The 288358-nt window shown below is 36.7% G+C and overlaps 2 protein-coding genes and 1 long non-coding RNA gene across 7 annotated transcripts in view; 2 read left to right on the forward strand and 1 right to left on the reverse strand.

The window, feature by feature from the left end:
* Positions 1 to 19306: 19306 nt before the first annotated feature.
* Positions 19307 to 155686, reverse strand: Nox4 (NADPH oxidase 4). 4 transcript variants are annotated; one of them, XM_028856724.2, is made up of 18 exons: positions 155445 to 155680; positions 154857 to 154952; positions 124698 to 124808; positions 123554 to 123638; positions 118669 to 118766; positions 116750 to 116777; positions 110375 to 110447; positions 106167 to 106247; positions 102003 to 102219; positions 100114 to 100278; positions 99916 to 99978; positions 80225 to 80285; positions 49573 to 49654; positions 39952 to 40071; positions 37186 to 37294; positions 34382 to 34450; positions 33098 to 33198; positions 19307 to 19830 (listed from the first exon to the last, which is right to left on the reverse strand). In XM_028856724.2, exons 1-18 carry the CDS (start codon positions 155499 to 155501, stop codon positions 19710 to 19712), a joined length of 1737 nt encoding a protein of 578 aa, XP_028712557.1. In that variant the 5' UTR covers positions 155502 to 155680; the 3' UTR covers positions 19307 to 19709. The 4 variants fall into 4 exon arrangements, with proteins under 4 accessions (XP_028712557.1, XP_037053554.1, XP_028712558.1 ...); XM_037197659.1 differs by lacking the exon at positions 33098 to 33198 and having other exon boundaries at positions 155445 to 155686; XM_028856725.2 differs by lacking the exon at positions 99916 to 99978 and having other exon boundaries at positions 155445 to 155682.
* Positions 100994 to 118768, forward strand: LOC119086376. Its single transcript, XR_005089647.1, has 2 exons — positions 100994 to 101595; positions 117861 to 118768. It is a non-coding gene; the product is annotated as an uncharacterized LOC119086376 (long non-coding RNA).
* Positions 155687 to 288126: 132440 nt separating the features above from the next.
* Folh1b (folate hydrolase 1B) overlaps positions 288127 to 288358 on the forward strand; it is a 65587-nt gene continuing 65355 nt past the window's right edge. Inside the window, exon 1 of one of the 2 annotated variants that reach the window (XM_028856721.2) lies at positions 288127 to 288358. This exon is cut by the window's right edge and continues 35 nt beyond it. In XM_028856721.2, the coding sequence (XP_028712554.1) occupies positions 288273 to 288358 (86 nt within the window). In that variant the 5' untranslated portion in view covers positions 288127 to 288272. The other variant, XM_028856720.2, reaches the window with a different exon arrangement.

Consider the following 288358-nt stretch of genomic DNA (forward strand, 5'->3'; position numbering starts at 1 on the left):
CTATAATATTTCCTTGATGATGGGTAAAGACGATACTTATCTATGGGTATAAGGACAAAATTTTAGACTGTAGTTAGGGTTTATGCTGGTAGAGTAAAGTGGCAGTTGGAAGTTCTCCAAAATCTGAGGCTTTACAAGTCCCAGGTAGTTTGCTGGGTTTTCGGGACCAGGAATGACTTCCCTGTTGTTGAGCAGCAAGTCTAGCTAAGGAGAAAATGTCAGTTTGATCTTTGCCAAATTGGTAGTTATAGTTTGCTTTCTTACTGTTAGATTTCAAGCATTATTTATACATTTTGGAATCAAATACTTTGTTGGACTCCAAATTGGAAAATGTTTTTCTCTATACTATGCATAGATTTCATTCTGAAAAGAGTATTTTTATGTAAAAGATGTTTTTATTTTTGGTAAAGCCCAACTAAAAAAACTTCTTTTAATTGTTTATGGTTCTAGAGTTCCATCCAAGAATTATTTGTTTAAATCTAGATTATACAGATTTTTTTAAATGAATAATTTTGTAATCTGTGATTAACTTTTGAGTTTTTATATCAGATATAAGAATAAGAGTGAGGTTCATGTTTGAAAATAGGCATAGAATGGTTTCAATATTGTTAACTAAATTTTCTCTATAGAATTGCTTGTGAATATTTGTAATATTCAAAGGCAGATAAACAAGGAAATCAGCAATAAGAATAAATAAGCTATCAAGCAATTAAAAACATGGGTGGATCTTAAATGAGTATTGCTAATTGAAAGAAACCATTCTGAAATGGCTAATGTTATCTGATCCCAATTCTCAATGTGAAATGGCTACATGTTATCTGATCCCAGTCATGCAACATTCTGGAAAAGGCCAAATGACAAAATGAGCAAAACTTACCATTGGTTACCAAGCATTCTTCAGGAACTGAGTGACCAAAGAACAGAGTACTGTTTTAGGTTGGTGAAACTACCCTGTGTGATTCAAGGTTGTTGCTGTACACACTGTGCATCTAACAAAACCCACTGACCTTTGCCACATCAGGCAGTAGAGATAATATATTCATATTCTTAAAAATAGGAATATAGAAAATTACAAAGCCACCAAACTGTCTTATCAATATATGAAACAGCCTGGCTGAAAGGCAGAGGGACTCATGCAGACTTAGGCAATCTGGAAATAAGTGGCATCTGTAAAATTAAGGAAGAAATAAAGTTCATTTCAGCACTGTTCTGGAGCCAATAAAGTTGTTTTATTAATATGAAAAAAATATAAAATATGATTGAATGATAGCATATGGGTTAAAATGAAAGCTCATGAAGAACGACCCTCAGCCATTAGATCTGAATGTGATTTTATTTTTAGCCATTTATACTGGTAGATTCAAGCCTTACCTTAGTTATTTAATTGCCAACTTTGGGTTCACCCTTTAATATGCCTCCTAAAAAAGTACCTTCAAAATCCATAGCAATTACTTTCATTTTCTTTTTGCCTTGCTTAAAATACATGAATTCTCTTTCTTTAAATAAATATCTCTGAATCCTGTTTGTCACAAAGATAAATAAAATTAAATGAGATAATATTATGTTGAGAAAATGAGAATATTTGGTGAAATATAGTTTTTAATAAATTTGTACCACTAAAATTACATTTTTACTATCTTAATCTTTTTTTACAAAAATTAAAAATAAATATTCAGAAACACAAAATATGTTTTCTAATTGATTATCAGTGTGTTGCAGAAGCTTACTTCCCACTCTAGGATTCTGTTGGTCCTCCAGTTTCAGAAAGGAGTCTGGATTATAGTAATATGCTGTTGCATTAGGTTGATAACATTTTATTAATTTTTTTTATGTGTTTCACATCATGTATCGAGATCCCAATCATCTCCTTGTTCTTTGGAATCTGACCTTACAACATAACAAGATAAAACAAAATAAAATTGAAAAGAAAAGGTTTTTTTTTTTTTTTTTTTTTTTTTTTTTTTTTTTTTTTTTTTTTTTTTTGTGGAAGCTGCAGTGTGGCATCTTACTTGTGTTCATTGCAAGGAGTCATTGATAAGGTTCGAGGCCTCTGGTTTCTGCTACACAATTGCTGATGGGTCCTTACTGGTGCTCCCTTTGGACATCTAGTTGTTGTCCTGTATCATGCAGATCCTATGGCTTTGGGTTTTCAGGACCAGCCCTCTCACTTGCTCTAGAAGATCATAGATGTGGTGGATGCTGGAATGGGACAACTCACAGCTTTGGTTCTGGGCTTAAGTGGTTGCTTGGTTGGTCAACTCACCAGCTTTCTTTCTTCTACAAAATCAGGGCAAGTTCTCCAGGACCACCCTAGCTAGCTCATTGCAGTATGCAGCAAGGGGAGGCTTCAGTTCTATGCTCTCATGCCCTTGGGAGCCAGCTTACCCAGCTCACCTCCACCTCCACCACCAGGGCCAGCCATCTCTACTGTGTTGCCCAGGCTGTTTTAATGAGAGATACTTTCAAGTTCACATGGAAATTCTATTTCTATTATGTTAGACCAATAATCTTGACTTTAACGACATTTCGTAGCCGGTGTTTAATTAACTAACTGATGCTGAAGTTATCTGTAAAAATAACATGGTGGTCATGCAACATCAAAACAGAAAAAAGTAAAAATCACAATGTCTTTTAAAATATAGTATTTTTTTTCTCCAAGTAGACAGCTAATGTTGAAGTGTTTAAAAAGAAATATTTGGCCATCCGATCACCAGAGCAGGTCAGCTCAGGAACTCTCTCAACCACTGCCAGTAGTCTATAGTGAAGGTATCTTTGTGGATTTCTGGGGACCTCTCTAGCACCCTGCTTCTTCCTATTCCCCTGGGATTTTCATTCATCATGGTATCTACCTCTCCATTCTCACACACTGCTCCTGATCCAGCTGGGACCTCCCTCTCCCCTAAGCTCTCTTTCTCCCACCCTTGCCCTCCATTACCCCCCCCCCCCCCAGTTTGCTCATGTAGATCTCATCATCTATTTCTCTGTTGTTGGGCAATCCTTGTGTCTTTCTTAGGGTCCTCTTTACTAGGTAGCCTCCCTGGAGTTGTGAGTTGCAGTCTGGTTATCCTTTGCTTTATATCTAGCATCCATTTATGCGTGAGTACATACCATGGTTGTGTTTCTGAGTCTGGGTTACCTCACTCAGGATGATTTTTTTCTAGTTCCATCCATTTGCCTGCAAACCTCATGATGTCATTGTTTTTCTCTGCTGAGTAGTGCTCCATTGCGTATATGTACCACATTTTGTTTATCCATTCTTCTGTTGAAGGGCATCTAGATTGTTTACAGGTTCTGGCTATTACAAATAATGATACTATGAACATAGTTGAGCATGTGTCCTTGTAGTATAATTGAGCATTCCTTGGGTATATGCCCAAGAGTGGTATAGCTGGGTCTTGAGGGAGATTGGTTCCCAATTGTCTAAGAAAGCACCATATTGATTTCCAAAGTGGCTGTACAAGCTTGCATTCCCAACAGTGGAGGAGAATTCCCCTTGCTCCACATTCTCTCCAACATAAGCTGTCTTTGGTGTTTTTGATCTTAGCCATTCTGACTGGTGTAAGATTGTATCCAAGAGTCATTTTTATTTGGATTTCCCTGATGATTAAGGATGTTGAGCAATTCCTTAAATGTCTTTCAACCATTTGAGCTTCTGTTGAAAATTCTCTGTTTAGATCTGTAGCCCATTTTTTAATTGGACTGTTGGGTATTTTGATGTCTAATTTCTTGAGTTCTTTATATATTCTGTGTCATGATAGAACTCTCATCCAGTGTCTGATGGAAGAGGATGCAGAGATCCATAGCCAAGCCCCAGGTGGAGCTCTGGGAGTCCAATCAGCAAATGAGAGAAGGGATTGTATGAGCGAGAGATGTTGAGACCATGGTTGGATGAAGCACAGGGACAAATAGACAAACTAATGGAAGCACATGAACTGTGAACCAATGGTGGAGGAACCCTTATGAAATAAGTTGGACCAGGCCCTCTGGATAAGTGAGACAGTTGATTAGCTTGAACTGTTTGAGAGGCACCCAGGCAGTTGAGCCAGGACTTGTCCTTGATGCATGGGCTGACTTTTTGGAGCCTGGGGCCTATGCTGAGACACTTTGCTCAGCCTTGGTATAGGGAGGAGGGGACTGGACCTGCCTTGGCTGAGTCTGCTGGACTGGGCTGACTCCCCAGGGGAGACCTTGCCTTGGAGGAGGTGAGAGTGGGGGATGGGTTGGGGGGGAGAGCTAGCAGGGGTGGGAGGAGGGAGGACAGGGGAATCCGTGGCTGATATGTGAAATTAAATTGATTATAAAATAAAAAATACTATAAAAAAGAAAAATATCTGGCAACATACATAATAATTTATTATTTTTAGTTTAATTTTTTAATAATAATTTATTCTTTCTGAATGACAACTATTTTATGATCTTTTTTATAAGTAATACTAGTAGTATCACTTGCAGAGTATATACCAAAAGCAATATAAGTATACTATTAAAGTTACCTGAACATCTGTTCATGATAATAAGGTTGTGGAGACAGCACAGATATCCTCTAACAAATGAATGGATAAAGGAACCATGGCATTTGTACATGATAGAGATTTGTCCAGCTAGAAAGAAGAACTAAATTATGTCATTTGCAAGAAAATGGATGGATTTATAGTTTATGGTACTGAATGTAATAGCTTACAATCAAAAGGAAAAAGATCATATCTTCTTACATACATGTAATCTAGATTATATATACATATATGAGTATACATTTATATTTTCATGAGGAACTATTTGGAAAAAGAAAGGGGTCCCAGTGTGAAGGGAAAAGGAAGAAATAGAGGGTGGTTTGGGATGGGGTCAGTATGAGCAAAGTACGTTACACAAGTATGAAGATGCCACAATGTACTCGTTCCTTTGTATAATAAATATATGCCAGTGATAAAAGAAAAAAATTATCTCCAAGTAATTATGCTTTACTTATAAAGACAAAATGAAATCAGAGTTAACTTAACAAGCAGATATTTTGCTAGGGTTTGGGGCTATAAAGATGATTAAAACCCAAAAGTCATATGCTATATTGAAAAATGTAAACTGGTGGAGGTCATAGGCAAGTAGACAATTACTTATGAAATTATGATGGAAATATAATCACTCTAGAGCAGTATTTCAAAACATAATTTAACAAATAAGGTCATGAAATAAAAAATATATATTATATATATATATATATATATATATATATATCAATTATATATCCCTAATCTAAGACATAATTTTTTAGATTGGATTAATTTCTTCTAAAACAACTTATAATAAAATTCTTTTAATCATTTATATATTGTACACATTTCTAAGTACTACACTTTTTAATTGCTCCTTGTCATATGAACACTGTGCATGGGTATATTATTTTATTTTAATGAATAAGATGATGCTTGAATAACAAAGACATTCTAAAAAGTCAAACAACTATTAAACTTAGACTAGTGATTAGTCTAAGTGATTAGACTATATCACTACTTTTAATCCATGCCCTCCTTGTCCCTTCTGCTAAACCACATTGCTGCCCTGACTTTCACACCCAGCTTTGATTACTTTAATATAATTATCATCATTAGTAATAACTCTGGCAATTTATTTAGCATGCCAGAAAATGTCACATATACCTTTATTCCAGGGGCAGTGAAAGGTATTGATAGGGAGAGACAGTTCAGTGAATAAGAACACTCCTTATGCAAGCATAAGAGCCTAAATTCAGATTCTAGCATCTATGTACAAATCTAGGCATGGTCACATGCTCCCCTGTAAACCCAGGGCTATGCAGCGAGTGTGCTAGAGACCAAAATCACTGGAGTTTCTGTCTCTCTGCCTAGCTCCAGGTTCAGTGAGAGGCTCTGTCTCCAGTGAATAAGGACATTGGAAGGACACTGGAAGTACTCTTTTTACATGTACACACATACATACATACACATACACAGAGGGAGAGAGAGACAGAGACAGAGACAGAGAGAGACAGATAGACACAGAGAGAGACAGAGACAGAAACAGAGAGAGACAGACAGACAGACAGATGGAAAGACAGAGAGACAGAAACAGAGTGAATGAGACAGACAGAAAGAGACTGGCAGACAGACAGACAAAGAAACAGAGTCAGAGAGACAGAGATAGCTAGAGATGGAGAAAATGAAACAGTTTACTTGTACAAGCTTTCATAATTCAAATTGGTGGAAACAGATTTTTATATTAGCTAGTATGATTTTAAATTCAGTTTGTCTCAACATGTAAAAATAACTACATCATTATACAGTAAGTCATGGAAATCTATAGCTCCAGAAAGATACTAATTCAAGAAAGAAATAATTATGGATAGAAAGAAATCATCCTGCTTCATGTTGACAGGAATCTGAAAGTTCCTGGATAAACAGCTACATCAGAGCTATCACACAGATGTTGTTCTAAAATTCTTCTTGGTGAAGTGATTCTTCTGCACTGGTCACTAAGTGTGACTACAAATGTAATTTAAAAGAGCATACAGAGTACATTTTGTTTTCCCTGAGTATAGTCTGTCCTCTGAGGTAAAGTAAGTACTAGGAGATAGAATAAGATGGGCTGGAGGGCATGGTAAGACAACTAAAGGAAGGAATAATTTTTTGGAACAGTTAACCTTGTCACCATAGACTACACTTATCACGACCCATGCCCCTCTAAACACTCCAGTTTATACATCAGGCACCATTTGTATCACCATTGGTGGTTAATGAAGACACTCATAACTGGTAAAAGTGCCAAGAATATGTGACAGGGAAATGCTCAGTCTTAAATGGGATATATATTTGTGGTGATATTTTATTTGTATGTTAATAAATAAAGTTTGCCTGGAGATCAGAGGTAATAGCAAGTCATGAACACAAAAGTGAGGCAGTGGTAGCACATACCCTTAATCTGATCACTTGGCAGGCAGGGTCTCTGTGTGTTCAAGGACACACTAGGAAACAGTCAAGTGTGGTGACACATGCCTTTAATCCCAGTACCAACTATAGAGACCTGGAGGTCTGTACAGACAGGCAGTGACAAGGAAGTGAGGTAGCTGGGCTAAGAGCCAATGGGAGGGCAGAACAGCAAGGCAATAAAAGCCTGGGTAGACAGGAAGTAGCTCTCTGGGGAAGCTATGGCAGCGTGGTGATTTAAGGTTAGCTGGTGACACTCATTATTTCCCTGATCTCTAAGGCTTTCTCCCCTATATTTGGCTCTGTGTTTCTTATTTAATAAGATCATTTAGAAATCTCTCTACATATATCACTTCCTCTGATGTTTAATCAAAATTGGTGGAAGAGTGACTAGAAAGAATGTAAGAACCAGAGAACAGAGAGATGTACAGGGGGAAAAAGAATTCTTCTAGAAATGATATAACTATAATATACATCAAATCACTGGAGCTATGGTTACCCATATAAGATATGCACAAACTTGGGGGTGTAGACATTTTATCATGGATAGGAATGGCCTGTGAGACTCTCTTCCTTCTCTGGAGAACTAGTTAATGGCTGTTGTGGAAAGGAGTATCATTTTCTTCAGTGGTATATATAGCCAATGATAAGCTGCCCAAGTTCAAGCTCCCACCCATACTTGTCTAAGCAACTAATTATACTCATTGGATCTCCTACTAAAGGAAGGCAGGAAAGCAGGAGGGGTACTTGTTGGGAAGAGAACAGCTTTAGCAGGAGGGAAAGAGGAATGAGGGAGGGATATGAGGGGTGAAATGATAAAAATTCATTGCCTTTATACATGAAACTGTCAAATAGTAAAAAAGGAAACAGACAAACAAAAAATCCAAAACCCAAAACAAAGTCTGTCTTCTTGCTTTTGGGGAAAAATAATAGCTAATTTTGTTCAACTGAAACTTATAGTGCTGTTGGCCATTAGTTGGATGTTCATCAAATTAAATGATATAATTTAAATTGTATCATATTCACGTATGTATATTAAATGTGTGTATGTGGCAGCATTCATTGACATGATTTGTATGCGGCAGTCAGAGGACTTCCTTCAGGAGTTGTTTCTCTCCTTTCATCATACTGGGCCTGGGGATCTAATTTAGGTTTGCAGGTTTAACCACAAGAGCTCTTAGTCACTGACCTGCTTTTCCAATCTTTAGTGTTCTAATTAATAGATAAATGCATGTCTTTATCTAGATACAAAAATATCAAAGGTTATGTATTCATCAGTTGAGGAAAATGCCGTCAGAGGCTTAGGAGAACCTAACTGGGAGCAATGGCTTAGGTTTCACTAGTTCAGGCTGTGTGAAGCAACTTCATATGATGAAACTGTCAAGAGTGAGAGTTGACTATCTGCACCATTTCTCCTTCCTTCCTTCCTTCCTTCCTTCCTTCCTTCCTTCCTTCCTTCCTTCCTTCCTTCCTTTCTTCCTTCCTTCCTCCTTCCTTCCTTCCTTCTTCCTTCCCTCCTCTCCTTACTCCTTCATTCCTGCCTGCCTTCCTTCCTCCCCCTTCTTTCTTCCTTCCTTCTTCTTTCCCTCCTCTTCTTCCTTCTCTTTTTCCTCCCTTCCTTTCTCCTTCCTTCTCCCTTCCTTCCTTCCCTCCTTCCCTCCTTCTTTCCTTCTTTTCTCCCTCCCTCCTTTCCTCTTTCTCTCCTTCCTTCCTTCCTTCCTTCCTTCCTTCCTTCCTTCCTTCCTCCCTCCCTCCCTCCCTCCCTCCCTCCCTCCCTCCTTCCCTTCCTTTCTTTCTTTCATTCTTTCTTCCTTTATATCAGTTTCTTTCCTTTTTGTCTGTATCAAGTTCTAACTCAGTAGTCTAGGTTGACCTTGATTTCACAGTAAATCTCCTGCCTCAGGTTCACAAATGCTAGGATTACAAAGCTATCATGCCTGTCCCTGCAGCTTTGCTTATGTGATAGTATCCCATCATAGACCATTGATTCTGTGTCACACTTTGTTCCTTCTGGGAGATGGAGGAGCCACAAGCACAAAGGAACCTTGCCTAGGAAGATAATTGGTGCTGAATGGATAATAGGTAATGCCTACTGGCAGGTTACTACTCAAACCAATAACAGACCAACACAGAGCCTAGATAATCGAAGGATACAAGCAAGTATATATCAAGTGTGGCATATGCCCTAGAATCCTAGAAAATACACCTTACAGGTATGACAAAGCTACAGCCAAAGCTGGGCTTGAGGACCTATGTAAAGTAGAAAGTTGACATTAACTGAAAAGAGAAGATGTCACAGTACAGTTTCCATAGCTACTTTAACCTTCAGGATATAGCTGTGGCTCACAAAGATTCATTTGCTCTCATTCTCTTTTGAGTTATTTTTCTTGATGAAGTTTTCAGGGTGGAGTTATTTGACTTAAAATAGTGATGCATTACTAGACACTTTATTTCAATCTGTTTTAGATTACCAAAACTAGAAAGTGCCCCACATTCCATCCTCACCCCCCCAAAATCCCATTAAGAGATTTGGAAAGAACTTTTTAATATCATAAAAAAAACCCAAGGTGCACAGGGAGTCAAGCATCTTGAAATCTGAATTTGTTTGTAAATGTCTCACTAAACTTTGTCAGAATAAACAGAATTTTTAATATCGGAAATTGCTTTGCCAAGATGAATGTAAGTAACTTTGAAATCTGTCATAATTAGACATTCCTCTAAGTAGAATACACCTTTCATACACCACTTGTTATGTATTCCACTTCCACAGTGCCCATTCTCACCTCCCCGATGATCACAAACTCACCAGAAAGCTGTAAACATGATACCTGCCAGATAGAAACACACAGGCAACTTAAGAAATTCTTACTAGTTTTATTGTACTAAAGAAAGCCTGATGAAACTAACATTCTCACATTTTTATATTTTGTGGCTTTAGTAAATATATTACTGTCAACAGAGTAATCAATACAAATAGAAAAAAGCATTTTGAGAAACCTTTAATCTTCAGTATTTAGATTTGCACCAAAAGCTCCTTGATTTGTATACACACACACCCCAAAGCCATTTTGTTTCCCAATTATCTTTTGTGCTCTTCTTACTGGGCAATTTTACAACATTAATGCTGTTAATGTATGTACTTCTGACCCCTTTGTGACACAAAGCAGATAATGTGGATGAAGAATGTATGCACATAACTGATGATCTCGTCTTCTAAATGCATTTGAACTCGACCTACTGAAATGCTCATTACAGATTGTATGACAGCCTTGTGAAAAGAAAGAGCAAGGCATCATTTCAGGGAAGCAGGTTCTTTGAAATTAAATGACTTGAAAGATTGCCACATGGTAAGAATTGGTTTGAAAAAATAATTCAGTGCCACATAATGAAATAACCTGCTTAAACCCTACAACCCTGTCATCACTATTAAAATGTTCTGCAAATTGGAACACAGCAGATTCTGATTTGACTAAGGAGTAGCTTTTAAACTAGAAAATAAAGAGTAATCCTGTAATGTAAAGGACTTTTATTTAGGAACATGAATAATGTAAAATCCCTTATTCTAAAGCAAAACTCTCTTCATTCTTCCTAAACAAAAGAATCATCCCATTCCAACTTTGTGTACAATATGAGGTATTTTTTAAAACCTAATGGTCACCACATTCATGAACACTAAAGTATGTTTACTCATTTTGCTAACCGTAAATTACAGATTATTTTGAAATTCACAATAAACATAGAAAAACAAAATAGAATGATTCATAGAGAAAATTCTGGTCTTCAGCTTACTGATGTGTTAAATCAATTTTCAGATGATATCAGGCCAACTGGTACAAATGTCTCATTTCCGACCTATCTAAATGTCAGACAAACCTTGGAGTTAGTTACTCTATTGTTCTTCATTTTGCATAACACTAAAATGGTGGTGAGCTGGAGTCAGGAGTGATTACAAGAGTGTGAAGTTGGACAATATGCCAACGTTTAGGTAAGCTGAAACTTAAATAGGTCAAATGTAAATTTGTATCTGGACTTCAAAATGAGCACATTACAAACTATTGTTTTTTTCTTGGCAGAAAATATACTTAGGTTTGATTTTTCTAAAATTTAATTAGTATTTAATGTTAAACTTTTAATGAAACAAATATGAGAATTGACCAAAATAAAATAAACTCACCTCAAAATAAATAGAATTAAATCTTAGACTCAGCATATAAAGGTTTCAAGATCAAAAGACAACCAAAACAACAAACTATCCTCCACTAGACATTCCATTTGACTTTCCACCCAGAATACAAAATTAGTTTACAATAGAGAGTGATCAAATCTTTTTACCAACCTTCATTTGCTTTCTAGAGTTGTTGTAGAATTAAATAACACAGTACACATCTGAAGCTTTGATTACAGAATTATGCTTTCTTCAACTGGGAGCTAACCACTATGGAACTACAAAGTTTGGAAATTGTCATTACATAAGCTTGCAGCATTTTATGTTCATCCAAACATGCTTTTCTTACTATCACCTATAAAGATGCATATACACTGTTAACCATGGCCAAGGTATTGTGCAATGCTCCTTCATTGTGGTTAAACAATGACAATACTAGAACTGAAGTTTTTCTAAATTCTTACCTTACTTTCCTTATAGATCCCCTAGTAATACATGACCACGAAAGGCTTTTATCAGTCCCATGACATTTTTTTTATTATACCACTCACCCTGTTTCTCTAGTGATGCTCACCACCTTATTTTCTCTTTTTCTCTTCTGTGACAGAGTGGTCGTTCTTTTGTCTGTAGGTCATCCTCTGGGCCCTCACGGACATAATTCAAATATTAAAGTCTAAAATGCACTATGGCTTCTGAAATACATAATGCAAAGTATCTTTGGTGGAAGTAAATGATTTGTAAATTTTCTTTAGTTCTTACTAAAGAGAAAGAGAAGTCACATTGTATCACCCATTCCTTGCTGAGAAGTCACAATGTATCACCCATTCCTTGCTGTAGACTTATTTTAGTTATATGCTACAGGCAGTTTGATATAACATCTTATAGACAGCCACTTTAATCACATTTCATGCTCTGTATGCTCAGAAGAGAAGATGGTAATTTTTTAAGAGTCAGAGGTGGAGGGAGAATAAACAGAAATAGTGTTTTCTAGGCACAGCAAGGCAGTTGCTCTATGGACTCTCAGCAGTTGTTGGTAGCATGCGCACAATTTACACAAGCTCAAGCTTGACAAAACTCCCAGCATGGTGAGGGCTTGTGGGCAGTAAGTCCCAGCACAGCTGGTGAGCTACCTGGAAAAGGAAAGTCAGTTTTCTTTATTGGTGTAGCCACTGCTGGGTGGAATACACTGCAGTAGAAAGCTATACACCTAAGAGAATATGAGCAGCAAAAATAATTTTAGTTCTTAAATAAATCACAACTGATTTAAAAATAAATCATAACTAAAAGCAAGTAAAGTTTCTTGTTATAGCAATTGCAGAGAAGATAACCATAAGTGTTAAATAAAGTTATAATGGCATCCGGGAAAGCAACAGATATAACTTTATAGATGTCATTGTAGACAAATTTCTAAACAGTCTTATTAAATAAGAAACACAGAGCCAAATACAGGGGTGAAAGCCATAGAGATCAGAGAAATAGTGAGAGCCACCAGCTAACCTTAGCTCACCACGCTGCCATAGCCTCCCCTAGAGAACCTGGTACTTCCTGTCTAATCTGTGCCTTTATTTCTTTGCTGTTCTGCCTTCTCATTGGCTCTTAGCCCAGCTACCTCACTTCCTTGTCACTGCCTCTCTGTACAGATGTGAAGGTCTCTATAGTTGGTACTGGGATTAAAGGCGTGTGTCACCACACTTGACTGTTCTCTAGTGTGTCCTTGAACACACAGAGACTCTGCTTGCCATGTGATTGGATTAAGGGCGTGTGCTACCACTGCCTGAAGTTTGTTTATGGCTGGCTATGTCCTCTGATCTCCAGGCAAACTTTATTTATTAACATACAAATAAAATACCACCACATTTCAGCACAAATAAAATATCACCACTTCACAAAGTGGACTCAAGAGCAAGGACCTTATTGAACCAGATAGTTCATAATACTTCTATCACACATTACAGAAAACAGCACAGGCTATGTTCCAAGTTAGGTACAGCAAGATTCTTTACATTTAAGAAGCAGTTGAAGATTAAAGAAAAGAATTAACTGTTTTCCCTTTAGTTAATATGTTGGTCAAGCCATATTCTTAAGCCTATGAACCAAGTCCTCATGTCATGCCCTATGCAAATTTCTCATCACTGAAGTAAATTTCTTAGTTATATTTACTAAATGACAGGGTTCAAATGAGTGTGTCAGTACAGGTGGACAGATCTATAGTTATAATACAATAGAGTGGGTTTATTAATGTCTCCATTTGTTGAGCTTTGTAACCCTAAGAGTGTTGAGATAGGACATTGCAATGGCAATTTTAGTGCATAAGCAATGGATGGCATTCATCCCTTCTTTATCACTACTATATCAGAAAATGCATGGAGTTGGTGCTTTTTAGAGACGCCAGGTGCTATTACATTAAAAGGCACCAGTTCTGTTAAATACTAATGTCAGTGAGAACTTCCTGGTAAACAAACCAAGTTAAAATGATGTTCAGTTTTACTGCACATTTGTGCATGTTTTGTGATACAAACAAAATTGTTTCAATGTTTTACATATTTTTTCTAATTCTTCCATCATTTCTAACATTGTTCTTATAAGAATGTTTCTGAGCTGACCAATTCCTTAGTATATGAATTAGCAGTCTACATTTAAACAACAGTATCTATTCCAACATTTAATTTATGCTAAATTTAAATAGATGCATCACATTTTCCCCTCTTCTCCTTTAATTGACTCTTCTTTGCAATTTCTTAGAACTCTTGTCCTTTCCTTTAGGAAACCCACTTTCACAGCTTTTTCAGCTTTTGACCATTGAAAATAACACACAATTAAAATTGGGGGCAATGGAAATAAAATTTAGATCTAGTGAAACAATGATTCTCATTGTCCTGTGATGGTCGAAGCACATTGTTTTATTTCATTTATTTCTTTTCTCACTAGTTTACAAAGGCTGTCTCAGCTGGACAAGTAGCAAGTTATGGTCACACAGAGATAGGATAATCGTGTGTTTTCATATCACATTGTCTCTTGGAGACCAGAAAGTCGGTGAAGTTATGACTTGCAACTATGAGCCTGCATTTAAAAATAAAGTATGAAACATTATGAGTTCCTAGAAAATTTACTTTGCATTTTCCAACATCAAGCTCTAGAGAACCTTACCATTTAGAATAGTTGCCAATCACAGAAAATGTGATTTTCCTGGTGTCATCTTCCACCCCAAATGAAATAGGGTATTTATGGACAGATTCAAGATAACAGGCCTAGTTATTCAACTGGATGCATATTTCATAGCAAAGTGGAAAGAGCCTGTCAGTAGATTTCTAAAAACTGAATTCTTCTATAAATGGATATCTTAAAATATGTCACAATTTCTCTTTGGGCATCAGTTTCTTTAAGTACAAAAGAAGAGTTCTAACTTCAGCATTTTATATTACTGTATCATAACTGAATGTAGAAATGTCATAGCTACTACAAGAAAATGAAAGCTTATAATAAATAGCAATAGTTAAATTTATTAGTTGAGAGGGGGGGATGAGAGAGATTGGCACATGAATGCTGTGTTGTACTTGCGGAGGTCAAAGAAACATTTTGGGAACCAGTTCTTTCTTCCTACCCCGATGAGGCAATATTTCTTCTTATTATTTCTTTTGAGCTACATACTTCAGGTTAGCTGTCCTATAAGCTTCTGGCAATATTCCTGTATGCAGCTGCCTTCCTGATGTAGGAGTTCTGGGATGTATGTCTATATAGGTTCTGCATACAGAGCTCATGTCATCAGGCTTCTGGGGCAAATAGTTTTACCTGCTGGTCAAAGTGCCAAAAATAATTGTCTGTTGGGTGCTCAGCTATAAATGGGCCATCATCTATCTCACAACTCTTTCTCCAAAGGTGAAGGAAACATTGTGGAGGAGGGAATGGAAAGACTTAAGAGGCAGAGGTTTGGGGAAGAAGGTGTCAAAACCCTGTCTTCTGGACATGACAGGAGTGATGCACTCATGAACTCACAGCAGGTATAGTTGCTTATACAAAATCTGCACAAGATCAGGCCGGTCAACATTCTATGATGGAGGCAGGAGGGACTTGTGAGCTCTCACTCCTAGATGATTAAGTATCAGCAGTTAATGCCTTCTAGAGGAGATTGAGTCAGTTCTCTTTAGAAGTGTGGTCCCTAACAGATGAGGCATTCTCCAGTGGGTGGCTCCACACTCATGCCCATAAGGGTGGCTGTTGTGTAGCAATTTCCTCTGAGATAAAGCATTTCTTCCTGGAGGAAAGATGTTCAAAACTCAGAATAGTATAAAGGGAGTTAAAGATTCCATTGCCCTCTAAATCTCATTAGGTCCAGGAAGCAAACAATATAAAGGCTTCAGGAAGTCATTAAAAAGGACAAGATATACTAAGTCTCTCTATCCCCAAGCATATATAAAACATAAAATACTGCTGTGGGATGAAACTCTCAGACCCAAACCAACTGACTGGAAGATGCTCATAGATGCCAAGCCATCTGGAAGATGCAGAGATTCCTAGAAGATGCTCAGACCAACTGAGATGCCTACACAAGATACTCTTCATTCCTTCAAAGTACCTACAAGTTTTGCAGTGAGATCCAGGCCTCCAGGTTTACAGGTGTGAGGAGCTGTCATATATGCTAGGTGAGCATGGTTTATGTTCCTGTAAGTAACCTCTTACTCATATTCATGTGGGAAACCCCAATAAAACTCATTGGTTCAACAAGTTAGACTTTGAAGGTAACTTTCCTTTGGTCTGTATCAGTTCCAAATCTGGAGTGAGCAGAAATTATGTTAACGTCTCTCCAGTAACAGTGTCATACAATAGTAGCACAAGTTGGATTCAGTGGGTTAGAAAAAAAAAGACAGAGAATATGAAGTTGGGAATAGGGTATAGAAGGTAGGAGGTACATCTAGGATTTAGGAGAAGTAAAAGAGGATAAATGTGGTAAAAATATATTGTATTGTATGCATGAATGACATTCTCTAAGAATAAAATCTCATGTTAAAAATAAAAAAATCATTTAAATACAATGAACAGTATTTAGCGTCTGTGTAATTGTACTCTATCTACTGATAGAAAATGTTACCTTTTGTCTCTAGTAAGCCTCTGACAATGTCATGCTAATTGAAATCCATTAGTTATTTTTGGTAAGTGCTCCAAGAAATCACTGATTGGGTAAGTCATAATCACATAGCTATGGAGAAAACATTTTAGCATATGGTTTGTCCACCATGCCTTTTAAGAGTGTCTATATTTTTACAATCGTTCAACTGACATTTTCGATTCAGCAAATGAAGAATTAAGCAATGTCTATTTCTTACCAGAAATTAACCTTGAAAAGAGAATTAAGTCTCAAACACGTGTATGGATACAGTCTCCCCTCTCTTTATGTGTGTGTGTCACGTGCTTACACAAATGCACATATACATGCACATATACACATATACACACATGCCTACATATGTGGAATCTGATGTCTTCTGGTTCCACAATCAAAAGGCACATATGTGGTACATGTAAGCCCCTCAAGCCACTGGAGTGGCCAGGGCCCTCCACCTAAGACCTCTAACTTGCAGGTTTAACCCATAGAATATTCTAGCTGGGCCCAGCCCCAACCCTGCAGAGCAAAAAGCCCAATCTCTGGACATGAAATCCCACCAATCCCCCCTGAAGGCTCCACCCTGAAAAGTTCCACCCCCTTGCCAATAAGCTGCATATAAGCCTTCTATTCTGTTCAGTTTGCTGCTGCTTCTTGCTGGAGCAGAGGCTGCCACCCTCCTGGTTTTTTACTCTCCCAATAAATCTCTTGTGTGAGGTTTGCTGTATGGTGTGACTTTGTGGCATTCCTTGGTTTCCAGCTGCCAGGATAACTTTTCATCCGAGTTGCAAGGCTTAGAGTACACATTCATGTATATATATGTATATGAATCTGAGCTTTTTGTTCTTAGTTATATGTAAAACCATAGCCTTTTCCTTTTACCTAAATGCGATACAAAAGTAAAAACTGGTGGAAAGTGCCACTGAAATCTTTGCTTAATAATCTATTAAGAGAATTCTCTCTATCCATAAAGATTTGTTAGTATAAGCCTATAAATTATTGAAAGTTTCTTGAAAAATAAATAAAGAGAATGTTCAAGGAGAAAGACCACAGTAGAAATCATGTTCTAGAGAGATTCTTTAATACATGATCTTATTTGAGAATGTTTGTGCCTCCAAACTATATCCAGTATGTTATATATCATATCAGAGCATTATGTTCTCAAAAAGATATGTTACCTAAAGTAATTAGTATTTTTGTATGGCAATGCAAGCTTGAAATTCTAACATTTGGGAAGTAGAGACAGGAGGAAAGGAAGTTCAAGGCTGTCTTTGGCTACACAGCAAGGTTGAGGACAATTTGTTCCACACAACACAATGTTTTAAAGCAAATTAAAAAATAGTACTACAAATGTTATTAACTGAGCCCAAATGAAAAATCTTAACCCACAGTCACATTACCAGACTATGCCATTAATAGCTGCAGAATCCAAATTCTTAAGGTTATTGCACTAGCATGTACTTGTATTGTACTTCTTCAATTATTCTTATCTTTTAACAAATCAGGGAACATGTATCTCCCCCAAATTGCTGATTGATCTGTTATAAAGTTAAACTTATAGAGATTTCAGGGACACAATTTCAAATTTAATATTTATTGCCATCAAAATTAGTGATTTAAGGTATACATAACAATAACCGCCACCACAGAAAGAATCTGACAAAGCAAACAAAGCTGTCTTCTACATGTGTGATAACGCTTTAATTTTATTCCTGTTCAAAAATAAACTATGTTTAACATATAGATGCTTGAACATGCTCTGGAATTTAGATTAGGCAAGGTTTATCTAACATTGCAGACAAGCTCTGAAATATCATCTTTTCAAAAATTTTTGATCTGAATTATTGAAATCTGATGAATCCACATAATCACATGAATGTTATGATCAACAAGGATTCAGTATTGCACATCAAACTTGGATAAAATCAAGTTTCTTTTTATGAGTTCGTTCTGATCTGTGTTTGGAAATCTTTCCTAATCTATCTGGACAGCATTGCCAAAATGTAATGTTTTATATATATATATATATATATATATATATATATATATATATGTATGTATGTATGTATATGTGTGTGTGTGTGTGTGTGTGTGTGTGTGTGTCTTCAGAGCTCTTTATATGAGCATTGCACATTGCCCATAGAAGGGATAAAAAAATGTTTCAAGGAAAGAAAAAAATGTGTAAATAAATAAACATGTGGTCATTTGGTGCTAGATATTTTAGTATGCTTGTTTGTTAGTGGTGAATCACGCCAAAACCAAATAACATCACTTACCATTGTTATGTGACATGCAAAAGACTATCAAAAATAAGGCAAGAATCTGATTTCAGGAATGTGCTAAACTTGATAGCATGACTAGCTCTCTGCCAAATTAAATTGTCAACCTGTATGAATACCTTAATTATTAAGGTAGTAAAGTAGACTTCCTTCTGATTCAAGAGTATTAAATAACGAGAGGTCATAAACTGATTGGATCACATGAATAGGAAATTTAAATCTAATAATTCACCATGATACCAAACCGTGCAAAAGATAATATTAGTGACTCTTAACTTAAATTTGAATAAATAGTGAAGCAGTTCCACTTTTCTAGATAGCAAAGTGAGGGTCCCACTTCAGGAACGTGACTTCAACATCTCTAGCTGAAAGCAAAGAAAGACGAAGGAGATTGGGCTTGTGCTTCAGTGTTTGCTGCAAGATACAAGGCTCTTTGGGGCCCAAGCATAAACTAAACAAAGCACTTTCGGAGGCTGCCTTCTACAGTTTTCACTACTCTGCAACAGTATTCAGTTGAGCAAATTAGTGATAAAATAGTTCTATTAAATCACTGTGTCGAAGGTTGGCTGATGGAGTGCAGATTTGCCTGGTAGAGAATAAGGTGCAAAAAATGAGAAAGTAGATACTGAGTCAACATGGGGAGAAGGCTCAGGAGCGTGTAGAGCACAAACAATACAGGGAGACGACAGAGTTAGTAAAGGAGATTAGCAGTGGACATGGGGTACCCGTATCAATAGAAAGTTTGGTGCTGCAGTTTCAAACTCCAAGTGTTTGCCTGGATCCTTTCCAAATTAAAGCTACTCCACTTAGGTACAACGTAGAAAATGGAGTCTGAGTTTCAATGAATTTTTAATTTTGTTCAAAGTTGAATCTGTTCAACCAAAAACAATTTAGAGAGGACTGCAGCTATCAGATTCCAAGTAAGCAAGTTCAGCTCCTTGCAAGAGAGTTCTTGAATTTCCCATAAAAATCAACAGTGTGCATCTAACAGCATTCTTTTAATTTTGCCATCAAAATGTGAATCACCACACCAAATATTCTTCAGGGCCTCTTTGGCTTCTAGATGAAACATGTCATTTTGCCACATTCTTTGCATTCTCATTTTAAATAATCATAAATAATGAAATCTTGATATTCTTTGGCATAGCAGAATTGTTTGATTCAGCTTAGTTTCCAAGTCTTAGAAATTGCACTGTTCCTTCTTTAGCGTCCTCAAAAGATTAGTCTCCAAGGCTTCAACTGAAGGATTCTTTATTGTATTCAAATTTTGTCCCATATAAGTTGCTCTGGTTACTCAAATTATGAAGAGTCTTGGAAATCGAACTTGGTCCACAGCAGAAAACTCCAACTGTTTTCCTAGAAAGAGAAGAGAAGAAATGGGAAATCAGGTACAAAACTTGGCAGAACATGACGAGCACTGAGGTGTACCAACATAGGTTTAGGTATTGGAAAAGTTAATTTCTTGCTGCTTTACATTTTAGAACAACTTTCAAATTAGCTATTCATAGTTAAATTTAGAAAAATTTAACTATGAGCATAAATTGGCTGATGGAAATTTTTCAGTGTGTCTTGTATTTTCACTACATGCCACTGGTAACCACCATACAAAGACAAAGAGTGAACAGATGACAATTCTTTAATTGGCATTTTATAAATACTGTTCTAGACTTTTTACATGGAGTTGCATGAGATGTAGTTTTAAAAATAAAGAGACTGAAAAGCCATTACCAATTGGAAAGCAACATTTTTATGCACCTGGAAAAAATATATATTCACTGCAGTATCCATGAGAAATGACAAATGGGTTTTAATTATTCTCCAACATAAAACATCCTTCAGTAATTAAAGCCATGCATCTTTAACAAATAGAAGAAATAAATTCCAAGAATGAAATATTTCAGTTTGCTCTTCCTCCAAGGTTTACTGATATGCACTAGCTTCCTTCTAGGATATCAAATGTTTAACATTACCTACCCCAATGAAGACAAATGCAGGGAGCCCTCATTACCCCAGCATAATGTGGGGCAGAAGACAGAGACCAGAATTTATGGAAAGATACAAATACAGAAAACATTTTTATTAAGACTTTCACTTTGAAAATTAAACTAAGAAGTATGAAACAGAATAATTATTTGCATTCATGATGGTAAAATGGAAACATCCTCTTCCATTAAGAACCAGAAAAAGGACTTTGGGTGCAACTCAGTGTTAGTGCTGTTACCTAGCATGTGTGAAACCCTGATTTTGATCTCCAACCCTGCAATTATGACAAACCTAATATTGTATAAACTTCATATATATATGATATATATTATATAGTTTATATAATAATATGAAAAGCTTAATTGTTACTGTACACAAGGAATCACGCTACTCCAAGAAGAGACAGGTTGACAAATAAAAATCTTAATGCCAGGTCTGAGAAGCCTTTCCTGAGATGTTGGACAGGGGAGTCCTGAGACCCCCAAAACAATGAAGGCTATTGTCACTGCTCTTGGCTTTTCACCAGATCTTAATGGTAAGCTGATATTGCTGAAGAAACTATATACTTTGGTCACAGGAAATAGAGAAATCAAGTTGCTACTAATTAGGAAGCTTTCACCTTGACAGATAGTTTTCATAGTCCAAAAAGATTCTGATTCTATGTAGGTTGCTGGAGATAAATGTTATCCACACTCTTACCCAACTGTAAACATTGAGAGCTACAATAAGGACCAGTGAGGCAAGATATGACCATGCTTGCAATAATGGCAAAAAAAAAAAAAAAAAAAAAAAAAAGTGTGAACAATTGCTTTCAGATTAGGTTTAAGGCCCAGTTCACAGAAAAAAAATGCATATCTAGTATTGTAAATCTGGTGATGATACCATGGCAGGGAAGCTCATAGGCTCTAGGGATGAATTCACTACTATTATCTGCTAAATGGACATAGCACTAATCTGCCCACTCAATTAATATCTTTATACCTGTAAATTAGTTCAGATCTCAGAACTCAGCAGGAAATGCTAACAAGTGCAATGCTTGTTAGTTAATGTAGAAACTTACAACAGGTTAGAATGCAGAAAATTAGTGCCTGTGGAGTTCTCTCTCACAAATGGGACATCTGTATCACACACCCTCTCCTTAAGGCTTAGGGGCCAGGATGGAAGAACGGGCGATTTTAAGAGCCAGAGTATAGGGAGAACTGGGGGTAAAACTCTTCTGAACAAGACAGGACGGCTACACTTAGGAGTTCATGGCAGCTGTGTCTGTCCGCACAAGACCTACACGAGAACAGACAAGTCAACACTGTAGCATGGAGATGGGCTTCAAGAACCACTACCTTGAGCTGAGGAGTTACGGACAATTGATGGATGGAGGAGAGGGAGAGACAGTTTTCATTAAAGGTCTGGTCCCTGTTAGGTCAACTGGGCTCCACTGGAGGTCCACACAAATGTGGAAGGGGAAGGTGAGTGTGAGAAGACATGGGAGGAGTGGGAGGGGAATGTGATCAAAATACACCTTATACATGCATAAGATTTTCAAATACTTCATTTCATCAAATATCCCCAAATGTGTGAAGCAAGTGTTTCAGAAACTAAACACATAAATATGCTCTCTTGGGGAAAAATAAAGAAAACATATTAACCCTAGATTTATTATTGCTTATTGCCCAGCAACAATCTGTATGCCAAAGAACAGTGTGCAAAACCTCAAAAGTCTCACGGGGATAAAAAGACAAAAAAAAAAAATGAAGTTTGTAGAGGCCAAAGAAGTTATAATCCACATGACAGAATAAAGAAGAGATAGGGAGATAGATAAATAAAGGAAGGAAGGGAGGAAGGAAGGGAGGGAGGGAGGAAGGAAGGAAGGAAGGAAGGAAGGAAGGAAGGAAGGAAGGAAGGAAGGAAGGAAGAAGAAGTCTACAGCAAGAAGCTCCAAAGTTCTGGAAAGTAGAAACTTCAAATCCTTGGCTGAAAAATCATCCGGTCATTTTCCACCACATAAATTCGGTCAAAGGACTACAAGAGATAGCAGGTTAAGCACTTCTCAAAGTTTGTAGAGGACTGTGAAGAATTCATAAAACCACAAACCAGAATGGAAAAACCTGTGCTCCATTGTCCCTAAGTGTCCCCTTAATTGCAAAGGGTAGTTAGTGGAGATGTTGATAAAATTAACCTTAAACTTCAGATTGACATACCTCTGTACTAAGAAATCACACAGCAAGCTTCAAAGAGCAAAGTGAAACAAAGTAGTGGAGATGCATGGTGAAACAAATCTAATATAGTATGGAAGAAAAAAGTTAAAATTCAAATCTTAAAATGGGCAGAACTTAAATGTTGTCAGAAGGGCCTGGCTATGTAGGTGAATGTTATACCGTGTGCTCAGCATGCACCACCCCTCCCCATTTCTCTCTCTCATACACACACACACACACACACACACACACACACACACACACACACACACACACACAAACTCAGGAATCTAAAAGCAAGGCAATATCTACTTGGGAGTATTATAGACTGATTTGTTTTCCTCCATTCTTATGCTGAAATCCTAACTTCAGTGCCTCAGATTGTTACTATTATTGGACATAGGACTCTTAAGAAGATGATTAAGTTAAAATTTAACATGAAGCATGGGCCTGAATAGAATGCAAGTATTATAACTAGATGGAATTTGGACACTAGTATTGTGTGCAAACAGAAAAAAAAAATGGTTGTGTGAAGGGGGTAGAAAGAGAACAGCCATATGCAAAACAGGGGTACAGTCATTTTTCTCAAAGGAAATGGAAGGTTTTTTTTTTTAAGTAGGCATAAGTACATTTCCTAGGATTGAATACATGTTTTAAAGTGGAGAGTACACTAGATAGGTTAACAATACAGTAATAGACCTTCAATGTTGTTTGAATCTAGATGGTCTTTTAATAAAAAACCCAGAGCCAGATATCAGGGTGAAAGCTGAAAGATCTGAGAAGCAGAAGAGCCAGCCACTATTTCTTACCTCTAAGAAATGTTCAGCTTAAAGAAAATGAATTCCAAAAAAAAAAAAAAAAGCCGGGCGGTGGTGGCGCACGCCTTTAATCTCAGCACTTGGGAGGCAGAGGCAGGCGGAACTTTGTGAGTTCGAGGCCAGCCTGGGCTACCAAGTGAGCTCCAGGAAAGGCGCAAAGCTACACAGAGAAACCCGATCTCGAAAAAAACCAAAAAAAAAAAAAAAAAAAAAAAGAGAATGAGTTCCTGTTTCCTCATGCCTTATATACCTTTGTCTGCCCAGACATCACTTCCTGGGATTAAAGGCATATGTGTTTACCAGTACTGGGATTAAAGGTGTGTGCCACCACTGCCTGCTTCTGTTTCCAGTGTGGCCTTGAATTCACAGAGATCCAGATGAATTTCTGCTTCCTGAGTCCAGATAGGATTAAGGGTGTGTGCCACCACAGCCTGATTTCTATGTCTAATCTAGTGGCTGGCTCTCTCCTCTGATCCTCAGGCAAGTTTATTAGGGTACACAATATATCACCATACTTCAAAAACAAAAGAGAAATAAAATTGAAATCATAACATTATAATCTATCCAAATCAAATTCTACAAAGAACAAAGGCTGAGAAAAATATTGCCAGTGGCCTTGGGAATAACAACAAATATTTTAACATATATGTAACTGGTACTCTGGTGGGAGAGAAGACAGACTAGGATAAAGCTGAGGAATTAGCTACCAAACATCTCTCAAATTTGACATAAAAAAACCCTTACAACCATTAAATCCAAGAATCACATGAACTTCAAGAAAATGCTGTACCTAGAAGGGGATAAAAACCCACATATTGCACATCAAAAAGAGAAGATGATGGGCAAAGTTGTCAGTTAGTATTTGTCTCAGAATATGCATGTAAGAATGCAGTGGAGTGACATCTTAAAATGCCAACAAGGCAAAATGTCAACTATTGTACGACAAACCATCCATACACTTTAGAGAATCATCTTTGAAAATGAGAACAGAATAAAAAAAATTCTAGCAAAACTTGAATTTACTGGGGGAAAAAAGCCATCACTGCAAGGAAGGTTAAAGGAAATTCCTCAGGAAGAAGCAAAATGTTACCAGATGCTGTCCTGCTTAGTCTTAGTTGTCAACTTGTCACAGCAGAGAGTCATCTGAGAGGAAAGCCATGGTACAGGAATTGTCACAATCAGACTGACTAGCAGACATGTCTTTGGGGATTATCTTCATTATTTGATTCAGGATGTCTCAGGCTATGCAAATCTATGGGTACATATAAAGCATGGTTTTGTATAATTTCTAATTTCTTGATCACTTCCTTGACTTTTGCAACAAACCAAAAACAAAAGAAAAACTAGGAAGTAGGTGTACAGCCAGGCGAATGAGGGCCAGCAGCAGAACCATGGATGAAGAGGGGATGGAGGCACATAAAGGGATACAAGAGGCTTAAAGGAGAGTATAAAAAACAGTGAGGTGCAGTGCATAGCTTGAATACAATTCCTCCACTTTAGGCTCTGTAACAATCACTACAAGACCTTCACAGAACTCAGACAGCTCTACAGACCCAAGAGTTTCAAAACTGAGGACTTGGGAATGGGCTCAGGACCTTGCTTTTCTATAGTTACCCAGCGATGCTCAGCAAAAAAGTTTGGGAAGCAACTGTCTAAAGAAGTTATTTCTGAAAGAAATAAAGACACAGGCATGATGAATATGCCAATACTGGAGAAAATGCTCTCTTAAAAATACCCATTCAATCCGAAGAAATGTAGATGACAAAATGATAAATAAGTGAAATTAGTAGGATTAAACTGATATATTTAGACCCAACCATATCTCTATTAAATTCAAAGTAAACACAGTTAAAGGTTTAATGCATAGGAAATAAAAAATGTATAACATTTCAAAGACAGATAGACCTAGAACTATAGTTGATTTCAACAAATTAAGTAGACAGAAAGGCCATAAATGTACTAAAATCTTAAACATTACCATTAACCAATCAAAACTATTGCATTTGTTATTTATTTTTCAACTAGTTAGTAATGGTGAAATAAAAATCTTTTCAAATGTGTATATCACACCAGGTAGACCATATCCTAGGCAAAAAAAAAATTGTCTCAGTAAATTTTAAGGTGGTAGTGAATACATACTTTTCAACCAAATCTTTTTTTTTTTTTTTTATTCTTATACTTTGTGGGCATAGTGCATTATGGTAAGAAAGGCATGACTGTAGGAGCTTGAGGGAGTAGATGTCATCACATCCACAGTCAAGGATCAGGGAGCAACAAGTGTGGCTGCTCACCTCCTTTTCCCTTTTCATTCATTCTGAGACAACAGCAATGGAATGGTGATACTTTCAGAGTGGCTTTTTCACCTTAGCTCAACTTCTTTATAAAATCCTTCACACAAATATCCAGAGATTACCATGATTGTTCTAATCCTGCCAACTTGACACTCCAGGTGGATGGACATTCACAGTGGAAAGTGAAGTTTTCGCACTCGAGGATCAAGTGAATACAGAGACAGGATCTGTCATCTCAACTTGCCTTGCCCATCTCGAACGTTCTCCTAAATGACCTGACTTCCTCATACTTGCCCATAAAGGTTCCAAACTTTCCAGCTGTGGAGTGGGATGGAAGAAGGGGATGAGGAAGCCAGACACAACCCCTTTATCTACAAAGTTATCCTGCCTACAAGACAGATTAGGGCAATGGTGGAGCAAGGCTTGTGGGAGTTAACCCACCGATATCTGATCTGACTTCAGGCCCATCCAATGAGATGGATCTCATAGATGAGGCTTCCTGGGTGACTAGAAACTTGAGACTAGATAGTCCAGGGACATTGAGTAAAACCAAACACTGCTGTTTTGCTAAAGTAACACAGCAATAAAATGACTCCCAGTGACAGTCTGCTAAATTGAGACATCAGTTCCTTTCTCAGCCATAATCAGAGAAGTTTTCTCCTGCAACAGGTGGGAAGAAATACAGAGACCAAAGTCAGATAATATTCAGAGAGTGAGAGACCTGGAAATACTCAGCCCTAAATGGGACGTCTCCATCAAATTCCTCCCCTTAGGGCTCAGGAACCCTGAGGAAGAGGAGTCAAAAAGAATGTAAAAGCCAATGGGGATGAAGGACACCAAGAAAATAAGGCCCTCTAAAGCCAACAGGACTGATGCACATACGCACTCCTAGAGACTATGGCAGCATGCACAGGGTTTGCAGGATGGGTTCCTGGAGTGAAAGGAGAAGTGAACACCAGCAAGCCTCCAACCTTAACCCAGAAGTTATCTCCAGTTGATAACCATTTGCACATGAAAATTTAATTTCTCCAAGTGTATCTCACTGGGGAAACAAATGAATCTTAAGGTAGGCTGCATGCCCAGCAATAGATGGCCAATGGAAAATAAACTCAGTGGCGTCTTTGGAAGTTCCTTCTCTCATAATGTCATATCAGGCTTCTTTTTTAACTTTATCTTTTTTTTATTTTATTACTATTTTTTGCTATTTTTCTTAAGCTTTTAAGTCCTTTGCATATATGTTATGGCTGCCAGTCAAGTGTTTTTTATGGGATCCTGAGCATATAGTCTGCTCATCTATACCTGTTTCTTGTACCTTTTCTTGAGCTCCTTTCTTTTTGCTTGTTTTGTCCTATTCTGATCTGTTTGTCTTTGTTTATCATATTAACTATATATTATATTAATTATATTATATTGTTATATTAATTGTATTGTATATATTATATTATATTATATTATATTATATTATATTATATTATATTATATTATATTATATTATATTATTATCCCTTAGAAGCCTATTTGTTTTCTTATATTTTTGGTTGTGAGCCTAGCCTTTAATGGCTGAGCCATCTCTCCAGCCCCCTGTTTGTTTTCTAATGAGAGACAGAAAGGGTGGTTGATCTAGATGGGAGGAGTTGTGTGGAGGGGCTGGGAATAGTAGAGGGACAATAAACCATAATCCGTATATATTATAATGAAAAAATATATTTTTGGTAAAAAAAAAATGTAGTTGTAAATTTTTATATTTAAAAATTTGACAGAGTGTGCTTTCCTTCAGCCCACATGTTTAAAGCTTGATCAGAAGATTTTCAAACAAACAAATTTTGGTTCTATATAAATAACCAAAATAAATTTGAAAGTATTTGCATATTCAGAAGCCGATCAGAATAATTCCAAATATTGCAAGGACAAAACAATAAAACATGACAATTAAAAGTATTTATATCTGTATAACAATGAAAAAAATGAAACAAAAGTTGTGAGATATAAACAAAATGGTGTCAGAGAGAAATTTAAAGTGTTAAATCTTATTACAAAAGAATCCAAAGATAACACTATGTGTATCCACAAACATTTTAGTCAATTACATGGTAATTAAACTACAAACAAGAAAAAGGAAAAGAAGTATGAAAATACATACTGCCATGCTTAATAAACCCTGGATTACTATTAAAACCATGGTCACTTTTGTTACAATGAAGTAAGAGTGAATGGATGGCTATAACCATTTGCACTTAGACTGCATAATGATGAGATAATATCATTATCTCTTTGACAGAAAAATTTACCAAGTTTGTTTTGCAAGTTTGATTTCCCGAGGCCTCCTTTTGATAATTAATCCATTATTTTTAAAACACTCCCATACCATGGACATTTTGTTTGCTTTCACATTTTCAACTGCATATGGTGTCTTTATTCCTATAATTTGGGGTCTCTTTCTCTTCACTGTCATTTTCTCTAACTTAGTAAAATCCTATAACATTTTAAATATCTGCAATTAATCTAATTAATCTTTACAATCTATATGTACTAAAATTTCAATAGATCCCTCTAGCCTGACAGATATTTGCAGATACAATTACAAATACTGATGAGATGGATGAAGTCAACTGTTAAGCAGAGACTAACACTGTCTGAAAGAAGACATTGAGATTAATTTCAAATGCTTAATATGCCAGTGCATAATTTCTTAATATGAAACACCTGCTTTTGTATGTAGAGTAAGGGTGTGGGCGTTAAATGATGAGAACTTGTTTCATTCTATGTAGTATCTGCAGCTCAGGACTGGTAGGTTTTGGTGACTTGATTCAAGGAGGTGGCAGGAAATGTGAGTGCCAAAACTAGTGATGGCTTAGTCTGTATTGCTTTGGAAATTCTATGAAGCAATAAAATAAAAACATGGCCTGAAACATCTAATACTATCTTATTTCCCTTTGTAAAATAAATACATACCATAGCTTAAAATACCACATTTATTTTTATGATAAACAATAGGAAACTGAATTTGAGCTATTATAATTAGTTCTGACATTGTGAGACTCTCCCTTTATGCTTTTGAAAAATGATTATTAACAGAATGATTGTTTAGCATCTGTGTAGAAAGCGTGGTTTCCATCTCTAGCATGCAGAGAAACACAAATAAACAAATCAAGAAAGAAAGAAATGGCAAGTGAGTTATGGATGCCTTCATGATGTTATATGACTTGAAATACTGGATCTGGGAGTTTCTATCATCACTGTCAAGTCCCACCCTTTAAGAGACAGATTCCAAAGTTAGGCAGTTAATCTTTCAATCTGAGGAAAGCTATATGCTATAAAACGCACACTGAACCCATAGCCAGGAGAGAGCAATTAATTTTTGAAATCGATTATCAGTTATAGCATTCAATTCTCCATTGTATTTGGGGGTTGCAGTTCATTATAAAATAATAATGAAGACAGGGTAACTTCAAAATATCCTCTTTTTTAATGGGCATATGTTTTGATTAAAATGTTTTCATTTTATGAATTTAAAGAAGCCACAGTGATGCAGGATATACAGGTGAGTTTTTTTTTAACTAGGATATTTGTCCTAAAATACTGTATTACTCCCACATGAGAAAGAAATTTCCTTACTATTTTAAACAGTAGAGCTCTAGAGAGACCTAAATGTTCATAATTAATGTAGTTGTGGTCACATTATCTATATTTTATAATAGTGTAAAGTAGAATATCACAAAAATTGTCCATTATCAAAATGTGAGAGTATCATTAAAAGTAAATTGAAGACAAATCTGCAAACATTTTTAAAAAGGGAAAAATAATTATCTACTATAGCGTCACTATATTTTTGTTTTAAAAATTAAAGCTGATGTTTCATATGTGTAAACCTATCAATTACACACTGTCCTATTTTATTTTCCATTGCTATGAGAAACACAGTGAGCAAAAACAACTTAGGGAGGAAATGATTCCTTAGAGTTTGTAGACTCATGAAGGGTTGTTGGGGCAGGAACTCAGGGCCACAACTGGATGCAGAAACTGAAGCCAAAACTATGGAAGAACACTGCTTGCTCACCAGGGCTTCCTTAATTTGTCCTTTTATACACCCAGCAACATCTGCCTAGGGGTGACACCTCCCACAGAGACTGGGCCCTTTCCCATCAATCATTAGTCAAGAAAATGCTCCCATACACCTGTGGGCCAATATTATGAAGGCATTTACTCAACTGTGGTTCCCTCTTCCCAAATGACCCGAGCTGGTGTCAAGATGACCAAAACCTAATCACCACTAAGACATGCACACTGGTACTTAAGAGCTTCTGTAATAATTCCTAACATGAATTAACAGTTGCCATCTCTTGGACATAGATAGTTTCACCTCAATTTTCAATCTATATCATATACTAAATAAAGGGATGCCACTGGTTTAATAAAAAAAATGAAAAAAAAATTGTCCATCACAGAGTGTTAAAAAGCTGGATGTATGCATTAGTCATTTCTATTTTTATTTTGTTGTTTCAGTGACTTTTAAGTTTGAATTTAACCAAAGGTTTTAAGTGAAACTTTCTATTTATGTAGTATTCATCCCCTATTATTTCCAAGTGTGCTATATAAAACGCATTAAAATAATTAATTTCACATGCATGTCTTAATACACACAGCAAAGAGCAATTTATAGTGTGAACAGTAGCTGGTGCAATTCATTCTTCTTATGCCAGTTTCACTGTTTCATAAGAAAGGAACTAATAAACATACAGAATAATTTTAAAATATAAATTTAATGACAAATAATAAGAACCACAAACTAATGGAAGGAGCTGATAATCTCGACCTGATTCATTGTGAGAGAGCCAACGCATTGGGGTATGGATTCAGAGTTGAGCTAAGGAAACTGATAAAGTTTTTAGCAATGTGGAATGGAAAAATATAAAAGAATGTTCTCCAGAATTCAGTAAATAATAATGTAGTGTCTATACCAAGGGCCAGATAAGTCAGACAAAATTATCACACCTAAGTGCAGCTGACACTGGAGAATGATGGGAAAAGAATGTGTTCAAAACTAGGCTGACATTTCTTTACATTGTTCACCTTTACTAGAAACATGAATATTACAAAGTATCTCTGCTTTGATATAATAAATAACCACTCTCTCTTGACTTGAAAAGTAGTTTATCAAAGGAAAGAGAAAGCAACTGAAGGAATTTCAAACATGCCTCAACTTGAACCACATGGGTAGCTTTAATTCTTTATATGTTTGGTTCCTTTGACTTCCAGTTATAACTTCTGAAACAAAATCTCTGAGGGTGCAGAGGCCACACTGAGTTAGTGATCTTTTCAGTACATCTTATCAACCATGCATTCATGGCTTGGAGGTCCTCTTTAAAGCTTTTGGTCTTTCAAGATGGCCTATGCACTTAGAATCAATAACCTCTGTATACGTCAAAATGCATTTTTAAAATTATAAAATTTTCATCTACATTCATATACCATATAATGGAATTTCAAAAAAAATCATGCATATGACTGTGGTCCCATAACATGGAGACAAACTAAAAAATTCTTGATGATGAAAATTATTGTGTATGATATATAATACTTGATGATAAATGACCATGTTTGTATATATTTTTTATACTACACATTTTGTTATTGTAGAGTGTACTCCTTTTACTTTCTTTAAAAAGAGAGTTACTGTAAAACTGCAGTAGCCTCAGAAATGTCTGGTTTACTAAGACTTTTAGCTAAATTATTTTCTCTTGTGCTTCCTTTAAACTTATATCGCTTTATTGATAATAGCACTGGGAACACTGGACTCTATTCTATGTCTATCTAAATAAACACATGTATAGATAAACTCATATAGAGATCTGGAGATATGTCACATATTATAAGCATGTTCATTTGCTTAAATACCCTTTCTATATAAAAATGTATTATTAAAATTATAAAATATTCAACTACATTCTTTAACCACATAGTGACATTTCAATCAAAGATTAATCAAACACATGATTGTGGTCACATGACATGAAAACAGAATTAAATTTCCCCTCACCTAATGATACTATAGCTGTCATTAATATATAAGTACAGCACATTGTTCATGAGTTTGTGCTCAATTTGATACAGTTTGACTGTTCTGTGAACCATATAATAATACTAATAATTAATAATAATTAATAATAATGTATAGTAATATATAAGTATGCATTACAGGATGCTTTCACAAGGATGAACATCCCCAGTGATACACATCTCCAAAAATGTCTATATCACTAATTGAATGTACATATTAGTTATCACAAGGAAAAATATTAGCCAATGAACAAGCTGTTCCTAAGGTACTTTAAAAACAAAATTATAATTTTTATGCCTACTTGATACAGAAGTGATATCAATTTAGCAATGAAGGTATAACTTTTTCAATTATAAAAATAAATCAGATTCTGAGAGAATTCAATGGGTTAATGAATTAAACAGCAATTCAAATTTAAGAGGAAATGTTGTACAATGTCCAAATGCTAGTTAAGAGTTTATGCAAGCACCATTTTTTTAACCAAGGAGTTAATATATTTCTATACCAGCATATATGTTTAAAGTAATTAATAATGAAATGTTCACATCTGCAAAATGTTTAGTACAACTTATGAAAGATCAAAAAACTAAACTCATGTTATAAACTTAGATGTTTATGGGCAAAGTTTTCAAAAGTATTTTCCATAGTTTATGGTTACTGCACTTCACTATGGTAAATTCAGTAATGACCCATGGACTGGTTTGTCTGCTCCAACGTAAATACCTTTCCTTTCACAGTTAGTTCTTCAGATCACAGACACATCTATAACATTATGATTCTTGATAAAACTACAGCTTGTAAGAGGGAAAAATGCATTTGGAAATAATTCTTGTTTGAAGAGTTAACCTTAAAATAAAATCTTTGAAAAAAACTTCAGTCTGATATTAAAGTACAAAAATGCAATTTCTGAATGTAGCTATTGTTAGGTGTATTGATGATGTTCCCTTGTTCACCAAAATGATATTGAAAATCTTTTACCCTGATTGTTTGAAATACACCCTGAAAATAAATATTCAAGTTAAAGTGAGCACACAGATCTAGAAGTAGGTAGGTGAATCTAATTCACCAAGTATTTCTAAATTAATTTTTAATTATTCAGTATTCCCAGCTTTTAGGGTGGTAACTAACTTACGCCATCTTTTGATTGAAACTGAATGTTCAAATGACTTTGTAATTTGTAAACAAAGTGGCAATTCATCTTTAAACATTTCATGGGATGGGCCAGGAATATTTTAATTTGATCTTCAGTCACATGTCAATTTTATGAGGTACATTACTTACCCTCTATTACATTTTGCTATTTCTTCAAATAAAAGTTTCCACCGAGGGCGACCAATAAAAAGCCTAGAATTCAGTGTGTGATATTTTTCTCCAATTATCTTCTGTCAAAAAAGAAGCACATGTTTTATATGACATAACTTTGGATAAATAGTGCATTTCTCTTATATGAATTCACCTAGCCTATATCTGCCTTCCAAATTCCCATGACAAAAGGTAAGAAATGGAAATCTGTGAAGTATAATTATTTCAAAAGTCACTTTCATTTTCTTCTCCTTTAAAATTCAGTATCCTTTTGAATGTCATTTTTACAAATTGCTGACATACCTAGATCTTAGTTATTTGCATCATTTTTAATAAATTTAAAGTAAGATAAAGAACAAATTTCAATTCATCACATTCCTATTAAATAGGTTCAAAATTAAATGTCCTGCCATATGTTTGTACCTAAGTACAGTTATCATATTCTACTCATTACATGAGTAAATTAACACAAATTGTTATCACAAATTTAGGGAAATAACTCTAGACAAGACATCCCAAGACAGCAGAGTTCTAAATCTCCACCCTATCAACCAATGATGGTTAATGGGATCACTCTTGCAAAGAATAAACACTGCTTCTTAATTGACAGTGAACAATCAGAGGGAAATCACAAACACACACACACACACACACACACACACACACACAGTTGTTGTTTTTTTGTTTTTTTATTCTGGAAATACAAGATTTACACCATTATACACCAAGATTCCCCACATTATACAGCTACCTGATATTTTCAAACATTAGTTTGTTTCACATCAAAATATAGACACTAATAGCAGACATTGTACCAATTAGTTGAGATGACACAAAATGATGTAAGGAAAATCCTCAGAATAGTCCCTCTTATAGTAAACAATGCATGGTGGCTCTGTTTCTATGTCAGATTCCTCTGGGATGGACTAAGTTTAATTGGGTATGACTTAATCTTTTCTCACCATAGCAAACCTTCCCTCTATGGAAAAGGATGTCTCCCTAGAAACACAGAACTTGAAATAACCCCAAAGAGGAAAGATAGAATCAAAAGATTTGCTTCAGTGTGCTGTGTGGAGAACTGAAAGGCACAACAGGCTTGACTTCAAGGACAAGTTATGAGTTTCCTGGACAGATTCCAAAGGCTTTCCTCTAGGAAACCTCTGCTCAGACCTTCTGCAGAAACTGTCTTCCAGCACAGCTCTTCTAGTAAATCTTCTGTTATCAAGGGGTCCATTTAATTAACAAGCACATCCAGCCACATACCTGTATTCCATCTGTTTGACTGAGGTACAGCTGGATGTTCACATAGTCAGGTCTGTTTTCTTGCCAAAGCTGATAAAACATAAAATTGAAAAGACTCATTTAAGTTCTTTCCAGGTACTCAGTTTCTACCTAGCATATGTGACTCTATAACACAAGAGATAATTTGGCTTATCATAGTAAATATAATAAAACACAAGTAGGCATGGAGTTGATAGGTGATTAAAAAATACACAGACACACAGATGACAGGTGACAGGTTCTTACATTCCTAACTTGCTCTGATCTACTGCTGATATTTAGGGGTAGTGGTGGTGGTTGTGGTGGTGGAACAAAACAATCATCTACACTTAAAGACACATAATAAACCATGCTAAGCACTATCTTATACCTATAAGTCCTTTATTTTATTTTCTACAAGGCCCTACATTTTAATCCATGCCTTCACCCAGCAAAACAAGGAATTTTCATTAAAAAAAGACAATAGGGATACAGAATTTTCATGATATGAAAATAAACCTGAAGAAGAAAAAGTAAACCTGTACCCATTACATTCATCTACTGCTGACTTTCCACAAGGAAAACTGAATGAGGCAAGAGATACACTGGCAAAGCAGTCATCTAGAAAATGTGAAACACCGGCTTTTCCTTTTCCTCTCTCACCTGGAAACGATTATTCCACATTAACTAACTACAAAGTGAACTATTCCAAGTACCTCATGTAAATGGTGCCATAACGTATTTGTCCCTTCACATGTGGCTTCCATTACTTCAATTATCAGAGTATTTCCAGGTCCACCCAAGTTTTAGCATGTGTGGGAATCCTCTAGTTTTTCAGGTTAAATAATTTTAATGTATAAATACACTGCATTTTGTTTTTCCATTAGGCATATATGAGATGTTTGCATATTTGGAATATTGTGAATAATACTTCTAAGACCACTTTGTAAGAGTCTACATCTCCAATAATACTAGATTTGTATTTAAAACTCTTTTTTTCAAACAAAAAGTCTGCTTTGATAGAGTACTACAGGCACCCACACATACATGAATACAGATGCATGTATACAACACGTGCACAAACACCCCTACATAGGCACACATGCACACAACTCTCCTGTTGCATCTCTTGCCTTTTCTTGTTAAAGACCTCCCCTCTCTTCTTCTATTGCATTAAGCATATGACTGAATGACAGCACTTCCTGGAATGTTGGGTCCCCTGTCTTGACTTTGTTACCAAGATTTTTGACTAGTCTGTATCATAAGAGCACTTGGTTTGGTGGACACACTTAAACACACTCATTAAATAAACAGACTCTCTGTCAACAACATTGATATGCTTCTAATTTCCTTTTCTTTTTGGCCCAAATTGGAATCACAGAATTAGAGAATCCTGCACATTACTGGTTTAGTTGTCTATCGTACTACTAATATAATAAAGATAAATGCTTGGCTTTATTTTGTTACCTGATAGATCTTTAGCTCCTAAGACAGATCCTATTCACAGTTGATAGTTAATGATATTTGCTGGATGATATCAAGACTGACTCCATGAAGAAAAACATATTGCAATGAAGCATGTGAATGATAATCAATGAAGAACTTTTTAAAGTTACAAAGAGGCCATAAGTAAGGAATTGATAAGTAAGTCAGTAACAGGGAGCCATGAAATTCTCCACATCAGTAAAGACAATAAATGGATTCTATGCTCACTCATAGAAAAACAACATTTAAGATGTAGCAATAAGCCAGGCAGTGATGGTACATGCCTTTAATCCCAGTACTCGGGAGGCAGAGCCAGGCAGATCTCTGTGAGTTCGAGGCTAGCCTGGTCTACAAAGCAAGATCCAGGAAAGGCACAAAGCTACACAGAGAAACCCTGTCTCAAAAAAAAAAAACAAAAAACAAAAAAAAAAAACCAACAACAAAAAAAAAAAACAACAAAAAAGATGTAGCAGTAAGTTTTACAATAATTTGAAGAAAAATATAAATAATATGCTAGAACTTTCATAATTATAGTGACATAGACTTGGTAGGTAAATTAGCAAGAGAGATTTAACTTTATTCAATAGATTTGATGTATTTGTAGCAAGTACTTCACATGTGTAATACTGATAGTGGCTTTACATATACAATTTGAATAAATATAGGTATAAAGGAATGCAAATGCTATTGGTAGGACAGGTGAAGAATGCATATCATTTCTGAGTAAGAAATGAAAAAAAAGACTTTTAATAGTGTATAGTGGATCAAGAAACATGCTGACTATAATATTAAAACAAGAATATGGGACAAATTTATTGTAACTGAGCTCAGAAGATCCTGTAGTGTCTCTGATGGTTCTTTCATCTCTCTTCTCTCATCCCTTCTAGCTATGTGCATGTACAACTATGTTGAGTGTTTTATGTTAAAATGCAGAAATTCATGTTCAGGTATGTCATAGAAAGACATATATTAATAAACATCCACATTTCAGAAGAAGTAAGTCTGCTTTTATTAGATGTTATCTCTGGTTTTAGATTTAAGAGATCTTTTTATTCTACAGCAAGCATTTCTTGCTTTTTTTTTTTTTTTTTTTTTTTTTTCGAGACAGGGTTTCTCTGTGTAGCTTTGCGCCTTTCCTGGAACTCACTCTGTAGTCCAGGCTGGCCTCGAACTCACAGAGATCCGCCTGGCTCTGCCTCCCGAGTGCTGGGATTAAAGGCATGCGCCACCACCGCCCGGCCATTTCTTGCTTTTAAAATATAAAAATAAATACTGTTTAGAAAATGACATAAGTAAAAAAACAAAAACCATCCTGATGTTACCTTGTTATGCAACATACAGAGTAAGTCTGCAAACCACTGGAATGATTGGATGTCTCTGCACACCCAGATAAAGTACAGTCTTCTTAGCTTGTACGGCTTCCAGTCATCCCTTTAAAATCAATAGAGTGAAGCTGTGACTGGTACTGCATAAACAGTACAAAATTCACATATTCTTGAAGAGTTTCATTCATAAGGAACCAACAGGGAGCAAACAAACACACCCAAAACCCAGCTACTTCCAAGTCAGTATGTTACACAATATTTACTGTTACTGTCAGTTATGGTAACAATACATTGACTTACGATGTCACCAACTGCTAAATTTGTCAACATTATATACCCATCACCTGTGTCCACTTCAAGACCAGAAATTGAACTCTTGGATCAGAAGAACACTGGCTCATGAGTCCCAGAAAAACAAGTTCTCTATTCTAGTAAACTGTATTATTGTGCAGGGATCAAAAGGTCATTTCATTCGGACTTGCCCTCACTTTTAGGCAAAACCATTCCAAAAACTTGGTTGTTTATCCATTTCATAATAATCATTTAATAAAGATTTCACAACCACACACTATGTAATACATTCCAGTCACTTTCAATTCCAAGTCTGGATGCCTACTTATGACTATGAAGCAGACTTGAGGTTAAGAAAATGTTCCATTTTTCATAATACTAAGTATCAAAATAACTTGTAATGTGTTGTCAGAAACAAATGATTTCTGGATTGGAACATGCTTAATTTTGTAAGAGTCTCCAACATGTCCCCAAATCACATCCTGTATAATATTTGAAAGTGAAATAAAATATTATTCAAAAATAGCTTTCATTTATGAGTTTTGGTCTAGATGTGTAGCCCAAGCTTATCTATTTGAATTCTTGACCCTCCTAACTAAGCCAAAGGAATATTGCTGCTGCAGCTGCTGCTGATGTTGCTACTGCTGTAGCTGCTGCTTCTCCTCCTTCTCCTCCTCTTCCTCTTCCACTTCTCTGGAAAGAAGAAGGCTGAGTCAGGAGACATCAGCCAGATACCCAAGGAGCAACATGTAATGGGACACAGGTAAAGCCAGGAAACATGTGTCTGTACATAGATTAATAGTTAAGGGGTAATTTGAGATACAAGAGCTAGCTAGCAAAAGGCTTGAGTCATGGCCATGCAGTTATAATTAATATAAGCCTCTGTGTGTTTACTTGGGGAACTCGAGTAGAGGAGATTTGTCCAGACAGCCAGCAGGCCAGGACACAGGAAATCTTCCAACTACAGGATTAGAACATGCTTATTTTTGTAAGAGTCTCCAAGATGTCCCCAAATCACATCTTGTATAATATTTGAAAATAAAATAAAATATTATTCAAAAATAATTTTCATTTATATTATGTGTTTTAGTCTAGCTATGTAGCCCAAGTTTATCTATCTTGAATTCTTGACCCTCCTAACTAAGCCAAAGGAATATTGCTGCTGCAGCTGCTGCTGCTGTTGCTGCTTCTTCTTCTCCTTTTCCTTCTCCTCCTCCTCTTCTTTTTAAAACATTCCCTCACACATTTTAATGTGAATTTTGTCTACTTGAGACGTTAATGGAAGCGATCTGGAAGCACCTTTTTGCTGTCACTTTCTGTTTTTATAGTGATGAATTAACCTTTGTTTATAATTCTGGAACTAAAATACTAAGAATATTTCCCAGTTGGGCAATCTCAACTTTGACATTTCTTTTCTTCAGTCTGTTCCAAATTTGCTAATAAATGAAGGGATGAGGTGATGATATGTTCATCATCTTCTCATAAAAGTTTTTCCTGATCATACTCTTATATTACCCCAGACATTTGTTTTTATACTCTATTCAACTTTTTTTGGCTTATAAGTTTTCTTTTATTAATTTCTTTCAAACATGTATATTTAATGCATTTTGGTCACTCTCCCCCCAATCCTATCCTCTCTCCCTCCATCACTATCAGCTCTCCTTACTTTCCTGTCAGTCCTTTACCTAGATTCATGACTTTTGGTTTTGATCTGTGATCCATTTAATTTAACCAAAGCCATTTGTGTGACCACAGGATTAAACTGTCCATTGGAGCCTGACAATGATTCTCTCTCTCCCTGAGTCTATCAGTAGCATGTAGTTTGGCAATGAAGGGTAAGACCACCAGAGCCCCTCCTTCATCCACAACTTACTATTGATATACTCATTCTTCTGCAGTCTCAGAGAGGCATAATTGCAATTTTGTATTATCCAAAAGAGGACATTTCAATCATTGACTCTATAATCTGTTTTCTTTCTGCCTCCCTCTTCTAAAATACTGATTCTTAGTTTTTCTTTGTGTTTGATATTTTCAGAAATAATCCACTGTATCAATTTGTTACTTTATTTTAAGTTGCCCTGATTGAATGTGAACTTTCTAACAGCAGAGTCTACATTTTCATTCATTGTTTTATCCCCAGCAACTCTAAGATTAATTGGCATAAGGGCACCCCAAAATAATTGTTGACCAAATGAATGAACAATGGTACCACCCTGAGGTCAAGAAAGAGGTCTGGAGGTGAGTAACTCTTCACAGGAAAAGAAGATGGATTTCTTTTTACAGGGAGCATGTTGGGAGCTACAGACCATGTACTGAGAGTTAATGAATTTTTCCCTTCACTAATTAGGAAATGGAATTTCTTGGATAGTGAGAGGGAAAACTCTCTAAAAAACAACTTTCTATGTAAAGTAGAACTGTTAGAATATTGGTATTTCTCCATTTATAGTAATAAAATAAATCAAAGTCACATACAGCAGAGTGTTTAGTATCGATGCGAATGGAGTGACCCCAATGCCCCCAGCCACACAGAGGCTAACTTCATAGTTCAGCGACTCTTCAAATGGACTTCCAAAAGGACCATCAACGTACAACCTAGGGAAAAGGCAGACAAAGGTTGGAAAAAAGAAAATAAATTAATTTTCTATAACATTTGCCATTCATGCTGAATCCAAATTCTATATATTATAATGGCTCGGGCCTTATTTCATTGTTTTTTTATAGTGACAAGTCCAAAAGAATAAGCAATCTGTTTAGAACTACTGGTAGTAAAACAAGAACTTCCTTCCACTTCTAAACTAAATAAAAGTTTAGGAAAGTGTAGGAAAATCTATTCTGCAAAAGTAATGATCAGTTAAAGCTCTGGTCAAATTTCATTGTAATAATTGACAAAATGAAAATACTAGTCTATTCACTATGTTGAAACTGAATAGTGTATCTTTCAGTAGCAAATACTCCACCAGACATGTTAACTCACATATACACTATGGGGACAGAAAATCACAGGAGGAGATTCTAACATTGTTCCTTTTCTTGCTCTAGTTAAATTAATAAATATAGGAAATAATGAAGAAATCACAATAGAAATTGTTGTTACTTGGTGAGTGCTTATATAAGTGTGTGTGTGTGTGTGTGTGTGTGTGTGTGTGTGTGTGTGTGTGTAAAACTATCCTTAACTTCAAACAGGAATCATGAATTGTCTACTTAGTATCCATCCTTCTTTTCTTAATAACAGAACATTAATTTTATTCAGGGAAGCAAATGTCCAGTCAAAACACTGCATTTCTCAAATTCCATTCATCTGTTTTGACTGTGTGGTTATTTTGGCAGATGTTGTACAAGTGAATTTGAAACTGGAAAGGCTCCTTATGAGAAGCTGTCTCACTTGGGTGCTGTGATTCGTCCATTTCACCTTGCCTTCTGCATCCTCCATGTCTGAAAGGTTCACTTTTATGGTCAAAAGTGTTATCTGTGATGATTTTAAAATGACTGTACTTTTTTGGTTTGTATCATTTCAGATATCTTGATAAGAAAAAAAGATAGACCCTATGTATATAAGACACTGCCATTTTATAACTTTTCTCCATTATTTATCTTTTCAAGTAGTATACCTGTATAGAAAGTTGTCTACATATCATTTATATTTGGGGGGCACTTAAATAAACAGCCACCTAAGACTATCACATGTGGAGTAAATGGTTAGGTGTCTGTCAAATTATGTAAAAATCAATTCATTAATAAACATTTCTTAGAATTCTGGGCTTCACAGTACTTACTCATTACTTATATGTGATGTTGCTTTTAACTTTTACACAAATGACTTTATTTTCCAGGTATCTGTGAGTGTTTTGGGTCATATGGATAGTTCTAGATACAAGCAATTTGTTATTTCTGTGACAAGCATATGTTGTTTCCCATCTTTGGTAACTAAAAACCATGTGTTGGCCCAGGAATGAGAAACAGACTGAATCTCTGCATCATTGCTTGAAGGATGCCATCTTAGAGATTCACTGCATCCACAGAGGATGCTGCATCACACTGCACCACATTGCTGTGCTATTCTAAGGTTAACTGTTCACACTGACAGAACTTAGGCCACCCTAGGAAATACAGGTATGTTATCCTGAGAAAAAACTTGCTAATGTTGCTTTTGAAAAATAATGTATCTAATGAAGGAAGAAATGAAAACCCCTTTTTACCTAAAGAAACAATCACCAAAGTTGATATGTGTAATATAGGAAGACACTCTACTACTAAATACCTTACCTAATTATATATGTACAATTCTTATTCTATTTAACTTACACCTTACATTTACTCAACAAACATGAACTCTGTGTGAATTATGTGTATGATGATGATGTTTTTGATTTAAGACCAACAATTACTTGAGACTCACCCTATAAATTTTTACATCTCAATCTGAATGCCGCATCAAATGAGTGAGATAACAAATAAATTAATTGAATGCATTGATATTTTAAATGAGGAGATCTTCTTGACAAACTTCAGCAATAATATTTATACTTTATTTCATCAACAAATAAGTGAGAAGAAACATGAAAAAGACTTTTGCTAATTGTCTGCTTCCCAAACAACACATCCTCCTCCCTTGCCACACAGCTCTTCTCTGGTGTTTTGTAATAGATTTGAACATGATCACTAGAACTTGAAGTTCCAGTCATTTACTAGGAATGAGATCACAGATGAGAGCTACTTGACCTCACTCAAATTCATTTCCTTCATCTATAAAAGAGACAAGATGTGATGACACAGAGAAAACCTGTTAGGAATTATAGAATGCAACACAAACACCAGTGACAGTTTCTACTTATGGTATCAGTGTATAGTATGCTACTGGGATGAGGCACAGCATAAACAGAAGAAATGGACTAAGCTCAAAACAAGACGGGGATGGTAGGAACTTGCTACGATGGATCTGAGAATCAGTAGCTTCTCATTCGAAACACTTTTAACAATTTGTTATAAATTGATATATTGAATCATAAGTCATATATATAAATGAGGTCCCACGTAATATTTTGAAACCTGAATTTACTATGAAATATTTTAATCAGCTTAGTCATATATAATTCAAATGTTTATTGCTTCACTACTGTGAATATATTCAGAATCCTTTATATTATCTTTAAAAGTATACAGCACCCATTACCTTCTGTTACCTGACTGCCCAGCAGCACAAAAGAACCTTTGATTCTGAACTGTAAGTTAGTATCCAATGCTAAGTCTCCCACCATTATACACACTACACACATACACACACACACACACACACACACACACACACACACACACACAGTGCTCAACCAATGGTCAAGGGAAAGGATGATTACACAATCACTAGTCACCTAATGAGACCTAGTATACCTTGGCTTTCATTTATGAATTGTAGTGGCCTTTAGTACCTAGATTTTACCACTGTCATATATGTGACAAGATTATAGAGATTAAATGCAAGTGTTCACTTCTACAAAACTGCAATTGAGATATGGACTTATTTTTAAAATTCAGTTGATGAATGATGAAACATTCTATTATGAAGGACAGCATATCTGAGAGAAGGAGCCATATATTTCCATGGCTCACCCCAAACTACATCTGCATACTCTACATTTCACCAAATGTTTTCCCTTAAATAATTCCCACTCATATTTTCTAAATTGTTTTGGTTGTTTGTTAAGATGGAGCTGATTAAATAGTTATTTGAAGTAGTTCTCAAAAGTCTTCTCTCCAGGCATTTGCTGCTGCCTCTCTAGATCAGACCTATATTACAGCAAATTAACGATGAATTGCCTTTGACAATCTGAGGAGAAAGATAGGTGTGTAATTAGGAAATGTCCTTATTTACTTTTTAAAGCAGGGAATAATCATAACAGTTCTGATTCCTCAGACCCTTCCAAGCACCAGGCCACTTGCTTCTAACACTTTACCATTTTAAATGCCACGTCCAAGTTCATCTTTTCACATGTTCTATGACTTAATGCTTCATTTAAGTAATGTGATATGCCTTGGGCTGTTTTGTACCACTGTAATAAAATTCCTGGTATTGAGTAATATATACAGAAAAGAAGAAAAAAAGCTCCACATTCAATTTATATTTCTACTTTATTATATTCAATATACATTTCTACTTTAAGTACCGAATAAGCCTTTTAACATGGAACTTTGATACATACCATACTTTAAAAAATCATATTATTATTACTAGTAGGATATTATTACTAATGACAAATATTTATAATCTGTATGCAACCATTTTATGCTATTATAAAGCATACTTTTAAAAATTATTTGCATTTCTTTTTTTTAAGATTTGATATTTTGATTCTAGTGTGTGTGTGTGTGTATGTGTGTGTGTGTGTGTGCGCCTGTGTGCATGTATACATGTCAATATATGCCACGTGTATGCGGCTGTCCTTGAGTGTAGAAGAGGCAGCAGAGTCCTTGGCACTGGAGTTATAGGTGATTGGTTTTGTTTTTGTTTGTTTGTTTGTTTGTTTGTTTTTTGAGGCTTCTCTTCTAAAGTGTTTTGAATTAAAAAAATCAAAAAATATTTGAGTTTTACCTCAGAGCCTAAAACAAGATATCATCAAAATAAAAACTGTTTATTTAAAAATTTAATCTGTCCCAGAAGCTGTACTGATTATTCTATACATATCTTCACTCCAGTATCACAAAATAAGTTATAGCAGGCAAAATAAATTTCCATTTTATTGTAATGGGAATTTAGACTCCAAGACATCAAGAGATTTTTCCTAGACCACAATTTCTATTTAAAGAAAAGATCATTCCTAAATTCCTTTTGAATGTATCTCCAGTAGTCCTTTCCTTAATGACTAGACATTAATCATGTCAGTCAATCACCACTTATTTTGGTTAGGGAAATAAAGGGCACACAGTCCTAGACCATCCATCAGGTAACAATTTCTTCTTCATCTGGGAGAAAAATGATTATGATTAACTACTCCCCAGGAGAAGATGGATTTGCAGTTTAGATCACTCAGGAGATAATTACATCAGTAAAAGCCGTGAAAAGTGGCCAGGGAGCATTAAAAGCCTGAGATGGTCTTCAAAATCTGTCTTGCTTTAATGGATTGCAAACTAACATGGGCATCAGAATTTTTTGGAGGTCTTATTAAAATACACAGATCTGGGCCCTACCCCTAGATTCTCTATTCAAAGTTAGTATCCCGGATAAAAGATAAGACACGAAGCTCTAACAGCATCCCTGACACCCCCAGCAGAGCTGAACTGCTGCAGGTGATTATTTTACATACAGTGATCAGAGGAGGTCCCCGAAGCCCGTAACATTTGGATTAAAACTTTGTAGAGGACCGAGACTCAACTCAGTGGTAAACTTCAGTAAAACACTTGCCTACCTAGGAAGCGCTGAGCCTGGAAACACACAGGTACAAAAGAAAAAAAGCACAGACCTTGTTAGGAGATTTGGATAGCAATATACACTTAAGGAAAGAAGCACTACTAGTAAATTGTTGAGAAATCCTTCACAAAAACATTTCATCACTCAAGAGTCTGTAAGGATAAACTTTTTCTGGGAAGGAGCTGCCCTAAAACAAGCATATTCTTGAAATTATATTCTTATATCCATTATGAATTGACACATTTAATTTAAGAATGGCTTTGAACTTACATTTTGGTATTCATTTATAGAATATACTTCATCAACTGTTTCTGAGGACATAGATTAACTCTTATAACTTTCTGTTTGTCTAGTCTGAGAATATTTTTAAAGAGTGATAAATAAACAATGTTATGTTAAAATGGAGTCGTTTCTACCCAAGGATATCAATGTGGGATATTTAAGATATTTTTTCTTCTTTCCATGTTGGGAATCAAAGCCAAGGCTTCACACATGCCATGTAGCACTTTATCACTGAAACATATTTAAGATCTTTTCATAAAGGAAGAGTTTCAGGACAATCTACTAGTCAGAAACAAAACCAAAGACCCCAACAAACAAAAACTTCATAAGGCTAAAGTCCACTCACACTTCAAGGTGTCTGGCAGGTAATAATAAGAGAGGAGGGACAACCTAGCAAAGCCAATGTCTCTCAAGGATGCAGATGCCAAATCACATATGTGCATCTCTTTAGACACACCTGCATCCTCAGACATCAGGCTAACCCTCCAGCCACCTGGCTCACATGGCTTCTCTGGAACCAGTTCTTATGAGTAAGTCTGAGTTACTCTGTCAGTCACTAAGGTGCCCTCTTGTTTGCTTATTGACTTTGAACTACTAGCTCCTTGACTTATTGTATCTCTTAAACAGAACCTTAAAATGTTACCAGTTTTTTTTTTTTTCAAAATCTGCTTCAGCTTTTGTAAAATCATTTGATTTTAGTGGTCTTCCAGGTTTCTAAAGTTCCAAAGACTGGAGAATTTAATTGTGACTTGAATCTCAAGGGCTGTGGAACTTACTACCTGCTAATATTATAGAGTAACTCCCTATTGACATATTGCTTCTCTAGGCTACAGAATACCAATAGCACCAGGAATACTCATGATTGGATTCTACAAACAAGTCAAAAATTTACTATTTTCCGTTCTCTTGCCAACTAGGTATTAGAATCCCACCAGTACAAATGTCCACAATGTAGGGATGAGAAGACAAGAGATAATAATTCTTGTTTTGTTTATTCATTTTAAAAAGATTTATTTTATTTTTGATTTTGTGTGTTTGCATGTTGGTGTAGATATGTGCATGTTGCGAGTGCAGAAGTTTGTGGAAAGTCTGAGGTACTAGAATCCTTACAGACTGTTGTGAGCCACATAACGTGAATACTGGGAACCAAACTCAGATCATCAGCAAGAGCATGAAGTTTCTTTCTTAACCACCGAGTCATTTCTATAGTCCCAACAATGAAAGGTAATACTAAAAGAGTTTATGTATTGTAAAGAACATCATGAATAGTTGTGGCTGTGGAAATTTCTAGAATAACACCAATATCACATAGACAGGAACACAATAGAAAGGATTCATCCTGACTAATCATCCTGCAAAGAGATCCTATAAACAGGTCTTCTTTCTTGGGAAGAAGAGTACTCCCTGTGACAGTGTCAAGACTGAATACAGTAAGTCGACCTCACACAGAGATTTCATGCTGCTCTGAGGCAAGGCTTAGGGTTGAGAAAGTGCAGAACAGAGACAGGAATAAGGATAGGATGAGCATTCTTTATAAAGGCCAGGGATTTTACACCATTTTTTTAATATCATAAAGTTGTGCAAAATACAATTAGAATAAGCACTGTGCCATCCTCAAATTAGTGTAAAGAGGAAGCATCTCTGTTATTTCCAATCAAAATATAGGAGAAAAGAAAGTTACTCATAGAAACTGTCACTCATTTCCCATCATAAAGACAGTAAAAAAAGCTTGCAGTCACCCCAAATTCAGATTGCTCCATTTCTTTCCTCTTCACCCATCTAGTCAGTAACCTCTACATTTTGTTAATTATGCCTCCAGACAGCTTAAGATGGCAACTGAATATTTCATATCACCAGCACGTCATGGACCTTTTATGGCTTGCTACCTGAATGTGAAGTTTTTAAATGGAGATTATGCTGCCTTTGGGCAATGTTTCATGTCTTACTTTTGATCCATGGTAAGTATATGAAAATATAAATAAGTTTTTATTCTCATTGCCTAAAGCCTCCTCATGATTATCTACTGCCATCGTAACATAGCCCAAATTCCTTTAAATGGCAGACCAGATTGAACCATTTTCATTTCTCTATATATTCTCCACTCTAGAGTGTGCCTATAGATGTGTGTACCACACAGTTATCAAACAGATGGTGGTGTTCCTCAAGCATTCCAATGACTTCATATGCTGTATACTCCTGGTTTTCACTAAATAACCTCGAATCTGGACAATTTTACTCAAGGACAAATTTAAACTTTATATAGTTAGATGAGCACTTCTTTTTTCTTCTTCAATATAATTCAATATTCTACATATTGAATAACACATTGGTATGATCTATACATTAAGCTGACTCTGCTTTTCCCTCTGGGGATTCTAGGTCCCTCAAATACATAAACTGTACCCTAGTCATTTTTATATTATTGGTAGTGTTATGTTGTATGTATTCAATACATGTTTGATGAATGGTTGGATAAAAAGATGGATGGATGAATGAATGGGAGTCAGTATAACATAATTAACTATAAGTTGGGATTACAGAGAACCAAGGACACCACATGACTTAGTCATGACACTTACTTGTTTTCTTATCAATCCTTTGACATAAAATATTGGAAACTAACAATACTAGGGAAATGAGAAATATTTTATGGAATTATTCACTTAAAATGCATAGTATAATTCCTACATAAATATGTTCTATATGTTAATAATATTTCATTATTATCAATGATAATAAAATTTTGGTAAAATTATATTACTCATAAGTGAACAAAAACTATTGGAGAGGGAGAATTTTCAGAAATAGAACACTAAATACAGAGAAGAGAAAGGAAGATTATCTGGTGAAGAGATGAAACCTGATAAGGTCATCTGAGGACTAATGCTTTAGAGATATTACCCAATATTATCATTTGAAGATGTTTTTAAGCAGTCAGTTGGGAAATGAGACTGGGTTAAGACACAGATTTTACTGTCCAAACAATTAAGGTTGTTCTTTGGCAGTGGAGCCAAAGAACAATTCTGACTTCTATCATAAATAACATTCCTCTTTATAAGCAGTGGATGCTTAGGTAGTGCTTAGCTGCTGATAGGGCTCAATCCTTGGGAAAGCAAGTGGAAGTAATTTTTTCCTGTGTTTTCACAATACCTTGTATATATCTGCAGTAAACCTTCCAGAGCTTCTGGGTCACATTTTGTTGACTTATTTATCCAATTTAATGTCCACTCTAAATTATGTCAAATCTCCTCAAACATTTTGCACATACAAGCTTTTTTTTTAAAATAAGGACAAGAATATAAATCTAAAAACCCTTCAAATATATATCATAAGCCAACATCTTTTCAGATCTAATGATGGTGACCCGAGCAGAGACTGAGCAATCCACGTTGTTACTCCTGCTTCTTTCCTCTAGCCTACACATCCAAATGTACTTTGCAGTAAGTGTTCTTTTTCTAAAGTCATCTGTTTTGTTCTCATAACCGTCACATCTATTCAGGCTCTGAGAACTTTTACAGAGCAATGTCTGTGCTTGAGTTCTGGAGAGCAGATATACCCCTGGTTTTGGGTAATTGGTTAAATGAGAGTTCACGAATTTAAGAATGTGATTAAGAAACTTTGTTAAATTTTAGAACAGTGTTCCCCAGAATCATTAGGAAATGCTTTTCAAATGGCTTTCCCTTAGTATTCCTTTCTCTATGTTGTCTTTCCTTCATATACACAAACAGACATTTCATTAATAAGTCACCTTTTCTACTTCATGGGTATTTTTCTCCCTAAGAATGCATTTTTATATTCTCTGTTTGTTAGATTTTTCATGTTCAAAGAATGCTAAAGATTACAGGAAGCCATGCAACCTAATTGGAGTCCACCCCAATTCCCAAATCTCACAACATACATTAGCTAGAGAATTATGTGTATATGTTGGGAATGGTTTGCTCCATAGATATTACCCTTTGTATGTAAAATATGGTAGACAATATATTTTAGGTCATACGACATATTTCTGACCAAAAAAGTTCATTACAATGAATCAACAAAAGAATTTAAAAAATCAAGAGGACAATCTCTATGTAAATACTCCTCCTTTAATTTAAAGAATAGAAAATAGAGAATAAGATGAGGAGCTACCACTGATGATACAGCATCACTATACAGGAGGCTCATTGCTTGCACAGAGAAGCAACTCCCCAGTCACAGCTCAGTGTACTTAGAAGCAGAGCTTGGTCTTCTGCATCATGTGTGAAGAGCCAAAGATCATACATTACAAGTGAAATCCTAATTGGTTAGGCTAGGTCACTCAGGAATTTTACAAATCTCACAGAGCAATTGTATTGCACCTTCCTTGCATCAGTTTCTGCCAGCATTTGACCCTTCCCTTCTCAACACCCAGGGGAACTTCCATTACTTACTTGGGGTAATTTCTAGATTGAATGAAGGGCAGAATCTCAGAGTCTTGGCTAGATGGAGGCAGTAGTAAATCTCGGAATCGTTCTGTCAAATGAAAAAAAAATAATAATATCAACTGTGAAAAAGAGAATTGGTTCTTTCTACTCTCTGCATTTATTTTTATGAATAAAATAATATAGTAACTGAAAATATTTTAAAAAGTATATTCTTTGGTATGGACTTGTAAAATCTTGTCACTGAAAGGTCAGAAAACAGACATATAACATTATGACATATGACATTAAATATAAGAGTTGTACACTGTTACTAATTTGGGTAATATGAATTAAAAAACACTAATCATAGCTCTCACATTACGTGGCAGGCATTTGGTAGAAATTAGTGTCATAAGATCAATGTTAGGACCAAACATGTCATCATACACTGCTGATAATAAAGCAGTTACAATAGCATGGGAGAGTGATTTAGGACTGTCCTGGGAAAGTGAACTTTACATTGACTATTGCCAAGTATTTCCTTTCCATACCCTGCAGCAACTTCCACATGTGACTTGGTAGCAAATATGAGGGTATTCACAGCAACATTTTTGTAACAACCATAAACAGAAATATCTAAATTTCTCATAAACATGAGAATGAGCAACCTGTGCTTTATCCATATAATAGAATATTTACTAATTGAAGTGAAGCTGAATGCTTTCACTTGTAAATAAAAACTGAATCACGTTAATAAACTCTTGAGGGGGAAATACACTCAATATCATTTTATCAAGACAGAAAGCAATGAAATAATGCACTTTTTCACACATTATATATAAACCCAAAGAAACCAATGAAAACAGGAACAATGTAGTCAATTACATTTCATGTTAACTTTTAAGAAGAGGTAGAAGTATTCAGTAACAGAGAAGCAAAAAAGTCACTGTAATTGTTAATACTTCATATGCACCAATTATGTTATAATGAATGTTTCAAATGTACTAATTACTATCAAATGTACTAATTACACTATCATGATAACTAAATGAATGAATTTAGAGTAATCAAATGAAGAGAGCAGGCCATAAACCAAGATTTAGATTAATGGACTTCGGGGCATTTAACGTTCAAAATGAAGGCAAAGAGGAAGTATGACAGAAGAGAGGGATGAATCCTGTCTAATGCTACCTTAGCAATACTAACACTGTCTAGCTGCATGCTGTAACAAAAACTGGGTAAGGTAAGCCATCATGATTCATTAGAGAATAGTTGGTCACTATCAACCAGGAAATCCAGAGACTGAGTACTCTGACCACTTACACAATCAAGCTGCAGTAGTGTGCTAAACTAAAATGCTATGCTGCTGCCCATCCATTACAGTGAAGGTGTTGAGCTCTCTCCCTGAAACAGTAAAAATCTACGCTTGGTCACTGTGCTCCTTCCCAGTGACGGAACGTTATATGTAAAGTCACTGTAAGCATAAGCAGAAGGCCACAAAGTATTGCTAAGAAAAGGGGCATACAACTTATTTTCACATTGCTCAACCAGAATCATTTCACAGGTTTCCATTTTGTTTTTGTCTTGTCACTCGGTCTACACAACACACTTGGAGGGGAAGTAGTAGGATTCAAGAACGGCATTAGGTTTCTGATTCTATGCGGAAGTGTAGAGTTCCAAAGCTACAGTACCCATTTTTTTTTCTTTTGTATTTACTCTTTAATTCGAATCCACATTTTTGTAAAATAAACTAATATTAACTACTGTTATATTGTTAGTTTTTTATTTATGAAGTTAATACTTTTTCCAATGAAATGATAATAGCTATTTTTTGAAATTTGTATGTTTTCTTCTTTTAACATTATTTCTTTTATTATTTAGGATTAAAATTAAACCATTTCCCCTTCCCTTTCTTCCCTCCAAACACATCTATTTACACCCTGTGGTAGATAGCTGTTCTGTCTATGACCTTGAAGCACCACCCCTAGAGATGCAACAGGTAACTGCTCCACCTGTCTATGATTTTGAGGTACATGCCCCTGGGGCATGGTCTCTCATTGGACCCCTAAGACCTGAGATGCACTTAGACGTCTCCCCCACCCCCACTCCATCACAGGACTTGGATGCAGAATTGATTCAGGAAGCCAGAACAGCATTCCAGAACCTGTGTCAATTCTGTTCTGTACACTGAGATTTTCCCCTTAATAATTTTTTTGTCTTTTAACCAGACACTGTGGATTTCTCGCTATAATACCCCTTGCTCTCTTTCAAATTCATGGCTTCTATTTTTTGATGATGCATGACCTTGACTTTTATTTTAAATTAATACTTGGCAGTTTATCAGGTTCCAAGTATTTTAGCCATTCAATTCTTTTCTAAAATAGATCCTAAAAATAAAACTTAAGACCAAAAGAACTCAAGAATTTTATTTATTATGCAAAAGAATGTTTTGCCTAAAGGTATAGCAGATTCATTGGGAGCTAAAAGTATGAACTGAAATTTGGAGAATGATTTCCAAGCTACCTTAAAACCCAAAAACCAAAAAAGTGAATTCTTAATGCATTTTATTCTGCTCTAAGACATCATTTTCCCAGTCTCTTTTTATATATGTCTCCCAAACCATCCGATTATAAGCCCAGTGTTAAAAGTTCCTGGTTATGCTGAGCGGTGGTGGCGCATGCCTTTAATCCCAGCACTTGGGAGGCAGAGGCAGGCAGATCTCTGTGAGTTAGAGGCCAGCCTGGTCTCCAAAGCGAGTTCCAGGAAAGGCGCAAAGCTACACAGAGAAACCCTGTCTCGAAAAAACCAAAAGAAAAAAAAAATTTCTGATTATAATACTGTAGAAATAAATAACAATGTACAAACATATGCATAATAAATTCAAGGATTCCTAAGTGAACATTATTAAAAATCTTTCAGCTGTCATGCATGACTGTTAAGAAAAGTTCACAGATGCAAAATACATATGCATTACCTTGATATTTTGTCTTTTTAAAATTTTTATTATTATATGAATAGATTCCTAAATGTGATCAGCTAGGATTTCCCCCCCTCTATTCCAGTATATTCACTGCTTATGTTTGTTCTTTATAAAAATAAAGATAAATTATGTGTGATGCTTTAGCCTCTCAGATTCCTGTCATCAAATTATCAGCTGCCATCTCATTCTTCATCTGATTCCCCAGAAGACATAATTTTAGTTTTCATTTGCTGAGAAAGAAAAGTAAAACACTACTTCTCATGCAGCAAAATGCCAACTCAATGTGCTTTCTCAGCTGACACATGCTTTCCTTAGAAAACAGCAGTTTTCCAACATTACTGCTCAGGCCTTTCACAGGGCATCTTAGAGGAAGTTGTTAAAGCCACTGACAAGAACCAAGGGACTTGCTGCCAAGCCACTGCAATGAGCTGACTAATGAGGTAGAGATGTCTGGAGGTGATTTTCCACCAGTTGAGATTCCTTAATTGACACAAACGTCTACAGACTTTCAACTTCTTTTTTCTCTCTAGCTCAATCAACAAAAAAGGCCTGGAGGGCATCCTATACATAATTATATTAATGTTCGCAGTATAGATAATCATTTATGACACAATATAGCTAATTATTCAAGAAAAAATATTTTCCAATTTAGAAATTTTGTTTTGATACTTTTACTATGTCCCAGTTTCATGTCACCTTTCAGAGAAAATGATCAATCTTCCAAGTATTGGCAATGTGTAGTATATTAACTACAATAGGGATTTGTGTAATAACAATAAAAACTGGAAATCTATTCCTGTTATTAGAATGAAAGATTCCTATCACCTCAAAGAAGAGGAAGATGAAATGATTTAAGAGAAAAAACATGACACTGATGAATGCTATTCCTTTAGAACCTAAGAAGAGTCTTTTGATTACAGAACTTAATTAGTCTCCACAGTAACATCCTGGAAAGGAACTTATTTGCTGGAGAGACCCTGTCAGGTAGATTTTAGCAACTTCAAATCATTGTGCTTCTGTAGGTGGTCTTTTTTTTTTTTAATTTATTTATTTATTATGTGCCAGATCTCATTACAGATGGTTGTGAGCCATCATGTGGTTGCTGGGAACTGAACTCAGGACCTCTGGAAAGCAGCCAGTGCTCTTAACCGCTGAGCCATCTCTCCAGCCCCTGTAGGTGGTCTTTTTTCCTGTCAGCCTCACCATTATCTCCAATATAAAAATGAATGCTTCACTTACTTTGAATACTCAACCATCACAGGCAAGGAAGAAAAGCTATGTAAAGCATCTCTCAAAGGTAAGAATATTACCACAAAAAATGAGACACTTCTTATTTTTTTATTAATACAATTTTATTATTTTTCATTTAATCTTTATAGTACGTCTAATTTGCCAGTTTTAGTTGTCCCTTTCAAAAAGCACCCAAAGCAAATCCTGAAAGGACATTGAAGTTCCCCATGGCACATTTGATCTTAGTTATAAAGTTAAGTGGAATAAGTCAGGCATACAAGAAAATTGCAAGTAAAAGCCAGCCGTGGCTACACAGTGAGATTCCATTTTGAAAATGCATTTTAAAAAATTTAAAAAGAGAAAAATAAATGGAGGAATATAACAGTATTAGAAGTCATGTTGTCAAGGAAACAGACACTAGCCCCAGACATTATGAAATGAAATTGTAAAAGTGATTCTATTATGATACTTATGAGATCTTACATTTATTTTTTAATATAGAAAGTATTTATGTCAGTATAGATATGTGAACTTTGAGCTTTATAGCCAACTACAATGCAATGAGAAATATCTAGGATTGCTAAAATATTGCTGTGTACCTCAGGAAGCATTTCCAGATAGGATCCACATGTGAGAAAACCAGAGGGTTTGGGGGAAATGCATGGCTGGGAGAGTGAAATGTTAGTGACACTTTCCAAGGAGCTGGCACCCTGGCTGAAAAAAGAAGTCTGAGGAAAACAGTGTTTGCAGCCTGTGCACTGTTTTTTTCTGAGTCAGCTCTCACACTGTGCTGCCACTAACACTCCAGCGGCTTCACCCCTTTGGTGAACCATCAACACCAGCATCTTCCCAGGGAGCTTCAGGCCTGGATTGAGACAGCTGAACTTCCTGAACTGGGGAGCTACTTGGTTCTCTGCTACAGTGTTCAGACAGCACTTGTTGGATCACCTAGGACATGAGGAATAAGCCTGATCTCTCAATCAATCTATGTATCAATATATATATATATATATATATATATATATATATATATATATATATATATATATAATGTATCTTTATCTATCTATCTATATTCTATTAATCATTTATCACCTATTATCTATCATCTGCCTATTAATGTATATACATAGATACAAATTCTTTTGTTACTTTTTTTATACTGTGGTATTTTTTACAGTGATTTTATAATGAATGATTAAATTATTTCATAACACTAACAAATCTTTCTTTGTGTATACTTTGCAGTACTCAGAAGCAAGAGATTATAATAGAAATGATATCTAACAAGAAGATCTTTGATATTCTCATCAATTCAAAGACACAGGAATGAATCATTGCAATATGGAAATATATGCATTTGATTGTTTGTAGTGGTCATTTCATAGGATATACCAAATGTTATATTGTATACATTGGCTATACACAATTGTAGCTAGAGTTTTCCTGCCTTGCCCACAGTCAGGACAAATCTTTGTCACCTGCCAGTCCCACGGCCGTTCAGACCCAACCAAATAAACACAGAGACTTATATTGCTTACAAACTGTATGGCCGTGGCAGGCTTCTTGCTAACAGTTCTTATAGCTTAAATTAATCCATTTCTATAAATCTATACCTTGCCACATGGCTGGTGGCTTATCGGTGTCTTCACATGCTGCTGGTCACAGCAGCAGCTGGCAGTGTCTTTCTGCCTTAGCCTTCTGCTTCCCAGAATTCTCCTCTCTCCTTGTCCCACCTACTTCCTGCCTGGCCACTGGCCAATCAGTGTTTTATTTATTGACCAATCAGATCAATTTGACATACAGACCACCCCACAGCACACAATGAATTTATTAAATAAAGAAAAAAAAACTTCCTTGTGAAAAAAATAAGTAAAACACCCTAACCTCATCAGAAAGCATGAATTCTCAACCTACGTCTTTAGTCTTTCGTCTTGATTTTCAAAGTCAGTAGAAGAGCATACGTCTACCTGTCTCTGCTTGCCTTGGATGGCTTGATTTATGCCTGCCTCCTGACACACTGATCCATGCAGTAGTTGTGTCATGTTTCTATCTTTTCATTATATGAGAAGAAAATGGCTAGTTGTGATGTGGTTGGTAAGGACAGTTTCCTCTTCAAAAGGCTTGTTGCACAGCTCTAGAGTAGTCGGACAAATATAATGAGCCTTAAGCTCCTTCTGAGTCAGCCTTATGTGCAAAGGTTATGATTTCCCCAGAACAGCTCACAACTAGAAATGCACAAGGCAGGGATCTTTCAGTCCTATCCAAGCAGTTCTTATTATCAATATTTACTCTAAAGCTTATTATACATGTATCTGCAATGGACTGACCTTGTATGGCAGCTATCTCCCTCTATCCAATAACTCTCTGTTCTTCTTGTCAAGGTACTGATTTCTAATAAGCATGTTATATTAAACAAACAAACAAACAAACAAACAAACAAACAAAAAACAGTGCCACCTTCTTTGGAACATAACCTGCAAAGGATGAGACTGTCAGGCCTCCATTTTTGTACTGAGATATTCTCTTCGAAATTTGCCAATACACATGTGCATGCCACTAAGAAGGACCAAGGTCAAGAATAAACCATTTCCCATGTTCTAGATGTTTCAGAAGCATCTAGATTGCACATTCTGAGGCTCAATGTTAAAATAAAGTCTTCCCAGACACAGATTTCTTGGAACAGGTTCCACTATCTGAGATGGCCTAAAGGTTGGCACAATGCAGTTTTGTGCACTTTCATAGCATGATCCAAACCATTCTTTATACTAGAGTCCCTGAGCTTCCCTTTGAGTCCATTCTTACACATTAAACTAAGAATCCCAAGGGGAGAGCTGGATTTCCCTGCTCTATCATGTCTGGTATTCAGTGAGTTAAAAGTAAAATATAAAAGACAAATATTATAGAAAGACATTTAGATTATTAGTAAATGCTAAGTCCACCAGTTTGTAAGCTCGTAATTGCACACTTTGCTGAACATGTAGGTAATTTAAAAATAAAAAAAGAAAAGAAGATCAGGAAGGTTTTATAATACCCATAGAGGAAATCCTTCTAACCCATGGTACTACAAGACAAACTAAATACATTTGATAAAAATTTCCCTTTTCTCCCACATGAATAAAGGCCAAGAAAAACTCTAGTGGAAGACAATTTAGAATTGGGAGTAAGAGCAATGTTTAGGGAAGCTGAAGTTTTACTTCATTTTCTACACTTCTTCCCTCATTCAACAAAACATTTTTTGAGTGGTTATTATTTGCCACATGCTATGAATAAAACAAATTCTCATCAAGGAAACTTTGATTATTAAAAAAACAAGTGCTCAAAACAAAAACAATTGCAAAGTCGTTATAGATGATTGTTAGAGAGGTTTTAAATGAAATTACAAAATTACCTAAAGAGGGAGAGAGGAGCATTACTCCTAGTGACTCAAAAATTAATGGTCTTCAAGTTTTGATGTTTGTTTTCTTAGGAAAAAATATTCACATTAATCTTAGCAAAACAAATTACTTCTAACAATGGAAATTAAATAGCAGACTTAGAGACAGCCATATAAACTAAAAAGAGATAGAGGATAAATTCGCTCTTCTGAAAAGTTGGTCTAAATCAAATAACTTCATTCATTACCATAGTAACTAGTGCTGAGTAACAATAGCTTCTATTTAAAGTATTGCTTTCAAAACAACATTAAAGGCATCCAAAGTAGAGTACTTTGGATAGATCAAGAAATCTAGGTCTAGAGCAAGATGATTTTCTTTTAAAATAGCCAAACCTTTTCTAACAGAACTCAAAAGGAAATAGACAACAATTTTAGAAGAAAAATGCCAGCTGCCTGTTTGGGTTTTTATAAAACATCCTTTCCACAAATATTAAAACAATTATGATATCAATATTAAAAAAACCTTATTCTGTCTTATATACAGGTACACAAATCAACCTCATATACATATTTTTAGAAGACAACATAAACACATAATAATTGAGTTACACCAGCTGGACCTGGGAAGAGGTGTAACACTCACCATGTCCTGGCTATTTACCTCCTGTACTATAGTCCTTTTAGATTCTCTCCACTATATGAAAATGTATCTACCTTTATTGCTACTTCACAGAGAATTAAGATACTTATTCTAGACTTTACATCTCTGAAAAGGTTTAAAGTTTGCCATCAATAATGAGTGGAGACATGATTAGAAACAATGTCTTCAGGTTTGTGTGTTGTAGGGAAGGAAACTAAACATCAGACAGGACCTGACAACCCACAGGTCAGCGGGCCAACAAGAGGTAGAGACAAAAACCAAACAGAAGCAAAGCAAACAAATCTCCCATCCTGTATTTTTTTGGTTTGCTGGTTTCCACAGTGTTCTTTCGAGACAAAACACTCTGCTCTCTTGTTCTCCCTCCCTCCCTCCCAGTTCCTTCTTCTCTACGGATTACACAGTGAGAGTAAACCACACACACACCATCCGCATGGCTCGACACCTGCTACATTTAAGCACTCCATGTCTGAATAGAGACAATGCAGTATTAGAAGAAGGAAAACTACTTCCAATGGGTCCTTTTGCTTTTAATGGAAGCAGTGATAAAATTCTATTCCCCTGAGACACCTTATTCTGCTTCCTATTTGTTAAACATACAATTTTAAAAAGTGAAGTAAGCTTTTGGAAATACAAACAGACTGTTTGGCCTCTAAGCACATCAATGATTCACTGTCTATAACTGAATTTCTCCTAAAATATAAATTTTCTTTTATTGCTGTGGAGGCTATGCTATAACAACAAAAACATTGACAAGGGAAAGAAAGAAACCACGGGTTCAAGAAAAGTGAAAGCAAGTATGAGAGGCACTCTTGGATAAACACATTATTGTTGCTAAGTTTTCTTCAACACAATCCGCCTTTTATGGAAAATGCTATACTTAACAATTGTCACAGCAAATGCATTTTTAAACAGTGTTTGCACTGAACAAAAGAAACACCTCAAAGTGATCAAGGCTCAGCTTGATACTAATTCAGTTTTTGCTTTCAGCACAAACTCTAATACCACCTACGCTCATATTCAAAAAGGAATAGGCAATTTTGTTCAGGACTCAAAGAAAATGCAAGGGTTTTTTTTTGTATGTGTGTTTTTAAAGTGTGCTCACCTAAAACCTGGGCTATGAAAATTAATACCGTGAAGCACATGGTCTTTTGCATTCTATCAAAAACCAACCCAGCAGTGAGTCTTCTGTGTTCTTAAACAGAGGACATACTAGCCAAAGACGAGGCCTATGGAACACGTGCGCCAGGGAAGAACAGTAAGTAAATAATGCTGTTTCAACAGACTACACAGTTTTCCTTAAACCCCTGATGTCCTCCATCATCTGCTTTCCTCCTGCCAGGACCTCTTTTCTTCTTTCACCACTGGTCTTTAATCAAATTCTGCCCAAGATTGAAGAGCCAACTCAGAGGCTCACTCTTTGAAAAGGCCTTGACTGATCATGCAGAACAGTAAAAATATTTTCACTGACATTGTGGAGCCCACAGTTGATGGTGAGAGATTATATACAATGAGCATAGGCAGTCTGGTAGAGATTCCTAGGACAGAAAATGAAGTCCAGTTTCTTTGGTTTAGCTTTAAAACGTTTTGCAAAAAGCCAAAAAATCTCTTGCATGTATCTGCAGCTCCCCTCTCCAAAGACCTCTGAATATGAACCAACTACCCAGCCCCATTAACACAAGATCATTGTCTAACAAACGTGCATTTGTTATTTCCCCTTGCTTCTTTTTTAAGTTTCACTCTGGCCATAGAAATTATGTATCTGCTTTGGCAAGGGGTCTATACTTTCTGTTAAAGAACTTAGCATATTATTCTGTTTTTAGCAATTCCTAATCAGGTAATTCAAACATTACTGCTGATAGGAATCTAGTTTGGAAATCAGCTTTGTCTTTTATGTATGTATGTATGCATTTATTCATTCATTTATTTATTTATTGGTTTTTTGAGACAGGGTTTCTCTGCATAATTCTGGTGCCTGTCCTGGATCTTGTTCTGTAGACCAGGCTGGCCTCAAACTCACAGTGATCTGCCTGGCTCTGCCTCCCGAGTGCTGGGATTAAAGGTGTGTGCCACCACTGCCCGGGTGTCTATTCTATAATTCTCTGTTGTTTGCTTTCAATAAAGTCTGTGTAAAATCAGACTTTTATGCACTAGGTGGAATCAGCTGCAGTCCATAGCTCTTTAGTAAGACAGGTGTAAGAACGGGATAAGAAAGGATAGCTATAGGCCTTGGTTCAGTTTTGGAGGTCCAGTGAGTTTGTGCCTGGACATTGTGAAGTTAAGCAGTGTTTCTTTTCTGTCCTCTTAGCTTGAGAAGGATGGACAGCCGGAAGAGGCTGGAGTGCTGAATTTCCTGTTTCTCCAGGAAGTCATGTTCAGTAGGTTCCCATCAGGCTAGTCACTGGTAAATAGTTTCTCCTGAAGGCAGGTTACTGAGGAGAACAATGCTCAGTCCCTTTTAAAGTAATTTTTTTTTTGTTTTGAAGACCGTATAAGTCTCACAGACAATAAATTCACAAAAGCATGGGCCCATGGGAGAGTGGTTGTGGCTCAGCTTTGTCCACACGGAGTCTCTAGCTGTTTGCCAATAACAGTCCATATTTTTCTACACAGACACTGGGACCATGAAGTTTGATGATGAGTACCTGTGTCAGATATTCCTTGTATCCTATTATCCAGATCTACATGAGAGAGAAGACCCGGACTAGTACATATGTCTTTTAAACTAGTAGAGAAGAATTGCTGGTTTTTAGTTTTTTTTAGTTTGTTCAGCCTTTTATATGCTGGTGATATACAGCGAAGGTTTGTATGTTTATCCAAAGGCCTATGAAGACCAAACATATTATGTTTTAAATCCACAGAAGATTGTTCTTGTCCTTTAATTTTTTTATTATTATTTTTTTAAGTGTATGTGTGCTTTGCCTGCATGTACATCTGTACACTACCTGAGTGCCTGTTGCCTGTGCAAGTCTGGAAAGGGTGTTTGATCTATTAGAACAGGAGTTACAGATGGTTGTGAGCTGCCATGTGGGTGCTGGGACTCAAACCAAGACCCTCTGAAAAACACAAGTTTTCTTAACTGCTGAGCCATCTTGCCCAGCCCTCCTTAAGTTTAAATGAAATCAAGAGCATGACTGTTTATATTTGCAACCTTAAGTCTCTTACCTGCTTTACTACAGTCAATCTTGTTTTCATTTTTTTAAAAATATTTTAAATTTCTGTATGGTTTTTTTTTTGTTTTTTTTTTTTTTTGTTTGTTTTTGGTTTTTTGAGACAGGGTTTCTCTGTGTAGCTTTGTGCCTTTCTTGGGACTCACTTGGTAGCCCAAGCTGGCCTCGAACTCACAGAGATCCACCTGGCTCTGCCTTCCGAGTGCTGGGATTAAAGGCATGAGTCACCATATGTTATTTTTGAGATCATAATCACGTAATTTTCTGCTTCCTTTTCCTCCCTTCAAACCTTACCAATGCCCCTCTTTGCTCTTTTTCAATTCAAGGCCTCTTTTCCATTAATTGTTGGTCCATATGTATATATGTATATCTTACATATTAAATATATTACATACGAATATATTTATAGCTAAATAACTTTGATCTAAAAATTGCAACTTCTTTAGAGAATGAGAGTTCTATTATTATGCTTTCATTATAAGAAAATGAGTACTAAAAATGCATACCATGATTTTAGTAAGAGTATAGATCATTTGCCTTTTTTCCTCTTTAAGTTGTTTTGAACACTAACTCTAGAATGACTTGGTAAAGCAATATGCACCTCATTAGACATTCAGTATTTATGGACACAGTTTTGACACTGATTAAGAAATGCTGTTATTAAGATAAGTCTTAATTATTCTTCCTTTCATTCCTTTATATTATATAAAATCAAGTAGAAAATACTAAAAGATACAATATATAAACTTCTCTTGAAAATAAAATAAATGAAAAACTGCAATAATCTATACAAACTGCTTTAGTATAATAGTACTGCCTCTAGTCCAGAAATTGTTTATTTTCAGGAATAAAAATAACATTCATTCAGTAAAAATACAAAAGAAAAATTGTTTTCACTTTTGAAAAATGAATGTGTTAGAATAAACTTTGTGAGCATTAACTTCCTTCCATCTCCAGGGCTGTCTTTACACTTTATGCTGTTATAAATTAGGTGTTCTGTATATAAAAAGAGAAAAGACAGCACAATTTCACATTCATAAACTGAGAAAACAAGAGGAAAGTAATTTATCCTCCTTCCTGGAAAGAGGCATTAGAGTGTGTGTGTGTGTGTGTGTGTGTGTGTGCGCGCGCGCGCGCGCGCACTCGTACGTGTAGCATCCTTCTCATTTTCCTGACACAAAAAACATTGTGGTTTCTGAGAGTAGAAAATATGAAGTTTAGGCCCATCTCCTATTTACTGAATGGTTTATCATATTATATTAATAGATAAGATGTCTGATGTTTCATTAAATGTACTAATCATTCGTCTCGGTAATTTTCCTGAGACTGGAAACAGTGTTTCACAATACAAATCATACAATTCTTATTGCATCTCTTCCTGACTTAGATAGCATCCCTTAACACACACATGTAATTGCACTGTATTCCCTTCTCATCTTCCATTGCTAATCATAGGCCAGACTAATACACATTCAAACACTTGCAGGATTTGAGGGAAATTTGGAAACAGGAAGAATTCTGAAATAGGGCCCATTAATACAAGCTTCTTTTCATGCACTGGTTCTCTTAGTTTATTCCTTTCTTAAGTTACATAGTAGTTTGCAGCAATCTCGACCACCTCATCTAACGTCCCTTCCAAAAATGTAATTTTTATAAAGCTAGCCAGCAATTTAGTCTCACTGTTTTAGATCACTTCTTTCTTAGAACACGAGATTAAATTCTTTACTTCCTTGATATTAGTAAAATATTTAATTTGTTGTTTTCATCTCTAACCTGGCCTACCCTGTTTCCATCTTGCAGAAAAATGACAGGATGGTTCATATAAAGTACACGTTTGTTTTCATTTCCAACCTGAATCTGCACTATTTCACCAGCATCTCTATGACAGGTCTAGGCCACAGCAGCCCCCACGATCTCCTCTGGTCCTTGCCCCTGGAAAGCAATCTCTCTTGACCTCCCAGCAACAGGGCGTTTGTCTGGTATTCTAAGAGCTATTCAAGCTATCTCTCCCTGGAACTCAATACTACTGTAAGAGAGCTGTGCTTATATCTAACACCAAGTTTGGCCCAGAAAACCTCCAAAATCTGTTGCAAAGCTTCCTCATCATCTGTTACAGAGGGCACACATTACCTTTGTTTTTGTACTTGACCCCGTGTCTGCTTGCTTGAGGTTTCCATGTGCTTTTTATTCTGTTCCTTTCTTAGTTCCCTTAAGAAATATTTATATTTATTGGGGGCAGGTGACTTAGCAGACCCCTAAGTACAGTGACAGTTAAAGAGTGAATAAAGAAATCCCGAATGGGATACTACAGAGTCTGTATTAGTAGGCTAACTCACCCACTAGGACTCCACCTGAGTTCTGCAGGTGCCAATGAAAACAAGTGCTCAGAGTGTATGGTGTTCATCTACATAAAAACATGACCGATACTAAGGTGTCTAGAGATTTTAAAGAGGATTTGAGTCATGAGCTGTGATCCGAAGACACTAAAGGCATGTTTGTTTGGGTAGAGAGAGACTGGATGGTGGTGAGTTCTCTCTCTCTCTCTCTCTCTCTCTCTCTCTCTCTCTCTCTCTCCCTCTCTCTCTCTACACACACACACACAAACACACATATATGTCACTTTGGACGCACTTGTGGACTTTGATTAGATAACTGTAAATTTCTGTCTCTATAGCAGTATAAATCTTGCCCTCTCTACTTCATTCTGGTTGTGTGTGTGTGTGTGTGTGTGTGTGTGTGTGTGTGTGTGTGTGTATCACAAGAAGGAATAAGAGAAATGAAAGGAAGAAAAGCAATCTTGTTAGTGGGCATAAAAGTTAATCAGACTGAAAAGAGGGTGAAGAGGCCAGAACTTGAAGGTCTGTAGTGGTTTGAATGAAAATGATTCTCAGGCTCATATTTGCATGCTTAGTCCCCACTTAATGAATTATTTAGAAAATTAGGAGGAACAGCCTTGTCAGAGGAGTTGTGTTCTTGTTGCAGGAGGTGTCAGTGGGAGTGGCCCTTGCCAGGCCCAGTCTGTGTTACTCTCTGGCTGATGCCTACCAATCAGAATGTAAAGCTCTCAGCTACTGCTCCAATGTCATGCCTGTCTGCCTCTCACCATGATGGTCATGACTAACCCTCTGAAACTATAAAGCAAGCCCCAAGTTAAATGCTTTCTTTTATAGGTTGCCTTGATCATGGTGTCCTCTCATAGCAATTGAACACCAAGATAAAAAGTCAGACATGGTAGCGATAATCTCACCCTCACCCTAGAAGCAACAAGAAGTTACTGCAGAGTTTAAAATATAAAAAGTCTTAACTTGATTGATGTTTTGTGGTTTCCAGACTATAAATAAAGAATGAATTCATAGTGGCAGATATAATACATTTTTTCAGAAGTGGATTGATGTCAATTAAAATCAAATTTACCACCTGCTCAACTTCTAATTTGCAACAATGTACTATAACTGAAAAAGAAATAACAATTATTCTGAATTACCCTATTTCAGTTTAGCAACACACATCTCAGAAGACTACTTGGCACAATTCAGAAGAGCCACCAGGATACACTTATCAATTTCATATTCCAAATGATCCACTGTATCTTCCTTCTCCTCCACATTATTGCATACCTTCCCTATCCTCATTCTCAGTGCTAAGCCTACAATTGATTTCCATTAGAAGCAGAAAGAACCAAAACAAAAATTCTCTTTATTTTATCCATATCTACTAACTGACTTCTAGTCGTACTCTCTAACCATCTTCTCTGCCTTCCTCCTTTTATAAAGAGAGAAGTATTCATGTTGCTTTAATGAAGTTCAAGTCTGCCATGAACGCATTGGATCAAGTCTCTTGGGAAGCACTTGTGGACTTTGATTGTATAACTAACTGTACATTTCTTTCTCTTTAGCAGTATAAATCTTGTCCTCTATACTTCGTTCTGGTTATCCACATCACACCCAGAAATATATAAATATGTAACAATTATTTCAGCAGCTATACAACATATTAATTCGTCTCTAGATTCCTTATCTTTATAGCATCCCATCAGCTGCTAATACTTCTTAACTTCACTTAAAATAAAAATTCTTAACATGCACTGTAATGTTCTGACAAATATTCAAGATATATGCCTAAAAATAAGCAATGTATATACTCTTAGACATGTATACAATATATCTCATATTGATTAATTCATTAACAAAATAAACTTATATCTCACAAGAATTTGAACATCAAGGTGCCAGGTTTGGTGCTTGGTCCGTTCCATGCTATTGTGGCATGACATGAATCAAGATCAAAAAGGGGTAAACTTTAACTCCCCCCAGCCCTCACAACAAGAGTACCTCTTTTAAAGGCCCACCAATGATCACACTGGCAATTAAGTTTCAGCATGTGAATTCTGGGGAAAGCTTCATCTCACTGTGATGGCACTTGTTCATTTCTGTGGAATAAACACCCCACTGTGAATGAGGGGAAGCTACACTGCTTGATTTCATTGACTACACAATTGAGAAGAGGGGTCCCACAGCTTCAGCTGATCTGAGGTAACGACAGCATACCACAGAATGCCCGCTTGCTTTTGAAATTATGGCCTCATGAAGCTACTTCAACGGGGTTTTTATTCCAAGCACTCTGTCAACCATGCCTTCTAAAGTTACTAGTTCAATCTTCATTTTACCTGATTTTTTAGAAGCATTTGTTACAACTTATCAACTCTGTTTTGAAGCATGCAGCTATGGTCTGCAAATGAAATGCTCTTTAGTCTTCTCTAATCTACTGGCTAGTCACCACTGATGAACATACCATGTTGGAATGTCTCAGAGTTTAGTTCTCCAGCACAGTTCTTCTTGAACTATAGAAACTCTTTAAGACGTAAAACAGTGCCAATTCTTAGGAGAAGTTATGAGTAATTATTAAAACAATCTTTTTTTTTTCAAAAAATGGTTATCAGAATTTACTAAAATTGAAAGGAAGGGATCAGGAACACTGGTTATTCAGCAATGCTGTGGAAAATATTATGCCAAGCAATAACTGATTACCTTACAGAATACTTAGAATTTGCTGAACATCATAAGTAGAAAATTCATTTATAATTATAAAAACTGCAAAGTTTTGAAATACTTTAATTTGCAAATTAAATTTCTAGGATTATAGCTACTCTGTAAACTGAAGGTATACAGTCCTGTCATATCCAGAACTAACTCAAAAGATGTGCCTGATTATGAATAAAACACATCATAAGTCCCTTGAATTGCATTTGTTCCCCTTAACCTCAAAACTTGAATGTTTATGCTCAGTCTTCTCCAAAGACAAGCTCCTGATAGGTTATCCAATCTCAAGGGGCCCACCCTAAATGTATATACATTACCAATACTGTGGTGGTAATCTAATTGTACTGAAATGTGATTTTGAATGTATGTTAATAAATAAAGTTGCCCGGGGGTCAGAGCTATTAGAGCCATAGCAAGAGTGTGGCGGTGGTGGCACACGCCTTTAATCCCATAGATCTCTGTGTGTTCAGGGATACAGCCAGCATTGGAGACATATGCCTTTAAGATCTAGGGGGCTGTACATTCAGACAGTGACGAGGCAGTCATGTGTTTGGGTTTACAACCAATGAGAAGGCAGAACAAAATACTATAAATAGACGAACAGACAGGAAATATGTCTCTTTCGGGAAGCTGGGACACCACAGGCGGAAGGGTGAGATTTTAGCTCTGAGCTCTGACCTCTCAGCTTTCTCTTTTACATTGTTTCTGTATTCTTATTTAATAAGACGGTTGGTTACATCAACATCTGGCGCCCAACGTGACAAAAATCCATTAAAAACTGCTTGGCTTGGCGGCAGGTTCGCTTTCCCACAAGGGCGGCAGACCAGGCGGCCGGCGTCCTAGTCCAAGCGCCAGCTTCCTAGTCTGAGCGGCGGCCCCCTAGTCCTTGGCCTCAGGCCGGACTAACTGAGCTGCTTGCTTAAAGCCTGCTTGCTTAAAGCCGGTGCTACAAACAACTCAGACCTGCCCTGCTGAACAGGGCCCTGCCTGTAAAGCCAATGCACATGGTCAGAGCTTAAGGAAGCCAGACCCAAGCCTTGACTCGGCACAAGAGGGAACACGTGGCTGGATTTCAGCTTTAGCCGGCTACGCTTTCTTGTGCATTCTCTCTCTCTCTCTCTCTCTCTCTCTCTCTCTCTCTCTCTCTCTCTCTCTCTCTCTCTCTCTCCTCTCTCTCTCTCTCTGGATTTACACCTGGGACACTAGGTGGCTGCTTTGAAAATCCCCTCAGATTTCTACTGTTCTACGCAGATTTGGTAAGTCATAACATATCAGATATTTTAAAGGAAACTATCTAAAAGAGAATTTTTTCCACATTAAAAAACAAATGGGTTTTATGTGTACATTGGAAGAAAATTGGTTTTTGTTCGAAATTTTAGGCAGTCTGATAATGGAACAACTATATAATATTAGTATTGGTGGAATTATGCAGCTTATAACTCTACTGATCCACATTTTAATATTTAAAAAGATAGTCAATTTAAGTGCCAGGATAACAGCTTTAGAAGAACTTGTTAAACCTGTAAAAATTCAGACAGAAGAAATTAACAGTGAAGTTGTTTCAAGTCGGGATCATAAGGTTGCAGAAAGAAAGCCTGTTTTCATACAGTCACCCTTAATTTATCCTGTAACCGTACAGCAGATGCCTGATCAAATGGCTACACAAAATATTTGGGCTCCAATTGAAATGTTGGATTTAAAAAGGTTTAAGGAGGCAATAGTATCTTATGGCATGCATTCCCCATAAGTAAAGCAAATGTTAAACTCTTGGTCAACATATAATAGGATAGTACCACAGGACTGGCGGGACCTTGCACAAGGTGTTCTGGAACCCAGCCAGAGACTTCAATTTCTGACTTGGTTTAAGGAGGAGGCTAAAAACATAGAAAAACAATGGAGGGATAAAGGAATACAAGTTTGCCAGGATCAGCTTATTGGAGAAGGCCAATATGCTTCAGTACAAACACAATGTTTATATGATGTCCAAACCCTAATTTTATGTCGAACGGCAGCCTTGAATGCATGGGACAGAGTTGAGGAACCAGGAGAAAAATCTGAGTCATTTACAAATGTGATGCAAGGCCCAAAAGAGGCTTTTACAGATTTTTTACAAAGACTGGCTTCAGCAGTAAAGAGAATGGTCTCGGATTCAGAAGCTGGTAAGGCAATAATTGAATCTTTGGCCTTTGAGAATGCGAATGCAGCATGCAAAAGAATAATCAGGCCATTAAGGGCAAGATCTGCACCTATGGAAGATTGGATTGGAGAAACAATTAATGTTGAAGCTGATGAGCATGATGATACGTGGGTAGGAGAAGTAATTTCAAAAGGTTGAGGAGTGTTAGATGTTTTGGATGTGGAAAGCAAGGACATTTGAAAAGGGACTGTAGACAGGTCATTCCCAGAAACAATGTTTCTTCAAGGAACAATGGCAACAGAATGCCCCTTCCTTCTGGAGTATGCAGAAGGTGTGGTAAGGGAAAACACTGGACCAACGAATGTAGATCAACAAAGGACAGACAGGGTAATCCTTTGCCTCAGTCTTCGGGAAACTCCCAGAGGGGCCTTTCGCAGCCCCCAGTGCAAATCCATTTCAAACCTTTCCTGCAGTCATAGAGGAAATCCCTGCACTGGAGAGCAATTAAATAACCAAATGCCTATTGGAATAAGTCATGCTGGTCAGGTTGATGAAACAGAGAGAACAGAAAATTCAGGAGAAAACATAAAGAAAATTTTTTGGCAAACTTCTATTAATGAATAAAGACCAAAATTAACGATAAAAATAAATGGTGTTTTGTTGTCTGGTCTGGTAGACACAGGTGCGGACGTTACCATAATTGCACCAGAATTTTGGCATCCAACTTGGCCTCTTCAGGAGGTAAACATTCAACTGTTAGGAATTGGGACATTATCTCAGGTGAAACAGAGTGCAAGATGGCTCAAATGTATAGGTCCAGAAGGACAGAGAGGAAAATTAAAACCATATGTGGCTAACATAACTATGAACCTGTGGGGTCGAGACTTGTTGCAACAATGGAATACTCAGATTAACATCCCTCCAATCTCAGAAACAAATCATAAACTAACACATGTTACTGAGAGAAATATTAGAAGATATTATTCTAATGAGTGGTCACCAGCCATCCATATTATACAAGAACAGGGCACAATAACTGATGATCTTCCAAAGACACCTACAGCTCTACCTTTAAAATGGTTAACAGACAAGCCTGTATGGGTCCAACAATGGCCTTTAACAATAGAGAAACTCCAGGCTTTAGAAGAGCTGGTAGAAGAACAGTTAAATGCTCAGCATATTGAAGAATCAACCAGCCCTTGGAATTCTCCTGTATTTGTTATTAAAAAGAAATCTGGTAAATGGAGAATGGTAACAGACTGTGGTCTTTGGCGCGAGACAGATTTCACAAAATTCTGAGATCATGCCCTTAAGCAACAACCACAATGAACTCCAAGCTGCGGAAGTGATACACAGAAATAGATACTGATGTACTATGTTATTGTCTACACAGAAATAGATACTGATATACTTTGCTTTTGTTTTTTACTGATTCTATGTAATTGTAAAAGTTTGCTGATTCTGTGTAATTGTAAAAGTTAACAGTCTGATGTAATCCCCTGCCAAGTTCCTTGATTGTAAAAGAATATAAGCACTGATTTTGCAGAAGTAAATCTGCAGCAGCACAACAATCCATTGTGTGTCTGTCTGTCATTTCCTCGCCGATTCCTGACTTCTCCTCGAGCCTTCTCCCTGGTTCTCCCGCAGTTGTGGTCTCCCTCTGGTTGGTCTGCGGCAACAGACCTTAGAGCAATTAACAAAGTAATTCAGCCAATGGGCTCTCTACAATCTGGGAAGCCTTTGCCTACTCTGTTACCAAAAGGATGGCCTCTCATAGTTATTGATTTAAAAGACTGTTTCTTTTCAATACCCTTACAAGAAAAAGACAAAGAAAGATTTGCTTTTACAGTGCCTACTTATAATAATTCTCAACTGGTTAAAAGATTTCAATGGAGGGTACTCCCTCAGGGAATGTTGAATAGCCCAACTCTGTGCCAATATTTTGTACAACAGCCATTGGAAGTGATACATAAAAAATTTCCTAAATCTATAATTTATCATTATATGGACGATATTTTACTAGCTGACTCAAATGCAGATACTTTAAAAATAATATTTGAAGAAGTAAGGAAAATTTTGCCTTGCTGGGGATTACAAATTGCTCCTGAAAAGATACAAAGAGGAGATTCTATTAATTATTTAGGATATAAAATAGAGCTACAAAAAATTAGACCCCAAAAGGTGCAAATTCGGAGAGATAGACTACAGACTCTTAATGACTTTCAAAGATTATTAGGAGATATTTCTCATCTACGAACTATTGTTGGGGTAAAAAATGATGAACTGACTAATTTGTTCAAAACCTTAGAAGGTGACAAGGACTTAAATAGTCCAAGAGAATTATCACCTAAAGCTGAGAAAGAATTGGCCTTGGTAGAAAAGAAAGTGCATGAAGGACACGTGGATCGTATTGATCCAAAGCTGGATTGCATTTTGGTTATTTTACCTTCTAGGCATTCTCCTACTGGAATATTAATGCAGAGGGAAGATATTATATTGGAATGGATATTTTTACCAAATAAACCAAATAAAAAATTAAAAACTTATGTGGAAAAAATCTCTGACTTGATTTACAAAGGAAAATTGAGACTTCGTCAATTAGCAGGCATAGACCCAGCAGAAATTGTCGTACCATTAACTAAGGAGGACATTGAAAAATTATGGACAGAAAGTGAACCTTGGCAAAGAGCTTGCAGTAATTTTTTGGGAGAAATTAACAGCAAATATCCAACAGCAATAGAATTGACCTTATAAAGAGAGCTGATTGGATCTTGCCTCGAACTGTACGGCAAAAACCCATATCTGGAGTTCGTACATTTTATACAGATGCCAACAAAGAAGGAAAGGCAGGTTACAAATCAGAAAATTTAAGTAAAGTGGTTCAAAGTCCGTATAATTCAGTTCAAAAATCAGAATTGTATGCTATTCTGTTGGTATTAATGGATTTTTCCGAACCTCTCAACATAGTAACTGACTCTCAGTATGCTGAAAGAGTGGTGTTACATATTGAGACTGCAGAATTTATCCCTGATGCTTCAGAATTAACTTCACTATTTATTCAATTACAAGATACAATCAGGAAAAGGAATCATCCTTTATATATAACTCACATTCGATCCCATACTAGTCTGCCAGGCCCTCTAGCACAAGGCAATGATGAGATTGATAAATTATTAATAGGAAATGTGCTGGAGGCCTCAAAATTTCATAAAAAACATCATGTCAATAGTAAAGGTTTAAAAAAGGATTTTTCCATAACCTGGCAATAAGCCAAAGAAATAGTAAAAAAAAAATGTCCTACTTGTTCCTTCTACAATCAAACGCCATTACCAGCAAGATGTAACCCAAAGGGTACTCAGAGAAATGAAATCTGGCAGATGGACGTGTTTCACTTTACAGAATTTGGAAAATTAAAATATGTACACCACACCATCCATACTTATTCACGATTTCAATGGGCAACTGCTTTGAGTTCTGAAAAAGCTGATTCTGTAATCACTCATTTGCTAGAAATTATGGCCATCATGGGTATTCCTGCACAAATCAAAACTGACAATGCTCCATCATATGTCTCTGTTAAAATAAAACAGTTTTTTGTTTATTACAATATAAAGCATATTACAGGCATACCACATAATCCTACAGGTCAAGCAGTTATAGAAAGATCAAACAGAACTCTAAAGGATATGCTAAATAAACAGAAATGGGTAACAAAAACCCCCCAAAATAGACTACATAATGTTCTTCTAAATTTGAATTTTCTGAATGCCAATGAGAAAGGAACAACAGCTGCAGAGAGACATTGGATAATAGAAAAAAACTACAGAATTAAATCAGCCTATATACTTTAGGGATGTGCTGACCTCAGAATGGAAACCAGGGTATGTATTACATTGGGGACGAGGTTTTGCTTTTGTTTCTACAGGAGAAGATAAGCTGTGGGTACCATCAAAACTGATAAAGGTTCGATTTGAACAAGAGAGACCTCTTAATTAGAGGAGGTGATAGTTCATCAACCAGTATGAACATCCAATTTAAACTAACTTGTATCAATAACACATGCCTTTTCATTTAATCAGATAATAACTTGCCAAAAAGGAACATCCCCAAAATTAGTCTTGGGGAAAGGTTTTTGTTTTTGTCTTTTAGGAGAATGAAGGTTAAGGAATCTGAAGAACACTGGACAAATGAGACAACTGAAGAAAAGGGACAAATCATCTATCCCAAGAAACAGAGTGAAACGGTGTATGGGTATATATTATCTAAAAAATTTTTATGTCTTCCTAAATGTTTGTTTCTGCTTTTCTCTAAAGATTTAACACTATTGGTTTTCTAATAGTCCCAGTTCAATTAAAATTTAAAGCTGACTTTGGAGTTGGAGAATGGCTCTCTCCTTCTTTAAAATCAAGCATGTTGTTAAAAGGAAAATGCAAACTCCCTGTATCATGCCAGAATAAAAGAGCCATCTTCTGCTATGGTACAGGACAAAAGCAAAATTAATTAAGGGACTATTCTATTACTAATCTCAACTCTTTGATTCTATTCTGATTCTTTAAACTTTTCTCAAAGTATAAATTTTATATCAAAATTTACAAGATTAATATATATATATATATATATATATATATATATATATACATTTTAAACTTTGTTAAGATATGAATGGTCATATAGAGTACTAACTAATTCTAGAAAAAAGGCTAGCTGCATATATATGTTTTTGTGTTCGAGTCTCTTATCAGTTTTCTGCAGGAAATCACGGCCAGGCCTAACATCAACTGATGTCTCCAAAAGAAGATGGGGCCCCACAACAACAACAATTCCACGTGGACAATAATAATATCATTAAGCTGACAAACATCATCCATAGATCAGCTTTGAACTACAAGGTGCTCAGAGCAATTTTGAGATGACTAGCTGAGATGATCCAGTCTCAAAGACTACTTGAATAAGGACTTGAGATAAACCCTGAACTTTGGCATTATACACAGACTGGATAATGAAGGATATAGTTACCTCTCCTAGAATTTGGCAATTAACCTAAAATTTTTCTTTCAGGATAAAGAAAACTTCGCCCATACCCAGCAGGAAGCAATTTTAAGAATACGACGCCCACATTCCCAAAGAGGTGGTGTGGGGCGGGTGGTTTTTTGGTCCTTTTAATGGGTTTTGGGTCTGGGATAATTTTCAGTATTTAGGGGGTTGGTTACAAGTTATTGTTAAGGGTTAAGAAAAAGACTAAGCAAAGGAGATTAGATTTAAGGTTCTTGTTTAAAAAAAAGAAAAAAAGAAAGAAAGAAAAGAAAAAGACAATTACTAATACTTTACATTGGATTGAATTGTTTTATATTGTATACAAATTTGAAACTGATATTGTTAGAAAATGCTATATGTATATTTCTAATTGTATTTATACCATTCATTTAACAATGTAATACAAATTTCTGATCCTTGAATGTTATTATTACCAACTACTAGGATATAAAGAAATGAAAGTTAGTAGTTAGACATTACAATAGAACTTGTAGTCATATTAGATATGTTTTAAAAATTGAGCAGAGATGTTTTAGACAGGTCATCTTCAAACCCTTCAGAGATCTACAGAATATGGCATTTAAAATGTTTTAATAACTTAGAAAATTTTTCTTTTTTGAGACATGTCGGCTCCTGGCAGTACCAATCTACTTCAGAGAAAATATGGGCATTGAAGAAACTGCATAGGGAGTCAACTTTCATTGTGGCAAAAGTTAGCCACTGGACAACAAAGTATCCTCGAATCAATAGGACAAAATGGACAGACAGAACACGAAACAAGGGACTACTGATTCTTGCCAAAACAAGTGTGGTTATGGCTTTATCAAAAGGCATCTTCTGAGGCCAGGGCAATATGGCCCCATCCCTGAAGTGGCCTTCACATCCAGAAAAGGTACGGTGCCCTTTTCTTCAAAGGCAGCTTAACAGGCAGAGGGCCGATGGCTTCTGTTGCACAATGGAACAGCAGCTGAAAGCTCATGCCTCTCAAAAGTAGACTGGCATTTAATAGAGGGATGTGGAGAAGAAGGGGATGCTGAGATGAAGCCATATATACACAGCCAAGAAGAATGGACAGCTGAATTTAAAAACTGTCAACAATTTCCAGAATTTAAAATCCTGAATCATGACAGGACACTAGTGGAATTCAGGTGTTTCTGGTACGTGGACTGCTCTCACCCAATGTGAGGTTGAACTGTTGACCTTGTGTACATCCTACATCACAAATGAGTCTGTCAGATACACTAAGCCTATAGGCTGAAGATGATGCCCCAACACTGCGGAGAAACCTCAGGTGACTGCCCAGGCAGCTGGCTGTTTCTGTCAACTCACAATTTTTTTGGAAGTTGCTTGTATGCACTTCCTGTTTTTATTTTTGTTAGCTAATATTATTCCCTTCTTGGGTCTCTGAGGGAGTTGAAGATTAGTTAGTTATGGTTGAAGATTAGTTAGTTATAGTTGAAAATTAATTAGGATAGAAAGTGCATTAGATACATCTTAGATTTACCAAAATAGGATAAATAATGGAATTATTTCTCTGATTTGTCAAATACCTGGTTAGGTATTTATTACTTGTATATATTGTATATAGTTATTATACTTTTGTATATAATTTTTCTTTTGTCATAACCTTTTGCTTTTTTTCTTTTTATTAAAATAGAAAAGGGGAAATGTGGTGGTAATCTAATTGTACTGAAATGTGATTTTGAATGTTTGTTAATAAATAAAGTTGTCCGGGGGTCAGAGCTATTAGAGCCATAGCAAGAGTGTGGCGGTGGTGGCACACGCCTTTAATCCCATAGATCTCTTTGTGTTCAGGGATACAGCCAGCATTGGAGACATATGCCTTTAAGACCTAGGGGGCTGTACATTCAGACAGTGACGAGGCAGTCACGTGTTTGGGTTTACAACCAATGAGAAGGCAGAACAAAATACTATAAATAGACGAACAGACAGGAAATAGGTCTCTTTCAGGAAGCTGGGACACCACAGGCGGAAGAGTGAGATTTTAGCTCTGAGCTCTGACCTCTCCGCTTTCTCTTTTACATTTTTCTGTGTTTCTAGTATATATGTATATACATGAATGTGTAGACATACACATAGATACATATGTGCATATATGCACATACCTCTATACATGAAAATACACACACGTACACACACACACACGCACACACACACGTACACACACACACACACACGTGTGTGTGTGTGTGTACGTGTGTGTGTATGTAATCATAATACTTAAAGAAGAAATGGTCATATATGTGATCATCAGGAAAGATCAAGGAGGAGTTGGAGGGAGAGATTGTGGGGGTAGAAATGATGTAAATACAGTATTCATGCATGAAATTCTAAAGAAAATTAAAAAATAAACAAAGTAAGTATTACAAAAGATAGAAAGAAAATTAAAGTATGGGGGCAAGATGGCTCAATGTACACAGTAGCTTGTCCTCAAGTCTGGTGACCTGAGCAACCTGCATGGTAGGAGGGAAGAAATGACACTTATAAGTTGGCCTCTGACCTTCACACATACTCCATGGCACATGGACCAACATACATAGACATATGAAATAAATCATAAAATAAATTATAGATAAATGTAAAATTAAAACAACGGAGTTACACTAAATCACTTCACCTATATTAAGGAAATGGAGCAAGACAGATGGTGCCACATGTGACTACAACATGCCTAAGTGAATAATTAAAGCATACTGTTAAATGCTCCTGCTCAGAAAGCAAGATTCCTACCAAGATATCCCTATTCACTGGCAATGTTCCTAATAAACCAAGAACTCTGTCAGAGATGTACATCTACCACAACTTCAATTCTGTATCAAGAGCTGTTGTTTAACATACACATTTTGTAAGGCTACAGATGCCATACTCAGTGATTTTTTTTTTTTTTTTCTGATGCATCCTAGCAAGTTCAATTGGCAACCACTGCAGTGGCTGATGGGCAAAAGATGTAACTGAGGTTAACAGAATTCATCAACCATATGGCAGGAGAACCCTAATAAGGAACCATCAAAGAACCACAGACATTATGTTATAGGTCTATTCTACAAAGATTTTGATCATTTTCCTTTAAAGCTCGGGATTCTCAGCCATTTTTTTTTCCTCCTAACCTCAGGCCTTTTAAAAAAAAAGTACCTCCTGATAACCTCTAGGTAGAACCTATTAGGACCATGTGAATAATCATTCAGACAGACTTGAAAACTGTATCTTTGACCTGGCTGTGAGACTCAAAGCTCATCCCCCCATGTCCTAGAGCAGATGTTTGATACATATTTGATTATTAGTCACAATAACCAACTCTTTAATCTTTTATCTTCTATTGATGACTAATCACTGGAATTCAATGGTCATAGCAACACCAATCATAGAAAAATATTCTCCCAGTGTAGCTAGGATTTTCCTGCCTTGCCCACAGTCAGGACAAATCTCTGTCACCCGCCAGTCCCACAGCCGCTCAGACCCAACCAAGTAAACACAGAGACTTATATTGCTTACAAACTGTATGGCTGTGGCAAGCTTCTTGCTAACTGTTCTTACAGCTTAAATTAATCCATTTCCATAAATCTATACCTTGCCACGTGGCTGGTGGCTTACCGGCATCTTCATATGCTGCTGCTGGTCATGGCGGCTGGCAGTGTCTCTCTGCCTCAGCCTTCCACTTTCCAGAATTCTCCTCTCTCCTTGTCCCACCTACTTCCTGCCTGGCCACTAGCCAACCAGTGTTTTATTTATTGACCAATCAGAGCAATTTGACATACAGACCGTCCCACAGCATCCCAGTCATTCCTTTCTAGATGTAGGAGATAATTTTTATTGTAAACTTAGATTCATGTTTACATTGTATGCACATAAATTAAATAAACACCTGATACTTCATATACAGAGATATGATACAAATGATTCAGTCTGCAATTTATTTTACCTCTCTCCTTCGCATAACCTTTACATTGGGGATTTAATGATAGTACTCAGGTTTATTTGTAATTTTGCAGTAACTAAAAAGCCCTAACTTTCCCTGAGGATCTATTAGCAGTTAATGAGTGCGGGGAAAGGTAAAATAATTTTCTTCAGTGGTGAGCCCACTGATGACTTGCTCATGCTCTAATAAGCCCCCCATCATGCTCCTACAAACAACTGGAATTAGATTCACTGAGTCACACACAAAAAGATTTTAATGTAGGAAGATGGGTTGTCAGAAAGAAATGTTTCAGTGGGAGAGATGAGGATGAAAGGGCAACAAGGAAGAAGACAACCACAATTCATTGTATACAATGTATGAAACGTAAAAGGAAATACAAGCAAATAAAAAGCTGTTTATGATACCATAATTCTGTAAATTTATTAAAACTACTTGAATCAAAAGCAAACTGGGCATTCAAAATCATTTCTACTATGTGGTGAATTATATATTTTTCCTCAATATGTTGTCATCATAGATTAATACAATTTAGTGTGCTTATATCTAACTTATGAGGTAAACTACAAATTTAAGAAAGTACTTAACACACCCAGCACATGTCCTATCTTGGACTTTTCATGGAAAATCAGCAGGATGGAACCTGAAGCATACCTGCTTTATAGTGACATAGACACAAAGAGGTACAACATCAACTCTTTCGTGGATGTTTGTAATTAAAACTGCATTTAACAGTTCTCATAATGTGGTTATATGTTATCAAAGGAAATCCACAATGTTTCATTGTCCTTAATTCTCATTTTAGACTCTAGAAGTTAACCAAACCATATCTAATGATTACTGCAAACTATAATTGACAATATGAAAATTTTGTAATCAAGAATCAATAAAATGTTATTATGTGAATCATATAACAGGCACTCTATTTAAGGTCTATCTATGACTACCTACCCATTGGTTATTGAATTTGTTCATAGCAAAAATTTAGACTTGTGTGTGAAGTTACTCAGTAATCTCACTGTCTCTTTTAATTTAATGTGTGGACACTGTGTATACAACACTTATGTTGTGGGAACTCAATTTTTTTAAAAAAAAAATCTACTATTTAAACCACTAAAACAAAAGAGTAAAATGCTGATACTGTAATTATTCTACAATATTTATGATATGGTAATTTTAGTTAGACTTATAATCAAGATAGTAGTCTAGGATCATACATTTGAAACAGAAATACGATAAATTATAGAAGAGAAACAAAAATACTAATTCAATTCCTTTGACTATCTTTAACATCGTCATTGCAAGGGGAAAAATATCTTGCACACTCGAGGTTTTATGACTCCTCTAAATTTAATGCGTGATTCATGCAACCAGGAGATGCAATTCCTAATGAAAATGCAGACAAGTATGAAAATGGTGTCTCTTCCTCTCCTGCTATGTAGCTGTTTCACTTCCATCTTATACATTGTATATAGTAGGTTTCTCTTGGAAAGATCAGTATGAAACAGACCTAAATCTTTTCTTCATTTCCTGCTTACTGCCCATGGTAGAGCATATTTCATCAAAGCAAAATCATTGCTAGAAATCCACAACAGGGAGCTGGAGAGATGGCTCGGCAGGTAAAAGTGATTGCAGCTCAAACCTAGTGACTCCAATCCTAACCTATTTTGGAAGGAAAGAACCTTCTCCCACTAGTTACCCTCTGACTTCCACATGCACACTATGGCTTATACACAGCTACAACACACCCGCACACATGAGCGTGCGCGCGCACACACACGCGCACACACACACACAATACATATACACACTAATAAGTAAGCCATATCACTTCCGATGTTCAAATTCTTATCTTACACTTTGTCACTTCTATACATAGTGCTCTGTTCATAATTTTAATTTGTCAGACAACTCTGGGATTTCTGATTTCAAGACAATGTTCTCATTTTTCCTTCAATAATTGTAACTCTGTTGTTTCCTGGCAGCTAAATCTCCTTTTGAAATATTGTTTCAATGAGTGACAGAATTATTTAGGGCTTCTCTACATGCATGCTTCACTCCATTATGTGAGAAATGTCTTACTTTAGGCTGAACTTAACTCTCTGAATAGAATGATCTTGCATCTCTCTCAATGTTATAGGTCATTTTAAAAAGGAAGGCAAAATTGCCAATATTGTATGCTCCCAATGGAGGTAATTAAAATAAATATTGAAGCAATTATTTATTTTAATGAGCTACCAGTGATCAAAAATAACTGAGAAAAAACTCAGACACAATAGCTAGCAACAAACTGTTATGAAGCTTTTCCTTACCCTATGAATTAAATTATATTTTTGATCTTTTCCTTTTTTTTTTTTTTTTTACAGTACTTTAAACAAACAAAAGCCACTATTTCCTAAGCAGGCATTTGTCAGCCACTGAGTTGGATCAATATAATATAATACCAAATAACACTGCATTTATCTGTTTTGAACTCAATATAATGCATCTCTCAAGTAATAAATGTACTTATTAAATAGATGTCTAAATTATAACGAAAAGACCTGATACTAAAAGTAACTTCTTTTCTAAAAATGTTATGGAGTTAGAGATATTCAGAATGGTTATTCAAAATTGAGAGTTGTTTGTTCTCAACCCAAAGTGTTTATTTAAAATTTTACATTTCTGTTGTGTGTGTACATGAGTTATGACATGTAGGTAAAGTTCAGAGGGCAACTCGAGGAAGCAGATTCTTTCCTTCTACCAAGTGATTTCTGAGTCTCAAACTTGGGTCCTCAAACTTGACACCAAGCACCTATCAAATGTTGATTATTTTGAGGGTCAAACCCACCATGAATTTTTAAAGTCATAATTTGAAGAAATATATTTTAGCATTTCTACTATGGCCAGTAGGAAACCCCATAAATAATGTATTATTTATAATTACTGATATTCATATTTTTCTGATTCCAGAAATAAATCTTATAAGAAAATAATATAGGTATTAAAACTACATAAGCAAAGAAAGACATACTGCTCAATATATATACAACTTTCCATACATTCATGTATTTATTTTGTTGATACATTTTGCTATGCTCCATTCTTTTCAAGGCATTTAAAGCTTTTAAGTGGTACATACCTGTCCAGTCTCCTACTACTTTAAAGTGGACACCAAATGTTGCTTTGGTTTCAGTAGGACACTGGAAAAAAAAAACACTGGAATCAATTCAGATTAAATTTTTTATTTTAGATCCAAACTTTTATTGTGATAACAAGCCCTCAGATCAACAGATAATGGAAAGAAACAGGATAAAATTTATGACAGAAAAAGCAACACTATCTGATCATTAGGACATCTGAATTTCTCTGAAGACCCATAAATAACATACAAAAAAGAAAATACACAAAAATTAATAGTATATGACATATAAATATTAATTGTGTTAAAATATCTTTTGAGATAAAATGTAGAAGTCACAGGGAAGAATTAAGAACTGAAGAATAATGACCTTTGTGTGTCTTGTTCATAGACATTATATATTTTGCATTGGGACAAATCAAAGAGTGAAAAATTCTAAATAAGGTGTGAATTGTCTATGTCCAATATGATACTGGTCAAAATACATCTAATACATTTCATCTTTTAATTCTTAGGAAAAATTTCTGTATGGCAACTATAGAGCCAACTGAGTTTCAAAATGGAAGTAAAAAGATTACTCTGTGGACTCCTATGAAGATAACCTAAAAATCACCGAGGCAGTCAAAGAGAGAATCCATTTCAGCTGGTGATGAGAAATATTTCCCCAATTTTCCAGATCGTTAATTGCTTATTAAACAATCTCCAAACTTAACATTTGTCAATATTGGATTTTTTTTCCAATCCATTTGGTAGTGTTAAGCAGCCTGAAGTTATCACAAGATGTGGGCTTCAAACTTGGTGAAACTCAGAAAGAAGTATTATCCTAATGACTCTCCAATTGTTTTAGGACTGTTGACTAATGTCCTGTTGCAGAGACTCACATATGAAGGACACATACCTGTTAAATCCCATGAAACTGAAATATAACCTAATGATTACAGATGAAGGTTATCTGCTAGTGACCGCTCAGCTTAAATCAAGTACTGTGCTAACAATTGTATCTATTTACTCTCATAATAACTTTGAAGAGTGTCTCTCATAAATACAGAAACAAAGCAACTAAACTATAAAAGGAGTAGATCTGGGGAGAGGGGAGTTAGGGAGGGAGGAATGGAAGGATGGAAAAAACTGTGGTACAGATGTTATGTTTGAGAGAAGAATAAAAACGCAAAACACAAAAATACAAGACAAAATTGAGACTGGACCCTTAGACTTAGGTTTTAAACATGCCAAAGCAGTATCTTCATTAAAGCAAAGATATGGAAAAGAGGAGATCACATAAAAATCAAAAGAGTGGGTAGTTAAAAGACACACTCTAAAGATTGTGAGAATCTGGGTACAATATGAAGCAAGGGAAAAATAGCAATAGCTGTAAAAAGCACAAGACTGGAGACTGGGTTACTCAACACAACTTCAGGACCTCGGAGCTCACTGTGTCAACGAATCCATGCTGGTCATTTGAGAATCTCTAGGTGTCCCTCTTCCGTGTTAACATATCTACTGGCATCATCCTTGTTTAGTCATGTTTAAGCAGGCATGTTGGTAAGAGTTCATGGTGTAGCTTCTCTGACATTTTTAAGTGACACAATCTTACACCAGTTCCCTGCTTCTCTGGCTCTTACAATTTTCCTACCCCCTCTTCAGCAATGATATCTGATCCTTAGACGCAGAAGCTGTGTTGTAGACAAAGAACTATAGGCAACTAAGGAAGGAATTTTGAGAATGCGAGAAACCCCAGGGAAGAGCATATAATACCAAATAGTCATCCCTGGAAACATACACACAAGTCACATTATATGGACTGAGAAGGTTATCACATTGTAAGGACTGAGCAGATTATATTGATATACTTAGGAAACACATACATGACATGTAGCAACAATTAAAGAAAATGAGACCATGAATTTGAAGAGAACAAGGTTGGAGGTATGTGGAAAGAATTGATGGGTGAAAGGAAAGGGAAGTAAAAATTGATGTAACTATATTATAAAGTTAGACAATTCATTCCCAGTGCCTCCTCAAAAAAAAAGGGGGGGGGAGAAAGAATATTCTGTGGAGGAGTGCAATAAGGGAGATAAGGATATGACACGGAATTTCCAAACTGATACTTTAAAACTGATTTTTCTGGCAGCATCAGTGTTGCTACCAAGAACATGCGATTTCAAATGATTTTAAACACTGAAAATACTATTTAGCCATTATCATACTAAAACGTGCATTTATGAATTTATGCATTTATAACATTTATAACTGTGATTCTGAATTTACTCTATATACATTCTAGTTATGAACAACTCTGATAGAAATCTAGTTTTCATTAGTAAATTTAAAAATAAGATACTGTCCTTATAAATAACTCACCACTTTAACATCATAACACAGAAGACTGCATAATAAAAGATGGAGCTTACATAGAACAAGAGTCGCAATAATGTTACAAGGTACCAGTGTGAGTGTGTGTGTTTGTATGTGTGTGTGACTCTGTGTGTGTGTGTGTGTGTGTGTGTGTGTGACTGTGTGTGTGACTGTGTGTATGCATGTGTGTGAAGTAAGAGAGCAATTGCCCACATGTAGCCTAGATGAGGGTATCTGGTCTGTTTTCTGTCATTTCTCCACTTTATTTTTCTTAGAAAGTGTATTGCCACTGAACTGCAGGTCATCAATTGTCTAGGCCAAGGAAGCACGCAGGGTCTTCCTGTCTCTATTTCCTCCCCATGGCTAGGGCAACAGAATGTCATGCCTTTTACCTCTTGCAAGTGCTAAGGATGAAACTTGCATCTCTACATGTTTGTGCTGCAAGCACTTTACTCACTAAGCCTATTTTCCCAACACCCGAAGCTGGTATTCTGATCATAAGCACACTTGCTATTTCCTCCATTGTAAATTGTGGGGGAACCTACCCCTACATTTTCCCCAGGGTACTCTTGAGGAGAGAGGGATAAGAGATATTAGGTAGAAAGATAGAGGGGAGAGAAACAGAAACAGAAACAGAGAATAGCCTCAGGAGGGCATGGATCAATATCCACCAGCCCGTATATTTTCTTCTAATGGGTATTTTATAGGAATGTCAAGGGGTGGAGCAAGAGACCTCCCCATAGCACAGCCAAGTACAGATCCTTCCAATTACCTGGTAACCACACACATGGTCAAGCAATCCTCTAATGCAGCCCGTTGAGTAAAGAAAGCTCATATCTCACTAGGAAACCTTTATGGGCCTCCACAGTAAATGAGCTCAGGTAATGAAAAGATAATGCAAGCCAAGGAGAGAGTACAGTGAGAGGCAAAAAAATAGTTTGCTCCTGGATCCCGTTTACATCCATATTGCAATAATCTCACAATGAATTATTGCTGTGGATATCAATCTGTTTGCTGTGAATGTGTTGCTCTGATTGGTTAATAAATAAAATGCTGATTGGCCAGTAGCTAGGCAGGAAGTATAGGCAGGACAAGCAGAGAAGAGAATTCTGGGAACAGGAAGGTTGAGTCAGGAGTCGTCAGCCAAACACAGAGGAAGAGAGATGTAAAAGTACTGGTAAGCCATTAGCCACGTGGCAACTTATAGATTAATAGAAATGGATTAATTTAAGATATAAGAACTAGATAGCAAGAAGCCTGCCACAGCCATACAGTTTACAAGTAATATAAGTCTCTGTGTGTTTATTTGGGTCTGAGCAGCTGCAGGCCCAGGCAGGACTGGAGAAAACTCCAGCTTCAAATTATAAACGAATATACATATCATCCAAATATTCATATTTGTCTTCTCTTCTTTCATTGAAGACACTATAGAAGGTATTTACATATGATGCTTAATATTAGGGTTCAGAGGACACTATAAACCTATTTCTCTCAGATGCTGGCACTTTCAGATATAGATTTGGTCTTGAACTGATAAAATGTGGTAGAAGTTCTATCAAATTTTTATGAATAATGTCTTACAGGTCACTCAAATCCCTTCAAGTTCAAATAAAAAAAAACAGAGGTCAACCCAACTTACACCTGAGCATATTGTCCATATTTGAAAGAATAATGTATAGAACAGCTACATGTATAGTATGACAAAATTAATGAAGATCATTTAGTTATATTCCACTATCTTTTCATAAATAACATGCAGAGTCATTAATATTGCCTGAAGAGGTATGCTCATTTTTAAATGACTTCTCATGGATTTATAAAATCATTTTTTTTAAGTCTCAAGGGGAAGAAATAATGAAGAACTGACAAGGATACTTTTCCTAGAAAACTAATAAAGCAATATGCATAATAAAATTTCCATTACAATGTTTCAGAAAATTATTTGCAGTGAGATTCATAATAAAATAAAATGCTCACATTAATTATTGACATATATAAAATGTTCAGGAAGATTATATATACCAAGTGATTAATAATATAAAATCTTTGGTAGTAAAATTTAAAAGAGACAGTGAGATTACTGAGTAACTTCACAAACATCTTTAAAAAATGTATTAAATACTTCTACTATAATGAAAATTTCAAAATAATTCAAGAGTTTAAGTAAAAGTTTAAGTGTAAGGATTGCATCACAAAGTCCTCCTAGATACAAAGATGGAAGCTTGGCTCATGTTGATCTTAACATAAATAGCAAATATGTATCACCTAAGATTAATAATAAGAGAAGAAAAAAGTGCTAGAATTGTCAATTTGGGCTTCAGTAACAGGTCTGCACCCTTACTTCTATAAACTGGAGGCAACAGATCTTTTCTTTCTATTTGTTTGATAAGGCATTAGACTTTTAACATGAACAATTTGCAGTGGCTCAAAAATATATCTATTTTAGAAACATAATATAAAATAATGTCTCTATGCATGTATTTATTAAACATAAAAAGTTTAAGAGATAATACTTTTGTTTTTAAATAAAAAAATCTTGAAATAAAAAAATGATTAAAATTTATATCTCAATTTTATATGTAAAGTTTTGGTGTAACCAAATCTGGTAAATCAGACAAAATGATCACAAATCACAAATGATCACAAAGATGTTCTTTAATCATTTTTGTAATCTGTTTCTGTGACTAATTTTGATTGTCTAGCTCTATTCTCCCATTTTGTTTACTCTCTGCTAGATATTTCATTCTAAATTGAATTTAGCTGAAATTGCTATTACCTTACTTTGTAAATGATATTTTTTCAATTCTCATATATCTGGACATGGAACCAAATTATTTACAGAGTAAGGCCCTAACATCATAGCAATATCACATATTTGTCCTGGTTGCCAGATTCAATCAGTTTTAAGTCCTCTGAAATATGTTTCCAAAAGAAAATATCTGATCACAGCAATCTCATATTGATCTTTTTTTTTTTTTTTTTGCTATATGGAAAAGCACTAGTATTGATCAAAGTCTTGATTCCCATCTGGTGATTCTACTGGGATAATTGGATAAAGAAGGCAGTAACTTTATCAACTGCTTAGTCCACTGATGAGTCCATGGCTGGATAAGTTATGATTAGACAGGACAAGTTAGAGAAATTAGAGAACTCGAGACCTAATGCTGAAGGGTATGCTCTGTCCTGTCCCCAGAGGTTCCTCTCAGACTTTCTCGGCTTACTGTCCACTGGAAAGTGAATATTCTGCACTTCCATGTCATATTATACAATGTTGCCCCACCACAAACAAGTTGACTAACCATAGGCTGAAAGCTCTGTATTGGCAAGCCCCAATAATCCTTTCCCTTAAGTTGTGTTCTTTGCTATTCTGTGATGAAAAGCTGACTAAATACTATCCAAATTCTATCTTACCGTTAAGGCAAAAAAAAAAAAAAAACCAGTTGTTCCCTCTATTTCCATATCTATATTGTGTGATTCAGTTTCACCCATTTTCATTCAACAAAACCAACTGTGAACATCTAAAGCATTTTCTTGCCCCCCCATCTACTCACAGTCTGCTCATTTATAATAACTTATTTTCCATTGTGCTGCTGACTCCTGGAAACTCTTTGAGACTTATCTAAACACTATCAATTCATTAGAACAGCCTGAATTTCTTTATCAATAATATTCTTCACTTCTCTGAACCTAAAAGTACTTGAACAGTTTTTGTGTTCTCTTGTGACAGTGTGGGTTATTTTGTATACCATGTCCACGTGAATAAGTTGAAAAAATGTCTAGAAATCAAAAACCAGTTCAAAATCATTGTTCTATGTTCTAAAATCTATAGCATAGTATACATACAAGATGTAAGGTGGAAATGAACATTAGTTGAATATAGTTGAATATTACTTGAATAAAATATTAGAGAATGAACCTGAGAGAAAGTATAGATTTCAAAATCATGTCATTCTTCCATGATTTACTCATATTATAAGCACAAACTGATTGGTGTTCCAACATATTTAAGATACTGTGATAGGAGCTCACATAATTTCACATGAGAGGAGACAATGAGTCAAGAGCACAGGGCCTCTCACATTAATGCAGCATGATGATGCTAAACATTTTCATAAATATAAAATGTTACTGTTTACTTGAAAAAAAACAGAATAAAATTAAGTGTGTTTTTTATTTGGAAAAGTTATAGTTACTATTAAATATAAAATTCCAAGAAAAATATGTAAGTAGAATTTTTGTTTACATAGGATGAAAGTATAGTATTACTTATGTTATGTTACTTACAGTAGAAAACGGAGGCTGGAGAGATGGCCCAGTGGTTAAATATCCTTGCTGCTCATTCATAGGACCTAGGTTCAGTTCCTAGCACCTACATGATGGCTCACAGCCATCCATAACTGTAGATTCAGGGGATCTAATGCCTCCTTGTGATCTTCAAGGGCACCAGGCACTCAAGTAGTGCACAAACATACATGGAGGCACAGCATTCATACACATAAAATAAAATAAAAATCTTAACAAGTGAAAAAGGAAAACAGTATTAAAATGACCAGCTTAAGGTTGCAAACATACAAACTATAATTCTGAAAATAAAACAAGGGATATACACAACTGGAATGTATCTGACACATTTTTGAAAGGCAGAATGTGGTGAGATGGTAGTTTGGGAAATGAGTGAGAACATATATGAAACTAAAATTTCCCTGTATAGAAAACAGCAGCACCATGAGAATCAAGTCCATCTTTCATCAAAACACTGGTGATTCTGGCCCACAACTTCTGCAGCTTTACCAGAAGTCAGGCTGATCCTGGGGACTCCAGGTAAGACACCCTATACAGTCCACTAACAAGCTAACATTCCCTAAAGCTTGCCCAACAACCCCAGACTACACCCGTTCCCCTGAGCTCCATATTCTAGTCCACAACTTCAGGCAGAACACTTCTGTATTAATGGAGGCCATGCCTGATCCAGGGACTCAAGTTAAGACACAGCCCATTGCCCACTAACACTCCTTAAAGCCTACCCAACATCCCCCAACAGCACCAGCTCCCCTGGATTCCAAATCCCAGCCCACAACTTCGGCAGAAAACTTCTGCTATACTGGAGGCCACGCCATTCTAGGAATTCCAGAGATCAAGCAGGTACCTGGAACCCTAGAGACCACACAGGTACTTGGAAACACAAAGGCAACTTTAGCATCCAAAACCCCAGAAGTCATGTATGGGGGAACACTGAGGGTGGGGAGGAACAGCAGAGAGAAATCCTACTGGAACTGAAGACTCCCTAGTAAACACAACCGCTAGCCACTTTGGCCAGAAGACAGGAAAAGAAACAAAAACCAAGGAACAAAACACCCAACCAGCAAAGACAAACCAAGGAATGCATAGACCTACATTCATCCCAAACCAAAATGCCTAAATGCCAACATAAGAAGACAATTAACAACATAACAACAGTAAGAGAAATATAGAACCACCAGAGCCCAGCTATCAAACAAGAACAACAACCCAACACAGCTGAAGGATGATAGAGTTCCTTAAATAGGAAAATTTTGAAAACCCTCTAAGAAATTCAGAAAAAGAGAAAAAAATGGAGGAAATCAATAAATCCCTTAAAGAATGCCAAGAAATCCAAGAAAAAGCAAACAAACGAGTGAAGGAAACTGTTTAAGACCTGAAAATGGAAATAGAAGCAATAAAGAAAACACAAAAGAAAGAAAATTCTGGAAATGGAAAATCTGAGTAAGTGAACAGGAACTATAGATGCAAGCATCACCAAAGATGGAAGAGAGAAACTCAGGCATTGAAGATACAGTAGAAGAAATAGATTCATCAATCAAAGAAAATGTTAAATATAAAAAAAAAAATTCCTTACCATGATAAATGAAGACCCCATGGGAATAGGAAGAAGCAGAGTGCTAGAGAGGTCCCCAAAAAATCCACAAAGATATCTCTATTATAGACTACTGGCAATGGTCAAGAGAGTGCCTGAGCTGACCCTACTCTGGTGATAGGATGGTCGAACACCCTAACTGTTGTGATAGAACTCTCAACCAGTGACTGATGGAAGCAGATGCAGAGATCCACGGCCAAGCCCCAGGTGGAGCTCCAGGAGTCCAATCAGCAAGAGAGAGGAGGGATTATATGTGCAAGAGATATCGAGACCATGATTGGAAAAAGCACAGGAACAAATAGCCAAACTAGCGGAAACATATGAACTGTGAAACAATAGCTGAGGAGCCCCCATGGAAGTGGACTAGCCCCTCTGGATAAGTGAGACAGTTGAACTGTTTAGGATGCCAGTGGAACTGAGACCTGGCCCAGGCAATGGAACTGAGACCTGTCCTTGGTGCATGAGCTGGCTTTTTGGAACCTAGGGCCTATGCTGAGACACTTTGCTCAGCCTTGGTGTAGGGAGGAGGGGACTGGACCTGCTTCTGCTGAATCTACCAGGCTGGGCTGACTCCCCAGGGAAGACTGTGCCTTGGAGGAGGTGGGAATGGGGAGTGAATTGGGGGGAGAACCTGAGGGGTGGGAGGAGGGAGGACGGGGAATCCATGGCTGATATGTAAAATTAAAATAATTATAAAATAAAAATATTTTAAAAAATTCTCACACAAAACATTAGGTAAATCTGGGATAGTATGAAAGAGCGAACATAAGCATAATAGGAATAAAAGAATGAGAAGAATTCTAGTCCAAAAGCTAAGAAATATTCAACAAGACCACAGAAGAAAGTTTTCCTAACCTAAAGAACAACATGCCTATAAAAGTACAAGAAGCTTACAGAACACCAAATAGTTTGGGCCAGAAGGAAAGTTACTGCATCACATAATTCACATAATAATCAAAACATTAAACATACAGAAGAAAGAAAGAATATTAAATGCTTTAAAGGAAAAAGGCCAAGTAACAAATAAAGTCAGAATCACACTTGACTTGTCAATGGAGAGTTGAAAGGACAGAAGGGCATGGACAAATGTCTTGCAGACCCTAAGGGACCGTGGATATCATCCCAGACTACTATAGCAAGCAAAATGTCCAATCACCATAGATGGATAAAACAAGATATCTTACGACAAATTCAAAATTAAACAATATCTATCCATAAAAACAGAAGGTAAGGTAATAAGACCTTCACAATAGCCACAAGTAATATAAAATATCTTGGTGTAACTCTAACCAAGCAAGTTATGACTTGTATGGCAAGAACTTCAAGTCTTTGAAGAAAGAAAGTGAAGAAGATATAAGAAGATGGAAAGATCTCCCATCTTTATGGACTGGTAGGATTAAATAGTAAAAATGACCATCTTACCAAAAGCAATCTACAGATTCAAACAATTCCCATCAAAATTCTAGCACAGTTCTTTACAGAATTTGAAAGAACAATACTCAACTTCATGTGGAAAAACAAAATACAGGATAGCTAAAACAATCCCATAAAATAAAAGAACTGCTGGAGGCATCACCATCTCTGATTTCAAGCTGTACTACAGAGCTATAGTAATAGAAACTGCAGGGCATTGGCATAAAAATAGACAAGTGGATCAATGGAACTGAATTGATGACTCAGACATAAATTCATATACCTTGGACACATGATTTTTTTTTATAAAGAAGCCAGTAATATACAATGAAAAAAAAAATAAAGCATCTTCAACAAATGGTGCTCATCCTACTGGATGTCAGCATATAGAAGAATGCAAACAGATTCATATCTATCACCCTGAACAAAACTCAAGTACAAGTGGATCAAAGACCTCAATATAAAACTAGATACACTGAACTTGACAGAAGAGAAAGTGAGAAATAGCCTTAAATGTGTTTGGCACAGGACAACTTACTGAACACAACACCAATCATGCGACACTAAGATCAAAAATTAGTAAATGAAACTTCATGAAATTGAAAAGCTTCTGTAAGGCAAAGGACATTATCAATAAGACAAAAAGCAAAAACAAACAAACAACAGCAGCCTACAGAATGGGAAAAGATCTCTACCAAACACACATCTGACAGAGGGTTGATCTCCAAAATATATAAAGAACTCAATAAAATAGACATCACAAAACCAAATAATCCAAATTTAAAAAATATGGTGCATATCCAAACAGAGAATGCTCAAAAGAGGAACCTCAAATGCTGAGAAAGCACTTAAATGTTCAACATCCTTAGCCATCAGGAAATGAAATCAAAATGACTCTGAGATTCCATCCTACACTTGTCAAAATGGCTAAGATCAAAAGCACAAGTGACAGCTCATGCTGCAGAGGAAATGGAACAAGGACAGTACAAACTTGTACAGCCACTTTGGAAATCAATACAGTGGTTCCTCAGAAAATTGGGAATTGACCTACCTCAACACCAAGCTATATCACTCCTGGGCATATATCCAAGGATAGTCTACCATACCACAAAGACACTTGCTCAACTATGTTCATAGCATCTTTATTTTTAATAGCCAGAAAATGAAAACAGACTAGATGTCCTTCAACAAAAGAATGGATAAAGAGAATGTATTACATTTATACAATGGAGTATAACTCATCTGTTAAAAAAATAATAATAACATCAGTAAACTTGCTGGCAAATGATGGGATGAAAAACGATCACCCTGAGTGAAGTAACTCAGACCCAGGAAGACAAACATTTAAGCACTCACTTATTAGTGGATATTAGCCATAAAGTATAGGATAAGCATGCTACAACCCACAGACCCACAGAAGCTAAGAAGAAAGGTGGGGGAGGAGGCACATGAATCTCACTGTGAATTAGAAATAGAACAGACATCACAGGTGGAATGGGTCTGGATGGGGGGTGGGCATGAGAACTGGAGGGATCAGGTAGGGGGAGGATGGAGAGAGAGAGTACTGGGAGGGACAACTGGAATCAGGGGCATCTCTGGGATGAGTTTGAACTATAGTACAATGAAAACACACAGGTACCTATGAGGGTGACCATACCTAAGACTCCTAGTAATGGGAAATATGGAACCTAAACTGGCCATCTCCTGTAATCAGTCAAGACTTCAAGTGGAGGGATTGGAACCCCAACCCAGACACATAACCTTTGACCTACAATTTGCCCTGATCACAAGATATGCTAGGGTAAAGGTAGCACAGAAATTATGGGAATGGCCAAACAGTGTCTGGTCCACCTTGAGACCCATACCATGAGAGGTAGTCCACCCCGATACTGCCTGGCTGGCTGATATACATGGGAGTCCTGCACTTTTCTGAAGAGTAAAGAGGAATGGACGGGCTGGGGAGAGCAGAGGTTGGGGGATGGAAGGACAGCGAGGAGAGGAAGAGAGGGAGGGAGGGAGGGAGGGAGGGGAAAATGTGATTGGGCTAGGAAAAAATAATTAACAACAACAACAAAACAAAAAAAAAAACACTGGAGAATCTCAGCTCTCAGAGGCAGGAAGGAAGAGCTTGAGTTCAAAAATCTTTTTTTTTTTTTTTTTTTTTTTTTTTGGTTTTTCGAGACAGGGTGTTCTTACTTACATTTATATATGAGCTTATCTCTATCAAGATTTACTGCACCCAGAGGAAAAAAATCAGACAAGTATCATTCCACAAACCCTAAGGCAAGCAGAGGCAAACACACAGGGCTCTGTGTGATATTTTATTTGTATTAAAATGTTGTTTGTATGTTAATAAATAAAGTTGCCCAGGGGTCAGAGCTATTAGCAAGCCATAGGAAAGCTGGGCAGTGGTGGCATATGCTTGTAATCCCAGCACTTGGTAGGCAGAGCTAGGTAAGTCTCTGTGTGTTCAGGGATACAGCCAGCATTGGATACACACACCTTTAATCTCAATGCCAACCATAGAAGACCTGGAGGTCTATACAGACAGGCAGGGTCGAGGCAGTCATGTGGTTGGGTTTACAACCAATGAGAAGGCAGAACAGAAAGTCTATATAAAGACTTTAACACAGGAAGTAGCTCTCGTTTGGAGAGGTAGGACCAAAGCAGGAGGAAGGGTAAGGTTTTAGTTTTTAGCTCTGATATCTTGGCTTTCTTCTTTGCACTGGTTCTATGTTTCTATGTTTCTTATTTAATAAGATGGTTGGTTACATCTACACTCTGGGTCGGGTACTAGTGGTCTATTGAGAGCAAAGAGTAAGCTGCCATTCACATATTGAATAAATAATGCAAGCATACTGCATGTGATGTCCAAATATCATGATTGAAAATGAGTTTTATAAATTCCCATCATAACCTGGACTGGGTTGTCTATCTTAGTTAACAGAATTTTAATTGTTTAGGCAGAAACTTAGGTACGAAGCTTGAAATCTTCACATTTTTAATCCATTCTCTGGGAAAAAAACACGTCATGATCATATAAACCTCAAAATGGATTCAGAAGCTGATCCCTCTCACCATCTCTAATGTCACTACTATGGTCAAAGCCATCATCAGACCTCCACCAGACGACTGGAACAGACTGCTAACTCCTCTTCCTGTTTCTGCTCTTGCTCCTTTGCCTACTCTTAATGTAGCAAGTAGAATCTGCTCAAAAGGAAGCCATAGAGCCAAGGGAGGCCTGCCCCTTTCTGAACAGAAACAGGGGAGTCAGTGGGGGAGGGGACGGAGGAGAGGTGGGGATGGGAGGAGAGGAGGGAGGAGAACTGCATTCAGGATGTAAAATAAATGAATAAATTTAATTAATAATAAAAAAGTAAGCCATAGCATATCATTTCTCAATTTTGACTCTCCAGTGGATGCTTTATCAGTCAATGTAAAGGGCAATGCCTTAAATGTCTGGGAAACACTTAGTGATGTGAACGGAATGTCAGAGCTGGAAACGCAGATGGGTCGCCAGAGAACTATGTGCATGGAAAAGTAATAGGGGTTCTGGGAATTGACAACCGAGCATCTTGATATTTAGAGCTCCTGGGAATAACAAATGGAATAAAAGAAACAGGACTGAATCAAAGCAGTCAGAGAATGAGAAACTGATGTCCTGGAAACAAAATAAAAAATATCAAAAGTGTTTCAATAAAATAATCAGCATCATGCAAAGGTGCTGAGCTCTGGAGAACTAAGCGCTGGAAAATGGCCATGGTATTTAGCAGTAAGAGGGCATTGTGCATCTTGGAATTATCTTCAGGGAGTGCTGCTGTGGCGAACTCGGAGGGTAAGCAACAGAGAGAGGGGAAAATCTGATGAGCTGAGACATGGAGCCCAGAGCCAAGAACAGAGTATCCTCATCCTTTTCTCCTTGATACCAGGTGAAAGAAGTATCAAAAACTATGGATTGAGTTGAGCAGTGGTGGCACACAACTTTAATCCCAGCACTGGGGAGGCAGAAGCCGGAGGATCTCTGTGAGTTTGAGGCTAGCCTGGTCTACAGAAAGAGTTCTAGAACAGCCAAGACTACACAGAGAAACCCTGTCTCAAAATACAAAAACAACAACAACAAAACTATTGACTGAATAAATCAAATTAATATTAACCAGTCCATTTGTTCTGAACATGGGTCATTATTTAAATCACATTTATCACAGAGGCTATTGTTAGCCTCTGAGGAAACATTTCTTTCTTTTCTCCTGGAAGACAGCCAAAGGACAGGAGTTAGGTGATGTTTAATTCTCAAAAAACTCAAACATTTTGTTGGGTTCCTTGGATACCAATCACCGTCTGTGGTTTTCACCACTGTGCCTAGAATACATAATGACATATCACTCCTGGCAATCTACCTTCTCCTCCATCTCAGTTTCTAAAGCAAGGGATCTGTGAAACACAAAAGTAAGGCAAAATTTAAGAGCTAAGTAGATGAGATTAAGATCAACAATCAAAGTACCTGACATAGAATTACTAATTACATTCATCACACAAAATTTAATAATGGACAACTAAAAATTTTGTCTTATTTTCTTAAAATAAAAACTTCCAAAAGTAACTGTTTGAGAGATGAAAAACATGAAACATAAAAATGATGGGAGAGTAGGCATGCTATGTGAAAAGCACAGACAGAAACAGGAACACTGCAAGATTCTGACTCATGGAAACAAATGTGAAATCAGGTTATTCAAGCTTAAAAAATAACGACTCATACAACTTAAATTACAGATGCCAGAAAAGCATGTTGCTTTATGAATAAAAATAAAACTGAAAGGACATGGAGGTATTCATATAGGCTTTAATGAGTTGATAATGAAAAGGAAGATGTGCATTATTTCTAAAATTGAGAATTCATAAAAAGAATCAAGGGATTTTAGCATCTACCTAAGCTAAAAATAAAGAGACATTACATTTTGTAGTATGTATGACACCTCATGTTTTCACAGGTCTTGGCTTTTGAAAACTCATCTCTGATTTTTTTTTAATTAGAAAACAAAAGCAACCACAATATGAGTTTTGGCAAAAAAAAAATTAAACATTTGATCATTACAGAATACAGCTGGGAAACACTTGCTAAGATTCACTGGGTAGCTCAGAAACAAAGTGTAAAATTCTATATAGGTATTAAGTCAATGAAAGTCTAAATAGGAAAAAAATCATGAAACTTGATTTCTGGTTATAGCTTTTGTTATCAATTACATTCTATAATGACTATATATATAGGATTTATATGTTTAATTTCAGATTCTAAAGAGGGAATTCCTTTGCCAAAGAATATTGTTTGATTGTTTGGAGATGAACTTTGTGACTAATATGTTCTTCTGCCCAGATCATCCACCTTCCTTTCACCATTCCCAACTTTCACTGAGAGCACTCAGTGACTCTCTCAGCCATGGAGATGGCTTCCTATTGGCACTTTTCCTAGAAACTGATATTCACTCAAAAAGTTTCTGCCTCATTCATGTCCTGGAGGGATCTCAAATTCAGGGACAGGTCAACTAGGAGATAACAAGTTCTGGTCCCCTGACTTCCAGACAGGACAACTATGAAATAACACTTCATCTGTAGAGCTCTAGTTAGCCATTTTGAGATCCCTTCTGTTACTCTACCACAAGGTTCAAGTGCTGGCTGCCTTCTTATCCATCAAGCCTTCCTGGAGGCTGTCCTGAGCACAATTCCCAGCAAACTAAACCCATGCACTATCTCTCTTGGCTTAGTTTTAGAAGTCTTACTATTTTTTCTTTTAAATTTATCTAATATTCTTTACAAATGTTTTCATTACTGTTCTATTTTATTTTTATCTTTTTCTTTGTCCTCCTTTCCTTAATATTCTCCCCAATATTCTGCTATTTCCTTTATTTTACTTAATCTTGTTCCCCCTGCATTTCCTTCTATCCCAGCCCCTTCTGTGACCCCCACATTCACACTTAAGTCTTTGATAGCATTTCACAGCAAGCTGTATGCTATGTTTGCTGTTCTTTTCCCCTTATGGTTAATGGTGGTGGATGAGGGAGGTTGAATTAATTTTAAGTATGATTCAACATATTGTTGGATTTTTTTGTTGTGGTCCCAGTCTTTTCTTCTTTCTTCTCTGAGTGGTTCTGGGAACGGAAACTCCAGAGTAAGTTGCTTTGCTGGGGCAATGGATCTTATTTAAGAGTACCTGATGTTTTGGCAGAGGACCAGTGTTCAGTTCCCAACACCAATGTTAGATGGCTCAAAATCACTTATAACTTCAGGTTCAGTGGATCTGACACCTCTGGTCTCTTCAGGCATGTCTACAGATACATTTGTCCCCACACAGTGGACACAGACACAGACACAGACACACACACACACACACACACACACACACACACACACTCCTATCAGGTTGCCAGATCAAGCTTTAATAGGAGAGGAAGTGCCTAGTCTCACTGCAGCTTGATATGCCATGGCTGGTTGGTATCCGGGGGAGGCCTATCCTTTTCTGAAGGGAAATTGAGGAGAAGTGGATATGGGTGGGTGGGTGGTGGAAAGGACTGGGAGGACAGAAGGGAGAGGAAATAACAGTCAGGATGTTAAAAGAAAAAACAAAGCTTCAAAAATACGTTTTTGCTTTAATTAGTAAGAACAACCCAGTAACCACAGATATATCTCACACATAAGTGAGCTAATCTAAATTTTTTTTTTCAGATGCAGCTCACTCAAGGTCATGTGCAAGCTAAACGCCCCTTGGGTTTTGCACCCTATTTGTGTGTGTGTGTGTGTGTGTGTGTGTGTGTGTGTGTGTGTGTGTGTGTTTCTCATTTTGGCTTGAGCAAGGAGCCTTGGAGAAGTGAGATGTTTGCTCTAGAAGCCTCCATTCTTTGTGTGCCTGGTGAAAACTCCCGTCGTGCTATTTTCGTGAAAAAATAAAAGTTATTAATTGAAAGTACAAGTTCTAAAAGGTGAGGTGCCTTCTATGATTTTGTTGAAGTGGGTCGATGTTGTGCTATTTTCTCCATTTAGAACATGCTGGAAAATATTTTTGGGGAAAGATATTCCTATCTCTATAGTTGGCATTGAACAAATGCCTTCCTTTCTCATATTCCATGTTCTCTGTTTAATACTATGTTGGTACAATTTTTAAAATAAACTCTTAAACACAAAGAAAGAATTTCTGAAGGAAATTTCTGATGACTGTAACAACAGGCTTGATCTCCTCAGCCATCTAAAGTTATCTGTGCTGTTCCTCCCTTTTCAATTTCTACCTTACTTCTGAAACAGCTTCCTGTTTAATGGATGAATGTAAGCTGAGAAATGAACATGTGCCTTAAAACTGTCAGAAGCAAACATGGTTTAGGTGCAATTTTATAGACAAGTATTCATTAATCAGATATATTTCTAGAACAAAACACACTTGACCCCAGAGCACTGAGGGGTGTGACATAGCACCCTGGTTACTGATAAGAATTCCAGAAGTCCAGCTTTATGTTCCTGTGGGCATCCGAGTTTTCACTGTTCCTCCTGACAAATGTTTCCCCTTTCACACAAGTCAAAGACCATACAGTAGCAGATGAAAGAGTATTCAGAATAACTCCCATCCCTCCAGAAAAAGTAATTATAAATCCATTTCTGAGCTCAGCCTGACAGACCTAAACATCACATGTTATCTCACTAGATGACAAACCACTTTTCTTTGATGATTATGAAACAAGTTTGATCCATATAGACAGAATACAAAATTTGAAGTAAATAAAGCAAAAACATCATTTTTTTTTTCCTTTAAAAAAATAACCCTTTGGAATCTATGGCCCCTGGTTTTCTTGTAATAATTTGACACATGCTTTTTGTTTCTTTTATTCTTTAAGTATAAATCCCTTGTCTCAATTAGCTGTTAATAAGCTATCAAATAAACTCAAACTGAAAATGAAAGTCACAAGGATATTATGCACAGGCCTAATACTTTCTGTACACCCACCACTATTCTTTATGCTGTATTCACAAGTCACTAAACGCCTACAAATCTATTATTTGGAACTGAATTAGTCATAATAGAATATTGAGAGCCACATATTCCAAAAGGTAAAATAACACACCTATGGGTTGTGGATTTTCAATCTAATTCATGTAATCTAAGAGTCACTTCCAAAACCCCAACCCCAAGCATACACAATTGATATCTTTTTTTCTTTCTTCTTCCCTAATATGTTCAAATTCACTTTTTTGTATACATTTAATATGTGGTCTTTATTCTTATCTTTATCATAAACATGAATAAAAACTAATCAGTCATTAAAGAAAATATTAAGTAAACCGTGTTTTCTAAAATCACATAGGCACTGAAAACAATGAGGCACATACAAACTTAGGAGTAAAATGAGAAATTATCCATGGTATAGTGTTTGGTGAGATGAACTAGTGTAGCAGGATATTATTTTAAGGTGTGTTACTTTTGTTTATGTTGCATTAATTCTGTGAAGCTGTGTTACTTTGCCTGTCTAAAACACCTGATGGTCTAATGAAGAGCTGAATGGCCAATAGTGAGGCAGGAGAGAGAAGTAGGCAGGGTTGGCAGGCAGAGAGGATAAATAGAAAGAGAAATCTGGGTGGAGAAAAAACGAGGTAGCCAGAGAAGCAGAAGGGCCAAGGGGCCAGCCACCCAGTTACATAGGAAGCCACAGAGTAAGAGTAAGATTACGGAAGTAAGAGAATGGGAAAAGCCCCAAGGCAAAAGAAAAATGGGCTAAATTAGCCTGGCGGTGGTGGTTCACACCTTTAATCCCAGCACTTGGGAGGCAGAGGCAGAAGGGTTTCTGAGTTCTAGGACAGCCTGGTCTACAGAGGGAGTTCCAGGAAAGGCTCCAAAGCTACACAGAGAAACCCTGCCTTGAAAAAAAAAAAAAACACACAAAAAAATGAGCTATGTTAAGAAAAGCTGGCTAGTAACAAGACAAACTAAGGCTGAGCATTCATAATTAAGAATAAGCCTCCCTGTGTGATTCATTTGGGAGCTGGGTGGTAGGCCCCCCAAGGAGCAAAAACAAACACCAACAAGGTAGTGACAGCATTTGCATATGCTGAAGAAAATGACAAAATATCCGCAATTATCAATGTCAAATAATGAGAAAAATGATTTAAAAACAAAAAATTAGAAATCCTATTTTATCTTATATTTGTAAATTATGTAAAATTCAAATTCTGTAAGCTGATGAAGGCTTATACTCCTCGTGCTCTGGGAGCAGAGTGAGATCATGAGCATGAGCGCCGCCTATACTACACAGTGAGATGACCAACTGGATATCAGCAGATTAAGTAAACTAACAATGATGCAGAAAAAAAGGTATATTGGTTATTTCTCTCATTTGTGGATCCTGGATTTTACAAAGAACAAAAAAAAAATCATCTATATATGGCATGAAAGATTTTAAGAAAGAGGGTTTAGGAGCGAGTAGGGCAGGCCACTGTAGATGCACATGGTCAAATTGCGTGATACATTGAAATGAAATGCATACTTTTTGGCTTTTAAAGCACTCTGACAGCTGTTAATATCTCCAAGCCCATAACTCATACATGGAAAAGTGAAACTAAGAAATTTCTGTGCTTTAAATCAATAAGCCTTCACAAATTTTAAATAAGATTAATATATACTGAATAGTAAGGAATCAGAAAATAATGGACACAGAACAAATAGTCACAAAGTTTCTGAACAGAAAACTACAGTTCTTTAAAAAAAAATGACAGCCTGCCAAGACATGAAGGGAACTATGATCCTCCAATAATATTTAGAATGAAGTAAAACCCATACACACACAAATACACACATGTGATGCACATAAATACCCACACATATATACACACCAATACTCAGATATGTGTACATGTATAGACACACATACATGTGTACACAGACAGGTATGCACACACAGAGATACACAAATACTTATGTCCATGTGTACACATACGCACACACGCAAAGATGTTCTATAAACTAAAATTTTTAAAATTCAAGAAATATATGTCTTACCATTGTGAGAGTAAATGGGTGGTTTTCTAATGCTGATACACTGGGACAATGTAGAATAACATACTAAAAAAGCAACAAACAGATAATGTTTTAAATGATCAAAAGAGAAGTACAACTATTTCAATCAATCTGTCTACTAATTTTCAAAAGTTACCTAATGATAAAGGATATGTGCATAGCCGCTAACCACCGGCTCACCTGGCCAGGTCTTGCTTTAAAGTTTTCTTTGACCATTCGGAGTTCCATGACATCTGAGGGATGATTGATTACTGAGATGATGGTAACAGGTTTGTTGCTCCTGATGCATCGGTAAAGTCTCTCAGCACAGTACAAGCACAAAGGTCCAGAAATCCAAATCCAGGTCTAAGGGAAATTTTTCATAAGCATGCTTCAAGAAATGCACGACTGTATAAACAACTGAGCAATGATATTTCAATTTGAATTGTAAACAATAAGATATTGGTAAGAATCAGTAAAATGTAGCTGATGCTCTCAGCAATCCATTCAAACAAAAGACAAGTTAAAGCATCATATTTATCTGAGTATTATTTAGAAAAATAAAACGAGTCCAATGTTTAGCAAAAAAAAATTACTGCCCTAGATATTCAATGACCATAACATAGGTATAGGGATACACAGATGATTTACATACACAAGGATAAATGTAAATATACTTCTAGTTTTGAAATTAGGATGCATTGGGCATGTTTCTATTACAATGTTTATATAATATAATATGGTCAAAATTACTTTTATATAAAAACTGGCAGTTTTGAATGCAGAAATACAGATGCCTATGAGAACAATCTCTGCCCTACAACTGCACACAATAGCCTCTACATCTCTTTAAAATTTTCACCTGAATTGTATTTTATCTATAGAGATGTGTGTTTTGTTTGATGATCTGAGACAGAGCTTCATTGTGTTAGTAACAGATGCTTTTGGATTTGCTATCATATGGCCTCAGCCTCTTACAGATGTCTTATTCCATGTGACCTTCAGTCTTATTTAAATGGCCCTTTCTAGAAGCCTTATTTACACAGTTGTTCCAGACATTGCTCATTCAATGAAGGCAGTTAGCTCCTGCTCTGCAGACTGTGACAGTTGAACACGGCACTCTGAAGAGTAAGCAAGGCAGGATAAGTTCTGCAATGCAGGGACCTCGCAATTTTGGGCCAGTCACTCCTAGATGATTAAGCCCCACATCAGTAAAATGGAACTTGCTATGTTTACCTTACATAATATCCATTATTCTATGACACTCAGAAAACTGGCCAGCTGACTCCAACGTCATCTAAAAATTCATCTAGCCGTGTTACTTCTCTACTCTCTTTAAAGCAGGATTTTCTAAGTCTATCTCTTCCTCCATTTCATAAGAGGAATCGTGGGCCTCACTTATGTGTTGGCAGTTCCCTCAGCCACAAGGTCAGCGTGGGGAGCAGTAGAAGATACTGAACTATTTGTGGAATCCTTGGAGAACTTTTCAAGAGCAATACTTGAATTAAAGACCTGCATCTACACACTACTTTTCCTACCACTTGTTTACAGGCTTCAGCAAGGATATGTGTGTAAGCACAATGTCTCCAGCAGATAACTGAGGAACTGCTTCAAAGTTTAGCTGTGGATATGGAAAGAAATCATGCATACCGAGCAATTCGGCACAGGGCCAAGAAGTTCATGGTAAGCTTTCAGCAAATTAACATCACTATTTCTAATTTTTAATATTAATTTGTAAAACTGTATTACAACAAGTGGTAGCTGTTTCTGTTTTGTTTTATAGTGTTTCTTATTCATTCTGCATGTCTTAATAGCTTTAGGATACATATATGTAGGTTTCGAAGCAAGCTCTAGAAGAAACATATTTCCATAAAATGTATAACTAGACATTCTTCTATATTCTAAATGCATGCCTTTTGTCTTGAGGTATTAGATACTTGTCACAAAAAAATAAGTATCAATTTTCTGTCTAAATGTCCTGGAATACCCCACGGTACCTGAAAACACAGATTCAGAGGCATATTATAATGCAGTGTCAGTCACGTGAAACCACAGACTTGGCAGATCTTAGAAAACAGAATTCATCTGACCTGTGGAAAATGAGCTTGAAACCTGGGTTGCTCAAGGCAAATCTTCACAACTGTTTTCTGGTTATGACCTTCTAGCTTTGAAAATCCTTCAGGGAAAGATCCACGAAAATGTTCTGAGATGTATTCGAGTGAGGGAATATCCTGAGACTGGGTCCGGTTAAGACTGATGCAGCCAGGCGGGTGGGCATCCAAATTGGTTTGATACTTCAACAGCCCACTATGATAAATTGGATAAAAACAAGGAGATGGAAAAAGGACTGAGTCAGGGGATGAAATGGGGTAAAGAGAAGCAATTGTTTCCTTCTTCTTGGTTTTACACAGCCTTTTATAAAAAGTGTTCCATGTGTGATCTACTTCAAAACCACTGAAATATCCTAAATTTTAAATGAATCCTTTACTAAGAAGTAGCGTAAAATGTTTAGTTTTCCAAACAAACGATATGTCTGTGCAGTAGAAGAAGCATGTGCAAGCTTCTTGATGTTATTTGAATTGGACAAACTTGATTCCTGTTAGGCATTCGTTCAGCCACTTACAAGTTTTCACTTGAATAAACACTGTAAAAAGAGATTCCTTGCTATACATCTCCAAGCTTTAAAGAAAAACACAGGGGTCATATTTGATTTGGATAAGACTAGATAAAACAGACTCCATGGTACATGGAGAAGCAGTAAATGAAAATAACAGGCATCAAAAGCTTGTTGCATCTATGGAAACAATTTTTACATACCCATTAAGTCCTAAAGCTGTTTGCTTTTCAATTTCTCTATAAACCCAACCACATGAAAAGCTCAGTGAACTTAGCTTGAGACTCTTTACAGCAGCATCTCATTGTTTCTTATTGTACTATGTTCTAATTCCCAAGTTCTGCATTTTTTTTAGATTTCATTTATTGTACTGTGTGTGTCGTGTGTGTGTATGTGTGTGTGTGTGTGTGTGTGTGTGTGTGTGCATGTGCCTGTATGTACATGTGCAATTGCACATATGCATGCACACACATCATGAGGAGGTTGGAGGACAGCTGGCAGGAGTCAATATTTTTTTTCCACAATGTGAGTTCTGGAGATCAAACTCAAGTCGTCAGACTTGAGCCAAATCACTGGCCCTGGGTTGTGCCACACTTTTCACTGACAAGCAGTGTAAGGAAGAAAAAGCAACTGAAGGCTTGTTGGGAAAAATCATTAAAATAAACATTAGTGGGCTGGTGATATAGCTCAGTGGCAGAGTTTTAGATATAGCTCTATATATAGCTCACCTAGCATGGCAAATGTTTGAAGTCTGGGGTCAATCCCCAGCACCACACACACACACACACACACACACACACACACACACACACACACGATAAGCATTCAGACAATATTAACTGATAACATGTCCAATAAGAAAAATTAAGAATGATGATGTGTATAGACCTTTAAATCCCTGAATTAAAGTTATAGGAGAATGAATTTGGGATAAAAAAAAAAAAGGAACCATGTAGGAATTAGAGCTGTGCCCCATCAAAATGGGCCTTTTCAGAATTAGGCATTTACACCCTGGGGACACAGGGATTCAGAAGCCAGAAGTACATTTGAGGTTAATATATCACAGATATGACAGACACTGAAGAACCTGACTTGATCAACCAAGAATATATACATGTATCAGAACTCATATCATTATTAATAAATATAAACAACTGATACCAGTCATTTAAGCAGGAAGTAAACTTTGAAAGAGGAAAGTTGTTTGACATGAGAAAAACAAAAGGGCTATTTCAAAATACATTTGAAAATTCTACAGCTAAACAAAACCTTACGAAATCACATGAAGTAATGAACTCTTTTCCTGTAAAATCTATGTAAGAAGAAAAAGCGGCCAAAAAAATTGAATCACCTCATCTTTGAAGCCAAATCTTTTTTAAAATCTTTGGTCAATGTGGATTCATCTCTTCCCTGAATTGTTAGAATTCCTGTAAATAAATGATGTTTGTGTTTTGAAGACACAGCCTGCGGCTTTTTATTGATTTTTTTTTAAAATCTCAAATCAATTATCTCCCAGGAGACTGAGATTCCACAGTAGATTATACCTCTTTACCTTAAGTAAATACATTGATGGGCAGAGGCGTGGGTGCCAAGCAAATAGAGATTGTTCCCATCAAGCCTACAGTATACTGTTAAATAAAAATTTTAACATGCATGCATAAATCTTGCGTTGAACAACTCCGAGTCTTTTTTATTAACAAAAGACTGGAAAAAAAAAAAAGGGGAAAAAAAAAAAAAACAGACTGGAGGATGATATTTCGTAGGTGTTTCAAGAATAAAAATCTGTTTGAATTCCTAGAAATGGCACAAAAGGTAATTTAAAATAACTTGCCTGCATATGTGCACTTGTTAATTAAAAAGAAAACAAAAAACTTTGAAAAAGTTGCAAAATTTACCAGTAGCCATTTTCTTCATGTCAGAAACAATTTATATTTTAGTAAAAATTAAAGCTCAATGAAAAAAGTATGCAATATAGAATGATTATTGTATTGTGAATGTATACAATGATATTTACACCAGTATTATAACTACTACAACAATTACTTTCATTTCATTATTAATCCAGTTATAAAACAGATTTATTATATTTAATTCTGTAGCTCTTTTGTTGGTTATGTATATAAATTAAAATTGCCATCTGCCTATGTTATTTGTTCTACAAAAGGAGCTAATTTTAAACAGGTCTTTTCTTTTAAAAAGTCTAAAAATGTCTTAATATAATCCTCCTTTAAACTAACAGTTTTTTGAACTCCTGAACCATAAAAAGAAGGCTACTGTTTTAAATGGCAAAGGAACATCTTTTTCAAAATTTTAATTTAATAAAGCATAAAGGCAAAAACGAATAGTTGGTTATGTTAGTAAATGATGACATTTTTCTCTTTCCAAATAGAAAGAAAAGAAGGGAGGGAAGGAACCACACAAGAAAGAGATGATGACAAACAGATTACATTCCTGAGTGAGGCCAGAGAAACCTTAAAGAGATATTAGAATGGAAAGTCAAATTCTGAGAAGTGCAAGCTCTCAAAAATATGTATGTGGTGTGTGTGTGTGTGTGTGTGTGTGTGTGTGTGTGTGTGTGTGTGTCTGTGTTGCAGTAAAAAAGAAACTTTTTTCCTAGTTCAGAACTATTTCTTTGAAAAAGAACATTCAAAATGCCTGTGTCTGAATCAAGTTTATATTAATTAAGTAAATTTTGGGAGGTTACTGAATCTTTCTCAAACTTAGTTTCCCAGTTGCAGCTTTCAAAATCTTAATCTTCATAAAAATCCCAAGAATTCATTATCAGAAAATATTTGAAACAATTTAAATTTATATTTAGCCTAATATAAGCAATGAATAATTGTATTTTAAATTACTGGTACCATGAATAGAATGTGCTGATTCAATGTCGCCTCCATGACCACAGTTCTGACCTAGCAAATTAGCCATTTAAAGAAGAGAACACATAGTGTGTTGGTGGTATAAGCACAGCTGCTTTCCAGAAGAAAATGCAAAGCAAATTCACTGTACCCAGTGCTTTTCGTGCAGCCTAAGGCTCCACAGAATGTACCTTCATCATTGGAAATGAACCAGGAATGACCATTCAGGGCTCATCATTATGATGAGTGGCCATGTTTCTGATGCCTTACCTCTCTGTGTTCTAGAAAACTATCCAACCCAATTGGAATAAACTGGTTAATATCCCTGTCCTTACCAATGATCACCAAAACTGAGAGGAGAGAATGAATATTTTTGAACAAGCACTTGAAATAACTAAATTTATATAAACTGCCTAATACCTCGACAATTATTTTATAAAACAATCTAAAGAGAGGACAATGGGTCTGTTTCTCTAAACTCTCTTTCCCTGGAAAAACTTGACATGAGATAATGGGAACATGCCAGTTGTACTCTTTATACTATTTATGATTTGTGAAAACTGTCTGGACTAAAAGACAGCGATTAAACTAAAGTATAATTCAGAGACCCAGACATGAGCTCCTTGTAGTTGGGGTGCTGACAGAACTGAAGGCATCCCTTGTGGAGCTCTGGGCTGCTAACAAGATGCTGGCTCATACAGAGTCACCCTTCCCACAAATGCTTCCCTTCTGTGGTATGTGAAGTAAGAACACAGATTGTAGATACAAATTGTTTCACTTACCCTGAAACATGCAACAGCAGCAGCATGTAGAAGACAAAGAAGAGGTTGTGAGTATACCAGAAGATATCATAATTAGAAACTCTGAAAAAACAAATCAGTTGGCTTCAGTCTGGCTTTACATTGGTCCCATTAAAGAAATATGCACTCTGAAAATATGGTTCATATTTGAAGAGCACTGCCAATTGTCTAAGATTCATTTATTGATATCAGGGTATTATCTCGCTACATAAGGTGTACTAGCAAAACGCATGAGTAATATTTACAATTTGAAAATTATATATACTTCTTAAATAATATATATTGAATTTAAATAAAGACCATGGTGTAGTCTAATTTAGAACTTTTCTATCCTTTTTAGTAGCATTTCTTTTATTTGTTTTGAGACATGGTTTCTCTATGTAATCATGGAACTCACTATGCTGACAAGCGTGGCCTCAAATTCACAGATCACCTGTCTCTGACTCCTGAGTACTGAAATTAAAGGCAAGCACCACAATTTCAGCTCTCTCTTTTTTCTTTTTTTACACATATATTAAATTTTTAAGTTGTCCAGTATTTCCAATATAAGTAATGTCTGGTTTCAAAGGATATTTTGAAAAAGTTCAAAGAAAACTTAAATGGAAAGAAATTAAATTATCACTAAAATTTCAGCATTCCTCTTTCTGCTTCAGCTACCGCTTCCAGGTTTCCACCTTGAATTTCTGCCTTGACTTTCTTTGACAATACATTGTGATGTGGAATTGTAAGCTGAAATAAATCCTTTCTTCTCCAAACCACATTTGGTCATGGCATTTCAAGCAGCAACAGAAAGCCTTTCGAAGACAGAAATCGGTACCAGGAATGGGGTATTTCTGTGACACACCTGAGCATGTTCTGGGGTGGGGGTGGGGGTAGTTGTGGAAGGACTCAGAACTTTGGGATAGAAAATAATTTTATGTTCAGAGTGTATTGAGCTATTGTGGGAACTTTCAATGCTAAAGACAACGCAAATAACGTTGGCCTAATTTATAAACTTTCAGAGGGAAGTTAGAGAGTTTCTTAAAGACTCTATCTGGTATGTTCAATATTTTAAACTAAGAACACATGGTTCTGGTCAGGTAGGGGTGAAAAAAAAAATGGCCTTAATCAGGAAGAGACCACTGTTACTGAAAAGAAATTCTCTGAGAAATGTTTCCCCTGGGTCAGAATTTAGAAGGCAGGGTCCAGAGGTGGTCAAGTTCAGGCTGGCACCTGGATTTGGTAATGTGTAAGGGTTTCCTAGGTGGTATTGATTTTGGAGGCATGAGGGGTTATGGAGAGCAGCTGAGTCTTGGCACTGTGGGAGGCCTGAAGAAGCCACTGGTAAGGTAAGAGACTCAATTGCAGTAGAAGCCCCAGGATGGAAGGAGTCCTGGAAAGAAGCTGAGGATTGGCATCACGTGTCAGGGTCAGAGTCCATAACTACAGCCGCAGAAAGGGCACTGGTTAAGGAGCAGACAGGGTGCAGGTGATATGCCAGCATGTGGGGGATGCTAGTAGCGCGGGAAGACCACCAAAGCCTGCAGCAGGTGTGGAAGGTAGCCTGAGCTTATAAGACAAGCTACATGGGCTGTGGCTGGCAGAACCATAGATGTGGAACTGCCTAGGCCTGTCAAGGCCAGATCATGGGTCCAAGAAGTCTGACACAGCTTTACACCCCTGAATGTTGTTTTTGCTCTGATCTGATTTGAACTGTGCCCAGGCTCTTCTTCTTGAAATGAAAACTAAGTAATTTATTTTTGGTTTTGCAGGAGAACACAATTAAGAGACTTTGGAATTTAGAGGGACTTGGGACATTTTAAAGAGACTGAATTTCTAAAAACTGGGAATTTTAAAAGTTGAAACCTGGTTTATGAGAAATTGATATGAAGATGAGACCGTGAGGATAAAAAATAAAGGAAAGTAATATATTGGAGTGTCAATTTGACAAGAGGGTCAAATGTTCCGGCTAGTTTTTGTTTTTTTTTTTTTCAACTTGATACAAACTAGTTATTTGGGAAAACAAACCTTAATTGAGGAAAAGGTTGCCTGTATGTGGGCCATTTTCTTGGTTAATGACTGTTGCAGAGAAGCCAGCCTACTGTGGGTGGTGTCAACCTTGGGCAAGTAGTACCAAGCTGTATAAGGGAGCAAGCTGAGAAAAGGGGGAAGAAGCTAGTAAGTAGCAGCACTTTTCCACAGCAACTATTTCAGGGCCTGCCTTCAAGTTCCTGCTTTGAATCCCTGCCTGGACTTCCCTTGGTGATGGAGTGTCACACCTAAGCTAAAACAACCTCTTTCCTCCTCAAGTTGCTTTTTTGTCATGGTGTTTTCTCACAGCAATAGAAACCCTAACTAAGAAAATAAAACAAGAAGCAGCATTTGTTGAATATGTGTGAGAGGCACACAGATTTATTTTATTTCATGATTTTAGGGTAAATATTTATTTATTTACTATATTAGAGGTAGACGATAGACATTTGTAAGAGCTCTTTGAATGACAATATTTATCCTAACAACTTTTTAAAAACCCTATTTAAGTAATAGCTAATTATTTTCCATTTACTTAATTTATAGCACTTGCTTTCATAAACAATGTCACCAAAATCTTCTTAATATGAATTTTGTACATATCTAACTTGCTTTTATCTCTAGGTCAAATATTACATAATTGTTAATACTTTTAATGATTGTCTAATGCTCCCTAAAATAAGTGTATCAATTTCAGACCCAACCATACAAAAGAATTGCCTATTTCCCCAAACTTAGACTTTATTATTCATAGTTTCTATAGGAGGCTTAAAAATGTACTTACCTTTTGTGCCAACTATTTCAAATCTAAACTCTGTCCTTAGGATAGAGTTGAAAATGTATGTAAACACATAGATTGGGTACTTGTTTCAGAAGTTACTTTTTAAAACCTTAAGTTAACCCAAAAAGCTCAACATGCATGGGTTTTGAAAATGATATATATGTGTATGGTAACAGAGAGAGATAAGATATGTTAACATGAAAAACGTTTAAAACATTAATGTGAGACAAGAATAATGTCGGTGGCGTGTCCCATAGTAAACAAGAGCAAGGGACTTTGTCTATAAACATAACCACACAATGGCAGACTAATCTTTTGTGAACACTGGGAGGTGAGTAGGATTATGAGTAGATATGTATAGAAGTATAAAAACAGAATCATTTGAAAATATCACTTTCAAATTATTTTAAACCATATACACATTCATTTGGTCATTAATTTTCATATCACAGCCAATGCATTATTAAAGATTTTTAAATTATGAGAATTGTTCAGATTTTTTCCTCTCTTTTGCTTTATTCAAGCAAAAAGTTTGATGTGATATGTGATAGACTTCTATTCTGAAATGGAATGTGCTCACCCAGAAAGAAGGACATGAAAGTGCTGCTGACATATATCTGACATTTTTCAAGCTATTTTTATTTTCACATATTTATTTCATGTATTATTCACTTTGCTGTGTGTGTGTGTGTGTGTGTGTGTGTGTGTGTGTGTGTGTCCAGAAAGCCCCAGTTATTCACCTGTCTATAATTATCTCCCCAGTGCTGGAATTATAGATACGCACTATGCCTGACTTGTACATTGATAATAGGGGTTTGCAGTCAGGACCTCATGCTGTGCGGCTGTGTGGCAAGCACTTTCCCAGCTGGATCATCTTCTAAGCCCCATCAAAATGTTTTTACTACAAAAAACAATGTGAATCAGAGTGTTTCTACATATTTTAGCATGTGTCAATTTGATTTCAGAGGCTTTATTTAGAAAACTATTTTATATTATAGTCAAAACCAAAAATTGTCATCAGGTAATAAGCTATAGAATATTTTTAAGGCACATATTCCTGGGAACTCTCAAAGTCTGGGTATACAGTCAAATGTAATCTCATATCCAATTACATTTTCTATGAAAGATCCTGAAAAATTCCACTTCCACTGGTATTCAATAGAAAATTTCATGTATTATTCCTTAAGACTAATACAATGTAATTTTCAAAAAAATGGAAATGAAATATAGAAATGGTTCTACTTCAACAATGGCAACCACAATAATCACCTAACTGCACTGTCTAAATACTTTAGTCTTCCCAGACTTCTCCTGTTTGTATGGAAGTGAGTATAAGTGGAAGGAAATCTGGACAACGTGGACAGGTGAATAACAAAACTGTCACTCTGACACTACTAACCTTATTGCATAGGTAGAAGCTGTAACCATGAGGAACAGTACCACCACCATGCAGACACCCGTCAGACCAGGAACTGTAAAAACATTTACAAGTACATCTCAATTTCACTCATACTGGAAAGGAATTTGAAAAATTATGACCTTAAAGTCTAAAGTATAGTATGCTATTCAGTGTAAAGGAAATTCATATTTTATTTCTCTGTATATACACCCCCTCAAACAAGCTGTTAAGAAAGTCAGTACAGCCTCAAAGTATTTCGGGCAAGGCAGCCATTTGTTCCTGGAGTAGAAGAGTCCATTCCTGCATTGCCAAATAATCCACTCAAAATGATGAGGGCATACTTACTTCTGCACATACACACTCTCCCAAATGATATTAATTAGTGCTAGAGCAGTTAGTTTCTATGACTTCCACCACAGTACTCACCTCCTTTACTCTGTCCTGTCCTAGTATAGAACTAGCACCTCCCTTCTACATCAATTTCAAGTAACTTTTTAGACTTCACTACTTGAAATAATTTTTATTAGTTCTTTGGGAATTTTGTACACTGTGTTTTCATTATATTCATGTTCCACCCCCAACTCTTTCAGATTCACTGTTTCCTCTCCCACCCAACTTTGTGCCCGCTCCTTTTTTCCCCCTTTTCTCAACAAGGCCAATTTGTTCTTAGATATGTGGTTTTCTGCTGGGATGTGATCGATTTATCGGGGACTATACTTTTAGAGAAAACGGATCCTTCCTTTTCCAACAGCGAAGAACTGCCAATAGCCACTTGGCTAGGGGTGGAGCTCTGTGCCCAACTCCCTGCTGCATGCTAGCATTTGGCCTCTTTTAGGCTTGCACATATCTTGACCATGCTGTTACAACTGCTGTGAGTTCATCTGTGCAGCTGCCTCACTGAATCCAGAAGACACTCTTGCCGTGTAGCGGTCCACCTCCTTTAACTCTTACACTTTTTCCACTCCTTCCAGAGTGATCCCTGAGTCTTTGTGGGAGAACCATTTTAAAGAAAATAGTGTTTAATTAGTGCTGCCATAAAATTGACTATAGCTCTACATTGGCATGGCATTATGTAGGTCTTGTTTAGGCAATCAAATTGTTGAGGTTTCATGGGTGTAACTTTCCTGTCATATAAAGAAGACACTACCTTGAAACAAATGCTCTGGCCCTCTGGCTCTTATAATCTGTCTTCCCCATCTTCTATGGTAGGCCCTAACTGTGCTGGTATTTGAAGAAAGCTTCCAGATTTATTTTTTCTTCATATCAAAAGCACTGTAGGTTCTGTGAGATAACTCAGCAGGTAAAGGTGCTTGCCACCAAGCCTGACAATTTAAGTTTCAGTCCAATAGTTCACACAGTGAAAGGAGAAAAACAGCTCCCATAAACTGTCCTCTGATGTACACCCTTCACACAGAGACACTGTGACACCCCTGCACAGACAAATAATGTCTACAAAATATAAAAACAATGCTCTGATATAGTATAAAATCAATTTGAATTAAAGAGAAAATCTGCAGACATGTTAAAATTAATGATTTTTATAGCTACAAATATAGCATTAGACCATATACCATGTCTAGAATGAATAGCTGATATATATGTAAGCTAAAATGTAAATAGACCCCTTACTTTGTTAAAATTGTAAAAATGAATAAATCTGCCTATCTCGTTACTATTTTTTAATTCATAAAATCACATAAACAATAGTAAGTCCTAAATTCCCCATATGAGGGACTCTGAAATTGGTCCAAAGAAAAAATTATTCAACTGATTCTGTCTGGAGAAGTCTATATACTTCCCACTTCTCTTTCTGTTGGGCAGCAACTATGGGGCAGAAATGTTTTCACTGACAGGTAACCATGAAAGAAACAACCCAGCTTGGAACAGTGTAAGGACAGTGCATGGGTGCATGATTCAGATTTCAAAGTGTTTGCAACAACTAGAAAATAATGATAGCAGAATACTTGCTATGGTAGAAACAAATTTCACTTTAAAGAGCCACATGGAAAACAAGGGATCTAATCTTGTTTGGCATGTTAAGAGTTGAGTCCTTTTCCAAATACACAGACTTAATGCCATCAGGAATCATGCATGCCCTTGCCTGATGCTCCTAATCCAAACCATGTCTTCTGTGCAGTTTTTTTTTTTTCCTACAGTATTCATTTCACAGCACCCTTTCCATTTCCTCTAGGTAAATGATTGCTTCTTAGCCACATGGGAAGAAATCAATCCCCCTCACACTGCAGGGCAGACAACAGACTACTTAAAAGCAACATCTCTGATTGGCCTGGTTCCTAAGTAGCTACTCAAAGAAACAAGCATATAGCAACCCAAATACTCATTTGAGAACATACATAGCTGTTTTTAATAGTCATGGGATACAGATACTCACATTCATACCAACAGGTAAATAGAGAAACAAGTGTATATACATATATACATACATACATACATATATATGGAAAATTAATAAGCAATAAAATAGGAACTATTGATGGATTAAACATCAACATAGATGAATCCCCCAAATTACTAGATTGAATAAAAGAAGCTAATTTTTTTACCTACTAAAATATAGAAATGTGCTGATGAATTTTTATGAAAAAGTCTAGAATTTTCATGTTATCTTTTAGTTATAAAAAGCACATGAGTTGAGCTGGGTGGTCATGGCGCACGCCTTTAATCCCAGCACTCGGGAGGCAGAGCCAGGTAGATCTCTGTGAGTTTGAGGCCAGCCTGGTCTACAGAGCAAGATCCAGGAAAGGCACAAAGTTACACAGAGAAACCCTGTCTCAAAAAAACAAAAAACAAAACAAAACAAAAAAAAAGCACATGAGTCACTAGAAGGAACAGAGGATAAGAGGAATTATTAAGGGTCATATTTGGGAGCAGGGTAATGGAAATATTTGAAGTCTTCATTTTGGTAAAGACTAACACATATGCCATTAAAACAGTATGTTTTATACACACACACACACACACACACGCGCGCGCGCGCGCGCGTGTGTGTGTGTGTGTGTGTGTGTGTGTGATTTAGTGAATGTTAGTTAAGTTTGGAAAGATTTGAAAAACAAACAAACAACAAAAACCTCTACTTAAGCCTTAAAAGCCACTTAAGTGTTAGACTCCATGATTGTTACATACTATAAAATTTGTGATCAGATGGACTTCCCTGATAATTTCATTATCCCTTCATGAATTATTTAGGTATGAAGGTTCCCTGTGTTATTCTTGACCTGCCACAATTGGTCAATGAATATCTGTCTACAAATCATCTTACTAGAAGGAAACTTAAAAAAAGGGTATGTTTGAAATACAGCCACAATTTTTCCATTTCCTTAAGATATTCACTTCTGTTACTCAAGAGTCATAAGCATTCTTTGAAGAGTCACAAGTCACAATAGTGTAATAAAGCATCTCATAAGAGCTATAGTAAAACATGTGCTGAACTCAAATATTTCCTCACATTGAGTAGAGAATTCTCTCCATGAAGCAGAACATTGAAAATATGTAGGAAAACCTCGGAAAGAAAGGGAGAGACAGAGAGAGAACTAGCAGGCTTGACTTCTGTCATTGGAAAAGGGTAGAGAAGTCTGCAAGCACCCAGCCAATGTTCAAAATGGCCTGACATTATGGTCTTGTAGTTATTCCTCTGGAAAATCCTTAAGCTTGCTGAATCTCATCTGAAAACTACAGAGAATAAATTTAATGATTTTTAATTCTTTTGATGAAATTATCATTCTATCTAAAACATGTTGCTTTTTTTTCTGTACACTCAAATTAATTTTACAGTATTTTTTAAACCCAATATACAACATATTGGATTTCATTATGACATCTGCATTCCTGTTGAATCTCCTCCCTGCCTTCGTCCCCCTATTCTCCTCCCTCAGGTCCCACCTCACCCAGCCGCTCATTTCTGCTTTCATGTCAAACACTTTGTATTACCCTCTTTTTCCCATTCCACTCTGTAGGTTTCCAACCCTCCCTCCATGATTTCCTTTTTGGTTTCATGATCTATATTTACACCCCTTTAACACATACACAGAAACACATACACACACTAAAGTAGGATTTTAGTTGTGGGAGAAAACACAGGCTTTCTCTCTCTGGATTATTTTGCTTAAAATAACTTTCAGTGCCCTCTATTTTCTGTAGATGTCATAATTTTATTTTTCTGCAAGGATGAATAAAATCCAGTTACATGTGTGTGCCATGTTTTCTTTAGCTGTTCATCTTGACTGGTTCAATTTCTTAGTTACTGTGAGTAAAGGAGCAAAAAAACATGGATGTGCAGAATTCTGTCTCTCAAAATGATTAAGAGTCTATGTAGCAGGGATGGATCCTGGTGCCGTGCTATGGCACCTTGCACAGCCTTGATGCAGCAGAAAGGGGCTTGTACATGCCTAGCTCTGTGTGCTGGGGTCCAATGACTCCCCATGGGAGACCTTGATTTGGAGGATGTGGGGATGGAGGGTGGCTTGGGAGGGAGGGATGGAGGGTAGAAGAAGGGAGGAGGTGGGATCTGTAGGTAGTACGTAGGGTGAGTAGAAAATTACTCAATTAAAAAGAAAAGGAGGAAAAAAAGGGTCTACGTAGTTTAGACTGAGTATGAAGCTCAGTCATGAACTGTTTACGTAGAAGGTGCAAGCCCTGGATTTAATCCTACAAAACTGACTGCTAGTCAAAATTTATAAGAAGATCATTTCATTCAGAAAAATGAAGAAGAAAAATATAATTGGTAAAGATAATTATATATTAATTATAATGACTGAAAATTATAATGACTGTTGTAATTATAGTGACTGAAAAGGTAAGGGTTGAGACTATCTTAAAGAAACCCCAGGTCTTAGTATATGGAAGTAAACAGGGAAAAATGGTGTCTTACTATGTGGGATGTTGTGTAGATAGATCTCTGTGTCAAATTAAAGAGATCGACAAGTAGATTTTTGTGTTCAATTAATTATTAGTAGACATTTAGAGTGTATCATTAGATTTTCATATAAAATGAAGCTGGTCTAAAAAAAAATCTTGATCCTTTGTTGGATCCAGGCAGATTAAACAACATAGAAATTACAGCACAGGGGACTCTAAGTGATAAATACTGAATCATCCCTGAAACATTGAATGGCCTCTAGCATACTCTTGGCTGGCAGCTAAACTAAGTTCTAATCCATTAGCCACTTAGGGACACAAATTCTAAATTTGCTTAAATGAATTATACTTATTTATCTGAAAGTACTCGAGCCTCTCAAAGAATAAAGCCAAACATATACTTGTATTTTTTAGAGAAAGAAAATGGGTCCATGTATCCTTAATGATTTTATTTACTCATATGAAAATGAATAATTAGTAGACTTTACAATACATAATTGCACCAATTGCCCTACCTGAATGACCTCGAGTGGATATTCTTAAAAAGGAACAATCAGTCACAAATGGAAAGGGTAAGACAGCCCTAAAACGGAAGTTATTTTAATGACTTTCTCACTTGCAGGTTTAAGATCGTATCTTGTTTATCTGTTCAAAATGACTGACTTATTAGAACTGCACTGACACCAATATTCTGGTGTTTTCCCTCTAAAGTTTTTGAGCAGGGACTCGGAACATGTATATTACCTCTCACCTCACCAGCTACTGCCACAAGTCAAGGCAGGCCTTCAGGGAGCATGAAGGTTATAGTCATTCAAAAACATTGCCAAACAATGTACACCAAACCAGTGTGACTGATTACTTTTACTCTTTATTTCTTTTTCCACATTAAATTTTTTTTTAATTTTATTTTATTTTACAATACAATTCAGTTCTACATATCAGCCACGGATTCCCTTGTTCTCCCCCCTCCCTCCCCTCTCCCCTCAATTAAGAAATGGGCTTTAGAACTAAACAGAGAATTCTCAACAGAGGAAACTCAAACGGCTGAAAGACATTTAAGGAATTGCTCAACATCCCTAATCATCAGGGAAATGCAAATCAAAACAACTCTGAGATACCACCTTACTCCTGTCAGAATGGCTAAGATCAAAAACACTGAAGACACCTTATGCTGGAGAGGATGTGGAGCTAGGGGAACTCTCCTCCACTGCTGGTGGGAATGCAAGCTTGTACAACCACTTTGGAAATCAATATGGCACTTTCTTAGAAAATTGGGGATCGATCTCCCCCCAGATCCAACTATTCTTCTACTCTTTATTTATTCGCGCTCCGAACTCTGTTTCGCTCCCTCAGTTGGCACTGCAGCATCATAGCTACACTCTTAACATCACTTACGGAATGTTGTACTTTAGCACGTACCAGCTGTTGTGTAATTTGATTACGCTTATTTCCAAAGACCTTTGCTTGTGAATCCAAGGAAAAACAATAATAACAACTTACCAGTTGTGAAGAGAAGCTTTCTAGGATCCTAAGAAAAGAAAAGAAGAAAACATTTGACTGGAAAATAAAATGCTAATGGCACAAACCTCTGCAAGAGGTTTGCAATATGTGTTACCCTGTATTAGGAATTAGGGCACTAATCTTCCAGTGTGAGTAACAGGCTCAATTAAGTCTCCGGACATTTTTTGCACTACAAAAAGCAAAACCAGAGAAGTCTTCCTGCCCTAGAAAAGGAAAGCACTGGATAAGGTGGAAGGCCTGACCATTGATCTGATTACAGGCTGTTTGTAATGTGGTTTATTTTTCAATGACTTTGAGACGCAATAACTTAAGCTATAATACAAAATCAAATATACATTATGTTCTCATTATGTTGCCCAGAAGATTACAAGCTTAGAAACCCACTGTTGTCCTGACTCTACAACTAAGGTAGCTTTTAAATACATTGTGTTCAATGCTCAACAAAAAATAATTATTCTTAAAACACAGGCCAGGCATGGTGGTACATGCCTTTAAACCCAGCCTCCGGGAGTCAAAAGCAGGGGAATCTCTGTGAGTTTGAAGCCAGTTTAGTTTACAAAGTGAGTTCCAGGACAGCCAGAGCTAAACAGAGAAATCCTGTCTGAATCCCCACCTCCCCCCCAAAAAAGACTAAAAATACCAAGTGGAATATTGGACAACTAAACATAAATAGGTAGTATGAAAATAGGAAAACTATCATAGGTGTTAAAAAGGCATGAATTATAGAAAGAGGAGAAAAAAAGGAAATGCTAAGCCAATGAAACTGTAGTGGGGACTGGAAACAAGTAACCACTGATAATGTGGGAAAAGGCTAGAGGATAGCATAGGAACCGAAAGTGGAGATGAGAGAAACAGAACATGACATGGAGAGCTGTCCCTTGACAAGCTAGGAAGCTAGATTCTCCAGGGAATCTCAGTGCTTTACACAGTATATAATCACATGGTGAAGATTTTAAAAATAGCAATGCCCATGCATCATTCTAATTAAATCATATTGCTGTTTTCAGATGACCCTAGAGGCAAGAGATTTATCAAAAGTGATCAGAGGTATTCAGTTTTACAATATGTTCTGTCATTTGTTTCCTTTTAGGATGAGAATCAAACAAACAATTAGAGCAGCCTTGTCTGTGAAAGTCCTAACAGTATGTGGAAGAGAAAATGGAGTCTGGAATGAGAAGAACATTAATGAGAGCAAAAGTCATTGTCACTCACCACAAAAGGGCTGGAAGACAGAGCAGTTTGGCTTGGTTGCAGCCATGGCGTTGGGAAGCAATGACTATCTGAACATGATGTGAAAGTACTAAGCAACAGAGACCTAACAGCGCTGTGCATCTGGTTCTGGCTCAGCATGTAAAACCTCATCTCATGATCAAATAAGAGATCACATGAAAGAACAGCATCCCTAAGTCAGATATCACATGCTAAGAAATTCAGCTCATTGTCATATATTTCATGGAAACAAAGTCATCATAAAAACACACTAACATTCATTCTTTAGTATCCACAAATAATCAACCTACAGCTGTGCCCTTTCCCCCAGCACAGTAAGTGAGTTATTAAAGTATTTTTATCTGAGATTAGCACTGTCGACACTCTCAGCTAACTGAGAGGAATTAGACAAAAGCTGTTGGGAGTCAGAAAGTAGATCTGAGTGGCAACCTTCTTAATATTGCAGGATATAAAAAGTAGATACTGCAGTCTCCCATTTTCATCAGGAGAAACTATAGAATAGTAATTACCTGCAATTTCTATTGAAAGGGAATAAAACTCAACTTGACAACTGCATTTTAAAAGCACTCAAAGGAGCAGCAAGGTACAAATTTTCTGTCAAAATCACAGACCCTCATTAGTTATCTAATGACAAGTGAGAGGGAAATGGAAGGGCAGGGACCACCCACCTCATTTCGGTATCTTGCTGCATTCAGTTCAAGGAAATCTTCACTATAGTTCACTGAGAAGTTGAGGGCATTCATCAAGTGGGCAGCCACATGCACACCTATGGAACCACACCAGGTATAGGTCAGTGGGCTTTCCACACATGCCCTTCGGCTAAAAGCCAACAGTTCTCCATAAACAATTAATGATTTAAGGATCAAACTCCAATAGTTATCTAAGCAATGAACTATTAGGTTGAAATTATTCTAAAACACAAAATAAAAATCACCTGAATGTAGATAGTTTACTAAATTTTAAAAAGCTAGAATAAAGCTGGACGTTGGTGGTGAACGCCTTTAATGCCAGCACTGGGCAGGCAGAGCCAGGCAGATCTCTGTGAGTTCGAGGCCAGCCTGGTCTACAGAGCGAGTTCCAGGACAGAGAAACCCTGTCTCAAAAAAACAAAACAAAACAAAACAAAACAAAAAAAAAAAAAGTAGACTAAAATAACCATAGTAATTCATAGTAATTTAGGCCAAGATCTAGAGATTTTCACTCAATGTCTCCCATTTCTTCCTCTACTCCCTGCCCCCCTCTCTCCTCTACCCAATATTCTATTATTCTATGTCTATCAACACAAGCATTCATTTGTTTACTAAGTCGTTTCCTGGAAATCTTTGTGTTGCACATCCTTCATCTTTCCCATTGCTCCAGCCTACTCTATCTTATATACTTCACTGTCATCCATCCCAATCGCAGCCTACTGGATGGCTTTTATCCAGCTGAAGTTTTTCACTATCAATAACTAATTCTTTAAGCTCAACAGGAAAGTGTTGAAAGGCATGCCACAAAAGAAAAAGTAGGAAAAACAATAATCACCACTTGACAAATATCCCACCTATAACCACACCACCAACACAGCGCTCACCTATCTCTGAGGGTGTATAAAAGATGCATGCATCGGGGAATTATGAGAGGTTTGAGACAACTCTTTTTGTCATAGCCAGGGAAGAAAATTATCTCAAGACAGGCAAGCAGAGAACAAATAATCTGTTCAATGAGGCTGCCATACCTCCTCCTTCACCAATCTGTTATTGGTGTTTAAGTGAGTATAAAGTGACATTCTATTATAATGCACTGACTAAAAAAATTCCTGTAGCTTTGACCCTATAACCTGTCTATTAATCTTAAATTTATCTGTAAAATGATGGAGACAGAAAAGTGTTGGAGCCCACTAGGTTTCCTAGAGGCTGTACCCAGCAAGACTGCAAAAGAAGTTGACTGGACCACAGGCCTGAGTATCAGGTGTTTGTAAGGGTCTACACTTCACTGTAACTTGCAAGGGGGAGGTCTTTTATTCCACCCTTTGGTATTGCTATAAATAGACCTTTGGAATAAAGTTCTGGGCCAGTGGGTGAGGATCCAGGCCCACCCGAGTCTATCCTGTGTTGTCTCTCTGTTTTCTCTCGCCTCTTTATTTCTAACTAAGTCTCTTATCCCTCATTCCTCATGAGTTACTGGGGTAAATAAATGTAGAGGCTGGTCTGCCACAAAAAATAAGACGTACATGTTCTGTAGTGGCTAATAAACCATTACAGTTTACAATAACATATGAAGTTTACTGGTTCAAAGGTAACATGGCCTGGAAACTAGACAAGCTTATAATCCCTGAAACTTAAGACTATAATATACAGAAAAACCAAGAACTATGGATTAGCCACAAAGACCAATAATGGTAAAAGATGCTCAGGATGCCAAATATCCTAGAAGTTAACTTTTAGGACTTATAAGTCAGGTAATCAAGTTGGGCATGAACAAAGGGTTGCATTAAAAGCAGAAAGATTCTCAAATTGCCAAGAAGTTACAGTACTCAAGAGAGCATGTTACTGGCAGAAAAAATACACAAATGAAACAAGGGAATTGAGAATCCAAAATTCGACTGAAAGGAATATAACCAATAATGCTTTTACAAGGACCAGAGACAACAAATGAAAGAAAAAGTAGGATTTCAGCATACAGTTTTTGTTTGTTTTTCGCATTTTCAAGGTTACACATGTTAAAAGATTTTAATTTATTTGTTCTTATTAATGTGCATGTCTGCATGATTGTATGCACACATACAATGTATGTGAGCAAGTGTCCATGGAGGCCATACGATGGTTCTAGATCCCTTGGAGCTGGAGTTTCTGGCTTTTGTGAGCTACCATATATGGTCTTGAACTCCAGTCCTCATGATTGAGCAGCACTCTTAAATGCTGGGCTTTTAAACCCCCTTATCTTTCCATCAAAAATGTAAGTCTTTAATCTACTTTTAAGCTGATTTTTATTTGGAGTTAGAGTTATGTGAAGACTCAGTACGCTGAGCACAATTTAATGGCAAGGCTCCTGTTCATCCACTGTGTTTTTGGCACCTATGTAGAGAATCACTTGACTGCAACTGCATGGCATTATTTCTGAGCACACTATTCTGACTCATTTGTTTATGTGTCTTTTTATCTTTTTAAATAACCAATTTTCTGGTCTGCATGCACATACATGCAACAGCACATATGTGGAGGTCCAAAGACAACTTTCAAGTGTCAGTTCTTACCTTCCAACTTGTTGAGGCAAGGTCTCTTTTCTTTCTACTGCACAGCATCATGTAGGCCAGCTAGCCAGCCTCAGCTTTCAGCTATTCTCCTGTCTCTGATCTAGCAATAAAGAGTTCTGGGACGACTGATCCATACCATGAACTCTGACTCTCTGTGTGGGTTCTGGTCAAACTCAGGTCAAGAGGCCTGTGTGGAACATGCTTTTACCCACTGAGTCATCTCAGAGATTCTCTGTGTCTTTTTATATGCTAATATCACCCTCTCTTTTTAAAAACGTGTATCTGTGGGCATATGTGTGTCTGTGTATACCACATGTGGACATGTGCCTGCAGAAACTAGAAGTGGGTGTTGGATCCCCGATAACTAGAGTTGCAGGCAGTTGTAATGCACCTAGTGGGGGTGCTGGGAACCCAAGCTATCTCTCTAGCTCTGCATAATGCTCTTGATTTCTATACTTTTGTAATAAATTGAATCAAAATTAAAGTTAGAGAGCATAATGCCTCCATCTTTGTTCTTCTTGCTCATGACTACTTTGGCTATTCAGTCTGTTTTACTTTCTTCTCATTTCCATATAAGCTATACTATAATTCCATATATTCTCTGATTCTGTGAGGAATGTCATTAATATTTTATGGAAATCACATGGAATCAATAAATTAATATTTTGACTCAATTCAAAGAAATAATCTGTAAAAAAAATGACTGATAAAGTAGACAACATTTTTAATTGTTTTCTTCCAGGAATGGAAGAGATGAGAACACATGCTGCAGACTGGGCAAAACCCAACTTTCAAAGACTTAAAGTCCTGAGACGGGACTCTTTCTTGTTTGTTTTTGTTTTGTTTTCTTCAAGATAGGGTTTTCTGCATAGTCCTGGCTGTCCTTGAACACCCTCTATGCAAACGAGTCTGGCCTCCAACTCAAAGATCAACCTGCCTCTGCCTACTAAATTCTGGGATTAAAGGTGTGAACTACTTAAAACAACAATCTAAAATATTATCTGATTAAAAGAAGAGTCAAAGATCTGAACAGGTACCTCATAAAAGGAAATATGTAAATGATAAATAAGCATAAGAAAATGTTTCACCCTTTTATGATGAACTGCAATAATGTAAATCAGTTTCATAAAAGAATGGCTGCTGAAATGGGAATCAGTTTCACTGATGGGGGATGACCTCTTTGGATGATAAAATTCATTTTATCTTCTTCTCACACTTACCCCAAAATACTTAAGAACCCTCTAGTCACAAAACACACATATGACATACACACAGGAGACAGAGACAGATTCAGAGACAGAAAAGGAAGGGAGAGAAGGAAAGGGTAACAGAGACAACAGAGACACAGACAGATTATTTTACAGCAACTTCAGCCATAATTGAAAAAAGTTGGAAGCAACCAGGATGTAGTTGAATGCATGAACTGCAGTTTATCTGGACAGTGAAATAAATACCAGTCAACTCTGAAATGACATGAGCCATCAAGTGATAAAAAATATAGGAAGGAACTTAAATTTATATGATGCAGCGAACAAGGCAAATCAGAAAAGCCAATGCATTCTATGGTTCTAGCTACCTGACATAAAAAAAAAAAAGAAAAGAAAAGAAAAAAATCTGTAGATAGGAAAAGGAGAGTTTCAGAGAAAAGAGAAAGACAAACTGGTAGAACACTGAGTATGTTCAGAACAGTGGAAATATTCCATATGATACTGTATTGGTGGGTACATGTCAATATATATATATATATATATATATATATATTATATAAATGTATATATATAATATTATATATAAATGTTCAAGGTTAAAACTTATATTGAATCAACTATTAAAGTTTCTCACTTTACATTTGCTAACTTGAAATGAATCAAGATAAAATTACACAAATTTAAAATCTATTGTACCCAATTATCGATATAAAACATGCTTGCAAAATACATATTGAGCTAGCATCATATTTTTAAATGAAAAACTCACATTCTAATTTTCATTCACATAAGGTCATACCATAATACTTTTAAGCTTGGAAATGCTTGGTCTCCTTATTTTAAACTTTACAAATGAAATAATTTACAAGAAAATCACTATGACCTTGGGTTCAGCACCTGGACAACATAATGCAAAATGCCATAAGAAACACCCATGTTCTGTAGTTCCTTTTACAACTCTCCTCCAATTCACAAAAGAGCGACTAACATATATAATTAGAAAATCACCAAATAAGTTCATGGTAGGTGAAAACATACAGAAGAAAATCAAATATTCTACATTGGTAAAATATACAATTCTAATAAAATCATGCTTTTCAGCTTTCTCACCTGAAAAAATACAGATAGTTATGCCACAGGTTATGTGGAATGTCTTACTTTTATCCAATAATCTTCTTGTTCTCCTGCTTGGAACCTAAATAAACATGAATTTATACGGTAAGAGTAATACAACCAGTCAAAATATGTACAAATTTTTTCATTACATTCTTGCTAGTATCATCAAAAATTTGTAAATATAACATGAGTCTATTAGTCAAAACTGAGAGAATTATGACATAATTATTCACTGATGCAATTCAAACGAATGTGAGAAGGTATGTTATTGATTTGAAAAACTGAAAGACAAGCTGTTAGATAAAAATATTAGAACTGCATTGTGACCTTATGTTCTTCAAAGCAAATGTCACTGCACTTAAATGTCTGTGCTGGCATTTGTCCCCAACTGTCATCAGCCGTGGTTTTGTTGGAACACAGGTAGGTGAAACTCTCTGATAACCTGGCATATTTTTTTTTAATCTTTAAATTTGATAGAATATATGATTGCCTTTGTGTTGCAAAAAATAAGTTTATTTTTTAAGTTAGACCAATCGAATCTGTGGTTTTAAATACCTGCTCGATTTTATAGAAAAATAACTGCCAGGAATCTTTGAATATCTGTGCTTCATACTAGGCAACAACTCTCTACTTTTTACTTCCTGCCACTTATTTTCTTTCTCATCCTAGCCTTTAAGAACTTGCAACCCAGGGAATGTTATTTCCATAAATGACTGCATTAAGATAAACACTTTCCAAATATAATTACCTGAAAAAACAACTGAGTTTCACTAGAGTAAATCAGTATTATGTCTTTCACAGATCACTGAAACAATTTAGCTCTGTCGGTCACTCATTTCTGATCTTGGTCAAGCCATATTCTCTGTACCTCAGGTTCTCAAGCTTAAAATAGAGCTTGTTCTTACGAGTCATGAGAGTCCCGAAGTACTGAAAATAGTACCTGAAAGCATGATTAAAGATATGTCTGCAATCCTCTGCCCTGGGCTAGTTTTGCAGAGTAGCTTTCTGACCATGTGTCCCTTGCCACCACTGAGAAGAAAACTTCCAAATAAAATCAGTTCATAAAAACAGGAGAACTAACATGTAATCATTACACTTGATTTTTTTCCACAGAAATTCATCAAGTTTTTTTCCCTACCTTCTGTGATCCCCGAAGATAAGCCAGGAGTGTCCGGCACATGGGTAAAAGGATAAGGCTGCAGTTGAGGTTCAGGACAGATGCAGAGGCTCTGCTTAGACACAATCCTACCTGAACAAACAAGACAAGGGTCAAAACAGAGTCAAGTACAAATGACAAGCGGCCTTGACCTGCAGTTGCAGGTCTCGGCCTGCTCTCTAAGGACCATGACAAATACCAGTTCCTCTAAGAATCCTGAAGGGTTCCTATCATCTTACTAAAGCTCCCTGAGGAAAAACAATTTTCTTCTGCTCTCAATGGCCTTAAAACTGACTTTTTTCCTTTTTGCTAATGATACAATCACTTTAATATATTTTTCCATTTCTGAGTCAACTTCTTACACTAGCCTAGCTTTAAGATGCCTGGGGTCTCAGCACTATGTGTTCCACAACTCCACAGTCAGGTGTCACAGGAATCCGATAAGCTCAGGAGAGTTCTAAAAGAAACCTCATTTGTATTCTCCCTCTCTCTGGAAGTCTCTCCATTTCTACACAACCTACTTATTCACACACATTTGTCTCCAAGCTCTTCACACCAGTAGCTCTATTCCTCTTCTAGCTTCACCTTAAACTCTAGTCCTCTGGAGTACTCCCCTGCCTGAGGATGGGACTTATCCCCTGTGTCAAGCGCTCTCGTTAGTTTTGTACTGTCCTGTCATGTTTTCAGGTCACTCTTTCCAGTCACCTCTTTCTAAATCTTATTTTATTTTTAAACAAATAAGTACTGTACACATTCATTACGTACAATGTGAAGTATTTATATGAACACACAATGTAAGATGACCAAACTATGCTAACAAAGAGATGCACCACTTCCTGCTTTGCGTCAACACTTACCTTTCCTTTGCACTAAGCTCACTACAATTCCACTCTTTTCAGGCTTGTGAAAGACAAAATATATGTCTGACATATAATCACCACAATGCTCAACTGGCCATCAGAACTTATTCTTCCCATGCACTAATAACATTTAACTAATATTTTCCCTCCCCAGTCCACCAATGCAAGCCCTGGTAATCATTATACTACCCTCTGAATCTGTGAATTCAACTAGTGTTAGGTTCCAAATATAAGTAATATCATGATAGTTCTCTTCTTTGTATGGCTCACTTGAGTAAGCACACTCTAAGTTCAGAATGTTGTTGTGAAATTACCAATTTGAAATAAGACCATATCTAGTAAAACTGTGATTCATTTGCTTAAATACATACCAGAAAGACACATGCTCAACTATGTTCATAGCAGCATTATTCATAATAGACAGAAACTGGAAGCAACCTAGATGCCCCTCAACCAAAGAATGAATAAAGAAAATTTTGTACATATACACAATGGAGTATTACTCAGCTATAAAGAACAATAACATCATGAAATTTGCAGGCAAATGGATGGAATTAGAAAATATCCTCAATTGAGGTAATCCGGACTCAGAAAGATAAACATGGTATGTACTTACTCATAAATGGATACTAGATGTAATGCAAAGGATAACCAGACTACAACCCACAGCTCCAAAGAAGCTAGAGCCTTCATCCAGTAACTGATGGAAGCAGATTCAGAGATCCACAGCCAAGCACCAGGCTGAGTTCCCAGAGTCCAGTCAAAGAGAGGGAAAAGGGATTATATGAGCAATGGGGAGATCACTATGAGGAAATCTACAAAGACAAGTGAATCATTAGGATTTCAGGAATTTTAGACTGACAGTCGTGGAACCTGCATTGGGTAAGACTAGGTCTTTGAATACAGCAAGCAATTGTATAACTCGGTCTGTTTGAGGGGCCTCTGCCAATGGGATTAGGATTTATTCCTGGTGCATGAGCTGGATTTCTGGAGTCCATTACCTATGGTGGGATGCCTTGTCCAGCCTTGATGGGGGAGGGGGTCCTGCCTCAACTGAATGTACCAGGGTTTGCTGACTCCTCATAGGAGGTCTTACTCTTTTGGAGCAGAGGATGGAGTGGGGTCAGATGGGGGGCGGAGACTGGGGGAGAGAGCGGGAGCAAGAATAAGAGGGGGATCTGTGGTTGGTATGTAAAATGAAAAATTTTTTCTTAAATTAAAAAAAGATGGGAAAAACACCATCATTACTAATTAAAAGAAAGGAAGGAAGGAAGGAAGGAAGGAAGGAAGGAAGGAAGGAAGGAAGGAAGGAAGGAAGGAAGGAAGGAAAAAAGGAAGCAACCTGCCCTAGAAGTCTTCCCTCCTAATAGTGCCTGCCATTCATAAGATGGTCCTTGTTCCTGTTCTTAATCATTAGAGATGCCTGAGGAATGAATTCTGTAGTCCTGGAGAAAGCCACAAGCACATATTCATTAAAATGGACTAAATGGTATGGTGGAGATGGGATTTTCAGCAAACTTTTTCTCTTGCTATGTTCAATAAATGACATATTGTTGCCTTTGACTTCCTTTGTTCTCTCCTGTTTCTCTTAGTGCATGCTTATGTCCCTAAGAGCATGATCTAAAATGCTTTAAGATTACTTTGCATCGGTTGCTTTGGAAAAGATTTTTTTTTATTGTGATCCTCAAATCAACTCTATAAAGTAGGCTCTACCACCTCATAGATGATGATCTGCTACAACATAAGAGCTACTCAGCCAGGAATTCTCAGTTCCATGGCTTGGGGTAGCATCTGGATAACGGTTTCGGCAATCTTTCCAGATGACTCTAACAATGCAACCTGGGTTGGGGACCACAGTCTTAAACTACTTAGCTAAGCTCTGCTGCTTATGAGGTAAGAAATGAAGGCAGCCATTACACTATAACAAGTAAATTTATATCCCCAAATTTATGATAAAATTTAACTTCACAACTTAATTTTCGTCAGAAATATGGAAGCAAATATTCCAATTATGTGCATGGTTTATGCACATAAACCAAGAAGTGACAACAACCTCACCTCTTTAAAGCTGACACAGTATACAGAACAGCAGCTGGGATCACTGCCTGATCATCTGATGCACAATATGTAGTTCAATGAAGAAAAAAAAAAAAGACCTTTTCAAACCTTTGTAAGAAAGAAATTATTCCACACATTTTGCAGATGATTTCTTAAGGGATCTGAAGAAGTCATGTAGTTTGCCCAAAGCCACAGAATTTGAAAGTGGTAAATTCTATACCCAGACTATGTCTTTTCATCTCATGTTAAAAACATGATAAAAAAAAAAAAAAGGCATCAAAGGCTATGGGAGGAAAACCATGAAATTGAATAAGCTAGCTTCAACAGTTCCCATGAGCCACACACATTATGACTCAGTTGCCAGTACAACTCACTAGCCAAGTCAAGATCTTCAATTTCCTCTCCCACCAAGCCTGTGTGCTTCACTGCCTTCTTGGGTTCTGATTTACTACAACAGTCTTAGTCAGCACCACTTCCTCTTTAGTTAACACTCAAATGGATGTGTCTGACTAGACATCAAGCTTGCAGTTTCCCTGCATTGCCTTGATTCTCATAAAGCCATTCATAGAGAGAAACAATATCTTTACATCAACAAATCTCTCCTTATACCTGGCTTTCAACTCCAGGATTACATCACTGACTTGTTCCTGTCTACGGTTTCTTCATATCCATGTTTCTCAGAGGCAAGGTCTGGTCTTCATAGAATTTTATCCTCAGACTAACATGATGGAAGTGCTCTGTAAACTCGAAACTTAATTGACTTCACATGCAAACCATGCATTGATAGCCATCTTAATATTAGGTTGCAATACTTCCTGGTGTCTTTACTCATAATGTATGTGTCTAACAGTAAGTTTACATTGGTAAGTTTACTGTATTTCGAAAGTTCCACTACTATCAGAAGATACCATCTCTCCATCTACATGAAATGCAGTAACATATACACATAAAGAATACATACAATGTTCTTAAAGCTACAAACTTGAGGAGCATACATAGGTCAACTGTTGTAAAACTTCCTTATTGTAACCCCCAGAATTCATAAGCAAATCCATCCACTGAATCGACCCGGAGAAAATCTTCTGTGAACTGACTGATTGTGTAAAAATAAATGATAAATTCAAGTAAATATGTCACATAAATCAACACCGAGGCTTATTTCAATGGGCTTTTAAAAGACTGAAATCTAGTCTAGAAGGACATACATAAATCCAGTAAGATTGTGAGACAAATCAGAGGAGGGAAGTATAAATTTTCAGTAGAGGATATTTTCTAAGACTCAGGCCTTGAAATCAAAGTTGTCAGAATTTAAAAACTATGACTAATTCTTCCCAGGTATGGGAAGGTCATTTCTGCTTTCTGATGCTTGCATTATTCATCTGCAGTGATAGAAAAGGGCAGCATCTTGTATGGAAAGTAGTCACAAATTACTGAAAAATACAAGGAATTTTCTACTCCATAGATGTTATTCTTTCTAACATTTGATGTATTCTGCTTTTGGTGGAAGGAAACAAGAAAGGAGAAGGAAGGAAGGTAAGAAAGAAGACAAAGAGAAAGCAGGAAGAAAGGAGAAGAAAACTTTAAAGAATTCCCCAAAATATATTACATTTTTCACATTACTAGTTCTTCGTAGGACCCCAATGTTTCTTAGAAATGAAAAGAGAGGAGTTGGAGAAATGGCTTGGTGGTTAAGAGTTCCTCTTACTAAGCACCAGAGTCAGTTCCCAGCACTCACACGGTGGTTCACAACCATCCATAGCTTCAATTCTAGGGGATCCAAGGTCTTCTGACAAGTTCCAGTACTGGGCACACACTTGGAGGACAGGGATACATGAGGAAAACACTCACGCAGATAAAATAAAGTAAATAAATCTAAAACATTGTTTTTAGTGGAGGAGAAAAGGAGGATTATGAAAGAATGTAACGATTCTCACACTCTGCTGTATTGCCTCAGGGAAGAGTAGAATTTTCTGTACATTCATGCTTATTTAGTTACTAGACTGGACAGAAAATTGTCATTATTTTAAAATTTCAAATAAATATGAAAACTACTCAGTCCTCCTCACCATACATGCACACACAAATAAGTGCCCATGACTTAATTACTGGAATTTGCAAATACTTATGTTACTTACCATATTGACTTTATAGATAGAATTATGCTTATAGACTTAAAATATGGAGAATATCCTAAACTGCTGAAGTGAATGTCATCTAACCACATCAGAATTAAGAGAGCAGAACTTTGTTCCACTGGAGGGATAGACAGACATTGGGCAGAAAAAGATATCAAAAGGAAAGGGGCGTGGGAGTTTCTCATGCACTGGGACGTGCTGACTCTGACATGCTGCAGATCACATGCAATAGTAATGAGATGCTTGTGGACTTTAGGGCATCCCTCATCAGCAAGGCAAGAAGATGAAATCGATCCTACCATGGAAAGACTGTGCTCTCCCAATACCTTCAGTAATTTAGAAGCAGTTCTTCATAGAGCCTCTCAACAAGGAGATACTTTCACTTCAGCTTTTATAATTACAGAGTAAAGAACTGAATGAATTCTGCTAGACTTCTGACCTATAGATTTATGCTACAATAAATGTGTCATTTAAGCCACTCTGTTGGTGGTAAATTTTAAAACAGCAATACAAAACTGACATAGGGAAATATAAGTCAATTTTCATCAGGGTATTATCATTTGTTTCCAGACACCTTTTTTTAAAGTATGCAAATAAATAAATAGAAATTCTTTTCATTACAAACATACCAGCTTCAAGATTATTTAATTTTAAATTGTTTAAGTAATGGATTTAAATATTTTTGCTGCTAAGTTCTAAGTTAATTATACTGTTGATAAAATGAACTTTATGTCCTCTATATTTTAAAATGCATACTAGTTTCATATGCCATTCTTTGGTGTTATTTATCATTTTGTGATAGCCAGTTAATAAACAATATGATTAAATATATCATAAAAGTCCATATCTGATATTTACCTTTTTAGTAATTAATTTCATAGGAAAAGTTCTAAGCCTAAAAGTTTTAAAAGTAACACAGGTAGCTCTCATCCCTTGTCCAAGAAGCTTATTTGTGCAGAAGATCGAAATATGGTGTTTGCAGAGATCCATAATGGTCAAAATGCAGAAAGTAAGTGACCATGGGGTGCCCAACTACCAATGATACAATTACAACACACCTAAAGTTCAGAGAACATCACAGAAGAGGAGATATTAAGATTGTACAAGGCAGAGGACCAGGATGCTTGATGTGAGATAGTGTCTCTTAGACATGAAAAGGATGCTGCACCCGTGAATCTCAGTAATATGAATGTGTAAACAGACCTAAATAATGAGCAGACAAGCTTACCTGCCAGCATAGTTGAGAAACCCTCACAAGGCCCCACCCCTAGATTAAGAGCTACAGGCAACCAATGGGAGAGAACGAGAAGAATCTGTCTTCTCTAGGAAAGAGCCTCCAATAAGTAAACCAATCCCAAGTGGCCAGCACAAACTCATGAGCATACAAAAAAACACTAAATGGACCTTTGTAGGTTGTATATATGTGTAAAAGACAATAATGGCAGAAGAAGTAATAAATTGAGAGTGAGTATGGAGTAGCTGGAAAGGAGAGAGGAAGGGTGAAAATTATGTAAATATAGTACCTATGAATTATCAAAAATATTTTTTAAAAAAAGATACAAAAATAACACTAAGATTCTGCCAAATAAATCACAAAATAGGGGATGGAGAGATGGCTCAGCAGTTAAGAGCACTTGCTGCCTTTCAGAGGACTCAGACTTAGGTTCAGTTCCTAGCACTCACATCTTCACTCACAGCTATCCATAACTCCAGTTCTAAGGGACCTGGAGCCTTCCTGTGGACTTTGTGAGCATCCAGGACATATGCAGTACATACACATACATATAGGTAAAACCCATACACACACATATACATATACATAATAAAAATAAGTAAATATTTAGAAATTAGTAACAAATTAATTCCAAAGATAAAGCATTATAAATAAGATATAAGCAAATGAACTGCAATGGCTGGCCATTCATTTAGTGTTTCAAATAGCTAATTGCTCTGCTACAGGACAGCATAAGTATGTTTGGTAAACAATATTTTTAAATTTTAATGCTTTAGTGTACACGGTCAAAAATTGTTTAATTACCATAGAATAAACTTAACAAAAAGGTATAAGAATTGAATATGAAAGCAAACAATATAAAGATGTAAAAGAAGATTTGAGTGGATGTATGTATACAATGTTCCTCATGGTACAACTAAGGCAAATGTAGATGCTAATCTTTTACAAATTAATATATGAACTCAATGAAATGTCGATCAAAACCCCAAAAGTATATTGTTTTGTTTTTTACAACATGACTAACTTTAAAATGTATACACAAAAGCTCAATCACAAAAGGTAAAAACTAACAGAGAAAGAAGTATTTGAACTCTGCACAAAGGGATTTATTACAAAGTTGCAGTAATTTAGTGCTATTTTTGTGGGTAGATAAATCACCAAAGGAACAAAACAAAGATACATATACAAGTGTACTTATCTATGGCAGCTGATATGAATTGTGTGTTTGATTAGTGGCAAAGGAAGAACACATTCAATGATGAGAAAAATGTGTTATACATATGAGAAAAATGGAAAACTATTAACTCTATTTCAAATCAATATTTTTTGGATGGCTAAGGATTTAAATATCAGAAACAAAGTGAATTTTCAAGAGATTGTGTGTGTGCATGTGCGTGCATGTGTGCGTGCGTGCATATGTGTGTGTGTTACATGCTGCTGTGATGAGCATATATATAAACATTCTGCACCGATGAATGTTTCTCGAAACATTAAAATAAATCTTTTAAAAAAAATACAGTAAGTAGGTATATGAGACATAAGTATTTTGTTTCAATAGCAGTGAAACAAGGAACCCAAGCTTCATAATAATAGGAATCACTTGCAAGATATGAAGAGAAAAGCACATGTTCATGGTAAGAGAATCACAAGTACACAGATGTAAATTCACTTGCAGTTGTAAGTGCACCCATGGATCTACATTAGAACTTTAGTGAGCATAAATACATAAATTAGCACCATGCCTAAACTATCACACTGTGTTGGGAACTGAGGATCAACAGCAACTATTCTGTATATTTAAAATAAACAAGAAGCGATGAATGGTGTTGAATGCCTATAATCCAAACAATTAAGAGGCAGAAATAAGAGGGTAGTGAGTTCAAAGGAAGTAAGGAATACATAACAAGTTTCAAGGCAGCCGAGGCTGTATGATGAAATCCTGCTTCAACACTACTCCCAACAATAACAGCAGCAACAAAACATAACACAGTAAAATAAAGAAAAGAAACTATATAGGAAGAACTTAATTCATTACCTGCCACATAACAAGAATTTAATGAAGTGCTGATATTCATAACAGGAACATTATTTTCTGGATCACTAAAGATTCCCATCACAGATCACCTCTGTCTCATTCATACAACTTAATCACAATCACACTGCATAACACATATTTGGAAACTCAGTACTCTTTGGTATTGATGAAATAGTTTTCAGATACTGGTGTAAACCATACTCTGGCAAGAGCATCACCCAGATTAAGTAGTACTACTCACAAGAATAAAAGATGAGGTCCCATCAGCACATTTGTCAAGAAGTAGGCATCAAATGAATCTCCTTTAAGAATACTAAGAAATACACATAAAGCAGATGTGTTTCTTGTCTCAAATGTGTCTATGCCCCAGGGGGTCTCAAATTAACACTTAGGAAAATATTGACTCTGCTAAGCTAGGGTTGTTGTCAACATATGAAATACTGATCTCAAAGGGTGATAGGATAATAAGTAGTATTTGTCAAAAAAGCAACAATTTTCCTTGAAAGATAAAAGTAATTACTATGTCCACCAGACTATTCAAGATCAGAAGTTAGAAAAATTTAGGGATGCAGTTCAGTGAATATACTTAGGTGGACACATAGACATTATCTTCTCTGGACTGATTGTTGAACATGTTAAATACAATTTTCTCACCTCAATCAGAAAAGTCATCATTTCTGAGTGATGGATTTGTTGTTTATCTGAGCCTTCAGAGAAATGTTTAACTGTTATTTCTTTTGATCTGGCATCAGCATATGGTAGGAAAATTTTAACCCAAAGGATTATAGACAGCTATTTTATCTGCAATATTAATATACCAAGGTAGTAACATCTCTTGAAATATGTAAACTAAGATCTAATTCAGCACAAAAGTCCAGGATGTTAAAAATACAAATAAATTATCTCTATTTCCTTTGGGGTTCAGTACTTTATAAAAACAATCTGTATGCTTCCTCATTTCTAGTCACTGCGTGTCTGGAAATGTTTATTTATTGTGTTTACATTAAACCACATAGCAATTCAAATCAAAGTGACTTTAAATGTCCCTTTGGGAAGGACAGAGTTTATTTTGGAATTCTTTTCCTTCCTTATGATGCAAAATCCAACTGGAAATTTTACCAGTGATTCATTTCCTCACATATGTTTCCTGAATATACTTGCTTTAAAAAATAAAAGAAAAACTAAAACCAAAACTTTCCCCTTGGTTCACAGGGTAGAAAACACACACATCCAGAAACAGTGGAGAGGGTGAGGAAAACAGAAAAGAATCATTTTAAAATGTCATTATAGGAAAACATTTCACCTCCTTCCTTCTTGAGTAGCATTCTACATCGGAATGTTTGTTAAGTCTACTTGCTTCTATTCAGTCACTATTCTGCCACAGACTCCAAGAGCATCCACATCCTGAAATGTGCACTCTAGAGTTTCCACAGCTCAGGAAGCTGGTTGTCACTAGAGGGCAGTGTGATTTCCTTAGTTCACGGTTTGTCCCAAGGTTCCTGAGACACAAAATTAACTGAGAACTCCTGGTGTGTTGTCATGTTAATATTATAAATGCACTTTAAATTGTTGTTATAGACTGCTTGATCTGCCCCCCCCACAAGTTTATTTGCTGAAGCATTAGTCTTCAAGGTGAAATTCTTCAGCATTCTTTAAGCTATTATTTAATAGCTTAAAGAAATCAAGACACCCCCTCAGAAAAGAATTAGAACCCCGAAAGGAGAAGGAAAGACTAGTGTGTCTGTTTATATCTATTGAATGTCATCACGGTGTTCAATAGCACCCTGAAGGCAGCCACCTACAAAGCATAAAATGGCCCTCACTGACACACTGAACACACTGGCAGCTTATTCTTGGATTTCCCAGACCCAAGAAGTGTAAGAAATAAACAGCTGCTTTTTAAGTCATTCACTTTATGGTCTGTTGTTAAAGGTGGCCAAAATAACACTGCACAACTATAAAACCACACAGTATGACAACTGGGTACAAGTTCCTGAATTTTCAAACCCAGGGCTTTGCAGGATAAACCTGACACTTCCTCTTTATCTGCCACTACTTAACTGCCTACAAAGTTTATCTAACCTAGTATTAACAATCAGATCATACGTAGCACAGAGTAAGTGCATTTTAGGCTGAGAAGTGGTCATTAAAGGGATTGGTGTTTAATAATGACTACTGTTGATGAACAGACTCGAAGGAACTAGGAGGAGAGAACTTGGTGCCTATGGAACCTCATATAGTTTCAAAAAAATGATATTTTGTAAACAAGGACAACATTATAAGCTAACTATGTCTGAGTTACCCATAGAAGGGGATCAGTATTAGCCAGGATTTGTAGGGGAATTATGTTGCTACTGACTTTACTAAAAGCATAATTCTTTTTATTGAGTTAGCAGACATTTTAATTAGCTTGACTTAAGTGATTAATTCACAGTATATGCATATAACTACTTGGGTTGTGTATCTTTAGTAGAGAGTCTTTTGAGTTGTCAATCTTAATTCCTTTTATTCAATAAGTAAAACAAAGTTAATCCTAATTTCCTATAAGTGGATGGAGGAAATGGGAGGAGGAAATGATGTAATTATACTAAAATTTCAAAATAAACAATTATATTTTAAATTCAAATGGCTGTATATAGCTAAACAAATATCATTCTTAAATATATTTTACCCATATTAAATATCCCTCAATTACTTTAATCTTAATTACTATGATATCCCATTGCTTGTGCATATGATAATGGATTATACATATTTCTCTGGGTATTTACATATCATTGAATATTTAATATTTCTAATGTTGGACAGATTAAAACACCTAGGGTAAGCATGTTGCATAAGCACTATATATTTAATCATTTTATAAAACAGATTTCTAGTAATTGATTACAAATGGCAAAGCTGTTAAAGATACATTATCACACTAGCTGGTGATGGAGTCCACCTATTAATACATTGCCTTTTAGTGAATCACTGTTGATCTGCTCTTTTCCATAAGCTTGTGTTCCCCTGGCAATCTGTGAACTTGTCAATCTAAAGCTCCCTCCCATGCTCTATTTTTAATCGACATGTTTTGATTGAACTAGGCAAAGGGTTTGGAATACTACTTAGCAGTAAAAACAATGACATTATGAAATTTGAAGGCAAATGGGTGGAACTAGACAATACCATCCTGAGTGAGGTAACCCAGACTCAGAAAGACAAACATGGTATATACTCACTCATCTGTGGATATGAGATGTAAAGCAGAGGATAACCAGACTACAACCCACAGCTCCAGAGAAGCTTAGATAACAAGGAGAACCTTAAGAACTCATCTACTTCCCCCTGGGAAGGGGAAGTAGATGAGCTCTCTATGAGTAAACTAAGGGGGGGGGGCGATAGAGGATAGGGGATAAGGGATGAAAACATAAAGGAATAGGATGGTCAAGCTGTAACAGGGACAGAGTGGGAGAGCAATGAAAGAGATACCTTGATAGAGGGAGACGTCATGGGGTTAGAGAGAAACCTGGTGCTAGGGAAGTTTCCAGGAATCCACAAGGATGACCCCAGTTTAGATTACTAGCAATAGTGGAGAGGGTGACTGAGCTGGTTTACCCCAGTAATCCCTAACTGTCATCATAGAGCCTTCATCCAGTAACTGTTGGAAGCAGATGTAGACAACCAGGCCAAGCTCCAGGAGTCCAGTCCAAGAGAGGGAAGAGGGATTATATGAGCAAGGGGCATCAAGGTTATGATGGAGAAACTTACAGAAACAACCAAACCAAGCTACTGGGAATTTATGAACTTTAGACCAACAGCTGTGGAACCTCCATGGGACTGGACTAGGCCTTCTGTATAAGCAAGACAGTTGTGTACCTTGATCTGCCTAAGGGGCCCTGGCAGTAGGATTGGGATCCATCCCTGGTGCATGAGCTGGCTTTTTGGAGCCCATTACTTATGGGAGGACACCTTGCACAGCATTGATGCAGGGAGAGGGCTTGGACCTGCCTCAGTGGAATGGACCAGGGTCTGCTAATTCCCCATGGGAGGTCTTACCTTTTAGAAGGAGGGATTGGGAGGTTCTGGGGGCAAGGCTGGGGTAGCAGGAGGAGGGAAGAGAGGGGGATCTGTGATTGGTATGTAAAATGAATAAAAAATTTATTAATAAAGAAACATTTTCATGGTGACATGCAAACAGTGTACTTTCATAATGTACCCCCTTATCTTCTTATCTCCCCTCAACTCACACTAATCCTTATTCCTCTTCCTTAATTGTCCCTGTTATACATTTCTATAATTTAAAAATATCTAGATTCCATATATATGAAAGAAACAGCATTTTTCTCTATGAGTCTGACTTACTTTGCTTAACATTATGATCTCCAGTTCCACCCAATTTCCTGCAGACAAAATGATTTTATTTTTATGGCTGAATAACCATCTATGTATACATACTACACTATCTAGTCATCTGTTAATGTATATTAACCCCAGTCCATAATTGTTTACTGTGACTAGTGAATCTATACATGGATGTGTAGGTAGCTTTGCGAATGAGGAATAATATAGCTAGATTATATAGCAGCTCTATATTTGTGTTTACTGCTGTTGTTTTGAGGAGCCTCTGTGGTGATATCTATAGAGGCTACAATAATTTTTATTCCCATTAGGAGTATATACAAGGTCTTTTCCCCTGCCGTATTGTCAACATCATTTGCTGTAGAACATACATTTTTAAAACCAGAGAATCTAAAGGGCCTCATCTCCTCCCATCCAACCTAGGACCTGTCTCTTCCCTGAGAGTCTCCAATCAAGAGGAAACACCCTGTTTTAATTTCTCTGGAGAGAGACAGCAGTCTGTCCCACTGTCAAACTGCTTTATTTTCTTATGAGAAGATGAAATCTGTTTCCTGGTAACTTCCACCCACAGAGCTGCAATGGATAACAATTTCCTGAAATGAATATCTAAAACAGAAGATAAAAGGGCCTGAAAAGGGTACAATTTCCTGCTCCAATATTATTTTTTCATATTGAACATAATCGGTGGCCTCTATAACTCTTGAAATAATCTTGAGAGTTGTTTAACATCTAAGACACTTCCCCAAGAACTGCTGTTAAACAAATCCACAACAGAGACACAGAACGGCACTGAAGATCACCATATTCCTTACTCTGATGACATCTGTCATCCTGAGACCCCAAATTACAGAACAATTATACCCAAAGATTGTGGTCCTTGAGTTCATGACATATAAGTTTGATTCCCAGGAGTTGCTATGAAGTCATGACCCTTTTATTCTACACTAGAAAGAAAAAAAAAATAATGAGGAAGAGAGAGTAGGTACAGAATTTGCTCCTGCTGCAGCTGACTAAATTATATAGAGTGTGAATCTGACATGCTATTTTCCCTCTTAACTTTGCCTAAGCTGAAAGCTTTACATTCATGGGGTTTGCTTCTCTATCTGAATTTCTGGCAATTTACTAAAAGACTTTTAAAATTTTTTCTATGAATTAGCTGACTCCAGAAGAACAAACCAGGTACCATTTCTGATGAAATAATTTTCAAATGAACATTATTCTCTCAACTAGGAATTTTCTTCACAATTTAGAGAAATGTGACATTCTACAAACAAAGGGCTATGCAAGTCTGTTGTTCAAAGGGATCTGAAAAGGTCTTGGGAGTATTAATAGTACATGCCATGCGTAGAACTGGTCTCTTGTAGCTTTCTCTTGTGAGTCAACAATCAATCATTTCCAGGATCAATAAAAATAAATGTTTTTATAAAGCACATTTGTATTGTGATTAAGTATTATATTTGTATTGTGATTCAGTATTTATATTTGTCAAGATATATATATATATAATTTTTTACCCTGTAAATTTAATTTTATCTTCTCTCCCTTGAACACATTTTAATTAAACCAAGTGAAGAAAATACAATGCCTAATTCTTACATATTTTAAAGCCACAGCTCTTTCATAGACTGGTAAGTCATCAGCTCATCGTTCTGTTTGTATTTAAGTAAACTACACCAACATTTTATAAAGAAACAAGGATGGGAAGAGAAATCCCCTATGTGCACTGTCACTTTCCTAACTACATATCACACCCCAGAGGAGAATGTGGATTTAGACACCTTATATAGTACCCCTCCAAACCACAATACCTCATTACACTTTCATCTGCTCACACTTTTTTCTCAACTCATACATTTTCCTATCATTACATGTAAGTCTTTACAAGAGTTTCCCAAATCTGACTGTGGGTGGAAACACCTGATGAGCTGATGGCCAACTTTAAAATAAGCATACACTCACTTCCCTTTGTAAAATTCCGGGCTTTTGTATCTCATGATGGGTCAGAGGCTAGAGAGATGGCTGAGTGGGTAAGAGTGCTGAATTCAGACTCCCAGAGCCTCGATTTAAAAAACAGAGAAGGCCACATGTCTGCAACTCCAACATTGTAGGGGTCAAGTCAGAATAGGAGCTCAACTGATGCCAGCCTAGGTCCAGGAACAAGGAGAAATCTGTCTCAAAGGCATAAGGCTGAGAGGGACACCTCACATTGTCCTCTGTCCTTCACATTTGCATTGGAATGTATGCACACAGGCCCACATGTGCACACACATGTGCACACATACACACATTCATAAACCACACATACCTCTATCACATACACACACCACACAAATGTGCATATACCACATATATGTACATATATTACACTAAACACACACACACACACACACACACACACACACTCAAAAACAAAACTATAACAAAAAAATTTTGTGGTGGGCCCCTCAAGACACAACTAGTTTTATGCTGTCCCTGTTTAGGGTATATTCTGAAGCCAGTAAATTTAAATTTGAAGTCCCTTTACTAGCTGCGTGAACTTAGGTAATACGTATTCTATCTCAATCTCATTTTTTCTCACCTGGAAACTAAAGAAAAAAAAGAAACAATAAAGTACACACATCACAAAGAAATATATAGTAATAAGTGAAGGATATAGAATTAAATGTAGTCATAGCTAGCAATAGGTATAGGTAGCCCTCCACAAACATGATGCAGTTTTTCTAATGTCCATTCCCTCAGATTTCAAATCTTTAGCTCTGCAGAGTGGGGTTCCCATTGCAATTATGAAGATGAGCTTTATTTTGCTCATAAGCATTTAATGAATTCAAAGGAACTTCTAAGCAACTATTAGATGTTGAATGAATGAATGGCCGTTCAACATTCTTCCTCTAGAATAAAGAGGGTACTCTTCCACTAGAATAAAGAGGGAACAAAAAGTGATTAGTACCCAAGAAATCTAGTTCAAATCTAGGCTTAGAGTTTAGAACCACCCTATCTTATCACCCAAAAGTAGCCAGTCCTTTTCTACCGTCCAGTTTCCAGAAGCTCTGACTTATTCTGGAACTGAGCAAAGCTCAGTCTAAAGAAATAACTGACAGCAACTAGAACTCTTTCATGAGATTATAGAGGTCAGTCAGTCCAAGCCATTTTTGTCTTAATTTATATTACAAGTAGGTTGTGACAAGCCAAACTGATGATATCATAAGGCCATGTGGCTATATTTTCATATGTGGCTCAGATTAGCTCCCAGATGCATTGCTTAAATTAGTCCACATTATCACTACAAACCCCAGTTCTCTATCCACAGCTCACACTATTTCTATTCCATCTGTGATGCAAGTTGACCTTATGCAGCCTCCAAGACAAACAGACGAACTGTAACAGCCTTCTAACTCAAGCTCGAGGCTTACTTTTATTACAAGGACTTATTAAGGCAAATTCCTCACTCTACCCTCTATATCCTTTCTCCCCTTTTCAGATACTCTGACAAGCCTGGAGCATTTCTCAGTGATTCATTTTCACATCAATGAACATTTAATTCTAATGTTGGATTGTTTTATCTTTGATTCATCACGTCTTCCTAAGTTACCAGGTGTCAGTACAGATGAAGTGTCAAAGCCTAAATTGCCTCTTATTCTTGGTGACCTCAAAATGCATGGTCATTCATAAAGACATATATTTATAATAAGCACTCACTGGGCAAAACTTGGTTTGAACAATGAAAGGCAAAAATAAAGTGTGATCATCAAACAAATACAGATAAAAGACAACGCCGTGAAGAAGCTTATTATATAATGTCCCAAAATCTTGTAGGTAATTTTCTTTTTCATAGTCTAAAGCATCTGTAACACTATAGTTCTTATGCCTATAAATCAATTCTTTATTTCTAATGTGAATGGTTTCATTATTTGGTTTGTATAATGAATAAATCATTATAATGATATTACCTTAGAATATCATGGATGTTCCATGGCAGCAAGACTTCACTCAAGAAGAAAAGCTGTGCTAGAGAGTTGGGGAGATGGCCCAGTCAGTAAAAAGCTTGCTGCACAAGTATTAGGAACTGAGTTTATACACTCAGAACCCATTAAACAAAAAACAGCATGGCAGTGCTGTGGGATGGTCTATATGTCAAATTGCTCTCATTGGTCAATAAATAAAACACTGATTGGCCAGTGGCTAGGCAGGAAGTATAGGCGGAACTAACAGAGAGGAGAAAAGAAAAAACAGGAAGGCGGAAGGAGTCACTGCCAGCCGCCACCATGACAAGCAGCATGTAAAGATGCTGGTAAGCCACAAGCCACGTGGCAAGGTATAGATTTATGGAAATGGATTAATTTAAGCTATAAGAACAATTAGCAAGAAGCCTGCCACGGCCATACAGTTTGTAAGTAATACAAGCATCTGTGTGTTTATTTTATAAGTGGGCTGTCAGACTGCCAGGGCTTTGCGGACCCGGAGAGAAAACTCCAGCTACATGGCAGTGTGTGCCTATGATTCCAACGCTGGGAGGAAGAGACAGGTAAATTCTGGGGGCTCAATGGCCAGCCAGTCAAGCCAACAGGCATGCTACAGGTTCAGTGAGGAATCCTGTCTCAAAAAAAAAAAAAAAGTCAAGGGTGATACAGGAGACATTCAATGTTGCCCTGTGGTTCCCATATATGCATATATAGGCAGGTATTACCCACAACGTGTTTGTAATACACATACACTGAAAACAAAACAAGAGTTAGCTGAGGAGTTGGGTGCTTGCTTACTATGTGTGAGTCCATAAACTTGACTCCAGTACCACAAAGAAAAGAAAGAAAAAGAGAAGACAAGGAAGAGGAACGGGTAGAATGAATATGAGTAAGATGGGAGAAGGAAAAGAAAAAGGAATGAGAAGGGGGACAGTGGAAGAAGGGGAAAGAGGAAGATGTGACAGATGGGCAAAATAAAAATGACATTTCAGTTATGAGCTACTTAAAAATCAGATTAAACAATGATTTTGATAAGGCTTCACCAAATCAGTAACAACTGGCATCCTGTGAACAACTAGAAAATAGTTCATAGTAATCACCTGTTTAAAAAAAAAAAACAAACAAACAACTTATACTCTCCTTTCATCACTTCTTACAATACAAATGAAAGTGGAAATCCTTAAGACTGCAATAAACTATAACTGAGTACAAATAATGCTAACAGGCTTCTGTCCTCAAGGTGACCTAGAAACTGCAAACTGCCCCATAATATTTTACTCCAGTTGACTCCTTTTCTCAGTTTAAACAGTGGTAAGGGAAAATAACATCTCCAAAACAAGTGATCATTTCCAGAGGAGATGAAGTATCAGTCAGTCAGTCAAGGATGCCACACAAGCACAAAGACCTAAGTTCCCTTGTTGCTAGAGTTTTCCGCCTTGCCCACAGTCAGGACAAATCTTTGTCACCCGCCAGTCCCACGGCCGCTCAGACCCAACCAAGTAAACACAGAGACTTATATTGCTTACAAACTGTATGGCCGTGGCAGGCTTCTTGCTAACTGTGCTTATAGCTTAAATTAGTCCATTTCCATAAATCTATACCTTGCCACGTGGCTGGTGGCTTACCGGCATCTTCACATGCTGCTGGTCATGGCGGCAGCTGCAGTGTCTCTTGCCTTCCTGTTCTTTTATTTCTCCTCTCAGTTAGTCCCGCCTATACATCCTGCCTAGCCACGACCAATCAGGTTTTATTTATTGACCAATCAGAGCAACTTGACATACAGACCATCCCCCAGCACAGCCAAGTGCAGACCATCTCAGACACCTGCACTCAGGCCCATGGTCCTAATCATCCTCTATGCGGACCTGCTGGGTAACGCCACAAAGAACCCAAGAAGGGCTCCCACAGGACATACAGAACATCCCACAGCATTCCCTGGCCAGGGTCTTGTTAGAAACTGAGTGTAGTTATTCCAGTCTTTAACCCGGAATAGGCAGATCCCTGGAGTTTGTTGGCCAGACATTCTAGCCAATCCCTGAGTTCCGGTTTTAGTGAGAGACCTTGTCTCAAAAAATATGGTAGAGAGCAATAGAGAAAGATACCTTGATTTCAATCTCTGTCTTCTGCATATGTGCAAAAGTGTTCACACACACGCACATTCACTAATAAACTACTAAGGCATGCACACTAAATGAATAAATAGAAAGGGCTGAAAAATTGTTTTCTTATAGAAATAAAAATATGACCAAAAGGTTAGAGCCTATCCTACTCTGTATCCAGATTTCCTTATGGCCAACTTAAAGCCTTCCAATGTTACATGCTAGTATATTTCTTTCTATTCCTTCTAAAAATGAATGTCTCTTCATTTTCAGTGCAAGTGTGTTTTTTCCTAAAAGTTTATTACAAGTTAATGGAACAGGTAGCTATAATATAAGAATTTATAGCTTCTTTCTTTATACAGAAGAAAACAATACCAGAACTTGATATGTCTGTCAGGTTATGTCTACCTTGTCTTTCATGTGTCCAATCACCTGGAGCAACTATGGTTCACTTCTGGACTATGTCTGTCTGGGAAAGTTAATGTTCAACATGAATGGAATTCAGGATTGCATGTAAGCATGTCCATGAGCTTCTGCAGACAGTGTTGTTGAAGGAAGAGATCACCAGTGGCACAGCAATAAAATGTGTATCTCAAGTAACACCTGTGGCCTCAATTAAGGTCACTGGCTTGTAGAGCCTAGAACTGAAAAATTAAGAGCATTAAAAAGTGCCTTTATGTGTCTTCAAGTAACAAAAAATGCATACAGTAAACCCATAAAATGTCTTCACTCTTTGGCTGGAAGACATTATTGAAGTGAATCATCTCTTTGTATCATATCTTTGTTGTAAATGTTTGTGCCCACCCCTAAGTCTTTACTAGTTTCTAAGGTACAACAAAGCTTCCAGATCTAGAGAATTTGGTTACATAACACTGCTACATTTTCTCCTTTCAATGTAAGTGATCTGGGACCTGGAAGTGGTAAGGAGTACATCTGACGTTGTTGAACATGGTTGACTGGAAAGCTCAGATAGGCCCAGCTTTTCCTGTGCAATAGAGACACCACATTTAAATACAGTCACTGCATGCATAATGACTTAGCAGGTACTCTTCATCCAAAATAACCATCCCAAACGCTTGCTTCATCCCTCATCATTAAACCATTTGTAAATTTTCCCAGCATACTTTCTAAAATTAAAAGCCAAGGCATATACCTATATTTTCAATTGAAATTGAGCCAGACCCTGTATTTTTAATAATTTATATAAAGTATAATTTGAAGATGGCAACTTGATCAATGTCCATAAAATTTATGTTATTTCTGAAGGATCATTCCATTACCATTGATACTCTGAGGTCTGTATCTACTTCCATATTTGACATTTGAACTAAGAGACACATCATGCTCAGAAAATGTTAATGGCAGACATTTCATTTCAATAGAAATTAGAATGGATGTCAAAAAGACTTCAACAAAATATATTTTTATATAACTAAAATATTCCTTTAAAATGCATTTTTCTCCTTACAGTTGACATATTCAAGGAGAAGAACAGACCAGTTATATTCAAGCAAATTTTCTAAAAAGATGAATCCAGTCTGAATCAGCAACCAAACTCTTCAAAGAATTTCATTTTCTCTCCAACATTTGAATAGAGGTGGAGAATTAAAATATCTGAATAGTTATTTCAGTGAAAGGTTCTACAGACCAAGCCTATTTTCAATCCTAAAGAAAAACAGAATGAGATGTAACAAATGGAACACAGACAACTCTCAACAGCAAACACAGTCTCTTGAACAGAGACTGAGCCTTCCTAGTGGAATCCTACATTCTTGTGGTTTAAGGAGAATCATTTCTACCCAGTTGAAATCCATTAATACAGACCACTGATGATGTTTGCCAGGTGCTCCCCTTAGACATTATGAACTAGTGGAGGCAAGAAAGAAAAGATATTTTTCACTTTGTCCAATTCAACATACTTTGAAAATGAAACTCGAAGCTCGTGGTTCTTCAAACCAGAATACCTGACAAAGCTCAAAACCCCCACATAGCTTATAAAGTAACAATGAGCAAGGAATATCAGTTGGGTAGGGAAAAGCAGCCTTTTTAGCCTAACTCATCTGGCCCAAAATTGCTAGTCTTTACTTTCACATTTCATACAAAACTCTCTTTGCTTAGGGCACCATCGCTGCCCTTGAAATCAGGGATGGTATGGTAAGAGGAAGGCACGGGCAAAGTGTTCCGGGGAGCTAAGCAAACAAGGAGACATAAAAGCAAAGCATTGGAAAAATGAAGCCTGTCTTGAGCAATGGCCAGTCTGCTTCCCTCCAACTGAAGTGAACTTTCCAAATTTCATTGAATGTGGTTACTTGTAATTTGAAGTCATGAAACTGAAAATCCTATCATGGGAAAAGGGAATATGGTAAAAAAAAAAAAAAAAAAAAAAAAAGCATCATCTAAAATTATCTCTTAAATAAATCTTAATTTTAAAATCTCTCTATTTTTATTCTCAGAGATATAAAACATTTTACTCTGAGTACATAATTCATTTCATTTTGCCTTTACTACATGTGACTTTTAATAATTTTAACATATATCTATGGACATATGTCTTTAAAATTTTCAAAGACCATGGAAATAATTTTGACCATATAAAACAATATGCTGAATTAACTTATCACAGATAGAAACCATTGTCAAATTCAACTTTCTAATTTCTAAAAATGCACACAAGTAAGTTGAACCAAAATCCACATTCTTCTTACTCCATCTACTTTTCCGTTGGTCTCATTGCCAGTACTGGAAAGAAACTTACTTTCATAAGAAACTTCATGTCTCACTATCTACATTTATCACAGCACAAACTTCATTGTATATGAAGGTATAAAGTGAAGTGGGCTCAAGGTGCTGAGTATTTTCTAATTGAGTTATTTTCTGTTAAACAAGTGTTAAAACATGGCACAGACATTCAAAATCACACTTCAGTAGTGACCTCTGTAAATGTAACGTGTATTTGACACTGAAAGTTCACTGAATTTTTTCTTCAGGAAGGAAAACTCTTTTCTTATTCCTTTCCACAAATGTTTCTTAATGTCCTTCAGGAGTGTCATGTCATGGCATTATGGCAATATCCTTAGAACCTGTCGAACACTAAGGGACACAAACTATATATAGCATCTTTCACATCTGTGTGGATTTCAGTTTCCTGAAACACTTGTCTTTCACGTCATAACATTCGGTGTAACACGGATATGACTAGAATACATCTGTGTTTTCCACAGTACCAAGGAGTAACATGAATTACTATACAAGGTTGGAAAGGAAGAGACCACAGGAAAGAAGGAAATTGACATTTTTCACGCTTTTAAAAATAACACAATGAGTTTCATGTTTAAATTCTATTCTTTGGCTTCTTCTTATGAGTAGGACCTGCCTAGAAGAAGATTCGGGACTATGAAAAAAAATAGAGTGGCAATATAGGCCAATTTCAAGTACATGAGAAGGCTTCGATGAACACTGCTCTGTTGTTTTAATTTTATTTAAAGAACCAGAACAACATCATGAAATAATCACTATTTTTTATGTTTGTTAAAAAAAAAAAAAACAACCAATGCTTCAGTTAGTAGTAAGTCTTAGTAGTAAGTCTTCTTAATGACTTCCTAATGGAAAAAATCATGGTTCAGGCATTTTGCTTTATTTTATTTTGAGAAGGGATTACTTTGTGTAGCCTTGGGTTTCCTGGAACTCTCTATAGACTAGGCTGGTAGAACGTTATCTAATCACTGTGAACCTAAAGTTTTCAAATTTTATTATGTTTAAATTCCTGTGTTTTGTGATTGTTGTTAACAATTCAATTAAATATAAAGATTAATTAAGTTTGAAAAACAAATGGGCCAAGTCATTGTGTGTGATCAATAAATGGTAGCAGTTATTACAGGTAGAACAGTACAAAATGGCTGATATCTGATTGTTCCTGACTCACAAAAAATGTCAGTTCTACGTGGTCCCTGATGGACCACGTGGAACTATGCATAGATGCAGATGAGCACAAAAACCCATAAGACAAGTTCTGTCTGTCTTAGTAATAGATAAAGAAAACATGGACCATATACAATGACACAGTATTCCGTGTTTAAACAAAATAAGTGGCAAATCCTGCCACTTGCATGGCATGATGGGTAACCTGGAGATTAATGTGCTAAGTGAAACAAGCAAGGCACAGAAGGACAAACATCACCACCTGATCTCACTGATAATTGTAATCTAGAAAAGCTAAATTCACAGAAGCAAAGAACAGAATGGTGATTCCCAGGATAGAAGCACTAGGTAAAGTTGGGATCCAAAACACACAAATTTTCAGTTATTTAAGAAGTTACTGAAGATTAGGAAGTTCAAGATATATATCAGACATTATGGAGACTATAGCAGCTAACCATCATATTTTTGAACACTGGCCTCAAAAATGATAAGCTAATATATATATTAATTATCTCATTGAGCCATTCTATATATACATATATTCCAAAACAATATGTTGGAGAAATAACTGTATTCAGTTTATATTTGTCAGCTAATTTAAAAAAAAAAAAAGATGAAAATTCAACAGCTAGAAACACTGGCTATAGTCCAACAGTATGATTGGCAAGCCAAAGAGTCTCTATAATTCAGCTTCTCAGCTACAAAACAAAAATTGAAAAATTGAAAAACCTCTAAACCATGGTTTATTTTAAATAATTAAATAATTAGTCAATGCAATGTTATGATGTAGTTATGGTCTAGATTCCACTAGTCTTCAATGATGTGTTGTTATTAATATTACTATTTCCATAGCAAAATGAAGAAAGCAGATTTGAAAATATTTAAGGTCATCACAGTTTCTACTTTAATGCTATTTTGTATATTCATAAAAATGAGTAGTGCAGTAGGTATATAACAAAGAGGTTAAATATTTAACCCCAAATTTCTGATATGTGAAATTAGGAATAATCTATGTAAAATACCTCATACGTCTTTAACAATTTAAGAGGAATCAAAAACAAACACGATGCTGAAAATATATTTTACCTCGAAGGCAAATCACTAAGCTTCCTTAACTTCTTACACTGTCATATGTTTTCAAGTATCATTTCATATAAAATGAAAAGCTAGCAATCCATATGTTGTGAAATTTAATGTGTTCTTTCTCTTCAATTTCAGCAATTATTATTGTGCTTGCATGTGAATGTGTGTGAGCACACATAACATGTTTGTGATGATGGAGGGTGGAATGTGTCACAGCATGGGACTGAACATCAGAGATTCAACATGTTCAACCAGGGCTTTAACTCAAGTCAGTCACCGGGCCTGTATGGCCATCTTGACAGTCCAATTAATACTGTTTATTCAGCTAAATCTGGCCTGAAAATCAATAGACTAGATAGTGATCAGGCCACTGATTTAGTGGTCAACAGTAAACAAACCACTTCGAAATGAATTTTCTATTTTGGAAAATAAAAAAGGAAATCTACAACAAGGCATGCAAACACACTGGACCACTGGTACAGGCTGTAATCACAGTGCTCAGAGGGAGGATCACTAGGGCCTGGCTGGTGTTGTGCTTGTGCTACATGGTGACTCTGAAGCTATGCAGTCTCACAAAAAAAAAAAAAAAAAACAGAATGTCAAAACTTGCTATCTAGTATGAACAGATAAAGAACATGTGATTGCTGTCAAAGTAATGTAATATAGTCAGTCCATCTCACTTATCAATGACCAGTTTCTCCCATCTCAACATCAACAAAAACACCAGTCTGAAAATATCTCTGAACTGAAAGCTCAATCCATGCGTGGCTAAGTCTAGACAGTGACTATTATAATTTATACAATAAAGGGGAGAAGTTAATGATTAAGCCCTCTTGGAAACTGAAGGAATGTATATTTCCTTCCTCAGCAGAATCAAAGCTGTGAAATTAGACCACAGACTGCATGGTGAGCAGGCAAATATGTGCCTCCTAAAAGGCTCTGTGATAGCCCTAGGAACCAAGCAATGGTAACTTTCCTTAGAAATGCCATATTTGTATATCACTAGAAATTTAAAAAGAGTCGGAACACTCACAACTTTCTTCCAACAACATGGAAATCTCAGTTAAGACTTTCCAAAGGAACAGAAAAACACCATCACTGCAGTAGATCTAAAAAAATATTTGTGGGGAAAAAGGAGAAAAAAAATAAGTTCTCATCATAGCAATAAGAACAATTACAGAGAAAATTAATATTTTCCACAAAAATACTTTGCAGAGAATACAAAATAGAAAACAGAGACAACGTGATCTATTACTAGAAGGTATATGCTTGCCTCACATTGAAATATTTATACCAATTAAAAGTCACCCTTTGCAGGTGATAGAATTCAGGGCATTGTGTATATTAGGCAAGCACTGTACCACGGAGCTACATCCCCAGATCCAAATTTTTTTTAAATACATGATATATTGGAAAGAAATTATTTTCATGAAATCTAACACTATGAACAATGACTTTATACCAATAAAAAAGAGAAAAGCCAGGTCACTCCTTCCAACATGTGAGTTCTGGAGATTGACTCAGTCTACTCAGGCTCAGGGCGGCTCACAACATATTGGTATTCATTAATGTGGTGAAAAAAAAAAAGTAACCACATTGTACATCCTTAAAATAAATGGAAACAGATTTCACCTTAAATATTCAAAAGTATCCTTTATGTTAAAAGTTGCTATGGGAGATTGGATGAAGTTATTAGTTGATTTTACTTATTTGTTTGGATGTTTCTCTTGGCTTTTGCTCAATAGCTTTTTTTTTCTCTTGACCAATGTTAAGCTTCCAAAACACATGTGCATAATTAGCACATTAACTTGAGCATAAACTAGCCGTGACAATGTTGTACTCTTGTCTGGAAACAAATAATCATAAGAAATCCTACCAAAACCTGTTAATCTCACCTTTCCTGAATCTTCCAGTGCTTCAGATCTCATTTTCTCTGTCAGAAGTTTCTCAACCTCTAAATTTGTTCCAAAAATAATCACGCGGCCATAAAAACGAACACTCCAGTTTTAAGAATTAGTTTTCCCATAATTCTAAACAGCTCCCACCAACAAGTTCAGATCATGAAGCAGAACTCTGAGAAGTTTTTTTCTGGTGCAGACCAATAATTATATCCCATACTTTCCCATTAAGTGTTAACTTCTGTTCAGCAGAGAAGGAACTAGAAAGTCACCAAAATTCATATTTAGTAGTGGGATTTTTGGTTTGGTTTGGTTTTACATTTATGGTGTGTGTGTGTGTGTGTGTGTGTGTGTGTGTGTGTGTGTGTGTGTGTGTAAATTAGAGGATACCTTGGGAAAGCCAATTCACTCCTTCCGCCATGTGAGTCCTGGGGATTGACTCAGTCCATCAGGTTTGGCAGAAAGTACTTTACCTGCTCAGTCATCTCATTGGTCCCACAGGCATATGTAACTAAGCTAGTTTGCTGAATAGTTGTTTGCTTTAAGCAAAATGGTAAGGTCACCTCGCCATCAAAGCAAGAATATTCTACCTCAAAAGTCTTTACTTGAAATATCCAAAACAAGCCATTTGCCACATCTGGTGATTTGGTGTGTTAATTGTACCTAGGATTACCAAGGTTCTGATTTGTTGTTGTTCATTAATTTTATTAACTTTTATTCTTGAAACAGAGTTTTATTACCATGCTACCAGAGTTCAAATGATCCACCTGCTACAGTATCTTAAGTAGCTGAGACTGTAGGCACTAAAGGTACTGGCCACAGGCACTGGACTCCTACATTTAAATTGTAAAGCTGATACTATGTGTGTTATTAGAAAAACTTTATGTATGTGTGGAGCATTTGTGTATATGAATCTGCTTTTTATCTATAAGCTTTTTAAAATCTAAGTAATAGTCTAGTATTTCTAATAACAATTTAGTGAACATAATGTTATAATGTAAATGAGAATAGAATATATACTCTATGACAAATACTTGGCAAGACAAACTGTCAAATATTACTTTGATTTTTTAAATACTGAATATATGTCAAAAGAATGAAACTTTGTATTTATTGGACTAAAGATATTTTTCAATTAATTTCTGTAGCTTTTTACTTTTTCTTGCATTCTATTTGTATTGAACAGCACTTATAAGAAGAAATATTAATCAATGGGACAAGTACCTAAGATGGGCAGGGCAAAAAATGTGTAGTGTGAGAGAAAATCTGAGAGGCTAGAAAATACTGTAACATCAGCCCCACCACTACTACCATCTGAGCAAGCCACACAGCAACACTGGTGTATAAAATGGGTAGAATAGCTTCCTAGAAAAAACATACATTTGTAGAGTGTTTGGCATATTTTAAAGTTCATATATATATGAACTTTCATAGGTAATTGACTTCAATATAAAGTAGAAATTTCAAACGATTACTAATAATAAATGCCTCTGGGTAGCTACAGCTTCCTGGAAATAAGACAATATTCAGTGGTTCCTTCTAGCTTATGATACCAGGATAACTTTGCTACTACATTTTACAGATAAATGACAGTAATTTGTGTACTTAATGTTATTATCAAAATGTTCGCAGAATGGGTTTACTATTTCCCTTTATGTTTTTTTTTCCTTTTTTTTTTGGTATCTATGTGTATTTATGTATGTATCTGAGTGAGTGCAGTGTCTGTAAACATTTGTGTTTGAGTACATGAGCCCATGTATGTAGATGCCAGATACCTGGTGTCTGGCTCTATCCCTCTCATTCCTTTGAGACAGCATTTCTCACTGACCTGGAGCTATGTTAGAATCCAGCAAGGCTCAGGGATTCTGCTGTGTTCAATTCCCACAGCACTGGAGTTACAGAAGCCCCTGGCCACTCCTTACTTTCTATGTGCCTGCCTGGGCATTTGAGCTCAGGAATTCATGCTTACCGGGGGAGTGCCATCGTCCATCCTCCATGTTTGTTTTAAAACAATGTAAATTGATTTCTAGAAATATCACCATGCTTTTTTGTTTAGTCTTGTGTTTTTAAACGTACTGTTAACCTGAAAGTGACTTAAACCATCACAATACCTGTGAAGCCCTCAGCATTTCTACATTCCTGTCATGGTGGAATGCCTTCACATGTATAGTTTTAACTTATGAAACAAGTGATGTGTAAAAGATGTCAAACATGGAGACCAAAAGGCACATTTTGAAATTAATTGCATCTCATTGTTGTGCTGGATTTGTAATAGAGTACAAACTGTAAATTCTTTCCATACCACAATAATACCATACCACAATCATTGTAAGATTAGAAAGGTAAGCCTAGGGAGACTACCATCAATAAAAATAGCATTAAATACTCCTTTACAAAGTGAATAGTAAAAGAATGGATCAAAGCCCTCGTTCATTAGAAACCAATATGTAAATTGAAATATCTATTCCAAATGGCCTAGGTAAACTAATACTACAAAATTCATAACAGATAATTTTCAGAAAGTGAGAAGTGCCAACAAAGGCCTTGGAGGCCCACCCTCTGTGATTAGTCTGGAGTTTCCAAGAAAGCTAAGGTATGGTGACCTCTCTTCATCAGCCTGATTGTTGTTCTTTGTGCTCCATATCACCCAGGTGAGCCTTGCATTCATGGGTCCAGTCCCTGCCATGCATCAGCAGTTCTTAAGACTTCTCTGATTTGTACCATCAGTTACTCAAAAGCACAAATGTAGAATGAAGGTAGAAAAGTGAAACATATTTTAAAATGTCTTCAAAATGTGGTGCACTTCATCTGTCCCTTTATGTATGTGCATGTACATGCCATCTTAATCATATCTGATTTGTCACCAACATAAATTTGAAGTTAAATTACACAGCATCCAAGTACATAAAAACTACCTTGTTGGATTCTAACAAAACTAGTTTGCTTTTAAAAAAAAAATGTTGCTATTTTGTTAGAGTAAAAATCCAAAACAGAGTTATGGCTTTTCCAGTTCTTAGGTTTGTATAGTAACACAGGCACCCTGATCTCAAGAAATTCCGCTAGTGTCGCTCTCAAGTATTTTTTTTCCCAAGTTGCTCACCAAGTGATGTATTAAGTGAAATAAACCTCACATTTAAAAACATCTAGCTTATTAATTCATTTTGAGCAGTGAGTTTTCAAGAGATGAGGATGAAAAGTTGGGAGTCCTTGGGAATTCATCAGACAATAGTTTCTTAATTTGTTTCTTAAGCTACAGTTATTGGCTTGGTTTTGTTTGCCTGTGGGCTTTTGTTGCTGGTCTGCATAAGAGTGCAAGGCACTTGAAAATTAGTGAAGATTTTAATCCCTGTGTCCATTTGGAAATCAATGTGAAGGAACAGTCCTGGATAACTAGATCAAAGTTGGACAGATGAAAGATAAGCATGTTAGCTTCAGAATCTTCAATAAAAGGTCATTTGCTTATTTGTTTTTGTTTTTGTTTTGGTCCTGTGTGTGTTGTTGTTGTTTTAAACTATTTTTCTGAACCTACTACTTAGAGCTAGAGGGATTAAATGTTAAAAAGATGTCATAACCAACAGCTTAAATTCAGTGCTCTCTTTCATAAAATATCAATTCAGCTGCCAGTTACTGCAGGCTTGACATGTGATAACCACTACTCAAAGTACTAAGGGTAAAGGATGAGCCTGTGGATGCCAGACACAAAAGGTTAGCTCGTTACACTGAACTCCTCTGAAGTGATTTTATTTAAATAGTCACAAATTTAAGAAAAAACAAAGCAGTAAGTCTCCTCTTTCGAGTGAGGATGATAAATCTGCTCTCTCGGGTGCCCTGAGATTTCATAACACATTTCACACTTTTTGTTGTTGCTAACAAAAATTCAATCTCCTTATGCAAAGATGTCCTTGGGGAATCCTGCCATTTATAGGGTCTACTAAGGTGAAGACAGAATGGGAGAAAGAGATGAGAAACACAACCAAGAAAAATATGAACATGAAATAAACCAGAGCAAAGCTTTGTGTGATGTTGTCCTCAGTCCAGAACCATACCCAGCCAGTCACTTACAGCAACCAGCCAAGACCTACCCAGAAATAAATAACAATTCACTGTTCGAGAACTGTTAGTAAAAGAAAACAGAGCTGAAGTCCTCTGGACAGACTTGTGGGCAAGCAGAAAGCCTTGATAAGTGTAGACTAACAGCGTGTCATCAACCGGTCCTCCTGGAGAAGGAATCCCTTCAGGGCTCCCAGGTGCAGCTTGCAAAAAAAAAAAAAAAAAAAAAAAAGCAACTGCCTTCAAGCATGAATAGCCTGGTCTGACAGGTTTATTTACCTTGCTTTAGCACTTACTACCCTTGGTCCTTAAAAAACCAAATGATAAATCAAGAAGCTTGACCACTTCTGAGAGAAACACGTTTCTTATATTTACAGCAAATACTACTTTTAGAAAGGGATTGACTGACAAAATTCTGTAGCAGTCTGCTGCCTCAGACCCACTTCACCAGGTCACCCCAGTTTCACTTACGCCCAACATCTGGTGAATGTAGTAGTATTCTGGCCCTTGATTGTACAGCAGGAAGGTTTTCCAGAAAAGCAGGACATTTAGGGACAGCCAAATGAGCTAGACCAGTCAAAGAGAGAGAGAAAGCAAAAATTACAAAAGAAATATGACCCGATACAAGCCACTCACTGGACTTAGCTCTGCACATGCAACCTCAGCATTTACCAAAAGCATGTTCAATCAGAAAGTGGAAAAGCCACCAGGACCCTCATGTGAGACTAAGAAATCAGTGGCATCACTATGGCCTAAGGGAACTGAAGCAACTGAAACAGCAAAGGAGGCAAGCCTTTGAAAGGCTAATGAAGAGCCTCCTTAGCACCCTGGTTCAGCCACATAGTCTCTCCATCACTCTGTAGTGAAGTTCCCCAGCATTGAGCAGGAAGGAGTTATCGCTAGGAAAGTGTAAAGTTGCAATAAGGTGAGAAAGTCTGAAACGAACCTCCCCTCCCCAAACTTCCACTTCTCTCATCCCACCCGTGCACATCTACCAGAATGAATCAAACTCGCTGCAGGACAGACGCAGCGCCAAGCCAGCCTGGCCGGCCAACCTACCAGGCAGAAGTGTTTAACCCCTTCGTTGGCCAGCCAGCTCCTCCAGGACACCGCCATGCCGGCCGGCCGGCCGCCCGCCCGGGTGCTGCGCTCCGCTCGGTGCGTGGGACTGAAAGGAGCGAGTTGAGGCCGGGGCAGCGGTTCCCGGGGCGCGGCCTGCAGGGGGGCCGCGGGGGACCGAGGGTCAAAGGCTGGACCGAGTCCGGAGGCCGGGCAGGAGGTCTCCGCCCCGGCTCCCACCCGCGCCGCGCCCTCGCCTCCCCGCGCCCCCCTGGTCCCGCGCGCCGCCCCGGGTCGGCTCCTTTGTCTCGCGCGAGCCAGTTGTTGTGGCGGCGGCTCAGGACGTCCCGGGTGGGAAGGTGGAGGCGTCCCCTGCAGCCTCCAGCCCCGCCTGCCCAGCTGCAGAGGAGCCCCCACCCCCACCCCCTCCAGATGTGTGAATGAGAATCGGAAAGGTGGGGACTCTTTCTGCATCCAGGCGCACACTCGCACACCTACTTTCCTAAGAATGGTTAAGTCTCCCCTTCCCCATCCCCCAAAAAAAGTTCAGAAGAAAGAAACTTGGTAAGGCAATTTGAGCCCGGAAGTAGGCTTTTGTGTATTAGCGTCCTCCATCCCGCCAGTCCGAGGTAAGTGGCCCTACCTACAGACAAATAGCACCTCACAGCTATAAGCTGGTCTCCCTTTGCCTCTCCCTTCACTATCAGCTGCACCACCCCATCCTATCTTGAGATAAAGCTTTGTAGACCTTGCTAAACACAAAAGGCTGGCAAAGAGTTAACGCTGACGTCATTTTCAGGAGTTTTAGGAAGGCTCAGATTCCCTCTAGGAATGTGTGCTTTAGGCTGCCTAATTGCAAAGTCAACTTGGTTAAACGAAAACCTCTCAAACTTATACCAGAAGTCCATGAAAGGGTGAGGAGGGTGTAATGGGCATAGTTAATTAAACCATTAATCGTATGAAATAATGACTGTAGCATAATCGATGTTCAGTGGCTTTATTAACATACTCAACAGGTGACAGACGTGCTTAACTTAATCGTGTGACCTGCAAGACTTTTCTTTTAAAATAAAATTGATTTTATCACACTGGCCATGAAATATAGTTGAAACTAAAATATAATAAAATCATGCTGTTCTTACTTCATGAAGTGTCCTTATCTGAGTTAATTTAAGAAACTCTATGATTTCAACCTTCAGTTTGAAAAGCTGGAATAAACATGTATCAACTCCTAGTTGACTTCCACATGTTTCTTTCTGTCATCTCATTTTAATATACAACCTGTCTCAAGCATGAGTGAATCAAGAAAACTTCCCCAACTAGAGTTTAGGACCAGATTATGTGTAAATAATACTAAAAATCTTATTAGCATTGTGATACCTAAAGAAATAGGAAAGTCACACATGGACCCCCCCTCCCCCCAGGAGTATCACCAGTGAAGAAAGATCAGGTGTGCATGCTTCTGTCGCTCTCATTCAATAAATGGGGCCAGGTCTAGAGGAAGTCAAAGTCGTCATGTCTATGCAATGTGCTGAACAGACCACATCCGTTTGGAAGACTGGTTTCATAAAAGACAAATTTTAAAGTTTCAGCTACTTTCAGAAAAAAATAATAATAACAAGGACAAAAACATAAAAGACATCACTTTTGGATGACCATCCAAATCTAAACATGTCCCTGCTAAATTTCAGACACTGACCTGTATCTGTATACAAAAGTCTCACTTCTCATAGGAACTCTTTATGGAGATTTGCCTTCTCTAAAGATGAAGAAAAAGCTAAAACAGGCTTTTGTTTATATTAGTTGGGGAAGCAGGTTGGCCAATACTCAACCTGTAATCAAGAGAATGCTGCACATAAAACCTGATTATGCAATGCACTTCTATTGTTTTCAGGCTATAGAATCTAAGTGCTTTTGCTGACTTGCAATGAAACAAACGGTACAACAGCAAGCCATCCCCTCATCCCCATGGGACAGAGTTACTAATGGGTTATGTGAGAACACTCATTGATCAGGTTCTTTGCAATAAAATTCTCTCTAAGCCAGAATGTGCAATGCAAGTAGCTAGTGCTAGGAAAGACTGCCCTCAAAAATTATGAGGGACTGGAGAAATAGCTCAGTCAGTAATATGCTTGCCAAGGCATGAAGACTTGAGTTCCATTTCCAACACCTAGGTTAAAAAAAAAAAAAAAAAAGTATGACTGAAGCCTAGAATTGTAATCCCAACCCAGGGGAGGCAGGGGCAGGAATATGCCTGAGGTTTACTGACCAGCTAGCAGTGAACCAGTCAGCAGTGAACTCCTGTTCAATGAGTGACCCTCTCTTTTAAAAATATGGTGGGAAGAGTGGTGTTGTGAAGAAATGAGAATGTCCAAAGCCACTGCATTCTCTAAGTCAACACGTGCCTTTGTTTCCACAGCCATGCCCAAAATAAAGTCAGCAGGGAATGCTAGAGGAGACAAAGCCCCAAAGGGAAGCTCAGTCTCAGCAATATTTGAATTTGAGGTTACCTGCTGAACTTGCTCCTCCAAATCCAGAGCCTAAGCCTGAAAAGGCCACTGCAGAGAAAAGATAGACTCTGTCCCAAGGGAAAAGGTGGGGAAGCTGATATTGGCAAGGATGGGAACAGCCATGTAGAAAAATGGAGATGCAAAAACTGAACATCACAAAAAGCTGAGGGGCTTGAGGTGCCCAGGGAACTGTCTGAATTTTTGGTAACTGTGTGCTTCTGGTGATGGTGGAGTTGGAAATACTATTGTTATCAAGTTTTTATGTAAGTGCAGAATTTTGATTTGCTGGTTTGTTTTAAGCAATGTTGTTAGCACACAGAACACACTTTATTGTTTGGAGGGTGAGGAACATGTTGCTAACAAAGTGTCTACCAAGCTGTATTGATATGGGAGAAACAATTCATTCTCCTTGTTTTGAAAGGTTCTTCATGTCTCCCAGGAGGGTTTCTCTGATGCTGATATATTTGGCCACCTTAACACAAAATGCTTTGTGGTATAGTAAAACTCAGAATTTATTTTCATGTCTTCCCCACTCTCTATCATTAAGAAATTTAGCTCCTTTAAAATACCATACTTATTTGGACCTGACCCCCTAAAATTGTTTTTGCTAGTATGTGAAGTGACTGAGTTTTACAAGAACATTACTGAGATGATATTCCTCAAAAAGCAACAATTCCTTTTCTAAATGACTGTGGTTTTTCGGATTGATAATTCTTCTTCCTGCATTTCCTTCCTTGGAAGTCAAAGGTAGCTTCTGAAAATTCACTGAGCAAGGCTTGCCTAAAATGTCTGCCTTCATTCTGAACTTCTGTTCACAGCATCAATTACAGATTCCATTGGATTTTGCAGTGTCTTTCTGATTTTGATAGTCCACAGAAGAAGGGAGTTTGAAAGTGCCTAAATACTGTTAATGATTGTCAGCCCATGTCCTGCCTGAAAAACCATTATCAACTGTGAAAGGTGTGTTTAATAACAAAGTTGAATACAGTTTGACTTAGAAAGTAAAAGTGGTAAAGAGCAATCAAAGACAGACCGCAATCTCGGACCTTCATAGTCATACAGAAGCACACACACACACACACACACACACACACACACACACACACACAAGTACACACATGTTTGTGCATATAATAATGAAAAGAGAGTTCTGTAGCTCCCCCAGTGTGTTTTAAATATAATGAAAATCATACTTATTTTTTTTCCAGTTAAAGATTTCACTGAAAAACTCGGGTGATAAATACCTTTGCTTTTGACTGAAATGGTGTTCAGCTTGCAGTGAGACAGTCAGTTTGGCATCAGGCTATAAAATGTTTCACGAATAGAGATTGCTCTGTTTTTTTGTTTGGTTTGGTTTGGCTTTTGAAATATAGTCTTCTGTGTGGCCCTGAAAAACCTCTAATTTGCTGTAGTCTTCCTGCCTCAGCTTCCTGAGTGTTGAGGTGACAAGTGTGTCCTAGCAAACCTGGCTTTGTAGCTGCTCTTAATTTATTATATTCTACTTGATAAACATAGGAGCCATTGTTTAATGTCCTCAGTGGGGAATACATGGGTAAAATTGGTTAAGTTTATTCATCCAGCCGTACTGTCCTCCTTTCTGTTTAGGCAAAGAAGCGTGAAGATTTGATTAAACAGCTGCTTTTCCACAAACACACAAATTCATCTAGATGTGTGACCTTAGTGTATTAACTAATACCCTGCACATTTTCCACATGATTAATTTTATGCATGCATGTGTTTATGTCTCCTAATAAACTAGGCTTTATGAAAAGAAACACCCTGTCTTGTTCAGTTTTAATACAGGTCTTGGCACAAATCTTGACATATTAAGTGGACTTATAAAGTGTTTATTCAATGGATGAATGATTCACAATATTCATATGATGTCTTGCTATGTCTTTCTTAAACTCATTTTATCAAGTGTAGCATCCTAGTAAAGTTTTTGCTCATCTTGGTAATCAACAACCAGACAAGGGTGAATAGAAAAGTATACCTCCAGTTGTTTGTCACCTTTCTCACAAGTTAAATGAGACGTCTGTGACAAGTGGACACACATTCATTTCCTGCTGCTGCTGCTGCTGCTGCTGCTACAAATTACTGCAGAACTCTCCATTTCAAACCATCAAACTATGTTCCCTAACACATCTGAGGTCCAGAGATCTGAAGTCAGTGCTACCCAGGCAAGACCAGATGTTGACAGGACCATTGACTGAGGTGTCAGGACAAGATCTGTTCCTTGTCACTCCAGCTTCTAGTAGCTAACAGTAATCTTTGACTTGTGCACATCTGGCCCTCCATGGTTGTAGTATGCTCCTCTCTTTAAACTACCATTAGTCTCTGTCCTCTGAAGACACTCGACTATATAATTTTCTCATGTCAAGACCCTTAACTTAATCATGCTTACAGTAATATTTTGTTGTTGCTGTGTATAAAATCATTGATGGGCTCCAAGAATTGATGCCAGATCTTTCAGGGGTAGCCATTACGCAGTCTACTATTATTGCACTTAAATTAATTGATGTTAATTTTCCTTTTCCTTATTTCAAACTGAAGATGTCAGCCTTAGATTTTGACTTTTAAAGTAATACACTTTAAGGGATAAAAAAAATGTAGCACTTCTAAATGGCATGTCTTTTAGGAACCCACAAATTACATTTTAGAAGTATGATTGACATAGCAGACAAAAATTCTCGAGTTTACTGCTTTTGTTAGCAAATGTCTGATTGCCAAGACACAGTAGTATTAAAACTGAAAAGGAAGAAGGCTTGTATGTTTTTCCAAGAAACAAAAAGGGGGAAACCAGGAAAAGCCTGTCCCAGGTACTGCGTGACTGATAGAAAATCCAAGACCTTTGAGTAACTGACAGAATAACAAGGAGGAAATGCACCTTCTCCCTAAGGCCCTTGGCAAGGAAGAAAGCCAATCAGAGAGCCAGTGAAGAGTGAGTGGCCTGGAGGCTTTTGAAGAGTAGGGACAAGTTCCAGACAGTGACTCACTGTCATTTCTATACAAAACAAGTGCAGACCACCATGTGACTCAGTCTCTCAGGAATGTCTTCTGTGCACTCACATGGCTAGGGCAGCTCCTGAAGGAACAGAGATGTTGGAGATGTTCTCATGCCCTAGAGGACCAGATGCTCTGCTGAAAAACAAGTCTTACAATGCGAAGGCAAGTTAAGAATTCCAGGAAAACAAAATTCAACCACAACTTTGTGACTAAAACTGAATAATAATGAATTTTTGTTTAGAATTGCCTTTTATCAAAGACTTGTGAAAACTTCTAGAATTCATAGACCAATACAATAAATTAAAAAGATTATTATTTCAAAGTACGTATTAAGATCTAATATCAATTATATATATATATATATATAGAATATGTAGACATTTGTGTCACAATAATACACCCATTGAGTTGTTACGAAATAAGTAAATGAATAACCACTAGCAGAGACTAACCAAAATATTCTGCAATTAGAGCAACTTTTTAAATCTAACAACAAATACACCAGCTACAAAATATTGACCATTTTCTACTTCAGTAGAAACTAAATTTCCTTTTTCTTTCAGTTATTTCACAATAGACTTCTGATTGTTTACCATTTCATCACCAAATGTCTTCCATATAATTGAAAGAACATTTTCCACCTTCACTTTGCACACGAGCAAACTGAGGTACATGAACAATGGTCCATGATGCCACAGCACTAAGTAGTAAATTCCCAGAAGCAAATATTCCTGCTTCTTCCTCTACATAATTGCATCACTATTAAGCCAAAAGTTCCATGTGCTCTGAGTTCTATTGCTTTAGACCACAAGTATGACTGTGGTTTGCAGTCTCTACAGTCATTCCAGATGTGTAGAGATGTACCAGCTGCCCATCATGCTGCCAATATAGTGCATATTCTCATAAGACAACTAGGTCTATTGTTTGTGATATATTTGTCCCTTTTGGTGTATTGTTTTTCCTAAGCACATCTGTTGACTGGATAATTCCTGAATGTTTGTGGAGTTCTATTTTTTTTTAAACAGGAATTTTCCAAAAAGCAAAAAAACATTCATAACACCTAATTCTACATTTCTGGTTGCACACTTGGACAACCTTGAAATGTTAAGAAGATAAGATGATCTCGTATCCTTTTACTTCCTATGTGTCACTTTCTAAAAATACCATGAAAATATGAAGCCAAAATTATTGCAACTCATGTTAAATTATAAGGTTTTTAGAAACATGACATCACAATTTGCCCAGGTATGTGATGGATACTTGTCAACTCATTAGTTTTTGAGACTGAGGCAGGAAGATCATAAGTTTGAGCTCAGTGTGGTCTATATATGTATGGAGGTATTGCCTCAAACAAACAATAACACAGAATGTGAAAAGGGCTTGGATGTCATCATAGCTTCCATTGGATTTATGAGGAATACTGCAGCCCCATCTCAACTCTTTGAAATCACCAAGCTTCCTCATGTCACTTGGCTTTTCCATAGCCTGGATGTCATATATTAATATACTTGATGATGAGTGTATTTGATTAATGTCCATTTCTCCTCCAAGTTATGATTTCCCCAAAGATAGGAACTATGTCTATTTATGTTCTTTTCTATTTCCCCCAGAGTCTAGCACACAACTAGGAACGTGAGTATATACTCAGTAATTGTTTTGAATGAAAAAAATGAAAGCCAGAAAAAGTCTAACTTACTAAAATTATCTCTCAATAATTCTTTCATCGTAATATGTTTCTGTCCATACTTCTTATTCAGTTCTTTCTACCCTCCAAACATATCCTGTTTTCTCACATCTCCATCCATGTCTGCATGCTATTCTTGCTTCATGGTATATCAATTTGGTGATATTTGTTGAGTTTTTCAATTCAGAAAAAGTATCTTTTCCTTACAGAAGCCCTTGGGGATTCCACTCAGCAAAATCAGAAGCCTTCTCATGAACCCATGTCTGTTGTGATGTTGTGACTCTGAGTAGTTAATTTTGCTGTATTTCTTGATGTATTTTATAGGTAGTTTCCCTACTTAGGCTGAAAATATTTTGAAAACAAGATTTTTTTCTTCTGTACTGAGAGCCTGATGCTTAATAAGTGATCAAAATTAGCCATGAACAAATGTGCAACTACCTCAAACATAAAACATAATTAGATTGTTTCCTAAATGTAAACTCAGCACTCATTGAATTGTATTCAATTTTTTCAGAGTATATCAAAGAATTTAATTTAGTTAGAACTTGCTAGAGAACAAGTTGGAAAATAAAGTGATGGGGTAGGGAAGCAAACATGAAAACTAACATTTTTCACAGGGTGGAAGTATCCTTGAAACATAGATTAAATGACAATACTCTAAAAAGTAACTAGGAAATGACATTAAAAGTGTTAGTGATCTTGTGAATGAGTTATGTCTGCCTTAACTATATGCTCATCTTTTGTCTCTTATGACAGAGACATAATTCTGCTTTATTCAGGGTACTGTATCTAAGCTTGTGGTTTTGTAAGTATATATTATTACTGTAAATATCAGACCCTAAAGTCAATCTAGATGACCATAAATAGATAACAAAAATTCAGCACATATGCACAAAGCAGTTTTGTTCTGCAATAAAGAAAGGCAATATGCCAGGCAGTGGTGGCACATGCCTTTAATCCCAGTATTCAAGAGGCAGAGACAGGTGGATCTCTGTGAGTTGGAGGCCAGCCTTGTCTACAAAGTGACAGCCAAAACATACAGGACAGCCAGGGCCTGTCATGAAAAAAACAAAATGAAAGAAAAGAATAAAAAAAGAAAGAGAAAATGGAAAAAGTAAGGCAACATCATGACATTTGCAAGAAAATATATGTAATATATGGAACTAGACAACATTATAGTAAGTGAAGTTACCTGGGCTTTGAAAGACAAATACTGTATGCTGTCCCTCATATGAGGATCTTGGTTTCTAAATGTTAAATATGTGTATCTAGATGGTAGCAGATATTAGTAAAGGCAAGGGAACTAGAAAAGGCCATGGTGCAAGAAAAAAGAGGCTTTAAGAGAAGGAATGAAGAAGACAACAGACTACATGAGATATAGAAGTGGAAGAGGGAAAATGGAGTAAAAAGGTACCCAAGGAAAGGGAGTGTAGCTTATTTTATAAGTAGGCAGTCCCTTAGCCCACTTATAAAATAAACCTACAGATGTTTATATTATTTAAACTGCTTGGCCATTAGCTCAGGCCTATCATTGTCTAGCTCTTACTGTTATATTCAGCCCATTTTTATTAATCTATACTTTGCTATGTGGCTCGTGGCTTACTGGTACTTTACATCTTCCTTGTCCTGGCGGCAACTGCAGGTAGTCTCCTCCTTCCCTTCCTGTTCCCTCAGTTCTCCTCTCTGTTAGTTTTGCCTATACTTCCTGTCTGCCTATTGGCCAATAAGTGTTTTATTTATTAACACATTTGCCATACAGAACATCCACAGCAAGGGAGGGTGTTGGAGAGTTATGAACTGAGTAGCAGTGAAAGAGAGAATCAACCACACTGAATTATGTATAAAAGTGTTATAAAGAAATTTGTAGTTTTTCTAAGTCAATTAAAATATTTTAAAATAATTGCAAAATATCAGAAATTGGTTCTGGAAAATTGGGCACTTACATAATAATCAGCAGAAAGGCATGTTGCTTATCTGACCATGATTGTGCATGCCTGAAAACCTAGGACTCAGATACCTCAATAAGAGGACCATGTCTTATATTGTAAATTCAGCAAACTAGGTCCTGGAGAGATAAAAGCAAGCTAGAGAATGATACTTCATGACACTGAAAACATTACACCTGACAACAGAATATTTTAAATGTTATGTATTTGGCTGTGCTGGATGCTGTTTAAAAGTTTATACAAAATGTTTTTTACAAGAAACACAGCATCAAGTTAGGAGAGTACTGGCCCATATGCAAGCAGATTGAAAAGCAAGTGCGTGAAGTCAAAGCTGCAGGGGAAACAGATGATGGAAACACTTATCAGGAGAGAGAGTAGAGTTTGTTTAAACCAAACAACTACTCCAACCAGCAAGATTACACATATTCACAAAGAACTGAACATCTAAGCAGGTCCAGAATCTACTGTGTGATTTACACTTCTTACATTTCTAACATGGGTACTTTCATTGCAGTTAATTCACCACTCTTCTAGATCATTTATCAGGGCCAGGGTAGGCTTCTAACTTGTGTTTAGCTAACTCCAGATCATAAAGAATGACTTCCAGGCCTGATGGACAAGACTGTATTTAACTCCATTTGTGGTTTTCAGCTGAGGTGGTAATTAAGTGAGTTTTTATGTGAGCGTCATTGAAGGAGACATGAGAGTATTTATGATGGCAGAAGAGATGCACAGATACCTGCATAGTTAGAAGGACAAAATGACAGAAATATAAAACTGTCCATGGTTACTCATGCTCCCTAGTCAAGGTTCTAGTAGAATACCAGAGATTTATATGAGTTTATCACCGCCCAACAAAACTCCACATTTCCCAACTTGCCTTGGAGGTGGGAGCAATTTGGCTGGATATACACTAGTAGAAATGATGTATTTAGCCTTGTAATCACAACCATTCCAGGAGGAATTGCTTCAACTTTCTTTCTTCCTGGTAAATCCCTCTATGGACTGGAAAAAAAAAAACTATTGATAAACTACAAATAGAAGAGGAACCATACTCCCGAAGACACTGAAAATTAGATGGCCAAGTGACTGACTGCCTACAGCAAAATCTTAGACGGAGCTGGCAGACTTCAACATGCACTGGTGGACTACAATGTGGGAGGGAGACAAAACTATCACCTTGATGTACTAAACCTGTATTTATGGGAAAATTTTACTGCTGTAATAACTTAATCTATATTCCAGGGGTTACAACTAAATTATGAAACTGTCGATTGATGACAAAATAGAGACAAACAACCATATTTACTTTCTAAACATTTACATTATATTTTAGTTTACTAGTATGTCAAAAATTATATCTAAACCTTTATAGATCTAGCATTTATCTTATTGTGTGGTATTGCAATATATCTAAATTTTTTGATTAATTGCATAATAATAGTAAAGTTATGATGATTGTAAATTTCAAATATTTTTTTCAGTGAGTTTTAATTCTGACTCCTCTATTACTGTTGTATATCTATTGGTGTGGAACCTTCTCATTGAGTTTTGAATTGAGTAAGTCATCTGTCATATGGTAGCATGAGTGGGGAAGAGATCCACACACATCCCCACCCCCATCCCTTTACACTAATCCCCCCATCGCCCAACCATCTACCTCAGGTGGGAGAGCTGGCCCCTGAAGTCATAAGATCAGGCTCTCCCTGCCCCTCATCAGCTGCAGCTGACATTATTCACCTCTATCCTATCTAAATTAAAAATTCAGCTATTTGCATTTATTTGCCCTAGGAACTTTAATCATTAATTTTAACATCACAATTAAAACAACAGCATTATGGTTAAATGTGGGGATTTGTTTCTTAGCAAGTGCTTTCAAAATGATAGCTTTTCCCAGGATTTGAGAGATAAAATATAAAATACAAGATTATCCTTGAATTATAGATAACCAAACCAGGATACATGAAACTCCTGTGTGTGTGTGTGTGTGTGTGTGTGTGTGTGTGTGTGTGTGTGTGTGTGTGTGGAGAGAGAGAGAGAGAGAGAGAGAGAGAGAGAGAGAGAGAGAGAGAGAAATTCTTCCAAATATTACAAGGTTAGGCCAATAAATCTTTGAACAGTCCTACAAAAACTTAATTTAAAAAAGAAAAAAATTACAATTCTCTTTATGATAATTCTCTTTATGAGTGTTAATACTCATTAGTCAGCTCATTAGTGGAACATGAGCTCAAAATATGCAGGGAACATATAGGAGTCATGGGAGTAATATGACAGCCACAACATTCACAATGAAAATTAAAATTTGTCATTAATTTTTTTATTGATCATCAAATTACATTTCTTCCTATCTCACTAGTATTGATTTTTCTTTCTTTTTTCTTTTGCTGTTCGCAGCAGCAGCAGCAGCAACAACAACAACAACAAAATCAGGCTACGAAGTTGGCAATTTGGTATAAACACAAACACATAGTTAACAATCTTGATACATAGGACTGAACTGTACAATAAGAGTTGGAGACCTGGTTCTGTGGAATCTTCATTCTACAACTACAGTTTTTATTAACTTTGGACAGATAAATTAATGTTTTCCATAAGTAAACTTTTATTTGTGTATATGAAATTAGTGGAATAGAGCAGGACATTTTGTTCCACATCTGTAATCCCAGTACTCTAGAAGTAGGAGGATTACTCCAAGTTTGAGGCCAGTGAGACCCCCATCTCAAAACAATAACAAATGTCACCAAAATTCTGGTGTTGTGGTGCTCTTGTATATCCCAGCATGTATAACCTAACAGCCAGATTCAGAAAGCAGAGAGAGGAGAATCAGGAATTTATGGCCAATCTTGGCTTTATGGTGAACTTAAGGCCAGCCTGGGTTATATGAGCCCCTAAAATACAAATAATAATAATAACTTAAAAAATTAATGAAGCGTAAGTAAGATATTTGATTGTTCTAAAGTTTTATAGATCATATAACATTAATATTTACCTTAACACACATTAACCACCATCCTAGATGAAAGCTGAATAAGTGGATACCATAGATGTGATTCCCAACCTATCAGAAAATAAAGTGACCACTCTAATAATTAACTCTAAATAATCAATTATTTTTATAGGCAATGTTGCCATGGAGTGTGGACAGTGCTATAAGGTGTAACATACCTGAATCTGCCACCACCTGCAATGTTAAGAAAGAATCAATGATTACATTGAAACCCTCAGAACAATAGTCAGGCAGATAAGAATGGTAACAAAAGACATGTCCAGACAAAGGAAATAATATGAACAAATAGCCTGTGCTGGAAGAAAGGTCATGCCACAGTCTAATTGCAGCCTTAATTAACTTCTCTGCGGCTTTGATTAAACACTGAGAAAATGCAACTTAGGAAAGGAAAGGGTTTATGTGGCATAGAGGGGACAGGAACTCAAGGGAGGAATTGAAACAAACCATGGAGGAAGGCTGCTAATTGGCTTGCTTCCAGGTTCATATTCAGCTGCCTTTCTCCTATAAGCCAGGCCCATCTGCCCAGCAATGATACCACCCACAGTGGTCTGGGCCCTCCTACATCCATTAGCAATTAATAAGAATGTGCTCACAGTATTGGTTGTAGTATTAAGGCAACTCCATGTAGTTAAAAGGGAGGTTTATTTTGTGGGGTAACTTACAAGTAAAGAGATATAGTTTACAGGGTCCAGGAAAGGTGTTTTCTCTGGAAAACTCTGCTCTGTCTACTCGGGTCTTCAGGGCTCCTGTCTCAGCCCTGCCTTATAGGCATGACAGTTACTGAAGCCTCAATGGGGGTAGTACTTCCAGGTCAAAGCTGGAATAGCTACCTAATACACCACAGTCATGTCACAGGCAGTTTTATGGAGGCACGTTTCTCTTCCCACGTGATTCTATGTTTGTGTGTACTTGACAACTGTGAACTATCACAGTTTCTAAAAGCAAAGGAGTATTTACTGAACACACATACTGAGAGCAAATATGATACAAAATCAAATTGGACAGGTAAGTAGAGTCAGTACATTTAAAATATTTTTGAAAAATACAGGATTTTGAGTCTGTACAAAGACAAAATATAAAAGAGATGGAGACATTTCAAGTAGAGAAGCGATGGCATCGGCTTTGCCTTTCAGCATGACCATGCCATTGACTAGGAAATTAGAGGTAATGATTGCTAAGAGGTTATTCTAGTAAGTCAGTGAGATGTGGTGATTATTCTAATGGAGATGTTGCAGTTAACATGAAAAATAATAGCTAAACAGTAACTTTATGAGTTTAGGAATTAGAACCTACCTAAACTATGATTAGCTTGGAAATTTGTTTTAAAGAAGTGAGGTTCTGAGAATGGTTTTCTATATAGACAGTAGTCTTAAGGCCCTCAGGAGATGCATGTGAGGATATCCATAAAGAGAATCTGACATTTTCAAGTAATGTGCAACTATGTTCCACTGTATCTTAAGAATGGAGGCCATTGGCTTTTAGATAATTCCATATGTTTGAGACACAGACTTTCTGATAATTACATGTCTTAATTCCTTCATTTTACCTCTGAACTTCAATAAAATTTAAAAAAATGATAACGTATTGCATTTGGGGTCAACAGTTCAAGCACGTACCTTTCTTCTATGCTATTGGCACTGAGTTTCTTCCCTCCAGACTAAGCATCGAGTTCTTGGCCAGCTCTTACTTATCTTCCAGGTCCCAGATTAAACACTGCTTTCTCAGAAAAGCTTATCATGGGATTAAAGCTCCTCATTGTAAAACTCTACTATCACTTTCCTTTTCTCCTTTGTAACATTTCTTAGTTTAGAAATCATTAATGCCTTTCTTCTTTGCTGAACAAAGTACACAAGGACTCTGTGCCTACCAAGGTTAAAGATGAACAAAACCATAGACGTTACGCTTTTCAAAACAAGTAAACAAATAAATGTAAAATTCAAAACAAAACAAATTACAGTAAGAAAATTCTTAGTAGAGGTATAGCAGAGAAACATAACTTTTCTGAGAACATCAGGACTAGAAAAGGCTTTCCAAAGAACCTGATATTGAAGCTGAACTTCAGAACGATTGATCTTGTCAGAAGAGGGATATTCTGGAAGAAAGGGCAGTGTGGGAGAGGATTTTAAAGAGCAGCCTGTTGAGATAGAGTCCAGACCCCAAGACATCAGCAGGAGATGAGTTCAGTGATGACAGCTAGAGGAGTGTGTCATTGGTCAAAGTATAATTTCAGGAAAATCTTAAGCAGATCCTGAAGCTGGGTAATTCCCAAGTGCAAAAGAAACATGGCCATCAGGAGCACCATGCAGCAGACACATGATTGGTAATCCATGCAAAAATTTTAATGGATAGCAGATACAATGATAAACCCATGGATGTAATTAATGTTTCTCCTGAATTAACTTTCAAAATGGAGTCCAAGATGTCCAACAAGAGAAGATAAAGGACAAAGATCCCATGAAAATTGGAAAATAAATATATAATGAATTCTGCAGTAGCCCAAGTCATTGCTGTGTGAGGATGTTTAGAGTGAGCAAAGATCCTCATTTAAGATGTGAGCCTAAATAGAGGCAAACAAACAGTGGAAATGAACAGACTTCAGAAACAGAGACACACATACATGCTACTTGTTCCACTATAGGGTAATAAAATCTGGAGAAAATGAAGTTTTAAAATTTAATTTTAAAACAGTTTTAAGTAAAGATATAGAAATTCCATTCATATCTTTGCTATAGAATAAGGTTTTTGTTCACTGGTTTAATAAAACACTGACTGGCCCATAGCCAGACAGGAAGTATAGGCAGGATAAGTAGACAAGGAGAATTACAGGAGGAGGAAGGCTGAGTGAGGAGACACTAGCCCACCATCCAGGGAGCAGCATGTGATGGCAAACACATAAAGCCATGGAACACGTGGCAACATATAGATTAACAGAAATGGGCTGAGTGTAAGTGTAAGAACTAGTCAGTGGTAGGCCTGAGCTAATGGCTGAGCATTTTTAATTAGTATAAGCCTCTGTGTGTTTACTTGGGTCTGAATGGCTGCAGACCAGGAGGAATACAAAACAACTTCAGCTACAAATGGCGCCAAAATATGGGGCAAGAGTTTCCACCTAAAATCTGAGAAAGCTTAAAAAAAAAAAAAAGATTCTAAAATGGAGCTAAAAACTGCTTCCTAGTTGTCTTTCTCAGGCCATCTGCAGCCTGTGTGCTTGAGGTACTGTATGGTGGATTCATGGCATATGGGCTTGTCCTGCCATGGTACACAGAGGCCTCTCAGAGTCACACATTATGTTGCATGGCAGATTTAGCTTTTGGTAGTAGAGGGGAAAAAAGGGGGTTTCTGGGCTACACACTGCTTTGATAGAAGCATAGACCCACTGCCTTCCAGAGTCAACAGACAGCATGGCTCCCAGACCTGGCCATGAATTATGTGCACCATGTTGAAAAGCTGAGATGGGCAGAGTCAGCAGCCAAGGCTGCTGCTTCTGTACTGACCACTGCAGTTTAAAGCAATAGATTCACAATAAATCAGATTCAGATTAAATAAACCTCTCAATGGTTGATAGTGCATGTAAAAATGTGCATAGGCTTGGAAAAGAGAAGAAAAGGAATATAGACAGTTATATACAGAAATAGTTTTAAAAAATAAAGTCTTTAAAGAGGTAGTAAAAGTAATATGAGAAATAAGCCATGCAAAGATGGGTATAAAGATGGGTACTTTATACAAAGTATCTGGATTGTGTTGTCTTTGGGATTTTTAACTGTAGAAAGACATTTGATTGTAAAGGCTGCTCAGTTAAACCATTATGTATCCTTGGATCTAAGGATATGTTGCTTTGGGAAGAAGGCTCTGCTTTTGTTTCCACAGGAAGCAAGGTTAAGGTGGATCAGGTTTGATTAACCAAGACCCCCTGAAAGGTTTCTAATGACAGCCATGGCCCAGATCATCCAACATCCAAAATCAGCTTCAAGGCAACTTGTGGTGGTATTGTGTTCACCAAAATATTGTGTACTCTAATAAAAATATCTGGGGTCAGAGAACAGACAGCCACTAGATACAAAGGCTAGAAAATGGTGGCACTCACACCTTTAATCCTAGCATTCCAGAGATAGAAATCCCTCTGGATCTCTGTGAGTTCAAGGCCACATTGGAAATAGCCAAGCATGGTGACACGCCTTTAATCCCAGAAAGCCAGCCTTTAATCCCAGGGAGTGGTGATAGAAAACAGAAAGATATATAAGGCGTGAGGACGAGAAACTAGAGGATTTTGGCCTGGTTAAGCATTTGGCTGGTTAAGGTTTTGGCTGGTTAAGCATTCAGGCTTTTGAGCAGTAATTCAGCTGAGACCCATTCCGGATGAGGACTCAGAGGCCTCCAGTCTGAGGAAACAGGACCAACTGAGGAATTGGCAAGAACTTTTAAGATTCTTGCAACAGCAACTGGCTCAGACAATGCAATGTCACAGACTATTCCAGTCCAGACTTGATCATAATTCTTAATTTTCTCAGGATCCCCATTAGATTGCCAGGGCCCTCATCCAGCAGGAAATAGTATGAGAAGTAGTTTTATTTAATATAAGCCTCTGTGTGTTTACTTGGATCTGAGCAGCTGAAGACCAGGAGGGACACACACACAAAAAAATAAAAACTTTCAGCTACATATCTTATACAATATGTGAATAGACATTCAAAATTGGATCAGAGACATAAATGTAAAAATCTTCAATTACAAAGCTTCTATAATTAAATATAGAGGGAAATCAGAGCCCTTTAAAGAAAGCAAAATTTTTGTACATATTTAAAACAAACCATGATCTAGAAGAAGAAAAGATACATTAAAATTCACTAAAACATAAAACTTGGCCTGGTAAGATATCTCAGAAGGTAAAATAGCTTTCTATGGAAGCCTGAAGATATGGTTTCAGTCCTCAGAATACACAGTGGAAGAAGAGAACAGATTGCCAAAAGTTTTCTTCTGACCTCCATGAGCATGCTATAGCATGTGTCCATCCATGTTCACACATACATAGCCCATGCATATACAAATACACAATACACTCCTGCACAAAATAATCATAAACACACCATTATTATCATTATTAAATTGAAATTTAAAAACATAAAACTTCAGTTCTCCAAGTTGCATATTAAGAGAAAAAAAACAGAAGTTATAGACTTATAGAAAATATAAAGCATAAGATTCTCACTTGAAAAGAAATACTTAATGGCAAAGAAAAAACAGTATAATTTAAAAATACATAAATGATTTGGTGAAGATGATGAACAGTAAACAATAATTGGAAAATACCATAGATACTAAGACAAAGTAAATTAAAACTATAATGAGCAACTACTACCTACTATCAAAATAGATTAGAGTAAAAAGACTCCACATAGTCCTGAAGAAGAAATAATTGGCATTGAAGAAACTGGAGTGCATTTATACAATGAGGTCCTATTTAGTCATATAAAGTAATGGATTCTTGACACTTACATATATGAAATTATAATATTCTCATTGAAAAACCTCCAGGCACAAAAGAGTGTGTATGTGTGTGTGTGTGTGTGTGTGTGTGTTACATTGCATTAATTATCACAAAATAAAAACTGTATTCTTTATTTACAGAAAATATCTCAATAATATTTTCTGGATGGAATGATAGCAAGGGGCCAAGAGTGGACTTCAAAGGGATCAACAAATCCTTTGACAGGGACAGATATATTCATGACCTTAACTGTGGTGACAATTTCAGGAGTGTTTACACATCAAAGCTTATCAAGTGGGATATTAAACAAATATAATTTATGATTTTACATCAACTACAACTCAAAAATATATGTATGTCTATGTTTATGTATATAGAAATAATATGTTAATATATTACTATAATTAATTTATTATTGTTTAATAATAAATATGATGGGAGATATCTTTTTGTATGCTGCAAATGTGTGTTGCTCTGATTGGTTGATATATAAAATGCTGGTTGGCCAGTAGCCAGGCAGGAAGTGCAGGGAGGATAGGCAGAGAGGAGAATTCTGGGAAGAGGAAGACTGAGTCAGGAGATGCCAGCCCACTGTCCAGGGAGCAGTATGTAATGGCACACACGTAAAGCCACAGAACACATGGCAACATATAGATTAAAAGAAATGGCCTGAGTTTAAGTGTAAGAGCTAGTCAGTAGTTAGCCTGAGGTAATGGCCGAGCAGTTTTAATTAATGTAAGTCTCTGTGTGTTTACTTGTGTTTGAGCAGCTGCTGACTGGGTGGGACACAGGAAACCTTCTGACTACATAAATATATAATGAGTTATATATAATAATGTAATGCACATATATAAATATATATGTAATATATTGTTTAGTAATTTAATTTAGTACATGGGAAACTACATTTCTATATAGACATATGATTGACTTTGCTAAAAGATATCCTCAAGCCTATCCCATTCTGTAACTGAGCTTGCAAAAACAAATGGGATCATGCTACTTTAAATTTTTTTGTATAATATTCTGTTTGATTACAGCCATTTTCATTCACTTTTGACTTTTTTCTTAGTTTTCAAAATGCTGTCATTTCCAAGGATGGTGTTAACTTACAGATGTGACTTTGGTAGAGGTACTTCTTGGGGGTGTTATTTTATTCTCAAGGGAAGTAATGATGTGACTTTAAGGAATAATGAGATTTTAGAAAAACCACAGTTTAACTCAAAAGTCATAACATCAAAACAAGTAGGAAGTTAAGTCCAAATTGTTAATCATTCTCAGCTAAACAAATTCAAACTTTGTTTCTGTCTTCATAGTTTATGTAGAGAGATTCATTCTGTTACTAAACACTCAACTTTTTAGACTATACTCATTCTGGAAACTCAAATTGATACACTTTTAAAAATAGCATAATGTAAAAATTATTGGTATGCACATTGACATTTTCTTGACCTCCAGGATACTTTATTTGGAAGGACTTTAGTATCATGCTGTTTTATAATCTATCTGACTAAAATTGCCATCACATAGAACAAATATACTCAGAAATGACCTGTAAAAGGTCCTACAAGGGTCATGTTTGTACAAGAGATATGACTGGCCCTGTAAATGAGTGGTAGCTCTCTGTTAAGTATTGTTCTTTGGCTAATTCATGGACAGACAGGCACCAGTCAGATGTAAACTTTCTGTTCAAAGTGATTTTGCTAATGCATTTGGTAGGAATTTCAGTCATCAACATCTGTAAAAAAAAAAAAAAATCACCTTAGCTTCTCTAAGATTACACATGCTGAGAGAAGTAAATACTCATCAAAATATTCAAGTCAAGACAACTGTGGGGTTTGCAATGTTCTCAGGACTGCGCCAGATTTTAGTCACTGAGATAAGACAGAATCACGCAACTGACGACATGCCCTAGATTATTGTATTCCCTAGAGGCATGTGTTTAATAAGGATGTCTTGGAGAGAGGGTGGGAATTTCTTTTCTTGTTTACCATGACAGATCTATTAAGGAAGCTGAATGTATAACGTTCACAGGGCTTTTTAAACACCAATTATTAACCTCATTTTGAATAGTGAGAAAACTGTTATTCAAATATTGATCTGCTTTCTAAGCTTCTAAAACAACAGAATAATGGACTATCACTAAGAACCACTCTGTAGAATTGCAGAGGGTTTCTATACCACAGTCTCAGAGAAATACCAAGGAAGAATCTAAAAACTGACATATAAGCAACAATAATAATCAAAAACAGGTTATCAATTTAAGAGGGAGGAAGGGGAGGGGTTGGGAGAAATTGGAGACAAGATAAGAGGCTCTGATTTTGAAAGAGAGAAAAGAGGAGTATATGAGACGATTTAGAGGGAGGAAAGGGAGAGAGAAATTGTGTAATTATAACCTCAAAAAATAAAAGAAATAACAAAATGAAAATGAGAATGAGAATGTCAGCTCTAATTGAGATCATAATGTCACTGAGGACTTTATGGAAATGCCCTCAGTACGCTCTCTCCCTTCCATTTTAAACTATGATGTTGTTGAGGAACAACAACAACAACAACAAAAGGAATCTGACACAATAAGGAGACTACATTTTCAAAGAACAAATCATTCTTAACAAACCAAATTACTTTTTGTTCTAGCATAACTGCATGGATGGAAGATAATGGAAGTACAAAGGAAACAATATATCTTGATTACCGATATAACAGATAGTGTCTCTAAGACATTAGGACAATTAATTAAAAATAGCCTCCATCTAGAATAAAGTTGACTTCATAGGAACAAAAGGGCCAGAGGTCAGTCTGGGACACCCAACTTGCCCATCTCCAAGAACCATTTGTAATAGTCCTTGAGGGGCAACAATTGTCTGGGATGACAAAAATGACATATCCCTCTGTCTCATTCTGGCTTTGCTTTAGATTGCATTAGATGGAGATCAACTTCAGGATCCTCCAATAACTACACACTAGGGAAATGAGTAACAGTTGGGAAGCAAACATGAAGTGGTGGTAGAAGGAAGGTATTCAAGACCTTTTCAGGGCTCCAAAATTACTTGCTATGGAACCTAGGCTGCCTCTTGCCCTGCATCTGAGGAGACAATATATCAATGAGAAAGATCAATCAGCCTCAAAAGCACAGAAACAGAAAGAAGCTACTGAGATAGTGGGCAGAATATTTTACACTTAATGAGATTCAATACTCTGCCTAAAGGCACACAGCCATCAAACTTTGGAAGGAGAATTAAAACATAATATGTCAGTGTTCCCAGTGTGACCCAAGTGAACTGCTCTGATGTCATTCTACATGAGAATGAACAATGTCTATGAGATATCTCTGTCCAGACACTGCCAGACCTCACACATTGGAGATGACCTTAGAGAAGATGGCAAGACAAATATACATAACCTTCACAATAGAGATCATGTGAATGTGGAGAGGGCTTCACCAAGAAACAACTTTGGATTTATCCTCTTGTAATCAGTTGACCGTTTTGAAGAAATTAGATCTTATTGCACTGAGAAGGCATGGAAAGGGTTCCATGTGATTCCACTCTTGGGTGTCCAGACAGAAAGACTAGCCTGGGCTTCCAAAGTTCTCACTTTGCTAAATTTACTCTAGGAGGCACACTCCTCATTCAAAGGTTACAGAATATGAAAAATCTGAGTGAGTTATTGGCATGAAGGTTACAGAATATGAAAAATCTGAGTGAGTTATTGGCATGAAGACCAAGAAAATTCCTCACAAATATCATCGATGATGATAAAGTGCCCCAAAGTTACAATGCATATGGCAAAGAATAAAAATACACACACACACACACACACACACACACACACATACACACACACACACACATACACACACACACACACACACACACACACACACACACACACACACACACAAGTTTCACTCAATAGCTCAAACTAGTCTCAAACTCATGATCTTCCTGCTTGAGCCTCCTGAATTCTGATATCAGCAATATGATAGTACATCCTGCTGAAAGGCAATATTTTGATTCCTAGCAAATGCACATTATTTGGTAATGAATCAGTGACATATTTGTGTGTAGTATACTTTCAAAAGAATACCAACATTTTAAGTAAAATTCTAAGAAAATGAAAAAGCAACAGATTTTTTTCACTACCAACTTAAAATGCTTGAGTTTTTTTTCTGATGGAAGATTATTTTTCAATTTTAACAGCAATATGTTCCAAGCTTGCTTTCATCATATGCATATTACTTGAGAAACATTGGCTTGGATCCAGGAATTGACAATTTGTAACACTCTATTCCAGGATTAAACTTTGATCATTTCCGAAACTAACAGAGGGGCTTCTTTCTGTCTGTGAAAATTGCAGATTACATCGTCCTAATTTTAACAAAGCTCTTCTGCTGCAGCTCCAAAAGTCCCAAACACTTTCTGACATTTGTGATACTGCAACACTAAAAAGTGTAACTATTAGTGTCGTGTTATGCTGTTAGTATTCCTTTATTTATCATGTAGCTTTTTAAAAACATATTTTTTATTTCATGTAGCTTTCAATAGTAACTACATATATTTATTCTATGCTTGCGATATTTTTTTTCAAGAAGATTGAATCAAGCTTATTAACATACTCATCACCTCAACAAGGTGTCATATTTTTGAGGGTAGAAAATTAAAAATCTATCATGGGGCTGGGAATAAATTTTAAAAGAGTAGATTACTTATCTACACGTGTGAAGGAAGCCCTAAGGTTCAAATCCCATCCTCAAACACACACACACACAAACACAAACACACACACACACACACACACACACACACACACACACACACACGCTCTTCTAGCAATTTGAAGCATTCCGTGTACTATTAGTAGCTAGGGTCATCATGCAAAGTAAACTTACTGCTCTAGTATAAGTGAAACTTGCTATCTTTTCAGTGAGGATCTGCCCTCTCTCCCATATGTCCCTCACCTCTACTAGACACTTTTCTACTTTCTGTTTCTGTTAGAGAGACTGCTAAGGTGGAGAGAAAATTTGGACAGGATCTTACTATGTAATGGAGGCTAACTTCAAATTCTTCATCCTCCTGCCTTAGCTTCCAGGATGCTGAGACTGCAAACTTGCACTGTATGTACCACCACACTTGTCAAGATCAAATTTCTTTCATACCTTGTCCACATTTGTGGATAATATTGGAAGACTTTTTTTTTCTGGTAGAAATTTCATAAGCCAGGTTTATTTTTAATGAAGGCTGGTCTTTTCCTGTTTGCCTAATTGCTGGCAGGTATTCCAGTGGCAAAGATAAGATCTGATGGCAAGTACTTAATGTATCAGAAAACACCCCAGGTTCTCTCAACACTGAGTATGGACAATATATAAAACCCGAGTAGAAAACATTAATAAATGCTTCATTTAGCCCTAGTTAAGGGCACAGAACTGCTTGAATTATTTTCCAAGATTTTTGTTTTCAAAGACTGTCATTCATCTAAGCAAAATAAAGATAAAGGGATGAAACACTTCAGATTTTCCATATGGTCCCCACACAAAGCTCATGCTTGTTTCCAAACAAGCCCAACTGCTCTTAAGGCCCAAACAATTTTCTAATCATAACCATATTGAAGCAACACTCTTCTCATCAAGACCATCAGTCTCTGGGTATTACAATTAGTATTTATATCATGTTTACATTGCTGAAGCCAGTCCTGAGCTCACCAGAGCAATTTAAAATTAATTTTTTTCTTCATATCATGAAAATGTATCACACTCTATCATTTCCCTTTAAATAAATCAACACTTTAATCTTTTGACAAATGTATATATGTATTGTTGGTATATAAAACTACATGTATTTAAAATATACAATTTGATGAATTTGGACACATGTGAAATTCATAAAATACCACAATTAGTAACAGATATCCATCATATCCAAGTTTATTTTTGTCCTTTTTTTTGTTTTTAAAAACCACCCATACCACATGTTAAGCTCATGCTATAGTATTTTTAATATTATATTGTGTAGTGCATCTGTATGACTTACTTATTTTGCATAACAGGAACTTTATACCACTTACCTATAGATTACAATTTCCCCACCTCAAATTTTATATTTCTGGTCAATCACCATTCTATGCTCTTCTTCTGTAAGTTTGACTATTGTGCTGGCTATTTTTATGTCAACTTTACATAAGCAACAGTTACCTGAAAGGATGGAACCTCGATTGAGAACATGCCTCCATAAAATCCTATTATATGGCATTTTCTTCATTAATGATTGATGGGAGAGGGCCCCACCCATTCTGGGGTTGTCTACCTTGGGCTGGTAGTCCTGGGTTATATAAGAAAGCAAGCTGAGCAAGCCATTAAGCATGCTTCATAGCCTCAGCATCATCTCCTGTCTTCAGGCATCTGCCTTGTTTGAGTTCCTGTCCTGACTTCCTTCAACTATGCAGGGTTATGGAAGTTTAAGTCAAATAACTATCTTTTTTGGTAATGGTGTTTCAGTGCAACAATAGAAACCTTAACTAAAACAACTATTTTAGATGCCTCATATGAGAGTATTCACAGAATATTTTATTCTTTTCTGTGCTTATTTAATTCAGCACACTGACCTCCATGCTCATCCATATTTCAAAATAGAAAAATCTCCCATTTTATACTGAATAAGTTTCCATTAGGTATACCTTACACACACACACACACACACACACACACACACACACACACACACAAACACAAACACATTCATCAATCTTGGTCATTGTGAATAATGTTGTACTAAATCTAAATCTCCACTTAAAATTACTTCAGTAGCAATTTAACTCTCATATCTAAATCAATCTGACATTTCTTCCCATTTATCATACAAGTAGTTCATGTTTCTGTGTATAGCAATGGAGATATAAAAGCACTAGCAGAGAAAGGACTTTATCCTAAGATGTGTACCATACACCTTGGGAGCAGCATCTAACATAATGTTGAGGATTTACTCAGAACTGAAATTGTTCTGGATAAGTAGCTTATCTAATTGGAATCTTTGAAAGTATTTTTGATAGCCTTTGAAACGTTATGTGCAACCATGCATGTTTCCATGCTCATGGGAAGAATTTCAACTGTGAGTCATCTTAGCTTCCTGTATATAATGGAGAACTTGGCATCAAATTTCTTTTAAAATGTCAATAATAACACAGATTTCTAGTCATGTTGTGTAAAAGCTTCTTCCTAGATTGACATATTCCATCCTGACATAAACTCCTTAAGCAGGAAGGTAAACAACTCAAAATCACTTCAGGATATACCTGAAAATGACAAGATTCACTGGGTCCCTCCTTTCCATATTAAATAATAAAACTTTAGAGTTCTTTTCACGTACAAGGCAGCTGAGCTGCAAAGAAGACTCACAGCCAAGTCTGCAAAATAGACTCTGAGACCAGACTAGCTGCCTATAAGAAACAGAAACATTCAAGCTACCTGGAAGAGGTTTAGACCCATCGAGGTGCCTGGAAAGGACACTCTTGAATCTGTAGAGGAACCTGTAGGATGTGCAATATGCTCTAGGTTCCTAGATTTGTAAACTGTCCTACATGCTGCCATGGACTTTGGTGATGTAGTTGTATTTGAATCATTTCTGCTCCTGTAAGTAACTTTACCCCCATATTCTTGTAAGTAACTCCAATAAAGCTCATTGGTTCACCAAACTGGACTTCGGTAGCTGTGCTTTGGTCTATTGTGGGGGTTCCTCGTCTGGGGTGAATAGATACATGTGTTGTGTCTCCCCAGGGAAAGTTTTGTCATAAAACAACCTAGTAAGAATTTAGAATGACGTATTCCAGAAATTAAGGAACTTGTTTATGATTCATTTTTTCCAAATATAAGAAAAATGGTCAGCTGAAAAAAAGATAGCCCTAAAAAGAACTTAAAATTAAAAAGTACTGTTTATGTTCTGAGTGATTACATACTGATGTGCTAGTAGATTTAAGAATGTAGAGTAGAAATTCTGTCCAAATAAGGATATCATTTGGAGAAAAATGGATCTCAAGTTGTTTCATGATAGGATTTCTTAGCAAAATGAACTACAGATTAGTTGCATGAAGTTTGCTCATGTCCTAAAATCTAAGCAAAGTTTTAAGTCTGCCTAAATACATGCTATGAAGTGATCTTTATGCTATCAAAGAATAAAAGTAAATACCAACTCAATTAAAACACTTCGATGTACAAAGTTGTTCTGACTGCAAGATACACCAGAACAATGGTGGCACAAAGCTTGTGAGAGTAACCACCAATATTTGATTTGACTTAAGGCACACTCTGTGAAATGGGACCTATACCTGATGCTTCCTGGGTGACCAAGAGCCTGAAACTAGGTAACCCAGTGACCTAGAGTAAAGCCAAATACTACTGTTTTACTAAACGAACAAGTCAATAAAATGACTTTCAATGGCAGCATGCTATACTGATAGTACTTTCCTCAGCCACCACCAGAGAAGCTTCCTCCTGCAGCAAATGGGAACAAATACAGAGACCCAAAGCCAGACACTATGTAGAGAGTGAGAGACCTTGCAAAACTCAAGCTTCAGAAGAATGTTTCATCAAATTTCTCACCTCAGGACTCAGGGAACCCTGAGCATTTGGTGGCAGAAAAAGTAAGAACCAGAGGTGATGGAGCACACCAAGGAAACAAAACCCTCTAAGCACAACAGGACAGACACACTTATGAACTAACTGAGATTAAAGCAGCATGAACAGGACCTGCATAGATCTGCAGCAGATGGGTTCTTAGAGTTGAATGATGTGAGCACATGTCCCCAGCCATAAACCAGAAGCTATCTCTAATTGATAATCACTTGAAAATGAAAATTTAGTACACACACTACTACTCTTAAGGATAGTCCACAAGTCCAATAGTAGATGGCCAGCAGAAAATGAACTGAGTGACATTGTTGGAGGTTCCATGTCTCATGATGTCATGTCAGGGCTTTTTCTTTTTAAAATTGTGTTTATTTTTAATGTGGCCATAATGAGACATGCTTGAGACAGGAGCAGGAAAATTTGAAAGTATTCAATTTGCTGTTGTAATAAGTTAACTAAAACTAAAGTGTGAGTGCAAAAGACTGTGCAGATGAGAACGTGCTGAAAGAACCACTTGTCCAATTATGTGCACTTATACCATACCCAAGAATAAACTATACAGAAGACATGAAAAGAGGTAAAGACCTGAAAGCAGCTTCTAAATGTCAGGATATTGATGGTTCAATTTCAGAAGCTACAAAAATGATGTCGGAATCCTTTATTTGACTTTAATTTCAATTTGTATTTTGAAATGTCCTTAAACTCAAAATCCTCGAAGAAATTATCAAAAGAACAGGAGAGACGACATCAACCATTTGTCATGAAAAAAAAAAAAGATAACACACAGCCAGAAGAAATATATAAGCTCAAAAATTCTGTATCCAGACAGACTTATGTTTTTGTTTGTTCAATGACACAATGAAAAACTTTTTTTTTCTTAGTAAATAAATTAGAGATGTTTAACAAACTGGAAACAGTGTGCAAAGATTGGTCTTGGTGAAGGAATGTCTGTGGTTAATAGCTGTCAGTTCATAGACTTTGGAATATTTTTTTAATGCCACATTTTTAGTGGAACTTTCTATGCCCCAAGAAATCACACAAGAAACAAAGAAGAGAGAAGCAATAGTTGCAGATATGAGTGTATGTCATTCATGATAAACTGGCTGTGCAGGCTATTGTGAATCATCACAATGCTACAAACGGCAAAAATGAAACTGAATCTTTCACATCCAAATGAAATAATCTCAGCAGAGCCACTAGGGTTGGTGAGGCCATATCTGAACAGAGATGGGGTTGGTTTCAAATCTGATCTTTCAGCCACCAACTTCAGGTAGTGTCAGTAGAGTGGGTACCTTGCAGAGCCTTTTAGTTCACACAGACTTACATGTCAGCTTTAACAAACGCCATCCCTCTACAGTGTCTGTATGTTTAGCTGATCAACTCTGATTCTTCTGAAAGTCTGTTGTTTTGAGGTTTGTTTGTTTGATGTATGTAGCTGATTGTTATTTTTTTTTTTTTTTTTTACTCTTTATTCTTTTGGGGGGCTCACCACCCAGCTCCCAAATAAATCACACACACAGAGGCTTGTTACTTCTTATGAATACCCAGCTTTAGCTTGGCTTATTTCTGGCTAGCTTTCCTTAACTTAAATCATTTCACCTATCTTTTGCCTCTGGGCTTTTGCTTTTTTTCTATTTCTGTATGCGTTTCATTACTTCTTACTCTGTGGTTTGCTGTGCAGTTGGGTGGCTGACCCTTGATAGCCTCCTCCTTCTTTTCTCATTCCCTTCTTACTCCTTTAGCCTCTAATGTTCTTTTCAATCTATTTATTCTCTCTGCCTGCCAGCCTTGCCTATTTCTCTTCCCTGCCTTGCTATTGGCTGTTCAGCTCTTTATTAGACCAATCAGGTCTTTTAGACAGGCAGAATAACACAGCTTCACAGAGTTAAACAAATGCAACCTAAAAGAATGCCATACATCTTTGCATCATTAAAAAAATTGCATCATTAAAAATATTCCACAGCATAAACAAAAGTAATACATCTTAAAATTATATTCCATAACAGATGTGTTTTTCACAGGTTTCCTTCATATTAAAAGATTTTGGATGGGATATTCATGTGCTCAAAACACAAAATACTTCGTTATGTAATAGACATGGAAAATATGTGACTGTCATAGGACTATAACAGAAACTGAATTTTAAATTTGTTGTTTCTAGAACAAGATTTTCTTTATTACCTACATTGCACCATTTATTTACTTTCTTGTCATTGATTTGTACAGAGACAGGTAAATCACAGACCTGAGCCTGCTGTAGTCACTTCTCTGGGTATCTGAAAGAAGTAACAAATAAAAGCAAGAGACTTTTGTGTGGTATCATAGATTAAGGAATAGGGGAAACTACATACATGCCGAGAAGAGGTTTCTGTTTTAAGTTTGCTACAGATTCTAGTCAAAGAAACTATTTTCAATATTCCAAAGACTCAACCACAGGCTCTCTATTGAACTCATGGTACTCTTTTGTTCCTTTATAACGTAATGTCCTGTTTTGCTTCAGTTAGCTCCAGCTGGCTTTCTCTTATGTGCAATGCAAGAATCCTAACAGCAAGGATGCCAGAGTTGATTTTCATCAAAAGGATAAACAGACAAAATTTCACTGACCTCAAAGACTAGTTGATTCCAAGGGAATTATGTCTCTTGTTATAAATGTAGACTTCTAACTCAGAATTACCCTCTATGAGACTTTTAAATGTATACAGTGTTCACCATGCATTCAAATTCATCCACACTCTAAGACTTCGTTTCTAGGCAACAGTGATTTTAAGATGCCAAGAATTGCAGTTCAGGTAATTACATATCAAAAGCCACAGAAGATTTGGATCAAACAAACATGAATTCCAATCCTGGAAGGGGGTTGACCTTAGTTATTTACTTATTATTACTGTCCTTTCCCTCCTCCTCTTCCTTTTCCTTTTTCCTCCTTCTCCTCCTCGTTCTTTTCTTCTAGATGGAGGGATCTCAACTTACAGTTGTTTATCTGGAATACTATTTGACACAAAGACAATTAATTACACTTCGGATTTCTTGCCACTGTTTAGCCCTCATTGTTTTATTGCTAATAAATGCCAGTGTTACATATTGAAATTCCTTAGTTTTCCATAGAAAATTCCCCCTCCTTTCTATTTTCCTTTCTCCCCACCCTTTCCCCTCTTTTGTTAAGCATTTGTCTTCTTACTCAAGAATTTTGAGTATCTTAAGAATAAACTAGAGTTGTTCCCTTTCAGAGGAATTCATGTTTTGGTTATAGAAATCACCCACTAGTTCATCAAAACGGGTTAGGTGGAATGCCTGAAAGAAATCTTTGTTTGTTTGATGTTTTTTGGGAAAGTTCTTTGTGTGTGTGTGTGTGTGTGTGTGTGTGTGTGTGTGTGTGTGTGTGTGTAGCCCTGGCTGTCCTGAACTCAGGGATCTGCTTGCCTTTGTCTTCCAGGTGCTGGGATTAAAGGGTTATATCACCATGCCCAGCAAAAATCTAAGTACTAAGGCAACATGATATATGATCATTTAACTTGGACCATATATTTAAAAATAATTTCCTAAGATCACAATTCACAAACTCTTATTGGGGGTAATCTTCTCAGATAACTATTATTAGGTCTGTCTGAGGTCCATTGTGAGTGAAATATGAAATTTAAGTATCTTTCAGGTTATGCTGCTGCAAGTTGAGAGATTTCCTTACAGATAACAGCATATGTGAGTTATTTTAACTAACTTGAACTAGAGTCCTGTTTCTAAGGCTGCCTGTAGTAGACTAAGGTCTACTTCACATATAATTTAAATAAAGCTCTATTAGCTAGAGACACAATATCTTGTATGTTAATGACGTACCATATAAACTTTTTTTATTGTCCATCATTCAGGCTGATGAATCTATCTTGATCATTCTGATTCCCTTTCAATCCATGCTGGTCTGTCTCTGCACTGTGAATATATTTTTCCCCAGCACAGACACCCTTTAGTGTTCATGTTGTCTCCAGTTGCCCATCTCAAAGAGAATCAAGTTCTCATGACTAAAAGGCTAACTCTAATTTGACCTTGGGACTTACTCCAAGTCTCACATTTCTGTTTGAATTCTTTTTGCACTTTTCCAATGATACATGAGGCATGTTTATGCATCATGGCACATCTCTGTAATTAGATTAAATGTGAAGACCTTTTCAGTATATTATGAAGTATGCATTTTGTTGTGGACACATTCACAGGCCTTGTTATTTCTTTTTTAGTGTGTGTGTGTGTGTGTGTGTGTGTGTGTGTGTGTGTGTGTGTGTGTGTGCATGTGTATGTGTATGTGTGTGTGTGTGTATGTGTGTTCGTGATTGCACATACATAATAAAGGTCAGACGAGATGTTAGGTGTCTTGCTCTATCAATCTCTCACTTACTCTTCTCAGGTAGAATCTCCTAAAGAATTTGGAGCTAGCCTGGCAGCCAACACTCCTCAGTGATACTTGTATCTCCACCATTTCAACACTGGATTTATAGGTACACATATTTCTGACTTTTTACGTGGGCCCTGGATATTCTAATTCTCGTCCTCATGATTGTCCAGCAATCTCCCTTGCCCCCTGAGCTCTCTTCCTAGCCTAGTTCTTATTTTTCTTAGTGTTTTCTAATACTTTGATGTTAGCTTTGATGTGCTATACCTAAAGTTTATAATCTTGCCTCAACTGATATGAGAAGCAAACCTTTTAGCTAGATTCCTAGCTCTATTTTTGATGTCTTGGTGCAATTTTAATAAAGCTCTTTTCTTTTGATAATTTTTTGTTTTGAGAATTTCATACATATGATGAAATATAATCATATTTGCTATATTTTTATGCCTAACTTCCTCTACATGTTCCCCAATGGCCTCATATTTCATATGCATATATATATGTTGTTTATGATATATATATATATATATATATATATATATATATATGCCCAGTTAGTGCTTCCCTATGAGAATGGATGTGGGGTCATCCACTGGAGCATGAAACTTCCCAGCAGACACATCCTCAAAGAGAATGATTCTCATTCCCTCACCAACCATCAATGACCAATAGTTCCTCAGTAATGGGTGAGGCCTGGAGAGCCCCTATCTCATCTAGCTTAGAATCTAGACTGTCTTAATATTGTGCAGATCATATGCAGGTAACCACAGATATTATGCATTCATGTGACCTCTAACAATGCCATGTCCAGAAGACAGCATTTTATACCGCTCTGGTCCATCCTACAGCTCTTGGATTCTTTTTGTCTCCTCTTCCAGGATGTTTCCTGATCCTTGGTGGATATAGAGGGTGCTTAATGTAGATATCTTATTTAGGTATCCCAAATCTATCATATATTCCATCCAAGGATTTTTTTTTTAATTTACCAATGATCTTCAAAGAATGATAAATTTCCTCTACTGTGTCTTCCATCATTTATAGCTTTTTTCACATGGTCCATTCTATTTGTTAAGCCTTTCAATGAAGTTTTTAATTATTTTATTAGTTTTGCATTTTCTTTTTCATTAATTTGGCCTTTCTTTAGTAATTCTATCTCTTTATTGACTCCCCCTTTCATATTTTGGTTTGACTTCCTTATTTCATCTCTTTATTTTTGTTCTCTTGTAGTATTTCATGTTGTTTTTGAGTTGTTTAAACATAGTTTTAATCACTCTCTTAACATTTTTTGATCTGAAATTTCTTCCAAGTCATTCTAGTTGGACTGCATTATCATGTGATTAATTTTTGGAGGACATGTGTTGTCTTGGATTTTTTATGTTGTGTTTACTTCTAGCCTTGAATGTATACAGCTGAAGTTGGTTGAGTGGAAGTGAAATTTGGGGACTGATGGTCAGCAGGCTGCATATCTGTCAGTGTCAGAGGTTAGAGAACTGTAAAGGTGTGAGATATAGGCTCAGGATCCTCACTCCACTTACCTGTCAGCATCAGGAGTTAGAAGATGACTGCAGAAGTTTGGGCTGTGAGCTTGGGTCCAGGTATCCTTTACCTGTTGACATTGGGAGCTGAAGGGACTGCAGAAATTTGGTCTCTGTTCTCATTGTCTAGTTACCCTTATCTATCATTGTGGAGAGCTGAGCAATGAATAGAAATTTGGGCTGAGGAAATAAAGTTGTTTTGACTGCAGACATAGTATATTGTATAATAGTAATGAACTCCAATTGACTACAGACGTAATATCTTGCATGTTAATGATGGACTCTGAATGACTAGAGACATCATATCTTCTACATTAATGAAGAACTCTGAAAGACTGCAGACTTTTCTGAATTTCTCCTCGTTTGAATCTCACAATTAACAGTCTTGATCATTCTCTTGTATCATTTTTTCCTTCTCCACCTTCTCTGACTTTCATCTTATACCCATTCTTTTCCCATCACACACGTCATAGGTAGTGTGGTTTATCTTTATGATAGCCAAATTCCTCCCCCACTTCAATAGAATTCTGTTTTGTATTGTATTCTATCTTGGTGGCCTAGATTCTGGATTCTCTGAAGATCTCTTACCAGGTCCTTATCTCTGTGACTCAACACAGCTTCCTGAGCTCTTTAGAATCTTGTTAGAAACAGAAATCATCTTGGAGAGTCTGCAGTCTTCCAGATTCTACTCTCTTGAACACTCTCATTTCTTTGGGCTACCCTGAGATCTTTGTGGAGATTGAGTTAGGTTGGTGGTGGAGGTTTGAAAATCTGAGCTGTCCTCGTTTTTCCTCATAGGCTTTTTCTACAGTTTTTGTTTTATTCTCCAGTTCCTATAATTTATGACTAAGCCTGATAACATGAGAAGTGTGTATACATAGGATGACTGCCATTTCTGAGAGATGATTTATTAAGTAAGATACTGGGCTGTAGTTCTTTTCCAATTTGAATACATTGAATTTAGATTTTAGTCTTGTAAATTAAATCGTAACTTAAAGTAAAACTCTTTAAAAGAATTTCTTATCTTAGCAGACTTGGAATAAATTTTAAAAATTTGTTCTTATGTTTTTTCTTTATCAAAGTTATATAAATACATTATTTTCTTGAAGTTGTACCACATTTACTTATTTTGTATGTAAGTGTATGGAGGTCAAAGGACAACTTTTGGGAGTCAAATGTCTCCTTCTACAAGAAGGTCTTGGCAAGCTTAGGTCGGCAGGCACCTTTACCCACTGAGCCATCTCATTGGCCCTGAATAAACATACTCAAAGTGAGGGAAGAGAAAAAAATCACTCAATTTCATCCCTATAAGACAGAAGTTCTCAACTTGTAGGTTGTGACCCTTCTGGGTGTCAAATAGCCATTTGACAGGAGTCACATATCAGATATCCTACATATTAGATATTTACATTACAGTTCATAAGAGTACCAAAATTACAGTTATGAAATAGCAACATAAATAATGTTATGGTTCAGGATCACTACCATATGAAGAACTTTATTAAAGGGTCACAACATTAGGAAGGTTGAGAACCTCACTAAGATAAAAACCTGTTCCTGCCTACTGTCTCCAAACAATTGTTACAAATAAAATTTTGACAGGCAGAATTATGAGCACATTTAGTTTTCTTCTTAAGATGAGTTATCTTGTCCCTCTTAGGCTTGGCTACTTGGCCATTCTTTTTTTTTATTTTTATTTTTAGCTGTCTTTCACCTTGGTGCTTCAGTTCAGACAAACATCAGTAAGTTCTCCAATGCTCTCTCATTAATTTTTCTTTAATATTCCAGGCCAAAGAATTGTCCAAGAAACGGTATCAGCTAAGCCAATTAGGGATGAAGATACATTATTCTCCACCTCCTCAACAAAGGATGTGGACAAAGACTTAGCAAATGTTAGTACAGGGGATGACTTATCATCACCATCCACATCTCCTCTCCCTTCCTTTTGCTTTCCTATTCGAGTCCCATCTTTTGTCTCTTTGTCTATGAGAGTAAGCACTGTGCTATTTTTTGAGATCACTCTGAGATATAGGATGAATAAGAATTTAACCAAATAGTATAATACTTAAACAGTCTCCAAGTTAAAAATTATTGACATAGAGAGTAGCAATATAAATATATTAACTATAGCCACACTATGTTGACGCATATTATAATTTTCTCTTAAATACTATTAAAAAGGCAAAATACAACAAAGGAACATCTTTATTTCATTTATGGAGAAAGGTTAATTCCTAAACATGAAAGCATTTAATTAAAATAAAAACACTGCCATCTGTCTTAGCTCAAACCCAGGCTCCTCTTATCTAGGAAACTTCCCTAAACTGCCTTCAAGCTGCTTTTGGCTTATCTTTCTGATCCATTACTCTTCCATTTAATCCCTTTTGACAGATTGCTCTCACATATTCAGTGAGGTCCATGTCCTCAGCAGTCTGTGTTGATGTCATCTTTCCCTGCTTCTGCAGTCCCACAACAACAGGTTGTCCTCCTGTCTCTTCCTACCAGACTTATTTAATTTCCCTGAAATTAAATTTTCCTTGTTTTTCACTGTTACAGCCACAGTTCCTTTCACAGTGGCCACTCTCCTTTCCTCCTCTTATTTATAAATAAGATTATGGAAACGTATATAGCTAGAAAGATAGTATGGCTAATAAAGTGATATACTGCCATCCCCATTTTTTTTTACTCAAGAAATTAAGACTTGGATAGGTTTTATCAAATGTTGGATTGAAAAATTACTAAGTCAAAACTCAAATACCAGCAATTTGATAAATCTGATACAAAAGTTTCATACTTTATTCTGTGTGTGTGTGTGTGTGTGTGTGTGTGTGTGTGTGTGTGTGTTTTACTGAAGTTAGAACTCAGTGCTTAAAGCATGCTAGGCAATTGATCTACCAGTGGGTTACATCCCTAGCCCCAGTTGTTCTCACTAAAAAGCCCATGTGTGAATCTTCATTTTTAAAATATTACATTATTCTTGAAGAATGTAGAGTTGTATATTGCAACTATATAAATAGAAATACACAAATCTATGCACAACAGTGGTCTATGTAAAGTATACTTGTGTAGCTGGAGAGTTTTTTTTCCAGGTTCTGCCAAGCCTCATCAGTCCAACAGCCCACTTATAAAATAAACATACAAACGCTTATATTATTTAAATTGGCCTAATGGCTCAGGCTTCTAGCTACCTAGTTCTTACATCTTAAATTAATCTATTTCTATAAATCTATACCTTGCCACGTGGCTCATGGCTTACTGGCATCTTTACATGCTGCTTGTCATGGAGGCGGCTGGCAGTATCTCCCTCCACCTTCCTGTTCTCTCAATTCTCCTCTCTGCTAGTCCCGCCTATACTTCCTGGCTGGCCACTGGCCAATCAGTGTTTTATTTATTGACCAATCAGAACAACACATTTGACATACAGACCATCCCACAGCATACTTGCATGTAATATTTTATGAAATCCCCAAACGATGGCAGATTCAGCTAAGAGTGATGTGGCTCTTCATAGTTTGAATTTTTGACATTGTTTAAAATTACAAAGACAGAATGTAACACATTGGAGGTAAATTTTTTTCATTTTCTTTTTTTTTTCATTTTTCTTTATTAAGAAATTTTATACTCACTCTACATATCACCCACAGATCCCCTCTCCTCTTTCCTCCCACTCTCCAGCCCTCTCTCCCTAGTCACCCCACATCACCCAAATCAAGGTCTCCCATGGAGAGTCAGCAGAGCCCTGTTCAGAACACTGGACCTAGGCAGGTCCAAGCCCTGCCCCACTGCACCAAGGCTGCACAAGGCATCATAGCACAGTCACTGGGCTCGCAAAAGCCTGCCCATGTACCAGGGATGAAGCCCTGCCTGGGTAAATTTTCACTCAATGTCTTTAGTCAAAACTGGAAATCATTTTATTTTTATAATGTTAAACAAATGTGACACACAAAGTTTGACCAGCTGATTATATTCATTTATTTTTCATCTTAGCTATTAAAATATATAAGACCAATATCCTCAATATGTAAGGGCATGGTGGCACATGTCTTTAGTCTCAGTATTTGAAAAGCAGAGGCAGGTGGATCTTTATGAGTTTGGGGCCAGTTGGTCTACATAGTGAGTTCTGGGCTAGCTGGAACTACATAGTAAGACCCTCTCTAAAAATAAAAGAAAGTGTAATAGGGAGTTTTAGTTATAAAATATCTGTATCTATGAAAATCCTTTTTGTTCACTGTTTTTACATACATTACACATTGTGTTTGCAAATCTCCTTGTGAATATGCTGTAAAAGATCTTATAGCAAAGCACACACACTCCATTTCCCAGGTTATCATAACATACTTCAATTTGTATTTTAAGTTTTTAAAGAAAACAAAAATAAAAGAATAGCTACTCTTCTGTTATAGTTTACATGGCTCAAACATGATATTTCATGCCAAGTTGGCAAGGGATGATCTTGGAATACTTGTCAGCTTGACTGGAATTTGAATAAACTAGGAACCACAGTTCTGGCATATCTGAGGGGCCTTTTTAACTGTGGAGAGAGGACACTCTAAGTGTGGGTGGCACCATCTCTTGAGTTGGGGCCATGGAAGAGGAAAACAAGGAGAGAGTTGAGCAGTAAAATCCATTTCTGTCTGCTTCCAGACTGGGTGGAATATGATCACATGCATCATGCTCCCACAACATAATTAGAGCAACTCTTACCCCATGCCTTTAAGGCCAAGATGGATTGTACAACTACCTGTAAGGCAAGATAAACTCTGTCTTTTCTAATTTTCTTTTGTCAGCTAATTCATCATAGGAACAAGAAATAACTAATATCCTATTAAGGCTAAACTACTAATAATAACTTCAGAGGTAAAAGTGTTAGATATAGTCCTATTACCCAACTGATGTTTATCTACACTACAGAAAGTTTTACAAGCCCATCACACACTTACACGTGTATTCTAATTGAGATTCTCCATCCTGGAACTGAGTCTGTACAATCCTGTTCTGCTCTCTGCTGAACCCACACTTGGTTCATGTTTCTAACTCCAACTTCAGATACCTGAACACATATGACATCGAGGAAACTGTTGCATATATGGTTTTTATTACTATTTCTGAGCCAAAGTTCTACTAAAATCATCTTCCTATGCTTGATTCCCTAAACAAACTATGTACTTTGAGAACATCTGTTTTACTTTTCTCATCCTATTTAAAATCAGAGCCTAGCTGGAGTGACGCTTGGCATGCTTTTTTTTCTATTGCTCCAGCCCCTCTGCTGGTTTTATTTGTAAGTTTACCATGTAACTTGCATGAATTCAGCCTGACTTCCAGCTCAAAGTCATAAATGGGAAAGCAACCCACTCTTAGTTTCTTGACATTTGCAGAACATCTTCCCAAATCTGCTTCATTTGTTTGCTCCCTGTGGTCTTTATGGAAGTTTTTAAACACTTGTATTGGTTTTGTTCAGAGTTCATAATTTCACCTCCATGTTGGTTAATCTTTTTTTTTTTTGAGACACTGTTTTAGAGTTCTATTGCTGTGATGAAACACCATGACCAGAGCAACTTGAGAAAGAAAGAGTTTATTCAGCTTACACTCTTAACTTCCATATCACAGTCATCATCAAAGGAATCAGGCAGGAACTCAAGCAGAGCAGGAAACTGGAGGCATTAGCTCTTGCAGAGGCCATGGAGGAGAGCTGCTTACTGGCTTGCTCCTCATGGTTTGCTCAGCCTGCTTCTTTATAGCACCCAAGACTAGCAGCCCAGGGATGGCACCACCCACAATGATCTAGGGCCTCCCAATCAATCACTAATTTAAAAAAATTCCCTACTCCTGAATCTTATGAAGGCATGTTCTCAATTGGTGGTCCTATGATGACCATAGCTTCTGTCAATTTGACAAAAATTAGCCACCATAAATGCCTTCTTATTTTGTTTTTTAAATAATTTTTTTCATAAACTATGTTTAATCCTCATAGATCATTCCCACTTTTCTATCCACCCAACATTTATTTCTCTCTCTCTCTCTTTAAAACAAAGTATCAAAACAAAATAAGCAAATAACAAAACCACAAAAAAGAAACATATACTAAAAAAACCTTACAAAACAGAAATCAAAATAAACAATCAAAAGACCAATAAGATTAAAAAAATGTTCAAACAAAGCAAAATAAGACAGAATACTTACAAAATACAATTGAGTTTTTTTGTGTTGTCCAACTACTCTTAGACATGAGGCCTACCCTGTTGTATGTACTATACCCAGTCAGAGTCCGTTGGAGGAAATTGATTTTTTTTTCTTGCCATCAGTATAAATTGCATATAGTTTTCTGATCAGGGAAGAGAACCTGTATCCAACCTCCCTCTCAGTACTAGAATGTCTGGCTTGAGTCTGTGCAGTCCTATGATTCCTGTTACAGTCTTTGTGAGTGTATGTTAGCATCTATCCTGTTGTGCCTGGAAAACACTGTTTCCCTGGAGACATCTGTCACCTCTGGTTCTTACTCTTTTTCTGCTTCCTTTTCCACCTATATCCGTGAGCCTTGAGGCAAGGGCTTTGGTGAAAACATTCCATTCAGGACTGAGTGAGCTCATATAAGCATGAATCATGCTGTGTCTGGAAGATACTGTTTCCTTTGAGTTATCTGCCATCTTTTTTTGTAATCTTTCTGCCTCCTCTTTCACCTACACTCCTGAGCCTTGGGAGGAGGACTTTGATGAAAAAAAAAATCCCATCTAGGACTGAGTACTCCAAAGACTGTCACTCTCTGAATATTGTCCATTGTGAGTCTCTATGTTATTTCCAATCTACTGCAAGAAGAAACTTCTCTGATGAAGGCTGATAGAGGCATTGATCTAATGGTATAGAAGAATGTCATAAGGAGTCATTTTGTTGCTGTGTTCCTATACCAGAATAATAGTATAAAAATTTCCCCTAGGCCTATGACTTATCTAGTCTCAGGCTCTAAGTCATTTTAACAATACCAAGTATAGATTCCATCTCATGGAATTAAAAAAAGTGGTTGTTTACTTCTATAACATTTGTGCCACCAATGTATCAGTATATCTTCCAGGCAGGTCACTGCCATATGTCAAAGGATTTGTAGTTTGGAAATACTTGTGATTGCTTTCCTCCTCTAGTCTCATGCATAGTAACTTCCAGTTCTATGTTGTTTAATCTTACCTTTAATCCCAAGAAAAGAAATCTGTGCATTAAGATTTTAATTTTCTTCCCCCCCCCCACATCAAATTATTGAAAGTCTTCATCGAAACTTCAAACCACTGCTTGGATTACCTTAAAGATTAATGTACACTATCTAATGACATGGACATAAAGCTGTTTGTGAAGTTTTGTTTCTGAAAATTGAGTCAATATGTTTACAGTTTGTGCTCCACTTCTCCTACATTCCTATGAAAATCCAGAATTAAAATTAATTAATTAATTTGGAGTGCTCATTATTTTTAAATGAAAAGATTTGTTTCTCAGAGTGATATGAAAATGCTCCTATACACTGTCTGTTGAATTATTTTTTATTTTATTGTGAATGAATGTTCCAAATCTCAGTCCTTAGAGACTTGTAACAACTACCTGCTTTTGTTTTGTTTTGTATTTTTATTTCACAGTCTCTTGGATTAGCAGTTAAGTGAAAAACACAGCATGGGTAACTGCATTGTGAACCTGCTGTCTGGGAGCCTGGTACTGTGAGGTGAATGTGCTTTCCTCTTAATTCAATCGCTAAAATCTTAATTCCCATGTGACACTGCTATTTGATGAGGTCTCTATACCACAATTAAGTTTAGGTGAAGTCATGATGATAATGGGATCCTCTTGATGGAATTAGTGCCCTTCTAAGAAGCAATCAGAGAGTTTCCACGTACTCTCACACCCACACACCCTGCCTCACTAACCAGATCACATGAGGATGCAACTAGCATCTACCATCTGCCGGCTAGGAAAGGAACATTGGCCAGTAATCCAAGTCACTGGCACTAAGATGTTTCATTTACTAACCTTCAATAGTGCAATAAATAAATGTCTGTTGTTTCAGCCACTCAGTCTGTGGTCTGCTGTAATGGCAGAGTAAATAGACTAAGACATCAATGTCTCTGTTTGTCTGTCTCTCATTGTTCTTCTTCTTCCTCCTCCTTTGTCCTCTTTTTCATTTCTCCTGTCCACTCCCTGTCTTTTCCTTCCTTGTTTTCATCTCTTCTGAGAACATGGAGCTCTGAATTTTTACAAGATGACTCAGAGCTTCAAGAAACAGTGAGTATTTCATAAGACAGGGAATAGAAGCCAGCAGATTCCTAAGTCTTGAGACCTTATGTAGCACAGCATCATTTACACTGTATCTGTTGTCCCAAATAGACATAGATGTTACAGGAATCTTAACAAGTCTTATTAATAAAATCAAACCTGAAGCCAGGTATTGGGGTGAATGCTGGAAGATCAGAGAAGCAGAACAAACCACAGCCACCTCACCTTGCCAATTTCTTGGCTGATCCTGTTTCCCCAGACTGGAAGCCTCTCAGTCCTCATCCAGAATGAATCTCAGCTGAACTGTTTCTTGAAAGCCTGAAGCATAACCAGCCTAGTTCCTGGTACTCATGCCTTATATACCTTTTTGATTTCTGCCATCACTTCCTGGGATTAAAGGCTCACTTTCTGAGATTAAAGGTGTGTGTCACCATGCCTGGCTGTTTCCAATGTGGCCTTGAACTCACAGAGATACAGAAGGATTTCTGCCTCTGGAATGCTAGCATTAAATGTGTGAGTGCCACCATTTTCTAGTCTCTGTATCTAGTGGCTGTTTTGTTCTCTGACCCCAGGTAAGTTTATTAGGTTGCACAATATTTTGTGGAACACAATACCACCACACATAGATCCTGCCCATGATAAGTTGAGTGAACATTTTCCCTCTCAGTACCCAGCCTCTTCTTCTCTATGTCTCCCTAGATTTTAACTAACTATAGTACCAGTCTAGGACATGAAGTTCATGATTTCATTATGAAATCTGGTCCTTGTGCATATTTGACTCCTCAGATGTTGGGATTCTCATGAAAACTTGTCAACTAAAAGAACAAGTTACATCTGCCTCTGTACATTCAAATGAAATGAAGCCAACCAAAGTAGGGTCACAACAGTTATTCTCATCAAAAAGTATAAGCCAAACTGGAAAGAAGTACTTAGTTTGGGCATAGTTGCATTCCTTCCTCAAGGTGGTTCTGTATCCTGAGAATGATTCTTCAGAACTCTTAGTTTGCCATACGAGCAATTGTTCATATTCCCTGGGTCTTTGCTCTGTTCCTGTAAGAAACTCTTAGACCTCTTCTTCTCTTCCTCTACTCTGACCTCTTTCCCTACCCTTCCCTACCCTTCCCTTCCCTTCCCTTCCCTTCCCTTCCCTTCCCTTCCCTTCCCTCTCCTCTGTCCCTCTCTCCTTCCTTCCAGAATACTAGAATACTGTTTAGATTGACACAGGCTAGGCCAGAACTCACTATATAGTGCAAATTTTCTTAGAACTCCTGATTCTTCCACCTCAATATCCGAAGTGTTTGATTAGAGGTGTGTACCACCAGGCTTTGCCCAAGCTAGGTCTTTACTTCAGGTACACAGGAATAGTTCTGTTGCTTAAAAATTAAGTTCCAAAGGGCAAACTCCTCAGATAATAAAGGAGCCTTTTATTTAAAGAGTTGATAAAAAACAATCTTAAGTGTTTTTCTGAGGACATCACAAGGTATTATAGAATCCTGAATTTTACCTTAATTCAGAGGCGTCATTCTATTAAGGGTAACTTTGATTCACTGGAAATCCTACCTCATACCTTCCTCACTTGGAGAATATGCTGAAGTCCTATAAATGATTTTAAATTATGCTTGTAAATTAATAGATTTTTAAAGTTAATTTATCTTTACTTTATTATCATTAGCATTTAGAAACATTTGAGGACTGGGAATGTAATTCAGTAGAGTAATACTTGCTTTCAAAATAAAATAAAATACTAAATATATAAACAAACAAACAAATAAATAAAAATAAACATTTTCAAAGAAAGATGATTGACAAGAAGGTCCCTCTGGCAGAGAAAAGGGGTATAAGTAAGAAAAAAATAGATTCAATTCCAAAAAGGAGAAAAGAGGAAGAGCATCAGAGAGTCAGAATGGTAGCCATGAGCAGCTGAAAAGTGATGGGAGGTATATGAAAAGAAAGAAGCAAGGCAAACACAGCTTCACTTACATGGCTTCCAGATTGGATTGGAAGCAAAAGCCTCATCCACAAAATAAACTGTGCTGCTCAACTGAGAAGATTCTGTCAGTCCCAGCCCCAGGACAAGCTTACATTCCCCATAAGTCTCAAATCCACTTACATATTTTCATGAGATTTGACAGATATTTCTTCTAAGGGACTGATCATCAGTGGGGAAGAATCCCATTTCATCACTCTTTATGAGGACTGTGGATGGGAGCCATGTGGTAAAGAAGCTATTTTTAAAAACTGAGTGAACTGAGGTCTCTGAGAACAGAAGAAAAACATCAGCTAAGGAGCCTGAATTTATGCTAGTACTCTCTAAATTGAGCAAGAGTCCTAACAGAGAGCTGTGGAGACTGATGAATTGAAAAGTGCAAATTAAGAAGATTCTGCTTAGGTAAAGTATATGGGGAAAGTAGCCTTATTTTTTGGTGGTCTGGAGTAGAGTTCATCAACAAAACAAGATGAATGGATGAAAAAAATTATGGTATGCATTCATAACAGAATTTATTTCAGTTCTAGATAACAGTGGAATTTTGACATTTGTGGGAAAATGGATTGAATTAAAGATCATGATGTTGAGTGAAATCAGCTGGACTCAGAAAGATATATATGATATATATCATACTTTCACATAAATAATGGTATAACTAAACACATATACTTGTATACATGTCTCTACACACATACTCACACATAGATGACATGAAAGCATAAATGAGTCTATAACAGAGTCCAAGCAGTTTAATGGAGGTTGTGGAAGGAATAGCAGAGGGTAATGGAACATATGTAATATAAAAACAGAAAGAGGGGAGACTATGTGGAGAGAGGAAGGGGTCCAGCAAGAAACGGGGGAGGGATATAGGAGAGCATGCTGGGAGTGGAAATAAGGATAAAACAAAAAGATTTATCTTTATAAAATGCCACAATGAAACCCATTGTATATTTAAAAAAATTTAAAAGGGGGGCCAGGCATGGTTGCTCACACCTTTAATCCCAGCACTTGAGGAATAAAGATAAGTAGATCATCTCTATGAGTTCAAGCCTAGCCAATATGGGTGACATAGACCCTTATTAAACAGAACAAAGCAAAACAAAACAAATAAAAACCCTGAAGGGATGAAGGCAAGAAATTCTGTTGGAACTTTTCAGGTCTGCCTTGAAATCTCTATAACCATGAATATATTTACTACACATGTATTGCATGCAACAGTGTAGAAGTCTAGTGCTATATGTCATGAGTGTTTCTGTCACGAGACAATGATTTTTTCTCACTTGCTTTTGAGGTTTGTGTATTTATACATGTGTGAGTGTGTGTGGAGCCCAGAGCTCAACCTTGAGTGTGGTTCCTCAGGAACTGTTCATCTGCCCTTTTTTGAGGAAGTGTCTGTCTCTGAGATCTGAGGCTCACCAGTTTATCTCAACTGGGTCATCAATGAGGCCTGAGAATATACCTACCTCTTTTTGTACAGTATCACTGTTCCCTCCTTTTTATGACAATACTATGAATGAAACTAGGTCCTGGGGCTAGTACACTCTTTATTCAAGGTTCTATTACTTCCTTCCAATGCTTGCTTTAGGACTTCAATTATAACAACCCCCACTAATAGTTACTAGAGTGTTTTAAAATTAACCTCTAACCTAAACTAGGTGTTGATGCCTGGCTTTCAGCATCACTATTGTTTCCCAACTGGTGCTCATCATTTGCCTTAGTTATAAATTCATCATTAACTTTTTTAGAAAATGGAAATTAATAAATAATTTTCTATTATGCCTGCATAAAATGTATTTTAATTCCCTCAATGCCAAAGATGTTTGCTGCAAGCTGAATATCCCCATACCAAACTATAGAACAGTAAGAATGGATTTTGGCTATTGGATAAACTACCCCTAATGAACTTGGTATGTTTCCTGTCTAGAAAGAAAAGTGTGAATAGTTATCTTTCTACTGCAGATGTAATGCCTTTGCAATACATAGTTTATGCACAACAGGAAATTGATTCTGCTTCCTAATTATTGGCCAAGAATGATTCAGAGAAAATAGCTTTAAAATAAAAATAATTATTTTCAAAAGATGTCATTTAATATTCATATGGCTTGTAGCCAATAGTCATATAACCTTGTTCATTCATTTAAATACCCGGAGGCATGCCTCTAAACTAATTTATTTTGAAAAAAATATTTATAACAGTACATTTAAAATCAGGAATTAGGTTAGTGGTTCATTGTTGGCTTATTCATTAACACTATGACAGTGATTATTTATGTGAGCCAAGATGTATTCTTTTCTGAGGAATTAATAAAATATTTAGGCAGGAAGAAACTGTGTAGAATAGAAAGCCTATTCTATACATGCCTCTTTGGAACTGGCCACGGCTGTGAATGAAAGGCTTTTCTGTGTAACCTAAAATGAAGTGTCATAGTTTAGCTTTGCTTGCTCTTCACTCGCTCTTTTCCATCCTTCCTTACTGCCTGGAATGAGGATGTTGTCATCTGTCCCTAGGAAACAAGCATCATAGCTGAAGGAAAGACACTGTCTCTACTGAAATTTTAAAGTGTTAATGCACTTGCACAAATAGTATGTAGAACAAAATAACAGAAATAACTTAGAGTCATTTCAGAAATTGTTGGAAATTGCCATTCCCAAGTCAAAATAGTTAATGTATTTTTTATTTAGAAAAAAAATTTTTAAATTATAAAATTGCAACATTTCTCCCTTCCCTATCCTCCCTCCAAACCTTCCCACATACCCACCCCTGCTCTTTCTTTTAATCAAACTCAAGTCAGGAACTCAAAGGCAATTTTTCAAGATCAATTTATTCACTTATTCATGTGTATGTGTGTGTGGCAGTGTGAGTTTATGTACACCATATACATAGAGGAGCATGAGGGAGTACTGAAGAAGACGCTCGGTCTCCTGGAACTGGAATTACAGGTGCTTTTGATCTGCAATGCTGATATGTGGAACTGAATCTGGGTCCTTGGAAAGATCAGTAAGTTATCTTAAGCACTCAATAGAAATTAAAAAAAAAAATTAAACATTCATTTGAATGTCTCACAGCTACCTGTAACTCTAGTTCCAGGAGATCAAGTGCCCTATTCTGGCCTCTGCTGGCACTTATACATAAGTGGTATACATTCATACACAATTCACACACACACACAAATAAATCTTTAAAATGAAAACCTGTAGTTTAAATATATAATAATTTGACAGATGCTAAGAAATGATGGTTGAAAAAAAAACAAATGATGGTTGGAAATTATCAAAACTTTTGAAGAGTATTATTTTGAGATGTTACTTTTGTTTATGTTGCATTTGTTTAACTGTGAAGCTGTGTTACTTTGCCTGTCTGAAACACCTGATGATCTAATAAAGAACTGAATGGCCAATAGTGAGGCAGAAGAAAGGATAGGCAGGGCTGGCAGGCAGAGAATATAAATAGAAGGAGAAATCTGGGAGGAAAAAAAAAGAACCAGAGAAGGAGGAGAGTGCTAGGGGCCAGCCACTCAGCTACACAGCAAGCCAGCAAGTAACAGTAATATTTACAGAAGTAAAAGAATGGGGAAAGTTCAGAGGCAAAAGGTAGATGAGATAATTTAAGGTAAGGAAAGCTGGTAAGAAACAAGCCAAGCTAAGGCTGGCTATTTATAATTAAGAATAAGCCTCCATGTGATTTATTTGGGAGCTGGGTGGCAGGCCCTTCAAAACAGCAAAAATACAATCAACAACACAAAACATTGAATGTCTATTTTCTGTAATTAAACCATTTTGTTTATATGAAAGCACCTAAGTGCTGATGAAGTAAAATCATTGCAACTCATGACATTCAATAGTGGAGAATCTGAGCTGAGATGTCTCAGGCATTATTGTGTGGTATCATGAATCATCAAGGCATACACCATGCAAAGTGTGTGTTTAAAACAACAGTGATAAGAAACTACACAATGCACCAAAGCTGAGATCTGCCAGAAATGACCTGGCATTATTTTTATTTTGAAATATCTTTGGTCGTTGTGAGTTCACAAAGCTTTTACTGACTCTAGCTTGTGTCAAGTTGGCATAAAAACAGCAAGAGCACTACTCAGTGGCTGAATATATCAGAAAACCCAAGCTTTACACACCTTAAATGCATAGTGTCTTTTGAGGAAGGAGATTTATTTGGCAAATTTTTCTGAATTTTTACAGTTAAATTGGCTAGCAAGTTTTTCTCTTGCTGTCTTGATTTGTAAGATGGATAGAATGCAGCTAAAACAAGCTTTATTTTTGTTCCATTTCTCTCTGCATATAGCTTGACAGTCACCACAAAACTAGTGATTTTTCAGCAAAAGGTCATCTCATCAGGGGTAAGGCATTTACTTTTACATATGTCTTCCTGCTTACACCATGGTTATGGAAATGAGGCAGTTTCTGTCCAGTAGAAACCTTTGAAAGATTCTACTCTCTATCTAAATTAATCAATATCTGTATGAAAGCACTCAAAATTACCTTTATGTTTTTCATTTATTAAATTCTTCTGTTTTGTGATTCAAATAAGAATCTCTGGCAAATATAATTTCAGAAAATTTAAGTAATATTTCTAGCAAAGTGAAACAAACAGTGAATGTCTATAATTCAAACTATTCAAGAGCTTGATTTCTTGGTCTTGGGGATTTAAAGTTAGTCTGGACAAAATAGGATGGGCCCTCTCAAACAAACAAACAAATGAAAACTAGAAATATTTCTAAGTTTCTGCAGATGTAAAATTATGTAACTGGATAAAAATTAACAATTGATAATGTGTTCAACACGTTATTTAAGAAATAAAACTTATGAATAAATTTACAATGTTTTTTTTTTCTTTTTTCTTTTTTTGGTTTTTCAAGACAGGGTTTCTCTGTGTAGCTTTGTGCCTTTCCTGGAACTCACTTGGTAGCCCAGGCTGGCCTCACCTCGAACTCACAGAGATCTGCCTGGCTCTGCCTCTTGAGTGCTGGGTTTTTAGTAATATGCTTACAGCAAGCTTTTAATAGCAGAGACATTGGAGGCTGGGTATATAACGCACAAGTGTTGTCTCTGTAAGAACTGTGAGCCCCAAGTATTGGAAAAAATTGGTAACTAATAGAGAAATTTATTTCACAGTAACTCTGCTGATATCTTATCACTATATGTCTTTAACTTGAAATGGATTAATCAAGGCACAGACTTGGATAATAAAAAGTTTTAAAAAGTTTTTTATCACCATCAGTTCATCTCTTCTCATTATACCATTGTCATGCATTGTCATGATAAAAACTGAGAGTCAGGTTTTGCCAACATTACATCTCTACTTTTTTTTTTTCACATTTTAAGGAGCTTTGTAAAACTGATTTTTTGGGTGTAGAATCATATATTAACATCATATTCCTTAACTGGTATAGCTTCCACTTTATCAGAGAGAGATGCTGCCTTCATGATAAGATTTATCAAAGACTTACAATATGATTTTCACCTAACCTGGGCATCACCTCAAGACTCATTTGGTAAAAGCCCAAGTCTATTGCTTTCAAAGTCTTGTTAAATATAGCAATGACACATTCCCAGTTTGTAAACAATACCGATGGTCTGTGAAATTAGAGTAATTTAGGGGAAGAGTATTAGGCTTATCCAGACCTGTAATCTTGACATGCTTGATATCCTTTGTGCTCATGGTACAGTCTTTCTTTACATTCTTAAAGTTGCCTTTGACTCATAGGTTGTGTCCCAGGAAGGACAAAGGACTCTAGGTAGAGATGGAGGCCTGGCTCTATCATGTAGTAGGCCTGGGAACTGAGTCATGTGGCTAGCCTATTCAATATCTCATAACTTCTAAGCTAGCTTATTTATAATTCTTATTGTTATCTATAAGTTTTGAAATTGTATGATGATTAAATACAATGGTGCTGCGGGTCGCAGGAATATATCATAAGAACTCAGTTGGTTATGGCAAAGTCACTACCTGGAGGAATCAGGGAATTCCTCCAGAGGAAGCCAAATCCCAAAAAGTTTTTGGTGTTACTTGGCTTGTTATATATCAGCTGTATTCTGTTATGAAAATCATGTGTGCCTTCATAGTTTTCTCAATTGACTTTTCCCCTAGAAGGGCTAACAGTGTGGATTAATCACTCTCTGGACATACACATTCCAGGTATTTGGAGAACAGCCTCGGGAAAGGTTTTCTCTGGAATCAGATATCTCCCTTAGCCACTTTCAATGACTACAGGAAACACCGCCCAGGTGGGCGCCCAACTTCGGAGGACTAACAATGATAGCAGCCCACATTCAAGTATCCTGCCTTAAGGTAAATTCCACAAGGAGACACCTCCTAGATGAGGTGGATGTTAAGTAATAGCTTTACACGATTTAGCTCAGACCCTCCTTTCTTACAACCTCACTAACTTTATAGACCTCTAACTCCTTACTTAACCACTTCTAGGAATATTTAGATAACCCTCTGCACTGATAGCTATGCTCAGCCAGAAGCCCAGTTCAAGCCTCCCTGTAATTATCATCATTGGCAGCATCCGGCCAGGTCCATCCCCAGATGGAGGAAAGTACTTTATCAGAGATACCTCTGTACTCTCTAAGAACAGACTTAAGCATCCAAGCTACCTGTTTGAGAAGGCCTGGCGGATGTGCCAATTAAGCTTTACTTCCTCCTTTCCCAAACCTTACCTCTAGTTCCAGATGTCCCTTTAACCAGAGGCATCTAGCTTTACAGGTTGCCTAGCGACCGAGTACACTTTCCCTGACCCTGCAAAAAAATGGCAGATAGCTTGGATAGATATGAGTCACAGGAAAAAAAGAAGACAGTTTATTTTCTCTCATTGACCTAGCAACTTTTAGATTCTTAACATTTTCTACCAATCACGTTTAAGATTATAGTTAAACACATAAGACCTCTTTTTGGATATTACCTGAATTTAACCTTTAGTTAATTTATTTTCCCCATTGGTCACTTCCCTTTGGGGTTGCAAATGATAATTAATGGTTATTGCCTCCCTATGTGTTTCTTATCACCCCTCTGTTTGACCCTGGAAGCCTGGCTTTGCACTGCTAAGGGAATACTGCGTGTAAGTGTATATATACCAGGACTTCCAGGGCAAGTGGAGGACAGAGAAGAGAAAAGAGAAGAAGAAGGGCTAGAAGAGAGTACTAGAGAAACAAGATGGAAGATGAGAAAGAGTCAGATGGGAAAGCCCTAGCTGGGTAAGAACAAGGTGAAAAGGACCTAGATGAGGCAGAATTAAGACGAGAGAATTAAGATAGAACTTAAGAGGAAACAGTAGATAAACAGAGAGAAATCAGGCAAGAAAGGAGCTAGGCACAAGAACAGAACTGAAGCTGTGTAAATAGGATGTTATCCCAGAGGAATTAAAGCAATTGGACTATAGAGCTTGGTGTGCTGAAATTCTATTTCCTGAAAATAGTCTTAGACATTAGTAGTTCTCTCTCCTGAGTCCCTGGGATGTATAATATTAAGGCTGGTCCCTCTAATATTATACAAGACAATGGAACAAATTATGTAATATATGTTAAACATAGCATACATTATTAATGAAGTAAGTCTGCACCCTACAGTGCTTCAACATCTCACTAAAATTGATCATACTGTATTAGTGGTCAGGCTTACAACACCTCAGTTCTTATCTTTTCATGTTTGCATGTACTTTTTATACCGTGTTGCCAATTGTCTCTTAATCATTTTTATGACACATGTTAGGATTGCTTTTGAACCCTTTCTGTTTTTCCAGATTATGTAAAATGAGAGAAATACTAGAAGGTATAGTCTGGAATGATTACAGATCTATCATCAGAACTTGAGTTTCTAGTTTCTTAGTCCAGAAATCTTTCAGTGCTGTCTGTTTTCTCTCCATAGAAAGCACACAACAACCTCCAAGTTAACATACCACATGAATCAATGGATACCATTTATTTAGTGAATTGAATTTTATATTAATGAGAGGAAGCAAATTTACTGACATATATGCTCTTTCTATTTCAACATATACTCAAATGATAATAACATCTTCTGGGTTTGGTTTGACTAGACAGTGCTCCATTGCGTATGACAATAGATCAGATATGATCTACTAATCAGATTAATGTTCAGTGTTCTAGGTTCTCATTATTTGAAACTTGGTCCCTGGACAACACCATTCAGATCTCCAGGTATTTGTTAGAGTAGCACAATGTCAAGTCTCACTCCCGAGTCAGAATCTGCATTTCAGTATGAACTTCATATGATTTACATGCCCCTTGAGCTTATGACAACAAGGCATGCCATCTGTGATTGTGGTTGCCAGACTTGATGACAAACAGGGATTCATTGAACCACCACAACAGAAGCAAAACAAACAAACACAAAAACAGTCAAACAATGCTATAGAGGTCCCATGAACAAAGTTCTAGATTAACTGAGATGGTTTTAGGTATTTTGAAAACTTCACCAGGTAATGCTAATGCACGGCTATGGTTGAGAATCATGAGAGCTATAGGACAGATAGATTATGTAGTTGAATCTGTTCAGTATTTTTCCATAGACCTTCATCTGTAGAATGGAGAACCTGTGCCACTTTCTTATTAGATTTCATCCATACTTGATGGACATGTAAACACACATGGCTTCCACTTCAGAGCAAGAGAATGTTAATGGAAACAAAAGACCTCAGAAACTCAACCTCTAATGTTGATAATTTTGTAAAAGAATTAAATGAAATTTGGCAGGGGACAATTAGTGCAGTTAATTTCTGTAGGAAAAGTGGAATGATTATAGAGAAAAATCAGGAAAATGGTAAGATACGCTGAAAACTTATATCCAACCCAAATTAAGACACTAAAACTCTGATACCAATTTGATGGCATTTGGAAGTGGAGAATTTTGGAGGTAATTAAGCAGTAAAGTTTGGGCCTCCTTAAAATGGTGATGTCCTCATTAGAAAAGACCAAGAAGCCAGTTACATCTTCAGGTCACATGAGGACACAAAGGGAAGTCTGTTGCTGGCATCCAGAAACAGCCCTTACTGTCTTGTCACTTTCCTGATTCTGCAGTTCTGGTTTCCAGAGCAGTGAGGAATACATTTCTATTGTTTATAAGCCACTGAGTCTGTGACACATTGTAATAGCATTGAGTGACCTAGGAATTGGGACATGTAACATCAAAAAGAAACTCAGGACTGGAGGGTACAGAAAAGACCAGGGGACTTGGGGCAAGGTGTAGGGGATGCACTGAGGCAAGGCCTAAGAAGTAAGGCCTTCTCTCTCAAGATCAAGAGAAGGAGGCATTAGATTTCTCTGTCCATCTGCCAAGATTGTCTCTCCTTTCCTTTCCCATGTCTCTCTCACTAGACAGTTGTTTGAACAGCTTTAAGGACCTTCGCTAAAATCTGATGTTTTATGCAAAAGTGGGTGGAATGGAATCTATCACTTTGAACTGCAGATTGGAAGTCACTGCTGTGGTTGCAATCTGCAGACACCAGCTGGAGAAGCCATAAAACTTATCTCCAGACTCACCCAGCCAACTAAATCAAAGGGCCTTTCCCTATCTGATGAGGGGGGGGATTCCCTTAAATTTTCATTTGTTCCAACACTGTTAGTAATTTTTCAATTAGAAAAAGGTAAGTGTGATAAATATATAAATGTATCTTCTTTTTTTTTTTTTTTTTGGTTTTTCGAGACAAGGTTTCTCTGTGTAGCTTTGCGCCTTTTCCTGGAACTCACTTTGTAGTCCAGGCTGGCCTCGAACTCACAGAGATCCGCTTGTTTCTGCCTCCGGAGTGCTGGGATTAAAGGCGTGCGCCACCACCACCGGCCGGCTCTCTATTTCACTTTCTACAGAGGAAATTCCCAACCCTGTTAGTAATCTTTTAATTAGCAAAAATTAAAAATAAATAAAATGTAACTATATCCATTTTACCTACTACCAAGGTAAGAAGGAGCTGGAGCTTCTTTTTATTGTTGACTGTGCTTTCTACTACTCAATCATCTTGTATTTCTTTTTACAATTAACTTTATAATAAACACTAATAACAAGGCATTATGAAGCAATGTTATTGTATTAATTTCATTAAATAACACTGTGCTGAATCTATGCTTTGTAGGTCCCCTTTGATTTTTTTCACAAGTAGATGACTTCCATAACCAATTTCATTTTAGCTCTCTGCTGTATTTTATAGCATTTAATTAGCTCTTCCTTCTCATCATCTTCCCCTGATTTGGTTATGAGCCTTGTTCTTTTGCTTTGTGGTGATCTTATGTGAAAACATTTGGCATGTGTAATTATACAGTGCTGAATATATATATATATATATATATATATATATATATATATATATATAAATGCAATCTGTAGTAAAAAGTATTTTAGTTGGTACCTTACCGCTTTCCTCACACAAATGCACACATACACACTATCACTGGAAGAAATCACTATGAAAATTACCATTCTTTCTGTGTGTGGTGCTGTCTATATCTTTCCTCCACACCATCCTCATAAAAATGCAGGATAATAGGCCAGTGAGATGGGTTAGCTGATAAAGGTGCTGGCCACAGAGCCTGAAAACCTGCGTTTGATCCCTGGAAATCACAGGGTGGAAGGAGAAAGTTGACTCCAGTAAAATGTTTTCTGACCTCCACAGATATGCTGTAGAATGTGTGTGTGTGTGTGTGTGTGTGTGTGTGTGTGTGTGTGTGTGTGTGTGTATGGAAATGACATAAAATATAAAGATGCTGGCTGTTAATAATTTTATAATAAACAAGTCACAACCCAGAGTTTATGAAACACTAACAATATAATACATATTTGAAGCAAATGCTACAGTTCTATTTTAAATGCAAGAAAACTGAAACTGAGAGGAAGCAGGTTAACTTTCAAATGGAAAACTGGAGACTACAAGTCAGTTCTTTTTTGATTTTTCGAGACAGGGTTTCTCTGTGTAGCTTTGAGCCTTTTCTGGAACTCACTTGGTAGTCCAGGCTGGCCTCGAACTCACAGAGATCTACCTGGCTCTGCCTCCCGAGTGCTGGGATTAAAGGCGTGCACCACCACTGCCTGGCTACAAGTCAGTTCTTACAGTCTTGATTTTAAGTAAGTGTACTGTGGTATATATACACAATGGAGTACTACTCAGCATTAAAAAACAATGACATCGTGATTTTGAGTAAAAGATGAGCTCTTTTTTTGTTATCCAGGTGAGGACCACAGTAAGACATTGGCACCATTTCCAATGGTTCAGTCTTCTGAGTTGCTTTCTCTATAGCACACACATTGTGCCTAGCTTGTCCTCATTTACTGTCCTATCTGGCATCCATCAGTGGTCCTTGGTATTTCATTGTGATTTAACTCTTGCAGAAACAATTACCAAGTTCCTGTGAATTGTTCTTCAGTTTAACTTTATCTTTTTTTTTATGCTCTTAATATGACTTTCTTAATGTCTCACACTCAGACTATTACAGGTCTTTTATATTAGCTCGTTGAGATTTTCTACAGTGTATTTGTATTGTATTTGCCTATCTCCCAACTCCTAGAAGTTCTCCAGTTTCCTGCCGACCCAACTCTGCATCCTCTTTTGTGATTTTAAACACAAAACTCTAATTTGTGCTGCCAAGATAATCTTGAATATGTGACCAAACAAGATATGTGGCCATCCACTGAAGTGTGGGTTTACCTATCAGGGGTTACTTCCTTAAAGAAAACTGATTCTACTTTTCCCAGAAACTATCAATTGTCAATAGCTCCTAAGGTATGGCTGTTACTTTATGCCCACTTTTATTCTCAATACTGGATTTTATCTGGCTTAAGCTTGTACAGATCTTGTGCCTGATGTCGTAATTACTGTGAGTTCATATATGGAACTACCCTATTGGGTCCAGAAAACAATTTCTTTGCATTTTTTCCACTGCCTTTGTCTCTTACATCTTTGGCAGCAGATTATTAACACAGAGAACCACAGTGGGCAAAGATACTAACAATAAGAGACTGAGGAATTCTCAAACTGGAACTGGGAATCTATATCACTTCCTCTCCCCACAAGGTTCAGAGATCATTGTGGAAAATAACTTATGTGTTACAAATCTTTATAAAGATAATACATGCCATTTGATCAAGAAAAGTATAATCCACCAGGGGTCACATTTTTAAAATATTAATTTAAAAATATTGCATCATGTATTGCATCCTGATGGCAGTTTCCACTCTCTCCTCTCTTCCTCTCCTACAAGTCCCTCCCCACCACATCCCCTCTCCCACAGATCCATTCCTCCTCCTTTCCCTTCAGAAAAGACAGACCTTCCAGGAATATCAGCCAAACATGGCATGTCATGTTATAATAAAACTAGGCACATCCCCTCATATAAAAGCTGGATGAGGCAACCCAGTAAGAGGAAAAGGGTCCCAAAAGCAGTCCCCATGTCACTGTTAGGAGTCCCATAGAAACAACAAGATACACAATAGTAACATTTATGCAAAGGACATAGGTCAGACTCATACAGGCTCCCCAAATGTCAATTGAATCTCTTTGAGTCCATATGAGTCCTGGTTAATTGATTATGTAGGTCATTTTCTCATAGTGCCTTGACCCTTCTGGCTTCTACATTCCTTCCTTGCCCTCATCTGTACCTGAGTTCTGCTTAATGTTTGGCTTGTGTCTCTGCATCTTCTCCATCATTTGCTGGATGAAGCCTCTCTGATGCTGATGATGATTATGACTCCAGTCTACAAATATAGCAGAGCATCATTAAGAATAATTTCATTGACTTTTTTTTCAGAACTTGTTTGGTTCTATCTAGACTCTGGTTCCTGGCCATCCAGGCAATATCTGGCATGGGCTCCTTCTCATGGCATCGGTTTCAATTTGGATCAGTCATTGGTTGGCCACTCCCACAAGTTCTATTCCTACTTTACCCCAGCATATCTTGAAGATTGGACTAATTGTAGGTGGAAGGTTTTGTGGCTGGAATGGTGTCCTAACCCTTCCACTGGAAGACTTGCCTGGATACAGAAGATGGCCAGTTCAGTTCCATATCCTTCATTACTAAAAATATTCACTAGGGTCATCCCCATGAATTCCTGGGAGTTTCCATTGCACTAGGTTTCTACCTCGTCTATGAAATGCCTCATGATTCCAGTTGTCTTCCTACCCCACCCCCACCTAATCCATCATGTTCCTATCCCCATCTGCCCTAGTCTACTCATGAAATTAATTTATTTTCCCTTTCCAGGGAGATCCAAGCATATCACCTTGGACCTTCCTTGTTGTTTAGCCTCTCTGGTTCTGTGTATTATAGCATAGTTATCCTTTATTTCACAGCTAATAGCCAGTTTTACGTGAATACACACCATGTTTGTCTTTTTGGGTTTGAGTTACCTAGCTCAGGATGAATTTTTTCTAGTTCCATCCATTTGCCTGCAAATTTTATGATGTTATTTTAACAGTTGAGTAATGCTCCTTTGTGTAAATGTACCACATTTTCTTTATCCATTTTTTAAGTTGAGGGACATCTAGGTTGTTTCAAGTTTCTGGCTATTATTAATAAAGCTATGAACAGAGTTGAGCAAGTATTCTTGTGGTAGGATGGAGCATCCTTTAGCTATATACCCAGAAGTGGTATAACTGGGTCTTGAGATCAATTCCCAATTTTCAGAGGAACTGCCATATTGACTTTCAATGTGGCTGTAAAGTTCGCACTCCCACCAGCAATGGAAGAGTGCTCCCCTTGCTCTGCAACCTCGACAGCATGAACTGCCACTTGTAGTTTTGATCTTAGCCATTCTGACAGTTGTAAGATGGAATGTCAGAGTTCATTTGATTTGCATTTCCCTAATGGTTAAGGATGTTGAACATTTCTTTAAGTGTTTCTCTACCATTTGAGTTTCTTCTGTTGAGAAGTCTCTGTTTAGTTCTGTACCCAATTTTTAAATTGTATTATTTGGTTTGTTGATGTCCAATTTCTTGAGTTCTTTATTTATTTTGGATATTAACCCTCTGTTGGATATAGGGTTAGTGAATTTTTTTCCATTAGGCAGACTGCCATTTTGCAGAATTTACAGCTCTCTAACTTTATGCTACTTCTATGGGTAGCATAGAAGTGTGTGTGACATCAAGATTAGTTACATGTATTTTTTTCAAGTGTCTCAAACAAACAAAAAACAGATCAATGAAAATAATCACAGTTTTAAGTCAAAGGGAACAAATGGTATCCTGAAAATAAGATGTGAGAGCAAAGAAAAAACATGGAAAATTAAAACTCTGCATCTTGTGTATGTGTATATATGTGTACATGTTCTTATGTGTGGATATCTGTGTGCAAGTATGAATGGAAGCCAGAAGTCAACATTTTAATCTTCCAGTGGAATTTTGAGACAGGGTCTTTCACTGAAACTGAAGGTTGCTGATTGGCTGGACATGGTGATCACCAAGCCCCAGGGCCTGTCTCTTCTACCTCAGGACTTAGATTACAGGTGTGCATCACCACACTTGACTTTTATGTGAGCAATTGGTATATAAACTTAGGGCCTCATGCTTGTACAGTAAGAATTCTACCAACAAAACCATGTGCCTAGTCTTCTAGTATCTTCAAGAGCAATAAAATTCTAGGGAGAGATATTCTAATCAATATTTTAGGAGAGGAAATATTAAAGATAAAGAACATGAATTCAATCATGTATAAAAAGATGTGGGAAAGTTACTTCAGTTCAGATCGAAACTAATTGGCAAGGTTAACTACATAGCTCTCTATTGTTACCCTTTGAATTTAGTTCAACTTCTACCTGAGACAGATCAATAATAGATGCAGTGATCTCTGACAAACTCAGCTTAGAATATGAAATCACTTGGCATTGTTATGGAATATGGCAGAGGATAGCAAACCCAGCTAAAATGGTCTGGGCAAGCATTCTTGCAAATGTGCATGATATTTTAATGGAAATTCGATGTCCACAATACTGACTTCATATGTGCACTCACATTACCATGACAACCAGGAGCTCTCTATAGTTCACTGTGGAATAATGATTTGCTTATGCCTGAACATTTAACATAACAGTTTTTCATCCCACTAACAAAAATTAAATTGAAAAAAAACCTTAAGCCAAATTTGACTTAAAGGAGTAAACATGTTTCTGAAAATAAACATCTAAAATAATTGCTGGTTGCATTTTCTTCTTAATTCTGAGACTAACTCGAAGGATATGTTAGTGTAGCAAAGTCTTGACCATGAATGTTTTTGGTGATCTTCTTAAGTGAAGATGACTTTGCAGCATGAACTTGAATAATAATCACAGCCAGGGCCGTGCTGGAAGCATTTAGCCGGCAACTGCTTCTCTGGGAAAGGAGAAATGCAAGCCTGGTCAATTAATTACATCTCTACACAAAATCTCTCCTGGAAGACTTCTTGTTTTCAATTCCTGCCACATCAGTGACACATTATTGAGGAGTAAATCACATCCAATAAACACTTATCATTTTATCTGATGCTTTGCCTTCCTTCTGTTGGCTCCACATAAGCAACTGCCAGGTATTGTCATAATTTGAAAGGACCCCAATCAATCTTTCTCTCCCTTCTCTCTGTCTTTCTCTGTGTCTCAGTCTCTGTCTCTCTCTCTCACCTGAAACTGACCAGGTTGATAGGCACATGAAGAATTATTGTGGCATTTTATATTCCCAGAGTTCTTTCTCCGTAACCACTAAAGATGCTGCTGAAACGAAGCTACATCCTTGGGGCTGAAGCCTTTCATGGGGGAATGAGTAATGAGAGCCAGGTATGATCTCAGTTATCTAACATAGGAATGGAAACAAAAAGACTTGAGGGAGAAAGGGCTGACCGTGCTGTCTCTACACTGAAGGAAGTTCTACTTCATATGGTCTGGGAAAGATAGGGGGGAGCCAAAAGAAAGTAGACTTTCAAGTACAGAAACTAACATTTTTGAGAACTTCTGTTTCCAAAAGGGCTTGGGGTCTTAATGTAAGTTCTATTTGTTCTTTTCCTCAGCTCCAGAATCCAAAGCAGTCATGCACCTTGCTTCCTGTATTTGTAAATAAGTTATATTTTATTATTTATTTTATTTTATTTCATGTGATGTGTATGGAACTTTTGCCTGAATGCTTGTCTGAGCACTTCTTTTGTGTCCAGTGCCTGCAGAGACCAGGAAAAGGTGTCTAATTCCCTGGAACTGGGGTTACAGACAGCATTGCTAGGAATCAAATCTGTCCCTTTGGAAAAGCAGCCAGTGCTCTTCACGACTAAGCCATCTCTCCAGATCCTGGAAGTCAGTAATCTTGTAGCCTGGATGAAGCCACAAGAGACAGCTCTTCTTTCTCTAAATCAAAACATTCTTTTTTTTTTATTTTTACTCAAGTTGCTCCTTAGTTACAGGCACTGTTTTGGCTGAGAGTGAATGAACATTACTAATTGACAAAACTTTTGCTATGTAAAGACACAACCTTATTAAGCAAATTAAATCAGTCACAGAAAGAAAAACGTTATTTTCTGTCATTTGAAAGGCCTTGACTTGAAAGATACCTGAATTCATGTATGTGCAGATGACTTGAAAGCAGAGCCGAATCTCTCTAGGGAACAAAGCAGAAAAGAGAAGAGGATAGAGGCTGTGAAATACACTCTGACTATGCCCTGTACTATGTGTTTACACAAAAATGGCCTTGCATAGATTTCTATAATAACTTTAAAAACATTAAGAGACCTTCCTTAATGATTAATGACAGCTCTATTAATCCCACAAAATTTATACTGATGCTCACATTTATGAGATGGGGAAACAAAACTGTGGAGAAGTTGGGTACATGGTGAAGGATAATTCATTAATCTGTGGTTGATTACCTAATCTATTATGTCTATTTTCAAAACCTGACTCTGCTCTTTCTACTGTACTATGCATTCTAAGTCTGAATCTTTGGTAACTAAGTGAGAGGTTGGAAGTGAATGAATAAATGGAATAAAACAGGAACAGACATGACTTCTTCTAGGTATGGTGGAAGAGAAAGTTTACTGTAGGTAAAAGGGAGAGCATAACCAGAATCATGGACACCTAGGAGAAACCAGAGTGGACATGAACAGACCGAACTGGGCCATGTGAGAAGACAGGGGAGGGGAGAAAGGAGAGAAGCCACTGACCAAGAGGGACAGCCTGGGTCAGAGGTTAGCCAAGAGAGTAGACAAAAAGGACCAGGTAACCAAAATGGTTGGATTAGATAAAGAAGGTAGCGTGGAAGGGCAGCCCAGCTGCTAGACTGAAGATATTTAGGGTAGAGACTGGGGTATGCCAGTCATATTCTTTAACAGGTAGAGACTGAGGGATGCTGGGAGAACCTGGTGGCCAGGTCCACTTTGATATGTTAACTGGTGGTGATATGTCCACCAGTTCCAGGTTTGAGGCCTAACAGGAATAAATTGTACTCTTACTATAGGTGTTACTGCCTACATGTAGATAATTACCTATAGCTCAGAAGCCATCAATAATGCCTATTTCCCCTGTCCCATACTATAAAATAGCTTTCATTATACTTTAGAGTAAGCCAGGGTAGTATTTTGAGAAGGCATTTATTATTCTAATGTCTATGGCGGGCCCATTTTTCACCCCATGTAGCTCTTTTCATAAATGTCTCTAAAGGATTCTCTCAGACATTCTATATATAATGATTGATGATATATACTACTTTACATTCCTCTCTTTGATTGCCAAGCTCTTGGCTTAGAATAAGCTTTCTACATTCTAGAAGCCATTCACTAGGTATGTGAAATGTACACCTCTCTTAATTTTACTAGTTTCACAAATCTGATAGAATGATGATTATTTACCAATACAAACAAGGCAAGGTTACAGGTTTTCAGCCAGGATTAAACAAACAACTCAGAAAACAATATGAAACAGTGGCTATGATCATTCCTTAACCTTGACCCATCACAGAAACTAGTACAGTTGTCCTTTAACAGCCAAGAAGTGACGTACTTGAATTCATATATGACTAGGGGTTGAGGGTCAGCAGTCAGGTGACATCTTGAAAAATCTTTGGTTAAAAACTGAACTGCCTGAGAGCCTGAAATTAGAGAACATTCACAGGTGAGGAACCTAAATTTGACTTGTCACACCTCATCGGTAAAAGAAAGGGAGCTGTGGAAAACAGGAAGTCAGGGGCAATGAGACTCTCATGATTGACTCAGGCTGGGATGTGCATAAGAAAGATAGCCTCAATCTCAAGGCTCATCTCATCTACTGAGAATAATTGTGGAGTTTCTTATCTCTGAGCCTGAGGAGTGGTGTATCAAATTTTGCAGTTACCAATCTGTTGTTCAGTGCTTCAGGGTCTGAGAACTCTGAAGTTTCTGCAATATACTTGATATTTATGATTTCATCTGCATATTTTCTCTCATATGTAAAACCTGGATTTAAAAATACTTGAAGGTATATGACAATGTGTGTGTGTGTGTGTGTATGTGTGTGTCTGTGTGTGTGTGTGTGTGTGTGTGGTGTGTGGTATGTGTGTGTGTCTCTCTGTGTGTGATTTTAGGCTGTGAAGCTATAAAGGAGAGATGAGTCAAAGACATCTTAAGGGATGCATAAATGGGGTAAAATGGAAAATATGTAATATGAAAACAGAAAGCTGAATCATGGGGGAAGAAAGGGAAGCCATTGCACGGAGGTGATAGAGAAAGGAAGAAAGGGAGAGGAATGAGTGAAAACAAACCATGCATGCCTTGATGAAATTCATTATTTTGTAGGCTACCCTAGAAAATCAATACAATGGGAAATATATTTTCACTCTAATTAGTCTGGTGATCATTAATAAACATAGTCATTACCTTCATTGAGGACACTTTTCTTCGCAATAGACAGAGACCATTACAGAAAACCAGGTACAATCAAAATGTTGAGTTGTGATGCCCAGTCCCAGTAGATACATCTATAAAGCACTCCCACACTTAAAACTCCAGGACCATTGCAGAAGACAGGGCAAACAATTTTAAGAGCCAGAGAATCTATGAATTTGCTGTGAGATTGTTTCTCCCAGTAATGTCAGAATCTACAGCCATAAAGTCTCACCAACATGACTGTCTAAACCTGAGCTGAGCAAGGACACCTATAATAGACACACTGAAGTGGAAGGGGAAAGCCAGGAGGCCTCAACCCTATACAAAGAACTACAGGCCACTAAAAAAATGCTGAGTATGGAAGAAATTGTCTTCCCCAGGGAAAAGTATACCATTTGGCTATCCAATGCCAAGTGGTCATCCCTAAAAACACACATACTAGTAATATACAGATTAAGAAGTTTTTATTTAGGAATATACACATACATGTATTAATGAAAAAAGCCATGAATTTGAAAAACTACATGAGGGATATATGGAAGGCTTTAGAGGGAGGAAAGAGCAGGTGGAAATTGTATAATTATATTATGATCTTGAAAAATGAAAGAAATAATTAAAAGCTAAGTAAATAACTGCACAATCACCAAATATCAGACCTACAAAGAACAAAACAGAATCAGAAAGAAAAATAATGGGCTCACAGTGGGAAACTTTCCTAAGGAATTACATTGAGGCCTAAAAACAGTGCAAGAGGTAAACACTGCTCTCTGGTACATATTTAACAGCTTGGGTCCTGTGGGGAAAAATGGCCTGGTTTTTAATGGTAGTTGATCTGTGTTATAAATACTTCTGCTTTCTTCTATTTCAAACAGCTAAAGTGATGTCAGCACACTTGGATTTAGGGAACTTCATGAACATCGGATTTTGTTTGGTTGTTTGTTTCTTCCCTGTTTTTCAAATAACAAAAGAAAAAACCTAAGAAGCATCAGACTCAGATAATAGACAAAAATAGCATAATAAACAGATAGTGATAAAGTAAGGCTTAAACATTTATGTCCTCTATGTTAAATTTAATTACTAAAAATTTATATAGATTTAATTTTAAAATACAAATAATTGTTGTATTTAGCAGCTATGTCTGAAAAATTTTTAATTGACTCATGCATTAGTTTGAGCTGGAAAGTAAATTAGAGCTGGAAGAAGTGCTATTCAATGGATATGATGCATGAGAAGCTTCTGAACTGAGAAGGGGGCCATTGTATTAAACCATTAACAGCAGTCCCACCATAATATTTAATGTCTGTTACAGGTATCACTGTTAGAGAAGACGAAGCCTTTTGTCCTAGGAGGTCAGTTAGGGACTAGGATGAATATCAATCTAACAACTAGCATTTTCATAGGAAAAAGGCAATTTGGACAAAGACCCAGGGATGATTCATGTGTGACTTAGTGAGCTAAATGAGCAAGATACATTTTCAATGATCTCGTGGCCCTAATAGACAAATGAAGAACTAATACAGCTTACATGGTTCATGAAAAAAGATTTCTATTTAATTTTTATTGACACATAAGATAGAGAATGAAAGAAAGTGATAGCTACATAGAAATTTGAGTGCAACTCTGACTAAATAGATGCAAAACTCTGATATTGTTATTATTATTATTATTATTATATTATTATTATTATTACATCAGAAAAATATTCCTCTTCCTGTTAGCTTTATGAACATGAGAAATCTATATTACTATCCAGAATATGACTCATTGGCATTGATAGCTAGAAGAAGTCTATATGTCAAAGCCTAGACTTATTAAGATGGAACTAAAAGTAATAATAGTGACAATAATTACTGCTGCTATTACACAAAGCATAATGAGCAAATGTATTTCTTCACACCTTGGATTAAAGTATAGAGAGTTCTTTATTCTATACTTCATAGTAACATTCCTCATTTACTCTTAGCAAATATCTCCTCAGCTGACATTCTGTACCTGCCACAGTAATGGGTTCTGGGGTCACACAGTAACAAAGAAAAAGGCCTTGCTTTCATGGAACTTACAACTTCATGGGTGACACTGACTGTAAACAAGCCCACATGTGGGATTACAGATGGCAGTAAGTGCAATAGAGAAAAACAGAGCAGAGTGTGAGGGGCAGGGGGGTTACCAGGTGTCTTTGCCACTTTGCACAAGGTGATCTGGAGCACGGTAACTTAGAGAGTGGAAAGGAGAGGATCATGTAGATATCTGAAAGAAGATCACTTCTGGCAGAGGGAAGAACTCCAAATATTTTAGACTGAATAGCTGCTGCTTCATTTGCTAAAACAATGGTCTGAGTGGTTAAGATGAGTTATTTACAAACTCTCCAAGTATTAGGATAATCTTATCCACACTGTTAGTTAAGATGCTGCTGAAATCATTTGCTACATGCCAAATAGTTTTAGGACAGATTGACTATGAATAATTATATCTATAATTATTCTACAAATCTATCTATATAGATTTATTATATATTATTTATATATTATATAATATATACTTATATATTATATATTATATAGATATAAATAATTGTTCTATAAAAATATCTATAAAATCAGATAAAAGAAAATTAATGGTAATTAAGAAACTTTGGAAAAGCAACTTGAAAACAAGAAAGCAGAATTGAAATAGAAGGACATCAGAGTGAGTGAAAGAAAGGTGGAAATCTAGGGAGAACTAGCCTGTGCCTAATTTACATGATGCTCATAGATGAAGTAAAATATGAAATTGTGTTAGCCAGCGAATGAACCAATCAAATTACTGGTGTAAGAACAGGTGCCATACACTACTTACTTAAGAAATCACTATTTCAGTAAGTCCCAATGACCTCCTTTGCTGTCCTTTTACTTCCACAAATTCCGTCTTCTTCCTTTCTCTCCTCCATTATTCTTGATTTCCTGCCCCCTTCTTTTTCCAATTTTAGGAATTAATCCCAGGGGCCTGGCACACAGTAGGCAAACATTCTAGCATTGAACCATACTCCATCCCTCTTTTTTATTTTTTGTTTTGAGACAAATTCTTTTAGTTAACCAAGCTTTGGTCACTCTATAACACAGTCAGATCTTGAACTGTTGTCCTCCTGACACAACTACTTGTGGTGATATGTTATTTGTATGTTAATAAATACAGTTTGCCTGGAGATCAGAGGTCATAGAACGCCATAAACAAAAGTCTGGTAGTGGTAGCACACGCCCTTAATCTGATTACATGGCAAGTAGAGTCTCTGTGTGTTCAAGGAAACACTAGAGAACAGGTAAGCATAGTGACACATGCTTTTAATCACAGTACCAACCATAGAGACCTGGAGCTCTGTATAGACAGGCAGTGACAAGGAAGTGAGGTAGCTGGGCTAAGAGCCAATGAGAAGGCAGAACAAGGCAATAATGGTGCAGGTTAGACTGGAAGAAGCTCACTTGGGAAGCTATGGTAGCATGGTGAGCTAAGGTTAGTTGGTGGTTCTCACTATTTCTCTGATCTCTACGGCTTTCACCCCTATGTTTGGCTCTGTGTTTCTTACTTAATAAGACTGTTTAGAAATTCATCTACAACTATTCAAGTAACAAGTATTTGGGTCAGTTACCCCAGACTCAGGTCTTTTCTATCTTTTCCTTCCCTCTCTTCTTCTCCATCTTCTACATTTACCTTTTCCCAACTCCTCTTCCTGCCTCCTCTCTACTTCATGCCACTATCAAGCACTCAATTCAGACACTATGATATTATTAGCCTCACATATGAATCATGAAAGTAGCTTCATTCATAATCCCCTCTGTCCCTCCTCCCTCTGATTCTACTGCTGTCATAGATATCCATAACCTGTGCACATTAACGATGTGAAGAGATGGAAACATATGGGACACTCAATCTTGTACAGTGCATGTAAATGACTGCAACATTCCAGCAGAGGAGGGGGCACCATCTGGATTTCCTACATTGAGCCCTCATTATCACAAGTGCCAAGAACAATGGCAGTAGTGTTCAGGTAACAGAATCCCTCCATTGCTTCCTTATCTTTCACATGTAATTTTGCATCTGTTGGACCTCTTCATCTGGATTTGGGAAGGATTTGAATCTAGAGTGTCTTCAGTTTTTGTTCTTTTTCAGTTCTTTCATGGTAATAAAGACCTCACAGCTCAGCTCATAGGTTAGAATAAGATTCAAAGGCTCAGCAGTGTGGTGAATTAACAGTCTAGTGTTTAATATTTAGTAAAAATTGTTTAGAAGTTGCAAATTATCTCAATTTTAGCAAATTAAGCTATCAGAGGCATTTTTGTCTGTGTGCCAAAAGCCTGTAGAGAGAAAAGTTGGTCTGATAAGAGAAGCAGTGGACTATAAGATGAATCTTAAATGGTCTTATTAATAAAAAAAATACCTGGAGCCAGATATTGGGATGAATGCTGGAAGATCAGAGAAGCAGAACAAACCACAGCCAGCCTCACCTCGACAACTCCTCAGCTGATCCTGTTTCCACAAATCATCAGACTGAAAGCATCTCTTTCAAGAAAGCAAGTGTTCCTGTTTCCTCTGACTGAAAGCTTCTGAGTCCTCACTCCTGAGGATCTCAGTTGAGATGCTGCTAAAAAGCTTCTAGTTCCTGGTCCTCAAGTCTTAATAAACCTTTCTGCTTCCTGCCATCACTTCCTGGGATTAAAGGCATGTGTCCTTCCAAAGCAAACACATGAGATCTCAAGTTCTGGGATTAAAGGTGTGTGCCACCCATGCTGGCTCTGTTTCTATTGTGACCTTGAATTCATAGAGATCCAGATGGATCTCTGCCTCCTGAGTGATAGGATTAAGGGTGTGTGTCACCACTGTCTGGCCTCTAAGTCTAATTTAGTGGCTGACTTTGTCCTTTGATCCTGAGATAAGTTTATTAGGGTACACAATATATTGGGGTACACAGTATAACACCACAGTGGACAAAGTAAGAAAAAGCCAAGTTGAGGGTGGTCTTGAGAGAAGTTGAATCAGTGCTATTTTTAAATCAAATTCTAAACATTAGAGGTTTCAAATTATTGCTTTTTACTCTAACCAGTTTTCTGTATTATCTGGGTCTTTTCTTATCTATCTAGCCACTGAAGTCTGTCTATGTTTCTTTCCAATTAGAAGACTGATATTTATGCCAAGTACCATAAACTAATATGCTTAATATAGCTTAGAAGATTCATCATAAGGTGTTTGTTCTCAACTCAAGAACCCAGGTCCAAAATTCCTTCTGAAGCCTTGCTATACCTATAACAGAGTAGACTATGCCTATCTTCCTAACTTTATGACACCAATCTTGTGTAAACTCTATGGATCTTTTATCTTTTATTTATTGTTTTATGACTCTGTCTCTACAACTATATCATGGTATCTTCAATACAGGTTCAAATACTTTATATTCAATATTCTGTTATCAACCTACATGATTCCTGGAATAAAGTTGAAACTTAATGTAAACTTTTAATATAGACCAGAGAAAATAATTTAGAGCAATCTAAGGAATGGCTCAAGAAATTAATATTAATGCTAAACCACACAAGCACAGGCCAGGAAGTACTCCTAAACTCTGGTTGAAGAATGAACAGCAAAGATATCACTGACATTAACCTCCAGGAATTCTAAAGTTCTGTATCCTCAGACCTTACAAAAAAGGAGCCATCAAAACAAAATGAAGAACTAGATCTTGAAAAAAAAATGATTAAGATAAAACATTTCTAGTAGTGTAGTGTATAATAAATATTGTGGGAAACAAAGAAAGGGATCATTTTAAAATTTAATGTGCCACCAAAGTGCAACACTTCTATGCTGTCTTCCTGAGACCTGAGATAAACTTGGAAGACTCTAACCCAGGCTTGAAGATTGCAGCTGGAACCCCTGGCTCTAATGACAATACTGAAGACAAGTCAATTGCTAGAGAGAGAATTTATTTGACCTATTGCAGAAAATGTCATATAGGATTAAAGTTTTATTTTGTTCTCTTATATGAAATACATCATCAAAATATGTTGTATGAATTGTTTTAAAAACATGTAAATAACTGGTAATAAAATGAGATATTTTTATGGTCTAAATTTTATCAGTCTTTATGTGGAATAAAATTATGGTTATGGGAAGTTTGGGAAATCATTCACCACACTCAACATGATGATCTCCAAGCTTGCATGGTAACGCTGACCTTCATAGAGATATTTTCATATGGAGGACTGCTGAGCTAGAAACAACTGTGCTTGCTTTTACAGAAGCTTATACTATTCCTAGTCTCAGCCTCTTCCTCTTTTCCCCCCTTGTCCTTTTCCTCAATCCCTTGGCTTCTTTTCTCTTACTTTCACCAATATGCATTGTCCCTTTAAAACCTCAAGTGGATACAAAATACTGAATCTTTATTGCAACCCATTGACTGTTCTTTGTCACAGTTGGAGACTCTAGAAAAGCAGTCCTAAAGAAATAAATATTGATGGACCTTCTGGCTTCCACAGCTTTAAATCCATAGATTGCCCATGTCTATATATGACCCCTTCTTTCTGAACAATTGTTCAGATTTTGGGAAGCTAAACCAATGATTAAGTTCTCTGAAATGCTTTGCATCTGCCTGTTTTTTCATAACATGATCTGTCTCAACTTTTTAAATGTGCAATATGTTATTAATATATACTTATCTGCTTCAAGAACTTTGCATAAAAAAGCTTAGTCAACAGTAAAATATGACACAAGATTTATTATTAATTTTATGCAAGCATAATCCTCCAAATATTTCAAATTTTAATATCAATGTACTTCTTTATTTTGGCAATCCACTTTTATTATATTTTCAGGAATGATGTATTAGATATATTTAGATATAGAAGATTAAGTCACAGAATGCTCAAGGAAATTTGATTTTGAAAATATAAGATATGAACCAATTTTCTTAAGCCATTCACATATTTTGCTGAAAAACTGCCTGTTTGGAAAGGGCTCAGATAAAAAATTTAGATTAAAGAATCCAAGGAAGAGTAACTATTAAAGATCTTTTATAATGAATTGAGAACTTTGAAAGTATTGCTTGAAGTTCATAACATAACCTAGAAAGATAAGAATTATTATCTCAATTTTACATAGGAGGAAATTGGGAGTTAGAAGGATTAAATCAATTGCAAAATGTGTATAGCTAGTTAATCATCCTGCTGGAATTCAGATCAAGCTTATTACAACCGCAGAGATGAATTTTTTCATTCTGTAGCACAAAATAGCCTCTCAAGATGTCACTATATTTGCCTGATCCTCTCTAATTAGCTTACAATCTCTTTGGAAGGACTGAAATGAAATTATTCATGAATTAACTCAAATATGCATGAATTTAAATATTAATAAAATCTTAAAACAGATGCAGAAAATCTTTTTTTTTTATACCAAGGATTATAAAATAACCTAAGAAAAGTATGTGTAATTTTATGGTCACTAAATTACATATTTCTGAAGCAAATTTCTTAAAATATAATTTTAATGACTATCAATCAATTTGTACAACTTTGGGAAGGTTTAATATCTTAATTTCATAATTTGTATTTTCTTGGGATAGAGTTGGGATATTTTTGTTATGAAGATTTTCAATGTTAGATGACTTAATAACCCTTATGTATGTGTACCTCATTTTTCTAGTTTATTATTTGAATGATTATAAATAATAGCTATAATTTACTAGTATTATTACTTTCTATAATACTGAAATAGGCAAGAGACTCCCTGCTGGATCAGAGGCTGAACAGGTCTCAAGAACTTTTACCCCCAACTAGGGCAGAAACTCCATGCTTAATCACAGGCCATACAAACCAGAAGATCAGAGAAGAAAAAGAAACCAAAGAAGAAAGTAGCCATCTAACAAAGACAAACTCAGAAATCAGCACCTAGACCTATAATCACCACAAACACAGATGCTTGGACACCAGCAAAAGAATACAATCAACAACAGTCAGGACAATATGTCACCACCAGATTCCAGATTATTCACTGAATGTTTCAACACAAATGAAACACATGAAACAGACCTTAAAATCAAATTTATGAAGATGATAGAGGTCTTTTAAGAAGGAGTAAATCAGCCGGGCGGTGGCGGCACACGCCTTTAATCCCAGCACTCGGGAGGCAGAGCCAGGTGGATCTCTGTGAGTTCAAGGCTAGCCTGGGCTACCAAGTGAGTTCCAGGAAAGGCACAAAGCTACACAGAGAAACCCTGTCTTGAAAAACCAAAAAATAAAAATAAAAAATAAAAAATAAAAAAAGGAGTAAATCAATCCCTTAAAGAAATCAAGGAAAAGACAAAAAAAAATTGGAGGAAACAAATAAATCCCTTTAAAAAGCCAAGAAAAACAAATAGTTGAGGGAAATGAATAAAACTGTTCAAGATAAAAATATGGAAATAAAAGCAATAAAGAAAACACAGAATGAGGGAATTCTGAACATGGAAAATTAGGTATGTGAACAGGAACTATAGATGCAAGTATCACCAATAGAATACAAGAGACGGGAAGACAGAATCTCAGGCACTGAAGATATAAAAACAAGATACAGTAGTCAAAATGTTAAATCGAAAATAAAAATGCTGACAGACAACATCCAGGAAATCTGGCATACTATGAAAAGACCAGACCTAAGAATAATAGGAATAGGGGAAGGAGAAGAATCCAGTTCAAAGGCCCAGAAAATAATTTCAACACAATCATAGGAGAAAACTTTCCTAACCTAAGCAGGAGATGCCTATAAAGATACAAGAAGCTCAGAAAACACCAAGTAGATTGGATCAAAAGAAGAAAGTTTCCTCATCACATAATAATCAAAACATTAAATGTACAGAACAAAGAGTATTTAAAGCTGCAAAGACAAAAGACCAAGTAGCATATAAAAGTAGACTTATTAGAATTATGCCTGACTTGTCAATATAATCTCTGAAAATGAAAAGATGCCCTGCAGACTCTAAGAGACCACAGAAGCTAGCCCAGACTACTATACTCAGCAAATCTTTCAATCAACATAAATGGAGAAAACAGGATATTCTATGACAAAACCAAATTTAAACAACATCTATCTATAAAACCAGTCCTAGCCGGGCAGTGGTGGCACACGCATTTAATCCCAGCACTCGGGAGGCAGAGCCACGCGGATCTCTGTGAGTTCGAGGCCAGCCTGGGCAAACAAGTGAGCTCCAGGAAAGGCGCAAAGCTATGCAGAGAAACCCTGTCTCGAAAAACCAAAACAAACAAACAAACAAACAAACAAACAAAAAACAGTCCTAAAGAAGATAGTAGAAAGAAAACTCCAACACAAGGAGGTTAACTGCACCCATTAAAACACAGGAAATAAATAATTTCACACTAGCAAAACCAAAAAGAAGACAAGCATGCCTGTATACACACACACACACACACACACACACACACACACACACGCACACGCACGCACGCATGCACGCACGCACACACACACACACACACACACACACTACCACAACCAACAACAACAATGAAATAAGAGGAATTAGAAATAATTGGTCATTGATATCTCTCAATATCAATATTCTCAATCCCCCAATAAGAAGACGCAGAGTAACAGAATGGATGTGAAAAAAAGGATCCGTTCTGCTGCTGCATACAAGAAACATCTCGCCGGGCGGTGGTGGTGGCACACGCCTTTAATCCCAGCACTCGGGAGGCAGAGGCAGGCAGATCTCTGTGAGTTCGAGGCCAGCCTGGGCTACCAAGTGAGCTCCAGGAAAGGCACAAAGCTACTCAGAGAAACGCTGTCTCATCTCAACATCTCAACATCAAAGATAGACATTATCTCAGAGGAAAGGGTTGGGAAAAGGTTTTCCAAGCAAACGAACCTAAGAAGAAAGCTGGTGTAGACATTCTAATATCTAACTTCCAATCAAAATTAATCAAAGAGATGGGGAGGGACAATTCATATTCATCAGAGGAAAAAAATCTTTCAAGATGACATGTCAATTCTTAACATCTACTCCTATTCCCTGAAAGCAAGGGCATACACGTTGTCAAAGAGACATCACTAAAACCACATATTGACATTCACACATTGATAGTGGGATACTTCAATATCCCACTTTCACCACCAGGGAGTTCATCAAAAACTAAACAGAGAAGCACTGGAGCTCACAGATGTCATAAGCTAGATGGATCTAAAAGATATCTACATAACATTTCACCCCAACACAACAGAATACAATTTCTTCTCAGCACCTCATGGAGCTTTCTCTAAAAATTTCCACAAACTTGGAGACAAAGAAAGTCTCAACAGATAAAAGAAAATAGAAATGACTCCTGTACTCCATCAGGCCACCATGGATTAAGGATGGTTATTAACAAGAACAGAAACAAATGAAAGCTTACAAACTCATGGAAACAGAACATTCTCTACTAAATAAAAAATAGGTCAAGACAAATAAAGACAGACATTAAAGACATTCTAGAATTCAGTAAAAATTAATACACAACTTATCCAAACTTATGGGTCACAATGAAAGCGGTGCTAAGTGGAAAGTTCCTAGCACTAAGTGCCTTCATTAAAAAAAAAAAAAATTGGAGAGAACTCATACTAGCAACTTAACAACACACCTCAAAACTCTAGCAAAAAAACAAAAGAAAAGAAAAGAAAACAAAACGAAGTAAGCACACCCAAGTGTAGTAGATGGCAGGAAATAATCAACGTGAGGGCTAAAATAAATAAAATAGAAACAGACAATACAAAGAATAAATGAAACAAAGAGCTGGTTATTTGAGAAAGCAAAGAAGACAGACAAACTTTAATACAAATTAACTGAAGGATTGCTGAAGAATATTCAAATTAAAAAAAAAAACAACAGAAACAGACAGGAGATATAACAACAGACCTCAAAGAAATCCAGAAAAGCATAAGCACAAAATTTAAAAAACTTTACTCCATTAAATTGGAAAATCTAAAAGAAATGGATACTTTTCTTGATAGGTTCCACTTAAAAATGTTACATCGAGATCATATGAACATTTAAAATATACCTGTAACCCCTAGTGAAATAGAAGCAACCACTAAAAGATTCCCAACCAAAAAAATTCCAAGGACAGATGGTTTTAGCACAGAATTATGCAGATTTTCAAGAATTAAAGCCAGTTATTTACAAATTATTCCACAAAATAGAAAGAGAAGGAAAACTGCCCAATTCATTTTATGAGGCCATAGTTACTGTGATACAAAACTACATAAAGTCTCAACCAAGAAAGAGGATTACAGACCAATTTCCCATATGGAAATGGATGCAAAAGTACTCAATGAAATACTTACAAACCAAATCCAAGATCAAACAAAAATATCACCCACCATGATTAAGTAAGCTTCATTCCAGATATGCAGGGATGGTTCAAAACATGAAAGTCAGTAAATGTAATCAATCACATAAATTGAAAGAAAAAAACCCTGATCATCTCATTAGATGCTGAAAAAGCCTTTGACAAAATCCAATACCCTTTCCTGATAAAAAGCCCCGGAGACATCAGGCCTTAAAGGAACATACCTAAACATAATAAATGCAATATACAGCAAGCCTATAGCCAACATCAAATTAAATGGGGAGAAACTCAAAGCTATTTCACTAAAATCATGAGCAAGACATGGCTGTCCATTCTCTCCATATCCATTTAACGTAGATCTCAAGTTCTAGCTACAACAATATAATGGAGAAAAGTGAAAGTGGAAAAGAAGTCAAAGTTTCTTTAATTGCAGATGATACAATAGTATATATAAGTGACCCTTAAAGGCCACTAGGGACTCCTACAGCTGATAAACACTTTCAGTAAACTAACTGGATGCATGACTAATGCCCCACTCTCAAAAGAGGTCAGTAGCCCTCCTATATATAAATGAAAAATGAACTGGGAAAGAAATCAGGGAAATAACACCTTTCACAATAGCCCCCAAATAATACTGGTTTAACTCTAACTAAGCAGGTGAAAGACTTGTATGACAAAAATTGTCCTTCAGAATCCCATAAACGTTATTAACGTTACATTACATTTCTTTAAATTTCCTGCCTTCCCTATATCATGCATGACAACTGGATCTTTGGAGTCTTTCTTGATCCTCTACAGCATTTGTTCCATGTGCCTGCTCCAAGCTCCTCTAAGACTGTCGTTTGTTTTGTTCCAAGTTTGATGTTAGGAATTAAAGTTCAACCATGAAATTCACCAAGTGCACAGACTCTGGCAGGTGATCAGCAATGGGGAATCCCTCTCAAGTGTCTGACCTAGACATCTGAATGCTTCTAGCCCTAGAATTTGTCTCCATATGCTCCCATCTCCATGGCCAGGACACTTCCCTGGGCATCGCAGACTGTGCTCTGAACTGGCATTTCTCTCAGCACCTGGTAGCTTAGGCACTAAGAACTTGTTTCTCATAAATAGGGAGATTTTTGCTTGGTGTTCGGTTCCAGAAAAGCTGCAAACAATATTCACATCTCAGAAACGACAAACATATTAGTGAATATGGCATTCAAACTTTCTTCATGTTTGAAATTTAAAAGTTGCTCATGCGAGTGAAATAATAATAATTCTTTTGTTCTGGTTATTGAATGGCCAGAGCAATGTGATTGATCTTTTTACAAGTTTGACAAAATTTCAAAAAGATTGCATGCCAATCAAATTACTTTTAAAAGTATAATTGCCTTGGTAGGTTTCTGATGTAATCAGGCTGAGGTCTGAGAAAGATCTTCCCCTTAATGCTGCATAAGCCCAAGTGAAACTCAGTGTTGTTTCTTTTTAACATTCTCTGTGGTTATTAACTAACAGACTGCTAGTGCTGGAAGAGACCTTGAGGTCAGCAGCAGGTTCCTTTCTGAGTTGGATAAAGGCAGTGTAATCTCAACCTTCAAAAAATAAAACATTAGCTAAGTTCATTCCTCTTTCTCACTGAAGTATTATCCATACTAAGATTCCTACTGCTTCCATTTCTTTGAGTTAACTTCTTGGCAGTATAATTTATAAGTTTATTTATAATAAATCATTGCCATTTATTTATTTTTAAAACATTTATACTCATTCTTTCCTACAAGGCTATATATTTTTAAATTTATTGTTAATATGTTCTTCATTTGAGTTGGGGATTAAATATATGGCCTTATATAGAAGAGGCAAGCACTCCAATACTGAGTTATACCTCCATTAAATGCCACTTTTATTATTTTAAAATTTTCATTGTTATAAAACAGGTAATCAAATGCCCATATTCCTTTCCTAGAGAAGAGTTTCCCACTGGGTAGCACCGATACCTCTCTATTACCAGCATCTCTGGGGTGTCTCTGATGTATCTTTCAGAATTGTTTAGTAGCCTGGTCCCTCTGTTGTCTGCCTTTCACACTGAGTAAATATTCCGAGCCCTGTGTCTTTGCTTATGAGAACCTACTATTATGCTTTGCACACTGTACTGGCTCAAGAAATGAATGAATAAGTAAAGAAAAGATGTATAAAGAACTGTTTTGTCAACATCAGACTCAGTATACACCTAGACTGAATGACAGCCAAAACCTAGTGACAGTTGAAAAGCGACTTTTCACCTTCTAATGGACCTTCTAATATTATTATGCTAACAGTTAGACTAACCAAATGCCATGTTTCCACCTAGATAGTGATCTCCAACTTGTCCTTAAAATGAGGAAATTCCATTCTTTGTGTGATTTTCCCTGGCTCGCTTCAATAGCATTTTATTTTAGTTCTTTTAATCATGTATCATCACATTGTAATGCCATTTTCTCTTCTAGAATCATGTAGACCCCAAGAAAGAAATAACTAGGAGTCTTCATGCATCGTTACAAGGTATTTGTTGTATTTTTATTTTGAGGTTTGGACTTTTTCCTTAAAACATTCTCAATGGTTCATATAAAAGTTTGGTGGGTTAGTATCAATTTCCAATCGTAATTCAATTGACCAACTTTAGATCTTACTTTGCGACATAACTAATTATTATTAAAATTATGGTGTCAGACATCTGAAATGTAGTTAAAAAACAAATGCATGTGTATAGCACAGATAACTAAATATAGTGCTTAGTTTTGACATTGTAATTTACAAGAATTCTATGTCATTTGAATGTCATCAACAATAGAAAATTGTAAGCAGGCTATGGGAACCACTTATTGTGAAGAAATGAATACCACATGTCTTTAAATTTTTTTTAAATGTATTTGTATGGACATTTTGCTTGCAAATATGATTTGCATCATGTACTTACCCAGTGCATGAGGAGGCCAGAAGAGGGAATTAGGTTGGCTCACCTAAATTTAGAGTTACACACAGTTTCAAGCCACCATGTCAATTGGACCAATATAGGGAATTGAAGCATGGTTCTCTGTCAGAGCAGTCAGTGCTCTTAACCTCTGAGTCATCTCAATATTCCCTATTTTATACCTTAAATAGTAGTGACTTATTTTTTGAAACATAAATTCTAAGTAATTCTAAGTAGCAATTTTTAATATGACTCAATATTTAAAATGCCCAAATAAAATCTTCTAATCTCAAAAATACTCATTAAAATTGCATACATGTATATGTGTGTGTAAAAGTGTGCATAAATATAAAGAGATTAATATGTATACTATTTATCCATTTAGAATATTTTACTGGGAAATGATGTAGGAGCTTGTTCATAATCAGAGTCTTTCCATACGTATTCATTTTGGCTTGTGCCATAGTAATTCTTATGACATGGTCTAGCAATTGTCAAGACCTTTCTGGTTGAATGACCTCTGTCTACTCCTTGAGGCCCCCAGGCTTCTCTTTCCAATTAAAGAATCATCATTGCTGTCTAACTCAATACTGCATTTTCACATCTCTGGCATTATCTGAGGCCTCAGCTTTACTGGATGTGACAGAACCTGACATGGAAGGTTTGTTCATGCGGCTTGAGGCCATAAGTCCCCTTAGGTCTCTTTTGGAGTGTTTATAACTTACTTTCCCAAGATAAGCTTCTTCCCTTCAGTGCCTTCTGGTAAACTTTCATTTCTTGGGCCTGTTTCGTTTCTCCTATTTTCTTATATTACTAACGTTCACCTTCCTTTCTAGAACCAATTATTCATGGTAAGTAATCTCCACCCTATATTCTCACCCTAACAATGTGTGGTTATTTATTTCTTGGCATTGACTAAATGGGGAAATACTTTAGAAAAACACTATGTGTTGGAAGAATATTTGACTCTGGGGCATGAATCAACAAGTGTTCTCTGAAGAGAGCCACAGAGTTTATACCTTAGACTCTGTGGACCAGGCAGTATCTGTTGCAATTAATCATCTGAGCCACTGGAACACAGAAGTATCCTTAGATAAAATATTAATGAGTAATAATAGATGTTTTTTCAATTGTAAAGCATCAGTTACAAGCTTGGCCATAGGTAGTATTTCAGAGCCATGGATTTCAAACCCAGCTCTAACATAGAAGGTACCCACTCTCTTGTGCTCTTTGTTTCATAGCAATAAAATGGTGAATGAGAAACCATGTAAACTTCCATTTAATTAGTCCTCAATTCTTATGTACAACATCCTTTATCCTCCATTAACTCAGCATACTTGATCAAACGCCCTGGTCATTTCTGAGCATATTTTAAAGAATCTGATGATTAAACAACACTCTTCTGTTTAAAATTAGGCTTATCTGGTATCTGAAATGTCCGTGGCAACCATTTAAAGTCTGAATGCAAAAAATTCAATTTCATCCTATTTAATAATTTGTTATTAATGTCAATATTGAGTATCTCTCCTTGAGATCCATTTCCACTACCAATTTGTGGCCACAATGTGGATGTGTTCATCAGACATCAGAGCTCTCCAGCACCTCATAGAGAAGATGACAGTCTATAAACAGAATTCCACTCACTCATTACAAGCTTCCTGTCTCACAATTCTTAGATTCCCTTAGTTCTACCAAAATTTCCAACGAATCCTTTTGTTCTACCAAAATTTCCATTGAATCTAGTTAATCTTAAATTTCCTTGGCTTCATTTTTTTTTGCCCAAACCCCTGTTTTGTTGTTCTCTACTTCCTTTCCTATTCAGTTTTAATCCCTATAATAAGAGTAGTTAGAATTTATTGACTATTTATTGCCAGGCATTATGTTAACTATTTTAGATGCATTTTATAATGTTCAACCTCAAAAGAATCCTACAGGGAAAATAGGATTATCTTCAGATGAGGAAATATGATTGTCAACAATAAAGTTTAAATTTCATTACTGGTGTCAGAATTGGCCACACCTCAACATACATCATGCAATAGAATGTAACTGATTACTCAAGGATAATTTTGGTGGTGTTTACGTATGATACCTTGTAACAACTAAGAGGAATTCCATGGAGAAAAAGACAAAGTAATAGAATAGCAATGAACAGAAAATTAATGACTTTTAAAGGAAAAATACTTACTAAATAAAGATATACTGTAAACACTGGAATTTACCTGAGAGAAAAAATATAAAGAGCATCTCAGAAGGAGAAGCACCAAGTAAAGAGCATGGAGGTGCCCTTTACCTTACATCATTGAGCTTCTACTAGAGTCCACCACAAGGAAAAGACTGGGACTGTGAAGAGATGAATTCAGGAATCAAGTGTGAGACTTCAAAGTTCCATTAAAGGTCCAAGTGGATGAAGACAATCAGGCCTCAGAGATGTCCCCAAAGCTAAGAAAAGAGAACACACGTATTGAGAAGGAGTGGTTCAAAACCTTTCAAATAGGGATGGAGACAATAAAAACTATTTTATTAATGGCTTTGAAATAACTTCACTGGAGTCTTGAAGGCAGAGATCAAAGAATGATTTTGTTGGATAAATAAAACTAGATTCATGTCCTCAATTTGCTTATAAATATCTAGTTGTGTATAACTGATGATGATTTTCATCTTTTTTATTTTTGTAAAGTTTGGAGAGGGTTGTATTGTTTTTAGAATTTGAAGACACTGCAGAAGAGATGGCCATCTCTGGTGTGTTTTATGATGGTATTTGATGCTGAAGGATGACCAGCAGAAGCATTGTTTTTCTCATTGCCACGCAAGCCCCCAGGTTTATGAAACAACCTGTTTTTCTTACAGTGTCTGATGTTCTTCCATTTTGTTTCTAGTCCTGTGTTGAGAATCTACAGGATTACAATTATTTTCTCAGTAATGCTGAAGTACTTTTACTTTGCTCTGGTAAAAATGAAATTCCTTGTTTAGAAAGAATTACCACTTTTCTACAGTAAATTTTAGATTTTGCTGCTTTATTTTTTCTGATTTAAATAAATTTATGATCATAGCAAAGACAAAAAATGTGAATTATGTAATAAACAGTACCTTACTGTCAACACAGGAAAAAATAAACATGTTTGGCTAAAAACAGTTGTTTATAAACTTGGCTTTTAAAAAGATTATAACAGAAAAGCAGCATCTTGAAATACAGTCCAGAAATCATGCACTTTAGACTAAATGTGCTTCCTATTTTGAAAAGATGGAAATACTGATGATTGTGCTCATTTTAAGTCTGGATGGGTCATAAGGCTCCTTTGCAATCATGCAATAATGAATAACTAATTAATAGTGTGAACTTGCTTCTTCAGCATCTGTGCCTGTCCCTGAGACAGGTCAAAGTGAGATAGAACTTTTCACCCTGTGTAGGATGCAGGATTCTGCAGAGGGGGATAAAGTAAAACATTATTACTTGAAATTATTTTACAGTAATGATTGTGAAATAAAAATGATCCTTTTCAGCTGATTTCATCTTGTCTTATTTTGATAACGATGCCATAGGGGGATTTGGGATAGACTTCTTATGAGCACCATTTATTTTACAACCTTTGGAGTACTGTAGCATGAATCGTTGAAGGTCTTATTAATAAAAACAAACCTGGAGCCAGGTATTGGGGTGAATGCTGGAAGATCAGAGAAACAGAACCAGCCACAGCTACCTCACTTTGCCAATTCCTCAGCTGATCCTGTTTCTTCAAACTGAAAGCCTCTGAGTTCTCATCCAAATGGATCTCAGCTGAACTGCTGCTAAAAGCCGAAAAGCTTAACCAGCTCTAAGTTCCTGGTCCTCACACCTTATATACTTTTCTGCTTTCTGCCATCACTTCCTGGGATTAAAGGCGTGAGTTACCATGCCTGGCTGTTTCCAGTGTGGCTTTGAACTCACAGAGATTCAGATGGATCCCTGCCTCTGGAATGCTAGGATTAAAGGTGTGTGTTACCACTGCCTAAACTCTGTTCTGTTCTCTGACACCCAGATAAGTTTATTGGGGTGCACAATATATCAACCACAGAGTACATTCAACTTATGGCCACATCAACATTTCCTGAGCACAAGGCCTAAGTATAGTGCTGTGGAAAATGTAGCTCTTTCTCAGAGTGAACAGTGTAGTGTGGGTGGCAGAATGTATACATGGTGCCGGCTAAAAGACATCTTGTTTTCATGGGGTCCTGCTAGTCTCAAATGTGCACCTCAAGAGTTGATGTATTGGGAATTTAAGTCCATAACTCTATTTGTATTTGATGGTGGAGTCATTGGGAAGTGATCAAAGTCAGACTTGACCATAAGAGTGGGGACCTATGTTGACATTGATAGCTTTATAAGAGAGACCTTTAGCATGCTCACTCTGACTTCTGAATATGATGCCTTTTATCAAGTCATAATTCAATAAGAAATTCTTGGCAAGCTGAGCAGAGACTGGCACGAAGTTCTCACATTTTCTTGCCTCCATAACCAAAGGCTACCTAGACTTCTGTTGTTTAGAAATTATCCAATATCAGACACTTTGTTAAAGTAACTGAAAATTGACCTTTCAGTAATATTAGGAATATAAAATGCGTTCCCTCTCAACCTCTTAGGGTTATTCTCTAACCACAATTAAGAAATAAATTAAATCCACCAGCTAATTAAATTAGTTCTGTACCCTAATCCTAAGGCTGAAAATTTTCTAGACAGGTTAACTTACCTTGTCTTAATTATTAAGAAATCTTCCTGACCCTATTTCCATTAGAAGTTTCTGTCTTGGAATTCAGCTACTAGATTGCTCGAATCCCAAGTCACATGACATGGTCACATAGAAGAGAAGCAACTGCAAATTTTTGTGTTCATCTGACATTTCTGAGATGCCAGGCAGTATCCAGACTCAACTACAGCCATGTGAGTGAACCATCTTGAAAGTTATTGTCCCAAAGACTTTTCAGGCAACTGCATGACTAGCAACATCTGATATAATATAGAAAAAGAACCATGTGGCTGTTCCCACTCAGTCCAATATTATGAGAAAGAAAAATAATTAAAAGTTATTTTAAGACAGCAAATGTCAGGATCATATGCTATAAAGAAAGACAAATTGAAATATTAATTATTAACTGAATATTTTATTTATTAAATTTCCTATGAATGTTGTCTCATAATATATTATTTTTATTTGCTTTTTATATAAAATTTATTTGACAAGAAAGCATGGACTTGGAGATCAGTGACACTTATTTGAAAATAAATCTTGATTTTTTAGTAACTATATGAATTTGGGCCAAGTATTAAACTTTCCTTAATCTCACTGTAATTTGGAGTAAAATTAAGTTAAAAAAATCTGTCAACTAACAAGTACTTTGGCACCATCGCTGACTTACTTCAGATACTTAAAAATGTTAATTTCCATTTACCACACGCAATTTTTTCTCTTTTCTTACTTGATTCAGTATATTCCTAACTTGTTACATCTTCAAAGACTGAAAAAGAAAATTTAGAGTAAAAAGTATTGATTCACAAAATAGCAAAAAGTGTTTCTGCACTTCCAGGACATTCTTCCATGTTATTTCTGCTTTATGATGTGACTCCCCATCCCCTGTGCAAGTATGAATTCTGCTAGAATAAACCCACGCCAAGATGCTCACAGAAGGAAAGAATAGTGTGGACACAAGTTGTCCTTCTTACTGTCCTCTATGCTAATAGTTATTAACTCATTATTAGTCCCTTCATTATTGTGTGTCATTCATGCTCTCAGTAGCCACTGAAACTTGCCTTGACAACTTGGTCATCTACATCAATGTTCCTGAGAGTTCCTCCTTTCAACTTCACTCTTTATCTCTGTCGTATGTGATTTCTTACTTCAAAAAGTATTCTGTTATTGCAATTGCTTATTTCAAAACTCAATGTAATCCATCATTTCTATGAAGCTTTCTAAATGCAGTTGATCTTGTGATAATCTCTCCTTCCTTTGAATTTCAAAATCATAGATTTCATATCTGGGCTGTGGCAAGTACTCAGGGGCTGTCCTTTGATGTGCATTTTGTTTTTCAGTTACATCACAGTTCCTTGCATATTGTTATTTACTCACCCACAGTGACAGCTTCTTAAGGGCAAAATCCAAAAGTCACCATGTGTTTGATACACAAGTTTTCCAGCTTCTTACAACTTAGATAATGGAGGTTATGAAATATTCCTCTCCATTATGTATTCAAGGAGATAAACAATTGGAATACATTGCATAGCCTGAAAGGAGATTGAATTTAAGTGGGTAAATATTTATGCTATGTAGCTATATTTGTTGTAGCTATATTTTTGTTGAAATACAGCTACAAATGCCTGTTCCACAATAGGATCAAAAACACAGCCTAAATGCTGGGCTCCTGAAGTACTCATGTATTAATTAAAAGCTGCCATTTAAAAACATTGTCCTGCTATTATAAGAAAAGCAGTCAATTTCTATATAGATGATACACAAAGATAGCAACATATACTCCTTGAATGAGTGACTGTTTCTTTTAGAGAGATCCTGATAATGTCAAATCCTTAGGCCTTATAACTTTTAGCTATTAAAATTTTTCATTCTGATTGTTTTAGTTTCAACACAGGAAATAAAATCACATGTGTGGAAATGATGTTTGCCTTTTGGGTACAGGCTTAAAATAACCATCCAGGGCAAATGAGGACAACATGAATATGTTAAAAGCAAACAATGGTGAAGAGGAGAAAAAGAAATCCAGATTGAAAGATAGATGAAAGACCTTTAAAATTAAAGTTTTACTACTTTGTAATTTTTATGACATCAAATAGTCTCAGCTTTAAAGAAATACCATTCATATAGTCCAAACACACATATAACTGTGGTTAAAGGAAGTTATTCACAGCAAAAGCATGCTGATGTGGATCAAACATGTTGTCAGCCTCCTGGCTCTTTGTTTAGAGCTCTCTACATTAATATCTTCTGCACAATGATTTGGGTTCAGCTTTCACAGCAATATACATACATACATACATACATACATACATACATACATGTGTGTGTGTGTGTGTGTGTGTGTGTGTGTGTACCCAGAGATCAGTGCTTGCTTACTAAGAACACATGGATATTGTACAGGCTTTTTTAGCTCTGTTTTATAGATTGTTTAGAACCAGAGTTCACTCAAGAGTAAAATGGTTGGACCCCACCTGGCTTTGGTCTTCCCTAGGTAGAAATAAGGATACCCAATAAACATTACATCTACTACATCTATGTGAGAATAATTACACCATCTTTGTCTCTTCACAGATATTTTCTCATTATCTAATAAGAAGAGACAAGTATTATTGATAATTGAAAGGATTTAAGTTTACAAAGAAAAAAAAAAGGACATGAATCATAGGAAGAATGGTTAAAAAGCACTAAGAGGAGAATGACCTATCTGTACATACATACATATCATCATGGATCTGTCTGCTACCCACACTTAGTTAATTGAGCTGCTTGAAAGAGAGATTACACAACATTGGCCAAAGTATCTGTATCTTTTGTCTGTTGTTAAAATAGAATTGTTTAATAAAAGGAATTTAAGGGAGAAGGTATTTATTCTGGCTTAAAGTTCAAAGTGCAGGTCACTACAGTGAACAAGTGAAGGCAGCATGAGCTCAAAGCAGCTGTTCAAACTGCACCCACATCCAGAGAGTAGTGAGTGTATGATGCTGCTCAGCTCACCTACTTCATTTGAAATATTCCAGGATTCCATTCATGGAATGGTGCCACACAAAGTGAATGGATCTTCCCTGCTCAATGAATGTAATTAAGATAATCCTCAAGGGAGATTGATTGATAAAAACAATTGTCACACAAGCCTACTGACCTGAGTTTAATTTCTAGAACCCAGGTTAAATGGAGAGAACCAAATCCCAAATATTGTCCATTGAACACTTCATGAATTCTGTGACATGCACACACCCCTCAAACACACACACACACACACACACACACACACACACACACACACACACACACACATAGCCCCTCACAGGCGTGCTCAGATGCTCTTCTTCTAGGTGATCCTAGACTCTGTCAAGTTACCAATGCCAGCCATCACAATTAGCAAAGAGAAAAATCAGAAAGAAAATGCCTATAGAATTTTTCTTGAAGTGAGAACAGACAATATGGCTTTGTAGTAAACTGGTAAGTGTGGTCTGGGCAGTATCTGGCCATAAGAGATAAGCAAGTTTTCAAAGTACCAGCCACTAGTCTTCTTTCTGAGACACTTAAGTTCAAAACAAGATGTCATCTTTTGTTAAAATGCATTAGGCTGAATCCATATCAGGCTACGCACAGATGTATTTCCAGCTCTGGGACTTCTGGGTTTGGAGCATCTACACTCACATGTGCCTATGCACCTTCATATATACATGATTAAAAATTATAATTTTTTAATCAGGCTGAATGAGGTAATAACATTCAAACAATTGGGCTTACTTAATTTGTTTGCATGTCATAACCTAGTACAGTAATTTATTTATGGAAAACCAGTAGGGATTGTTTTGTAAATTGCCATTTACACGTTACCTTACCTTTTCTGAGTGACCTTGCTCTTGTGTACCAGGCATTTCTGGAGAGAGAGCAAGAAGAAAATAACTTTCTTTTTGAAGTGAATATTCTAAAACTTTTTGTGAAAATCAAGGTTGTTATTATTTTACTAATTCCATCCAAGTGGTTGCTGAGGAAACACCTGAGAGAAAAACACCAGCTGGATATAGATAAAAGGTAGTTTTCATTTCTGGAATATACCAGATGTATTTTGTTATAAAAATTACTGCCATGAACATCTGGCACCCTGAGTAATTCACTCATAATTTATCAGGTTTATCAGGATGTTTCCTCACAATGTTTTCAGAGAGATTGCAAGTACTGGCATTTTTTCCTTTGAATCTAGGGAAGGTACCATGACCACATTAGGGTATGAGGAATCAATTGTAAATACCCAAGGAATAAACTAGTCTTTTAAAGCCTGGAGTACTGAGAAGTATAATTTAATTATGAATATTACTGAAAAGAGGTAAGATGGCAAATAAGTGAAGCAAACACCCTTAATAATGAGGAATCTTCCTATTTCATAGTGAAGCATGGGTAATCAGTTCACAGTTTATAATCAAACAGTCATAAACATTTCCAACGAAGCTGGCTATGAGGAACACATCCTTAGGTTTATTTACAACAGTCAAATAAAAGAAAACAGTTTCCTCATCATTATCTAGGTAAGGAACACAAATTCTTTCTCCCTAAGAAATATAGCTTATTTGGTGATAGCAAACTGAATAAATCTACTTGTCGATTTCAAGCAATAGTGAGAACAAAGTACAGTGTTCAGAACTAAGCTTAACAGAGAGAAAATTAGAATCTGTGATTAGTTAAAAATAAGCCCAAAGCCCAGAATCATGGTGCATGCCTTCAATCCCAGCATCCTGGAGGCAAAGCTAGGCAGATATCTGAGTTCAAGGCCAGCCAGGTCGATAGAGCTAGGTCCAGGACAGCCAAAGTTATATAGGGCTTCTCAACAAACAAATAAATAAATAGATAAATACATAAATAAATTCAAGATGACAACAAGAAAATAGTGTTCCAGATACAATAGGATTAATGCACATATGAGCTCACAGAGACCGTGGGAGTACACACAGGGCCTGCCCAGGTTCAGGGCAGATAGAGTTTTAAAGTTGAAAAGGGAAGTGGACATTGTATTCCATCCCTAACCATGAAGCTCTTTCTATCTTATATTTTCCCAGTGGAGTCTCCCTTGGAATACAGATCACCCTTAAGGACAGGATCCATGCCCAGCAGTAGATGGTCAACAAAAAAAGGTCAATGGTGTTTCTGTAGAAGATATTTTTGTTCTTATACTGCTTTGTTTCGGCATTTTTAAAAATCTTACTAGTTTTTTACTTTTATATTATGGTTTTTGAGTTTGTGTTTTTAATGGGTTTATTTTTATTTGTGTGAGTATATTTGTACAATTTTTGGTGCTTTTTTCTGTTATTAATTTTTTAAATTTATTTCTTTGTTTTATTCTGTTTTTTTTTAATTCCATAAAGAGAGAAGGAATTAATAGAGTTGGATGGGTGGAGAGGTGGGGAGGGGATGGGGAAACCATGATTAGAACATATTGTATGGACTTTCAATACAAAACATTTTTAAAAAAGAAATTGTCAAAGAACAAGTTAATCGATAAAAAGAAAAATCTGTTGGACTCTAGAAGATTTATGTAACACAGCTGTAATCATTGAGTATACTGTACTTCAAGAAGAGAGAATCTTGTGACTATTAAGTTGAAGTGCCAAACAATCCTCACCTCAAAGAGAATAAATGACAGCATATTCAGAGGTGAATAAATATCAATATGACTGGGAACATGGTTTCAGGTTGTCTCAAATAACCTGTTCCAATGTGGATGTAGTCACATAAACATTTCATAGCTACAGAACAAAGGGAAATTGTATCTCAAAGCATTACCAAAGACATTGATAGGAGCATCATGTAGGTAAGTTACATCATAATCAGGGCCTTTCTTCTCCAGGCTTCCATGTTACTTGATGGCATTCTTGTGAATTTGGGATGCCAGTTTTTTTCTGAGTTAATATAGTTCGAAGCTTTAGCCTGATAGTAGACAAGACAGCAAATCAGTTACTGGCATGGACAGTAAATCATCATTACACAGACTGTAATGTTAAAAGTTTAAAAAGACTTAGAGGCTCTTTACAATTTATAGACCATCATAATAATCAGAGTAGACAATGAAGAGAGTAGCAAAAAACAATTTTGAAACCTGAATCTGAATCCAGGAAATGTTTTCCAGTGAATAATTTCCCCTTCCTCTGCCATTGCCTGGGCAGGCTACCTGGGATGACAGGAAGTATTGCTATGGAAACTGGCAGGACAATCTGATGCTGCTCAAGGGTAAACTCAGGCAGGTGGACCATCTATATCTCCTCAGAGCTTCAGTCACACAAGGCTCTGTTTGTAGACAGACCAATTCTCAAATTAAAAATGACAATGCTTTAGCTTGCAGGTGAGAGGTTCCAGTTCAGAGAATTCTGGCAGAATGTGATCTTCAGTGACAGAAAATTTTTCTTCTGCAAGGACACACCAACTTAAACTGTTTAAAAGGTTGGTATTTACATCTATACTCCTCATCTGTGGAGACTGCTACAAAAAATAGTCAAAGGCAAAGAAGAAATAACATCCCGATAAAGACAAAACACTGGCTGGAAACTGAATGCCTTCCATTTGATGTTATTACTTTAAACTAATTAATTAGCTCTTATAGTTTTGTAATTAGATTGTTAGGTTGTGTTTCAGTCTATTGTAAGAAAAGACATTTATGAATGTTGTTTTTTTACATCCACACCATTCTTCTACACTTATAATAGTTTTGTTATTATTGTAATTCTAATGTATACATTTTACTTCGTATTCTCATTTTATTTACTTTCACTCCCTTTTTCCATTCTTTCTCAGTTCACTACTAAAATATTGATGCCGTTACCTGAAGAAAAATACAAATTACATCCTCCTCAACTATTACCCTACTTGACATCTCTGAACCTCATGAGGACACAAGTGAAGTGCACCATGTCTTCTACTACAAGTCAAAACTGATAGTGCTGTTAAATTATACTATCTGCTACAATCACTTTCCTCTCTAAATAGTAGTAGAAAGCATAGAGCCAAGGGTCAACAACTCAATAGGAAGGCTCATCTATAATGAAAGAAGCCAAGCAAAAGTTGAAGATGAGGGGGAAACCAGAAACATGGATTTGTTAAATAGAGACACAAAACACAACAGAAACATCAAAACTACAAAATAACAGTCTACTAAAACATGTCCAGATATTTCTAATTCTTCATTATTGGAAAATAAAAAATAACTAGATAGTTGAAATGTCAGAACAATATTGCATTGAACACATGGATAATTCAAATAAGAAGATGAAAGAAATAAGGGAATTGATTTAAGGCTTATGTAAGAATATCATCAAAGCGAATGACATGATCAATAAAACAGAGATTCAAAACTCAAAAATAAAGAAGAAAATTTCAGAAAACAATGCCACCTGAAAAAAAAAAAAAACAGAAAATCTGAAAATGAAGCAGTCAATCAATATTGCTCAATTAACAATAAACAAAATTGAAAATGTCATCAGAGACATTGAGAGAACACATCTTAGACTAGAAGATAAGGTTGAGATAATAATACAGTCATTTATGTATAAAGGAAAAATCAAAACAATAGTACAACTATTCTGGGATATATTCACAGTAATAAAATATAAACTTACAAAGTAGATGAGTGGAGATAAAGTCTAAATGCACAAACAACTTATTCAATGGAATTATAACAGAAAACTTCCTAAACATAGGGAATGAAAGAGAAATGGGAACAAAAGAGACATTTAGAAACCCAAACTAGACATGGGCAGAGAATCTCTCTGTAGCTACAGTTTTCCTGCCTTGCCCACAGTCAGGACAAATCTTTGTCACCCGCCAGTCCCACAGCCGCTCAGACCCAACCAAGTAAACACAGAGACTTATATTGCTTACAAACTGTATGGCGGTGGCAGGCTTCTTGCTAACTGTTCTTATATCTTAAAGTAACCCATTTCTAGAAATCTATACCTTGCCACGTGGCTCGTGGCTTACTAGCATCTTCACATGCTTCTTGTGCTGGCGGCATCTGGCAGTCAGTCCTTCTGCCTTCCTGTCCTTTTATTTCTCCTCTCTGTTAGTCCCGCCTATCCTTCCTGCCTAGCCACAGCCGATCAGGTTTTATTTATTGATCAATCAGAACAACTTGACATACAGACCATCCCCCAGCACAGCCAAGTGCAGACCATCTCAGACACCTGCACTCAGGCCCATGGTCCTAATCATCCTCTATGCGGACCTGCTGGGTAACGCCACAAAGAACCCAAGAAGGGCTCCCACAGGACATACAGAACATCCCACAGCATCTCTCCATGTTACATCAAAGTCAAAATGTCAAAAATAAGAAACACAATAAGAAAACTGAATGCTTTAAAAGAAAAATATCAACTTACAAAAGCAGAAACATGAGAACAACAAACCAGGAATTCTAACAACACCAAGGAAATATCTGAAGCCATGAAACCTTTTTTTTAAAAAAAAAACCCCAAATTGTTATATCTGATAAAATTCTCTCTTAACATTGGACAAATGAGAACATTTCAAGATAAGTTAAAAGTTAAGTCAAATATTGACCACCATGACAAAACCACCAAGAAATTCTTAAAAAAAATAATATGTTATCATAAAGAAGACAATCTCATCTAAACAACACAAAAGAAACAAACAAAAACCCCAAACAACCAAAATAGAAAAGAATACTTTCCTATGAAATTAGAGGAACAGAAGAAATGGAAGGAAAGAGTCCATGAGTCCCAACACAACACAACAATAACCCCTAATAATAGTTGAGGAGAAATTAAAGAACTACCAACAATTCAATTAAGCAGAATGATAGGAAATAACAAAATACTCTGAAAAAAAAAACCCTTAAATGCAGCCATTTAAATCCCACCAACTGAACAAAACAGACTAATTACATTTTTAAAAGCCAGAGCCAGTTATCTATTGTCCTAAAGAAACACACATTACCTGAAAATACATAAAAATAATGAGAATCAAAGGCCAGAAATCAAGTAACCAACAAATGGAAGCTATAAGCAAGCTGATATTATGATTATGCTATATGATAAAGTGGATTTCAAATAAAATCTAGTCAAAACTTTTTAACTGGCCACTTCAGATAAATATGGGAAAAGATTTATCAAGAATATTTGACAATCATGAATAATAATTCATTGTATCTTGGGGTTCCTAATTTCATAAAGCAGACCTTAAAATGTGTGAAAGGCAAGATATGTGGCAATACAATAATAGTGGAAGATTTCTATTTACCACTCTCATCTTTAACAGATTTTCCAACACAAAATGCTGCAAAAGCCTTCAAGATAAATTATACCATCAGTCAAATATATTTGACAAACATCTACAGAATATTCCATCCAAAAAAATAGAAATATACAATCTTCTTACAGTTCATAAAATTATCAGTTAACTTATTGTATCTTGTTTTGTCCTGTCTTGCTGCTATCTCTTGGAGCCCTGCTGCTTTCTGAAGGGAAATGGAGGGGGAGTCGAACTAGGGTAGAGGGGAAGGCAAGTGTGAGGGTTGGAGGGAGAGGAAACTGTGGCTGTATTATATTGGAGAAAAATCAATAAACATAAATCACCTCTAAAATCCATCATGTTGTATGCAACAAAGCAAATATTAACAAAAAATTAATGAAGCAATTCCTTATATTTTATTGTGTGGTACTGAAATAACTCTAAAAATTAACAGCAAGAGAAACCAAAGGCACCAAAGAAATACTTAAAAACTGGACTATACTTTTGAATGAACATAAAGCCATTGAAGAAATCAGTGAGAAAATTCAAATTCCTAGAACAAAATAAAAATGCTATCACAATTCCAAGGGTAGAGCTGAAACAGTTCTAAATGGCAGTTTATTTCTATAACTATACACAGCAAAGAATCAGAAAAACACCACATAAATAACTTAATGATACACCCTAAGTTCTTAAGAAAACAAGAACAATCCAAACTGATAAAGAGTAGATTACAAGAAATAATACAGATTATGACAGAAATTAATAAAATAGAGATGACAAAATCAATATATGAAATGAATGAAACAGAGTCATTGAAAAGATTAAATGCTTGACATACCTCTAACAAAACTAACCAAAAGAAAGCAGACTGAGATAAGATGAAAAGGAATTTGCAACATACTCCAGTGAACCCTAAGGATCATGAAGGAGTATTTTGAAAAATTATATTCCTCCAAAGCTGAAAAACCTAGAAGAAATAGATAGATTCTTTAAAATGTGTGACCTCATAAAACTCAGTCAGGAAGTAACAGAACAAACCCAGGAGAAGCAAGAGATTTAAGCAGCAAATGAGTGTTCCCACAAAGAAAGCCTAGCGACAGATGGACTGACTACTGAATTCTACCTAATGTTTAAGGAAGACTTCAACTTTCACAACATGGAAATCAAAAGAACATCCTTTCGTAAGCTCACTATCACCCTGAAACCAAATTTGGACACACACACACACACACACACACACACACACACACAAAGGAAACAAAATTGTAGACCAATTTTCCTAATGATCATAAATATAAAACCCCTCAACAAAACATTTGCAAACAAGAACACATTATAGCAAAGAATTGAAAATTCTATAAAACTTCAGTTGATAGTATATTGTATTTAATTTGCTCCACACTTTAATTTTTTTCAGGTGTACACATTGACATTTTATTCAGATATTTACAAAGTTACTGCAATAAATATCACAGCCTTATATTTTTTGACTTTTGTAGAGGATAGACATGAATGAAGCACCTTTTCAGATAAGAAAAAATTAATAGATAATGTTAAAATTTTCAGCTAAAACAAATTTATGCACAAATCTTAATTATTTCCAAATCAACATAAAATTCAGTGGTCTGAGGTGTTTCTGGAAGAGCCCAAAGTTTTTGAACTACTTGTTTGATGGTCTTCATGTGATATAACTCTATCAAAATGAGTACTTTTTTCATTCCTGGTAGTGGATCTAAGAATTGTGTTCTTCACTGCTGGTCAGGGAAATCATTCTTGCTTCCAGACTCCAGGATTGCCCTGGGGGAACTTAGCAGAGAGACAAAAGCACAAGAAGCTCAGGTGTACTTCAGAAATCTAATGTACAACTGAACAGGACTTTTCTCAGAAGGTTCTTGGACAGGAAGGCTGGTGGACTGCATGTCCAGTGAATCCTAGATTAGCTAACCTGGAATCCCAGAACAGATGATGAGTGTTTAGCAAATTGTAATGGTAGACTTAAAAGTATTTCTCTAATTGTTCGCCAGTTTCCTGTCACCTTATAATGAACATATACATGGCAGTCTTTTATTAATTACACTTCATTTCTTCCTCTCTGTTCCCCACTTTCTCAAGAACCAGGACTTCCTCCATGTTATCTTCCTGTCTGAGTTTCTTCTCTGCTTTACCAGACTTCAAGTTTGGGCATTTTATCTAGCATGCCCCAGGAATAAGCATAGTTTGTAACCTACTATAAAAATGAGAGGCAAGCATGCAAGTTGCCTCTATCAAAAAATAGTTTGAGTGTTCCCTGGCTGTACTCAGTTTTGCTCAAACAGGCCTCCTATTAAAATGGTTCATGGGTTTCCATTTTTGCTGTGTTGTAGAAAAAATAGGCAGTGTGACTAGAAACCTGAACAATCTGGCTCACCATGAACTGTGCAAAGTAATGAGATACAAACATAAATGTCTTATGTTTTGATGGGATCAAGTCATATTAAAATAGGGAAAAAGTTATTGTCTCTATATCTCCATGAAAAAAGCAGCTCAATTTCAAATCATCAACTTTGAGAATAGTAGTGAATATCAATTGGTATCTCTGGGACTCATCCATATTAATATGTGTGCTCAGTAGTGAGTAAGTGTTCTACCTAGTGTATCCAAGAGTAGAGATCTGTTCCAGAAAGACTTGGAGCCTGAGGGACAGAATTTCATAGATGTAGTGAAGAAAACTGACCAAATTTATATCTGGCATTTTGAAGCATAATATTCACAAGATCTTTATTGGGGGAATGGGCTGACAGCAGATGAAGGCAGTCATGAACTAAAGCTTGCATACAGTAAATGGAAGACAATTAAAGAAGCTGATTTAATGAATCTACAGATTGTGGTCAAATTGAGGCAATAAAAAACAAGTAAAAGATAGTAGGTATTGGCCGCGGGAGGGGCGGGAGGGGCGGGGGGAGGGGGGCTGGGAAAGTTGAGGCCGTGCTGCCGCCGGGTCTCCGGCCTCGAGGGCTCGGGCTCGCTGCGGCGGCGGCGGTGGCCGCGAGGAGAGGCGGCGGGGGGGGGGGAGAGGAGGGCCCGGGCCCGCGCTCCCCCAGCCCCGCAGAAGCAGGCGGCGGCTGCGGACCCAGAGGTTCGCCTGGCCGGCCAGACACCGCTGCCTTCCGCTCCTGGGATCATGACCCAGGCGGGGGTCGCCGCCACCGCGGCCCGGAGCGCGTCGCCGGCGGTATGAAATGGTGCTTCAAAAAATACATTCTCTATGTATATCAGTGAGTTTATGAATGAGAGTGCGTGTGAGAACGGGTTTTAAAGTATAGACTGGTCCTTGCTATTGGAGATGTCTATCATATATATAAATACATATATCATGTTGTACATGATAAATAATATAGTCTTATCTCAATTAAAAATGAACAGTAGGACTGCCATCTGCAGGTGGAAAATTGAGACTTTCTCTAGAGCAGTGGCTCTCAGCCTTCCTAATGCAACCCTAACTGGTGACCCCAGCCATAAAATTATTTTCATTTCTACTTCATAACTGTAATTTTTCTACTGTTATGAACTGTAATGTAAATATCTGTGTTTTCCAATGGTCTTAGATGACCCCTGTGAAAGGCTGTTTGTGACCCACAGGTTGAGAACTCCTGCTCTAGAGCATGGGAAAACAGGAGGTGGTTTTTTTTTTCTTTAATTCTCTCATACATTACATCCCAATCACAGTTTGCCCTCCCTCCACTCTTCCCAGCGCCCCTCCTCCACCTCTCCTCCAGATCCACTTCTCCATTTCCTTCTAGAACAAAAGAGCAGGCTTCCCAGGGACCTCAACCAAACATGGCGTGACGAGTTACAGTAAACTAGACAGAAACTTAATATCCAGGTTGGACAAGGCATCCCACTAGGAGGAAAAGGGTTCTTCTGTAGATGTTTTTTAACCCATTGAGTTAGTAACGATTTTAAAGCATATATTAAATCTTGAGAACTTAAAACTAAGAAAAAATTATATGTACTGAATTTTTTAAAACCATTTAAACTCTTAGCTTTCAATTGTTGCTCTATTCTGTTGAAAACATTATCCCAATGAAGCCTCCCAGGCCTGGTCAGAGCAGATACTGCTGAATGCCGGTCTACAGGCACAGTGGAAAGGAGATTGCCTGTGCTTAGTCAGCTGTTTTCACCAGACCCCTCCCTCCGCTTCCACTGCCCTTGAAAATCACCCCGTCCTGGTGAACAAAACAAACCCGTGTTTCCTCCCCACAGTGTTCCTGGGGGAGAAGAGAACATCACAGATGCATTACTTAGCACATGAACAGCACAACAGATAAGTTACCAAGGAAAAAGAGACTTTTCTGAATTGCTTTTAAGCATTAATATTTAGAGTTTTCTTTGTCCTTGGAAGGTCCAGTTTGCCAATTTCATTCTATATGGCCATTGATGACTCCCTCCCACCTTCTCTTAGTGGCTGTCTTTCACATATACATCCTTACATCATGGTGGCACTTGAGTTCTGAAGGGCAGGCTTGCTTTATTGGAACAAAGGTTATATGCCGTGGAGAAACTCCAGTTTTGTGTTGTTTCTGAGATAGGGATCTTGCTGTGTCGTCCAGACTGGCCTTGAGTTCCTGAGCATAAACAGTCCTTCCACGTCTGCCTCTACGTAGCTGGGCCTAGGGGTGGACTCCTCCACCCAGCTGAGGTGCTCCGTTTGCGATTGCAGCCTAAGTCCTAAAGGCTGTTAAGACTTTGAGTTTGTTTTGGCTGGTTGTCGGCAGCTCAGCTCTGTCTGGAGATAGCATTGCATTGTCAGGGGTCTTGTGCTGAGAGTACAGGACTGGAATGTTGTCTGACTATCAGCCTTCTGTGACCATCTGGAGAGAGAGGTCAAGAATTGGACTCCTGCTCACATGTAGCTCTAATTGAAGACATAATAATACATTTGTATGTGAGAGATCATTTCATACATGGACTCAGATGAGAAATAGTTTGCACTGCAGTCCTACTTGGTTTAACAATATGGGTACTTAACACTGTTAATGATTAAAGCTACATGATTTGGGGAGGAAACTTAAATGGTTTTTGGTAATATCTAGATAAAACTTTCGTTGAAGTAATGGAAGAAAATGCAGTCAAATTTGGTCATAAGTTTCATGTTGTCTAACATTTTGACATGACTTTATAAAACATCTCCACAGATAACTTTGTAATTTCTGGAAATACACAAAATCATGTCTGCCACCTAAGTGAGAGTCATTGATCAACTCATTTTGTTCTATTTATTGATCATACAGAATCACTGAATGTGCTCTGTTCCTCTCAGACGTCCACAGTTAAATTCTAATGAAGTGAAAATTTTTAGATTTCTCTAAGTATACTTATTTCTACAGTGAATTTGTTAAATATGTTGAGCATAGATGAAATAAATTCATTTTCATGTTTTTAATCGAAAAAAAAAAAAAAAAAAAAAAAAAAAAGATAGTAGGTATTAAATCTCAGTGCAATCTGCACAGTTATTTTACTGAGGGGAAAATCAGGATTCAAAATATTGTGTCTGAATTTGTGCTTAACTGACTGGTAGTTTATAGATAGTATATAAGCATATGCACACACACATATATACACAGAAATGTGTGTGTACACAGACCTGTCCCCCAAAAGTATAAAACAATATATTTTTTTTCAGTTGGGAAGAAACAGAGGGGCTCTTAGGATGCTATCATGGTGATGTATAGGGTTGACTGTGCTTGGATACTTAAAATACAGAGAAAACATTTGTGTTCATGAAAACAGACCTAATGCAGAAGCACAGTACACAAATTAGAAGGTTAGCAGGTAGGTATTCAAACTTCATCATGAAATTGTGGATCCATTCTAAAATGACTTATTATTGGATGTCTTGTGTTTTGAGATCCAAGGTATCTTCTTGCATCATGGGAAGCTGAGTACTTAGGCTTTAAATACAGGTCTAGATTGAAGGCTGAGGATTCTACCTTCTGTCTGTACTAGGTGCTCTTCATTGCATCAATGCCATACACATTGTCAATATACTTCTTCACTGACTCAGTCCATCCATTATTTCAATGCTGGTCTACAGTCCCAGAGTTTGAAATGTTCCTCTATTTAGTAGTCTAATTGTTGTAACATGACATAAGAGTAAAGTGGGTAAAAACAAACACTCATTAAAAAAATGAGTGTAATGAAATATATTCCTGAGCTGCAATATATGAAACAAAAACTTAAGTATCTAATCGTAGCAGGAATCTTAAAAGTTCTTATTAATAAAAACAAACCTGGAGCTAGGTATTAGGGTGAATGCTGGAATATCAGAGAAGCAGAACAAACCACAGCTACCTCACCTTGCCAATTCCTCAGCTGATCCTGTTTCCTCAGACTGGAAGCTTCTGAGTCCTTATCCAAATGGATCTCGGCTGAACTGTGCTGCTCAAAAGCCTAAGACCTTAACCAGGCTCTAGTTCCTCGTCCTCATGCCTGTGTGTGTGTATACCTTTTTGCTTTCTGCCATCACTTCCTTGGATTAAAGGCGTGAGTAACCATGCTTGGCTCTTTCCAGTGTAGCCTTGAACTCACAGAAATCCAGATGTATTTCTGCCTCTGGAATGCTAGGATTGAAGGCATGTGGGCCACTGCCTAACGTCTATGTTTAATATTGTGGCTGCTCTATTCTCTGACCCCAGTAAGTTTATTAGAATGCACAATATTTTGGGAACACAATATCACCACATTTCCTCTTTTTATCTAAAATTTAAAAAGCTTATAACTAATATAAGAAAAAATATATTCAATAAGTATATACAATATATACAAGTCAAGAATTACATTAATGATGTCTAGTCCATTAACATTTGACAGATTCAGACAAAAAATTTTCATTACTTATCCTATTAAAACAAGTAGTTTCTTTTTAAAAGTGGATTCAATAATTTTCTTTTATCTTATTATATTCATATTCTCTCTTTTTTCTTTTCATAATAGATTCAATGATCTACCTTTTGTCATTTTTATATCTTCCCCTTTTTCTTTTTAGAGTATACTCAATGATCTACTATTATTTCTTTATCTTTTTTCTCAGAGTAGATTCAATGATCTACCTCATATCTATAGTCTCTTTTTTCTTTTAAACAAAAACTCTGAATCTAATCTCCTTGTTTAGCTTTTTTCCTGACCATTAACAATTAACAACTTGTAACCAACCATCATAAACAATGACAATTATCGATAAGCTATTGAACAACCAAAAAATACCCACCCCAGTTCTTGGGAATATGGGAGTAGTTTTCTTAAAATTACTTCCTGCTTTCTGGGGGTGAAGACATCTTTAGAGGATCCTGAAAAGAAAACTTTTGGGTTAATTATCAAGTCCTAAGAGAGTTAGCTGTATCATTTGTCCAGTCTCTGAATAATAGGAAAGTGCAGGATTTGTCTCAGGTCCTTGTTCAAATAGTCTATGAATCTAAATCATCTCAGCTAGCCATCTTGAAATTGTCCTGAACAGTTTGTAGTCCAAAGTCGATCTTTCTTTGGTGGTAATCAGCTTAATGGTTTTACCATAGTCCATGTGAAACCATCATTGTGGAGTCCCATCATCCTTTTGAAGATTTCAAAGTTGCTGTTAGTCATGGTCATGGTTCCCTGCAGACTTTTTTTTTTTTTTTTTTTTTTTTTTTTGTGTGTGTGTGTGTGTGTGTGTGTGTGTGTGTGTGTGTGTGTATGCCTCCTCTGTGGTTTGGAGCAATCACAGTCTGGTAAATGTCTGTCTCTTGGAACCATGAATGTTCTTCCCTAGAAGAGAAAATCTTCACAGTACTTTCTCCCCACCATTTGTCTTGCCAAACTTTTCCAAACTGACCTTTGTCGATGCTTTTTTGTAACACGATAGTCCTGGAAATTCTTCTCTGAACAAGCAGCAGTAAACCCTTCATCCCAGGTAGCAGTCACCAACACAACGACAAGGAGCAGCCAGCAATTCGGAGCAGTAGCATCTACCTCCATGGTCCCACCACTGTTTGTGGCTTGTCAGGGCTAAAGCGTCTCCTTAGCAAGCCTCCTAGACTGGCCTCAAACTCGGGATCCTCCTTCAGTAATCCTACTGGTATGTGCCACCACAACTGGCTGAGGGTAGCTCTGGTCTGAGCTGGGGCCTGAAAGGCCATAGGCAAGCAGGGTTTTGGGAATTCGTACCATGAATGTTGGGTGCCAGATGTAGATTTAATGGTCTTATTAAATAAGAAACACAGAGCTCAGTGCAGAGTTAAAAGCCCAAGATGTCAGAGCAGTAGCTAAGAGCTGAGACTAAAACAGTCTTTGTACCCCTCACTGACACTGCCATCCTTCCCCTGAGAAAGAGACCTACTTCCTGTGTATCTGTCTTTTTATTGACTTTCTGTTCTGCTTTCTCATTGGTTGTAAACCCAACCACATGACCTCCTCATCACTGCCTGTCTATACAGACCTCCAGGTCTTCTATGGGTGGTATTGAGGTTAAAGGTGTGTATCTCCAAGCTGGCTATGTCCTGCCGTGCGATTGGGTTAAAGGCATGTGCCACCACTGCCCTGCTTCTGCTATAGCTTGCTATTAGCTCTCTGACCCCCAGGCAACTTTATTTATTAACATACAAATAAAATCCCATTTCAGCACAAATAAGATATCACCATATCTAACAAAGTAGTTCTATGTTGAAAAGTTTGAAAGAGCTACTAAAAATTTCAAAGAGAATTGAAGGAGATTCTGCCTAGAAACTAGGAAGAAAAAGAAAAGATTATACATAAGAGATCAGGGAAGCTGTTATCTAACCTCTCATGATACTTGAGACTGTTTTGCTCAGGGATGGCACATTTTGAGAGCACATAAGGTCACTGGAAAACAGCAGGTAGCTACCAAGTGGCCAGTAAATTCCTGGAATGCAGGAGGTACAGAGATCAAAAGACAAGCACCAAAATACCAGGATCTCACAAGGATGAGTATGTACCAGAAAGACAGGTTCAGTGATTTTTAAATGGGCAACAAAAAGGCCCTTCCTGGAGGTCCGTGCTTTCTGCACTCAGCTCAGATGCTGACTCATTCACCAAGCCAGCCAATGGCAGCAGAGCTGCAGACATGCAAACAGGAATGAACTTGAGGAAAGGGATGGAGCAACTTCCCATATATTCTAATTAATCATACAGTTAGTGTGTTTTGGTACCGTGCTTATCTTCTTCTGTCCCTGTAATGATTGATAAATATCCTCTCATAATAAATATAAAGATAGATATGTTTAACATGATTTAAGCATTTTATAGATATGTAATGATTTAAATATCACACAGGTGTATGCAAGCATTGTACAAAAATGCTGCCATGTTTGTACTATATATTTTGTACTATATACTGTACTTCTAAATTGCCAACCAAAGTAAGATAATTTGTAAAACTTGTAATACAATTTTCAAATTAATAAAAAAAGAGATAAAGAATGATTTGACTAGACTTACATATTTAGCTAGTTTATGACAAGGAACACCTATTTTACCCAGATTGCTAGATAATGTTTCATTTATCATTTAGATATAGTAGCCAAAAATGATGAATCAACATGAGTTGAATTCCCTGATAATCAGGCCTAGAAGCACTTGGCCAGATATTTATATATCTTAACCTGATTGAAGCATTACATACTGTGAACACATATCAGATGTTACAAGGGATATCATTGATTCACACAGATTTTATAATTTATGTAAAACTACAAAAATAAACTTTAAAAATACTTTCTCCCAGAAAGTTCCATCATCAGCTTCCCAACTTCTTGAAGAGGGGAGATGAACAGGGTGCACATCAAGATAAGAGGCTTTGCAATGTAAACTAGGAACAGCCATGTTTGAACACATAGGAGCTCCATAGCTGCTTGATTTTGAAACAACTTAGGCCAATTAGGTGACACATCTGTATCCTGATATGTGTGGGCCATTCAAGAGAATGTACTTGATCAAGGAAGCAATGTAACTGGAGCAATCTATGCAGGAACTTAAAACACTTTCATAAGTCAAGACATCAAGACTCTTATCAATAGAGTCTCTGCAAAGTACATCACAAATTCTACTCTTCAGGATGTCTGTGTGTCCAAGACAGGATAGCTGCAGAATCTAGGTATCGTATAGACATCTTTGAAAGCTACTATTCTGCCTAACATAACAATTCATACTATTGTGTTAAGAAAGAACATTACATGTCTCTTCAGTTGGCAGAGTAAGCCTTCTGTAAGCAAAGCTTTTTTTTTTTTCCCTTGAGGAATCTGGAAAAGGAGACTAATACAGTTAGCATCATCAGCAAACACTTCATGGAGAAAGACTGAGTCTTGAAGGAAGGAAATGATTTGGATAAAGGGAAGGAAAAGGAAAGAAGAGATGCTATTAATACAAAAGAAGGTGTTATAGATATATACTCAATTACTACATTAAGAGATAATAAATTACCTAGTAGTAATTGAATTATATACAAGTAATTGTTCATTATTAATTAAAGTGTCAATGTGTTTATTTTCTGTAATAGTTTACCCTTTAAGATATCTCTTAAAGTGCCTTTGGACTGGCTTCCCAAGTTGATACAGGATACCACTGTCTTTACTTCCCAACTCAGGTACTTTTTTCCTATCTTTACTATTTGTACTATGACACATCACACCTCCTTTCTGTCTAGGTGGGAGAATTATTACAATATGTATCTTCAAAGGGGATTGTCATTCTCATGACAAAAGACCAAAGCTTGAACCATGTTTCTTCTACTTAATTGTATACAAAGAATGCAGTGACACACTTGTTCAGGAAAACATAGCAATTAGGACAAGTACAGTGAGGTCACCTCAGTGTGTCTTTCCCTGGAACATTCCCTTGTGCAGAAGTATCTGATAGCCATCCCAGCAGGCCTGTCTCTGTACAGAGCTGCACCAGAGCCCTTTCTTCTCAGAGGTCTATTCTAGTTATCCAACCTTCTTTTCTGAAGACAAATCTGACTTGCATTCCTTTTATTCTGGTTCCTCATTCTTGACTTGGCTTATGCCTGCAAAGTCAATGCTAGAAACGAATCCTTCCATGTAACTTTCCCAAACAGCTCTCAGCTGTCCACAATTTAAATCTAAAAATTATTGTGTGTATGCCTGCCCACTGAACTCATAATGCTAGTGTAGGGGATTGGGTTTTGTGGATCTTGTGAAACCAGTGTAAACTTCATATTTTTAAATGGATCATAGTCACTTTTGTGGAGGGCTCATAGTTGGACTAGCCAACAAATGACCTTGATTACAGTGGGTAGAGAAAGTTTTGATAGTCATTTTCCATATTGCTTCATTTTGCATGTAATACAACACGTATTATGCAAAGAACAGGTAGTATCAATAATGCACATTGAATGAGCAAACTGTCCAATGCTCTTTTAATTCAATATGCAAATAATAAGGAAATAATTTTTTTTTGAGACAGGGTTTCTTTGTGTAGCTTTGGGGACTGTCCTGTCCTAGAACTTACTTTGTAGACCAGGCTGGCCTTGAACTCACAAAGACACACCTGTCTCTGCTTCCCATTAAAGGCGTGTGCCACCACTGCCCAGCTGGAAATAAATATTTTAAGGGGCACTCTAAAAACTTGATAATGGATGAATTATTTCTAAACTTAATCTTTTTCTTCATGTCATCCATTCTGGAGGCTACAAAGGAGGTGTTAAAGTGGAAGAAAACTATCAACTACTACATTATTAAGGGAGTCAGATGTAGAAGGAGCAGAGTGATTTTGACAAGAAGTGAAAAATGACCTGATTTATGGTTCTGGTGCTGCCACATATTGACTGCAAGGTGGTTAAAATTCACTCTTTGAGAATTTCCTAAATGTATATAATATATTTTGATCATACTGATGCCCTATGTCCCTTTTAACTCTTCCTTATAACTCACTAGGTCCAATCAGTGTTGTCCTTATGACTATGGGCAATCTAGCAGGTGCCACTTCCTATAAGAAAACTGGTATTCCCACCTGCAGTATCCTTCAATATTATTTCAAATTAAAGCATGGAGTGCTAAATCAGGAAATTCATGAAGTATCCAGTCCAACAGAAGAGAATGAAAATCAACACTGCTGCCTCTAAGCAAAGAAAGAATCTAAAGCTGACTTTTAATTTCTAGCTTCATTTCCTAAATAAATATTTTGATGAGTTAGGATAAGCTTGGAGTTAGAAAAATCTACACTTAAATATTAGCAACTCCTATCATGAACATTTAATAATAACTGTAAACCTCTGTGTCCAGAAAATACTATTTCCATGTAGGTAACCACCACCTCTAGGTCTTACAACCTTCCTGCCCCTGCTATTGATCCTTGAGCCTTGGGAGTAGGAGTAAAATGTGGATGTCACCTTTAAGATTGAGATTTCCATGCCGGGCGGTGGTGGTGCACGCCTTTAATCCCAGCACTTGGGAGGCAGAGCCAGGTGGATCTCTGTGAGTTCAAGGCCAGCCTGGACTACCAAGTGAGTCCCAGGAAAGGCGCAAAGCTACACAGAGAAACCCTATCTTGAAAAACCAAAAAAAAAAAAAAAAAAAAAAAAAGATTGAGATTTCCACAGCCTCTTATCCTCTGCAGGATGACCAGCTATTGTTCTCTGTGTTAATTGCCATCTACTGCAAAAACAAGCTTCTCTGATTAGGGTTGGGTGATACGATAATCTATGGGCATTACACTAAATATTTTGGAGCTGATTTAATATTATGTTCATTTAGCAAAATAAAAACAGTAGATTCTCTCCTAGAACCTATGACTACATAGCCTTGGGTTGTTGGCCCTGTCAATGGTGCCAGGCATGAGTTTGTCCCATGTTGTGGTAGGCTTTAAATGTAATCAGAAAGTGGTTAGTTACTTCCATAACACTCATACCACAATTGGACCAATTGGACCAGAGGGCATATCTTGCCAGTCTGGTCATTATGTTAGCTCATGGAATCTATATTCAGGTGAGATTGGTGACTACTTTTTCTTTCTTTCTTTTCTGGTAGTGTGCTTAGCACCTTCCAGTAGCGTGATACCTATATAGTTCAGATGGAACTTCGGGGTGAATACCACCTTAATTTCTGTGTTCTATGACTCAAGTATGTGGTGATTTTAGCAGCAGTGTCTTACTATCAAGTTCTGGTTCCTGCAAAACTACCCATGTTCCAATAGATAGCCCTCTACAAATGCATACACAGACAGCATTAAGTGGACTTAGTGGTTTTAAAAATGGAAGTATGAAAATGGATGGGAACAGTGGTAAGAATGTAAAAGCCAGATGATACAATAGAGGGTTATAAAATGCAGACTTCTAGAGTTGGTATGATTATCACAATAGTGGCAGCTGTAATTACCTGTAAAAGACCTGCACAAGATTAACCTAGCAAAAATTCCAGCATAGATGCACCAATTTATGGCACTCTTCAGGATACACCTCTTACTGAAGAGCTGTTGGCCGTAGATAGTTCCTGGGGGAGGGAGAATCATTTTTGTACGTTTGGCCATTGATATACTTCCTAATGATAGATCTATACCCATGTATACATTTGGACAGGACTAGTTAGACTTAGTGGATTGTGACACACACACACACACACACACACACACACACACACACACACACACACAGAGCTATGGGATTAGAAGAAGGCCATGTTGTAGGTGATTTCATGGAATGAAGGAAGGGAAGGGGGAGTGGATATGATCATGTTTCTTTTGTTTACATGTACAAAATTCAAATAACAAAGAAAAAGTAATATTTTTAAAGAGTGTATATATAACAATTAATTTTAAAAGGTCGTGAACGGGGATATTTGGGAGGGCATAGAAAGAGGAAAGGTAAAGGACACATGATGTAATTATACTATCTCAAAAATTAAACAAAATAATTTTTCAAAAGAGTATTAATTTGACAATGGAATTTGGACTTAGTACCATGTATATACTAAGCAAGTGTCCTAAAACTGAGCAACATTCCCAGGCCTATCCCTGTGTTTTCTTAAAGCACTGTGATTTGAGAAGGTGATTCACAAGAAGGAATATATTAAAAGCAAGATTTGACATTAATAAAAGGAAATGTTAATTATACATCTTACATAACAGCAAATACAAAAGCCAAAGAAAACAATGTTGTCTTTAATTACTCTTATATTCTAATGATAGTGGATAAACAGGGTGACTATTCTGAGTGATATAACATATATTAAATAACACCCAGTCGTGGCTTGGAATTTTATGAAAACCATGACAACCAAATTCTTCTTTAAAAATATGTAGTGCAATACGAAGCCAAATAGACTGACTAGGATTTCATTTAGATACTCAGCCACCCATGCAAGTACTCCTTAAACTCAGAAAGTGCACTTTGCACAGTGCCATGTGATGCTGTTTTCAAAGCACTACAAACTTGCAAGTAATGTCAGTCTTTGTATCAGGCAAAAAAAGGCACACAAACTCAATTTCAATTGCCTGCGATTTTGCATTTTCCAATTAAGCTTGTAAGAAGACTTTTTTACACACACACACACACACACACACACACACACACACACACCACATGTCACCTGCCAACTATGTATAGTAGGTAAAATTCTCTTGCATGAATCGAAAAAAATATGTATGTGGCAGAGATCACAGAGCAAGAAAATATAGAAACTAATACTAGACCTTAAGCTTTGTAACTTACTGAAATATAGTCCTCCACTTTTTAAATTCTCTAGACATAATGATGACAGTTATTTATAGAGCATTTCTATGTGTCAAGCATTGATTTCTTTAAATACTCTATGTAATTTTGTCAAATACTTTTTCCTGTTTCCTACTTTGACAGCGAGGACAGATTATTTTTACCTTCATTCAGCTGACAAAGAACCAAAAGCTTGGATACAAACAAGCATTTTTACTCAAGGTCACCCATGGCGCCACCAAGTGGTCAAGCCTGAATCCACAGCCATATTCACCTACCTTCACTGTCATTTTGCCTAGCCAGAGCAGTTTATATATGTCTGGTAGTTGCCATTTCTGAGGCCTCTCCTGCAGGGAGCCATTGTTGAATACAAAATGTGTTTGGCATAAGCAGTGAAGCCGTGCAATGAAGACCCCGCTTAATTGTTCAAGGATTTACAATGTCTAAAATGGAATGTGAACTTATTTTACATGAACTATATATTTTATGCTTAATTTTCATACTTAATATTTCAGAGGAAATTCATCAGGCAGGTTTTTCAACCAATATTTACCTAATAAAGCATATTTAATAATTATTCATATAGTATTTATTATCTCTGCATATATATATACATATATATAGTAGTAAGGAATGTAGAAAATATACATCATACATGTATTCCATATATACATAAACACACACAGACATACATATACAGGTTGTCAAGCTGTATTCATGTTTCATGTGTCTGTGAGATTGTTTTTTTCTTTAGGAAATAACAATTATTCTAAAATTTTCACACAGTTCTGACTGCTCAAATAACCCTGAGCATGGTGATACATCTGTGATCCCAACACATGTGAGGTTGAGGGAGGGAGATCATTAATTCCAGATATATACACTTATATATGTGTATGTATATATCTAGTGATATTGTTTCAAAAAACCAAAAAAGGAAAGCAATGGGCTATCCAAAAGTCAGTAAGTCCACCTTCCACAATAAGAATGCATTCTCTCCTTGCTTCTCCTTCCTCCCTGTTCTATCTGTTATCTGTGTCCTTCCATTCTTCCATATAAAAATTTAATTTGGCTGCTAAACACAAACATGACCTTGGGGAATGGCATGGTCTAGGTAAGAGAGCGCAAGATAAAACTGTTTCTTCTTCCTCTCTTTTCCATCCTTTATTTGTGTCCTTCCATTCTTCCATATAAAATTTTAATTTGGCTGCTAATATAAACACGACCTTGGGGAATGGGCATGGTCTAGGTAAGAGAGTATTACACAAGATAAAATCTGTCATATGAAGACCAATGATGTGTCACATACTATACATAAAGAATATTTTATGTAAACTTGCATGACTTACAAAATGCCCTAAGAAACACTGAAACTCATACCAAAAAACCAAATAAAGCCAAATACATGGGGGAAAAAACAAGGGGGATACTTAGTAAATTTCTGAGAAAAAAGAGATTAATATTAATTCTACCTCATCACCTAGCATACTAGAGCTCCCATGCAATTACCAAACACAGACCACACATGGTTCTCCAGTTTCCTATGCAGTTTTTCTTTAGAGGCTTCTTTTTTCTATAGAGGCTTCTTTTCTTTTGCCTCTGCTGACCACTTTGTCTAAAGAAGTCTCTCAACTTTCTACCCAAACATTCTACCCAAACTTTCTTGGAATGCCACCTCAAGGATAGGGGTCATACAGACTCTGGAAAGCTTGGCTTGCTTTCTACCACTCCCCTGTTCAACATTGCCAACCACTCCACTGTAGTGGCCTCCCTTTGCTGTGTAGGGATGTTTACATTACCTTTATGCTACATTCCATGTTATTTGTTGTCTAAATTTCAGAATGGAATCACAGAACACTTAGTAAGTTCTCACTATATGTATGAGGAATGAACTACTTCTATAAAAACATTTATGAAGTTGGTCTATATAAATTTTGCATTGATATGTAAAGATTTCAGGTATCTTGAGCTATCCTGAACCATAGTTGCCTTGTAGCTTAATTTCGAGTAAAATAATCACAAAAGAAAGGGCTGAGGCTGTGAGTACCTACATTGCAGAAGGAATTATATGCCATATAAACAATGAAGGAGAGGATAAATATGCATAGAAAGATACATGAGACATTCATACAACCTTCTAAGTCTACTACAAGTAGGCTGTGATTGCAGGCCTCTGGGAGCAAGCAGCATGAATAAAAGATTAAGTCGTGGGTATTTTAGGTAGGTGGCTGGGTGAGAAGTGCAGAGAATTGATTTTTTTAAAAGAATATTCAGATTAGATACTCATAAATATCTAATATAAAGAATTCATTTCCCACTGAGACTGAAACCCCAAATGACAGCTGCTAAAGTTATATTTGTATGACACCTTAAAGAAGTTTTGCTTAATCTTCAATACCCTCAAAACAGTACATAGAAACAGAGGTAGTGAATAATTTTTAACTGGGTAAATGAAAAGTTTTTCTTTTTCTTTGTCTTTTTTTTTTTCTTTTTTTGTACAATGTGTCCACCAATTTATGGAGTCTATGGAGAAATGAGAAAGCACATAAAAGTTTTGTAGCATCAGTGTTGATCAGCACATGGTGGGGCCAGTGTTCACAATAAAACAGATGCTGCAATGCGCCCTAAAAATTCTCTGAGCTGACTCTGTAGTCACCACTCCTGATGGGCAGCATCTGTCAATGAACAAAGCAGCTGTCACAAGAATGGGCCAGCACCACCAGATGTAAGAGCAGGTGTTTGGGTTCTATGGGAAGACGGTCTCCTTTTGCCACCGTTATGATGACACTCTCAGAGAACAGAGAGGTAGAGTGCCTTGCAGGAGATCCTAAGGTAAATCCCCAGAACTGAAAAGACCTAGTTGAGAAAGGTGAAGAAATAGAACAGAACTAGAAAATGGTGGAAATGGAGCTAAAACCCACCAGTCTCAACTCTCAGTCCAGCATTCTTATTCCTATACTAGGCTACATCATAATATACCCTAAAATAAGTATTACATTGACCAGTCTTAACTTAAATTTACAAGGAGAGACATTTTGCTCCATGTTCTAATGTCAGGTCTTTGTTTCCTTGTTTACGGAAGAACAGCACTGTCTACAGTCTCATAGTGACATCTAGTGTCTACATCAGGTAATACAAAACATAAGAACTAATAAATTCCTATGCATGTTTATGTGTGAACATTTCTGCACTACAGTTAAAGCCATAACAGGAAGGGAATTTAATAAAATTCTAATATGCCTGCAAACAAGATATTGTTTGATAGTGATTTCCTCTGTTCTAATAGTAATACGTTATTCTCACTCTGTGCTTTAATCGCAATATCACATCAACAATGATTTATGAGAATCTACCATGTAACAGATGAAATTATAGCCACAAGAGACACTACGGTGCCTTTATTCAGAATTTTCACACTACACCCGGGGAAATACACTTATCACAAGGAACTTTAAAGTAATGTGATCAGGATGAAAATTAAAATTTGGGAAAAATATGCTGAAGAAGAGATAGATGCTAAAGAGGAGGGTAGCTGGGTAAGAAGTCAGATAGGCTGCTGAAAATATAAAACCTTATAAGTACACTTCTAGGGAGCCACTGGGCATCCACCTGAACTAAACAAAACAAAACAAAACAAAAGATAATGACTAATTTTTAAATCTACTAGTTAATTTTAATATCAAAATCCATCCCATGAATGTGACTGCTACTGTCATTTTTTTTAATTATTGAATTGCATTGTCCTTGTAGAGAAAAATGCAGGCTATGCAATGGCTTCTAGCCAGTAGTACAGTCTGTCCCTAATATTCTCTTCCTCCTGTTCCCTCTTCTCATAATTTGATCTGTGGAAATGAGCTCAGAGTTATTTTACTTTAGATATTTGAATGTTATCTATTTGCTGCATTTTGTGCTTTTGATACTCTATAGTGCTAGAATAAAACTGAACAGAGTCAATGCCTTCATGTAGAGAGGGGAGGAGAATCAATTAGTCAACCATACAGAACATAGAGAAAGCTTGAGGGGTAGGAAAGGATGGGCTAAATGATGCTGGAGTGAAGAGTAGAACTTTAAACCTGGTGATTACGGAAGACTTCCCAGGGAAATTGGCATTTGAAGAAAGACCTAAAGAAGGCAATAGAGAGAGGTATGTGAATATTTGAGAAGAATTCTCCCACGAGAAAAGCAATCAAGGGAAGTCTTGTGTTGGGATGTACTTGGAGTGTGAAGCTCACTAAAAAGAGCAGTGAGACCAATGAGTGAAATCTGCAAAGAGTAAACTTTAGATTTGAAGAGAAAAAGGAACCAAATCTTTTCATTAATTGTAAGGAGAGTGGTAAAGGAACTGAGGTAGTGTGAGGCACAGAAATAAAGTGAACTTATTTGACCTAGGTGAAATTCCAGCCCAGAAATAACAAACTAGAGCTGAATCACTGGGACCAAAAGTTGACTATTGTATTTATTCATGGAATAGATTCACCAACTCAACAAGAGTTAGCAGCAGGAGAGAAGTGTAAGGTTCTGATACTTTTGAAAGTTTAATAACATGATTGATTGATAAATCAAATGTACATGAGAAAATGAGAAAAGTCTCCTGGAAATAGACTCTACCCTAGGTTGCACAAATAATGAGATGAAATTGACATTTAATGGAAATGGTAAATCTGAAAAAGGAACAGATTTATTGTTGTTTTTAAAATATTCTCTCTGTCTCTGTCTCTGTCTCTCTCTCTCTCTCTGTGTGTGTGTGTGTGTGTGTGTGTGTGAGTGTGTGTGTGCACATATGCTTAGACATATGTGGGAATCAGAGGACAACTTTCTTGACTTGATCCTCTTTTATTCGTCATATGGGATCCGGATGTCAAACAGGCCACGGAGCTTAGAGGTATTCACCTTCATCCTCTGAGCCATCTTGCCCACCCAGTAGAAGAACATCAAGAATTCTAGTTAGGATGCATTCAGTTTGAAATACTTGTTGCACAAATAGGGATATGTATCTTCTATAATGAGAATAAAACTGAAAGAAACTCCCAGCAGACAAGTAAAGAAAGTGCTTTGAGGAGCAGGAAGCGGCTGAATCACAGTTATCGACGGACTCCTTAAGAGGAAGGATGTACTGTGTAAATTAGGGGCAACCCTGAGGAAAGCTACATGGGTAGTAGTTCTATGGAGCTAGATTCAGTAAAAATTGGGCAGAAAGAAACTATAGAAAGTGTATATTTGATATCTTAGGAAGTACTTCATGTAGGGAAATGTGAATGATCTTGTGTTGCTTCTATTTCTTTAGAAAATGAAATTAAGGAGAAGTGAGTGGGTTTTGGAAGTATAAGCAAATGGATAAATGTAAGAGAATATAAGGTCAACTTGCAGTGGATTACCAAGGCTCACATACAATAAGGGTCAGGAATTTCAAATAAGACAATTCCTGTTTTAGCTGCATAGATTTAGGTGCAGAGTAAGTAGAAGATTGAAATTTAATAATAGGACCCAGGGCTCACATGTGGCTCAACGCAAAAACACTTGGCTGGCACGTTCCATGGGCTTAGTCTTCAGCACTGCAAAATAACCACTTTAATAAACAAAAAAGCAAATATAAATAAATAACTGAATCTAGGTTTTATGAGATGACTATAACAGGCGAAGAGAAAATCAAGGTTCATGGGGTGTTTTCAGGAAATTAATACACCATGAAATACTAGCTGGTGAAGAAAAAGGGTTGAAAAATTTAATGTATGTGGGCTGGGGAAAATAAAAGGGCTAATGGATTATAAGTATTATGGAGTCAAAGAATATTTGAAGCCTAGGACCGGAGACAATGACCTGAAAAGTTGGGGAGTGATGATTGGTGAGTAAGATGCTTAAAGTTAAAACACAGTAGGGTATAATTAATAGAAATAGAAAGGTGTAGGTTACAGTCAAAGATCAGAATAGCTGAGACAGACTGGAATGTCTCTGAAAGAGGAAACATAAAGCTTGTAATGCCAAAGCTTTAGAAATTTAATCTGCTGATATTTACAAAAATTAAACCACTGTTTGTAAACTGATAGCTAAACACATGATGATGTCTTGACATGATAAGGTGATGTTTATTAAAATCTGAAAATATGAACAGCATGGTTGAGATATTTGTAAGGATGTTCAGGGAGATATATATGATATCTATCTATCTATCTATCTATCTATCTATCTATCTATCTATCAAGTAGGAAAAAGGATCATTTTTCTTCCTCAAACCTGAGTTCCCAAATCATTTTCCTCAAATCTGAGTCCAGTGATACAAATGGATTAGAAACAAATCTACAATTCTCTTTTTCCTGTTTACCTTTCTGCCAAAATTTCTACAAAAATGCTATTTTGTGATTCTGTTCTATGGCATATACCAAAGAAAACTGTGCTTAAAAGTTCTCAGGGTAGAGAAATATAGTCAAATGATGCTTTACATTGTCCTAAGGGTGACCCACTGTCTTGAAAAATGTTTCAGTCTGTGGAAGAAAAGTACTCAACAAACATAAAGTGGACTAAAAATTCAATCATGCACTTTAAGTATCATTATTCAAGTTTAATTGACTAGAGATGTCATATAACTGGAAGCTTTTTTGTGTCCCTTCTGGCCCAGCAGCAGCTTATCAAATAATCATTCAGAAGCTTAATATTAATTACAAACTGTTTGGTCTATGGCTCAGACTTATTGTTAACTAGTTATTACACCTTAAATTAACCCATATCTATTAATTTATGTATTGACACATGGCCAGTGATTACCTGTGTTCTATTACATCTTGCTCCTTGGATGGCTTGTAGCTTCTCTCCTGACTCCACCTTTCTTCTCTCTGTATCTTTTCTTAGATTTCCCACCTGGCTATAACCTGGCTTGCCATAGGGCAAATCAGCTTCTTTATTAACCAATGGTAGCAGCACATAATCACAGCATACAAAAAAACTGTCCCACGGCAATGTCATTTTAATTTTTCTGTTGTGATTATGTCATGATCCTTACACATTTTTTTTTTGGTCTCTCTATGAGTAACAAATGTGTTTTCTTGGGTTTGATCTCTTTCTTCTTTTGGCGCTTTGAGACACGGTCTCTCTGTGTAGCCTTGACTGTCCTGGAGTCCTCTGTGTAGACTAGGTTGGCCTTGAACTCACAAAGATCCTCTTGCCTTTTCTCTCACATGCTGAGATTAAAGGCCTTCACAACCATGCCCAGCCAAAGTTACTTATCTAATGTTAAATAAAATTTAGGATATTGATAAGAATCTAGTTACTAACTGGCTAGTTGACTGACTGAGATAAGCTTAGGAACTTATAGCAGTTATATATTTTAAAAATACTTATATTGATATCTTACTATTTCACACATGCTAATGATTCTTCTTTGGAAAGAACTTTTTATTATACTAGGTTTTCATACTTGCTCATCCATAAGAGCAATGGATTAGGGCCTATCTTAGGGTTTCTATTGCTGTGAAGAGACACCATGACCCAAAGCCTGTCTCCCCAGTGATATACTTCCTCCAACAAGACCACACCTACTCCAACTAGGCCACATCTCCCAATAGTGCTAATCCCTCTGTGCCAAGCATTCAAACACATGAATTTATGGGGGCCATTCTTGTTCAAACCACCACAGGGATTTAGGAGGAAAGACAGTAAAATATGAATGAAAATTTTATCCTAGAAGGCTGAGGACTTGCTGTGAAGGAAAGTTTAGTTTATACCACCTTTCTAATCTCTGGCTAGATGATATAATATATTATCTACATCCTGGTCACATTGGCAGTTCCATGTAGTGGTACCTTGTACGGGAATTTTTATCAATTGTACAGAGAAATACTAACAATGGAATAGTTTCCTCATCTAATCTTTTCTTTAGTAAATTCTATGGATTTCTACTTCCTCACTTTGCAAAATCAGTAATTCAGCATGCATATCCCATGTTATTAACTAAAGAAGGTCAGTATGCTGTTTTCTTCCCTACAGACAAAACTTTCAGTCCTTAGGCAGGAAGAGAAAATAAATTATGCAACCTATAATTCTACCTTGTACTTGGGGTAATCTTGTGCTGTAGAGGAGCTGTTTGGGTTAAGGAGCAAAGCTATGAATCTAGAGACACTCCCACATTGTAGCTTCTGGGAAGAAGTTTAGTGGCATTTGTTATGGCACAAAAACATGAACTTAAAACATTAGTTAAGCAAGGTTAAGCATACTCATCTATCACTTGAAATAAACACAGCCAACCTCATAGAAAATGAGAACAAAATAAATAATGAAAATACGTATCTCAGTCCATCGTAATTAGAAAACATTAAAAAGAAAAAAAAACTGTCATTCCTGTCACTGTTAATATTTTTCTACTTATTCTGTTTTTATACCTACAAGCTAACAAACAACTAGTAGCCCAGGAGATCTGCCCTAATCTCATCTTAAGAAATTAAAGGCTCTCTCTGTTCTTATTGAAATGGATTGACCATTGTATGAACTCAAGTTCCCTACACTGGAAGCCTTCCAAAATTCTCTTGGGCCAAGGGTGACTTGGGATTCCTCTGTTTTGCACCTAGCTGTTTCTCTCCAAAGTGTGAGTTAAATATTTGTATGGCTTGAAATTACTATTATAAATGTGTTTTTCCTTATGTTTCCTTCATACCATTTATTATTATATGCAATTATTATCTTTTGTGTATATTTTAATATTACTCCTAATCATCTCCCACAATGCTCCATGAGAGAGGGAAACATTATCTTTTGTGTTTGTCATGGGAAAACCAATATCCTAGTAGGCACTCAATACATGTTTCATGAAAAACACTGCATATGAGGGAAAATATCATGTCTTATGTTTTGTATCCCAGACAAATTCCCACAGCATGGAATGTATTACAGCAAATCCACTTCTCTTAATGAGTACATAGTGTTTGACAAAGAAAATAACCTTGGAGAGAACTAGATTGATTAATAAATGCACTTCATAAGTCTTCCAGGAGTAGCATAAGAAACTACTCCACATAGGGTGATTTAAGCAACATACTTTAGTTGTCTCACAGTTTGAAAGGCTCACAGTTGAAAATCAAGTGTCAACAGGATTGGTTCCCTCCTTCCAGATTACTCCAATCTGTGTCAAAAATAAGAATACAAAGAAAACTTCTCAAAAGAAACAAATTAGAAGCATGCTATCAGGAATATATGACTTGGCACAAACATCTAAGCCACATGATTATTAATCTAAATTAATTTTCTGTGTGTCGAGTTTTTTTTCATCTATTTATTTCACATCTTTGTCACAGCAGTCTCTCCTTCTCACCACCCTACCCCAGCCCCCCAAATCTACTCCTCTTCTGTCTTCATCCAGAAAGGGGCAAGTCTCCCATGAGTATCAATAAACATGGCATATCAAGTTGCGGTAAGACTAAGTATGCCTCATGTATTAAGGGTGGTCAAGGCAACCGAATATGAGGAGTAGGGTCCCAAAAGCCAGTAAGCATTAGAGACAGCCCCTATTCCCACTGTTAGGATTCCCACAAGAGGACCAAGCTACACAACTGTAACCAACATGCAGAGTGCCTAGGTCAGTCCCATGCAGGCTCCCTGGTTGTTTGTTCAATCTCTTGCAAGCCCTTATGAGCCCAATGTAGTTGATTGTGTGAGACTTCCTGTGGTGTCCTTGACCCATTTGCCTCCTACCCTCCTCCTCCTTCTCACCCTACTCTTCTTCCTTCTCCTCCTCCTCCTTGGCAGGATTCCCAAACTCCAAACTACACCTAATGTTTGGCTGTGGATCTTTGTATCTGCCTCCATCAGTTGCTAGGTGGCTTCTCTCTGGTGACAACTGGGCCAGACACCAGTCTGGTCACAGGAGACAGCCAGTTCATGCTACTTATCCGCTGTCATTTGGAGTCTAAGTGAGGATTGCCCCAGGTAGAATTATGAGAGATTTCTTGCACCAGACTTCCAACCAACCCCGAAATCCCCCACCCCCACAGTCACCCTCAGCACTCACCCACTCTGTGCCCCACCCAATCTGATTACTCATGTTCTCATCCCCATGTCCACTCACAAAATCTCTTCTATTTCCCCTTCCCAGGGAGATTTGAGTGCCCGCCCCCCAGAACCCTCTTTGTTACCTAGTCTCTCTGGGTTTGTGGATTGTAGCATAGTTATCATTTATTTTACAGCTAATTTACACTTATGAGTGAGTACATGCCATTTTTTGTCTTTCTTGGCCTAGGTTACCTCACTCAGAATGATTTTTTCTAGTACCATCCATTTGCCTTCAAATTTCCTGGTGTCCTTGATTTTAATAGTAATACTCCATTGTGTAAATATACCACAGTTTCTTTATCCATTTGTTGGTTGAGGGACATTTAGGTTGTTTTCGGGTTCTGTCTATTACAAATAAAACTGCAGTGAACATAGTTGAGCATAGTGGTGGTATGACTGACCATCCTTTGCATATATACTCAAGAGCAGTATAGCTGGATCTTGTGGTAGGTTAATTCCCAGTTTTTTGAGAAATGGCCATGTAGTTGGAGTTTTTTTTCTGAGAACCACCAAGCCCTGGCAGTATGACAGCCCACTTATAAAATAAGCACACAGACACTTATATTATTTACAAACTATATGGCCATGGCAGGCTTTTTGTTAACTGTTCTTATATCTTAAATTAACCCATTTTTATAAATCTATACCTTGCCACGTGTCTCGTGGCTTACCGGCATCTTCACATGCTGCTTGTCATGGCAGTGGCTGTCAGTGTCTCCCTATCATATCTATATCCTAGTTGGGCGCCATTTGTAGTTGGAGTTTTTTTTTTTTTGGGGGGGGGGTTGTCAAGACCCTGTAGTCCGACAGTCCATTTATAAAATAAACACATAGACGCTTATATTATTTACAAACTGTATGGCCATGGCAGGCTTTTTGTTAACTGTTTTTATATCTTAATTTAACTTATTTTTATAAATCTATACCTTGTCACGTGGCTCGTGGCTCACCGGCATCTTCACATGTTGCTTGTCATGGTAGTGGCTGGCAGTGTCGCCCTATCATATCTATATCCTATATATCTATATCATGGCCACCATGGCTTCCTAAGTGTCTGTACAAGTTTGCACTCTCACCAGCAATGAAGGAGTATTCCACTTGTTCCATATCCTCTCGAACATGAGCTGTCACTTGTGTTTTTGATCTTAGCCATTCTGACAGGTGTAAAATGGAATCTTAGAATTATTTTTATTTGCATTTCCCTGATGGCTAAGGATGTTGAACATCTCCTAAAGTGTTTGTAGGCCATCTGAGATTCCTCTGTTGAGAATTCTCTGTTTACATCTGCATCCATTTTTTAAAAAAATTATTATTATTTGGTTTCTTGGTTATCTAATTTCTCAAGTTCTTTATATATTTTGGAGATCAGCCCTCTGTCAGACATGGGATTGTTAAAGATCTTTTCCCATTCTGTAGGTTGGTATTTTGTCCTATTGATGGTGTCCTTTGCTTTACAGAATCTTTTCAAGATCAGGCAGTCCTATTTGTTAATTATTGAGCTTAGTGCCTATAGTATTGGTGTTCTGTTCAGGAAATTGTCTCCTGTGCCAATATGTTCTAGATTACTTCCCATTTCTCTTCAGGTTCAATATATCTGGATTTATGTTGAAGTCTTTGATCTATTTTGACTTGAATTTTGTACAGGGAGAAAAATATGGATTGATTTGCATTTTTCTATATGTTGAAATTCAAGTAGAACAGCACCATTTGTTGAAGATGTTTTCTTTCTTCAATTGTATAATTTTGAATTTCTTGTGAAAAATCAGGTGCCCATAGCTGTGTGGATTTACATTTGGGTCTTTGATTCAATTCCATTGATTCACCTGTCTGTTTTTATGCCAGTGTCATGTTGTTTTTATTACTATAACTATGTAGTACAGCTTGAAATTGGGGAGGATGATTCCTCCTCCAGGAGGTTCTTTCAAGGTCTGTATATAATTGTATTGGGATTTTAATGGGGATTGCACTGAATCTTTAAATTACTTTTGATAAAATGGCCATTTTTACTATGTTAATCCTACCAATCCATCAGCATGGGAGATCTTTCCATCTTCTGTTATCTTTTTCAATTTCTTTCTTCAAAGACTTTAAGGTCTTTTCATACAAGTCTTTCATTTGCTTGGTTAGAGTTACCCCAAGACTTTTATGTTATTTGAGACCATTGTAAAGGATGTTAATTCTCTGATTTTTTTCTCAGCCCGTTTATCATATATAGGAGAGCTACTGATTTTTTTTCAAGTTAATCTTGTATTGAGATACTTTTCTAAAGGTGTTTATCAGCTGTAGGAGTTTCCTGTTAGAGTTTTTGGGGTCACTTATGTTTACTACCATATCATCTGTGAATAATTATACTTTGACTTCTTCCTTTCAAATTTTTATCCCCTTGATTTCTTTTAGTTGTCTTATTGCTCTAGCTAGAACTTCAAGTACTATATTCGGTAGATATGGAGAGAGTGGACAAGCTTGGCTTGTTCCTGATTTTAGTGGAATTGCTTTGAGTTTCTCTCCATTTGATTTGATGTTGGCAATTAGCTTGCTGTATAATGTTTTTATTATGTTTAAATGTGTCCCCTATATCTCTGCTTTCCCCAAGACTTTTATCATGAAGGTGTGTTGGATATTGTCAAAGGCTTTTTCAGCATCTAATGAGATGATCATGTGTTTTTTTTTTCCTTCTTTCAGTTTGTTTATATGATGGAGGTGCTGAGAAGAAGGGATATTCATTTGTGTTTGGGTGAAATGTTCTATAGATGTCTGTTAAGCCCGTTTGAGTCATAACATCTGTTAGTTCCCTCATTTCTGTATTAAGTTTCTGACTGGCAGACCTGTCTAGTGGTGAGAATGGGGTGTTGAAGTCTCCCACTATTATTGTGTGAGTTTTCATGTGTGACTTAAGCTTTAGTAATGTTTGTTTTACAAATGTTTGTGCCCTTGCATTTGGGTCATGGATGTTCAGAATTGAGACTTCATCTTGATGGATTTTTCCTGTGATGAATATTAAATGTTCTCCATCTCTTTTGATTGATTTTAGTTTGAAGTCTATTTTTGTTGGATATTAGGATAGGTACACCAGCTTGTTTCTTAGGTCCATTTGATTGAAAAAATTTTTCTCAACCCTTTACTCAGAGGTAATGTCTGTCTTTGAGGTTGAAGTGTGTTTCTTGCAGCAGAAGGATGGGTCCTGTGTTTGAACCCATTCTGTTAGCCTGTGTCTTTTTATAGGTGAATTGATACCATTGATATTCAGGGATATCAAATGACCAGTGATTGTTAATTCCTGTTATCTTTGGTTTTGTTAGTGGTGGTGTAGTGTGTGTGTGTGTGTGTGTGTGTGTGTGTGTGTGTGTGTGTGTGGGTGTGTGTGGGTGTGCATGTGTGTGTGTGTTTCCCTTCCTTGGAATTGCTGGTGTGAGGTTATCTATTGGCTGCAATTTTATGAGTACAGCTAACTTCCTTGGGTTGGAGTTTTCTTTCTAGTACTTTCAGTAGGGCTAGATTTGTGGATAGGTATTGTTTAAATCTGGTTTTGTCATGGAATATCTTGTTTTCTTTGTCTATGGTGATTGAAAGTTTTTCTGGGTATAGTAGTCTGGGCTGGCATCCATGCTCTCTTAGTGTCTGCAAAGCATATGTACAGGCTTTCAGAGTCTCCACTGAGAAGTCAAGTGTTATTCTAATGGGTCTGCCTTTATATGTTACTTGGCCCTTTTCCTTTGCAGCTCTTAATATTCTTTTTTTAAAAATTCTGAATGTTTAGTGTTTTTATTTTATATGGTGAGGGAATTATTTAGGGGTCCAGTCTATTTGGTGTTCTGTGAGCTTCTTGTACTTTTATAGGCATGTCCTTCTTTAGGTTGGGATAATTTTCTTCTATGATATTGTTGAATATATTTTCTGTGCCTTTGAGCTGGAATTCTTCTTTTTCTTCTATCCCTATTATTCTTAGGTTTGGTCTTTTCATGGTGTCCTAGATTTCCTCAATGTTTTGTGTCAAAAATTTGTTAGATTTAACATTTTCTTTAATCAATGAATCTGTTTCCTCTATCTTATCTTCAAGGCCTGAGATTCTTTCCTCCATCTCTTGCATTCTGTTGGTTATGCTTGTATCTGTAGTTCCTGTTCATTTTCTCAGATTTTCCATTTCCAAAATTCCCTTGGTTTGTGTTTTCTTTTTTGCCTCTATTTCACTTTTCAAGTCTTGAACTGTTTCCTTCACCTGTTTGACTATTTTTTCTTCGCATTTTTGACTTTCTTTAAGGTTCTTATTGATTTCTTCCAATTTTTGTTTGTTTTTTTTCCCTGTATTTATTTAAGGTAATTTTCCATTTCCCCTTTAAGGGTCTCTATCGTCTTCATAAAGTCATTTTTAAGATTGTTTTCATCTGTGTTGGGATGTTCAGGTCTTGCTGTTCTAGAAACACTAGTTTCTAATGGTGCCACATTGCTCTTATGTTGTTGAATACATTCTTACACTGCTCTCTACCTATCAATTTCCCCATCTGGTACAGGTGGAGCCTGTGCTTCCGGGGTGGGGGTGTCTCTCTTCCTCTAATAGGTACAGGTGGGGCCTGTGGCTCTGGTAGTCGCTCTTCTGCCAATCTGGGACTGAGGTTGGTGGGGGAGGGGCCTGGTATGTATCCCCAGGGGCTAGGACCTAGTGGGCAGGGGTGTCTAGCTGGACTTTCAGACACTCACCTTTTCTGCCAGTTGGGTGCAGGTGGAGACTGTGGCTCAGGTGGTCACTGATGTGGTGTTGGGGGATGTGTACCGTTAAATGAATAAAAATGTTTATCTTTAGCCACAATGGGGTTTCATGTCAATAACAGCCTTCACCTATGTATAAAGTCAATAATGAAAATTGAACAAAATTTTTTTATGACATGAAGTTTGTTCTACTGAATAAGAGGAAAACAAATACAAAACCTTCAACAAACAAGAAAGCTGCACTCCTTTTAAAGATTTTAGCTCTATATTCCTAGTATAAGTATGTCTCTCTTCCCTGCTTCCTGCCAACTCATCCTGACATGCTGTATTCCCCAGGCTGCTAATTTGGCTGTTAAAAACATACAATGAACCCAAGTGCTGGGATTAAAGGCCAGCCTGGACTACAGAGTGAGTTCCAGGAAAGGTGCAAAGCTACACAGAGAAACCCTGTCTTGAACCCTCCCCCCAAAAAAAAGAAAAGAAAAAAAGATATACAATGAACCTTTTGAAATTAAAAAATAAAAACACCTTTTCCCCCCTATAACATATTTTGATCATATTTTTCTCCTCCCTGACTCTTGCCAGATCATCCCCACCTCTTTACCTACCCAATTTCATGTTTTCTTTCTTTCAAAAACAAAACAAACAAGACAAAAAAATCAAGGATCTGCGAGAAGTTGAAGGAGGTAAACTATAATCAAACTATGATATGCGAAAATTACTTAAGGAAAAAAGAAATTCGACACTAAAATAAGTACAATGATACATTCCTGGTCTGGCAGTGCTCTGGTTGTAGACACTTCTCTTCTAACCCACATATAGGCTTATTCTATTCTATCTCTTTTGTAAGATTTCTTCTTTTTTAAATTCTCTCTCTCTCTCTCTCTCTCTCTCTCTGTGTGTGTGTGTGTGTGTGTAATATGTATGTATGCTTGAAGAGACTAGAAGAGGATGTCAAATCCTATAGAGCTGATGTTACAAGCCTAACATGGGCTATGGGAATAGAACTTTGATTCTCTAGTAGAGCAATAAGTGTTCTTAACCACTGAGTCCCCATTCCCCAATCTGTGAAGTCTTGGGACTATCTAGAAAGAATAAGTCCTTCCTCATGAACTGAATTTAAAGAATTACATTTCAGAGAAATCCCTGGCCCTTACTTCATATCAGCTTTCCTCACTGCACCTTCCAAATAAGGCCTTCTCTGTTGGCTTGCATTCTAAGGATATGCTGTTCCTGTTTGTTTGTAACTGACATTTGGAAACATCCCCTTTCTTGTAAATTCATTTAGGACACACAATTTTTCTATATACACTAATTTGTACTAAATTTTTTAAAGAAAAAAATGTGAAGAATTGAGAAAAATGTTGACCAAATATAACACATCAAGATTTGATGAGTGGCATAACCTTTCTAGTATATTCAAGTGTGCTCCATGGAAGTGACCTCCTTTGAGGTTTCAATTCCTTTTGACTTACTGTTGATGGGGAGATGGAGTGGAACAAAACAGATCCCTCACCAAGAAGTGACAGCAATCACCACCTGCTTCTCTATAGCCAAAGAAAGCAAGCGCAGGCTTTTATCACTTCATATGATCATGTTGTAACTCCAGAAGGGTAGACCAGATTTGTTGACAGGTAGGACCATTCTGCCCACACGAAGAGCAGAAGCCTTTTCCTTCTACCAATCTGCTCAACTTCATAATCTAACTAGGATCAAAGAGAGTGCTTGCATGTACTGGCTAATAACCTGAATGAAAGAGCTGTTCACTTCAAACAAATCTAAACTTTTGCTAAGTCTAGATAAGACATAACCTTTTGGCAAAATACAGAAACACATTATAAATTTCTCTACCAACACATACTTTATATTGGAAATGGGCACAGTCATACACAATGGGTGTATAGAGGGACATTCTGTGATTTGCTCTACTTGACTTGATAAATGCTTTTCCATAAAAAGGATTAGCTAATCATAGGGTTGACATCAGGAGTAAATATAGTAATATATATTAAACACAGTCCAGAGCATAGCTCTGTAGTTAATAATCAGATAATACTAGTGTTTTGTGTTATGATTACTGAAGATAGATGACAAAAATATCACTGAAAGGAAATTTAATAATCTCTGATAATTTAGCCTTTAATATAATATGACTGATATTTGGGAGAAGAACATTGAAATAATATTGTGAAGGGTGGAGAGATGGCTGTATAGTTAGGATTGTCTACATTTTGTGTAGAGGACATGGGTTTGATTCCCACCACTCATATGAAGTTCTCACAACTACCTGTATCTCTAGCTTCACAGGGTCTAAATTAATTTTAAAATATTTTGAACTGTTCCAAGTGTCCAACATTAATTCATTTTTTAAAAATTTCTAATCACAGCCGGGCGGTGGTGGCATACGCCTTTAATCCCAGCACTCGGGAGGCAGAGCCAGGTGGATCTCTGTGAGTTCGAGGCCAGCCTGGACTACCAAGTGAGTTCCAGGAAAAGGTGCAAAGCTACACAGAGAAACCCTGTCTCGAAAAACCAAAAAAAAAAAAAAAAAAAAAAAAATTCTAATCACAGAAGCACAAGGATCTTATGTTCACTCTCTATATCATGAAGCCCTAAATATAAGCAGGAAAAAAAAGCTTTGGAAATACTGGGGGAAAGAAATATTAAATTAGGATAACTGGTGCTCACACTTCTCTCACCTCCTGGCTTTTTGTGTCAGCACGACAGCACAGAAGACAGCAGGAAAAAAAATCTTGTAGTAATTCAGTGTAAGTCCAGTGTATCCATAATTTTTAATATGAGCTGTAATTCAAGATGAGGACAGTTTTGAGAGCATTACAGGAAGTTGAGATAGATTTCACAAAGCCTAATGTTACAAAACAGCTAAGAATATTCAAGAAGCCATCCTTTTTTTTTTTTTTTTTTTTTTTTAAATGATGTTGAGGCTGAACCCAGGGATGAACACATGTGAAGCAAGTGTCATATCACAGCTTGCTCCCAATCCCGGAACCCATTTGTTTCGACTTCATGGTTTATATATTAGTTACTTTTCTTTTGCTGTGATAAAATACAAAGATCAAAGCAGCTTATAGAGTTTGTGAGAAGAGCTTATTTGGTTCAGAGTTCCAGAGAGATAGCAGTCCACCATGGCAGACAAGCATGGCAGCAAGCAGCAGGCCTAGCTGGCTGCAGGAGCAGGAAGTTGAGAACTCATATCTTCAAATGTAAGCATAAAGCAGAGATGCTGCACAGGAACTAGGGCTAGGTATATATTCTCAGAGACTGTCCCAGTGACATGCTTTCTCACCTTGCTAAACAGTGCCACCTACTGGGGGCTTAGTGTTCAAATGTCTGAGGTTATGTATGGGGAGGCTTTTTCCATTAAACCACCATATTTTATATAGAAAAGTGATTTAAATTTTACTGTGAGGGTTTTTTTAGTGGCAATTTGTGCAACATCTTTATTATAAAATTGAAAGTAAAACACAGCTTAGTATAAAGCACAACTAGCATGTATTTACCTTCATCAAGTGGGTAAAATACAAATTTATAATTCTATTAACTTTACAACACTACTCTTTAAATGATATCATTGAGACTACTTGACAATATTTAAATTATTTAGCAATATGTGACTGATTTGTATTAATAGACAATATTTGATTGATTGGAGCCAAGTGATTTTTTAAGGCCTGAGTTCTTTGAGTCTTACTCTATTTATCAATCTACTGAATTTTAACAATAATTTATAGGACCTTTCACAATGTTTATTTTATACTATAGTTAATTAAATACTCTAAAAAATTAACATAGCTGTTATAAATTGAATACATTGTATTAAATATTAGGTACTTCAGATGTTTAATGGACCTACTTTACTACCTTAGATTGATTCTTAAGTGTCTAATAAATTTAATTTATTATTATAAATAATCTTAGCTTCTTTACATATTTTAGTAGTGGTAAATATAAATATAATAAATAATTTTATTTTAAAACAAAAAAGATGAATTGGATTACTCAATTATAGATCTTACATTAGCATCAATACTAACTAAATTCTTTGAAACAAAATACATTACAGTTTTGATATACTAAATAAGTCTTAAATTCTTAATAGTTGATGAGTTCAATTATGTAGACATTTCTATGTTTAAATTTATATATTCTGTGATTGGCTTTCTAAATTTGTGTGTGTGTGGGGGGGGGGTGTATGTGTCTGCATGTGCACATGTAAATGGCAGTCACCAATTTATTTTTTGAGGTGGTGTCTTACTGAATCTGGAGTCCATGGATTCACCTAGACTGGCTGGGGAGCATCTCCAGGGATTCTTCTGTTTCTTCCTTCTCTAATGCCAGGACTATAGGTGCTTTATTGCTAGGCCCGGCCACTTAATTATTAACATTTTAAAAAATATTATTGTAGGATTGTTCTCAGGGCTTTGCAGTTGCTGAGAACGTGTTTTCACAAATATATTACAACCCTAGCCACTCAGGTTTTAAATCTTGATGTTTTTATTTGGGCTGTGCATTGGTAACAGTTGTGGAGTGGTACTTTAAGTTCAGCTGATATAATAAAAGTAATGTTACAGATATAAATAAACAACAAATAAAAGAAGGAAAATAATATTGAGTGTAAATAACTTCTAAAAAGTAATGATCCTCAGACATATCAGAAATTTAGTTTTTCTTAATGGATAAGTATTTTTGTTCAGTCCCAGTCATGTGATATACATGCTTGGGAAATGGCTAAGAGGTTAAGAATGCTTCAAGATCTTCAGAGGACCCAAGTTCATTTCCCAGGGAATATGCTAGGAGGCTCCAAGAAGATTTAAATCATCTGGTCTCTACCAGCACCCACACAGTTATGCACATATCCCATACACATATACACAAAAAATAAAAATTTTAATTATAGATGTACTTTTAGTTAATGGCAAGATTTGTTTTGGTAGTAATTGTTACTGATAGGGAAAGCAGCATATAGGTTCATATTCTGATGAGATGACAAGTCTCTTCCTGAACTGCTAGTAGAGAATTCATCTATTTGACCAACCTGCAGGACACTGTCCTGTATCAGATGAAGCATCACATCATCATTCCATTTGGTCAGATAAAATGGATCCTTAAAAGGTTGGCCTCAGTTTCTCACAAGGTGTGCTGAGTGTCATGGATGATTAGGTTCAACAATCTACTCACTGAAACCAATCAAATAAATAATTTTTTAAAAAATATAAAAGCCTTAAGAAATCATAAACTATCTCTTTGTTTCTGTAAAGCATTGTAATTATCCTCTATTTCAATGGCTATATTTGGAAGGTAAAAGATCTTTTTTATAGAGGCTTTTGAAAAACAGTGATTTTAAAGCATGATACAATATGGTTTCTTGGGCAATTTAGCAATGGTCATATTCTTAGATAACACATTCTGTCTTTGTTACTTTCTGTGGGTGATTTTATTTGGTTTTTATGTGATTTTCTGAGGAATGCTTCTACATATTCAATAAAGTGGTTACATTTTTTAAAAGTAACTTGCTTTTCCATACTATTTATTCCAGACTTTATACTCATGAAGAAGGCAAAGATCATCTGCCATGAATTCAGACTAGGGACTTTGTCCAAAACAATTCCATGTAATCTTTTAGGCTTTTGTGATTTTATCCACACATATTAGTTGTATTTCTCTGGTGTCAACATTCTTGGGGTATTTTCCTGAATTACTAATCAGAAATGGCATTCATATCTCTACAGTCATTAAGGAGATATGGAGGTCTTATCTACTTACAGCAAACTTCAAGACAAGCAAAGAGTAAAAATTCTGAATATAGAAGTGGTAAGTCTAATATTAAAGAGCAAAGAAATGGAGCCAATGCAACTTAGACTTATCACTTTCAAGCCACATGGTATTTTCAGCAAAGCCATAGAACTGGATGAAATTATATGCCAGAATTTTTTTTTTTTTTTAGACAGGATTTGTTCGTGAAGCCCCGACTGCCCTAGAATTAGCTCTGTAGACCAGGTTGGCCTTGAACTCACAGAGATCCACCTGCCTCTGCTTCCCAAGTGCTGGAATTAAAGTCATGTGCCATAACAGCCTGGCCGAAAATTATTTTTAAAATAACTTATTTCCTTTTCACAGTCTCATATGTGTATACAAATAACATACTTGGCCATATTAATCCTCCATTACCCACTCTTGTCTCTTTTGGGACCTTTTTCTCTACACTGCAGCAATGGACATGGTATGGCTGGGTCAAAAGACAGTTCTGCTTTTAGTAGATTTCCACAGTGGAGGACTAATTTATATTCCAACTGTGAGTAAGAGTTCCTTTCCCCCACATTCTCGCCAGCATTTGTCATTTGTTTTCTTGAGGGGAGCCATTCTGACCAGGCTGACATGGAATCCCAATGTGACTTTGATTTCAATTCCCTAGTGTCTAAAGATGTTGAATGTTGATTTTTTCCTAATATTTTTTTCCCAATCTGCTTCTGACTGATAGTACTTTTATGTTCCAGACAATTTGAAACAGTTTCATAGTTCTCTTTGCCGATTTCAGGTTGTTTTCTAATGCCATAGCACCCTTAACATTCTGTGAGTATTCCACTGTTTACGGACTCAAGGGAGTCTTTCTGCCTTGTTTTCCTTTTTCAACAATGTTTCAAAGGACATGTTTTTTTTTTTTTTTTTTTTTTTTTTTTTTTTTTTTTTTTTTTTTCCAAATGACACAGGCATGTCTTTCTTCCAAATGACATGATTTCTTTTGCTATTTTTCAAGATTAAATTGCCACAACAACTCGATATAGTGAATACGTTTGTGCACCATGCATACACAGCAATTTTTAATGATTAGAAATGACTACTTTTCATTCTCACATTGATTTTTTTTTTTTTGGTTTCTCGAGACAGGGTTTCTCTGTGTAGCTTTGCGCCTTTCCTGGAGCTCACTTGGTAGCCCAGGCTGGCCTCGAACTCACAGAGATCCGCATGGCTCTGCCTCCCGAGTGTTGGGATTAAAGTCGTGCGCCACCAACGCCCGGCTACTCACATTGATTTTTAAATATTCAAAAGTAGCAGAAAAGTGAGGTAAAGCTATGTGTATGTGTGCTAAAGACTGTGTTACTGAATAAAATAAATTACAAAATTATAGGTAAAAAGAATTACAAAACTTCCTAGAAATCAAAAAGAAAAGGAAAAAATACTCAATAGAAAATGCAAAAAAATAAAGAAAAATAAAAAGAAAAAAATCAGTACCAAAAAGAGTGTTTTTGATGAGTATTAGGCTTTGGAAATGCTCCTTAATAACAAGTGAAAGGAAAGTTCATTAACAAGGGTATGGAGAAGCAACACTTTCCTGAACTTGGCTTGTGAACATTGCCCAATAGCACTTCAGTTGACTGAAATTTTTCAAGAAAAAAAGAAAAAAAAAAATATATATATATATATATATATATATATATATAATGACTTCTAGATATACATCTTGAAACATAAATACATGTAAACCCCAAATGATATGGCTAGAAAATTTTGAGCAAGTATATTATTAATGATTAAGAATGAGAGACATTAGACAACATATATTAGATGAGAAGAGTGGAAAGAGAGGGGAGAGGAGAGGAGAGATAGTGTCTGACAGTGAGAAAGGGGAAAGGGAGAGGGAGAGAGAGAAAGAACATATTGGTTAGTCTCGGGCAGTGTGGAAAATTTGAAGTTAAGAACTATTGCCCCATGGACAATTATGGTGTGCAGTTTGTGGTGTGCAGAATCCTGCTCCTATCAGCTCACAAGAAGCAATTATTGGCAACTCTTTTCAATGATGCACTATATAATACATAAGTACTTTAAACTGGCTATGGTAGGAGTACATACATCATGGAATTCATCCAGTGAATGCTATAAATTAGTACTCATCCTTCCTTGAAAAAAGAATGTTTAGCACATTGTATTGTAGCTCCCAAACAAAATTCTGGAGAAAAAAACCATATAGGAGCATAAGTATTGAATGATTCCATTGTAGAGTCATTGAAACCCTACAATACTAAGTAAACATTGGCACCAGAATCAGAAGAGGAAAACAGCTGATGCTCCCCATTATAAAAGTAGTGACAGCATGATAATGTGAAGAGGTTTCTGGAGGTTAATGAACATTCTATTTCCACTTTGGTGCTGTATGAGCAAAGTGTTTATTCATCACCATTATAATCATGATGTTATATATATGTATGATAAACATTTTCTTAAAATACTAATTAATAATGGTATAGCATGATATTTTGTATTTACAAATTGCTGTATAGGAACGGAAAAAACTCTCAATGACTGTGATACCTGCCTCTGGAGAAAGATACAATATGCCAAAGGGAGCAGTGAAAACGGTGCATGAGCTTTTTATTTCTTATGTGTCTTTATGCATTTTTAGAATACTTAGCAATAAAAAATGAATAGGAAATATATATTTTATTTTTATATTCTAAATTTACTAAAATGTATTTTTAAATATTTTCTTCATTGACTAGTAAGAATATTGCCACTTTTTATATCTCAAACTTCCAAAGCAAAGAAACTTGCCTGAAAAGTATCAATTGTAAAGACACTCTTAGTTTAGGGCACCTTCCACAAAGAAAATGAGAAATAATTATTGAAGAGGTGAACTTTAGGTAACTTTATAAAAGATATTATCATATATCTATTGCGGCAGGGTCCTGTGCTGTTGTTTCCTTTTGGGGAGGGGGCCAACTAAGCATAGAGTCAAACCACACAGACTCTGGGAGAATGTCCAAACAACAAGCTCAGTTTATTCAGGAAGAGGCAAGCCTTATATACCCTCCATCCCACCCTAGCGGAGGTCTGATGAATATGCATCTGCTTGTGTGACTCAGCTGCCTCTCATTGGTCTAGGTCATCTCCAGGTCATGTTTCAGCTGCTGTTGCTAAGGCCCTTAGGCAGACCCAGATTGGCTCTCAGAAAGTATCTTTTTTACTTGTTTGGGCTGGCTGGTCCTCAAGCCGGTTAGGGATGAGTTATCCCACAATCTATGCCCCTATATTGTGTTGAAAACAGTTTTCTTGGGTTATTAGGATTTGTAATTTCTAGAATTATCTTATTTGGTGAGCGATTTAGAATGTAAGAATATTGTGTTTACAAACTAAAACAAAGTCAGGGAATAATATAGTAATTTTCCTATGTGTGTCAAACATTACTTCCAGCAGATATACAGATGGGGATGTGGCAGAAGATTCATTGGTGTGTTTAGGAGCAGGATAGTGATGGGGGCTATTGAACTTTGCACTCTGGCACCTAGAAGTAGGAACTCAAAACTGACCTGGGCCTGTGCTCGACAAACTAAATCCAGAGACACCAAAAGAGTAACATGAGCCACCATACAAAAACAGCCTGGTTGATGGCTCTTGCTGCCTCAAGGTTGGGGTGCAGCAGGTCCTGGTTTTATCATTCTTTGTGTCCCTCATGGTGCTCTTCTTTGTCTTCCTGGTGCTACAGATCCGAGTGGCTGTGCTTCTCATCTTCCTTCTAAAGTTTGACCTTAACAACCTAGTTAAGCATGCCAAGCTGGACTTAAAAACTTGGCTACTTCCAAGTTCATCACCTTGGTAGTCAGCACTTTCATCGCCACCCTTGGGGTCCAAAAGCATGTGATGGACATTGTGTCCTGGTAACTAGCCACTCAGAGTCTGGTTCCTGCTGACAGCCCAGCCACCCAGATCCCAGGAGCTAATCATGAGTAGCATTCCATGAAATAATTAAAGCCCAAGCTGGTCTCTGTTGGAGGGTACTTTGGAACCCAACTTCCATCCAACTGTAATTGTCATATGGGTGGCCACTCCTGGCATGTGGAGACTGGATGCAAGACCTTCAAGACCAGAACTAGAAAATCCGAAGACCAACGCCCAGACAAGGATCACTGCCACCCAAAGGCATTTAGAAGGTTAACAACTGGGCTAGATGAGTGGCCAGCACTGGCCTCTGTATCAGAATATTCTAGAAGGGCAAGGACATGCTTCATCTCTTTGCCAATGAGCCAGAGTTCTTATTTCCTATGCCCCAACACAGGTTTCCCTGGTAACCACTGCATCTTCCTTCCTAACTCAGGGATGCTCAAATGCAAAGAAGCACTAGCTGGCACCACTGGTGGCTACTGACTCCAGCTCAGTGCCTGGACTTGGCAACCATCTTGAAAAATCTGTGCCCATAGCAGCTGAAGGTCCTGCTGGCATCTGCTTCTACCAGCAACAACTGGGCAACACTCTAATTAAGTACTCAGGGCTCCCTGCCCTAGTTTTCTAATCAAAAATGACAATAAAGTCTATGCTTTTCTGGAATAGAAGTATTTTTCTTTATTAAGTTAAATTGTTTTCAGAAGCAAATTTCTTTCTTGAAGATTAGAGATAAGACACAGAGAGTTAGTTTGCCTCTTTCCCCAAGAACTGAACACCAGAGAGGAAAATACTTTGACTTGACAAATGTGTGTACAAAGATTATACAGACTAATTTTCATTTCAACTGATGTCATCCCTTTGAATTTACGTGTATCTGTCTCATTTTGTTGCTTGGAATGTATTTCTTCATTGTTCTCAAAACAATGGGTTCCATTCAAGGTTGGTGAACATAATGTACTTTATTGGTTTTAAACAGAGGCAACTTCTGGATATATATGTTAAGCTGAATTTGAAAAGAATTGAACAAACAAATGGCAAATAGTTACTTTTAAATAAACTTGTTTTTAAAGAGGAGGATGGAGCATGCTCCATCCACAAATTCATTTCTAGGGGCCAGAACACTATGCTAACCCTTCTGATGCCAGTATTAGACAGAATCTACTATTATTCCTGTTCTGTGAGTGAATTTAATGACCAAGAGTAAGGAAGTAGAACACTAGCATATGACAGTTAATGGAAGAGCTGCTGGAAAGAGTCTAAAGTGTAGATAGCCTTTGTGTGTTGTCCCAGAATTTAGACTCATTTGATAGTTAACTGGGTGAGAACCACTGAAGCTTTCTGCATTGGGAGGTTAAAAACACAAAGCAGAAGTTTTGGAGAAATAATCTGACCATAGTATGCTGTTATGTCTTCTGGTCTTCTAAGTCCTGTTATAAGTCTAATTCCAAGATTTATTGAAGAAAAAAAAACATTTTAAGGCCAGATGAAGCAGCACATGCCTCTAATTTTAGTATTCAGGAGGCAGAGACAGGTGGTTCACTGTGAGTTTCAGGCCAGTCAGAACTGCACAGTGAGAATGAGACCCTGTTTCAAAAAGACTTAAATCATTTCAGCTGTAGAGTTAGAATGTATTTACCCTCTCTCAAATATTGGTTAGCTAATATAATTGCCCCTTTTCATTTCCACATACCGAGTGCAAAGCAGCCCCAGAATGAGATTGTATTACCCACAAACTAGTGTTTTGCGTATAACACTATAGTCCCATCAGTCAGAAAACCAACTCAGAAAGACCCGAACCAATAAAGATTTTGACATGTGTGAATTCCCTGATGGTGTATGGTTGTTGGTAATAAGACTAGATTTCAGACTAGATAAAATAAGTAGATGAACTCTTTCTGATAAAGAACAGGGTGCTTTATCTCCTCATGGGCAGGATACTCATTGGCAAGCATTATGGGAAGATGAGAAGGGAAAGAAGGCCTCATCCTGCAGTTGGGTTATGTCTCTTACCAGCTGAGAATTGAGAGTTACTGCCCAATTAACATTTGCTGTGAAGGTTGCTGTCAGTGGAGATGATATTTCTCTCATATAGAAGTTTGTAGGTATTTACTATTGAGTGGCACAGATCCAGGCTAAGGCCTAAATGCTTATGATCTTGGGAATAGCCTCCTTCCACACTCTGTGATTTTTCTGGAAGTCTCACAAACAAGATAATTAACTTTGTTTACAATGAAGATATTCTAGGTTCCTGCATCCTGCTGATCTATGCTGTAAAATTATCAATCACAGTTTTGTCAGGTGGATGACAGAATCAGCTCTATTATATCATTTAGGTTTGTTAGTATCACTCTGAAGATTATAGCTTCAAAACTCATTCAAAACCAACCATATTGGCATATATGGCATAGGGAAGAAGGAATTGCAACTCTCTTAGAGAAGCCACACCCATGCTGGGGTATGTGTTAACTGCTTCCAGAAGTCCTCCACTCTCTTATATATATTAGAAATGCCCTTTAATAAACCAGACTTCTGCCCTATACTGGATTATCCTGAAAGTCTTTTCTGTGTAAAAGCCAAAGATACAGGTTAACCATAAAGGATTAAGGAATGCCTCAGGCAGCTGTGGGTAGTTGCATGGAGCTGTCTCTTGTTTCTGCTACAGATGGAAATCACTGAATTAAATCAATGTATTTTTGTTACAGGTGGTCAGTGTCTTGGCCAGGTAATTTCAGGTCCTTGCCTCTTATCCAAAATACTGAAAATAAGATCTCACACATGTTTGCAAAATAATCAAGATAACTTTATTCAGATTACCAACTATAGAGGGATATACTGTCAAGAACGACAACAAACTATATGTGTGAGGGTACCCAAGGGTCACTTTTATGGAATCTAAAAGAAGGTAGGGAAGACATGTAGTTTGGGTGGTTCTCTATTTTGACTGATTAATGATGTCATATATTTCTCTACTATATGTGTTTCTTCCTACTATATATTTCATTTTAATCATATGTGTACCCATTTGCACATAGGGACAAAATGGTCTTCTTTATATAAGTTATTATAGGACATGATTTTTCTTTACAGCTGGCTCCACTGTTCTGTTCCTCATAATTAGGTAAATTGGGAATATACTTGAATAGAAAATGTCTAAATATGATTGTTACTAGGAGCAGGGAAATCTAAACTACTGTTCAAGGATGTGAGCACTTGTGATCAGCTATAGTGGGGCTGAGGGAGTTCTGAGGTTTCAGTACGCATTCTTTGGATGGAGTATGTGTATATTTTACGTGGATGTGTAGGAACTAGTACACCAACTGCATTATTACAAAAGGCATGGTGCTGTACATAGCCCAAACCAATCAGAGTCCCAGGGTAGACCATCTCATGTGCTTGCCTGCCCTGCTTCTACTCTGCATGGTTTTGCTTTATTATTTTAAAAAGATCTCTATACTGATACCTCTTCATGCTTGGGCAGCAAAAGTCACTGTATAGTTCATTCACCCCTGTTCACCGCATGCATGTTGTTTGCCAAGTACTTGCCAGAAACAATCCTTATCCTATGGGAACTTTCATATAATTCTCTAAGAGTTGATGGCCAGGGGTTAGTAAAACCATTTTTTCTTTATTCAGTATTTCTATCTGAATCTATTACTCCTGCACTAAGAAAAGAAAGGTGATATTCAGGTCACAGTTAAACTTATCTACCTACCCCCAAATAGCATGTATGTGTGTGTATGAGTGTGTGTATTACAGAGGGCAAAAAAAAAAAAATTAAGGAGAGTTAGAGTTTATCAAGAAGATAATTTAGCATAGACATAAGCACAGGGTTAATAGAAAGAGAAGCTCTTAGGGAAAGAAAAGTGCGCACGCATGTGCATAAATGTTGGCTCTTTAGGATGAAGTCACTCCCATCCCTCAAACAAGGTTTATTGTGGTTAAAAAGCAAGAATAAAGAGCCCATAATACTTTCCTAAATACAGGCTGTGCTATTTGGCACATTATCTTTGTTTATCTTTCTGTGTAGTCCCTGTCAGTAAAGTTTCAAAGAGAAGGCGTCACTTAAAAGAGGCTGGGTTTTCTTTTTAGGGGCAGACATTTCCTTAGCCTAACTACAATTGGTTGAGTAAGCCAGAATGATCTGAGGGAGGAGAAAGTCTCCGCAATACTCCTCTTCCCCAGGCCAGTAGTGGGAGGAAATTTTGGCCAGCAGAGGCGCTGCTGCGGGGCCACAGGAGACCTGAGGGGCAAGGAAGACCAGAGTTGCTTGAGATGTGGAACCCGCTGCAGGACAGTGACTCTGTGATGGGCCCTGGACGCCGCCAGCGCTGGCTTTGCGTCGGAACACTGGTGCTGGC

Source organism: Peromyscus leucopus, chromosome 1 (assembly GCF_004664715.2).
Source record: "Peromyscus leucopus breed LL Stock chromosome 1, UCI_PerLeu_2.1, whole genome shotgun sequence".
In the NCBI taxonomy this organism is placed as follows: Eukaryota; Metazoa; Chordata; class Mammalia; order Rodentia; family Cricetidae; genus Peromyscus; species Peromyscus leucopus.

Coding starts and splice junctions, on each gene's coding strand:
- Nox4 (XM_028856724.2), bottom strand. CDS start 155,501: ATGGCGGTGTCCTGGAGGAGCTGGCTGGCCAACGAAGGGGTTAAACAC. Junction 124,809..154,856: donor ACATTCACCAGATGTTGGGC/GTAAGTGAAACT, acceptor TTGTTTGTTCAG/GTAGGATTGTGTCTAAGCAG. Junction 99,979..100,113: donor TTAAAGCAAGACCTGGCCAG/GTGAGCCGGTGG, acceptor TTGCTTTTTTAG/TATGTTATTCTACATTGTCC.